At 36.9% G+C, this 240,842-nt stretch overlaps 17 protein-coding genes, 7 non-coding genes and 3 pseudogenes across 27 annotated transcripts; 15 read left to right on the top strand and 12 right to left on the bottom strand.

Moving 5' to 3' along the window:
* Positions 1-6,491: 6,491 nt before the first annotated feature.
* On the bottom strand, positions 6,492-12,524 carry LOC137965035 (leucine-rich repeat receptor protein kinase HPCA1-like). Of its 2 annotated transcripts, none has more exons than XM_068811427.1 (19): positions 11,970-12,524; positions 11,347-11,470; positions 11,187-11,258; positions 10,572-10,646; positions 10,413-10,484; positions 10,167-10,316; positions 9,996-10,070; positions 9,840-9,911; positions 9,680-9,751; positions 9,500-9,568; positions 9,335-9,409; positions 9,167-9,238; positions 8,943-9,029; positions 8,385-8,854; positions 8,115-8,267; positions 7,861-8,000; positions 7,558-7,777; positions 7,233-7,468; positions 6,492-7,107 (listed from the first exon to the last, which is right to left on the bottom strand). In XM_068811427.1, the coding sequence occupies exons 1-19, from the start codon at positions 12,061-12,063 to the stop codon at positions 6,592-6,594; spliced, it is 2,844 nt and encodes a 947-aa protein (XP_068667528.1). In that variant the 5' UTR covers positions 12,064-12,524; the 3' UTR covers positions 6,492-6,591. The 2 variants fall into 2 exon arrangements, with proteins under 2 accessions (XP_068667528.1, XP_068667527.1); XM_068811426.1 differs by having other exon boundaries at positions 8,943-9,074.
* Positions 12,525-23,964: 11,440 nt separating this feature from the next.
* Positions 23,965-27,212, bottom strand: LOC137966336 (leucine-rich repeat receptor protein kinase HPCA1-like; annotated as a pseudogene).
* A 6,592-nt stretch (positions 27,213-33,804) lies between these two features.
* Positions 33,805-38,757, top strand: LOC137965857 (endoglucanase 9-like). The gene is made up of 6 exons (XM_068812225.1): positions 33,805-34,674; positions 35,922-36,229; positions 36,681-37,136; positions 37,358-37,493; positions 37,568-37,740; positions 38,052-38,757. The coding sequence occupies exons 1-6, from the start codon at positions 34,293-34,295 to the stop codon at positions 38,451-38,453; spliced, it is 1,857 nt and encodes a 618-aa protein (XP_068668326.1). The 5' UTR covers positions 33,805-34,292; the 3' UTR covers positions 38,454-38,757.
* Positions 38,758-40,617: 1,860 nt separating this feature from the next.
* Positions 40,618-47,575, bottom strand: LOC137966327 (ankyrin repeat domain-containing protein 2A-like). The gene is made up of 8 exons (XM_068812910.1): positions 47,420-47,575; positions 45,074-45,219; positions 44,002-44,205; positions 43,750-43,898; positions 43,493-43,667; positions 42,108-42,200; positions 41,331-41,470; positions 40,618-41,233 (listed from the first exon to the last, which is right to left on the bottom strand). Exons 1-8 carry the CDS (start codon positions 47,433-47,435, stop codon positions 41,134-41,136), a joined length of 1,023 nt encoding a protein of 340 aa, XP_068669011.1. The 5' UTR covers positions 47,436-47,575; the 3' UTR covers positions 40,618-41,133.
* Positions 47,576-56,564: 8,989 nt separating this feature from the next.
* Positions 56,565-58,497, bottom strand: LOC137965840 (3-ketoacyl-CoA synthase 4-like). The gene has a single exon (XM_068812204.1). It carries the CDS (start codon positions 58,328-58,330, stop codon positions 56,789-56,791), a length of 1,542 nt encoding a protein of 513 aa, XP_068668305.1. The 5' UTR covers positions 58,331-58,497; the 3' UTR covers positions 56,565-56,788.
* A 2,768-nt stretch (positions 58,498-61,265) lies between these two features.
* Positions 61,266-63,076, bottom strand: LOC137965488 (3-ketoacyl-CoA synthase 4-like). The gene has a single exon (XM_068811749.1). It carries the CDS (start codon positions 62,958-62,960, stop codon positions 61,419-61,421), a length of 1,542 nt encoding a protein of 513 aa, XP_068667850.1. The 5' UTR covers positions 62,961-63,076; the 3' UTR covers positions 61,266-61,418.
* A 4,530-nt stretch (positions 63,077-67,606) lies between these two features.
* Positions 67,607-78,088, bottom strand: LOC137965489 (methionine aminopeptidase 2B-like; annotated as a pseudogene).
* Positions 78,089-79,197: 1,109 nt separating this feature from the next.
* LOC137965675 (phosphoinositide phospholipase C 2-like) lies at positions 79,198-99,480 on the bottom strand. The gene is made up of 9 exons (XM_068811984.1): positions 99,113-99,480; positions 98,577-98,773; positions 88,723-88,858; positions 88,396-88,635; positions 87,992-88,227; positions 86,732-86,849; positions 80,811-80,963; positions 80,641-80,727; positions 79,198-79,651 (listed from the first exon to the last, which is right to left on the bottom strand). Exons 1-9 carry the CDS (start codon positions 99,422-99,424, stop codon positions 79,358-79,360), a joined length of 1,773 nt encoding a protein of 590 aa, XP_068668085.1. The 5' UTR covers positions 99,425-99,480; the 3' UTR covers positions 79,198-79,357.
* A 4,059-nt stretch (positions 99,481-103,539) lies between these two features.
* Positions 103,540-106,937, top strand: LOC137965993 (rRNA 2'-O-methyltransferase fibrillarin 1-like). Its single transcript, XM_068812422.1, has 6 exons — positions 103,540-103,654; positions 103,765-104,072; positions 104,326-104,421; positions 104,532-104,786; positions 106,466-106,534; positions 106,660-106,937. The coding sequence occupies exons 1-6, from the start codon at positions 103,639-103,641 to the stop codon at positions 106,834-106,836; spliced, it is 921 nt and encodes a 306-aa protein (XP_068668523.1). The 5' UTR covers positions 103,540-103,638; the 3' UTR covers positions 106,837-106,937.
* Positions 105,148-105,262, top strand: LOC137966766 (small nucleolar RNA snoR100). The gene has a single exon (XR_011116258.1). It is a non-coding gene; the product is annotated as a small nucleolar RNA snoR100 (small nucleolar RNA).
* LOC137966767 (small nucleolar RNA snoR100) lies at positions 105,398-105,512 on the top strand. The gene has a single exon (XR_011116259.1). It is a non-coding gene; the product is annotated as a small nucleolar RNA snoR100 (small nucleolar RNA).
* Positions 105,648-105,760, top strand: LOC137966768 (small nucleolar RNA snoR100). Its single transcript, XR_011116260.1, has one exon. It is a non-coding gene; the product is annotated as a small nucleolar RNA snoR100 (small nucleolar RNA).
* LOC137966762 (small nucleolar RNA snoR60) lies at positions 105,820-105,891 on the top strand. Its single transcript, XR_011116254.1, has one exon. It is a non-coding gene; the product is annotated as a small nucleolar RNA snoR60 (small nucleolar RNA).
* LOC137966763 (small nucleolar RNA snoR60) lies at positions 106,051-106,122 on the top strand. Its single transcript, XR_011116255.1, has one exon. It is a non-coding gene; the product is annotated as a small nucleolar RNA snoR60 (small nucleolar RNA).
* Positions 106,938-107,333: 396 nt separating the features above from the next.
* On the top strand, positions 107,334-112,212 carry LOC137965832 (pentatricopeptide repeat-containing protein At1g04840). 2 transcript variants are annotated; one of them, XM_068812194.1, is made up of 3 exons: positions 107,334-107,674; positions 108,732-110,249; positions 111,380-112,212. In XM_068812194.1, exons 2-3 carry the CDS (start codon positions 109,046-109,048, stop codon positions 112,210-112,212), a joined length of 2,037 nt encoding a protein of 678 aa, XP_068668295.1. In that variant the 5' UTR covers positions 107,334-107,674; positions 108,732-109,045. The 2 variants fall into 2 exon arrangements, with proteins under 2 accessions (XP_068668295.1, XP_068668296.1); XM_068812195.1 differs by having other exon boundaries at positions 107,334-107,658.
* Positions 112,213-115,766: 3,554 nt separating this feature from the next.
* LOC137965833 (peroxidase 21-like) lies at positions 115,767-117,545 on the top strand. The gene is made up of 3 exons (XM_068812196.1): positions 115,767-116,447; positions 116,538-116,726; positions 116,850-117,545. Exons 1-3 carry the CDS (start codon positions 116,439-116,441, stop codon positions 117,486-117,488), a joined length of 837 nt encoding a protein of 278 aa, XP_068668297.1. The 5' UTR covers positions 115,767-116,438; the 3' UTR covers positions 117,489-117,545.
* A 2,513-nt stretch (positions 117,546-120,058) lies between these two features.
* Positions 120,059-121,983, bottom strand: LOC137966337 (vicilin-like seed storage protein At2g28490). Its single transcript, XM_068812918.1, has 5 exons — positions 121,671-121,983; positions 121,322-121,503; positions 121,134-121,214; positions 120,653-121,054; positions 120,059-120,562 (listed from the first exon to the last, which is right to left on the bottom strand). The coding sequence occupies exons 1-5, from the start codon at positions 121,981-121,983 to the stop codon at positions 120,125-120,127; spliced, it is 1,416 nt and encodes a 471-aa protein (XP_068669019.1). The 3' UTR covers positions 120,059-120,124.
* A 2,002-nt stretch (positions 121,984-123,985) lies between these two features.
* On the bottom strand, positions 123,986-143,069 carry LOC137965921 (protein disulfide isomerase-like 5-1). The gene is made up of 4 exons (XM_068812315.1): positions 142,780-143,069; positions 141,994-142,052; positions 141,674-141,849; positions 123,986-124,212 (listed from the first exon to the last, which is right to left on the bottom strand). The coding sequence occupies exons 1-4, from the start codon at positions 142,888-142,890 to the stop codon at positions 124,118-124,120; spliced, it is 441 nt and encodes a 146-aa protein (XP_068668416.1). The 5' UTR covers positions 142,891-143,069; the 3' UTR covers positions 123,986-124,117.
* A 3,540-nt stretch (positions 143,070-146,609) lies between these two features.
* On the bottom strand, positions 146,610-149,113 carry LOC137966115 (beta-1,4-xylosyltransferase IRX9-like). The gene is made up of 3 exons (XM_068812610.1): positions 148,226-149,113; positions 147,894-148,107; positions 146,610-147,085 (listed from the first exon to the last, which is right to left on the bottom strand). Exons 1-3 carry the CDS (start codon positions 148,882-148,884, stop codon positions 146,933-146,935), a joined length of 1,026 nt encoding a protein of 341 aa, XP_068668711.1. The 5' UTR covers positions 148,885-149,113; the 3' UTR covers positions 146,610-146,932.
* A 2,897-nt stretch (positions 149,114-152,010) lies between these two features.
* On the top strand, positions 152,011-154,940 carry LOC137965538 (elongation factor 1-alpha). Its single transcript, XM_068811803.1, has 3 exons — positions 152,011-152,093; positions 152,219-152,711; positions 153,843-154,940. The coding sequence occupies exons 2-3, from the start codon at positions 152,250-152,252 to the stop codon at positions 154,722-154,724; spliced, it is 1,344 nt and encodes a 447-aa protein (XP_068667904.1). The 5' UTR covers positions 152,011-152,093; positions 152,219-152,249; the 3' UTR covers positions 154,725-154,940.
* LOC137966784 (small nucleolar RNA SNORD14) lies at positions 152,901-153,021 on the top strand. The gene has a single exon (XR_011116275.1). It is a non-coding gene; the product is annotated as a small nucleolar RNA SNORD14 (small nucleolar RNA).
* On the top strand, positions 153,317-153,437 carry LOC137966785 (small nucleolar RNA SNORD14). Its single transcript, XR_011116276.1, has one exon. It is a non-coding gene; the product is annotated as a small nucleolar RNA SNORD14 (small nucleolar RNA).
* Positions 154,941-155,458: 518 nt separating the features above from the next.
* Positions 155,459-155,812, top strand: LOC137966338 (uncharacterized). Its single transcript, XM_068812919.1, has one exon. The coding sequence runs from the start codon at positions 155,459-155,461 to the stop codon at positions 155,810-155,812; it is 354 nt and encodes a 117-aa protein (XP_068669020.1).
* Positions 155,813-156,217: 405 nt separating this feature from the next.
* LOC137965576 (elongation factor 1-alpha-like) lies at positions 156,218-159,621 on the bottom strand (annotated as a pseudogene).
* A 4,249-nt stretch (positions 159,622-163,870) lies between these two features.
* On the top strand, positions 163,871-199,816 carry LOC137965655 (tRNA ligase 1-like). Of its 2 annotated transcripts, none has more exons than XM_068811943.1 (27): positions 163,871-164,199; positions 165,070-165,513; positions 168,865-168,915; positions 169,107-169,189; positions 169,275-169,374; positions 170,693-170,771; positions 170,943-171,066; positions 171,964-172,070; positions 172,266-172,394; positions 173,719-173,783; positions 173,903-174,067; positions 178,858-179,018; positions 179,147-179,178; positions 182,482-182,666; positions 186,602-186,681; positions 187,791-187,856; positions 187,974-188,260; positions 190,777-190,884; positions 192,844-192,941; positions 193,055-193,115; positions 193,487-193,563; positions 193,676-193,747; positions 194,608-194,684; positions 198,097-198,177; positions 198,663-198,765; positions 198,859-199,020; positions 199,113-199,816. In XM_068811943.1, the coding sequence occupies exons 1-27, from the start codon at positions 163,996-163,998 to the stop codon at positions 199,503-199,505; spliced, it is 3,594 nt and encodes a 1,197-aa protein (XP_068668044.1). In that variant the 5' UTR covers positions 163,871-163,995; the 3' UTR covers positions 199,506-199,816. The 2 variants fall into 2 exon arrangements, with proteins under 2 accessions (XP_068668044.1, XP_068668045.1); XM_068811944.1 differs by having other exon boundaries at positions 164,046-164,073.
* Positions 199,817-204,087: 4,271 nt separating this feature from the next.
* Positions 204,088-210,120, top strand: LOC137965685 (WRKY transcription factor SUSIBA2-like). The gene is made up of 6 exons (XM_068811998.1): positions 204,088-204,456; positions 205,845-206,039; positions 206,638-207,172; positions 207,620-207,782; positions 208,113-208,271; positions 209,320-210,120. Exons 1-6 carry the CDS (start codon positions 204,121-204,123, stop codon positions 209,858-209,860), a joined length of 1,929 nt encoding a protein of 642 aa, XP_068668099.1. The 5' UTR covers positions 204,088-204,120; the 3' UTR covers positions 209,861-210,120.
* Positions 210,121-225,069: 14,949 nt separating this feature from the next.
* Positions 225,070-228,590, bottom strand: LOC137966744 (ras-related protein RABA5a-like). Its single transcript, XM_068813447.1, has 3 exons — positions 228,347-228,590; positions 226,058-226,582; positions 225,070-225,487 (listed from the first exon to the last, which is right to left on the bottom strand). The coding sequence occupies exons 2-3, from the start codon at positions 226,392-226,394 to the stop codon at positions 225,168-225,170; spliced, it is 657 nt and encodes a 218-aa protein (XP_068669548.1). The 5' UTR covers positions 226,395-226,582; positions 228,347-228,590; the 3' UTR covers positions 225,070-225,167.
* Between the last annotated feature and the right edge of the window lie 12,252 nt (positions 228,591-240,842).

Consider the following 240,842-nt stretch of genomic DNA (forward strand, 5'->3'; position numbering starts at 1 on the left):
ACTTCGAAACCACCTGAATTTATAGTCCTCAAAGGGATATTACCATTTCTTCATAGATTTACCTTTTCTTTAAAAAAATTCTTGAGTTACAAATAAGACGGTAATTCATTGTTTGCAAGCATTACTAAGTGCCACTTATGGCTTGTTTACACCTAATTATGATTAAATTACACTCGAATACTCAACGATTATAATAAATCGTTGTTTGGATACATTTTATCTTAGTTGCAGTTTTGTTGCACTAAATTGTTGTTCGGGTTTATGTCTAATTGATATCTAACTACACCTAAACACGACAATTGATCGGTTATTTTAGGGTTAAGTATTATTTCAATAAGGACTTCAAAGTGGTATCAACATCAGGACAAATTTTGAATACTAGATATGACCCAAAGGGTTGATTAGTATAATAATGGGATAAATTTCAACCCCAGTTAAGTAGGGGTGCAAAAATAGCTAGGAGGTTACCATAAGAGGAATCACGATCGGAAGTGTGTAATAGCTAATTTTATAGTGCTTTTGCTCCAAAAATAAATAGTGTCAAATTATTTGATAAAACTATAGAATATAACTGGATCAAAAAATGTTTTGATAACACCAAATGTAACAAAATTAATACTTGTTGTTTTTTCCTCCTCTTCTTTTGCCTTCTTCCTTGTTTCCATATATATTGAGAATTGGGTGGGTTTTCCTCCTTTTTTCTTGGAGGCAAAGCTATTCATGGTGGTTTATGTTAAGGAATAGGGCCACATAGATTAGTAAATACAAAGATTTTGAGTTTATTAGTTAATAAATAGGCTTCTTAAAATGGTTAATCATTGTGGGATGAGCATTGGACCCAACTAAAAAAGATCGAATCTCTCCTTCCTTGTTGAAGATTTAGAGGCCGTGGGTGCCCTACTAGTTATGCAAGGGAAATTTTCCCCTCTCAAACTATAATAAATCTAACTCGTTTTGCCTCCTTTGCTTTCAACTCAGTTCCGAGTCCAGAAAATTCCAATTCCAGAGTCCGTGTCAACACTTGACCATGATACCTACCTTAGTTGTTGGAACAGACGCACCAACCCTAAGTTGGCTGAAGACATTTAAGGAGAAAGTTGGTGGAAATTATTTTTTATTCCAGGTGAGAAAATAGCAACTAGCTTTCACCCTCCGTTGAATCATTACTATTGGAAACCTAAAATATCCGATTCAATACATCGATAGTTTGAAGGGTAGAATCCAACCATTAACTCGACCCGGTGTTAAGGGTGAGTCAAGGTCAAGTCTGATCACTTAACCAGGCTCGCCTTCGGGTCGGAGTTAAACCCGAGGGATATGCGAGTTAACTCAATGAATCGGAAAACCATGCCCATTTAATTACTCTCCAAATCCCAGGAATCAACTACTCTTTGCTGTCCGGAAGTAGGTGGCTTCCGAAAGCCTGACGTGGGCAGAGCAGGAAAACAGAATGCTCCCGCGGCCTACCAAATGCCTGTTTCTTTTTCTTTACTTTTTTCTATTAGAAAACCAATAATGCCCAGAATCAACAAAACTGGTGGGCATTTAGGTCGCATTTGTCAGGAAAAACATTTCCAAGTAGAAATATATTTTCTGGATTCATTAGTGCCCTATTTTTTTTTCCAAGAAATAGATATCTACCTAGAAATCTTTACTTGGAAAATTGGATTTGCCAAAAAAAATATATATATCTACTTGGAAATCTTTACTTAGAAATCTTATGGGTAGTCTCTTCTCCCGACCAATTGCTTGACCTTCCTGAAACAACAATGGTGTCTTCATCTCAAAGCTCTCTTCGCATCCTCGATCTGTAGGTAATATTCTCCCTTCCCTTCCTCTCCTTCGTCTCCTTTCTACCTGTTTCCCCCCTCTTGTGTGATCTTCTCTCTCTCCTCCGTCTCTATCTCCACCAGTTTAGTTGTGATGATATAACTAATTCTAATATTTTTATTTACGATGATATAGTTATTTTGTATTATGTTCTGTTACCCTAATTTCTTTTCCAATATCACCATTTGAAATAAAAAAGTAATATAAAGTTTCTGTAGTAATTTTGCCAGAAAACTTCAAAGAAGTAAGATACAACTCTTAAGATATTTATTTTCAAGAAATTCAAGTTCATAAAACATAAAATTATAAATATATCTTTCTAAGAATTTACATAAAACCCAACTTCACCAGGACCATATCTGTAATCTTGTACAACTCTAGTTTAATCCAAGATGTATCCATAAGATGGTTTTTGTAATCATCTAGTAAGACATTATTGGATTAGTTTTTAAATATTAAATATAAAATTATCAAATAGTTATCAAATAGTTATTCCAATGTGATTAGTTTATGTTACAATTAATATTAATATTTTGGTCAACATTACCCTTATTGTACAATTAACATTATTATTTTGGTCAACATTAACTATTTCTTTCTTAAGGTTTTGTGGAGTTTTAGACAAAAAAAAAAAAAAAATGGCCACAAAAGAGTCACACCTTGTTAGGGAAACCAAAATAAAATAATACAAAAAATTAGAGTAAAATAAAAATATTGGACATAAAAAATAAGAAAAGTTAAACATAAAATATATTAAACAAAATATACAATAAAACATAAATTAAATATTAAAATAAATAGAGTAAAAAATAACAATAACAAACACCATATAACTTATATCTATAAAAATTAAAAATATATTAAACAAGAAATTATCAAATAGAAATTAAAATTAAACATGAAATAGATCATATGGATAAAAAGGGAAATATAATAAATAGAAATTTATTTAATTAAAATATATGATAGAATAAAAATGAATAAAAAAATTTATTTTATTATATGTTTAAATTTATATGTATATGTGCACATATAAAGTATTTAATTTATTATGACAACTGGTGGATCAAATTTGGAAATCTGGCATGGGCTAATTCCACCACTCATGATAGTGGAAGTGAGAGTTTAGACTCCTCTACCTCTGTTACATCAAGAGCTCTAGATGAGATGCGATAGTTGATAAGGCAATAGTAGCAGCAAATTACACAACGAATGACTCAGATTTCTATTACCTCATCCTTTACATCTGTAGCTCATGCTTTCATCCCAGTTCCTAGGTCTACCAGTGTTGATTCAAGTATGCACGTTTATTATGTTGACTCAGGGGCCTTCAGGCATATGTTAGGTATGTTGTCACTGTTTTCTGATTTGAAAGAGTTTTAGTATATAAAACAAGTCAATCTAGTTGATAGTTCTACCTCTCTTGTTCAAGGAGTATGCAATGTTACTCCAGCCTCTTTTTTGTCTCCTCAATCAGCGCTCTTTGTCCCCAAGTTTCTTTTAAATTTTGTGTATGTTAGTCAATTAGCCAAGCCTATGAATTGCTCTCTCATGTTTTACCCTACTCATTGCATTTTTCAAGATCTTGGGACAAGGAAAACGATTGCTTTCGCTCGTGAGAGAGATGGACAATATTATTTGGAGAGCCACTGACCAGATAATATTCAGGCATTACACTCTACAGATTCTCCTCTACAGTGGCACATGTGGCTAAGTCATCCGTCTGTAGCGAAACTGATTCGAGTCTTCCCAAAAGTTCTTTTCCAGTTTCAACTCACAAATCCAGACATCTATTTGAGAATGTACACTCCAACATCTGAGGTCCTTGTCTTGTGACTAGTCAGTTTGGTCATAGGTACTTTATTTATTTTATTGATGATTTTAGTAGGTGCACTTGGATTTACCTTCTTAAGGAAAAATCTGAGGCATTTGATATATTCAAACCTTTCGTCAATGAAATACAGAATTAGTTTGTTGCCACACTCCATATTTTATGTATTGACAATGACCTCGAATTCATGAATCACAAATTTCAATTTTTTTGTCAAAGTCATGGAATTAATCATCAAACGTTATGAGTCTTCACTCTTTAATATAATAGAGTGGTTGAACATAAGAATCATCATTTACTGGAGGTTGCTAGGAAAAATAATGATACATATGAATATACCCAAGTCCTACTGGGGTGGTATTGTACTCATTGCTTATTTTTTTATCAATAGAATGCATTACTCTGTTTTAGAAGGAAAAAATTCCTATGTAGGTCCTCTTACCGCCAATTTCATTATTTCCCATCTCTCCTCAAGTGATTGGTTGTGCCTATTTTTCACATGTGTTGGGACCTTCTAGGGATAGTTGTCACCTACAACAGTTAAATATATATTTCTGAAGTATTTTCGTATACAGAAGGGGTACAAATGTTTTTGCGCATCCACTAGAAAAACATTTGTGTCTGCAGATGTTACATTCTTCGAACATGTGTCATTTTTTTCCACTACATCGTTACCCTTAGATCCTAGCATATCACCTGGTCCTACACCTATTATCCCTACACCAGTTGATGAACCTATTGGACCTTCACAAGTTGTCACTGTTCCGAAACCTTTGCAGGTATATAAGCATAGGAAAGAAGTTTTGTTTCAACTCTAGATTCATATCTCACACAGGACCATGACTCTAAATCATCTAAGGATCCTTAAGATAGTGGTTTACACCTTCCTATTGCATTCTGGAAGGTACGTGATATCCTTTGTCTCACTTTGTATCATTTAATTCATTATCTAACACCTATAAAAGTTTGATTTGTCCATCTCTACCCGCACTATTCCTTCTTCAATGCAGGACTCTCTTTTATCCCCTTATTGGAAGCAAGCTATGGATGTTGAAATGGAGGTATTAATAGATCAGGGCACTCAGAAACTGTGTGATTTATCGACAAGAGCAAAAGTTGTTGACTGCGTATGGGTTTATACCATTAAATATAATGCAAAAAGTTCTATTGAGCGGTATAAAGCTAGGTTGTTACCGAAGGGTATACTCAAACATTTGGCATTGATGTGTTTGAAATTTTTTTACTTGTCGCTTGGTTATCGTATGTTCGTATTTTGAACTCAGTTGTAGTGAATCAAGTATAGCCCCTCTATTAGTTGGACATAAAAATTTGCCTTATTGTATGGCGATGTAGAAGAAAAGGTGTATATGCAGAACCTTTGGAGTATGTTGTTCAAGGAGAGACATAAAGTTTGTAAACTCAAGTAGGTGATTTATGGGCTAAAACAGATTTTACGTGTTTGGTTTGAAAAATTCAGCCAAGTTGTATATCTATGGGATTCTCAATGAGTCATTGTGATCACTCCTTATTTGTAATGAGGAGGTCCATTTGGAATTGTGGTGCTACTAGTTTACGTAGATGGCACTATCTTATCTAGGAGCGATATTTTTGGTATAGAGGATACTAACTCTCATTTGTCTACACATTTTCAAACCAAGGAATTGGGGTTCGTTGAAATACTTTCTGGGCATTGAAGTAGCGAAAAGCAAAGGAGTTGTGATGACACAACGCAAATATATAACTTATATGTTCCATAAGTATGGTCGATTGGGAGCAAAACCAATTGAAACTCAAATGGAAGTGGGACATGATCTCCACAATGATCAGAGTGTCGAATTGAATGACATAACACATTAACGGAGGTTAGTGGGCAAATAACTTTATGCAACAATTACTATATTTGACATCTCTTTTTTTGTAAGTGTAGTGAGCCAATTTATGGAATATCCTCAAAAAATACACCCTGCAACTGCACAAAGAATTTTGAGGTATCTGAAATGAGCACTAGGACAATGTCTTTTCTCTAGGCCCAATAGCTATATGATATGAAGATAAAAGCTTTATCTCACGCAGATTTTGATGGGTCCAAACTGGATAGGAAGTCGATCTCTGGGTATTGTATCTTCTTAGGAGGCAACTTGGTCAGATGGAAAAGTAAAAAACAAAATATTTTAGCCCAATCCAATGCATAAGCTGAATACATGGCAATGACTCATACAATGAGTGAGTTAATGTGGGTCAGATCAGTCTCATAGGAATTGGGTTTCAACCAGAGTGAACCGATAAGAATGTTTTATGATAATCATGTTATTATCTTCATTGTAAGCAATCCAGTTTTTCATGAGATGACTAAACACATAGAAGTGAACTGCCACTTTATTTGAGATACTATGATGTAGGAAGTGGTTACTTTATTTGTCCGATCTGGAGATCAGTTGGGAGATGTTTTCACCCAGTCATTAGCAAGCAAGAATGTTTATCCTTTTGTGAGAAGTTGGGACTTTTGGATATATACACTCTAACTTGAAGGAGAATATTAGGAAGTATATCCAAGGGTATTTTGGTTATTTTACCATTTCCGTAGTTTTATTTCTACGTATAATCTTGTTCTATGTGTTGAATTATATTGGTGGTTAAATTTTCATCTGAGTAGATATATAATTAGGAAGATATACGGAAAATAAACATTATTGAGTGTATAGGGGTAATTTTATAATTTTGTCCTCAAGCTATTATTAAATAGACTTGGTGTCGTGCGAGTCTCTTTTGGCTATTCTGCCATTCTCTCCTTTCTTTTTCTCTTTCTCTCAATTTTCTCTTCATCCTGCACAGAAACGTTACTTTTTCTCAATTACATTGGAAGAAATATGGTGTATAGTAATTGAATTCATTTAGAAGAAGAGAATAATAACAAATAAATAAAAAAGATGCTACTTGGGTTCGACTTTGGCTGATAAAGTGTATCCACCACTGTAATCAAAGGCATTATTACCGTTACTGTCCTCCTTCTTCGACAGAGGCTCGTGGTAAGGATGCCGAGGACCTCCAGGCCCCTTTGAGTTTACAAAATCTGTTGCAGATGAAGATGCAGAGCTTGAGTTAGTGTTCACCCCATCATTCTGCAGTATGGTTTCGATTTCCTTCACTACATCATTCATGGAGGGACGATCTGCCGCTGACTCTTCCACACATTGCATGGCCAACTTCACAAATCTGTCGAAGCCAATGAGGTTGGTTGCGTTTCGGATTGTTGGGTCCATGAGCTCTTTCAAGCCATAGTTTTCTTCGCTATTATTCATGGCCATTCGAACTTCCCGGACGATGTATTTTCCCTTCTCTATAGGCTGCTTGGCGGTTATCAGCTCCAGCATAACCACACCAAAGCTGTAGACATCACTCTTCTCAGTCAGTTGCTGGGTCATGTAGTATTCGGGGTCCAGGTAACCCTGCAAGAAGAATGAACCGTAATTTCATGTCATCGTGATGGATTCTTTTTTTCTTTTCTTTTTTAAGAGAAACGATTAAAGTTAGTGCAGATTGGGTCACATTTTGCAGTTTGAAAAATACTTACCAGAGTGCCTTTAACTTGAGTAGAGACATGACCCTTTGCACTGTCTGATAGAAGCTTTGAGAGTCCAAAATCTGCAACCTTTGCCATTAAGTTTTCATCCAAAAGAATGTTTGAGGACTTGACATCTCTGTGAATTATGGGAGGGTTTGCAAGCTCATGAAGATAAGAGAGTCCTCTTGCTGAGCCTAAGGTAATTCGGAGTCTTCTCTTCCAGTCAAGGTAAATCCCACTTTTACCTACAAGTGATTCATTTTGAAGGAAATTTTCATAAACAGTTCGAAATACTAGAATAAAAGGGATGTTTGTTTGGGGAAGGAGGACTAACCAGTTAAGCTCTCTCTTAATGTTCCATTTGGGACATGCTCATAGACCAACATTTGCTCTCCTTGTTCAAAACAAAAACCCACGAGGCCAACAAGATTCTTGTGATGTACCCTGGAGAGCAGCTCGATCTCTGTTTTAAATTCGGTCCCTCCTTGCATGGATCCTTGTTGGGCTCTTTTTATTGCTACCATTTGTGGCCCTGGCAGCATTCCTCTGTAGACCTGATGAAGCAAGGAATAAACATCTTAAGTGCATAAAATCTACTGAATATTTTCTGAAGGATTTTTATGGAAAAAAGAGTCACCTTCCCGTAGCCTCCTGAACCGATCTCATTGTTTTCTGAGAAATTGCTGGTGGCTTTCTTGAGTTCATCGTAGGAAAACCATCTAGCTCCTTTTAGTTGTGGTGTTCCACCACTATCTTTTCCTGCTGGTGCCCATGATGCTGGAAAGATGGATAGACCATTAGCAGCATGACCTATATAAATTGATTGAAGCTGAAGAAGTGTTTTATGTTTCTGGTCATATAATAGCCTCAGAAAACACTGATTGGACTTACCAAAAGGTTTGCTTAATTCAATTGCTCTTTCTGCCCATTTCTTCTGACGATAAGCATAGATTGCCACTCCCACAAGCACAACGATTAGAAAAGCACACCCAACTGCTATTGCAATTATCACACCTATACTTATTGACTTTCCTCCATTTCCAGCTAAAATATGTCAAATTTACATTCACATCAGAAAGTGAAATAAATAGAATTGTCAACAGAAAACAAAAGAAGAGAAGAAAAAAAAGAAGGAAAAAGAAAGTTGCAGTGGGTGGGTACCTTCAAAAGTATATGCTGATGCAATGAAATAGTAAGGACCAAACTCAGATGGGGGTTTAAACGTCTGATTGCTCAGATCAAATCCAATCCTTTGGACCTCTGACCGATTAAAATATTTTGCGTTGGAGGGAAAGAGTTCCAATTGGACCTGAAGATAATCATCCGTGTTGAAAAATGGGTTCTGAAGAGAGACTGAGCCTGGGTTGAGGTCAAGTTTTGTCCACAGGCGCATTTCTAGTGCATGGAATAATGTACTGTTTGATAAGTCACTGAAGAATGGTGCTCTGAAATACAAAGTTCCTTCATATGGATAGGCACAGTTGCAGCTCTGTGGGCTGAGCTTCTGATCTGCAGGACATGATTTGCTTCCACAACTAGCCAGACTGGTGGAGTAAGGTTTGTCTGATTGCTGCTGGAGTTGACAGTAATTGAGGCTTGGAGTCTGACTGCAGACTGGATTGCCATAAAGTCTGATGTAATGAAATTAGCACATCAGTGGAGATTCAGCAGAAACAACATAATGCTGGGAAATAGGTTATAAGTTGGTCACTTTCTTACTCTAGGTTGTCTGTGTATCCAGAACCAAGTGTTAAGGAAGAAATTTTGTTGAACTCTAAATCAACAAGGCTCAGCTCTGAACTGTCACTGCGCAAGTCGAGGGTCCCATTGAATTCATTGTTTCTTAGTTTCCTGTTTTCAACATCGATTTAATCTGAATGAACTCAATTAGATTAGAGCTACCACATGGCATTGTTAATAACTGATGCAGTGCTTGTACTTACACTTGTTGTAATTGTGGAAAACTAAAGAGGGTCTGTGGAATTTCACCCTTGAGACTTGCACCTTCCATGATTCTAGTCATCAAAAAGAAGTAAAAGAGCCTTGTGTTAGTAAATTAGTAGGATGAGATGCTCATTTTTTAAGTTCGAACAGGTCCAATGTAAACTCACAGACTGGTGAGAGTTTGTAAAGTTGAGAACCATTTGGGAGCTTCTGATGGATCAAATGTGTTGTTACTCATGTCCCTGGAGACAGAAGCATAGCATCTGTAGTCATTCTCAGAAAATATGTGGAAAACTTACACAATTTTTTTGGGTTCATGAGCTGAATATTACACGTAATTGAGAGCCTCCATCCCAGATAGGTCAGGTATTGGTCCAGTCAACTGATTGTTTGCCAAATGCCTGAAAATTTTGCAATAATGATTTAGAGTTCATGCATTTAAAGAAAAAAAAGATTTGGATCTCATTTCTGAGGCAACAGGATGCTAAAGTGCTAATGTTTAAAGAACTCACAGCTCATTAATCCTTGTAAAGTTGCCGAAGATTGGAGGGACGGGACCATTGAAGGAGTTCCTATCAAGTCGTCTGATGTGGACAAGAGAATGGACTTATAAAACTGCCACAATCAAGAAAGAAGCAACAGAAGCAAAGTTCTCTTATGAATGGTACTTACAGAACCTCAAGAGTTCTCACTAGCCCCAGTGTGTCAGGAATCCTCCCAGTGAATTGATTTCCATCAAATAATCTAGCAGAGCATGATAGCAGAAGAAATGGTGATTAAAAGGTCAATGCAAGGCATACAGCACATGAAGTGGTGGATAGCACTTACATGTGTATCAGAACCATCCTGGAGCTGAAGAGCTCAGGAGGAATGGTACCTGATAGTTTATTCTTGTTGAGATGGCTGCCAAATCCAAATGCTTGTTAGACAGCTCGTATTAATGTCACTGATGTATTAATTAAGAATTAGAAGGCCAAAATTAGAGCTATATACACTCACAAGTGCTTTGCACTGAGAAGTTGATCTAAGCCAGGAGAAATAGGGAGCCTGCCAGTGAGCTGATTGTTTCCCAGGTCTAGCCAGTATAGCTTTGACAGCTTTCCCAATTCTGGAGGTATTTCTCCTCTGAAGTTATTTGAGTTCAGCGCCCTATAAAAGGATAATTAAAAATGGGTTCATCATTCTCTGTTACTTGATTTAAATCGGGTCTAGCTTAGTGAGCATTGCCTGAGATGAACAACATACAAGAAAGACAGTTGTGACAGATTGCCTATTTCTGCTGGGATTCTGCCAGTGAAGCTGCAACCAGCCAGGATCCTGAGACAAAATGAGAAGCAACTCAGTTTTCCTCCCACAGAAGTAGACAGGCTCCATGCAGAATTAATTTACATTGAAAGAACTTACAAGATGGTAAGGTTTTGGAGATTCCCTATCGTGGGGGTGAGGGAACCCGTGAGGCCAGGATTGAAGGACAAGACCCTGCCATTTGAACCAAACTGGTACATGAGGCAATCAATCGTGAAATTGTTTACTCTTCTCATTGTTATGAAGAAAATTACACAGACTGAGGCATTCTCGAGTGATGAATTGGCATTATCATTTCCACCTATATTTATACGCGCCATGACTTTTGTCTAGCTTTTCAACTGTCTACATGCCCAAATCCAGTTAAATTTATGGGATCATCCTATTTGTAGTAAACTACTTGCATGGAAAATTTGCTGGAAGCTGAATAAGGCAGGATTCATAATGGAACTATAATAAATATCTCAAGTCAAACCTTATTCCTGTTTATGGATACTGATCCAAGACTGTTATGAATAAAGATTTGATACCATCCTCTTATATGAAGAGATGCAGAATTATAAGCGTAGGAACTGAAATTTCTAGCCAGTTTATTGAAATGAATTTTCTTGCTATTGAGCAAAATTCTGTTGCCGGTGTCTTGCTACTACATTCAAATATACGGTCTGCATAATAGTGGCAAATGGAGTGCAAATCCAGATAGAAACAACTCACAAGGATCTCAGCATAGGCAGTTCCCCTATGTCCCCACTCAATGTTCCTTTCAAGCCCATGGATGGGAGTCTCCTGCAAACGGAAGAAAATTTTATTTACCGACTCTTCTCTTGATGCAGAGGAGGAAAGAAACCCAGAAGAATAACACCAAGGGGAATACAATGAAATGATTCTGTAATGATCGCAGCCGACTCCCTCCCACTGGTCTCCACATGGATCATCTGAATTCAACCAACTTGGCGGTACATTCTGCCATGTATCCTTCAGAGAACGGATTGCAGCATCTGTAAAACCGTCACCATTTTCTAAGAATAGTTTTCTAACAGATCAATCATCTGGAAACCTTAATAATAGCATCCCAAGGCCTTGTAAGAGGAAAAAACACAAAGCATAAATCTGACTATGAGACCAGTAATAACAGTTCTTTGTTTCTGAAAGAACTTGGCAATAACAAAGTTAAGGCTCCTTTCAAACTCAGCTAAAGGAAATAATATTATCCATGTCGATCAAACTTTAATGGTTTGGTCATGCTCTGGATCAAAACTTTGATTGTTAATAACATGCGACCTTATTTCATGCTATACCCAGCTTTCAAGATACTGAGTACTTTGTCCACTCTTTTGAAAATGATTTTTTTGGAGTTTCTTCACAGCTAAAGGAAGAAGACAACTGAGTGGAGCTTCAGAGAATGAACATATCTTTCATCCAAACCCAGAAAGAAAGGAAAAAAAGCAGAATCAGAATTTCAAAAGAAAAAGGAAACACAGAGAGCACAAGCATTACCATCTTGGTTGTCTGTAAGACCTGAGACTGCATGGAGACTCAGAGCAAACAGCAGCAGCAGCCAAGTCTCCATGGCTGCAGAGAAGGGTCTCATGGGAATGAACAGCAGCAGCAGCAGCAACTCCTCAATTCGTGCTCCAATTAATTACTCGGCCCTGAAATAATAACTTATGTTTGTTAGTTATCTCTCTGCAAAGCAACCTCCTTTTTCACCTCCATATGATGAGGATCGCATCCACCACCCCCTCCTCTGCTTACTACTACAAAAAGAGCAGCTGCCATTGCCCAGATCTGAGCAATTAATTATGACAGATGGAAATGAAAAGAAAAGGGTTCCCTCCATCCCTTTCTCTTCTACTTTCCCAGTGTGTGCCGTGTCTTAGAAGAGAATCAAACTATTCATCATTCTCGTCAACATCCTCCTCCTCCTTCCCCCCACTCTGTATTCCTTTCCCTGTTTCTTTCTTCTATCAATGTGAATAGGATTGAACTGAGCAGGACATTCTACCATTACCTCCGTTCATCGATGGTCTGGCCACCCACGTTACCACTTTGAAGGGTCAAACGAAAAAAAAATATCTTCATGTTGGTACTCACATTTGCAGGGTTCGAGTGGAGAATTAAACTATCTGCTACTTCAATTTGAAAATGAAAGGGAAGGGGTGGCAGAGTTGCAGAGAAGGCCCACCCTTCACCAGTCTTTCTTCCTCTTCCATTTTTATTCACTCAACGACCTTACCTAAATTATACGTATGAACACAATTGCATGGACTAAACTTCATTAGAGATGGTGCTTTTTTTCTGAAACTCGAGAAAGTATGGAAAGAGTACTGCCAAAATTATTAAACTGGATACAATTATTATATTAAACACTTTGATTATAATTAACATTTATCTGAAAATAACGTATCTGAACACGGCAAAGGTCGTGTGTCTGTTATGTTTATCACATTAACAATACGATTTAGGATTTTTTATTCAATATGGTAGAGATACATGAAAGAGACAGAAGTTAGAATCGGGTTTGACTCGTCTTGCTATGATTCCTGGTACCAATAAGAGGACCCATGAGAACCAGCCAAGTTGCAGTAGTTGTCCTTGGATTAATGGAGATGACAATGGAGCCTCTTCTTTCACTATCTTTTTTGTTTTTCTAAATAAAACAAAACCGTGTAGTCTGTTCCATCCCAGGTTTTCTTTAAACCTCGATCCTCCTCATTTTTCAATTCCTGCAAACAAACTAACTAAAAACATTCCAGAAAGTCCAAATACAAAAATCACACCTGATCACAGCGAATACCGATCTGCAGATGAGACTTTGTCAGTTACTAATGTCCGTTTCTTTTTTAATCCAGAAAACAAAATTTTCCCACTTTGTTTATGATTACGAGCGGCTATTTACAAGGAAACAATAAGGAGGAGGAGGGGCATTCTCCATTAGAGATAGAAACAGGAGCTTTAAAATGAAACGAAAATGCCGGCTATGGCTAATGGACCATCTAAAGAAAGTTGTCTCCTTGTCGTCAGATAGATCCGCTTGGGCCACCTGCCACTTAGAAATGGAAAACCCCCTTTTCTCTCTCTTTCCACTGCAATGGGTTTTTGTTTGTTTTTTGTTTACGGCCATTGAAACGGAATTGTTGATCTGCTATAGCTGGAACCAGTTCGAAGCTTTTTCGGCTGTTTTTTTCTGCAATTGCTGGGATGCCTAGAACATTAAAGAGGAAGCTATAATTGGTTATGATCGTTAATGCAAATCAAACTCTGACTGGCTGATGCTGGATATTATTTAATGCAGGGATGAGGGTCGGTCTTATCAATCGCTGTGTAAGTGGTTTTCACTGGTCCTTGTTTTGGGGAGGAAGAGAAAGCCATTGTCTTTTTTTCCAAGCTTTTGGTTAAATGGGTGGGCGTCTGGTCACTATCCTGTATATGAGAGAGAGAAAATAACTATTTACTTATGTTTAAATGTTATTTATATTTTATAATAATTATATTTAAAATTAATCACATGAATTGATAATTAATAGAAATTTGGATTTAGTATAGACATTGATTAAGTGATAAATATAAATAATACCCTTTAAAAGATTACCTCTAAAATATTTTTTTAAATCTAAAAAACATTAAAAATAAGTAAATTCAATAATATAAACAAAAATCTTAAACTCATTATCCCAATTATCAAATTAGATAATTATAAAAAATAATATTATTGTAGAAATTCAGCCTCTCCAAATTTATACACTTAATCCATTTGTATAATCTCATTTGAATTAATATTTATTCTTGATTTTTCATAAGAATATTAAGTGTAGACCCATGAAATGATACATACATATAATATAAAGCGATCGTATATATAAAGCATACACCGATGAAATGACACATACCGTATTTATAAAGCTAAATATGGTCTCTGACATGTACACATCTCATCTACACAATAAATCTTTGCAGTTTCAAGTACAAGTAAATTTACAAGTGGCTCATGTGACAACAAAGGTTGGGACCCTCCCTTACCTACATATTTATGAAATGTACACATCAAGAAATAAAAGGGATAGAAACCCATTTCACAAGTCATGACAATTCCTTGGCATGATAATGAAGAGAAAAGTTTAAATTTAAAAGCTAGAATTGCATAGTGCCAAGTGGGATATATTTTTGATTGGGACTTTGCACTTATCCTCTTCAAGACTAGTTGGCTAGAAAATATTTAAAATAAAAATTATGATTATTATTATTATTATTATTAAAAAATAAGTATGAACATAAGTTTATATAAACTCAAATGCATTCAATTTTTATGTTTAAATAACTTTAAATGGTATTTTAATAAATAGAGTAACTGTTCTAAGAAAGAAAAAGTTGGGTGCCAACAACTTTGGCTCGACTTGAGTCCAATCTCCTCTTTCTCTTTTTAAAGGAAATTATTATTAATAATCTATCTTACGTAACTAGATTAGGATTCGGCGTAGCCAAATAAATATCCATATAGATAGTTTTTTTCCTTTTTTGCATATATGGGATAAAATATTTCATTACCTAATACGGTTTTTTATTTATGTTATTTTATTTTGTAGAGAGATGGGTCTTGGCACAAACTCGGTATTTGACAAAGAAAACAAAAATTGCTTCTATGTAATAAGCATATCGGATCTTGTATTAGCAATCGTAGCCAGCACATAGCTTCAAATTTTTCACTCAATGTTTTTAACAACAAATCATGCATATAAAATTATTTTATTTTTAGGCATATAAAACAACAATTAACTATATGTTAATTGTTCAAAAAACATAATTTTATTTTAAATTTCAAAGGACATTTTTTATTATTTAAATAAACCTCAAATAGTAAGCAAATGGGAAAGAAAAAAAGAGGTTGTGAGGAATGATGATGGACAATGAAACCATGATGTGGTCCAAATTTATCAAGTGGGAATATCACTCAAGTGCTATATATGACTTTGATGGTCCATGTTGTTATTTGACTCAAGTAATTGACTCGAAGTCATCGTAGAAAGGGAACCAAAAATGTATGTTGATGACATTGGTAGATTCATTGATGGGTCCATGTTGTTATTTGACTCAAGTAATTGACTTGAAGTTGTCGTAGAAAGATAACCGAAATATCCGTAGATGACACTGGTAGATTCGTTGATGCAATGAAAGAAATCATTCAGGCATTGAAGGATGTCATCAAGCCTAAAGAGGACAATGTTGAAAGTGATTAGATCAAATGCCCTCATGGAAATCCCAGACCTGCCGATAGACTTGAAGTTTCGCGCTCTTGTGTGGTTGGATACGCCAAGTAAGAAGTCCATGTTTACGACGTGACAATGGAAGAGCAGCTCTAGTGGCTTAAATTTTGTACAACAAAATGTAGTAATGAGTTTTAAGTACACTATCTTCTTTGGGATGATTATTATGTACCTTAATGGTGATTTTTGAATTATGACATTGCAAGACTTATCATTATGGTTAAATTTTTTTATTTTATATGATTGTTGTGTTATTATTGTAAGGATGAATATGGTGGACGAGTATGGACGTGGACAATTAAATGGATCTGGCTGTGTAGGGTTGTGATTGAAGGTAGGATGTGTGAGTGAAGGTAGGAATGAGGGAATGTGGATGAATGTGGTTGTGTAGAGGTGTGATTGAAAATAGGTTATGTTGAATAATCAATATTGGGTTATTAATAAAATAGTATATTTATTTACTTATTATATTCATTAATTTTTATTACTATATTAATTAGATATTTATGTCTGGTAATTTAAATATAGTTAAAGTATGCATTTGATCAATTAATTTTTAATAATTATCTCATTTTTATAAATAATTAAACTAATCATTTTTAATTTTAAGGAAATATATTATTAATTAATACTACGTAAAAAATCCATCTTGTGTTACTAATAAAATAATATTTTTATTTATTTATTATATTTATTTTTTAATTACTATATTATATTAGTGATTTAATAGTGGTAATTAAAATATTTTTAAATCAAACATTTGATCAATTATTTTGGTTTAATTAATTCATTTTTATAATTAATAAAACTAATGGTTTTAAATTTAACAAAAAAATATTATTAATTAATAATACGTAAAAATATGTAGTGTGTTAAAGTAAGCATTTGATCAATTCTTTTTGTTTAATCGTTCCTTTTTATGTTAAAGTGTATCTTATGTTATTAATAAATTAATAATTTAATTTATTATATTCGTTTATGTTATTTTTAACTTTATTTATTTTTTATAATTAATCATGTGCACAGTTACTTGGTTCACGTAATTACTTTATTAATGTACAATAAACTATAATTATTAAATAATATAACATCTAATTTAATTAATTAGTATATTAATAATTTTAATTATACATTAAACTACTTATTTTTGTAGTATTCATATTTGTTTTACCTAATTTGGTGTTTAAGTATTATGTTTTATTTAAGTATATTATTACAAGTTACTCATTTTCTTGTTTTTTTCATATTTCTCATTTTGGGGCACTAACACTGAAAAATTTCCAGAGCACATGAACTTGTCCACACTAACAACATACCTAACCCCCCAAAGTAGCAAAATGTCTTGGCTTCATTAGCTTGACCCAAATTTAGGATCATCAAAGTGGGAACATCTAATCAAATTGCTTGGGGGGGGAGTATTGAAAACAAGAGAATGAGTAACTTGTAATAATTAAAACATTATACCTAAACCTCAAATTAGGTAAAACGAACATGATTACTATACGAATAAGTAATTTAATGTATAATTAAAATATATTAATATACTAATTAATTAAATTAGATATTATATTATTTAATGATTGCAGTTTATTGTATAGTAATTATGTGAGCCAAAAGAATTGTGCACATGATTAATTATAAAAAAATAAAGTTAAAAATAACATAAAAGAATATAATAAATTAAGTTATTAATATATTAGTAACATAAGATATACTTTAACATAAAAAGGAATGATCAAACCAAAAGAATTGATCAAATGCTAATATTTTTATGTATTATTAATTAATAATAATTTTCTATTAAATTTAAAATAATTGGTTTTATTAATTATAAAAATAGGTTAATTAAACCAAAATAATTGATAAAATGCTTGATTAAACAATATTTTAATTACCACTATTAAATCACCAATATAATCCAGTAATTAAAATAAATAAATATAATGAATAAATAATGTTGGTTTAATTTTTCCGAAATTAAGAAAAAATAAATCAACAGCGTTGTCTTCCTCACGGTGTCGATTAGTGCAGGGAGACAACGGTGACAGAGGCGACACTCCGATAGTACACCGGAGGCGATGGTAAGTCGGAGGCAACAACAACGGTACGCCGGAGGCCCCACAATAGAGACGCTCCAACTAGATGCTCTGAGACACTTCTCTCATCGTCGACCTCTATCTTGCATCGCTCATCGTCGGCCTTCGTCTCTCGTCACTCATCATCACTCGTCACTGGCCGCTGTCTATCATCGCTCATTGCCGGCCTCCATCGCTCATTCCTCGTCCCTCGTCGCTCGTCGCTCGACGGATGAAGGGATGGAGTTGCTAGTCGTAGGCCGAGAGGGAGAAGAGGGGGAGGTCGAGATGGAGAAGAATGCGGGATTGACAGAAAAAAAAAATTCAATGCATCCCACTCGATTTATCTGGTTGATTCGTAATATACTACGGAACCTGAAATCCCAAAATTAAATTGTGGGTGTTATCTTTGGATTCATCTAATTCATTAACATGAATCGGGCGTTGGTGCTCCTCTAATGACACCAGGAGATGAATTGAGTAATGCGGCTGAAGTTCATCTCCTGCATCAAGTTGACTAACCCCCCTATAATCATGACTCCTGGTTTAGATGTTCATCGAAATTCTAAAATGACATTTTCGGTGGCAAGGTTAAGTGGTTTAATTAAGTAAACAAAAGGTTAGGGGGTTCTAAATCCGAATCATTAGAGAAATAGTACTAAAGCAGCTTGATTTATTAACCTTTTGTTAATGACTTGCTTAGGTTTTAATCATTGCTTAGTGCTAGATATTCCACTTGACCTTTTAGCTATAGCACTCTTTATGTAAATATTGCTTTGGTGATATTATTCAATTGCTGCAATAAAAATTAAAATAGAAAGCATCACATATAAACATAGGAAATGAATGAGGTTACCAAATATTCATACTTTTACAAACAACTTTAAGAAATAATATTCAATATTTAAAAATGGTTGGAGTAAAATAATAATAAAATTATCTTACGACAAATCTTAGGATTTAATTTGCTTTAAAACTATGACTAGGGTAGCAAAAAGGCTAGCTGAGGTATTTGAAATGAATACTCTTTGGAGCTCTAACCCACATAGTTTGTATTTAGGGATGGAACTAGGTCAGGTTCAAGATGGGTTTCTCCAAACTTGACCGAATTATGCCATTTCAATCTTAAATAATCTCGTAAAAATCCATGAAGAGTTGGATTTTCAACCTTATTGTGGCATTGTCCCTACTTTCCATCCCATATAAGATCCAATTTCCTTCACTTACATAGATTTTTACTTTTTTAAGTCATTTTGATAAAAATATGGTCTATAAATTTATTTTATCAAAAGAGGTTTTTGTATATTATTTTCTTATTTTAGAAATTATAGTATTTTAGACTTATGTTATTATGTAAAAAGTGAGTAAAGCAATCATATTGTTACACCTTGTTGGTTGGAGTGAAGGACACTCTCCTCCATGGCGAGTTCTTCTCGTAAAACCTATACCAGTCATGTAGGTCAAGTTGATATCGATCCATGATTCTAGGGTTTAGGGTTTGGGGCAAAGCAATCATATCGTTACACCTTGTTGGTTGGAGTGAAAGAAACTCTCTCCTCCATGGCGAGTTTTTCTCGTAAAACCTATACCAATCATGCAGGTCAAGTTTAAATCGATTCTAGGGTTTATGGCCTAAAACCTTAAATCCTAAAAATTAATTTCATTAATTTGCTCAACTGGATCAATAAATTAACAAAAGAAATAAGATAATTATACTAAAAATAAGATCAATAAAATTACAAAAATTAATTCAATCAACAAAAAGGACTCAAAAGTTTGGGCTCATTTGAATGGTTGCCTCTTTTGAAAACACTCCCATGGGTGAGTCTAAGTATGATTAATATGTATTGTGTGTTGATGCTAGTGTAAAAATAAGTTAAGAGTTGAAGCAAATAAACAAACAAACAAAAACGAAATAGCCACATTTATTCAATTCCATGAAATACATTTCATTGATTGTGATAGTATCGAGTGGAGTGGAGTTTGCTTGTGACATTGTGTTCTAAGGCACTTGAGCTCCAAATTTTATTTGAGTAAATAATAATATAATTTGGGCTAACTCATTTTGACCTTTATACGTTAAATGACTATATATATAGTGCTAGGTATTAGACCACGTACTAACGAGATTTTTAAACACTTTGGCCCTATTAGTGCCCTTTCCAGGAAAAGCAAGAAAAATCTTTCCAAGTAGAAATGTGCTTCCTGAATTCATTAGTGCCCCACTTTTCCAGGAAATACATATCTATATAGAAAACCTTCTCCTACCTAGAAGGGCTCCAATATGTTCGACACCTTGACCTAATTCGTTTCTGCAAAGTCGCTTCCTTTCCAGATTTCTCCCTATCACTCTCCTGCTCCTAGCACTCTCTTCAGTCCTCAATCAGTTAATACTCTTTCCCTCTCCTTCGTTTCCTCTACCTTCCCTCCCTCAACCTCTCCTCTCCACCGGTTTCCCCCTCTTCTATGATCTTCATCAACCCCTTTCATTTCGTTCCTTCCCTTGTTCTTCCTCTCCTCTCCTCCAATTTCCTCTCTCCCTCTCTCCCTCTCTCCCTTCTGCTTAGTTAGCAAGGTTTTGTTTTTCTATTTCATGGGTTTTTAGTTGGATTTACCAACAAGCTTACACACTTGTAAACACAATTGTAGGATCAAGATCGGGCAATGTGAGTTTGCCATTTTTCTTTTTCTTTTTTTTTAATGATCCTGATGCGTAGGTAAACACTTTTTTAGTTTAGTACCCATTCAAAATTGGCGTATTGTGTGCTCTCTGAAAATGAAACATACTGGAAAGAATATGGAATTAACTGCAAAAAATGTTGCACTACTACATTGATCTTTCCATTGAATGGAACATTAAACTTAATATTGCAAATCTAATAATTTCATTTTGTCTTGAAGAATATTTCTATAAATTTATTGTTTTTAGATGAGCAAATCGTTGACTCTATGTGAATGCTTTCAATAAGCTCTTTTCAATCTAAAACTCCTCCCTAAGTTCGTTTATATCAGGTGTTTTCTCGTAGGGACATGGTTCTCATGTTTTCAAGCATATAGTGATAATCAATCTTTTTTTAATGAGTGATATTTCTTAAACTCATGATCCACATATGTTGGCTCACATGCATTGCCTTTCTCTTGCCTTTGCTAACTTGTATGGTTTACAAATTGACACCCTCGCAATGGAATTGAATGTTTATATTGTATTTTGGCTTCCAATACTTAACCTATTAGTTAGTTTAATAGAATTATGTTGTTGTCTTCTTAGGTGGTTGCAAACTGTATATTTGTATTGCAAGAGATTCAGAACGTAGAGGTAGCTTCTTCCGAGGAAGAGAGAAAGAGAGAGAGGCTTTGCTTAGCAAGCCAACAATATACTATCTTCTAAACCGGTACGATGTGATCAACCTTTTCATTCTACCATAGGTCCATGATCTGGTATGAGATGCAAGGCATCTCATCCTAAGTGATGTGAACCCATGTGTGTATCCAAGATATTTTTCCTTAGATGCTAGATATATCGATAGGACTCGTGCATTCTATGGTGATTTATTGACTAGAACTAACTTTGTTATTTTCTTGAACTTCTTCAGTAGAATTTTTTATGTATGTATATATAGGGTTATCTTGATTTAAACTTTGAAAGAGGATTTGAAACTCTTTTTATATAACGACTCTAGAGGATTAGTGGCTCTCTTAAGCCAAACATCTTGATGCTTCAAAACCGATGCAATTCCTTATATATTGATGGGTTTGTAAACTTGGTAATTGAGAAAAATGAGCTAGAAGAGTTTAAAAGAACTCAACTTGATTTACTTTCACTAATTTTATTACTGAAATGTGATCCTCTTTGGAATGTCAATCCTTTTGCTCATAACTTTTATAGCAAATTTAAATTAAAGGACATTCAACATCCACCTTGATGACACTGCATGTATGTGTGGTATTTGTGCTTATTTTATATCCCTTTCACAGTATAAAGGAATTACAATACTAAAAGAAATAGCCAATAGAGGACATAATATCCTACAAGGAATTACATTACTACAAGAAATGGCCAATGGAGGGTATTCTGTAATTTATATCGCATGTATGTAATAATATAGCAGCTCAAATGTGGGACAATTATGTAGAGTACAATAATTAGATAAAAAATTGTATTTGATATTTTATTTTACTAAAAATTGATCGAATAAGTATAATAATATGTGAGATTGATTATTAACTTTTATTTATTTTCCTAGAAAATGCACTAACATGTCTATTTAATTTTCCTTGGAAAAAATTAAAATTTTCCATGTAATTTCCTAGTAAGGCACTAATAGGTTTTTATTTGAAAGTTTCATGGAAATGTGTATCCTAGGAAAAACATTTCTAGTTTTTCATGGGATATAAATTTCCAACTATAGGCAATAACAAGACCTTTATAACATTTAAATTTGTAACACATGTTATCTACTTGATTGGCTAATTGTGCTTTCAATTTATGAACTTAGTCACCTTTTTATTCACTTTCCCTGTTCTTTGGAATTGACTTGTATACATTGTTTTAAAAGGGCATAATCGCAAAAAATAGCTATTTGATGCATCTGACCACTTTAAAGAATTTGTATTTTTTATGAAGTTGAAATATTGATCAGATGCCATAGCTTTTACCAAATGGAACAAATTCATACTATTATAAAAAATATAAAAAGTCCCTCTAAAAAGTTTTTTTATTTCTAAAAAGCCTACCGACATATGTTTATTTCTATAAAACCTAATAAATAAAAAATTATTTTTACCCTCTTTTCAATGAAATTCTTTAAATAAGGTTTAATAAAATACTTTATTGACCTCATTAAATATAAAAAAAATCACTCAATGTTTGGAGACCTTCAATCTCAATATCCTCATATAAACTCAATTTTAATGATAACAAACACTTGGTGGTTAATCATCTGAGTTGAGAAAGTATGTGCAACATTTAAAGTCCAATTCAAGAAATGATAACACAAACTATTCGAACGGCCAAACAGTGTCGAAACTGTTCTTGGAAGTAATCTTTTAGGTAGGGATCTAAACATCCTAAACATTAAATTTGACCCCTATGGTAAATTTTATTGTCGATGTCATTTGGCCACTGAACATAGTGAATTAAATCCAATTTGAAAACATGCTTGGAAAAAGGTTTCGCAATCCAAGATAAGAGTATGGACTACTATAAAAATGTAAATGTTCTTTGTGTGAGGTGTAAGTGTTTCTTGTACATTTTTGCCTTAAACTTTGAATTTACATACATTTATAAACATAATAGCTCATAAGAGTCAAATTAAACAAGGTTTGATAATGGTGAATTTACATATAAATTAAGTGATAATAAATAATGGTGAATAGAATATTAAATATTTATTAAAAATAAAAATAAATCAAATAAAATTAGTTAATGACATTTTTATATAAATATTTTATAATTAAATTTTAGATGTTTTAATAAGGTTGTTTAGCCATTTGATTATTATGAAAATATTATCAGTGGATTTCATTCAAGAAAGAGGTAAAAGAAATAATTTCATGATGCATGTAGTGGGTTAAACCAAGCCTTGGCCTCAAATAAGGGCTTATCCAGGTAGAACCATCAAATCAAGCTGCTTTCCAAAAATCATCTCCTTAATGAAGGTTCAAGTTTAGGAAACCATCCATCTTAACCAAACAAGGCCATTTATGACATGATAAACTTCATAAAAATTGGCAATTGGTCTTAATCATATGTAAGGTTAAACTTTCAGAATTGTAAGACCTAATTGAAGCAGTTTGTCTAACCAATACCAGGAAGAGATTCCAATTTGAATCATTATTTAACTGTTTAATTGGTTTACTCATGGATTTTTATTACAATACTGATATTTAAGGATTCTTCTGAATTTTATTGCTTTTCCTTATGATGTTTTTTCATACATCAAGTTGAGAATTCACTTGGAATGAATAAAAACAGTAAAGAACCTCAACTGCTGCTAATCACAAATCACTACTGACCAGAAAAAATAATGAGGCCGTAAACCCATAAAATAGCTAATGAGTAGTTGGTCCATGGTGAGGGAAACAGAACAGTCTTAAGGCCCTGAGAGCATTAAGCTTCATTCATACTTCTTCCAGCAAAAACCTCCAGAATCATTACTAAAAAGTTTGTAGTAGTTTAACAGAATCAGGATCAGTAACCGATTCCAGTTCGATCAGCACCCTGTCTTGTTCTTCTGTCTGATCATTCATGGAAGTTTCTGATAAGCTACAAGAAGCTTTTACAAGTTAGAAGAGCAGACTGAAAATGCAGTAAGCAATCCAAAAATGCAGCAGAAGAAGAGGAGCTGAATCTATACCTGAGAAGTTGTAAAGAGATGAGATGAAATAGTAAGGTCCAAATTCAGTGGGAGGCTTAAATATCTGACTTGCGAGGCTAAACCCGATTCTCTTAACCTCTGACTGATTGAAATACATTCCTTGAGATGGGAAGAGACCAGTTTCAACCTGAAGATAGCCATCCTTGTTGAAGAAAGGATTCTGACAAGAGACTGACCCTGCAGTTAAGTTCAGTTCTGTCCAGAGACTCTTTTCGAAAGACTGGAAGGTGCTACTATTTGACAAGTCCCGGAAGGCAGGTGCCCTGAAATAGAAGTCTCCTTCGTATGGGTAGGCACAGGTGCAGCTCTGAGGGCTGAGTTTCTGATCTGAAGGGCATGTTTTATTCACACATTGTACCAGACTGGTGGAGTAAGGTTTCTTTGGTTGCTGCTGGCAGAACTGAAGATTTGGGAGATGAGAGCAGATTGGGTTCCCATAAAGACTGATTGGGAGAAAAAAGTATAAGATATGGATAATGTCTCAATACATTAAGTGCTTAAAGGAAATGGTTTCAAGTAAAACATACATTAGAGTGTTGTTGTATCCTGAATTTAGATTAGCAGAGGAGATGTTGTTGAATTGCAAGTCAACAAGCATGAGATTGCTACTGATGTTGTTTCCCATGTCAAGCGTCCCGTTGAAAGAATTGTTTCGCAGTTTCCTGTTATAGACCACACATAGATGCAATTTGATTAGTGAAACCATCTACTTGATGTGGTGTTTTGATTAACACTTGAGGGTTATTGAAATTACACTTGTTGTAGTAGTGGAGCACTGAAAAGTGCTTGTGGAATGGGTCCAGTAAAACTTCCACCTTCTATGACACTGTACCAATCAACAGTTTTAGAATCTTGGATAAGACCCATTAAGGATTGGTTCAACTTTTAAGTCCAAAACACTTCCTAGGAAACTTACAGAGTAGTGAGAGATTGAAGAGTTGAGAACCAGACAGGAGCCTCTGATGGGTAAAAGGAGTTGTTGCTCAAGTCCCTGGAAGGCAGTCGATGACATGATGAGTTAATTAGAGAAGCAAGAAAGTCTAAGACTTTGTTTAAATAGCTGATTTCAACATCTTATGGTTCTTCGTACTCTATACACAGTTTTTTGTTGCTCGAAGTTTCAATAAAATTCCCATTTGTGGGGCAGTAAAGTGTGTACTTCTGGAAATAACTGTATACACATTTGAGTTGAGCCCCAAACTCCAAACTTACACATAATTTAGAAAATTCATCCCAGTGAAGTCAGGTACTGATCCTGCAAGGTTGTTGTTTGCTAAATTCCTGAAAGACATTATAGCGATTGTCAGCAAACTTTCTTCAGGAACCACAATATTCGAGCTACCAACAAGCACTTACAATTCAATCATCTGGGTAAGATTGTTGAGGCTGGGAGAGGGTCCAGTTAAGAAATTGTTGTTGAGCCGACTGTTGCATGAAGAAATGAATCTTAGACTAAGCTGCCCAGCACAGTAAAGAAAGATAAGAAGAGAGAAAAGAAAAAAAAAGTCTTGAGGATAATGCTACTCACAGATTTTCAAGAGTTCGAACCAGTCCAAGTGTGGATGGAATTGTTCCAGTGAGTTGATTTTCATCTAATAATCTGGCAGAAGTGGGAATGAGAAAAGCAATTATGACTCATAGATAAATAAAACAGAATGAAATCAGAATGTTAATTGGTTGTTGGCAGCTTACAGATGCAGCAGGACCATATCAGAGCTGAAGAGTTTAGAAGGAATGCTACCAGATAACTTATTCTTGTTCAAACGGCTGCAAAAAAAAAAAATTATGGTAACTCAACACTAAAATATTTTTAAAATCATATACAATTAAAGGAAAAAATTGAATACAGATATAACTTACAAGTGCTTTGCATTGAGAAGCTGGTCTAGGCCTGGTGAGACTGGGAGGGACCCTGACAGATTGTTGTCAGCCAAGTCAAGCCGGTACAGTTTTGAGAGTTTCCCAAGTGATGAAGGTATTTCACCACTGAAGTAGTTTGAATTCAGATTACTGCATTGGAGAATTCAATTAAGTTTCCTCTCATGTATGTTCATTGAACCTACTGCAGAATTTAACCAGAGCCATATTGAAGAACTTACAGGAAGATCAGCTCTGAGAGGCTCCCCAGTTCCTCTGGGATGCTACCAATGAAGCTACAACCAGCCAAGATCCTGGAAAGGAGGGGAGAGAAAAAGAAGAAGCTATCAAAATAAAAGGGATGGTAGAAACTGATAAAAATTTTGAAGTCAACATGAACTTACAAAAAGGTAAGATTCTTGAGGTTCCCTATTGATGGAGGCAGAGTACCTGTGAGGTTTGGGTTGAAAGACAGATCTCTGCATGCCAAACCATGAATTGTTTACGTCAAGAGAGGATTATTTGGGATGGATTAAGACTGTGATATACTGAAACATCCTCCAGTACTTATAAATGAAATGTTATGCTCAGTGGATATTGTTCTAATATCGATTTGTTCAACTTCAGTTAGAAACTCACAGTGATTGCAACTCGGTAAGTCCTCCAATGTCTGGAGAGATAGTGCCTGAGAGGCGCATTGTTGATAGCCACCTGAAAACACCCAATACAAATGATTGTCACCCTTTTTCTCCTCAAAAGACAAGAAAACAATGAGGGAAGATCATAACGAAAAGAGTAAGAGAGATACAGAGAAGTCACTCTTGTCCTAGTGCAGGTGATTCCTTCCCACTCTTCCCCACAAGGATCACTAGAATTTCCCCAATTCGGTGGGGTATTCTGCCATGACGTCTTGACAGACAGAATTGCAGCAGCTGCATAATAGTAACAAGAATTGTGTAGCCAGTACCAAAGAAACAAAATTTTCGTATAGAACAAGAAAAAGAAAAGGAAAAAGGGTATTGAATTTTGAAAAATAAGTTGCTTTCGCCAAGGGAAAAAAGCAAGAACTAAAAGAAGAACATCTTTACCATCTTGGGGATCTGTATCTCCATTGGCGTCATTAAAACTGAGTGCGAAAAGAACCAAGAACAGAACCAGACATCTCTTCATGGTTGTAAGAGTAAGAGGTTTTTGTTGGGGTGTTCCTGCACCAATCAATCTCCTTGTTCGTACCCGCAAGTACAACCTCTAGAGAAGGTGCAGGACATTGCGGCAAACAGGAGCAGAGCTTTAAATTCATAGAAATGCCGGCCATGGGGATAGGATAGGCGGAAAATCTGATGCAGGCGGTCTTTAATTCCTCGTACAAACATCGAAATTATTAACGTTATTTGATGAACGAAGCAAGGCAGAATCGAGAGGAAGCTCCAAACTCGAGAAGGCTGGCATAGATATCGCCGGCAAGTGGCGAGCTTTTTCCAGGATTTGACAACGAGAACGTCCCAAAGGCTTTAATTTATTAAAAGAAAATATGAAATTTAAATATTAACTTCAATCGGCTATTTACATACGTTTTCGTACAGGCAAAAGGTTGGAGACGAGATTAAGTCGTCTTAGCCGACTGAAAAATTGCTGCCATGATTAGACAATTCCATTGAAACAGAAGAAGTCATAGAAGGAGTTGTTTAAAAACACGCAGTCGCCTTGGCGTCATTGAGCCCTCCGTGACTGGTATAAATTCGATCAAGATGGGTTTTGTTGCCGCCATTGAGAGAACTCAAACGGCTGAGGCGAGAACGGCAAGAACCGGGGGAAGACAAAGGCCTCAAATATACCGTACACATCATCTTTCGAAGGCATGCAATCTTTCTGTAGCCTCTTGTCTGTGAGATTATACTTCAAAATCTCCACCCCTTCCTCCTCCACTCAGTCCCTCTCAGGTATCCTAGCAAAGAAAATTGCCTCTGAATCGGGACGATGAGCCGTCGCATAGTAGAGCCAACGGAAGTCACTGCGGCAAGGAAGTTTCCCTGTAGTGGCATCTGTGGCAACTTCGAGCTTCAGATCCCATTTTCCACTTGCATTGTCCTCCAGCTTCCAAACTTCTAGCATCTGGGTTCGTTCACCGGATTCATGGGCTCTGATGAAATAGAGGAAGCCGTCGATTACCATCAAGTACAGTTTCATTCTTTGTCATCTCCGGCAGCTTGATGGGAACGAATCTCTTTTCGTCAATCTCCAAACACAACAGATTCTCTGCATCACATATTCTCTACAAAAGTCCATTCAAATAAATGGGCAATGGTACAATGATTGCATGTGTTTGGTACTTTTTCATGTACTGTTGTGTACACAATCCACTTTCCAGTTTCAAAGAAAACTTCAATCTCTTGTCTCATGGAGGGATCAAAAACTAAAGCTGTGGGGAGCGGACGGAACAGCCACAGATCTCGTCTCTCTGGAATCTCAATCTATTGCTTCGTAAGAGGGTTACACAGATAGTAATTCATGATTCTGAAATCGCAATAATCAAATAACTTTGAGCAGAGAACTAGCCCATTGCAAGCACTTTCAACAGTAAATTGTTTTTCTTTATAGCAGGGTAAAAACTCGAGACTCAGACCTCCAGATTGGCTTGCGTCTTCTGATAGAGATGCATACTTCCACTGAAAGTTCCTGTGATCACGGAAGAACAAGCCCAGCCTCGTTAACGGTTGCCGTCAACCACTTGCATTCGATATAATACTCATCCAGGTTTTGGACACGCACTTGGCTTTGTAAAGTAACTTGTATGGCAACTGAAGAGGATATCCTCCCACAAATCATTGCATAGAACATCCTCACCAAAGTCTTCCCCCATCGTCTTCGTCGTGTCCTCCGAACAAGGAGTCTCGTTAATGTCTTCGCTGAGAGGTACTGTGATTTCGATTTCGCAAGGGAAGCTTTCCTCCATGGCAACTGCAAGAGATTGAAAAGAAGGAAGACTCAAGCACTCTCGACTTTTTCCCTCAAATTTCAAAGACTGATCAAGGTCCCGTCTCTACTGGGTTAAAATCACCAAACTAACACCTTCTCTTTCCTTCGTAACACGGGGAGCCGCAGAGATACGGAAGGAGAGTGTCCCAAAATTCTCGCACAATTTTCTGGAAAGAAAAGTGAAACCTGGATGATTTTCTGTAGCAGATAATCAATTTGAAAGATCGCAGACGATATATAGTATTACTGGAATTCTTGTTTCATTCCAATTTCCCCACGGTTGCTCCCGTAACGTTGAAGAATTTCTTTTTTGAACCTGCATTCAGGCTGAATTAGTGTTTCAGTTAAACTAAGACTCTTGATGAGTTGTTCTATTCTTATGATTCCTATTTTTACTTGCCTGTTATATCTGGTTTCCTTCCTGCGTTCCTTTCTTTACTTCCCCGTGATTTGTAGGGATTAGTTCTTGCTCCTACGTGACCAACTAGACACATCAGCATTGACTAATCGCCTATATGACACCACGTCACCATCCGCCATCGGATGGAAACATGTACCATGTCATCTGATACTTCATCAATTCCCACGTCAACAGCCACGTCAATCTACATGCATCAGTAATGTCTTAAAAAATTATATTTTTATAAAATTGGGTATTAAAAAAGGGACTTTTAGGACATCACTAACTTGTTAACTTATTTAAATAGGTAAGAGTAATATGTTTAATTAATTAATATACTTATTTTATATTTTATTATTGTAAAAAAATATAATAAAGAGTATACTGATAAATTTAATTTTTAAACTCTAAAATAATTTTTTAAATTATTTTTAATTAATAAAATGCTTTAAATCGATAATAATAGGTGAAGATAATGTGGTTTGCCACTTAATATTTTAAACTGACCTTTGAGGATTTTTATGTCATCTATGATGATGTGACATCTTACATGGGTGATGATGTATTCATTAGTTGCTGATGTGTGTTGATGACTTGGCATCACGTGATGGGTCAAAAGCTGATGTGCCAATTTTGAGAGTATACATGTGTAGTTGACCAGTCAAAGTTGGGTCTTTTTATAATTAAGTTAAAAAATTTTGGTTTTTTATATAATTTTGTTTAAAAATTTAGATAATATCCTTAAAGTCCCTTTATATATAGTTGACCTTTGGGTTTAATTAAGCAAATAATAATACTATTTATTTTATTTTGTTATTTTAATTTCATTAAATAATGAAACAAAAAATAAAATTTATTTTTTAATAATATTTTAGTTATTAACTAAAATATTTTTACTGAATTTCTAATAAATATCTAAAAAATCCAAATTAAAATTTAAAATTGATAACATTAAACAAATTAGTTTTAAAATTATAAATTATCAAATAAAAATAGAAATAAAATTTACCAAGGGATTATAAATTAAAAAACAAAGCATTAACTAATTTAAGCATTAAAACAAAAAAACACTTTAAATTAAATAAGTATAAAATTTTAAAAATAGCTTATTATAAAACATTAAAACATTAATTTTAATCATTAAAATAACCAATTAAATAGTAGTATAAATATTAAACTGTGAAATAAATCTCACTTATGTAAATATTAATACGTTTATATAATATATTTATTAAAATTTCTAACTTTCTAGTTCTCTCGCTGCAGAGAAGAGTTGAGGCAGAGGAAAGAGGCCCTATTTCCGGAATCAGTCGTGGGTGTAAATTGCAGCATATCAAGATCAGAAAATGGGTTTGCCTCTAAATATCATGTTCTAGTGGATCACTCTCGCATCCTTTCTGAAGAGCAGAAATATCGAGAAGGAAAACATGAAACGCAAAACAGGAAAAAACGTTTGTTGGAGATTAAGAAGAAGCACAAAAAGACATGAACAGAACATAAACAAAAGTAGAGAAAGAACTAGGTGAGAAGAGAGAAGTTCGAGCAGTTCTGGGTGTTTGTTAACTATTGAAACCATTTGCTCTAAAAGATTGACCTATTAGAGAAGGCGCAACGTGAATATTAAAGATATCGCACGTGCGACCCGCACAACATGGGGCAACCCCCACAAATTGGGGGACCAAATTCGTCAACACAGATATTGGGGGCAACGGGATTTGAACACACGACCAACCCACTCTAATAACATGTTGAAACCAGTGCTCTGAAAAGTTCGAACCTTGTAGGAAAGCAACCGCACTGATCTTATACAAGGATTGCCCATACAAATAAATATTTCAATATTCCCCACATGGGGAAAAACCCGTGGACGAACTCACCGAAAAAACTCGGGATAAATTCGGTGGGAGCGGGACTCGAACATGGGACCTAGCTACTTTAATACCATATTGAAACCATTTGCTCTAAAAGATCGACCTGTTAGAGAAATCGCAACGTAAATATTAAAGACAGGCAACCAATTCTAACAATAATAGGTGATAAGAGATCAGATTCATGAGGAACCCTTGTCTGCCTGTTTGTTTTGCATAGGCTCCTATTTCCGTTAAAACTCTCAACCAAACGCCCTCTCTCACTCTTGCTCTAGTAGTTCTACCCTCTCATTGTTGTATTTGAATATTACAAAAGTTAGCATATGTTTAAGTATTTTATTTTTATACATTTAATTAAATAAATAAAAGTTAATTTAATTTTTATATATTTATTAATTTAAACAAGTTAAAATCTATCTTAGTTTATTAATAAAAAATAAGTAAAAAAATTAAATTTAATTAAATTTAAAAATAATTTTCTTACGTGCTTTATCCAACGGCTCACTCACAGACACACGAGACAGGCAGACACCAACGGCATCCATTATTACCCGTCCACCTCGGACGTCCGTCGCCGTCGGCGTCCCGATCTGGGCCCGCTGCCGCAGAAACAGACGCTCGGAAAGTCTTTGGAAATTACGGCTCCAGTCCACCGACAGGTTGGTATTTACAGAAAAGTATAATTTTAAATCGATATTTGGTGGACCTCGAATATTCCCTGATTATTTTAATTCGAGCGCGTTGAAGGCTGTTTTTTTACTTTCCAAATTTACCCTTTCCTTAGCCAAAAATGTCGCTCCCGTGTCCCGCCAAGTGCCCCCAGATGGCATCCGGCACCAACTGCAGAGTAACTCGAGAGAAAATCTAAGGGCGTGTACGGGCCGTTCGTGTGGAAAGTCTTACCGTGAGAAGCAACCCTCGTCTCGTCTCTTTCATTAGGGGCGTCAATTTTTATCCGTTTATCTAATTATTATTATTTAATTTAATTAAATAAAAAATCGTATTTTTATTATTTATTAAAAGAGGCAAAATTGAGTAAGAATTATTCCTTATCCATATATATACAATTTGGTAATTTTATATTTTAATTAATATATATTTGAGATAAAACATGAAAAACCAAACTCCTACCCGATCATATCCCCCACAACTCCATCCCTATAAACCCGATTCATCCCTACCCCATTCCATTCCTAACCCATATGGTGAAACCCCAAAACTGAACTTAGGGTTTCGAATCGATTTAGGTTAGGTTCCTATAAAAGCCAACGCGATGCTCACTCCTACTTCTAGGTGAAATCTATGTCAAAGTCATTTTTTTTTAAGTTGTAGGACTTGAAAAAGAAATAGAAAGAGAAAGTTCAACACTATCTTGACCCAACAAATTGTAAAGTTGTATTAAAGATTGATTTTTTTGATAAAAATATTAAAAAAAATACTAACCAACCCTAGAAAATCAAAACCTAAAAAACCTTAACCCCAACCTGATCACATCCCCGCAACTCCATCCGTGTAAACCCGACCTATCCTTACCTTGTTCCAATTCCAATCCCAATCTGAAACCCAATGGTTTTTTTTTCCATCCTCTACCCATAGGTGAAACCCAAAACCTAAACCTAGGGTTTTCAGATTAGTTTAGGTCAGGTTCCCTGTGAAAGCCAAACAAATGCTCTATCTTGACCTAACAATTGTAGAGTTGTATTAAAGATTGATAAAAATATTAAAAACTTTCATGACTTGGACATAGAAGAGTAATAATATGAGTCTAATAATGATAAAAAAAGTAGAATTTAATAACTACTTAGTTTAATAAATGATACTTATACCCTTGAAAGGTTTATTATTTGGGTTGCCATTAAATCTTTAATTTAACACACCCTTGACTAGTGAAAGTACAAATAAGATTCAATTTTACCCAAAAAAGCATTATTATTTGGTCAGACACATTAAACTTGAAGACAAGTATTTATTGTTATTTTTTATTATATTTTACGAGAATTTTTATTTTTGAATTATGTAAATATTTTTTAAAAAAAACTCTTTCTTTAAAAAAATATATTGTGACTAGGATTATCACAGGAAAAGGGGTTACCTATTAACCTACATGCTTTATTTATAATTAATTTTAAAATTTAAATCATATTTTTAATTTTTTATTCTCAATAAAATGATAGAAAATAATTTAATATTATTTAATTAATTTCTCGTGATACTTAATTATAAGTATTGTATTTTTATATATTTTTCCGTAATTTATTAATATATTATTTTTATGTGACAATTGCCAATTTGCTTTTTAGAGTAATGCCCTTATGCCATTTCAACTGATCAGAACTGCATCAATTAATCCAAATACAACTTCAACGGTCCAGATCAAGGAGGATCATCACCAACCATATCATACAAAAAGCCTCTCAGCAGCTTCTCACAGTAAAATGTAGAGATGTCTTGAAGTGGAATCCATAGGAAAATTTATTGGTTGGGTAGACCTCAAGAGTAAGACTGCGTGGAGACGGAAGCCAAGTGGCCAGTGTCGGGCAGCAGCTGTGAAAAAGAGAGCTGCACTTCGCCACCCACTCGCTTTCTCGACGAAACGGAGTAAAGCGAGCTCAGAAAAATCCAGCAGAGAACGCGGAAGAAGGCGATAGATAAAGCAACAGGAGAGATCCTTTTCTTCACCTTCTTCTCCTTTTCCTTCTCCGTGAGAGAGAGAAGGAGCTGGTATAGTTTCTGCTTTTCTGCATTTTTGTGTGGCACCGGAAATATCCAAGCTAGCAGAGATAAGAAGACGAAGAACTGGTTCGTTTTGTGCATTTATCTCTGGCATCGAAAGATCCCGTAGGAGGTAAGAAGAAAAAGGAGGAAGAGCTAGAAGGCAAGAGAACAGGTCCTTTGCTCCACCTTCTCTTTCTGAGAGAGAGAGAATTGCTGGTTCATTTTGTGCATTTTGTTTTGCTCCAGTATCGGAATCCAGATCTTCGGTGTTGTTAGTGAGGGGAAGGCAAGATGAGTATGTACGGGAGGGATCCGTGGGGTGGACCGCTGGAAATACACACCACGGACTCGGCGACGGACGATGACAGGAGCAGGAACCTCCAGGATTTGGATCGGGCGGCGTTGTCGTCGCGACCGCTGGACGAGACGCAGCAGAGTTGGCTGCTGGGGCCGGGAGAGCAGAAGAAGAAGAAGTACGTTGATCTTGGATGTATCATCGTCAGCCGCAAGGTGTTCGTGTGGACTGTCGGTACTATTCTCGTCTGCGGCTTTCTTGCCGGGCTGATTACGCTTATTGTGAAGACCGTGCCGAGGCATCACCATGCGCGGCCGCCGCCGGATAATTACACGCAGGCGCTTCACAAGGCGCTAATGTTCTTCAACGCGCAGAGATGTGAGTCGTTGCTGTTTGCTGCTTTTGCGTCTTTATTGAAGTCTTTTCTGTCTTTAATGTGCTAAGAGGATTTAGAATGCGGAGAAAGATCGATTCTTTGCATTTCTGTCATTCTCTGTGGTGTTTATACCGTAATTGTCCTTTTTTTTCTTTTTCTTTTTTTTAAAATTGGCCATGGATTTCAGTTTTTGCATGCATCTCCGTCTTGCATTTTAGTTCTGTTTAGAAGTCAATCCTCTTTCAGTTGGTGCAAATTCTGCGAGATCCAGGATTTGGGATTCTGGGACATGGTTTTACTTTAACTGCATGATTTTAACATCACTTGGTGACTCAGACCTGTCAGTTGAAGCGTTTGGGTTCTGTTTTCGCTCCCCTTTAATTATTTAGGATAATGTGACCACTGACCGTTATTACTAACAGTGCTTAAAATATGTATATCCAAAACTAGGGATAAGTGATGATTCTGGAAAGAGGTACCGTTTATGAGTACGTTAGTCCATGTTTTTTCAACGAAATGCAGATCGACAGTGCTTCTTTTTTTTCTTTTTTCTGTTTCCCCTTCAAATTGTCAATCAAAGAATCTTTTGTTCTTTGTCTAACTCTCTGTTGATATCTAGTGCCTTCTCATTTGTCTTTTCTCATTGTTCATTTGTGCGTTGGTTCAAGTTTGATTAATTCTAGAAAGCGGTTTGGTTTTGCTCTGTATATTGTATCTCCCTCAACTTGGCCAAAGATTATTCTCCTTGAATCCATGTAATTCTTCGAGATCCTTGAGGTAGGGAGAGGGTGGTGTGGAGTTGTTTTTACTACAAGGGCAGTTAATGTTACAGGACCCTTTTAGATGTTATTCTTTTTCTAGTCTCGGCATTTATTTTCTTTGATTATGATATAACTATTGTTAGTGATGATCGTTAGTATAGGAATATCAGAAACTAGGGCTATGATAATTCTGCCAAGAGCTACTTTTGAATCTCTGTAAATTCTTTTTTTCCTATGAGATGTCATCCTTTGCATTGAGATCACAGAGAATAATCATCTAATGCCTTCTGCTTTGCTTTTCCTGCTTTTTCATTTGATATAATTTTCACATAATTCTATTCTAAAGAAAGTTGTGGATTGCTTTTTGTCAGCCTTGTTTTTTGAAGATTTATGTGTCTTAAGAATTGCCCACTCGGCTTTGGTTAATATGCTGCTCCTGTCAAAGTCTGATCGTGTTCTCTTATTTTCTGTTAATGTTTTATCTGCAGCTGGGCCACTACCAAAGCACAACAATGTTTCATGGAGGGGAAATTCATGCATGAAAGATGGTCTTTCTGATCCTGCTGTACATAGAAATCTTGTTGGGGGTTATTATGATGCTGGTGATGCAATCAAATTCAACTTCCCTGCTTCTTTTGCTATGACTATGCTTAGTTGGAGCGTGATTGAGTACAGTCATAAATATGAAGCTGCTGGGGAGCTCAACCACATCAAGGAGATCATCAAATGGGGAACTGATTACTTTCTCAAAACTTTCAATTCTTCTGCTGACACCATTGATAAGCTGGTTGCACAGGTAAATGTCTTAACTCTGCAGCAGTCACTTTATTTATTCGATCTTTAGTTAGAATCACACTCTTTAAGGGAACCTCCATCCTGATGATAGAGATTTTAGGTGATAAAGTCTACAAGCAAAGCACGTAATCTGCTAATTGAATGTGGATGGATATTCAATGGGAATATGCCGCTTGGACAGGCTAGTAACTCATTGTGGTTGAAAAGCTTTAGGGAATCTGTGTGCCAATGCCTTAAAGTATTGTCCTATGTTTTCATAATCTAATCAGTTATTTTCAGAGAAAATTTTGGCTTCAGGACATATCAACAATATTGGTAAATATTAAATGCCAATCTAGGTGTTTGTAATTAGAGGGTAGTATCCTAGCAGAATTTGATAGTTTGTAAATGTGCTTATCCTACACTTGTTTCTTGTGCTTATCGTTTTTTTTTTTTTTTTTACAATGTGGCAGGTAGGTGTGGGTGACACAACAAAAGGGCCCACCCCAAATGACCACTATTGTTGGCAAAGGCCGGAGGATATTCAATTCGTGCGCCCTGTATATGAATGTCATTCCTGCTCGGATCTTGCCGCTGAGATGGCTGCAGCTTTAGCTTCTGCTTCCATTGTTTTCAAGGATAGCAAAACATACTCTCAGAAACTGGTTCATGGTGCTACTACACTATGGAAGTTTGCAAGGGACCAACGAGGGAGATATAGTCAGGGAAATGAAGCTGAAATTTTCTATAATTCTACTAGTTATTGGGATGAGTTTGTTTGGGGTGCTGCGTGGATGTACTATGCCACTGGAAATTCATCATACCTGCAGTTAGCAACTCACCCCAAGATGGCTAAGCATGCAGGTGCCTTCTGGGGTGGCCCAGACTACGGTGTGCTCAGCTGGGATAACAAGCTTGCTGGTGTGCAAGTAAGTTTGATGGATGCATTGTTCTCTTTTTTAAAATTATTTCAAGTACTACTAAGTCTATGTACTGTTGCATTGCCTGTCCTTTTCGTATATAACTTATGACTTGTGGAGATAGATGTAATCACATGTAGCTCAAAAGCACAAAAAACAGCGAAATTTTTCCATGTGAACTTTGACAATTTTTTCAATGAGCTAACTTGCTAATTTTAACTTATTTTCAGGTTCTTTTAAGTAGGCTGAGGCTGTATTTGAGTCCTGGATATCCTTACGAAGAAATTTTGAGAACTTTTCACAACCAGACCAACATTGTCATGTGTTCCTTCTTGTCAGATTTTAGAAGCTTCAACCGTACAAGAGGTTTGCTAGGCTTCACTTCTGAGTCTTGCATCCCTCTTAATTTACATAGGATGCTGACTATATTCGTTCTGCAGGAGGTTTGATACAGTTGAATCATGGACGGCCTCAGCCACTGCAGTATGTAGTAAATGCAGCATTCCTTGCTTCAGTTTATGCAGATTATCTTGATGCTGCTGATACACCAGGATGGTATTGTGGACCAAATTTCTTCTCCACTGATTATTTGCGGTCGTTCGCCAAGACCCAGGTACACTTTCATTTCAGTACCTGATACATGCTAAAAGTATTAGTTCTTATTATTGTGCAGAATACAAAACTTCTCTCTGAAAGGTGACTCTGCTATTTATGCTTAAACTTGAGCGGTGATATTGGAAAGAGCAGAATATGAACTACTCGGAAATTGGTGATATGACAAATTGGTTCATAAGGCTATTATCCCACATTTATCTGATTATGAATTTATAGAATGCACTTATTTTCAAGATATCTGTATCTGAATTTTGTTCCCTGAGATGTGTGATCAACATTGATTGAAAATTTTTTGCTGCTTTTTATCAGCTGGATTACATTCTGGGTAAAAATCCTCGCCACATGAGCTATGTCGTTGGCTTCGGTCACAAATTTCCAAAGCAAGTTCATCATCGAGGTGCATCAATTCCCAACAAGAAAGGGGTTCACTTGAACTGCAAGGGAGGATGGAAGTGGAGAGACATAAAAAAAGACAATCCCCACGTCATCGTTGGAGCAATGGTGGCAGGCCCCGACCGACACGACGGCTTCCGTGACATTCGCACTAACTACAACTACACAGAACCCACCCTCGCTGGTAACGCAGGGTTAGTAGCTGCCCTCGTGTCCTTGTCAGGTGAGAAGCCGGGAATAGACAAGAACACCATCTTCTCTGCAATTCCTCCCATGTTCCCAACGCCTCCCCCACCGCCTGCCCCATGGAAACCTTGAGTATCTGCTGCTGAACCAGTTTACAGATGATTCGTTTTATTTACTCGGGCGCAAACGATATTCTTGTGAGGTTGCTCTCTTTGTGGCAAGAATGCACAATCGCAGTGGCCGCGTAACAATGTGAAGGCCCAAATGAGGTAACTGAGAATGAAATGTGGTACATAGTTGTTTCACTTTGCCATTTGGTTTTTTTTTTTTTTTTCTCTATTGGAGGTATTTATATACATAGATGAATGAACAACTACACAGAGCGGCTATTCTTTTGAAATAATTGAGAGCTTCATCATCTTCCCAGCTTACTGGAAGAATTTTTTCACTGTATAAAATCATAGGTTTAACAAGAGAGCTTCCGAATTTAATTATCTTTGCAAGTCAATTTGGATTGACTGAAATCATGTCAACTGTGAGAACAAGATTTTCTGAACAAAAATATTTCTACTTATTTATATACCAACTTGTAGAATTATAATCAAATATATCCTAGACAAATTTTACTACAAGTTCATAAAAGTGATATAGATAAGTATTATTCCCCTCGTCACTGTCGACCCCTCCCGCTGTTGTCCCCCCCCCCCCTGCAAGATGATTTCGCACGTGTGAGACTATAATTTGAAAAAAAAAAAATTTCCTTAAACTCTCCTTCTTCATTGCTCTTGAAGAAATTAAAAATACATTTTAGTAGAAATAAGTTTCTAGGGACTATTAGGGTCTCATTTTTTTATAAACATTTTTCTAATTGAAAATTCTTATTAAAAAAATCATATAATTTTCTAAGTAAGATTTTCCTGCCAAGATGGGTTAGAAAACCGTATAGAAAATTTTTTAATAAGTATTTGACAATTGATGCTGTAATACTTTTAGCATAAGGTAATTTTCATTGCAATTTTGTGTTTGACATTTTATTTGATTAAAAATTTATGAAAAAATATAGTAATATATTAGATTGATTATTAATTTTTATTTATTTCCCTAGAAGAGGCAATAAAAGATCTATTTAACTTCTATTTAACTTTCCTAAGAAAAATTTAAAATATTTTTTGTAATTTTCTAATAAGTCACTAATAGTAATAAGATTTTATTTTAAGTTTTTTTGAAAATATGTATCATAGGAAAAACATTTCTAGTTTTTTTTAGAATATAAATTTTCAACTAGGGGCACTAAGGAGGTCATAGTAAATTTAGGGCCAAATTCAAAAATTACAAAACAAGCTAGACAACATTTGGAGTAAAAAAGATTAATATTGGTGCATTTTAATCTATTATTGAAATTCAATCCTGAATATTAAATCAAGCTCAACTTAAACAAGGTTCGGACTCAGTTGGATTCGATGCCACCCTTATGCCCAATTTTAAGTAGAGATTATTCCTAATTTTATGTAAAATATATACATAATTTTATACAAAATTTATTTGACATTTATTATTTGAAAAGTTTTAAATATATGTTGGACCACGAACTTGAGACATGTATTTTTTAAAAAGTTCTAAATGAATGTTGAAGCTCGAACTCGGCTTGAATCAATAATAATTTTAGGCTCGAACTCGAACTCGAAATATTTAAATCAAGGTCTGCTCGAACATAAACAGGTTCAGGTTTGGGCTCAACTCGGTTAAATGCCCCCCCTAGTTGGCTTTACCCAAATCTAAAATCCAATCCAATTCAATAAAAGAACATTTGGTATAGAGAGCTTATTGGGATTATTAGGTTCAACGGAAATTGTCAATAACCCCCTTAACAAAGATAAATTCAATTGTAATTATATCATATACTAAATAATGAAAACACCCTTGCATCCTTTTCAAATGTGTATACATGCAAAAACTACCATGATTGAAAGAAAAACATTGGACCATTATTCAAGATAAATTGGATTACATCATAATTTCGATCCTGATCAATGGCTCAAATTGTATTACTTTTTTAAAAGAAGTGATACAAGAATGGCACATGGAATAGCACATGGAAGCATATCAATCACAAAATTTTAGTCAGTCAATGACATGAAACTTGATATAATCCCATGGAGTTATTAGAATAAGTAAAAAAAATGGAAAAAATCAAAACAATAACCTATAAATAAAGGCCAATTCTCTAATTTTAAAAAAGGTAAAAACTCAAAATAAACTGCTAAACTAGAGATTTGGAAGAGGAGAAACACTCTCATTGATCAGTCGATCCAGACACTCCATTGAAGTCTTTATAGAGCTTAAAACCAGCAAGAAAATTTGCCAACTACAAATACAATACAGAGCTTATAACAAATAGAACTCTGCCATACCTCTTGGGACCATAAAATACATAATGAACTAGTTCAAAACTACTTCCAGGAGACTTCTAAATTAACAATAGAACTATCAACAATTGTTTGTGGAGGTTCAAATTAGAGGACAAATATAATACTTTCTTTCTATTTATTATTATGCTCTGCCTCTATCATTATAGATGGAGAGAGCTCATGCTTCAGTCATCTCTAAAGAGAACCAGTCAACCTATCGTCTCCTCAAATTTTCTGACATAAACAACATGAAGAGTCAAATAGTATGGCACGCCTTAAATTCATTCCATAATTGATTAATGGTGCTGTCTAAAACCTCAAATAGCAACAAGGACAGCACTAAAGCGGCTGGGGCCAGATATGCGTTTTAAGAGTGCACCCATCAGGAGAGGGTAACCTTCTAATCATAGGAATGCGTCCTTCTCTAGTAATTTCAATACCTCATGCTGGTTGTTCAACTTGGCCACATCTATGGGGGTTTTGCCATCCAGGTTCTGTAAAGTACTGCACGAGGAAAAACAGAGGAAGTGAGACATTAGCAAGGAATTGATTTCCTTTTGACAAAAGAGAACAGTTTTTGAGTCGAAGGTCAGCAACTAACACAGCAGCGCCGTTCTCCAGTAGAAGTGCAACACATTCCTTCCTGCCGTAGCCTGCAGCATAATGAAGAGCAGTATTCTTGTTCTTGTCTAAGGCGTCCACGGCGGCTCCTGCTTCCAATAGGATTTGAGCACATTTCACCTATGTAATACCAACACAAACAACCAAGTTAACACCTGATTAAGTTCTGCTTGAAGCACTTCCTGAACTTAAAAACCCAATGACCACGAATCAACCACATCAATAGAAACTCTTTTCTACTTTTTTTTCCTTGTATTCTGGTATAAGCAGAAGAAAAAGCTCTTCTTTTCCATTCAAAACAAATTGAAATCCACACAATTCCATGCAAGCACATGCCATCGACAATGGACCAGCATTGGATCAATAGATGGGAAAAAATAGATGTTCATTGATGAAATGACGAACAACTCAAGGACTGGACATGTGTATACAGAAAAAATGAAAAACAATAACCACCTAATGATTTAAAGTGCTGCATTCAAACACATCTGGTTAGCAGAAACAACCAAAACCATTTAGGGTACACAGGGCTCAAATACATGCTACAAGCCATATAACCAAAATATCGACCTACTGTTAGTTGGTCAGCTCAAGGAAACACCGATTTCTAAATTGTATGACTGTATTATCTGAAGCATGATTTCTATGCCTATAACAGCCTGAGGGAAATGAACCCGTTTTGTGTATAAAAAATATATAACATTATATGCAAAATTACCCGTCAAAGAGGGATAAAATTCGAAGAGACACATCATACCTCACCATATCCGCAAGCAAAATGCAATGCTGTCCGGCCTTCAGAATCTTCTTCATCTTTGTCTGCTCCAGCAGCCAATGCATTCTTCAAACCCTGATTATACAGATATAACAAGAAATATCAGATGACTACATACATATAAAGATAGAATCAGGCGAGTACATGCAAGAGCAAGAACTAAATTCTCATCAGCTGATCATCCTCTTTTTTCCAAAGTCACCGTTCAAGTGCCTGCTCCTAACTTAAACTTGGGACAATATAGAAAACAAACAATAACAACAATGACTGGTACATGGACCAACTAATTTGGAGTTATTTTCTTAATTCCTACAAAATATCCTGTTTTAACCAAAATCACCTACTGTGGTTAAATGAGATGTCTATTGGCGGAACAAATTCTAAGAAAGCCACAAACAAGCTCAAAAATTATTTTTTAGAGCAATTTCTATAATGTCCTTGTACCTATATATTCATTCTCCAATAAAACCAAAAAGTGTTTGAGTTTTTTAAATAAATATGACAAAACCAACAATATTCTTCCAACATTCATCTTTTGATAGCTAAGGATTATCTAAGAGAATATCATTTCATGTATCTCAATCTGACATCCATACAATGCATATCTCAATCATTTCATCTACTAGCAACAGGCTGGTCCCTCCAATCACATGGGGAGGATTGATGGGACCCATTCTTGTATACAAATGGGCATCATTCACCCTTTCCATCTTACTGCAAGGGACTAGCCCCGCTGTTAGTATACGCACTAGCAAATCTGAAATCCATTAAGACATCCTGGCTCCTACCCTTACCCCTACATCCAGCACAATGTGTAGGATGCAGGAGGCCTAAATCCTTGTCTACTGAGTGGAGGGAAGGAGGCAGGTGTCCACCACATAGGCTCCTCTGTAAAAACATTTATAGAAAACAAAATTTAATCGGGATACTCTTTGACTTTTTAAACAGAATATGGGAGTTTTTAAAACATACAAACATGCAGGATAGAGCATACAACATGGGCACTATGCCACATCAGCAAGAAAGACAAGTTTTTTTGTTTTCTAATCAGAGAAAAGCTAGTCAAATAGAGTTGTGGTCTCAATTGGTATATTTTTCTTTAGAATTGGTATTGATCATAATTTTAAACAAATAGGTGCTGCTTATGCATGTTTTCTAAAGCAATGGTTATGACCATGCAGATCTTTAATCGTAATAACCACAAAGAGTAAGGATCATGACAAGCCTCTGGAATAGTAAATTCTTTTTTAGATAAATATAGGCAACATAATGGAAACATAAGATGGCCACCGGGTCATCTGATCGTCTAAAATATTTTCTAGTGCAAGGAGTAGCTACCAAAAATTATTCAAAAGCCCTGGCAATACCTCTATATTACCAACACTGGCCGTATGATGAACAGTAGATTCATCATCATATCCACCCTCCTCTTCTGCTTCATCTGGCCCAGAAAGTTCTGCTGAGGTGGCTGCCTCTCCTCCTGAAGATCCAAGGCCCATGGCTTGACCAAGCTTCTGAAGAACCTCCGGATCATTCCAATACCTATGGGAACAGGAGCAAGGACACATATCAGGACCTAGCAGCCGACAATCAATACAACAGTCATTGACCACACATCTCAAACCTCATCATGGCAGCTGGGCCTCCCTGCTCAATCTCATCCAAAATTGGCTTTAGAGATGGATCCTCCTTAACTTTTGTCATTCTTTCTTCCATTTGTTCTCTTTGTAATGGATTAGAAAAACTCTCCAGAATGCCAGACATAGCAGGATCCTGACCAATAGTAAATAACAATTCTCTTTAAGATTCAACTATCATTCTATTTCGAATTATGACACCCAATCTATGGAGACAAAAAACACAAAAATGATTTTACCTGTATAAGGGCATTACCAAGGCGCTCGGCCATGGTCATGAACTGAGGGTTTTGCATGACCTGTTGCATGGTGCTGAAATATTGTTGTGAATCCATCGAAGGGACCCCCCCATCATCTTGCACAGTCTTTTGCAGCTGCTCAGCCATCTGGTTAAATGCGGGATCTTTCGCAATCTGTTCAGCTAATTCCTTAATGCTCGGATCCTACATCAACAAGAGATACAAATTCACGACTGCAATCTACAAACACTAATGAATTGGTTACATCCTGGTTTCAAAATTCTGGTTTAGTGCTCCATCCATGTTGACATTTGGAAGATGCACAACCAAGATTTCCATTTGTTAATTCTTTCAGAATGTTTGTGATACAGACCTTTTTTTTTTTTTGAAAATGGAGGAAACTAATTAAAGAGAAAAAAGAAAAGGAATACAACAGCTTTCTGGTGGGGGGAGGAGAACCTAGTTATTGCTAGAAATGGCCATGCTCATGACCTAGTTATCCTTACCCCTACTCTCCCTATGGGCACAGGTTATTATGCTTGTATCATAGTTTCTCTGTGATATGAACCTTTTTCTGTGGTGATAAAATCTTTTTTTTTTTTCATAGCATATATTGTTGATGAACTCTTCACCACTATTTTATTTGAAAGAGATGATAAAAAAGACCGTAAGTACCCATTTAGCCCATTCTACAGTTTTTAGTTGCATTTCTCATAATAACTTTTCAGATAAATAAACTGTCAGTCAAGCACTACAGTGGGTCCAGAACACAACTTCAGTGGACAACCCCAATAAAACATTGAAATTTAGTTAGCATGGGACATTTCTGAAATTTCAGTAATAATTATTAACTCCAACCACCAATTTACCATTTACAATATAAGCACCACATTGCTTCATATGTTATTATTATAATAAAAATACTACTGTTATATTGCTCAGTCATTAATATATAACCTTCATTTTTTTGGAGCCTTAAAATGCATTAGAACCAATAGATTGAAAAGACAAAAAAAGAAAAAAAAAGAAGATAACAATTCATTTAAAAGAGATCAAAGGCAAGAGGAAATACATTTAGCAGCCCAGACATGGCAGAGAAATCGAAAGGGTTAGGAATCCCAGCTCCTTGATCCACAACAGATCCCTCCTCTCTTGCTTGTTGCTCAGCAGAAGAAGCCTCGGTTATAGAATTTTTGTTCTCTGATGTTAGCTTATCATCTGCAATAAGTGTTAAAGTAATTGTCAGAGCATAGCATGCAATATCTGATTCTAAAACAAAAACTGCACAGATTGGTGATTATTTTAGACAGCACATACTTTTTGAGGGTTTGTATGCATTATAACCTGAGACAAACACTAAATTACAAAATAAAGTTTATTTGATAGTACATCTATTTACTTGAGAAAGAAAAAACTTTTTTTTTAAAAACATATAATGATAGTTAAAAATTTTAAGCAAAAAAAATATTTACTTATACGTTCTAGAAATTCTTAAAGTAAAGATAAAACTACAACCTCTCCAATGTCATTTGTCTCCCACCATTAGAAGAATTAAGACATTTTGATGTGTTTCAGTATATACAAACTTCCAGTATTTATTATATCCTGGCACACTTGAAAGCCCAATCAAGCATCTGACCATAAAATTATGTCTAGGACTCTGATCTGAAAATCGCTTCAAATCTAAATCTAATTAGAATGTAGACAATAAACTATCAGAACATAAGGTATACTTAAAACTGGTGTTCCCATAGGGGTCTTCAGCAGCAAGGAAAACCTAATTGAAACGCTAACACAAAATAATTGTGAAAAGGTTCAAAAGCAAGCTAGATTCCACTTGACTACAATAAAAGCCCAAGATCTGAATGGTCTGTAGATATCTTTTTTTAAAAATTTGAGTAGAATGCACATTAAAGTAACCAAAACCAATGTTGTAAAAACTGACCCGGTCACTGACCAGTGATGTGATCGGGTCCAGTTGGACCAGGATCAACTGGATATAATAGCTGGTTGACCGGCTGATGTCATCAATAATTTCAATTTATTTTTAATTATTTTTTGTCAAAAATACAGAGTGGGGTGCACTCCTCTCTCCCCATGCCATGTCAAACCTCTCCTCTCCGCCAAGTGGAAGTTCCACGTGATGGAGAGGAGGTCAGGGGCCCTTCCCCCATCGGCAGAAGAATTAGGCTCTATCCCTCATCCCCTGTTGCATGTTCTAGGACAAGAAGAATGACAGCAGGGAAGGGGAGGTGCTGTGAACAGGGGGAGGAGCCGTCCTCTGTCAGTCGGTACAAATAGTGGAAAGGGGAAGGGGAGGGAGACGCTGCACCTCTTATCCCGCTTCTTTCTGCCGGCAAGAGAGCAGTCTCTGCCCTCCCCACCAGCATGCAGAAACTCCGCATACTGGCGGGGATGGCTGGGGACCTCCTCCGCCCACTCCCCCAGGCTGCACACATATGGGATTCCTGTCAGCACAGTTCAAGAAGGGGACAGAAAAGTCGGACCCAGACAAATTTTTTTGTGGTTCCCCTTTAAATAGATTTTAGTCATGTGCTTTTTTTCTCCTCCCCCTGACAATGCATCCACTTTGGTTTTCCTTTCATCAGCTCTCCACAAAGATAAGAAAAGCTTCCGACCTACAACATTTTTTATTTTTATTTTGCATGCACACACCACCCTTAACCCTAGTAATACAGGAACCCAAGACCTCACACTAAAAACACCCCCATGTGACCATTGAGCCAAACACCCAAGTCGCAAATATGAGTCCAAGACCTCTAGCATTTTGAATATGTATCCTGGAAAACCTTGTAAGTTCTCACACAAACACTTGTAGTCTTCCACAGTTAGTTTTAGTCTAGATAATCATTTACTAGACATTCACAACAAGATTTTACAGCTCATTCATGACCATTTGTACCGTAATACAGTTTCGGTACAATTAGATTCTGAAGCAAGCAAATTGCCGTACTCTTCATGAATGCAACAAATACTTCAGACCACGGTATAAACGAAACTTGCATAACTTGTAGACATTCAGGCATGCCCGACTCCTAAATTAGCCCATTCCCAATCGGTAAAGTATTAGAACGACGCCATACTTCCTCATCACTCGATTGAACTCCACAATAAGTTTTTTTCAATAAGTAAAAATTAACAGGGCCCCAGAGCCCTTTAGCAAAAAACTAATCAAATTAACAAGAAAAAAAAAAAAAAAACTCCATCATGGAGTCAACAACAACAGAATACACCATCGGGCATCCGCAATAGACATCCTGAATCCCAAAGTGAACTTAACAGCAATAGGAACTTCAAATTTGTGGCAGAAGAGTCTCAATTGTGAATCAGAAAATAAAAATAAAAGCAGAAACTACACAGCACAAACACGAGTAAACAAATAAAAATCAAAACCAACCTTTATTTCCCGACATGATTGCTTGAAACCCACGTCGCCGAGGGCAAGGATTCGGGCGAAATGGATACCGGAGGAAAACCCCAGATCTAACAAGCAAGAAACCCTAGCGCGACCACGGTCTGTCACTTGTCGACGCGCAAGAAAACAGACTATTTAGAAGATGGGTCGATGTGGGCTTGCTTGCTTCAAGAGATAAGATAAGACCGGCCCCATTCACACAGTTTTTTTTTTTTTGGAGGTCAGCGATTACCCTACCACGAGTTCGTTCCTGTGACCCAACCCGGTTTTTCTTTTTGTGGTACGCTTCTTGGAGTCTTTACCTACAATGACTAAATAATATACATGGCATGGGTGGGGTAACCCCAAACACGTAACACCTATACTATATCATGGTTTTTTACTCAAATTGGGAACCGGCTCGACGTTTATCAACATATAAAAGCATTAGATTTGAGAAACCGACATGACCTTAAATACAATAACTTAAAGTTACAAAATTTCAAGTGTGTTAGGTCCTATTTGTACGAAGTTATTCATCTGATTCGATCTCTACGTGATAGAAAAAATAAAACCTTTCTTGATTGATTAGCTTTCATTTTATAACTAGTGTCTACCTCTCTTTGACAAAGGGATTTGACCTTGAATTATGTCAAATAGGTCTTAATAATTTTTTTCTTCTCCATTTGATCTTCTCTATCTTTGACCAAATGTGGGTGACTATGTTACGAATCCACTTGTATCTAAGGACTCGAGAGAGCTTATGCCACTTTCAAGAAACCAAATATAGAACTTATTGCTTCTTCCATATCTTTTGGACTTGGGAATCAAGACCGACTCAAGATCGACTCAAGAACGTGGGGAAACTAATTAGAAAACCAAGAGAAAAGGCTGAAATAAGAGATACAATAAAAAAAAAGTTACCAAGCTTTCTTGTAGAAACTTTCTTATTTCAATTCCAACTCATAGACTAGGAAACAAGGACTTGTTAAATTAAGAATAGAAGAATTCTTTTGTAGATTTTTGACTCTACAAATAAATTCAATACAATTGTACTCTGAATTGTGCAAGAGACTTACCTAGAGACCTAGAGATAAACACTCCTTAATAGCTACTCTTGTATAAGCTTTCCTTAAGTCTTTATATAATGTATTTAACTAGGACTACTTGGTAAATTAGTATAATCTCTTGCGAAACTCACATCAGCGAATACTCCTTAACATGTACACACTTAGACAGGCATCATTCACTTAAGAATAAACTAAGTACTTTTATCAAGGACTCTAGAAACAAAACCTTAACACTTGGATAGATAGCTAAATTAACCTCAAGAGGCTTGGATAAACTAGATTGATAGTTTTTGCTTAGATATAGGGGTCACTCCATCAACATAGCCTCTTCTTGAGTTATGTCGAATTATAATATGATCTTAAGACACTCAGGAAAACTAAAGCAAAATAAGGATGAAGAGATGGAAGACCAAGTTGGCTTAATTTTACCTAAGGGTAGAACTACTTGAAGAAGATAGAAACCCTTTGATTAGGGTGAGCCACTAGAAAGACCTATAAGTCATCAGTCTAGATTCTTCGGGTTTTGGGTTAAGTCATTGAGATTTTTCTTTTTACAATCATTAATGCTCAAAGAGCTACATATTTATAGTGCTCGAGGAGCAAGCACCTTACATCAACTAGTTATGTGGAACTAAGTGATAGCTTATGATTTCTTGGCTTTTACATTAGGTTTTCTATCTCCTAGCTTCTCCTAATGATTATAAAACTCATACTCAAATAAAAAATACAAACTAAATTTTATCGTACTACTCTTTGTCTTGGGTCCATCTGAAGTAAGAACATGTGCCCACTTTTCTAGCCATCCTCCATAAAAAGGCCAAGCTTGGTTAGCTAAGTTGATGACCAAGTTGAGGGTTGAGTCTAAGGCTGAGTTATCAACCACCTTTTTCTCCTCCACTTGATATTCTCCATCTTTAACTATTTCATGTCCATGAAGAATGTTTATGAGCCACTAATTGGCTAACATTTTGGGGTTTTCGAGCTTCCACATGTGACCTTATTTGTCATTTTCTTAAAGGTGTTATTTGTTAACTATGTGTCATTTCTCTTACTTAGGTAGCAATCTCCTGCAATAATATAGTCGGTGATTTGTCACCTCCTTTATCTAATTTGATTTTGACGATGGCCTTACATGGTAGGCCTAAGTTTTGATTTCATCCAAACTTTGACTCCAATTTTGACTTGTGGTCAGATATTTTCAATCTTAATAATTGATCAATGCATATGATTTGTACCATTGATTGAGGTTCTGATTTTAATAATCAAATTTTTATATCTACATTGTTCCAAATTTTACTAAGCTTAATAGTTGGACTTGCCCCAAGTTGAGTCAGAGGGGCCTTGCCCATTATAGCATAGTTGAGTCTGACCTCCTACCTATTCTCAATCTTAGTCAACCCGTTGAGTAAAAAAACCATGTATTATATATGTTCTATAACTTTTTGTCTCATTGTGGAATTGATATGTCTCGAATTCTTTTAGTTGCATTACATTATACCACTATTACATTAATCCCAATGAAAGAAGTACTTAAGGGATGGGGTGATGAGGGCAATACACAACTATTACTTTTGTGTTTTGCCTTTGTGATAATAATAAGCAAGAAAACCATCAATTCAACAAGGGGTACCGTTGTTGACATCAAGTATTGTATTGCACCCTTAAAAATCTTAGAGGATAGCTTGATAGGTTTCACCCATTAATCTTTTTAATGGGTTTTTGTTGGATAAAAATAGAGAATAAACAACATTGAAATTCAAGACACAATGGGTATTGATATCATGTCATCTACCACAAAATTTGAGACATGACACTGATGCACAACATATATTGATGGTATTTTTTAAGGTAAATTATTTAAATTATAATATTTCTAAAAGAATTATAGGTCATTAATTAGATGTATTAACTTATTAAGAGACATAGATTAGTATATTTATATAACATTTGTTGCTTACTGTTAAGACAGATTGTAAAGATTTCATCAATACCCAAAAAATAATTTTTTATAGATTATATCTCCTACATATAAATCTCAAAGTATGTGTTTACTCAATCCTAAAACATGTATTACTTTTACTGTTCACATTGTGAATTTTTAGGATATTTAGATGAATGAAGAGTTCACTGGAGATTATGATTCTGAATGTTATTCACAATGAGTCTTGTTTGTACCTTGGTCCTCAATTTTTATTGAGAATAAAAGTCTTTGTTGCTTTAAGAATTGGGCAAAAGAATAAATATCATTTTTCCTAGTTCATTTTGATGTTTGACCATTAACGTAGGGTTTGTAACTGTATTGTCAATTTTACTCAGTTGTGTCAAAAAAATGATAACGATATTAGTATCTTTAATTCAGATAAGCAAAAATATATATTTTATTTTCCTTGCATTATTTTTTTTGTAAATGAAGAAATTTCATGATAAACTTCTTAACTATACACAACAAAATAAAATAGAATGATTTCACATGTTGACAAGCATTTGATAGGAATTGCACAATTACTATTAACAACCATGAATGTTCCTCAATCATGTCGGTTATACACTACATTAACCATGTGTTATCTCTTCAAAGATGTGTTATCTAGGACTCGCAATTCTACCCATTATATGTTTACTCAATCATTCTAGTTTATGTCTACTTATAGATAGTTATAAAACAAATATTTGTTCACATCAGGATTTACAAGTTTATCTGTATAGTATTGTTTACGATACACAAATAGATATGCAGGTAAACATAAAAAAATTTAACAAAAAATATAATGAAGCAAAAATATAGTAACAAATATGGGCTACATTTTTTAAAAAAAAAATAATCAAAATAGAAAAATAAATAAACATAAAAAAATTTTTAAAAAAATTGATGAGTGGTAAGGACAGTAAAGGACAAGTATTTAAGAATGATTTAAACAAGTAAACAAAAGAAAGTCATCTAATACAAGTACATCTCCCATAGTTCATTAAATCACATTTTAATGAACTAATTGGTCCAATTGTTCAACCATAATTGTATGTTGAAAATCCTCTATCATTAACACTATAAGTGGGCAAAAGCTAAGCAGAAGTACCATTTAATTCTTTCCTTCCAAACAAAATTAATTACAAAGATTAAATCTTACTCAAATTTAATATTAACACCAATCAATAAAAATATCAAAGCAACTTAGTTTCAATTAAGAATATTGTAACATCACATGTGAATAGAACTCACACAATGAACCTTACCTAGGAACAAACAATTAACACATCCACATCCATTTATGACAATGACCTTTTATAGAAGCTTCATTTATCAATTCTCATCTCCCCACATAAGGAGTAGACATCAAATGTGATGGCAAAGGAAGTGGGTTGGTAAGAGAGTTGGAGTCAGATTCTTTCCCATTTACCATCTTGTGCTTATCCTCCCTTTGCTTTAATGTGAAGCCTTTTACACATTAATTGATATGAAAAGATATGAAAGGTGACAACAAATCTTCAACAAAAGGACAAGTAGGTCTCATATTGCCTTTAAATATAATTGGATATGAGAGTTGAAACATTAGTGAGTTGGAAGATAAACATGTGAGGTTCTAGCTACATCTATTTAATTCTTTGCCCACTTTTCTCTTTCTTAACTCATTATAATTGTTCCATGTGATAATTTTTTTTTTTTTTTGGGTTTTTCTCATAGGTTATTTTATTGGGTTTTCTTTTTTACCCATTGCTATGGTATTTATTTGGTATGATAATTTTATTTTTAATTGATTAATAGGCTTTATATATTTCCAAATTTTATGTACTTCAATTTTAATACATGTAAAAAACATTGGACATTGTCATTTTTTTTCTTTCGAATATGATTTTTCTTTTTATAACTACATATTATTAATAATTGGATGTGTAATAACTGGATAAAGACCGTTCTAATTATATTTACTTACCTGACTACCCATTAAGACTATATTGATTTTTTAAAAAAAATAAATACAATAGAAGAATAAAAAATCAGGTAAAGTTACCACCCCTTTAATAAATGAATAAAAATGGGAGAAAACTTTAAAAGCCAATAGTAAAAATCAAATTTTATTAATATAAGGACAAAAATATTTTAGGACTTTGAACTTTACAACATCCCTCCTCACATTCACATTTTTCCAGAGAAAGAATAATTTATCTAATAAAAAAAGAAAAATTACCTTCAACCCAAATAGTAAAACTCAAATATTACTAAAATATTACTCAAAAAAAATAATAAACTTTTGACTTCACACCATCCCTTGCATTTACATTTTTCAAAAGAAAGAGTAATTTTCTACTCAAGAAACTTCAGCCTGGTTAGCCTTCCAAGATGCTTCTTCTTCTTCAACTTGTGAACAAAAATCTCTTGAAGTGGAAGGCAATTCCATATCCCAATTGATTGTGTTCCCTTTTGTTTTCTATCAAAATCGAAGCAATGAAGCTTCTTATGCATCAAAACAAACTCCAAAACCTTCTTCATTTGTCTTTTTAAGAGGAAAAGCTACTTTAGGTTGCTTCTTGGAAGGTGACTTTCACTCAATCATTGATTATCTTATTTTTTATGTTAAATTAGTAACTATTAAAGACTCTTTGATACTTTTATATTAAACATGGTGGTAATTCTTAATGAAAGGTATATTCTCACAAAATTTCCTTTTTCTTTTATCATTTTCAATACCCAATTAATTGGAAAGATTAATTTAATGTAGAATATTTTTCTATTCTCTTGATAATATTACCCTAATTCCATGGGAGCAATTAAATCTTATTGGAGATCTACTAATTTTAAAAACATGCCAATAAGCAATTGGATAATTTTATGTTGGCAAAGGTCAATCTGAAAGTTCTGAACATGTTCAAGTGGGTGTCAAGATGGAAATCTGATATGCAAAAAAAGTTTTATATGAAAGCTTCTAAGCACAAGTAGAGCTTTTTCAGGAGACTTGATCTGCAGCTCAAAGGTCTCATTTGGGGTCTTCTAATTGGAGATCTTGTTTTTGAATCTTTTGGGAGTTTTAAGCATAAAACCAGTTTCTTGTAATGGAGTCAAAGCATTCATAGGTCCCATATAAATGAATGATCTGAATTCTGTCCGAGTCTTCAAATTTTGAGTGTACACACTTGGCAGGCAGTATTCATTTGAGTAAAATTGAATACTTCTAGGACACAACTGGTGTTGGTTTTATTTAAGACATGCCAGCCTGAGACCCAATTATACAGCACAGAGAAGTCACACAGACACTTGAATGATTCCCTAAAGGCCTAAACACAGCCACTGGAAATCACCTTTAGCACATGATATTTTTTCCCCTGCACAGTTTAACAATTCACTGAAGAAGGAAAGTAAAAGACAAAAACTATGGGAACTCCAATTCCATTAACAAAATGAGCCTGCATGCTACACCATGGCACCATACTGTAATGAACATCCTGCAGGCTCAGTTGTTCTACCAAGCAGAGTGATGTGCAGGTCAGAAGAAAAAACCAAGCAAAATTTTAAATCTTCTTGAATTTTTCTCTTTCAACTGAGGTTATTTGTGAGTGTCCATTGATGGAAATCAAGGATCCTTTTCGTTCATAGTCCACAGATTTGACAATTCAAAGTGAAACTCAAACATCGGTTTTTATGAAAATTGCAATTTCCAAGAGAGGCATCACTAATTACCTCAGAACAGGAGGGTAGTAGAAAACCATCCATTTCAAACTTATATTTAACTTAATAGTATATTTGGTGGAGAAAACAATGAAAACAAAGATCAGGAAGAACAATAAAGAACTGAATCATGTCTTACACTCTTCCACTTCCAGAAGCAGAGAACCTCAAGCACCCAATGACAAAAGAAAAATGGCAGGAAGGCTTCTCCGAGTAATTTTCGAAAGCAAGATATCACTGATTAGAAAATACAGAAAGAACTGAAAAGGAAAGAAGAACACAAAAGCAATAAACAGACCTACCATGTGTAAGTAAAATTAGATGCCAATCAAAAGACACATCTTTGATTTCAACCTTTCATTTTTACCATTTCCAAACTGGTATGGGTGTAAATAAAATTATTTGGGTGCATTTGTGATTCTTTTATGTGAAACATCACTAGATGAGGACAAATAGGTAAGATAGAGATGAGATCCATAGGTGATACTTCTCTAAGGGAAATCCTGGAATGAGGACAAATGGGTTGTTACATTATCGTGCAACTCTGGAAAATTAATAAAACAATGCAACCAAGACAGCAGAAGGCTATGACTTCAAACATGAAAAATTATAAATGAAAATGAACCTTTTTTCTCACCATTCAGGTCCTTTTCCTTATGTTAAAAAATTCAAACCAAATAGCAATACAACTAGGAAGAGTTTCTTGAATGCACAGAGACAAAAGGCAAAAAGACGTAAATCCAAAAACTTTAAAAATAAAGATTTTTATACCCTCTTTCGATTTACATCAAGCCTTACCAAATGGAGGTTTCCACGAACTTACCTCTCTCCATACACATGGCGTGCTTGAAATTCATCAGAAGGTCCCTGTTGATGATATTAGTGTTTCCACAGACAGATTACAAGCACTTGCAGCCCCTTATAACATATGTAGACAAAGCAATGGCACTTTTATTTTCTAAAAGAGAAGATACTGCATGCAGATATAACTTTATAAACATGAAGTAACAGAGCATTGCTCGCTCATGCACATAAATTGCCAGAATAATTTATGCAAAAAAAACTAGATTGGTGCTAATTACAGAGAAACAAGGTTCTCATAGGCCTAAAAGAGTCAGCAGCCCAGTTGACATTGCTACTAGAGTAAATTATTTTTTGAATCTCAGATTTTTTTCTTCTTGATGACAAATATAAGAAAAAAAAAATTAAAGAATTTGTGTTTGACAAAATCCAGTTGTAACTTCCATCCAGCTTCATGGAAATGAAACTATTTCACACAACCATAATGGAGCACAGATTGAAACAGGTGAGCTCCATCTGGGCTCAGCATTTGCCGCAGAAGCTGCCATGTTACTTGTGTTGAGAAGGATTTAATTTTTTTTATAAAGGTGTTACTTGTAGACCTTGTAGGGTAAGATGCAACTCTTTCATTCTTCTGGGAGCAAATACTTGCCAGATTGAAAAAACATGCATAGGTGATAGAATTCTAGATATGCAAGAATGGAGTGCTTCCCAAGATTGGTTTTAGATTCCTCACCCTAAAAATTTGCAGAGCATCAAGATGCATTGGCAGCTGCAACAAGCTGACCAAATTCCAGTGCGGTTATTCTGAACTCTCTTTGCCACCAATCTCATTACTTTCATTCATTTGAAAAGCTACATCTTCTGACCAACACCAAAGAGCATTAATTGTGGGAAAAAACACCAATGAGCAAGGATTATGGAAACACAAATTTAAAGACTTGCTCAGGTATGACATAAGACTAACAGTGATTTTGACTTTTGATAGAGCCTTTCAAACTGAACTTACAATCAAAAAGCACCATGAATGTTGTTTCGCTTTTTTCTATTTCAAAAGAATTCAAGGCCCCATGTCACAGGATTTTTTTATTTTTTTTGGTTGAATATGACAGGCAAAGGTGGTATGTAAAATTCTGCTAAAAACCTTATTATAAGACAAAAAATTTACTCTATTTTATTGGAGGGAGTACGTGCTCGTTTTTCAGTGAACATGGCAAGTACAAATTGCTTTAAGAATTACCAGGCAAGCAGACAGAATAGAAAAAACTGACATAAATGCAAGAGAAGAAAGGGAGTTCTATATTTAATGGGATTCAATAATGTCAGACGCTACAAGCTGCTCTCACCAAGTCTTAAATGGGAAACAATTATGAAGAGTGCCCAGAAAAAAATACTGTTCATTGAAAATGCTTCCTAGTGGAGTTTATTGATGGGATCTGATAATCCTTGATTTCAATGGCCACATGCACCAATAGTGAAACTATACAGGAAACTAGTGTCCTTAGTTTTGGTTGATTTAAGCTACTGAAAAAGGGTAAAAGCAATGGACACCATCACCACCACCACGTATCCGTTTTTCAACACAGAAAATAAACAATTGAATGAAAACAGAGAAAAGTGACTTTCAAAGAAAAAGAAGAACAAGATAAAATTTTCTTTCGACACCACAAGGGTAGAGTACAATGCCAATCTTAATCGAGAAAAAAGAAAAACTGTAAAAGAAAATAAAACGAAAGACATGAACGTAACAGAGAAACAGAATATCTGTCACTGATCAGTAACCAATGACCACCACAGGAATTCTCTTGGTTCCTGGTTCCATGTCACAGAAAAGAAGAATTATCAATCACATATCGGCAATTGCACGGGGTACCTATGGATACAGGCTTCCCATGGGCTTCTGTGCGAAGGCTTGACATTACGGATGGCCTGCCAGACGGCACTGTTGCACTTGAATCCACTCCCGAAAGCAATCTGCCACACTCGGTGACCCTTCCTCATTCTCCCTTTGGCCTCAATGTAGGCCAGTTCGTACCAAATGGAGCTCGAGGAAGTGTTTCCAAACCGGTGAAGCGTCATTCGAGAGGGCTCCACATGGAGGGGAAGAAGCTGGAGGTTCTTCTCAAGCTCATCAATCACAGCTCTTCCACCTGCGTGGATGCAGAAGTGCTCGAATGCCAGTTTGAAATCAGGAATATAGGGCTTGATTTTCGAGTTGCTGAAGACCTTTTTGGCAACGAGGGTGGCGAAGAAGAGAAGCTGCTCGCTGATGGGTAGCACAAGCGGACCCAAGGTGGTGATATTGGTCTTCAGGGTCCCGCCTGCAATGGCCATAAGATCCTTGGACAGCGAGACACCTACCATTCCATTGACATCCTGCTCCTGGTATACGCACCGGAAGGCCTTATCATCGGCCCCGCGATGGGTCCTCACGACATGGACAAGCTTATACTTGGAACGAGACCGGTCAGAAGATTTGTTTGAGAGAAGCACCGCGGCGCCGCCAACACGGAAGATGCAATTGGGAATCAGCATCGACTTGTTGTTCCCAAAATACCAGTTCTGGGTAATGTTCTCCGTGCTGACAACCACAGCGTAAGTCCCTCTGTGCACCTGCAACAAGTCCCGGGCGAGATCGATAGAGATAACCCCGGCGGAGCACCCCATTCCTCCCAAATTGTAAGACAGAATGTTCCCTCGAAGCTTGTACTTGTTCACAATCATTGCAGACAGCGACGGCGTTGGGTTGAAAAGACTGCAATTCACAACGAGGATCCCAATGTCCTTGGGCTTCACGGAGGTGTTCTGGAACAGAGCGTCAAGGGCGCCGAACATGACCTGCTCGGCCTCCTCCCTCGCGGCCGACATGGACGGACGCGCCGGGATCAAATGCATGGCTGCCGGAGCGTAAGTCTCCTCCCCGAGGCCGGACCGTTCGAGGATCTTTCTCTGGAACTCAAGCGCCGCCTCATCAAACTTCCCGGACAACCTCGAGTGCTTCATGAACTTCCAGTACGGAGCGGCCAGCTCGTCAGGAGCGCGGTAACACGAGTAGTCAACCAAGTAGACTGGCCGCGGCCGGGTCATGAAGTAGACGGTGGAGCCGAAGACAAGCACTACCGAGCAGACCAGCACGATCACCAAGTTATACTGGAGGTGAATCCAAAGCTGCCGCACATCCTCCGGGTTCGTCCGGCTCGCCTCCACAAGAATCATCGCCATTACCGGAATCAACAGCAGAGTCAGCAAATGGGTAATCAAGTAATGATATCCCAGTTTCACATATTTGAGATTCACGCTCTGCAAGAAGTCTGGCAGTCGCCGACTATGCGACGGCTGCGAGATCTGCTGCTGCTCCATGTTCCCACCGTCTCGGCCGTCCATTCTGAAATCCTTCACTTCCGCTATAACCGCTCAACCGACCCCCAAAGAGCCCTAAAAATCTCTCCACCCAGAGAGTCCAAGAAACAGAAAAACGAGACTAAACAGGAAATAGAGAAGAAGGAAAGAGGAGATCTTCGGGGCCGTTACTCGCTGTCTCCCTGCGGAGAACTCGCCAATGGAAGGAGAGTGACCGTCTCGTAGCTGCGAGGCCCTTTTTCTAGTCAACCGAGCGCGAGCCATGCGTGCATGAGGCTTCCGCGAAGCTGCCTCGCACGCATATATATCTCTTTTCTTGTTTCCTCCGATTTGTTCTAGATATGCAGCGGACATGCCCACAAATCCACGTGGCAGCTCCCGGCCGTTCCGTACTCACCAAAGCCATACAACTTTAGGCTTTGGCCTATTAATATTTAATCCTCTTTGTAACCAAACTTTGGGAAATTTGTGGGTATAAATACAATAGAAAGTCAAAATACTCTTTAATTTAAATTTAAATTATTTAAATTAATTTTAATAAAAAATTATTGGTATCATGTATTATATAGGGTCCGATCGAGTTAATTAACGTGCAAACGATAAAAATAAAAATAAATATTATTTGTTAGAGTAATTTTTAAATATTTTAAGCACAAAATTTTGAATCGAAGGGTAAACATTTTAATTAGATTTTTTTTCAAATAGTCATAATTCTATAAAGTCGGTGATAGTAGAGGTAGCAACTGGTAAAATTTCAACCATTTAAATTATTCATTTGGGTCCATTTAAATGTTTTTTATTATTATTTTGGAATTGAGTTTTATTTTCATGGATTTTCTATCATTTTACACTAAAATACTATTTCTTCATATTTTTATATTAAAATAAAAATAATTTCCCTAAATAAAATGTAAGATTTTTAATTTAAAACTTTATTATTATTATTATTATTATTATTATTATTATTATTTATTTAATATTATTATTATTATTATTTTATTATTATTATAAGACCCTTATGGATCACCTCCAATGTAATCAAAGAAGATACTTCCAACAAAAGTGGAGACTACAAAGTCTCAAAGGCAATAAAAATGTAACCTAACAATCAAGCAAGAGCATAAACAAAATAATCCAAAACCCTCAATTTTAAATGATACTCTTATGATATCAACAAAATGTAGTAGTTAACAACAATCATACAATGATCAGATATAAAGTTCAATAGTGTACCATACCGTAACGATGCAATTGCAACTGGACACCTCTCTTACTGGTGTATTGCCCTATAATTGATCCAAGAAATAGGATACCCCAAAATTTATAAAATTCCCATTAATTTCAATTTCTCAAACACTTTTGTCATGTTCATAGAATATTCTCAAATTTATCTCCTCATTCCCTGGGTGAGTCACCAATCTTAGGCCACAGAACCTTGTGACATGTGTGCCATAGTGGGCACGCACACTTGTGGTAGTAGATAACCCCACCCATCTCCCTCACCAAATGTGACAAATGGGGTTATAATCTTTCAAGTGGTTATGATCAAAGGAGAGAATTTAGGCCATACAATCAAGTGTCATTGAGAATTTCTAAGTGTGACACATTTTTTACCTAATAGTTATCCATTGTGAGAAATAGCTATTAACATTACAAAATCTTTTAAAATGGAAAAAAAATAATTGGTATAGGTCAATTTCATCACATTTAAATGTGGAATTAAGGGGGAAGATTTCAAATTTCAAGAGTCTTCTTCATTACTAATCGGAAAAAAAATTTAATCATAAAAAGTGATATTTACTTGTGGTTTCTCATCCTTCGATTGACAGCTTAGCAGAGTAACACCTTCGGTGATTACGAAGAGAGGATTTAGATACTCTGGAGCAGACTATATATCTACATAAGAGAGAAAGAGAATACAAACTCCGTCCTTTCTTCTTAGAATCTTATTAATATAACTCTTACATGATGTTTCCTACAAATGATTCCTACCATTATTAAAAAAAAAGAGATAGAGAGTTATAGACCATGCAAAGAATTAAAGAATGCAAATATTAGCTTTCATATTGGTTGTGGTTTTGAATTCTTTATCCCCTTATTGACTAATGAATTTTTTTTAGTAAGATAGATTCCTAAATGGATTTTGTCGACAAACGAGTCACACCGTTACCTTAGTTTACCCTAGTCAAATGAATTGAGAAACTTAAGAGTTTACTATGATTCGGAGGGTGGCTTCTTCGTACTTTTTATCAACGAATTATAGGCTACAAACAATGAAAGAATATTAGATTACTAATTGTTCCTTAAGCCATCAGATAAACTCACTTGATCTCAACAAGCTTCCTATTAGTAAAGCAAACCGACTTCGATTCTTGAATAATACGCCTGAAATAATCGCAAAATTAACAAGCCTGTGATGGAGTTTTCTACCTAATGGAGTTTTCTACCTAAGTAGCTAGAGTTTAAGCATGAAGTGTCTCATTAAAAAAAGTTTAAAAGGGCATACAAAGTGGCTTGCTAATTGAGATTTAGAACTGGTTGTAAAAGGTTAATATCAACTAACATGCTTATACTTGGAAGGTAGCTAAATCAAGAACAACCCCTAGTGCTTATGTGGCATTTGATGATGTGGCATCCTACATGGAGAATGATGTAACTTTCCGATGTTTAGATGTTGATGTGGTGTGATGACATAGCACTTACCTGTCACCTTTTACTATGAATATGTGTTAGTTGAAAATTAAAAAAAATGTTATTTTTATTATTATTTTAAAAAAATGGATAGTAAAGAAAAAATATCTTTCTTACCACTAGTCAGCTTTTAATTTTTTAGGAACAAATGCACGACGTGTCAACAGTTAAGAATTTGATTCCCCACTAACCCCTCAATGGAGGGGCGTCAGCCTGGCCATGTGAAGGGAAGGGCGTCAAGACGAAACCAGCAGTATGAACATAACTCTTTTAACCACGCTGAATAATTTTATATAGATGACATGACTTTCATCATCCAATTCATCGTTCACAACAATAACATAACTCTGATCTGATCACTGATCTCTGATGCCCGTTGTTTGATCCAGGAAATTTCTTGGTTGCGGCCAAGAAAGAGGTTTCAGTCGTAGAGGGGCAATTGGACGGGGTAGCGGTGGATACAGTCTTCCCAGGCGCTTCTCGGCGAAGGCTTGACATCCCGGAGAGCCTGCCAGACGGCACTGTTACACTTGAATCCACTCCCGAAAGCAATCTGCCACACACGATCTCCCTTCATCATCCTCCCTTTCGCTTCGATGTAGGCCAGTTCGTACCAGATGGAGCTCGCGGAAGTGTTACCAAAGCGGTGGAGCGTCATTCGAGAGGGTTCTACATGGATGGGCAGTAGCTGGAGGTTCTTCTCCAGCGCGTCGATCACTGCTCTTCCCCCGGCGTGGATGCAGAAGTGCTCGAAGGCTAGCTTGAAATCAGGGATGTAGGGCTTGATTTTCGTGTAGTTGAAGAGCCTTTTGGCAATGAGTGTGGCGAAGAAGAGAAGCTGCTCGCTGATGGGTAGCACTACCGGACCCAGGGTGGTGATGTTGGTCTTGAGGGCCTCGCCTGCGATGGCCATGAGATCCTTGGGGAGCGATATGCCCACCATCCCTGTCTCATCCTGCTCCTGGTAAATGCATCGGAAAGCCCTGTCGCCGGCCCCGCGATGGGTCCTCACGATATGGACAAGCTTATACTTGGACCGACCACGGTCGGAGGATTTGTTGGAGAGAAGCACGGCAGCGCCGCCGACACGGAAGAGGCAGTTGGTTATCAGCATCGACTTCTTGTTCCCAAAATACCAGTTCTGGGTAATGTTTTCTGTGCTGACAACAACCGCGTAACTCCCTCCGTGCACCTGCAACATGTCCCGGGCGAGATCGATAGCGATGACGCCGGCGGAGCACCCCATTCCCCCCAAGTTGTAAGTCCGAATGTTCCCCCGAAGCTTGTACTTGTTTACGATAATTGCGGACAGAGAGGGCGTAGGGTTGAAAGTGCTGCAATTCACGACGAGGATCCCAATCTCCTTGGGCTTCACGGAGGTGTTCTTGAATAGAGTATCGAGGGCACCGAACATGACCAGCTCGGTCTCCTCCCTTGCGCCCGCCATGGACGGCTGCGGCGGGTGGCAGTGCATGGCTTCCGGAGCACAAGTCTCGTCCCCGATGCCGGACCGGCTGAGGATCTTCCTCTGGAACTCAAGTGCCGATTCGTCGAATTTCCCCGCCTGCGTGGAGTACTCCATGAAGGTGGAGAACGGAACGCGCAGCGCATCGGGAGCCCGGTAGCATGCGTAGTCCACCAAGTAGACCGGCCGTGGCCGGGAAATGATGTAGACGGTGGAAGCAAAGACGAGCACCACCGAGCAGACCAGCACACTTACCAAGTTATACTGGAGATGGATCCAAATCTGCCGCACATCCTCCCAGCTCGTCCGGCTCGCCTCCACGACAATCATCGCCATCAACGGAATAGACAGCAGAGTCAGTAAATGGGTAATCAAGTAATGATACCCCAGTTTCACATACTTGAGATTCACGCTCTGCAAGAAGTCTGGCAGCCGCCGCCTATACGCAGGCGTCGATGCCTGCCGCTGCCCGATTTTCACGCCGTCACCGACGTCCATTCTTCTCTCCTCGCCCTCTTCTACCTCTGAATCAACCCTTAAAATCTCTCCACTCAGAGATACTAACAAGCATAAAAACGAGCCTAAACAAGAATCACAGAAGGCAGAGAAGAAAGAAGAAGAAAGCAGAGTAGGCGAGCCGTCTCTCTCAGCGACGCCCTTTTCTAGTCAACGGTGGCGCGAGGCATGCGAGTCAGAAGCATCCGCGAAGCTCCCTGGCACGCAAACTATCTCTTTTTATTCTTGTTTCCTCCGACGTCGATCCAAATGCCACGTGGCAGCTCCTAGCTGTTCCGTACATGTTAATGCGATACTAAACTAGGGTTTCGGAGCTGCTGAATGTGAGTAAACCTCGACGAATATGACGTGTCAACAAAAGATCAATTTAGTTCATTTTTAAATGGGAAAATTAATTTTAAATGATACCCAACATTGTAGCCCTCAATGGAAGGAAGAAAACATAAAGAAGAGGACAAGCCTAACCTAAATGATATGGATGAAGCTTAGTGAACAACAATGGTGCACCATGCCCTATCCATGGAACTAATGGGACACCTCTCTCATTGGTGCATTACCCTACAACAAGTCAAAGAACTTGAATCGACTCGATTAAATTTTACAAAAATCTTTTCGATTTCATTTTCTCAAACATCTTTGTGATGATAAAGAAATTAATTGAATGTTCCCCATTTTGTAGTCTCATTATTCCCATGGTGTGTCACTATCCCTAGTGACACTTGTTCTAAGTTAAACATGACCAACAATCTTTATCACTAATTTTGGCAAATGAGGGTTCTTAATTTGGTCCAATCTTTTGGTGGCAGCTCCGACGTCGATCCAAATGCCACGTGGCAGCTCCTAGCTGTTCCGTACATGTTAATGCGATACTAAACTAGGGTTTCGGAGCTGCTGAATGTGAGTAAACCTCGACGAATATGACGTGTCAACAAAAGATCAATTTAGTTCATTTTTAAATGGGAAAATTAATTTTAAATGATACCCAACATTGTAGCCCTCAATGGAAGGAAGAAAACATAAAGAAGAGGACAAGCCTAACCTAAATGATATGGATGAAGCTTAGTGAACAACAATGGTGCACCATGCCCTATCCATGGAACTAATGGGACACCTCTCTCATTGGTGCATTACCCTACAACAAGTCAAAGAACTTGAATCGACTCGATTAAATTTTACAAAAATCTTTTCGATTTCATTTTCTCAAACATCTTTGTGATGATAAAGAAATTAATTGAATGTTCCCCATTTTGTAGTCTCATTATTCCCATGGTGTGTCACTATCCCTAGTGACACTTGTTCTAAGTTAAACATGACCAACAATCTTTATCACTAATTTTGGCAAATGAGGGTTCTTAATTTGGTCCAATCTTTTGGTGTTTGACAAAGGAGAACATTTGAAATAATAATAAAAAAATGTCATACTTGTGCCAATGTTTGGGAACATTCAAGTGTGGTACATTCTTTTGACAAAATAGATATCAAATATTGTGTGAAGTAGGAATCAGCCTTACAAGTCACATTAAAATAATAGAAAACAATTATTAATGTCGGTTTTGTTTGAATTGAATGTGGAGTCAAGGGGGAAGATTTTAAATTTCAAGAAGGTTGTCATGATGTAAGGCTGATTTTTCGATATTGATTATTGTATTGGATAGCATTATATGCTTTGGAAAATAATAGAAAATTTATTTATAACATTTATATTATTTTTTATAAATAAAAAAGATTAAAATAAGGGGTAAAATGATTAATAACCACTTTAGTGCTTCTTAGTTTATTTTTCTTATAGTTTTCTTTTTGGACCCATTTTCGTATCCTTTTAACATTTCTTTAAGATAAGAAGAATCAAGAATAATCAAAAAAGAAATCAAGTGGTTGTGGTTTGAGTTCATACAGATTAACAGGGCCCTTTCTTACCAAACTTATTCAGATCTACTAGTCCAAAAAAACACAAAAGGCAACCATGGTCAGTGAACCAACTATTTTGGATAGTAATGTAGAATTATGTCAAATAAAGTTAGATTGATTTCATGTAGAGTGTCCAATTGAAAAAGAAACCACATATGCAATATGACTTTATTGCTCAATTTATTAAGTAGTACTCTATGCTTAATTTTCTAGTAAGGTCTCACACTAAATATATTAGCCTATATGTCTACCATTTATATATGGCACATGATATGAAATTGTGAAAAACCAATATCGATATGTTTATCTAATAAATATTTGTCCTCTCTTATTTATAGAAGAAAAAACCTTTTATTTCAATGAGGATAGATTTTATCCAAAATTTATGATATTGGCTTATTCATAAGGGTGGGTGGTGTAGCAACCATATGTTTCACTTATCATCTTCTACAAAGAGACCTAAGTCCTTTGTAAGTTTAGGTGCACCTAATTTTCTATTTAACCATTAAATTTGAACTAAATAACTTAAGATTTTTTTTATTTTTATTCTATAATTTTTTACTATATCATATGTTCATCATATATTTGAAATGTTTTTCTTCTATTTTTTTATTAATTTTTAACGATAAAATGGAAACAATGTCATTTTTATAAATTGGCTTTTTCTAAAAAAAAAAAGAGAAAGATAGGTGCAATCAAAGTTGGCTCGACTTGAATCTAGCCTCCTTTTTTCTCGTATAATATATGCTACATAATATTTCATATTTTACTTAGTAATTTTTTAGTTCAATATAGGACATTAATATTCGATTAAAAATATTTTATTTCTATTTTTTCGTTGTTTTTTATGGACTCAAACACACCTTAAAGAAAGCTAAAGAATATATTGATATATAATTAGTGGTGTTTTATTATGGTCCTAGGGTTAAGTACATATGCCTTCTGCTCCTAACAGGCCGATTTTTTGGGTAGTATTGGCTAGATGTTTAACATTTGGTATCAGAGCGGGCTCCCACGTCGTGAGTTCGAATCCCTGAGGGGAGTTCCCCGTCGCGGGTGTCGCGAGCCCCGGACGTGGTGGGTGTAAGGGATTATGGGATCTTGACTTGTCCCCCGTCGTTAAGTGTTAAGCCGCCGTGGACGTCAGCTCGCAAAGTGGAGTGTGATATTATGATCCTGAAGTTAAGTACTTATATCTTCCGCTCCTAACAGGCCGGTCTTTTGAATAGTATTGGCCAAGTGTTTAACATGTTTCATTGGGTAAAAGTATACCCTCTTGGAAAAACAATCTTAGACTTATATATAAATTTTGGATATACCTCAAACCAATCTCCCATACCTCTTGATGCAATTTATCTACTTCCCAAACTATCCTCTTGGTGAAGAATTTCCTTATTTGGAATTCTTAATGTTTTTGTCTTAAGAAATATCAAAGAGAATAAGTGATTGATGGATCAAGAGGATCACCTAATTTGCAAAAAAAATCTCCATATTAACTTGTGAACTCAAGTGGAGGGATGGTGCTCTTCTCCACACAATTACAAAAAAAAAAATCATTACTATTTGATGTCTTCTTCAAATTGACTTCAATTCTCGAAGCCACTCGAGATGATCACAAAATTTGCAAATTATTCTCTGATAGAGTTTCCTACATTACTAGACTTTAAACATGAAGTTTCCAATTAAGAGAAGTTTAAAAGGACATACTAATTTGCTCTAGCTAGGGAGGTTAATATCTAATAACATTCTTATACTTGGAAGCAAGCTAAAACAAGAATAACCCCTTAGGCTTCTATGTGGTGTTTCTCACTTAAAACAAGTTGGTTCATATGTCTATGAACCTTAAATAAAAATAGAAAAAAGTTTTATGGAACCTACCTTTTTTTTCCTAACTGGTATATTCAATTTCATTACAACCAAAGCACAAAGTTTATACAATATTTATAGGCCATAGATAGAGGACAATTAGAATTACAGTAAAATTCAGCTACCCATTTCCCAACTAACCCAAAGTAGAACTCTTAAAACAAACAAGCTAACTACTACATGAATAGAGAACTAATAGAACAAAAGGGACTTATTGTATAAGACTTTTTTACCATGAGAGACATGATTCTTTCGTGTTTGTTTCATCAACCCTCTCCCCTCAAGATGGGAGTTGTTAACTTTAGCTTGAAAAGAAAACTTTTCTTGGTTCTGTGTCTCGGAAACGTCGTCTCATCAAAGAATCCCATTTTAGTGATGACTCTAGCAGATGCAGCTCCAACTCCTTGCACATTGTGCCACCAATGCTCTCCACCCAATCACTCCTTCAAAGATCTCTTAAGCTAACTCAATCCCTCTCCACAATACTTCTTTGTGCTTTTAAGAGTTATACATAGGGTGTAATTGAAAAATTAGTAATTTATGTCTGGGCTTTGATGCACTTATTGTAAAGAAATAATAGAACTAAAAGACAACTTGTAGGGGACTTTTTGCCATGAGATTCATTTAATAGTCTATCATATTAATCTTGAGTGTGAGAATCCTTTACCATGAGAGTCACATAAGATCAGATAAATCAAATCAGATCGAACTTTTGCTGTATCAACTTAATAAGAATGTGCCTTGCAGTAAATGAAGGATTCATTTGATGCTTTCACCTGTACAGAGATATCATAAGAAACAGCTTGGTGTATTTGAGAACTAGCTAGATATCCTCCAAATGCAACAGTTTCACTCCTGAATGCAAGAAGCATCAATTGAAATCACATGTTCTACACGTTTATGGCAGCACATATTGCAGAGAACATACTACTATGTACTCCGTCGGTGCCATTGGATTCGACAAGACTACTACAATACAAATACAAAAACAATACATTTTAGTACCATGAAGCTTTGCAGTGATGAAACTCGTTTGTGCATAATTACTGTCAAATGTTTTTAGCTCACCTCAAGAAACATTCTAACAGCTCTATAATGCATCTAACTGATTGAGAATTAATAATCATCACCTCTTGATATCACCTCTTTACAAGTCGTCCGGAGTAAGATGGTGTGCTCAAACTGAGATACATAGCTGCCCTTTGTATCACATAAAGGTGGGTATGGCTGCAAAAGCAATTAATCATCTAGTTAGTCACAAACATGGACTTGTATTCATATATCTTTGTGATGAATGAAATTCATAACTAGCAAAATATGCTAAAGTATGATAATGGGCTTTGCGAAACAGCCATGCTGAGTTGAATTAGACAGCTAATGTACAGAGTGCTGAAGATGGGGGGGGGGGGGGGGGAGTTGCTGGATCAACCTGCATGGGGGAGTTGCTGGATCAACCTGCATCCAACCAATCGACAGATCAAATGAACTAAAGAGAACTTCTATAAAGCATGCTGCAGTGACGGCACACGCAGAAGCAGCCAGACACAACCAAACAGAAACAAGACAAAGCCCTCGACGAGACCAGCCATTGCTCATAACATATTCTGCAAATCGTTCATATTATGAGCACCATCATCATCACCAACACTGATAAGAAATGCACTAGTTACAAAAATAAGATTTTACCCGAACAATACCAGCATCACATAAGTTCCTCAGGGCCATCAGGTATTTTGTGTCGCCAAGGCGGTCTAAGTACCGCCTGCAAAATGCCAAAGTCGAGAAATGCTTATTGATAGTAGCAAGCAGCTGTTTGACTCTAGGCAATCTCAGTGGTATATGTCCAACTTCAAAATATTTCATGTAGTGACTGCACTCCAAATCTTCTCTTACATATCCTTTGCCTAAATAATATTAGACATAAGCCAGACTGATTTAAGTCAGGTCAGATCATCTCCTCAGTTTATAGATATCATTATGAGATCAAATTGGAAATAGGCCTTCAAACGTTGTCTTCTGCTATTTTGCTGCTACTACATCATTATAACTGTTATTTGGAAACCACTGTTTCAAAGAGTGTAACTAGACATAAAAGAAAAAGGTTTAGATTTGGATAAAAAGGCAATTTCAAATTAAACTTCTGATTTGAAAAAGAGAGAAATGGACCTGGTCACACAACCAGACTCCGGTCTCCCCTATTTCAAGTAATTTGCTTTTGCTTATATTTACAAGATTGCAATTTTTACAGTCATATCCTCTACAACGATTGGGACCAGACCTACTCTTCTGTTCCAAATATGGCACCCTCAAAAGCTGATTTGGAAAGGAGAGCCATTTCCAGGAAATAGTAGTTATGGACCCTCCATAAATCTTCTTACCTGTTGATCCGAACGTCTCAATTGCATAAAATTCACCCTCTTCCATCTTTGCCTGATCTCCAACTTTAACAATTGGGACAGATTTTCCAGCATGAATTTGGTAGCGACCTATGCTATGCCCATACAAATTTCTCACACTTTTAACTGTCAAGAATAAACAGTGAACTTAGGTGACCCGAAACAAACCAGATCAGATGCAAGACACATGGCATACATTCTTCCTAAAAATTAATTCAGTTATTGCATGTAATTTAGAAGACAGACATACTCAAAACAATATGAGAGCAAAGTCAAAATTCAATTAATGATACAGCTAAAGAGTATGTCATCTGCTAAAATTTTGGTCCCAACAACGTCCTAGATTGGAATTCTTTGTTATTGGAGGGGAGAAAGTAAGACCACAAACATACCCTGGAAAACCTTTCCATTAATCTCAACCTCATACGATTCCATGACCTCTTGAATTGCGGCACCAACATCACAAAGGCGTACATCAATTCCAGCTTCCTGAGGATAGTGAACTAATTAGTAAAAATTGCATAATCTGATTGCAGCAGAAATCTGAATGTTTCCAGAACCAAATATCAGTCCAGTGAATAACTTTATTTCAGTTCAAGTTATCTCCAGGTCCATCCTAAAATGACTTGCTGAAGCCAAGAGGCCTTTTTTTCCAAAGTAATGAGTCATGATCTACTAATCCAGGATCTATGTGGTACAATTCTAACAATTTCCATCGTTTTCAAAAAACATACCTAACAATTTCCATCCTTTACAAAAAACATACCTAACAATTTCAACACACTTCAGATTGTAGTTCTTAAACTTGTCAGAACACGTATGAAACTAAAATACTTTTAGATAAAAAAGTTATCATAATTGCATGAAGCTCTGACAGTCAACCATGCGTAATGCCAAGGATAAGACCTTTTCAGTATTCTCGTAATTATGTACAGTAGCAGACTGGCATAAAAAATTTGTTTCATGAAATAGTACAATTTTTTGTGGGAAGAAGTTCTTTATCACTTCCTTAGCAAATGTGATAAAGGCAAAACACATATTACAACAGTTTCCTTATAAAAACAACACTTTTTTAAACTTATCAACCTCGATAGAATATACCTCGAAAAAATTCACCTTACCCAAATTACCTTAATTCCGGTGTTTGTAGCTTCTCGTGAAGCTTCAAGCAAGGGATCAAACATGGGATTGAATGCTACTGTAAATGCACAATCAACTATAAACCCTGCAATAAGAACAGATGGGTGTTAAAGCAAGGATACATTAGTAAAATCACAAAACAGAGCCATGCGAAACTAAAATCACATATAAATTGAACATTTTTTGTTGGATTGTTGTCCTTTGCATGGTAAAAGGGAGAGCATGGTCAAGAAAAATACCGTCTACTTGTGTTCCAAAATCCAATTTCATGACATCATCATATTGTAACAGTCTTGTCACCTGAATTTGGAGTCCAGTGTGCTGCAACCCTATCAAGAAAAAGCTTTCCAAATAAACATAAATATAAGAATAATGTGTGATCAAATGTGTCCCAGTAAGATAGGGATAGAACATGCATTTTCGTATAAGATAAACCTCACCAGTTTAAGGAGCATCCTGTTGGGAAGGTGATGCTGCTTGAAGTCCATCCTCTGAAATTAATTTCCGAACTGTATTTTCCAGTGTCTCACACAGATCAGTCATCAACATTCCAGGCTTAATAATACTCCTCATGTACTTTCGAACCTGTAATTTAGACCCTAAAAAATAACACATAAAAATTATGCCATAATCTGAGATCCCTTAAAAACTTTAACATCAACTTTCCAGATCAAGATGCTAACATCTCAGCCCCAGGCATGTATAAAATATTAAATTAAGTTGTGGATTCGGCCTTTGGCACATTGGCGGCATGGGAGGGTTTCTAGTTGGATGTCTTGGGTAGTTTAGTGGGTTTGGGGTTAGGGTGTAGTGTGCATGTGTAGTCAACATTTCAAATAAAATGTTAAATCAAATTAAAACCTGTTGGTGAACTTCAGCTGCTCTGCGAACCGAGTTGTAGGTAGGCTTTTCCAGGCGTTCCAATTCCCTCTTTTCTTCTGAAGTTGTTCTCCAAAGATTACTGGAAAAGGAGAAATGGAACCACATTTATAAAATAAAACTAGAAGAAAGAAACCTAGGAAAGAGTAAACAGTAATTGCAACCAACACTACATAGATAACAGTAAAATTGTATCTGAACATGCCATTCAAGTAACTCAGTCATAATCAACATATCAGCCGATAAAAGCCATTGAATATTTACATGCAATTATTCAAATTCAATGAATGATAGCAACTAGAGTTTTGGCTGTTGCTGACAGATGTCTACATGGCCATATTGAGTAATTCATAAAGTTCTTTCAAGATAGATATTTAAGAGAATCTTTTTTTTTTTTTTTTGAGAAAGTGATGATTTCTTTAAAACAGAAACAAAACAAGATTAGGCAGGCCTCGTCCCTACAAGAGGAGCATGGAGGGAGGCCCTTGCTTAGCACAACCGTCTGCAACAGAATTCGCAGAACGGGGAACATGGGACCAAATACAAGTAATAAAGGGGAGAATGTCCAAAATGGAATGGTAAACATCCCAATGACGCCATGGTGGGGTAGAGCGAGAAGAGAACCATCCGATGATCACCGCAGAGTCTTCCCAAATGTCGAGCTGCCTAGAAAAATGCTCACGAAAGATGATGAGGCCTCTACGGAGGGCTTGAAGCTCAGCAGCAGTGGAGTCTGCTATGCCCATAGGACCTGAATAGGACAAAAGCTGGGTACCAACCAAGTCATGGAAGGCCCCACCATAGCCAGCCAAACTAGGGTTGCCGAGGGAGCTGCCATCGAAATTCATCTTGATGTATCCTGGATCAGGAGATTGCCATTCCTGCATTTTTGGAGGCTTCGACGGAACTCCCAACTAAGCAATGGTGCTCCAATTTTCCCTAAGCGACAGCCCAGAGAATGTAGAGAACTCCTTCCTAGATTGGAGCCAAGATAGATACTTAAGAGAATCTAGGACAAGCAAAACCCCTACAAAGCACAAACCAAACTTTATGGTGAACCCATGATATCAAAAAGACGTGCAATAGTTCCTTTTCTTTTCTTTTTTTAACTTAAAGTTGATTAAAGACACACCCACGCACATGTATGACCCTAAAACCTGGTGAGACAGAATCCCAAGACCTCACACTAGATAGCCAGCTAGGTGGTCATTGAGCCAAACACTTTCATTTTAACTTCTTTTTTCTTTTTTTTTTTGGAGGGAAGTGTGTGAAATTTTCTTCAAAAAGAAGAAAGATACAACCTAGCATGATGGGCCATCCTCCACAACAAGGTATTGGAGGGAAGAGCTCCTTTTAGTATGATAGGAACATTACATTAACATGCCAATTGCCATTTATTAGCTACAACTTTTCTTTCAAAATTAAAAAAAGAAAATAAAAAAGAAAAGCTTCATTAGCCATGTTAGCTGTGATAAATGAGACACCATACAAACATGTGTGCTGTCTATACTTGATTTAAAGATGATCGCTCTTACTCATCTTTGTACTGTTGAATTTCACCCTCTGGAAACTCCCCAAAAGGAAACAATTCAGTGACAGGAATAGTCGGCGAATCTGTCTGCTGAATTGGCTCTTTCTTCTTCCTATACAAGATGAACAGAAATCATTAGTCTATAAAGGAAACAACAGTAATATAAATTCTAATGCATTGAAAATTCTCAAAGGGTAGGCACTCACTTGCTTTTGTTTTTTCTTTTCTTCTTTTTTGTTGGTTCTGGCATAAGAATAGGGCAAAACAGCAGGATATCAGTTTTTCACTTTTTAATAATGACTTAAAAATAAGCAATTATACTCTAACAAACTGTCTTGACTCATCTGATTAAGAATGACTATAAAACTTCATCAATGTCTCACAACTTTGAGCTCTTATAAAATGTAAAGTGGGGTCAAAAGCCATCCAAAATGACTAGCCTAGTAAGGAAGCCTCTTTCCCAACTAATAAATCTAAGAACTTTGTACTCACTAATCCATGTGAAACTATTCTTTAACACTGCCCTCACATGTAGGTCCTCTTTTGTGGTTCCTATACATGGACAGTTTTGGGTAGAGGCCCATGTATGAGCACTTGCTCTAATAGTATGTGAAATTTCATGAATTTTCAAGAAAAGAAAAAGGCAACATGGGAGAAGAGAGGGCTGGAAAAGAATTGATTCGTGTTAAATTTTGGAAGAGGATAATTAGGGTTCCCACTTCTCTACTATTTACAACATAAAACAATGATAAAGACACTAATACCCCTGCTTCCCTTACACCCCTAGAAATAAGATCCTATGAGAAAATACTTTCCTAAAAACCTAAGTTAATAGAATTTACATCTTCTAACACTCCCCCTCAACCAGGAGGAGTTTCTGACTTCAGCTTGTTACATAGTATAACAAAGCAAAAAATCATAAAATGTTTTATACTTAAGTCTTCAATGTCTTCAAAAAGTAATGGGCTCTCAGATTTTCAAGTTCAACTTGATCTTCGACTTCAGCTTGGATTTTGCCACTTTGCAAAATCTGCATCTTCTATTCTCCCCCTTACTTGGATGTCTTGAAAAAACTTTGACTCTAGTCACCAACTTTGACCAAAACTTCACCACCTCTTGAAACACTTCCTTGTAAGCTCTTCCAAATACCTTCTTTCTTTGTACTTCTCATTCTACTTCTCTCCCTCAAGCTAGGATTCCATGACACCAAGAGACCCAGCTTGCCAATAACATATATGAGAGAAAAAACATTACTCCTAGACACTCAAGAAAGACTCCAAACACCAGTAACCTTAGGTCAAAAAAAAGTTAAGAGACACCAGCCTACCCACTTTTAAAGCAGTTATATATTCACCCACTTTTAGAGTAGCAAAATATTCACCCACTTTTAAGGATGCATAACAACCTAACTCAATTCAACTCAAACTGGATTTGGGCACACTCCTGCTCCGCCAGGTAGAGGGTCTACAGCATTACTCCAAAGTGATAAAAAAATAACCAACTGAAGTAGTACTAGAGGTTTCACAACCTACCCTTGAACATAACTCGGATGTTGCCTTTTCCATGAGACATACTTAAACCTTTCGACCTATGGGCAAGGAGTGAACAAAAGTGAACAATTTTTTACATCAACAAGGGCTACAGACTCAACATAACATGAGTTGAAAGGTCGAATACTGAAATATAAAAAGTTTCCATAAGCTGAATTCTAAATTCCATGCACCATAGGCAATACTCTTTCCAAAAGAAGAGTTCTAAAAGGAGAAAAACTCTAATTTGTTACCCATCTCAAAGCACACATCTAAGAAGAAACCCAAGATTAGGATTCTTTCACTAAAGTTTAAAAGCAAATGGGATACTTGGATAAAGCAAGAATAAAATAAAAAAGAGAAGGAAAATATCGGCTTAAAATTCAGATTTCTACATACAACAGGATGCCAGAATGACCTTTAACTCTTCCAATGTTGATATCTCTCACTAAAAACATCAAATTGAAAAACGGTTTGTTGGTAAGAAAATAGACTCGCATAGGTTTCTTTTGAGATATAATTCTCTATATAAATTCTCGTTATTGATGACACAAAACATCTAAAAAATGAAGTTTTTTGCTGCCGCTCAAATCTTTCTTGTTGTCTGACCTTTTCTGCTTCATCTGTTGATTTATCTTAGCAGAAAAATCTAATTACCAAAATTCTTTTGTGACGGAAACTAGACTCAAAGACCTTTCATACAGAAGGTCTATTATGATGGTGCAAACTCCAAGAAAAATGGGTGATAGGACAAGAAAACATCAATGAGAAAGAAAACTAATCTTTTTTTTTTCTTCTTCTTCTCCTTCTTCTCCATCATCTTCTCCTTCTCCATCTCAGGACTATTGCTCTGATACCATGTGTAGTTGGATCCAAATCCCATCCCAAAATGACTAGTCAAGTTAGGAAGCCGCATTCCTAACTAATAATTCAAGATCTTTGTTAAGGAATAGTCCCACATAGATTAGTCAGTACAAAGATCTTGAGTTTATTAGTTGGTAAAGAGGTTTCCTAAGTTGGCTAGTCATTTTGGGATAGGCCTTGGACCCAACTTTAACATGGTATCAGAGCAGGTACTCATATGTGGGTCTATACCTAAAAACTATCTACTTGTAGAGCCACAAAAGAGGGCCTACACCTAAAAACTATACACTTGTAGAGCCACAAAAAAGGGCCTACACCTAAAAACTATCAACTTGTAGAGCCACAAAAGAGGGCCTACACCTAAACTGCCTACTCCTAAATTATCCACTCGTAGAGCAACAAAAGATGGTCTACACGTGAGGGGGAGTGTTAAGGAATAGTCCCACATAGATTAGTGAGTACAAAGATCTTGAGTTTATTGGTAAAGAGGTTTCCTAAGTTGGCTAGTCATTTTGGGATAGGACTTGGACCCAACTTAACAATCTTTATATTCATTAATCCATGTGAAACTATTCCTTAATAATAAAAAAAATCTTAAAATTTGAACTACTCACATAGTGCCATAGAAAACTAACCAAACCATAAGAAACATCAATATATTTCTCTCTTTTTCCCTTCATGAGTTGGAAATACGAAAGCATAATTCTGTATTCACTCAATGTTTAGGTATTCACTAGGACTGTACACAAGAAGGGAAAAAAATACAGATCCTTTCATGTATGTCCAATAAGTCAAAGCATGTAAATGAGACTATTGGGATCAGGTCACTCACAACAACCTCAACCCTTCATCCAAATGATGTCGAATAGTATTTTGAGAATATTCTACTTCTACCCCCAACCACCAGGTGGAAATGATGTTTATAATTAACCATGAGAGCCTTATTGATTGAATACACTGAATATGTGATTAATAAACAGTTCTAGAAAACAAGAATTGTTTTCTGAAAAAAGAAAAAAAAAAGAACAAAGATAACTAGCAAAACCTATTGACCCATCCATGGCATCCCCTTGTCCATCTTCGTCATCATTCTGTAAGGAAAAATCACCCTTTAAATTTTGGCCTTTATCAGCAGACTCCTGCATATATGATGTACACCTTGACTATTAGCACATAAAACTGAAAATTGATCAGGGAACACATGCAGACATGAAGAAAGACAAACCACATGACAAACTTTTCAAAACAAAACACAAAAAGAAAAGGAAGAAAAGCATCACAATTGTTTTCTTGATTAAGAACGGTACACTATTTATTGAAGTGTGGAAAAATAATGATAGAAAATATGAGAAAATTTCCCCCTAAATTCCAACACTGCAAAAACTAAATGAGAGGGTTTTAGATGGTAAACCAGTAAGAGGAGGGATGGCACTGAATGAACTATGATAGAAGTATCGAGCAACAGTAATTCACAATGAAGAGTGGAAGATTATCATCTTATTTTTGGGTGAGTTTGGCATCACAGACACTAAAGACTCAGATCTTTCCGGGATTAAGACCCTTCAAGAGCACCATATTCTGGCTTTTAGTCCTTAAAGAGGCTCTTGTTCTTAGATTGGAAAACACACAGATCCACCATTGAGACTAGGTAAGTAGTTTGAAGAGATCAGGATAGTACCAACTTGCTCTCTATTAGTGTATCAGCAACTCACCCTTTACCATTTCAAGTAGAAACCAAGATCTACAAATTGCTAAACGGATGCACAGATGGAGTGTGGAATAACCTGACCACATTCTAAAGGTGATCAGATAGCACTGCAACCTTACCTAGTATTATTGTGAGTTTTCTTTGTCTGAACACTTTTAGAAATCTTTTTTTCTAATAAACTTTTAGAAGTCTTTAAAAGATGCCTCCAATTTTTCTTTTGAAATGTCAGCCACCAAATATATGTAGAGATACACATTTCTCAAGACCCTCTGCAGTAAACAGTGATATAAAATATCCAGCATTACATTATAATAATTTTAAGTGGATGAAAGATCTGTTTTCAAAAATCACAAAACATTAAATTGCACCAGAATCAAAGTTTCAGTCCATGACCAAGATGATGATAAAACAAAGTCATAAGCATCAAAATAATTGAGAATGGAGCTCCATGACCAACTCATAGAAGTATCCGAAGAAAGAAATACATACAGAACCATTATTCAAGACAACTTGATGTTGATCAAATTGTAAATGCTTTAATTCCTGACACGCCTCCTCGATTACATTGTTATCAGAGCCCTCCATTTTTTTTTTTTTCAGCCTCTGGAATACAATGTGACTATAGTTAAGCTTGGTACAAGATCGCACTATAATCAAAACCAAAAAAACTACACACCAATGGTTAAGCAGTTGTGCAATAAGCAGTTTATGTTATTTGAAATCTCTGTTGTTAAGAATAGCTACACATGGATCCAACATAAGAAAGATTTTGTGCTTATTAATTGGAGAGAAGCCTCTTACATTGGCAAGTCATTTGGGATAGACCTCGGCCCACATTTAACATGATATCAGAACAGATGAACTTCCACCCATATTGTCCACGTGTAGAACTCATAGAAAAGGCTTAGCAGTGAAATGGAGTGTCAAGAATGGTCCTACAGAGATCCAAGATAAGAAGATTGTGTGCCTGTCACTTGGGAAGAGACCTTCTAACTTATGTTAGTCATTTAAATATGACACTGGACCCAACTTTAACAAATATGATTAAAAAATTTACCATTCTCACTGAGATTTTAGAGTTCCGTTTTAGTTTCAGGAACTTAATACTTATTTAAAGCACATACGAGCAAGTTTGCTATTTTACAACTAAAACCATTGTAAAATCAGGGAGCCAAACAGAAATTACATTGATGTAATCTACGTTATACAGTTTCCTTCTTTTTTTACATTTTTCTATTATACCATCTTACAACACTCAAAAAGGTTTCAGCGACTTCCAACTCACATTCTTTGCTCACGTAAATGACCTACTACTAATGACCAGCTTGACATGATCCCTTCCCTTTGATAATACCATTGAAAACACTGATGATTATGAAGGAAATTTGAGGCTTTTTCTTCTCCCATGGCAAAAAAAATAGGACACAAATACAAATGGAAACTGACCCAAAGAAAATTAAAAAGAAGACGAAGAAAGGAAAGATGTTCAGCAAGAAAAGAGACAAACACCTTCGAAACAGCTCTATGGGTTCAACCGAGTATCCGTCGAGTTCTCAACAAAAACCATAACCCATCATTCCGAGGGACGTTTCTCGAAATGGGTGTGATTAAAATAGCTTGAGAATCAAAAACAGTAACAGCATCCATAATACATAGATGAATAATAAAAAATTTCATGATACTCAACCACCTGACGAATTCTGCTTCTTCCTCTGATGGTGGATGGAAGAGATGATAAGTACTTGTCTGCTGTCTACTGAAGATGATCAGAGAAGCGAAGAGTAGGTCAGTCGCTCTCGGTCGCTTACCAGATTCTTAAAGCTCATCGCTGGTTATTTTACTCTTCAAGGAAACAGTGTCATCAGTCAAATCAAAGATGTCAATGGGTTTGGCGGTCCCGATCGGCTCAGACTGAGAACCGGTTTGGCAAATAAACCGCGTTTGATCTAAACTCATTAGAGCTCTGCAATTCTATCTCTCATTATATTCCCATTTTATTCAACTCATTAGAGACATCAAGGCAATGGATGGAGCTTTCCCCGACATATTAAGGTATTGGGTGTTGAATTGACAAAGTCATGATTGTAAGGATTCCTTTTGCCTTCAAATCTGCTCTTCCAGTTCCTTCTCCGAAACAAGTGTGACAGCTAAGGCTGAAGGATCCTCTCATCTGTCCAACATATTTTATGAATGCAAGCAGACTTTGCAACATTAGTGTTTAAGAAAATGTAAAATTTACTGTGCTTACTGGCACTATCAAGGAGGACACAGTATCTGCAAAACAGAGATTAAAATATGATCCACAAGTCACTAAGCTCACAGTCATCTTCTCTCAAAAGAAGAATTCCCAATCATCAACATGCTAATGAGAACTATTATTTCCTTTACAAGGCTATACATGAATAAAAGTATGATATATAAAACGCAAATTCAAAGTGAAATTTGTGGAAGAGTCTCATGCTTATCACTGTAAATAGCAATATTTAAACAGTATAAAGAACTTTCATTACAACACAATTAAGCACCCAACAAGGACAACAGGACTAGGTAAAGCTATCTCAGACAAAGCTGAACTTCATCAATAACTTTACTGACTTAAGCTTCACTCCTTTTTTGTCAAAAAGTGGGACAGCTCGGATCCCTGATCTCAACTCAGAAACAGGCAAACATGTCTGACCACCAAAGTCATCCTTCTCAGACATGTCATACTCATGCACTTCAATTCGAAGCAATGCCAATTCTGGAACAGTCAGAGGGAATGTAAATTCTTCGTTCCAAACAGGAGCCCAGTCATCCTCAACTGTCTTTGTCTTTCTCATTACGGTATCATCTGGCACTCCTGCTATGCCTACCTGTAGACAGATTTAACAAATAACTCCACTCACTTTCTTCACTGTTATATTTCCACAATCGTACAGAGGAGAAAACAATTTAAATCATATTGTGGTGGAACCAATATATCATCTAAGCTATTGCTTTCAGTAACAGGTCATCCAACAAAACATTTACGCCTTTACTTCTGTGATGATAACAAATGAAGTGGTTAATAGTCCCAGTACCTGTTTGCTGCTAATCATGAGCTAATTCTTAATGAAAAAGGTGCATTACAAGTTTTGAAATAAAAGTTTGTAGAAAATCGGTTTTATAACTTATAAACACAGAAAACCACTTCATGGTCATCGTTGTTGAAGACTACAACAGGAAAGAGGAACCACAAGGACCATGGAAAGTAAATAAATCCATCCATTGTAGCACAAGAAGATGGATAACAAGGCCTCTCAATTAAATTTCGTGAGTACTCAGTGAATTTAGTTTAATAAGAGATGGGAGAAGCATGTGTTTGTCTAATCAGGTAACAAGAACCCATGACTGGTACAAGTTCATTCCCTACCCAATTGCTGCCAACAAGGTATCAGGGAGGAGCAGATAATCATGTAAAATTGCCAGATACATGCAATCATTTACATTGGTCCCAGAAAGAGAAGAGTGCCCATTTAGTGATCTGCTTGTCGGTTTACATTCTTGTGTTATTACCAATGATAAAAAATAAAAAAAAGGAGTTGTTTGTCTTCCATATAATACACTCCAAAACTTGACCCTATACAAGCATTCTAATCCCATGCAAGCAAAACATAATAAGATCAAACTACGCCCAACAGATCCTCACCTTTTAGATTTTATTTTTATTTTTTTGGTTTCATTTATTCATTGAAATGATACTGTCAACTGTAGTTTGTAATCAAGGTTCACTTGGTGAGAAACAAATAGCTTATACTGGTAAACTAATCATATACAGAAGCCAACACACCCTAACAGCTGAGGGACCTCAACTGGTTATTACCCGTGTGTAGAAGTCTGGAGGAGAATATAGATCAAAGTGAGTGTGATGGAAATCCAAGTACCATCCATCTCCCAAATATACTTTCACCTGTTCAGATTCCAATGATTGTAAGACAGTGTAATTCGTAAAAGAAATGCAACATGTATGATGTTGTTCTGGAAACTATTTACCATCAAGGTTTTCTTCACTGGTAAAACTTTTGTTGGATAAAAAATCTCATCATGTGGACCACTCTTCAAAAGAAAATCAGGTTTCTTCACATAGCCACATCCTCCATTCGCTCTGAACATTCCGTGCATCAACCAGAGCGATCGGCCATACCCCTAAAGCAGCAAAATACACAAAAAATTTAAAACATTCTCTTTAGAACATTGTGATCTTAGCTTGGTCCAGAAAATAAGTGGTGCCTCATCGTTAAAACCTTTAGCTAGAAAGATAATGAATATCACTGGAAGCAGTTTTTTCACATTACCTTCTAGTGAGAAAAATAAATAAATAAATAATCCTGCTCCATACTGCCAGTCAAGGACATAATCTACTTTTTAGTATCCCAATTAAATGCTACTACAGAAAATTGTACTTTTTGTTTTTCTCAATTAAAACAAAGTTGTGGGCTTTGTTGGGGATAAAAATTGGGTCATCTTATGTTACAGTTTCCATTGAAGTAGCCTCTTTTGAAAAATACTTGCTTTTTCAGTCTAAATATATATACGAGGCCATTCCCTCTCCTTCAAGTTCAAAAGAATCCCCAACTAAATACAAGGTATAGAAACATGCTTACAAGTTTTCAATCAATTTTCTAGCTATGATAAGGAACACAAACTGATCTGCCATATCCATACTCTTCAACATGTGAAAGATACAATTTCTCATCTTAGGCTCATTAAGTGACATCCTTCTTGTTTACTCTGCTGAGGGCTCTATGATTTGATGGTGGCAAAGTTACCCCGGCTGTTTGTTTGCAGATTCACTTCTCCCCTATTCTTTGAGAGAATATTTTTGTTTTCATCAATTGGGTTATAGGGAAGAATCTCCGTCATCCCTTCTTGACGTGTTTCAATGAAGCAGAGGACATCTTTAAATTTTTAACCAATGTCTGAAGCATAGCAAAAAAAAATTGAAGAACATCACCGAACCCTTTGGCTAGGGAAGGTGTTTCTTAACAACACCTTAGCATTTGCACCTCCCTCTAAGTGGCCTTTACTATTGAGAAAAGTGAATATTGAAGAGAGAAAAGAAAGAAATTGAGAAGAGAAGGAAATAGGGAGAAAAGAGATCTCAAATTTGAGTCTCGTTGACAGTCGAGCTCGACCCCTTTCTATTGAATAAGTGGGATTAGGTAATTTACAAAAATGCACGTTACATACTTATCACTTAGACCTTATATCTCCCACTCTACATAACCAACTTACATGAAATTAAGTCTAGAAACATAATAAAACATGTAGAATAAGTTGTCATAGAAATCTGTAACATCTGCTGATGTAAAATGACCAAAATACCCCCCAATAGCTTTTCTAATACTCCCCATCAAGTTGGAGCATATCTATCTATAAGGCCCAGCTTCTTGTAGAATGTCACAAACTCACATTTTCCCAAAGCCTTAATGAATACATCTCCAAGTTGATCTCCAGAACGAACGTCAGGAGTGACTACTTCCTTCTTCATTACAACTTCCCGAATAAAATGGCAATCCACTTCAATATGTTTCGTCCTCTCATAAAACATTGGATTTCCGACAATAAATATTGCTGCTTGATTGTCACAATTCATAATCATTAATTCATCTAAATGAAACCCCAACTCTTGTGTCATGTACCTTACCCACATCAATTCACTGATAGTGTGTGCTATTGCAACTTATCCTGTTTGTGTCATATACCCTGCTTCAACACTGGATCGAGCTACAACATTCTGTTTTTTACTTTTCCAACTTATCAAGTTTCCACCTAGAAATACACAGTATCTAGTAGTAGATTTCCTGTCCAGTTTACAACCAGTATAGTCAGCATCAGAAAAGGCTTCAATTTTAGGTGGTTACGAGGCTTAAAGAAGAGACTTTTTCAAGGTGACCCTATCAAATACCTCATGATTTTTGTGTAGCTACCAAATGGATTTTTCTTGGGCATTCCATTAACTGACTAACCAGACTAATAGCAAAAGAAATATTTGGGTGAGTAACAATAGCATATATAAATTCGTCAACCAACCTTTAACACACTATCTTATCATTGAGTTTAGCACTCGAATCATCATGAAGATCATGTCCAACTTTTATTGGAGTCTCAATCGATTTGGCTCCCAACAACTCACACTCTTGTAACATATCTGTTACATACTTCCTCTGTGTCAGTAGAAGACCTTCCTTATTTATTTTTCCATATAAATTTCCAAAAAAATATTTTAGCAAACCAAAGTCCTTAGTTTGAAAATATTTTACCAGATGTGTTTTGACCTCTTCAATACCAACCACATCGCTGCCAAACAATATAATATCATCCACATGTACTAACAACACCACGATACCGAATGACCACTTCAGGACAAAGAAGTGAATGGTCACATTGACTTCTAGAGAAACCCATGGACACTTGGCTAAATTTTTCAAACCATGCCCGTGGACTTTATTTTAAACCATATATGGCTTTCTTGAGTGTGAAAACTTTATCCATCTCCCCTTTAGCAACATACCAAGAAGGTTGCTCCATATAGACTTATTCATCCAGATCACCATACAAGAAAGCATTTTTTATGTCAAGTTAGCATAATGACCACCCCTGATCCACAACAATAGAAACTAAAATCCGACAGAGGATAATCTGGCAACAGGAGAGAATATCTCAAACACATCAATGTCATAAGTCTATTTGTAGCCATTGGCTACCAAGCTTGCCATGAACCTCTCAATAGAATCATTGGCTTTATCTTTCAGTGTACACCCATTTACATCCAACAATAGTAGCACCAGGGGGAAGATCACACAATTGTTAGGTCCTCCTATCTAATAATGCCTCCATTTCAACTTCCATGGCCTACTTCCACTGTGGAAAAGAATGAGCAGCCTGCACTGAAGGAGGAAACTTTTTATATTGGTTAGATAACAAACCAAAAGAAACAAAGTTAGACAATGAATAACGAGTACCTTTCCTAACACCTTCCCCAAGAGCAATGATATATCTGCAATGTTTTCTCAACAGTAATACTCAGTGAAGGTACATGACTATCCTCGTTAAGTAACTCACTCCACATTTAGGGCGAGTTAACCTCTAATAGATCAGCGATTACTAATGAAATCTTAAGATTCGATGAGAGTCTCTTCACAAAATAAAATCTTCCATTCTTCACTCAACTTCCATCAAAGAGACTCGCGGACAACCAAAGGGACAAGTTCGAGAGACCTTTCACAAGCAAGGAAATTGAAGATGCAACCCTTCAAATGCCACTTGATAAGGCCCCCAGACCGAATGGGTTCAATGGGAGTTCTATTGGTAGGATTGGTGCTTCCTAGGTAATAACATTCGGACTACAATGGATGATTTCTTCAGCAATGGCATCACCTATCACTGCATTGGTGCATCCCTCATATCCTTAATTCCTAAAAAAGACGATGTTGAATCAATTGCTAACTTCATACCCATCAGCCTTGTCTCCACCTCCTACAAGTTGATCTCCCGCATCCTTACCAGTTGTCTATGATCTATCATAGACAATTTCAAGAAAGGGAACCAATCAAGGATAGTACTAAACAAGACTTCAAGAAAGCAATTCACCAAGTATGCAAGAAGTTCTTGGACTCTATCTTGGATGGTATGGGATCCGAGAACAAATGGCATAATTGGATCTCCAGTTGCATTTCCTCGATGCCTATTATTCTATCCTCATAAATGGTAGTGCATGTGGGCATTTACGGAGCTCTAGGGGCTATCGACAAGGGGACCCCATATCCCCTTTTCTCTTTAACATAGTGGTTGAGGGTCTCACCAACCTCTTCAAACAGGCTTACGACCTTGACTAGCTCAAACCTCTCTCACCGGATGACCGCCTTAAAAACCCAATCATCTAGTATGCGAATGACACTATTATATTTTGAGAAGGCTCAACTAAACAAATCATTCGTATCAAGGCACTCCTACACATATTTGAGATCATGCCAAGTCAAAAAAAATTTAAAAAAAACTGGCAAAATGGGTTCACTCTGGATGAAAGCACTCTAAATGCTTTGGCTGCTTAGCTAGGCATCTCTCTCAGAGGCCTATTCCCCCCCCCTTGTGGAACCTAGTAATTGAAAAACTTTACTTAGCCGCCTATCTCATATCTGTAAGTACATATACAAAAAATTCACACAGTTCACCTTGCATTCATTTTTGGATGGACACATGGTCTCATAACACCCCGCTCAAAGATCAATTTCCACTCCTTTTCAACCTCATTAGACATCTGAATCCTCTCCTCTCTAGCATCCTTATTAATGGTGCCTTCCACGATGCAGATTAGAGCTAGCACTTCCAATGAGACCTTAACGATCTAGAGGTTGTTGAAATTAGCAACTTATGGGACAACTAAGCCAAGAATTCGTCAGGCATAACCATCCTGACAAGCTCATCTGGCACCTTGTGGTCAATGGTTCCTTCATTGTTGCTTCCAAATCACATTAACCACTAGGAACACTTCCCTTACTTCAGTGCCATCTACTTGGGTTCTCGTAGGTCTGCCCAAGGCAAAGTTCTTCCTATGGAGAGCTCATCACATGAAATTTCTAACCAGAGACAATCTTATTCATCATGGTCCTTATGGATCTCATGCTCCAAGCAATGTTTGCCCTCTTTGCCAGCTTGTTGATGAACCAATTGACCACCTTCTTCTTCAATGCCAGTTCTCTTGGCGCATTTGCTGTTTTTTCTTCAACAAGTTTGAAATCCCAATTTGTTTGCCTGATACTCTTTCAGGAGTTATCCAGCTCAATGCAGGCCTCAAGCTTCCCAATCTTGACTAAATCATGTCTCAAGCTTGTTTCACCATTGTCCCTTGGAATATATGGAACAAGCAGAATCGAAAGGTCTTTCAGCTGGCTTCTTCTCCTTGGCTGAGTGTTGCTAAGAAAGCCAGTCGTAGGTGGTTGTTTGGCTCGGTTCTCTTTCCATCTTCAAAGAAGGGCAGACCTCGTCAAGAGCAGCTGGTATCAAGTATCATGCCTCTCCCACTTCAGTCCCTCCCTGTTGAAACTTGGAAGCCTCCGAAGCCTAGCATTATAAAACTCAACTTCGACGGACTCATCCCCTGGCAAACTTAGGCCTTCAGTGCTTTCATAAACTCCTCAGGCATCATCACGGCTACCTTTGTGGGGCCCCTTGATCTTGTTGATTCCACAACTGCAGAACTTCAAGCCTTATGGTATGGGCTTATGGTGTTCATAGACAAATTCCAAGGCCCTCTCCATGTTGAGGGTGATTTCAAATGCATGGTCAATTGGTGCTCCGGGAAGAAAAAGCCTCCCTGGCATCATTGGTCTTGGTATTTTGAAACTTTGGTGCTTGCAAATTGTATTGTTTTTACTTGAAGCTATGTTCCTAGAGTAGCCAATAGTTTTGGCTGACTCTCTTGCTAAAGAAGGGGTTTCCCTCCAATCTCTCAATGTTAGGACCCCCCTCCCTGTAGATTTTGCCTTTGGGCATAATGAAACCACACTTTTCTCAAAAAAAAAAAAAAAAAACATAGATAGACTGTTAGGCTTCTTTTATTTACCAATTTTAAATGGTAGAGATTGTACTAGTTTACTTTTATGGTAATTTTCTTTTCTTTTTTTCTTCTTTCTTTTTGGCATATAGCGTACTGTTTTTTTTAAATTTTTTTTTTTTTTTTTTTTTTTTTTGAAATGGCATATAGCGTACTTGACTAGCTAATATGTTCTTGCTCAAATTTGACGTTTTCTTTCAGGTTTCTTTAATATTTCCACATATTAGAGTTAAAAATGCAAATGCACCCACTCCTAAGAGGAGATAAGTTTTTTGGCATCCAGTCATGAATCTAGCAATCATGGCAATAGCATTTATAAGAAAAGAAGTTCTTCATCTACCAAAATACAGAATGTAACCTGCATGTTAAAGGCAACCATCTGGGCTCCATGCATCCATCCAAGCATCGGATTGTAGTTTGAAGAGTCAATGCGCGTGCCCTTGGGATATATTCTTAGCAAGTTCCTCTGGGTGAACCTAGAAAAGACAAATGTCATTACTAAAAAACAGAAAGTTTGTTTACAGGAATGAACTTTCACATATAAATTTAAATATAAAAAAGATTCTTTGTAAATTTATTGATGCTGTCCTTTCCACATCAAATATTAATGGCACAGAGGAACTATCCTAAGGAAAAAGTTCACATTAAATAGGCAGTGTGAATAAGGTGTATAAGAAGCATGAAAAACTGCACGCGTCTACGAAATCAGCCAACACATATAATCAGTGTCACTGAAAAATGAACACAGGCTGTCTAATTTTAGACTAAGATCATGCTTGGTGCTACATGTATTGTGTCTAGGGGTATTTTGGGTTGAACCTATAAACTGTTTTCTACTTGTTATTAACCCAAGGGGCATTTATGTAATTTTGGTAAATTACTCGTATAATATGAGAGGGGTGTCAAACAGCAGAAATTCAACTTCCTAATTCTCTTTCTCTGACAAATTTGCTGTTTCTCTCATCCATCTTCCTCTTTTTGTGAAAAAAATTTATTGATGATTTTTCAAGAATGACAAAACTTTTTTGACGGTTGAAAGATAAATCTGAATTATATTCCATGCTTCTGAATATTTTCAATGGCAATGGTGAATAAGATCATACACATATTAAAAATTATGGTCTTGTAATGCTGAAGGGTATGTATCTTCTTACTTTTATTTGTTACTAGAGCATTTTTTGCAAACATTTGTGCTTATAGCCCTCAGGATAATAAATCTTGCTCAAAAAACGAATAGAAATGCACTATCTCAAAAAAAAAAAAAAAAAAAAACTAGTTGATCTTCTCACTAAAGCACCAGTGCAAGTGTTATTGACTCATATTTCTTCTTTCCTTCTTTATTTTCTGGTTGTCCCATCGATTTGTTTTCCTCTCTATTCTATTTCTAAATTTATTCAGAGTTGGTTAAACTAAAAAGCAAAAGTTTATAAGACCATCTGAAGCTAAACCAATAGTATAAAGCTGCACTAGCTTAGTACCCCCCATGTACCTAGAAGCTGGAGTTTCATCTGCAACATGACTAGATAAATAATTTCATAATCTTACCAAATAAAGCACTCACATGTATGTTGTTCAAATCTTATAATAAATTTACCTGTCAGCCAAATGCATTCAGTACCTGACAAGTTCAATACCATGAGTTTCTGCAGCATTTTCTAGCTCTAGCTCACTCATGCTTAAACGTCTGACTTTATTTGGATCCACCTGTAGTATCTCTGTTAACGTACCCTTTCCATGCCCAGCATGAATTGCAATTAGATGTTTGTATTCTGGAGCTTCATTCTCTTGTTTATGGTCACCATCATCTGGATCTCCTTCCTCCTGATGAAGGTCCTCATTATCGTGCTCTTTATGCTAACAATAGTTTATGAATCCAATCAGATAATAGGCATATATCAGTATTTTTATGCATGTGCATGTGTCTTGGTGTCTAGGTGTGTATGTCTATTGAGACATAGAAAGGGGGAGAGAGAGAGAGAGAGAGAGGAAAACTAATGCAAAAGGCGTTACTTCTCAAATTACCTTATCAACTGCTTCAAGTTTCGTTTTAAGGTCCGGGACTTCTTTTCCCCATGTTTCTTCATCCTCTGAGCTCTTTTTCTTTCCAGATTCATTCTCCTTTTGACTTTTGCTCTCCATGTATTCTTTTGGGGGTTTGGTTGAAATGATGAACCGTTTCTTTAATTCTTCAGGTGAAGGAAATTCTTTCAAAGGGTCTGAATCGGGGTAAAACAGCATATCTCCGAATGTTTTATTGATCATCTTCAAAAGATAAGTCTTTCAAGTCAAAGAAAGAGCATATCTGAAATAAAGAAAAGAAAAGGCTCCAAGATAAAATTAAATGCTTACCTGAGCCACTTTAGCCTGAAGATCCGGAGTGAGATGATCCTCAAGAGTTATCACAACAGGATATGGAGATGCAACAAAAGCATATTCTTTTATTGTTCTCAAGCACTTAATGAGCTCCACCGGTGTAGTTAGTGTCCTATAGTGTTAGCAGAAATAATAATGTCACAAGACAAAATATTTTTTATTTGAACATTATTATGAGATATAAAAGAATGCTCACAGACAGCCTAAATAAAAAAAATAAAATTAGGTTATTGAACAAGGTAATGCTTGCACAAACATGAAATAACTAATAGATTAAGAAAGATTCAAAAAAGAACATGAAACAAAAAGTGTAAGATTGCAAATATGCTACTAAGAGAGAGAACTAGAAGCTTGAGAGATAAAAAGTGATGCCTCTCACTGCACATATTTCTGTTGGCCCATTAGAATCAGACCCATAATATGCAACATTTACTGGGAGGGTCAAGCAATGAGTCCATAACATGTATTTGCTTTTCTTCTTTCATTAGACCTCCCAGTAAACCTGCTTTGTTAGAAGTCAGGGGTAATTTTAGTCATTATACATGTGGGTAGTCTAAATATAGAGAAGTAGAAGTTGTCTAGAAATTAATATGTGTTTAGAAGGGGCAAAGTTACAATTTTTATTTTATTTTATGCTCTCTTATATGCTGCTGACTGAGTTCACTTATGAGGGGTATTTTGGTCATTTTTTAAACCCACTTAAGTGAGATTAATAAAAAAGTTAAAATGAAGTCTCAATTTTCACTTTACTTCTAATCTTGTGGTTCGAAAACTAGATTGATTGTCATGCCTCTAGAGCAATATGAACATCCTCATTGTTGAGTGGGAAAAAGTCCTACATTATGAGGTTAAGCAATAGGCCTCTTAAGTGGCTCGTCATTCTGGGATGGAACTAGGCTCAACCTAATAGTGGTATCAAAGTAGGTTAAGTGCATGGGCCAAGGCCCAGTTTGTGAGCTCTTATTTGTACATTGTGAGCTCTTGTTATGGTCTTGCAGGACCATAAGAGTACACCTTGCCCTCCCGAGCCGATGACCACAGCAACGGGGACCAGGTCAGGAGCCCATACTCCCTTACGGCGCCCCGCCAGGGGCGTGCGGTCCACCTGCACACCTGGGACTCGAAGTCTGGACGTAGCGCCTGCACCTAGCCAATACTACCCAAAAGACCGGCCTGTTAGGAGCGGAAGACATAGGTACTTAACCCAGGACCATAAAATGTTAAGCACCTAGCCAATACTACCCAAAAGACCGGCTTGTTAGGAGCGGAAGGCATAGGTACTTAACCCAGGACCGTAACCCCACCTTCGCTAGCCGACGACCACGGTGGTGCAACGACACTGGCCCAACCGATAATACCTAGACGCGACCTACCAGTAATTTTAATCCAGCCTCTGCGACCTACCAGTAATTTTAATCCAGCCTTTGCGCTCCCTGGGACTCGAACTCGCGACATGGGAACCCGCTCTGATACCAAATGTTAAGCACCTAGCCAATACTACCCAAAAGACCGGCCTGTTAAGAGCGAAAGGCATAGGTACTTAACCCAGGACAATAACAGCTCCATGAGTTGAGGGTCAGGTGATTCGTATGTTCTAGACACGTTGCAGACCCGTTATGTGCAAACTTGGACAAGAGGAGTGTTGAGTGGGAAAAAATCCCAAATTGATAAATGTTAAGAAAAATAACTAAGTTATCAGGTTGAGCAATAAGCCTCTAAGTGACTAGTCATTTTGGGATGGAACCGGGCTCAATCCAACAGTGGTATTAGAGTGTGAATGATATTGCATCGACCACATGTAACCTGACATGGCTAATCCTTGTAAGATCTTCCAAATACTTGTTCACCTCATAGTTGGCTAAACTCTCATCATACGCCTTCAAATCAAATATGGAGGATGAGCGACATGCTGGCCTCTTAAATCTTGATAGCATGCTCTTGCTTCATCAATATTTAAAGTCGCCGCGGATCCACAAAGATGATTCACAATCTTCCTGGATTCTAATTTCGTTTTCTCCCTTCCCTCACAATAGAGGGAACTGACACCATCAATTTCAAGTAGAACTTTCAAAAAAACTTTATTCCTCAACACAATGGATGAAGCTTGGTTTCGGAGCGCAACAAGCCAGTAGAAAGCAAGGTGAGGCTGCTCCTCATTTAACCTCAAAAATCTGGTCACTTAGAGAGAAGAATCACTTGCTTGTCGAAGTTCAACGCTCCTATTCAACTATCCCGCACTTTTGTTGGATTGAGCACAGTTTCATCCCAAAATGACTAGGCAATTAATAAGCCTATTGTTCAACCTTATAACTTGATCATTCTTCTTAACACTTCTCAAAGTGGGACTTTTTCCTACTCAACACTCATGATGACCAACATGACAGATGCATCATTGATGTTGATAATGGTCTTACAAGCGATCCTTCAACTAGGGTTGTGCAAATGACTGAACATTCTAAAGTGGATATAGGGACTGGATATTGGAAGGTATGAATATCAATATTCAAAAATATAATGTAAGAAATAAAAATAAACAAACTTATCTCAATCAATACAGCTAAGAAACTTGTTGAAGATTGTAATCCCGGGGTATAACTGTAGTTTTACTTATGGGTAGCTTAGTCTTTACCCCTCTCTCTCCAATAGGTTTAGTACTCGCACGATAATGTAATTATTTTTCAGTTTTATTTCTTTAGAACAGTGATATACTAGTGTAATAGGGAGACAATGGCATTTCAGTCTTTTTACTATTCTTTACTTACGTTAATACATAAAGGAGTTAGTGGGTCGACCTGACCCCTAGTTTGCTGCTCTCTTTCCCGCAGCAAACCCTATTCTCTCAATTCTCACACTTCCTTTGATTGTTGAATTTTTTGTGTTATTAATAGTTTTTAGGGATTCTTGTTGAACACTTACCTCAAGTGATTCAACTGAACAACCATAGAAAGTCTCTTTGGCTATGAATTGCTCACTTCGAGTATTTGTCCAAGATCTCAAACCCCTAACACCCATGGGAATAATGACTATTGAATAATCTGTAGAGGTTGAGGAACATGATAAGTTCTCAAATTTTCAGCCTTCAAATTGAGAGACTTTACTGATACAGGAATGCATCTCCCTTGAGGTTCTCAATTCCATAAAAAACATTTAATGATATAAGCCTGATATGAGTTGCTTTTCAATTCCATAAAAAAAATTTAATGATATAAGCCCGATATGAGTTGCTTTTCAAATCCGGTTTAACATTTATAGTTACACTTTCATGTCGCCAACAGTATTTATTTTGAATCCCAAGAATTAGAACATAAAACTCAAAATAAAGATTCCATGATTAAAAGATTACCAGAATCATATATTCGGTGCCTCAGCACTGGTACATTCAAACTAACTATAATAAAGAATAAATTCTTCAACTTGAACCTGAGAACAGGTTTTCCTCATAACCATAACAGTTTTCTACATTTTTTTTATAAAGATGTATTTATATTAACAAGAGAAATTACAAAAGAGGAGGGACTAGATCCCTGACAACAAGCGATTGGGATAGCTCCGTGCTCGACAAGCACATCTGCTGCCAAATTTGTCGATCTCGGAATGTGAGACCAAATACAAGATAAAATTGAGGTAATTTCTAGAATCTCCCGAAAGATGTCCCAATGATGCCATGAGGGAGAGGATGCACACTCACACCATCCAATGACCACCTTCGTGTCAAAATGGTTCGTCCACTCTTGTAGGCGGTAGCTTTCCGCACCTAACAGATCGGTCTTTTGGGTGTATTGGCTAGCCGTTGACATGGTATCAGAGTTGGGCACGCCACGTCCCGCGTTCGAATCCCGTGAGAGGCGGTCAAGAATGGGCAGGGTGGGTGTCAAAGTAGTTCCGTCCACTCTTGTAGGTGGTAGCTTTCCGCACTTAACAGATCGGTCTTTTGGGTGTATTGGCTAGCCGCTGACACTTCGAGTCCCCTTCAATATGAAGGGGACCACTGCACTTGTCTCTGAAAACACGGAGCCCGTTGAGGAGGCCATAAAGCTCAACGGATGTAGAATCGGATATGCCTAAAGGACCAGCGTAAGAAAAAAATTGATTACCAGATGGATCCAAAATAACCCCTTCAAAGCCAGAAAACCCGGGATTACCAAGAGAAGTGTCATCAAAGTTCAACTTAAGGTAATCAGGATCAGGAAGGGCCCATTCCTACATTACTTGGACCTTTGTCCCAGAGTGCATCATATCCAAATTTCTCCAGTTTTTACGGAGAGGGGTACCCACTAAGGAGGAAAAAGACTTCATTGTCAGAAGCCAAGAAGAGATATGTCACACCACTTGGTCTACGACACAGTCCATTGATTCACTTTTTGTATCAAATCGCCTTCAATTGCGTTCATTCCAAAGCCCCCATGAAATGAAACTAGCACAAGCGGAGAGCATCACTTTACCGAGACCCAAAAGGGGAGTACCAATGAGCAACTTGCTGAAAGAGATCAGATCAGCCGCCATGCAGAATTGTAACCCCATCATACTGAGAATGGAAGTTCACACCTTCCATGAGAAGGTGCATCGTAGCAGAATGTGGCTTGTGGTTTCAGCTTCAATGTTGCAAAAGAGCACAGGGGGTCAATTGAGGGGTGACCTCTTCTTCTAAGCACGTCTGCCGAGAGAATCTTGCTTTGACAGGCACTCCACATGAAGAATTTTATCTTAGGAGGTGCACAGAGATGCCATACGAAATAGACCTCATGCTCCTTTTGAGACGGATTCCAACCATTAATGTATCCGAAAGCAGATGATACCTCTTTTGTCCGGCCACCAAATGAGCTTGTCAACCTCTGAAGGTCGAATTTTTACCGAGCTTACAGAATCCATCAAACGACTGGCTTTCGAAGCCCCTGTATCAGATAGACCCCTTCTGGAATGAAGGCTCAGACTGCCCCTCTCAAAAGCATCAACTACTGATATGTCTCTACATGCAGAGAGGAGAAAAAGACTTTTGAAAGCAATCTGTAGCGGCTCCTGCCCCATCCACAAATCATCCCAAAAATTGAGGGATCTACCGTTTCCAACAAAGAATCTACTAGCAGAGAAATTTTTTTGGAAGAATTAGGTATAATGCTCTCCAAATTTAAGTTAGACCTCTTCGATTCCCTCCTGAAAACAACCAATGAGCGACACCATCGAGTTTGACAAGAACCATTTCCTTCCAAAGATTTGAAGAAGGTGTATTGAACTTCCATAACCATTTTAGGAGCAACGCTTGGTTCATTTCCTTTGATTTCCGAATCCCCAGGCCACCCATATTTTTTGGCAAACAGACATCATCCCATTTGACCATATGATATTTAAAGGCATCACTCGATCCCTTCCATAGAAATCTTCGTTTGAGCTTATCCATAGTCTTACATATGGATGTAGGACAGGGCATAAATGATAATGCATAATTCGGGATGCCAACAATGCAAGACTTGAGGAGGATGAGCCTCCCAGCCTTACTGAGTAGACACCCCTTCCAAGTTGCTAGCCGGGATTCAATTTTCTCAAACACCGGATTCCAAAAACTTTTGCATATGCGGCCATTGAATAATGGCAAGCCGAGATAGGTAGCTGGTAGGTGGCTTGTTATGCAGCCAAATAAACTCGCCATCTCTACAAGGAGCTCAAGGTTGACAATGAAACCCATGAGAGAAGTTTTTCCCCAATTGACTTTCTATCCAGAAGCTAATTCGAATAGATCTAGTACTGCTTTAATCTTTCTAGCTCCATCAATGTTATCGATTCCAAATATGATGGTATCATCTGCATACTGGAGGATGGGAACATTAAAGGCCTGTTGGTAGGAGGAAGCCACCCAAGATTGACCGCCGAGTAAAGCACTGCAAAGGGGAATTCAGCAACCATGTTAAATAGAAGTGGGGAAAGCAGATCACCCTGTCTGATCCCTCCGGTCCCTTTGAAATACTCACAAATTGAGCCATTGAGGATGAGAGAATAAGAGGCCGAGCCCACACAATTTCTGATCCAAAATCTCCAATTTTCACCAAAATCCATTTTTTCCATAATCTCATCGAGCAAGATCCAGTTGACTCTGTCGAAAGCCCTTTCGAGATCGAGTTTCAAGGCAATTCTTGGATCCTTGTTATGATGGAAATGATCAATAAGCACATGAGTTGCCATAGCAGAATCCAAAATTTCTCTTCCTTTAAGGAAATCGTCTTGCCCTCTGTGAATGACAGTTGGGAGAAGAACCTTTAAACGGTGAGCCAAAATTCTACTTATGATTTTGTAAGCACTTGTGACAAGACTGATCGGCCGGAAGTCCTCTGACTTCTCAACACTAGCTTTCTTCGGACCAAGGCAATAAAAGATGCGCCAATACTGCGAAAGGTGATACCATTTCTGAAGAAGTCGTGGATCATTGCTATGATATCCTCCTTTGAGCTGAGGCCAAAATATTTTTAAAAAATCCCCATTGAAACCATCAAGACCCGGCACCCTATCACTTTCCATGCCAAGAACGGCATGCTCAATTTTTCCGACAAAGAAAGGAAGTTCTAATAAAGAGGCAACTACTAGAGAGAGATGAGAGAAACTGATGTGTTGAAGCCTTGGCCTGTTAGGGCATTCCTTCGAATATAAATCTGTAAAAAACTTCAGCAACACATTGGTAATTGAGGTCCCGACACAACATTACTTCATTATTGATACATAATGAGGTAATTCGGTTGGACCTCCATTTTGCCGAAGCCACGGCATGGAAAAATTTTGTATTTGCATCTCCCTCCTTCAGCCATTTAAATTTGGCTCTTTGCTTCCAACGAATTTTCTCTTGATCAGAATGGTATTGAGTTTAGAGTTAAGAGAAACTCGGGAAGAAAACTCCACCGGAGTTAAATACCTTTGTTCTTCTACCAAATCCAGGTACGCAATCTGAGAAATGAGAGAAGCCTTCTTGGCTGCCAAAGAGGAACGACGGTTTGTGGCCCATTCTTGATTTTTCCTTTTAAGAATCGCAACTTCAAAGGGAAGGCCTACTCCCGTCTACCCAGGCTTGGACCATCAGTTTTTTGCATTTTAACATGCATATTTTGAAACTTTGAGAGGTTTGACAAACCCGGTGTGTTTCTAAAAAGTAAAAATGGACAAACACCCTTCTTAACTTAAGTCAATCATTACCACTTACATTTAACAATTAATGACTTTTTACCATCAAGTGACTTAACAACAACGTTAATTAAACTTGTGCACTGCAACAAATACCCCTGGTGAGACTTGAACTCAATATCTCAAACTAGAAACCACCCCCCACCCCCTCCCCGTGGCGATAGTCAAAAGGCCCAACAAACACAACTTAACACCACTATATTTAACAATTAACATATTGAAATTAGTAACACCAACTATTCTATTTCTCACTTTAACCAAAACAAAGAAGAAAAAAAAAATTATAGTAGGGGTGGGGGGAAAGGGGAAAGGGAGAATGTTCATCATTCTCAAAAAAAAGATAAATAAATAATAATGAAACTATTTGTTGAGGAACGAATTTTTAATAACATAACTCATCCTGATTGTTGAACAGCAACACAGTAGATTGATCGGATGATTTGGCTTCCTGATGACAGCAGATGATCTGGTTTCCTGATGACAACGGTCGTTTCTCGGTATCTTCGGCTTGTCAACATCTTATGGGTTGGACCCGGTCTCCCCCTCCTCACTCGACTGCCATCGCTTGACTTCTCTTGGCTCCTCCCAAAGTGAAATTTTTTCTCTGGAGCGCCTACCGCAATAGAATCCTCACTGTCGACAATCTCATACGGCATGGCAATACTACTCCTATTCCCCTCTGCCCCTTCTGTGGGCTGAAGATTGAGACTATTAGTCACCTCCTTCTTCACTATGCTTTCGCCTAACAAGTTTGGACCTCTCTGATCGACAACATGGGCCTCCATTTTTGCATCCCTCATGACTTGAGCACCATGTGCCGCTACCCCTCCGGGGTCTGCCTTCCCAGTCTTGGCAAGCTCCTTTTATCGGCATGTATTGTTTATATTCCCTAGTGCCTCTGGAAGGAAAGGAACTCCTGGTGTTTTGATTGTGCTTTCCGCTTAGCTGCTGAGGTGGTTTGTACTGTAACCACTTGGATCCGCGCTTGGAAAGAATTTACGTGCCTCTCATGCGCTCCTCTCTGCACCAACTGGAAGGTTATTGCTCACTTCCGGTCCCCCCCCCCCCCCCCTGCTGGTCACTTTAATGGCAGTGCTCTTGAATCCAGGATTGGCTGGCTTTGGTGGGGTGATCTTTGATCCAAGAGGCACAACTATTATCTCATATTCTGACCCACTCAGCATTGCAAACTCAACTACGACTGAGTTCTCGGGTCTTCTTCATAGCCTCTGCATATTTTAGAATCACTTCCGCTTTTTGTGGAAGGAGACTCAAAAGTTGTCATCGGATGGTACTCCACCGCCTCCTTCCCTCTTTGGCGTCATTGGCATCATTTTCTCGATATCATAGATATTGTCTCCTCTATTTCATGTACTTGGTCCCAAGTACTTAGATCAGCCAATATAGCAGTAGACTCTCGTGCTAAATTGGGTCCCTCCCTTCGATCTCTTGTTGTTAGGGGAGGCCTCCCTTGATGTATTTTCTTGCTTTCCTTGAAATAAAATCATCACAGTTTTAAAAAAATGAAATACAGTAGATTGATAATGCTCTTTGTATATAATATATATATATATACATATATATAGGAAAGCACTTCCACAAATGGATTTTAAAAGACCATCTTTAGTAAGGTTCTTGATGTATGTAATCTGCATTAGGGACATATTTGTAATTTATCATTTTTGCTATTTGCTGTTGCCAAATGAGCATATATTTAACTTTTCTTTTCAAAAAGATCAAAAACAGAGATGTCAATCTCTGATTAAGCTTGACTGTTCTCCCTCACTTTTCCATGTCAAATACTTTAGTCTCCCATTCTCTCCTCTCTTCTGTCTTCCTCTTCTCCTTTTGTCTTCTCTTTTTGCTGGATCTGCTTCTTCATAGTTGCTTAGTTTGTTGCAGTCATGTAAATGTGCATTCCTCATCAAGGCAAGACCCAACAGTTTTCCTTATGGAGATTATTCATTATACAGAACTGAAATGAGATTCTTTGTTTAATTTATTCTTCTAATAGTTAGTAAATAATCGTCACAGTTCTCATAAAACTGTAAAGTACACATGAAACTAAACATTACTGATTAAAAATTACAATCCAGTCAATCTTTTTCAGCTATTTTGTACTTTGAATATATTATATATCATATATGGCAATAGTGGGATCAAACTAAGGCAGAAGTAACCAGATTGAATTAATAAATCCCCATATTCCATTTTGTCATACACTTCATTTTAAGAAAAAGTCTTTCAAGGAATTCATCTTATGCTGCATGAACTGGTCATATTTTTTTTACCAAATCAATAACAAACCTCACAGAAAGTACTTGGACAAATCACAGAATAGATACCAACTATAGGATATCAAGATTGGATCTACAAATAGCTAACTTTTCTTTTAAGACTCTTGTTGAGGGACTTCTTCATGGAACCTTACAAGATTGACATTTTTACTAGAAGATGATAAATCAATATTTAAATTTAGAAATGTAAAACTATTAAGATCACCAGTTAGATCAAACTTAGAGCTAAAAATAGATATTTGCAGCAAAATCAATAATTAATATTATTCTTACTCTTCTTTACTTAGCTCTAAGACAACCACAACCTAGTGTACACTGAACTTTGAACTAAGGGCATTTGAACATAGATCTCTGTGAAAATCAAATCCATACCTTCCATGGTAAATAGCCACATTATCCCTCATCGAATTTGGCCACATATCTAGTTCAATAACTCTAACACCTCTCTCAAGTGCTGTCCTTATCGGGACATCACTGGCATCACTGCTGAGTTGGTTCCCCGTTAAATAGGAATTATGGCCTGTATATATAAAATAATGTGATAACGGGGCAGTCATATCATGGTGAACCTGAAAGGAGACACATAAATACCATCATATACCAAACATGTATCTTCACTTCCTACTCATAAGAAAAGAAAAAACTTTTCTGGGGCAATGTAAAAAGCTTGTAGCATCTCTAAGTTCTTTACAAAATGGAGAAAGATTAGTTTCATCGCCCATTTATGTTTTCTGCTTCAAGTCCACCAATGCAACCGGAGTGTCACCATGAATGGTACTAAACTGAAGTTTTTATGCTGAGTGGAAATTCAAATTAATAGACAACTCTCTTCTTTACTGGACAGACCGGACCCTCGAGCGATGAAGGCAATACTAGACAAATTCTCACCGAAAAAGAAAACATCCTACCCCTCGAGAAGACGGAAGAGGCGGATTACTGTCTCCGGTGAGATATCGAATGAAAGCTTCGAGGTTAAGCCCCCTGGTCAGAAAAGTGCGTAAATGCTTAAGTTCCCGGAGGCTGTGAAGGATTGCCTTTGCGTCCTCCTTTGTAGCCGACTCCTCCCCTTGGAATTCGACCAAGAATCGGTGCAACTGATCCACACCCATAATGCCATTCTCCGAGAACTGCTCGAACACCAACTTGACTTCCGCCGGCGCGTCCGCAGAACCCAGTTTGAATTTCCGCCGGAAGCAAAAGCACACTCTGTAAGTCGCCATTGAATCGCAGAGAAAGCAACGGCCAACACTATTTTTCCAATGAGTAAAATACGAAGTTCAACATTCTTCCCCGCGACCCACGTCAACAGTGCCATAAAGGAATCGAATCCCATTCGTTTCTCTCCGAAGTAAAAGCAATCTTCAACGGGCATTTGGGTCCCAGTTGGGTTCTCTATCACGTCGTCCTCACGACTCGCTCTGCTGGCTTCCAGTCGTGCAGTTGGTTGGTATTTTTTTAATCTGATCTTCGATTGGAATCCACGAGCATAAAATAGAAATTCACGACAGGTTTTCAGTTTTTACACCTGTAAAGTGATTTTATATGAACAATCCAGTGTGGCCTTATGCTTCAACATCATCGTATTCCTCCAAAGTTTAAAATGGATTAGAATAACGGAGAAGAGAGGTTTGGTAGCACCTGCTTTTCTTCGCTCTCGGGCAGATGCCCGATTCCTCTACATGGACGTAAACTCCTATATGATTCGTTATATCAAGCATATATTGGGTAGTGATGGGCATCTCGAATTTCCTACATATCTCAGTTCATATCTGTTGAATTGTGGAGATAAATGGGTTAATTTCTTCATAAAACTAGCTTTTATTCACTTTATTCATTCATGTGATTTTAATGGAATAATTAATATCAATAATATGTATTAACATATCTAATCCTTTTTGTGTATTAGTTTAGATATATTTGACATGTCACCTACAAGAATGTTATTATCCATACATATATATAAATCTAAAAAATGAGATATATAATTTCAAGTCGATGTGTATACAAATTTTCAAAAACTCGTATACGCATTAACGAATATTTAAAATACTTGTGTATCTTGTTTTAGATAATGTAGCTCTACATTAACTATATGGATTAGACGAAATCGAAGATTTAATTTATTTTTAAGCGTAATAAGGAAACTCAAAAATGGGGATTTGAATAAACTAGAAACTGTAACTCAAATGACACGAATCTACAACTTAAACGAGTTTGACGTGGTAGTATAATTAATATATGATTAGTATATGTAAAAATGTAAAATTATATGACTGGGTATTTATCAACAAATAAAAATATACATATTTACATTTTGGAATAAATATTGAACAAATGAAGGGAGAAATACACCTCTATTTGGAATTAATGTAGCTCTACTCCTTTTAACTAGTTTGGTCTAATTAAAGATTTCACAAATTATGCTAAATATGACTAACTAAACCATCCATTTAATTCAAACACACCTTCAAACCTAGTAATAACATTTCAAATCACCTCAATAAAATGTGAAATCAAATGACTAATTTGTTGTTAATTGTAGTGATTTTGCTATAGTCCATAGAAAAGATATTCGAGCACGACCCGTCATCCAAAACGAGACAAATATAATATAGTTACCCTTAAACTATGGCTCTCACAAAAATAAGTCTGATTTACAAAATATTTTAATAGAGTTCCCTTTTATCATGTCGTTTTCTAAAATATTTCATCAATTTACACAACCTTTTTCTAAAATGTTTAATAATATTTTTTTATTTTTTTTAACTTTGTTAAACATTTTAAATAATATTTGTCAATGTTAATTATCAATTAGCAATGTTATTCAAATAATCAAATATTAATTACTATTTTTTCATAACTTGGTTTTTTATAATTGGAGTAGGTAATATATTATTTCATAATTAATATCTAACCTCATTGCAAATTGTGATGTAATTTTTCTATTATTTGAGTTTCCACTATTGTGTGATGCAACTTCAAAGTTCATGCTCAATGTCTCATCTCTATATGTTCACTTGTATTTTGTTATAATTACTACCATGTTGTTAATTAATATTATTATATAATTAATGTTACAGAATTGCAAATTTAATTCAGTTTATTGTTAATGATTTCAACTTCGTAGACATTATCTAACACTTAATACAAGTAATAGAAGTAGTAACCAAATGTAATAAACACATTTTAAAAAATGTTTAGTGTAACAATTAACAGGTAACACAAAAAAATAAACAAAGTAAACTTCAAACAATGTCTTATATTGAAGCATATTATGTAGATTTAAGTGAGTGTAACAAATAAAATATCACAAATAATCAGTTGTGACACATGGTAACATGGCTAGGGGGGGGTTAGTCAACATGACTAAGGACATGATCTTCATGTGTATTACTCAGTTCATGTCTTGATGTAAACGTTATGTACATGATCATCCATGAATCAGGAGTTCATGTCCCAAGAGTAAACGGCGGGAAGTGTTTTTTGCCCGATTTTGAGAATCATGTACATGATTCACACACGGGGCTCTCTCTGGCGCACCCTCTCTCGTTCCCGCAGCTCTGTCGTCTCCCTAAACCCTGAGCTCTCTGCTCCCTCTCTCGTCTCCACCGTCCTTCACCGGTCTCCCTCTTTACAACCTCTCCCTCTCGACCTCTGTTGTAGAGTACGGGAAACCGAGAGGCTCTACGATGGAGGTCAAACATCTGTTGCAGAGCTTCTCGTCCTCCCTATCTTCTCCCTCTCGGCGTTCCGTTGGAGCGCCGCCTCTATCGGCGTTGCCCACTAGCTTGTCGCCGTCACCGTCACCGTTGCCCGCTGGCTCGCCGCTAAGGAAGACGACGATGGTTTAATTTTTCCTAAGTTAGGAAAAATTAAACTATCGTCATAAAAATCATTAATTTATAAATTTTATTTAAAAAAATAATTATTTATATATTTTTAATATATTTATTTTATAATTACTATATTAAAATAGTGATTTAATAGTCATAATTAAAATAATGTTAAAATAAATATTTGATAAATTATTTTGGCATAATTATCCGATTGCTATAGTTAATTAAACCAATAGTTTTAAATTTTGTAATAATATATTATTAATTAATAATACATAAAATATATTATGTACAAATATATAGTGTGTTAAAGTTATGATTAGATCAATTTTTTCTCTTAAATTATTTATTTATAGGTTAAAGTATATCATATGTTATTAATAAATTAATAACTCAACGTAATACTTTCGTTTTTGTTATTTATAATGTTATTTATTTATTATTTGTAATTAATCATGTGCATTTTTCATTGGCTCATGTAATTACCATATTAATGCACAATAAAATATCTAATTCAATTAATACATACATTAATATATTTAATTATACATTAAATAACTTATTCGTATAGTAATAATGGTTGTCTTACCTAATTTGGGGTTTAAGGATTATGTTGTGATTAAGTGTATTGTAAGGGTTTAGGGATTCTCTTGTTTTTTATGTTTTTCTCATGTTGGGACACTAACATTGAAAATTGTATTCTAGTGCACATGAAATCGTCAATAGTAACACCAAGTGCGAAGATGATCTTCATGTACATGATTGACTTGATCTTCATGTTGGACATGAACTTGATCTTAAAAAATCCATTTGGGGCACTAACCCCCCCTAATTAGCTATGAAATATCAAACATTAAAGAACCATCACAAATAATTACAAAAAAATTACAACATCGTAAAAAATGTCATACTTGATTGATGGAGTCGAGTCTCATATTTATACGCAAATGATAGGTGATTATACAAAAAAATTACAACATCGTAAAAAATGTCAAACTTGATTGATGGAGTCGAGTCTCATATTTATACGCAAATGATAGGTGATTAAGGTAAAACCTGTTAGTGGAACTAGAATTAATATGTTTCATTTTTCTCCTTCGATTTTCCTTCTCCAGACAAATATTGTTGAAAACCCGCATAATAAGCAACATGATAAGTTAGGCCAGGTTTCCATTATTTCCCTTGAATTCCACATGTGAGATCCACTTAAATTATGTATTTTTTAAAATATATTTTAAAGTAATAATAAAATTTATTTTTATAATAATTATAGGTTAATTTAAATGATATAAATTAAAATAATAAATATATAAAAAATCAGTAATTAATTAAAATTTTTTAAAGAACTTGATTGAGTGCAATATGGCCCCCAATCTCTCTAGTTTTACTCTCTAACCAATAAAGGGACCTTTTAGTCATTTTGGTTCATAGAAAGGCAAACACCTAGAAGTTAAAACCCTAATTCCGGGGCTTTATAAGCTCTCCTTCCGTCTTCTTAAACCCTAAACCCGCCCTCGAACCTATAAAGCCCTCTCTTCAACAGCTGCTTTCTCCTTCAAAACCCTACACTCTCTTATCTACGAGAATCGTTTGCAGAGATGAGGCCTCCTCGAGGTGATGTATTTGTCTACGGTTATTAGGATGAAAAGCGATTCATTGTTGTTTATTATTTATACTAGTTCCTATGCTTCTATTTGATTGTTGTTTCTGCTGATGGATCTTAGGTCGCGGTGGAGGGGGGTTTCGAGGGAGGAGTGATGGAGGTGGTGGGAGAGGCCGAGGAAGAGGGGGTGGAAGAGATGGTGGTGGGAGAGGACGAGGAAGAGGGGGTGGAAGAGACGGTGGTGGTCGAGGCGGCGGCAGGGGCCGGGGTGGAGGCCGCGGTGGTGGAATGAGAGGGGGGAGCAAGGTTGTGGTGGAGCCCCATCGCCATGAGGGTGTCTTCGTTGCCAAGGGCAAGGAAGATGCATTGGTCACGAAGAATCTGGCTACGGGAGAGTCCGTTTATGGCGAGAAGAGGATTGCTGTTCAGGTGGGTTAAATATGTTGTTATTTTTTTTGTTATGTGATGTGTTTATGTTTTCTGCTGGAGGAAGAAGTGTTTTCGGAACTGCTGCTTGTTGTCCGAGTGAAAATTATTTTTCTTTGTTTTAACGGAAGACTTATTATGTGATCTTGAAAAGTCTAAAATGTGGGATTCTCATCACGTTTAACTTGAGAAAAGAGATGCTTTTTTAGAATTTGTCCTTTGACACTAACTGTCTTTGCTTGTAATTGAGCTGTAGAACGAGGATGGTACCAAGGTGGAGTACAGAGTCTGGAATCCCTTCCGCTCAAAGTTGGCTGCAGCAATTCTTGGTGGTGTTGACAATATATGGATTGTGAGCATTTCCGCCCTCTCAATAGAACAATAATTATAAGAGTTCTGTTCTGTTATTCATTTTGTATCAGAAGCTTGTTTTTTTAATTCGTACTATGTGATTTACTGCAGGCTCCAGGATCCAAGGTTCTTTACCTTGGAGCTGCTTCTGGTACAACCGTTTCACATGTATCTGATCTTGTAGGACCCACTGGGATGGTCTATGCGGTTGAGTTCTCCCATAGGAGTGGTAGGGACTTGGTTAACATGGCTAAGAAAAGAACAAATGTGATTCCCATCATAGAGGATGCTAGACATCCTGCCAAGTATAGAATGCTTGTGGGCATGGTTGATGTCATCTTTTCCGATGTAGCGCAGCCTGATCAGGTATGTGGGGCATATTTGTGGCTTGTTCAAGTTTTCAGCATCCTGTCTATGGAGGATAGTGGACATGGTCCTCCATATGTGAGCTTTGGATAATGTTGGAGATATTAACCAGTTTAACTATTCTTTTTTTAGCAATAAAATTAGTAGTATTGATCTATGAATCTGCAGTTCGCATTTTAGCTCTTTTAAAACTGTTTTTTCACTGCTTGTCTGATTCATGGATGTTAATGTGAATGTTATTCAATAAATGTTTTTTTTTAATTTTCATTTATTGTACTACTTTCTTCTTGCATTTTTAGCTGTTTTTACATATATGCTTATCAATTCTGTGCACAATAAGCCGATGCTCTGGATGTAAATCCTATGAAGGAAGCATGGTAGTGTGCACATAGATCAATGGCTAATGGGGTCTAGATGTCTGCTCTCCTTGACTCCTTTGGGACTTGATATGGTGGGCCTGGATCTGACCCACATCTTTTATCTGTCTACTAGAATTATCTGCTTGTCTTACATTGTGGCTTCTTTATCAAAACAAGCTTATAAAGAGTTTACTTGGATTCCTCTTCAAGATTTCTTTTGTGCACAATAAGCCGATGCTCTGGATGTAAATCCTATGAAGGAAGCATGGTAGTGTGCACATAGATCAATGGCTAATGGGGTCTAGATGTCTGCTCTCCTTGACTCCTTTGGGACTTGATAAGGTGGGCCTGGATCTGACCCACATCTTTTGTCTGTCTACTAGAATTATCTGCTTGTCTTACATTTTGTCTTCTTTACCAAAACAAGCTTTTGAGGGGTTTACTTGGATTCCTCTTCAAGACTTCATTCGTGCACAATAAGCCGATGCCCTGGATGTTAATTGTATGAAGGAAGCATGGTAGTGTGCACATAGATCAATGGCTAATGGGGTCTATGTCTGCTTGCTTTGACTCCTTCTGGACTTGATATGGTTGGCCTGGTTTTGACCCACATCTTTTGTTTGTCTATTAGAATTATTTTTAGTCTTACTTTTTGTTTTTTTTTTAATCAAAGCAAGCATATGAAGAATTTACTCGGATTCCCCTTCAGGACTTCTTGGATGATGCAACTCTGAGTTTCTGATGCAAGCAAGATTTGCTTTCGCTATTTTACCCTTTCATCTATTTTTGTAGTGAAATTAGAAATCTTTTTTGTTTGTGAGTAGTTGTAACTTGAGAATGTTTCAAATCTAAATCTACATAATAAATGTGGAGGTCAAGTTGGAATTTTTATTTAATCTAACATTAAGCGTGTGATGAGATCTACTCGGATTCCCCTTCAGGACTATCTGGATGATGTAGGTCGAGTTTCTGATGCTAATATCTATTCTTCCTTTATTTTTCCCTTTTTTTTTTGTCTTCAAATATTTGTGCATAAAATTACTTTGTTTCCACTGTGTCTGGACTTTGTTTATACCCAGTTTGGTTAGCTCTGTTACCATCTTTTTTAAAAAAAAATTGTTAGCTTTTTTTCTCATATTTCTTTTGATCTGTTTACTTTTGTCTAAATGGTTGGTTTTTACTTTTACTTTTTGTTTTGTTTTCATGATAATTTTTTACATTTCCAGTTTCTGTTGGATTACCTATCTGAAGTCATGCCTCTTTTATATTTATGTCTCTGTTATTCTAAATCACGATCCTCTGATGCTGTGACATTTCCAGGCAAGAATCTTAGCTCTGAATGCCTCGTATTTCTTGAAAAATGGAGGCCATTTTGTGATATCTATCAAGGTAAAATTTTTTATTTTGCTCTGCCACTCTTAATCCTATGTTAATTATATTTATATTCATGTATGTTTTGCCCTAGATTCTCTGCAATCCCTTAACTAGTAATAATACATTTTCTGCTTCTTTAGGCAAACTGCATAGATTCAACTGTTCCCTCTGAGGCTGTTTTTGCGCAAGAAGTGAAGAAGCTACAAGCAGACCAATTCAAGCCTCAAGAACAGGTGACACTCGAGCCTTTCGAGAGGGATCATGCTTGTGTTGTTGGTGCCTACAGGGTTCCCAAGAAGAACAAACTTGCAAGCTAAACTAGTTGTTGATGCCTGACTTAAAGTAGTTAAATTCATGTCCCGGATACTATTATGCCAGAGTAAAGTTTTGGCCCTTTACTGCTACTTGGGCTTCTCTTGCTTCTTCTCCTCTGAGCAGAAATTGTTGGATTTTTATGATATGAACGAATTTTTATCACTTTTAGGATGGTAACTACATAAAAAATTCACAATTTTCGTCGATTTGTACGAGAGATTAGATTAATTATATGATTAAAGCATTCCAAATGAATATTGTTCGTAACATATTCTAAGCCGCCGCCGCCGCCGCCGCCGCCGCCACCACCGCCTCCGAGATCCGACGAAAAAAGTCCGTCTCGAGAAAACACGCGGACATGCTAAGGTTATTGCTAGGACATTAGCTTCCTTCTACGATAAAAAGAAACTTAAAGAAGAGATTACTCTCGGGAACCCACAAAGAAGAGACTAATCTGGCTATGGAGCTGCAGATGTTGCAATTGCAAACGTAACTCATCGTTAAGAAATTTCCTGTTGTTGTCCGTCAAGAAACTTTTATGAAATGAAGATCTGCGCGGGAGAAGAAGAGAGGAAAAACCGAATCTTTCCCTCACGCTGCTCTTGCCGGTTGGAAAAATCTATCTGTCTGAAGCTTTCGCTCTTTACTCTCTCCGTTACACCTGTCTGTGCCTAAACCCTACTTGCTCGAAGAAGAATCCTGATTTCTCTGCTGTTATTTGTGCCACTCCCACCTCTCACCTGCTCTTCGTCTTGCCGTAGTGCCTCATTCCGTCATTCTTCTCTGGTCTCATTGATCGCCTCCTCTGTTAGATTATCACTGTGGTCAGTAACGATCCAGGTTGCATTCTATATTCCCTCATCGCCGGCTGTTCCTTTTCATCCTCTTTTCTTTATTATTATTATTTTTTTTTACGAAACATACGTCTTTGATAATAGAGAAATTTGATGTTAAAATATTAAGAAGTGCAATTACCTGGAAGTTTACTTTCGTTGCACTGTACACTAGATCTTTAAGATCGATAATAATTAATTTATTCTCTTTTTTTTTGAGAGAAATGATAATAGCTCTTCTCTGAATTTATGCAAAATGTATCGACTGTATCTTAGCAACTTTCTGATTCTTTCTCGATCAATTGGTTGGGCAGTTCTCCTATTTTTCTGAATCTGCTTTAACTTGTGAGTAATGAAAAACAAATAAAACTATCCAACTTGTTTGACTGTGTCATGCTGGGGTTTTGAGAAACTGAGTCTTATTCTTGGGGTTCTCTGCTGAATTGGTCACTGTATTTTTTAGTGTTGCTTTCTCTGGGACAACAGAAAGAGGTCCTATGATAACAATGTAATTGCATGACATTATAACTTGATTGACAGTGAGATACTCGGGTTTTCAGGTTTTGATGTGTTGTCTTTATCTAGGTTTGCCAATTTTATTATGTTTTCACAGTAGTGTGTTTAATGCCACTGTTAAATTGATTTCATAGATAATACAAGGACGAGAAACAGAAATTATGTTAATCTCTGATTTATTTGAAGCCTTACTAGTTATATGACTACTGTTGAGGCCTTAGTTCTTCTGTTTCTTTGTGTTTTGACACTTGTTTGCTTTGTTAATAACTTGGTGTCCGCATAGCCAATGTTGAACCTATTGGGTCTGAGGCTGGGCAGTTTATACACTATATACTGCCATTACATTCTATAAGAAATCTGCTCTTCTCCAGCGTCACCTATCTTAACAATATGAAGTTTAGTCTGTGTCCTGTCATTAGCTTCAATATGGTTATGCAGTGTACGTATTTCATATTCAGTCAAGAATTCCTTCTATTTCTTTGTGAAGTAAGAATGTATTGATTCTTTGAAATATGGATAGTACTTAATGTTGCTTAGTATTTTTTCAGGAACAGTTTTCGTTAATGTTCTATACAATCTTTTTTTGGAGGCGATGTCTTTGAGAGGAGAGAAGACTTCTTCAAGTGTTGCAGAAATGAAGTCTTCGTGTTGTGCATGGTGTCTCTTTTTCTTCCAAAGCCGATTCTCCTCAGTTGGGCTCATAGTTTCCAGTGGCTTCTTACTCTTAGTCAAATGATATCAAAGCCAACAACAATTTATTCACTGTTCAATATGGTGCCTATATGTTTCATGAGATACAGTCTCTTTCAGTACCAAATGGTCAATGCTTTAAGCTGTTTTTTAGCTATGAATCTGTAACAACATGAGAAGAACCATTTTCTTCTTCTCCCAAGCAAATAAAATGATCACTTTCCCTCTAAGTAGTGCTTTTTCTGCTCATACATCTCTAGGATACCTTGCTAGTGATTGTTCTTCATCAATGGTAAACAGATATATCTTGCTCATCCATGGTGCAAAGACCACTCTCAGTTTAAAAGAAATCCACACTCAACTTTTTCGGTTCAACTTTGCACAGAACAGCCATGTCATTACTCAGCTTATCTCTGCTTGTTCCCCTTTTAAAGCCATTGATTATGCCATCATGATCTTCCGGAATTTTTGTAATCCAAATCCATTTCTTTTCAATGCATTGATTCGGGCACTATCTGATAACTGCTGCTTTGGTACTGCAATTTCTCATTTTACATTCATGATGCAATTAAATGTTCGCCCTGACCATCTTACCTTCCCCTTTGTATTGAAGTCAGCTACATCTTTGAAGGATGTGAGGCTTGGCAGGGCCCTACATAGTGATGCTATCAAAATGTGCTTTGAGCTTGATTCTTTTGTTCGGATTTCCTTGCTTGATATGTATGTGAAACTCAATCACTTAGATCATGCCCTTCAGTTTTTTTATGAAACACCCGAAAGAAACAAAATTCAAAGCATATTACTGTGGAATGTCATGATCAATGGTTGTTGTAGGGCCAGTGATTTAAAAGCCGCTGTGGAGCTGTTTGAGAGAATGCCGGCAAGGAATATTGCCTCTTGGAATAGTTTGATTAATGGTTATGTGAAAATAGGAGATATGAAAGGTGCAAGGGGTTTCTTTGATCAAATGCCAGAGAAGAATGTTGTGTCTTGGACCACAATGGTTGCTGGATATTCACAGAATGGTGATTATAGATGGGCCTTGGCTACTTTCAATCATATGTTGGAAGAAGGTGTCAAACCTAATGATTACACTATCGTCTCTGTGTTGTCAGCTTGTGCAAGAATTGGAGCTTTAGATGCAGGCACTCGGGCTCATGATTATATTCTACAAAATGGTTTTAAGATCAATAGACCAATTGGAACAGCTCTGATTGATATGTATGCAAAATGTGGTAAAATTATTTTTGCTAAACAGGTTTTTGATTCGATGAAAGAGAAGGACATCCTTACTTGGAGTGTCATGATATTGGGTTGGGCAGTTCACGGTTATTGTGATGAAGCTTTCAGATGCTTTGAAGGGATGAACTGTGCAGGTATGCATGTTATTGAAATTAATTTCCAGTTTATTAAGACTCAAGTTGCACTTTTGCAATTGAAGGTTCATGTGCATTTGATATAAAGGATCAGATCTTACTCTGAGCAATTTTTGAGCCAAGATTTCTGTTGATTAATGGTTGTCATGTGCATACTGATATAATTTGAACTGAGGCGACTAATGTTCATTGTTGCAGATGAACGACCATGGACAGGCTATTTATGAAAAAAGGGTTAATTACACTTACCCGTGACAATGACAGCTTTCTAGTCAGTCTATAAGCAAAATATTGCGCTCACCCCTGTAAAACTTATGATATTATATAGCCCTGGAAATATTAATAATCCCCTTTGTCTCTTCAATTTTTGAAATTTCATCACATACCCCATTGCCTGCTTTTTATGTTGAAAAAATATATAAATACCTTTTAATTGAAAGGTCACTATATCTTTTGTTGGGCTCCTGGATCAACTAGTTTAATGTGAGATTACATTGAGTGTATTGAAATAACCAAATTGTCCAATATAAAACAGTGGTGCCCATTTTTACTTTCGGGCGTGCACATTGATGTGGGACATAGCTAATAAGCTCCAAATTTTAGAACGCAATCCTATGGGACCACAATCTTTAGGTTGGTCCCACATAACAAGTGTTCCTTCCCACATTGAAAGGGGACCATAGGTCCTTATGATGTAAACGACAAATTGTCTTTATGATCTAAAAGTCAAACTAACATTCTAGTCAGCATATTTTTGTCTTTTCCTAATAGAAGAGGAGGATAAATGGAGTGAATGTAATGGAATTTCAAAAACTAAGAGGTGGAGCATAATTTCACAATTTTCTAGGGGGGTTGAAAATGATTGACCTTTAAAAATTTTGCTGCTATAAAACCTGTTGCCTTTTCCATTTAAAAAGAAAAGAAAACCATGTCTCACATGGTTAGAATTCACTAGTGAACAAAATTTATGTGTCCTACTTTATGCTTAATCAGATCTTCATTGCCATTTTTATTTTTTTGAGAAAGGATCTCGATTATCATGGTGTGATCAATGCTAACCTGTACTCCAGATTTTCTGTGTTAGTCTAGACTTTTATGCAGGCCGTAATCAGTTAATTTTATATATGCAGGTGTTACTCCTGATGGTGTTGTTTTCCTGGGCATCCTAACTGCATGTGCACACTCAGGATTGGTGGATAGAGGACTCTGGTTCTTCAGTAGTATGAGGCAAGACTACTTGATTGAGCCAAGTGTAAAACATTATGCGTGTATTGTTGATTTGTTTGGTCGAGCAGGTAGGCTTGAAGAAGCACTTAAATTCATTGGGAACATGCCAATTGAACCTGATTATGTGGTGTGGGGTGCATTGTTTTGTGCTTGTAGTGCCCATAAAAACATTCAAATGGCTGAATTGGCTTCTCAACAGCTATTGAGACTTGAACCTAACCATCCTGGGAGCTACATTTTCTTGTCAAACATTTATGCCCAGACTGGTAGATGGAAAGATGTAGAGAAGGTGAGGGTTACAATGAGAGACAAGCAAATAGAGAAATCCCCAGGATGGAGTTTTATTGAGGTTGGGTCCCATGTTCATCAGTTTGTTGCAGGTGACACTTCTCACCCATGTACAGAAGCAGTGCACAACAAGTTAGAGGAACTAACAATAAATGCAAGAGCTCAAGGGTATATGCCTGATACAGGGTGGGTCCTACATAATATTGAGGAGGAGGACAAGGGGGATGCAATAGGGAGTCACAGTGAGAAGTTAGCACTTGCTTTTGGGCTGATAACCATTCCAAGTGGAGAGGACATTAGGATTGTGAAGAACCTTAGAGTTTGTGGGGATTGTCATTCTTTGATGAAATATGCAAGCAAGTTGAGTCAAAGAGAGATCATTCTCAGAGATATTAAGCGTTTTCATCATTTCAAGAATGGTGTTTGCTCATGCAAGGATTATTGGTGATTCTATTTGGTTGTTTGTACTATATTTATTTATCTTGTTCTCATAATTGTCAGCCAATAATATCCCCCTTGGTGCCATTGGCAATTTTTCCATGAAATTGGATATTCTGATTCCCTTGTAATTGGATATATGTTTTGAGATCAGCCAATTTTTTTGCTGGTTCTTTTACTAAGCAAAGGGTGACCCTCCAATCTCCCAGTGCAAGGTGTTCCCCTACCTAAGATATGTTTCTTTTGCCCTTGGGGCTTTCAAATAAAATTTCACTTTCTCAAAAAAGAAAATACAAGTCAAAGTATTGTTTGCCTAAAAGTAAAGTTTTTGTTTTTACATGTGCTACGGAGGATTTCTCAGGTCAAGTATCTCAAATGTTGCACAAATGCATTGGACTGACATATACATAGTCTATACATGTCGGAATATTATAGAATTTCTAAATTAAATTGCAACTATTAAATTGTTTAAATTGCAAATATTGAGTTGTTTTGGACCACCATACTCATTAATGCAGGGTTTCCTTGAAAGCCAAGACAGAGAACTCCTTCAAATAGTTGTCATAAAAAAATAATCCAAATCTTTTTAACATGGACATCTCTTTCTCTTTCCTAAACATGCCACTTGGACACGTCTATTCATAAACTGCTTCACATCAGTCTAAAATCTTTTAAATTCTGGTGTTATGTAAGAGATATCTAATTGATGTTGAGCCTTCAGTTATGGTACCTCAAGCTAGCATAGGGGAAAGGCCATATCTTGCGTTCCCATTTCTTTGTTATTTTTGTATACCTTTCAGCTAGGAGTGGGGGAATAAATCTTCCTTACTTGTCACAACTGTTTTTCCATTTTGAGGATGTTGTAGGTTCTCATGTTACTTCTTGATTGTTCAACTCTTATCCTGATGGTCTGTGGCATTTAGAAAATGGGGAGGTAGATGTTCTGGAAGAACATATCTGCATTAGGTTGGAGTTTATTTACACTTGAGGTTTCTGTAGACAGAGATGGGATAGGCTTTGAACAACTGGGAAGGAAATCTCTGGGCCCTACTCATTTCATTTACTATCTATGATGTTAGTTTAGTTTTTGTCATGCAAATTTTTGTTCTCTTCGTAGCTACCATTTGGTTATGTGCGTTGCTTGTGAGAATCTATCTCGATGCATTAATACTTATATATTTTTTTCCTTTTTTTATTGCATGACTTTTATTGGTTATTCAATGCCAAATTCCATTTCTTATTAATTCTTCTTGTTGCTTATAATCATCTTATAGGGAGGCATTGGAGTATGGCAAGAATGGTCTTCGGCGTGGAGGGCCAGATGGATGTGGAGAAGCCAAAAATCATAAATGGAGGTGCTGAAAATGAAAAATGAAGGTTGACATTTGTTGTTTTGATGGATTTTGATGTGATGCGTCCTGTTAATAGCTTTTCTGTTTAGTGACCTTCTCAGTGAGAAGATGATAGCTGTTGATTGTTTGAGGAATTGATTGGTGCTTAAAAGAACAGCATCCAAGTCTGCGGAAGAAAATGCAGAAGCCATGGAAGAAAAGGTGACTTTTGCTTGAACAGTGCTGGGTTCTGGCCTCCAATTTGCTTCTTTTTCTTTTCTTCTACTTGTTTATACCTATTTGCCTTTCAGAAGCCTAGCTCCAGAGAAAGACATCCACAATGGCTTCTTTCTCTGTTTCCAATTTGATGTTAAATTACAATGAAAAATTATAGATTGAGAAGGAAGCAGGATAATCTGTTAGCAAGGAAAAAGTGATTTCATGTGGGTGGAACGATAGTAGTTGGTGGAGAGTACTATCGTTAACTCTTCCCCAGAAGTACTTAGAAAACTTGAAACAAGAGAAGAGAATTTGAAGTCAAAGCAATTGAGATGAGCTGTGAGTTTTTATTAAGATAGAACCTCCATTAAATCATAGACGAGTCAAGATGCACTTGGTGAGGGATGAGAGTGTGTAATCAACATAGGAAAAAAAAAGTCAAGTTTCTAAAACATTTTACTTCTGAAATATTAACTTCTATTTTTTAGTAATAAAATATTTTTCGATGCATCTTCAATTTGTTCTAATTCTACTATTTAAAAAAAAAAGTTGTTCTAATTCTATTTTAAGAATTTTAGTTTAGTTTTGTTTTGTTATTTGTTTCAGGATAATGTTACTGAAGGCTATCCTCCACCAACATATCAACTTATTTTCTTGATATTTTTGGCCTGAGTTTTTGTTACGCAGCTTGTAACACATGATTAAGTTTGAGTATGTGACATTACCTTATCCCCCAATCTGGATCTATCAGATATTACCCTTTATGTAATGGCCAACACATCTACAACTGATACGAGTATCAACTTCCGAAAGGGAGAAAACAATTCAGTGCTGCATGCTTGCTCATGTTATACAGTGTTGAAGTGCAGCCATTGTATTTCTTTTCTTCACTTTTATTCACTCTTTTTTGCTTTTGTTTTTACCAAGCTTAACCTTAATTCTTTTCTCTAAAAACTGTTGCATGTTGGGTTTGTAAAATATTTGATAGATTTTATGGTGATGATTCTTCTGAAGCTGCATTAACGTTGTTGATTGATCAATAAACTGCTCTTACCATATTCTTGATTTAATTGCTAAATTATCATTGCAAGAGCATATTTTCCCTGCATTTCCTTGTGAAAGGTGATTCTAATGTCTGTACCAGGGCAGTGAAATTAGAAGTTAAGGCTCTGTGACGAGACTGCTTCTTTGTTATTCTTTACTCACCTCGTATCAGTTGGATGACACCCTGCAATCTGCTAATTATTTAGCTGACACTATTGTTCGGAAGGATGTGGTAAGGAATGAGCTTTTTATATTTTATTTGAGTTTGGATTTACTATCTCCTTCATCATTTGTGATAGCTGAATGAGATCTATTCACATTGCAAATTCTAATTTTTTTAATTTATCTTCACCTTACCTTAGAGTTGGTTTTTTTGCTTCCTTTTAATAAAATCATTCATCATTGAAAAAAAATGGTTAGCTATTCAAACGAAAAAACAAGTGAGCTTCTAGCATTGTAGTTAGAGAAAACCTGGTTCTCAGCATCCGGCATTGATTCTTTGTGGTGGAAATAACACAAAGGTAATATTTGGGTAACGATTCATCATTTGAAACATAAATTAGTTGTTTGAAGTATTTAAAGGTGAGTACCAAACGTTTCCTCAAGCAAAGTAGGTGGCTCTACTTGTGGTTGTAGATGATTTTGAAGGATGTTGGATTGTATAGAACTCATTGTAATTTCAGTCGTTGCATATAAATCTAATGGTTAAATTTAGAACATGGGTGTAACTAGTTCAATGTTATGAATGTTAACAATATTTCAGTTTATAAATTTCCATTAGGGTTATTACTTATTTGCCTCTAAATTGTAAAGTATTGGAACTATTGATGAGACATGGAGTAAAATGCTTTTGGAAGAAAAAAACATTCATTTCATACAATACAATGACTGCTGAGGAAATGTACCTTCAGAGGTTTATAAGCATTCGTGTCATATTCCAGGCCTTCTCCATGGTCACATAAATAAGAAATAGTGAGTGGGGATGATATGCATTTTCAGTCAAGAGGCATTAGCTTTGTCATTCGCTCCCTTCAATTCTCTCTCTGTCTGGGCCGTTTATTTTACTCAGAGAATGCACAAACAGCTTTTAGTTTTTTGTTTCTGGATTGTGGGTGCAGGCAGGCGTGCATCCATGGGAAGAACCTTCGTGGTGGAGATTGCCCAGAAGTCAAATAAGCGTGGCTTAGTGGTCCTACCTCTTTCATCTTCCACTCGTCTTCCACTCAAAAACTCTCTTAAATAGAGATGAAGACCAGTCACCTCTAAACACTAATCCCACAAACAGCAATGGCTCTCAAGCAGAGATCTACATTTGCTGGGTTGACTCCTGCCCTCTTCTTATTTCTCTTTTTTCTCCCTGGTAACTGATGCCCTCTCTTTTTTGTAGTGACTTTCTCTCTGACCAATTGTTAAGGAACCATTTTACTGACCCACCTGAGATTTTCTCAAGTTGGTGAAGTCTTTTCAGTGTTTCTGATTAACTCGGTTGATGTTTTTTTAAGGTGAGGGACAGCTGCAGCTTAATTTCTACTCAGAGAGCTGCCCCAGAGCTGAGGAGATTATCAAGGAAGAGGTTGGGAAGCTCTATGAGAAGCACGGCAACACTGCAGTTTCCTGGGTCCGGAACCTCTTCCATGATTGCATGGTTCAGGTCCTCTCTCTCTCTCTCTCTCTCTCTCTCTCTCTCTGCGTGTCTTTCGCCTTCTTTCTACAGTGACAAAGCTGGAAGCTGTGGCTGCAGTCATGCGATGCTTCGATCCTGCTGGAGGATAAAGCCAACATTGTGAGCGAAAGGAGATCAGAACGCAACTTTGGGATGAGAAATTTCAGGTACATCAACACCATTAAGAATGCTCTGGAGAGTGAGTGCCCCATGACAGTTTCTTGTGCTGATATAGTCGCTCTTTCCTCAAGAGATGGCGTCGTCCTGGTAAGCTTGAGTTGATTCCTCCGTAAGCCTTAGCAGAACCCTGTCACAACCATACGAATCTTCCCCCATTTTGCTCTATCATTTGCTGGTTCTGTTACTAAATGCCTTTTTTTCCTTTTCCAGCTCGGAGGACCTAATGTTAGCATGAAAACGGGGAGAAGAGATGGTAGGGAAAGCTACGCTACACATGTGGCCGACTTCCTTCCCCGGCATAATGATTCCATCTCTCTGGTGCTTTCCCGGTTCCAATCGATCGGTATCGACGCCGAAGGAACTGTAGCTTTGCTTGGTACACTTTCTCTCTCCGCTTCCATCATGTCTATAACCGGAGTTAATGAGCTCCTTATGCTTGCAGGCGCTCACTCCGTAGGGAGAGTTCACTGCGTCAACCTTGTTGATAGACTCTATCCAACAGTTGATCCCACCTTGGACCCTGACTACGCCGAGTACCTCAAACGTCGGTGTCCCTCCCCGGAGCCGGACCCGAAGGCAGTACAGTATGCACGTAACGACGGTGACACCCCCATGGTACTCGACAATATGTACTACAAGCACCTCCTCAGCCACAAGGGCCTCTTGTTGGTGGACCAGCAGTTGACCTCAGACGCCACCACCACTCCGTTCGTCGAAAAGATGGCCGACGATAACGGCTACTTCCATGACCGGTTTGCTACTGCCCTGCTCACGTTATCAGAAAATAATCCACTCACCGGCGACCAGGGCGACATAAGAAAGGATTGCCGGTTTGTCAATGTAAATTAGGATAATCATTAATGGGTTGCTTGTATCATCTGTTGTAGAACATAAAATGTTGAGAAATAAGGCTTTTTTCTGTTATGTACCAAAGTGCAACTTCCTTAATAAAATAAGAAGACAAAGAGTAAGGATATGGTAGTTCAGTTTTAATGGTGGACTGCACATTCTGTGGCTGAATTAATCTGGCCGGTAAATTTATATTTTGAAATGGTTTCATTTTAAAAAGGCTGCCAAGCTTTTAGCTTATAGATTGCTTCAAACATGTAGATAATGTTAACAAAGAGATTCGTAGAGAAGATCATCCAGCCTTCTACAAACCATTCCAAGCATATACAAGAGTTCTTATGGGCACTATCTAAAAGTTCACCTTTCTCCCCAAACATTTTTTATGCATTAACTAGGTTAACGGGGTGGCAACGAGCTGAGCCAAGCTCGAACTTGTATATGTTTGCGCTTGGTTTGGTTACTCAAACACAACCTGAAGCCTAAAATTGGAGTCCAGCTTGTGCCCAAAATTTTTAGCCGAGTATAAGCTCTAGCTTGAGTTGGGTATAAGCTCCAACCGATACTTAAAACTAAAATAATAATAAAATAAATAAAATAAATAAAGAGAATATTGTGATGAACTTAGTACCATTGATTTGCAAGTTATCATAGAAGAGTCTAAGATTTTGCAATGGAGCATACTAATATAAAATATTCAGTAAAAGAAACACCTAAAAGAAATACCTCTATCAATAATGTTAATTTTATTGGCAAATAACAAAATTAAATGTTGAGGGGCCCAAAAGGGTTTAAACGATAGATTATCTTTGAGGTTCGAAGTAAATAAGAGCAACTATCAACCAACTAAAAAGGGAATTGACAAGAGTAGTTAGAGTAAGGGTATTTTTGTAAAAATCTATGCTAACGAGCCGGGAAATACCAATGAAATTGAAACTGAAATAACAAGGTAAAAGTCTAGAAGCTAAAATAAGTTTTCTTGAAAAGGATGAAACATAAAAAAAACTTTCAAGGTCTAAAACAAAACCAGAATTAAGGACAAGTCTATATGGGCTAACTGATGCTAACAACCTCCACATGTGAACCCATCCACTTTTTGTTGATTTTTTTTGGTTTAAGAAGCCCTGTAAAGCCTCCACATGTGAACCCATCCACTTTTCGTTGATTTTTTTTGGTTTAAGAAGCATTGCAAAGTGTTGGCAAATTGGATTATAGTTCCATAATCAATCCACCAAGTATTATAAGAAATATCAACCATATCAGATTTAAAACACACTAAAGAGATGAAATTACCTTTCCTTTCAAGCCAATGTTTGAATTTGGGACAAGTTTTCTTTATATGTTTATTATTCTTACAAAAAAAGTATTTGACGTCGCCCTTATTAACTTGTTTTACCCTTTATCTTAAATTGTTTATGGCCATGAATTGTCAAATGTACACTTTCAATCCTCTCTTGATCAACTTCCCTTTATCTTGTACACACATAGTCAAAAATTAATTAATCGACCATTTTTCCTATGTATGTTATAAGAGATCTTGAACGGTCCGTATTCAGACTAGAGCAAATAAAGGATGAAATGAACCAAAGATAACCTGGACATCTCAATCTCCAACGATTTTAGTCTAATGGCGCTGTCCCACATCTACATGATGTTCACGCACACCTTTGGTGTCATTAAATTATATGGAACATATTTTTATCATCTTTATCATCAGGGTGCTCGCTAATGCATTATGAGAAGTATCAAACTGATCCAGAATAGTTTTAAGATATTTTTTTTGCTTTAACACAATCAGGGATGGATCCACATATATTCTTCCCAATGTGAAACTTGATAAACATCAATTAAATTATATGGAACATATTTTTATCATTAGGGTGCTCGCTAATGCATTATGAGAAGTATCAAACTGATCCAGAATAGTTTTAAGATATTTTTTTTGCTTTAACACAATCAAGGATGGATCCACATATATTCTTCCCAATGTGAAACTTGATACATCAAACTCAAAATGTGAGACTTGATAAACATCAAACTTCTTTCTCAATGCGGGCCGGCCTTGGAAGTACATCCCATGGAAGTGTAAAATCAAGGTCAATGAGGATTTTTTTCTTCCAATCAACATAATTATAATAGTATCCATGTGGATGGGATAAAAATTTATCTCTAAGCCTCACCCCTTTCAGATTTTTTTTTCTTCATTAAAATTATTTTAATTTAATCAAAATTAACCCAATTTAATTAAATTACATGTACCATTCTGTCATTCGCTCACCCTTTATTATTTCTTCTTAGAAAATATTAATTTTCTTTTTCTTTTTAGAAAATACAAAGAATAAAAAAATAATAAAATTTTGCATGTTTCACACGGTTAATATATAATAAGTTTAACCGGATAATCATCTCAAAATATTCAAATGTACAGTTCTTGCTTTTCAGAACCCCAGGAGCAGCAGAAATAGAACGATGGTCTTCTGTCCATCATGGATGAGAAGCCAATAATTTTCACTTCTATTTTTCGAGAATTACAAGGAGAGAAATAGACGGGGTTCGAAATGTTCCGTTTTTAATTTCACATCTTTTAACCAAAGATTTCGACAAAAAACCGTATAAAAGAACACACATTATCTCTAATCCTACTCCCGTCGGATCTCTCCCCACTTCCTGATAATCTCAGGCTCCGTCGTCGTCTCGGGCCGCGTCAGCAGCTCCGGCAGGATGATCTCTTCTTTCTGCGATCCCCTAAATCTATTATACCTCTTCAAGCTGATATCCAGCGCCATCGCCATCTCCTCCCCAGCCATCGTCTGCAGGATGGAGCTCCGTCCCGCCAGGAACTGCGGCCGGTTGCGCCGCGAGGAGGTGGTGTATCCGAAGAACTCCATGGGTCCGCTCCGGGAGGCGATTTGGCAGAAGGGGTAGTACCTGGGGATCCAGAACACGTCCCCTTCCTGCACCTTGGCGTTCATGGCCGACGTCCCGTTGGGGAAGACGACCTGAATCGAACCGGAACCTCTCAGCACCACGCCGTACTCCGTCGCCGTTGGGTTCAAATGCGGTGCCATCATCGACCCCTGGACGATTCGATTCTATTCTTTTAAAAACGAATTCATAAGCTAGCTCAGATTGGGCAAAGGAAGAAGACGAGGAGAATTTGTTAATACCGCAGTGAGATTGACGAGGTAGACGCCGATACCGGAGCTCCGGAGAGGGGAGTAGTCGTGCTCGGAGACGGCCACGCTCCATCCGTAGTTGTTTCTGAAATCGGGACCTCTTTCGTAGAGATTGTAGGAGTCGGGTGCCTTGACGGCGGAAATCCTCTTCTTCTTGTTCTCTATTCCTATGAAGGCGTTCAGCAGCTTCCTCCATGACCACATGGTGGTCTGCTCCTCGTCTCTCACCGAGTCTTCGTCATCGTTCTCGTCCCTAGCTATTTCAGCTCGCATTTCCTCGTGGTTCAGCTTCATCAGATCCGCCCATCTACGAGCCTGGTCTGGGTTCCTCATGTAGATGAAGGGCCCGCCCTTGGGTCTCTCCAAAATGGCGGTCAGCTCCTCCTCGGAGACCTGAAACAGTACAGTCCAATTTGTTTGTATCTTGTACGCAGCGAAAGAAAAAAATTTCCAGGAATTTAATGGTGCTTACATTGAATGCAGTCGCTAGGTTTCTGATATCGAATCCAGCAAGAACTGAGTGTAGATTGGTCCCTCCTCCGATAAAAAATGACTGTAATTCACGTTAAATAGCAGAAACTAAGAATTCAACCATTACTGGAAATAACGAATTAGATATCTTCAGATATATGGGAGAAAATGGGGTAAAAATTAACTTACCTGAAAAATACCACCTCCTAAGCTCTCAGTTCTGTCGATACTGCAAATTATCTGAAGCCTCTGTCCGCGACCCGTATTCACGATGTAGAAAGCAGAGCCCGGCGGAATCCGGTACACATCTCCGATCTTCAGCTGCTTCTCCACCAAGTCGTCTTTGTAAATCCACCCAATCCTCATCTCCCCTGCAAATTAACCACCAGCAGCACCATCGTCAAAAGCCACATATTTAACAATCAGAACACTATACCACCAGTTCCATGGATGAACTGCAACTCTGCTGCTGATATTCCTATTCCAGAGAGGCAAAAGAGAAAAAAAAAAAAAAAGGAGCCAATCAACTAATAAGTACCTCTGCGAACGAACAAGATCAAACTGGAATCAATGTACTGGGGGATGAAAAGAGTACTGGGTTCCATGTTAATGAAGCCAATATGCATGGGAGTGGCAGTCCGTCCCCTTCTGAATCCCCTGAAAACCTTAAATTCCCCTCCTTCACTCTTCAACACCTGCTTCGGCTTCTCCAGCATGAACAGCCCTCCTTTCCCACCTTGGTGCTCCTCCTCTACCTCCTCCTCCTCCCCTCGCCCTCTTACCGCCAAACATACAGAGATGCAGCAGACGAGTAGTAGAAGGAGCAGCGCATTGCGTCCCAGGATCGCCATTATCGTTCTCGGTTACTCGCCGGCGTGAGTGAGGGGAGGGTGGTGGGTGGAGGGGTTATGTAGAGGGGAAGCGGCAGCAGAGCGGTGACACGTGTGATGCATGCGGATGGTCCGGGGTGAGTATGGGTTGAAGAGGTGGCCAACGTTCGGGACTTCAAATCCAGGGCCTTAAGCACACGTGTGGCCGGAGTGTTCCGAGGTCCGTTTAAGATCCGCTAAGACTGTTTGTGAGTTATATGGCCGCTTAACCGAATAGTGAAACCGATATAGAAAGTATAATTCCCTTGTACACATCCAAATAGAGGTAGAGGTGAATGGTATGAAACAAGTTCAAATTTGTTAATATATATTTAATAGTTTTTTATTAATTACAAAAAATCCACTTATACGAATAAATCGGTCTTATTCACTCTCTCTATTTTTGTCTGGTTTTCTCAAATTTTTAACCCGAATCGGTCCAATTTTTTGTTCAAACAAAACACTCTCATATTTTCCTCATTTTTCTTTCATTTTTTATGAAAAATTTACCTTTATTTTTCTCCTCTATTATTATTTTTAAAAACGGAGAATAATTGAGAAAGGATTTATTTATTGAATCAATAGAGAGATTTTGTTGTGGTACCATGAACAAGGGTCGTGTGACAGATACAATCCTATATCCTAAACCATTTTTAAATATCATATTAATATATTTTTCATACACGATCTACCACTATTTTATATCATTTTTATCACATTATTTACTTTAATAATTTTGTTTTTTACGTATGGATATAGGACGTGCTAGTTGGATGCCCCATAGCAATTACTATCTCATAAAGATTTTCCTCATCCCTTATGACACTTAATCGTACCATCAACGACGCCAAGCACAAAGAAAATTCTTCACGAGATGAAGATTTTATCTTAGAAGATAGCAAGTTGTATTTCCTCTTACCCCCAATACAACTTGAGAGGGAATCTTAAGAGAGAAATTTAATTAACTTCAAATTAAAAAAATCTAAATTAAATTATATAATAATTTAGGAAAATAATGACAAATCAATCAAGATGATATCCTAAAATCAAGAGAAAATATTCATTTATTTTTTATTTTTAAATTAAAAAAATTTGAATCCTTAATTATGGAATTAAATTATAGGTTTGTATTAATTATAAAAATTTAGTCCAATTAAATAAATTTTCTCGCTCTCTCTCTTTCTATCCATGGATTAGGTTCCTAGGGCTGAACCACGTAAAATTGGTTTGCGATTTTTGTTCCTTTCATCTTTAATTTCAATTTCGCATAGAAATTTCTCAATAACTATTTCTTTACAAGCTTGGAAATTGTTTATCCTAAAACTTTAGGAATTCTTATTTATGTTCTTAAATATTATAAAAAATGGTGTTAGTATAATTAAATTTATCCATAAATAATGAAAATAAATAATAAGTTTTGTATTTCTTATATTGATAAAATCTTTTATAGTCACAAAGAAGTTACTATTATATGAATAATCAAAAAATATTATCGTTTTATTTAAATATATAAGTGTGTTAACTTATATAAAGTGAGAGATATTTAAAACTACTATATTTTTATTTAAATAAAAATACATTTTATTATTAAAATTAATCATTATGGTTGTTATCTTATTATTTATCATATTAATTCATCTTTAAAAATAAATAAAACACTATTAATGAAACTACTTTAAAATTATTACTATGAAAATAATTTAAAATTCTCATTATGTAATATTTTAATAATTTAAATGAGTGTTTTTATTTAAATATATCTTAATATATTTTAAAACTAATTGTATATTAATATAATAAAAAGATTTATCTTAATTATTGAAATAAATAGAATATATTTAAATTATTTTATATTTTTATATTTATTCTTAAATAATAATATTTTTTAAAATTTAAATTATTATCGGTATTCTTAAATTAATAATGAACTTGTATATTTTAACATAAAAGATTGATCAAACTATTGACAAAAACAAAAAAAAAATGATAGATAGGTGAATCAATTTCCCATCAAAATGTATAAATAGAGAAGCCCTGGCTGACTACATTGGTATCTTTCCCTTAAGGCAAAATAGATAGATTGGGAAGTTCAAGATTTAAAGTACCAGTGGTGACACTACAAGGAACCTTTCTCACCATCCAGCTCACTTCTTGCAGCTTTCTCAGCTTCTTCTAAGACAAAGGCTTTAAGTGATTCAACATCTCTTTTACCTGAAATCATATCAGGCACCAAGTCAGATCCAACAAGAACTAAGTCATTGTAACAAGATCCAAAGAGTCATCCAACTTTGACAGCAAAGAGATCTTGAAATCTTACCCTCATAAAAAATTCACACTAGCAATATGAATAGATTGAATAGTGCATTTGAGAAAATACTAAAGAAAACTTCATAAACAAGTATTATTTTCCAGAAAATATCACAGACCTTCCTCAAAGAAAACAGAGGGAAAATGAAATGGTAACAACCTGTTTTCAAGTTCAAGATAAGAAACAAATTCTCATTAAAGTTCAGTCACATATGACATTCACAACGTAAGAAATTTGATTTCCTTGGCAACAATTACAGTAAACGGTGTTTTCGTTTCTTCGATTTTGAAGATAATGAAAAAAGATCATCAAGGAGGCAACACATAAATAAAGAGGATGCAAAGAGAGAAAACACACAAATAAAAAGGTAGAACAAAAATTTATTACAAAAAGGTTAGACCATTCAATGCATTGTTATAAAAACTAGGCCAGGCAGACCAATTTGGGAAAAACATACATAAGACCAAAACAGAATCAAAACCAAGCTAACCCAACCACGCAGCTGGGTCACTGAGTTGTGAAGGGGAACTACCCCTGACGAACAGAAAGAGGAGACCCAAATTTGGCCATCACCTGCTAGCACCAGAAAATGAGGAGTGGAGGGGCAGCAGCCCACCTCTGATCTTCCTGTTGATCAGGGAAGAAAACTCCTCAGATTTTAGGATTTCTGTAAGTATTTTAAAAATAACATCATATTGAGGTCACCCCAGGTCAACCAGTGGTCAAATACAGTTGACCTGGGTTCAACCAGACCTGGTCACCTCTCAACCTTCAACATTTTCACTGACTATCTTTTTGTATGGATAATGACAAGTTAGTAGAATTAGTACACAATGAAAAAAATACCAGTTAATCATTCTGACTGTTATCCATTCAAACAATCTGCTCAAGGTTCACAAAAGAGGTAATAAACTAAAGTTTTCATGTCCTACACAAAAAGAGACATGCCAGCAATATTTTCTGTAGGAAAAACAAATCTACATATATCATGTGGTGGTGGATAAGAAGGTCCCCCAGTCTGCTTACAGATCTACAAAGTTATGTGGATCAAGAAATAAATCCTTCTAGGATCTTAGAACCTATCCGAGAAGCAAAAATAAAAATGGTTAACAACAAACCATGTAAAAAAGAGTTACAAGAAGTAATTTGCAAAATATCTTCTGTAAAAACTCATCAAGGAACAGATAGAGATCGTCTTATATGAGACATCTGCACCTTAACTCAAAATGAGGAATTGAGAGAACTAGTTATACAACACATCTCTCCTTTCATCACCTTGTATTAATTGGAACGATTGATCGAAATCCTGTTCCAAAAATTAGCAGAGACCTCAACTCATCTAAAATTCTTAAATGTCTGAACAAATAGGAATAGAATGTACTTCTCTCCAAAACAGTGTTCATATACATCATGAAACACATGAGAATACGATGAACATCCTAATCTAATGCAGGATGGACAAAAGTGGACAATAAGTATCCCTCGGATAACTGAAGTCTACAACAAATATTGGATTGAATTCCAAAAGAAATCCTTCGTCTTTCAGAAGGAACTATCTGTAGAAAATACAGGATACCGACTCAGGTGCTTTCTGCTATAGATTATTAAGTGAATCTGACTTAGCTAAGCTAAAAAGATTCAAATATGTCCATTATGGACTAGTTCGTATAGGATTAGACCCCTTAATACGAATCAATCAGAATTTACCCTTCATAGCAGCTATAGTAGATAACTCTGTGAAGAATAATTTTGAAAAAGCCCTACTCGGAGGAGTTAGAGCAAACTTAGGGTTAGGCCCAGTATCCTTTACAACATGGCCCAATCTACAAATAGATTTAGAAGACAAGCACATCCAAGATACCTTGTCCCTAAAAATCTATACGGACAACTATTCGAAAAATGGAATTCAACCAGGAAGAAGAATTATGCGCATACTTGTATGCATAGTAGCCCGAGGAATCAACACTGGAAAGGTTCCAGTTAAAGATTCAAAGAAACTCATAGAATTAGCCAAAAACATTGGTTATTCTGAAAACTTGACCATAGAAGAACTCGACCCTAGAGAGTTAACATGGCCAACAGAATGGGTAGTCCAACCTTTGGCACCCAGACACCTTCCCCTCTCTCGACAAACCATAAAGGAGATAGAAGAAAAACTAGTGATCACAAACACTAGATCCAGCTTTTCCATCGAACAGGACAGACCCTCTACCTCAACAAGTAGAACCTCAAACAGTTCCCGTTTCGAAGGAATAAAAAATCCAAGGCCCAATGCTTATGTTCCTCTTCACATAGATGATGGCACATAACCCATACAAAGCCTTAGGTCCACCTATAGGAAATAGTGACATCGTCATTAATTCTAATCAAACCTTAAGAGTCTTTTGGTAAGACCCTTAATAGGTTAGAACAAACTATTGAAAACCTCCAACAGAAAATAGATTCCCTCTATAATGAACATAAACATAGAGAAATAATAAAGTGTCAAAACATCCTAGAAAATATTCTAGAAAAGATTGACCATGGAAATAGTCCTGTTTTCTTCAAAGAATTAACAGAACTAAAACAAAGTTTAGATAATCTAAACAAAGATAAAATACAAGAACTTTTAACAAAAGTCTTAGCATTAAAAGAACATCTAGGTTCAAAAGAACGTCTAGGTTCTCCAGGTCCATCAAGGTATAAAACACCTTTTACACCTTGGACACCAAAAATGATCTATAAAAAGAAACTTTTAGATCGTTTAAAATTAAAAAGGGAAAGCCTTGACCTCACTTTACTCCAAAGAAATACTCTTCAGCCAGAAGATAATACAATCCCAGCAATGGTATGGTATTACTATTTTTGGGAAAAATATTCTGATCGCATCTACAACCTTAGATGCAAAATCAAGAAAATTAAAAGAAAGCTAAACCTTTTAGCTTTGTAAAATGATCTGTAGAGCAAGACTACTAGATCAACTTCGTCTGGTACGGTCAATGCAAGCCCAAAATTGGCAAGCCAGAGAAACTCTCACACCAGTAAATGAAACCGATATAGCTTATCAAACATATCTGAATGAATGGTGGAGATTAACCCATAGAGAAATTCTACTACGGTATCTGATCAAAAAGGTTCAACGGAAGCTTCAAGAATTAGCTCAATGACAAAGTTTTTCTATTTAATGGATATGGAAACCCCATTACCATTAGGCCTTCCTGACATCACCGGATGGCTTAAAAACCTAGTGTACCTTGCAATACCTTGCATAGCGCCTAGAAGAAAAAAGGATCCAGCACCACCTGCTTTTAGGATCGCTTCAAAAGCATCATCCTCCACCGATGATGAAGTTTACGTAGAATATAATACCTTCAGTCGCCAACCGATTTATTATGTTCAAGAGGAAAAACCTTCCTCTAGTAAACAACAAGAAGAGCAACACGACAGTGAACCAGAAGCCTGGGAATCTGATGAAGTTGCAGAAGAAAATACCAAGAAAACAGACTACTCTGCTAAAGACAAAAAGGCAGATGATCTTGGTAAAAGATTTCGAATGCTTCGTGGTAGCGACCATTTTGAAGCAGAAACTTCAAAGGTACGAGACACCCACATGGAAGATAGCTTTCAAGATAACTTCCGAAACCGAACTGCGGTTCACCCGCAAGAACGAGAGAGTTTCTCCCACTCAAAAATATCCCTGGGAGCACAAAGGTATGCGACAAAATACACAAATGTTGATCCTTCAAATGCTACTAAGGGACACCAAACCATAGATAGCATAAACCCTTTTGGATTTTACCTCAACTTGGATTGCCCCAAGGATGGAGAAAAGGTCCTTAATGATTGGGAAAGATGCATGAGCAATGCTGCAAATATGCATGAATCATGGAACCAAGAATCAACATTTAATTTCTTTACACATGCTTTACAGGGTAATGTAGCTCATTGGTGGGACAACCTTCCCGAAGACCAAAAACGAGCTAATACCTCAATATCGATAGCCAATATCTTAAAAGGATTAGTGGCTAAGATATCAAAGGAATTTCTAGGAATACATCCAACCCTAGAAGCCTACAATGAGAGTACTAAACAAAGAAAACGTTTAGAAACTCTTCAGAAATTAAACAAGTTACAAATCTATAATATTTGTTTTTATGAGAAGTATTACTGCGAGTTTGCAAGTTACTTCTATAAACTGCAAAAAGAAAACCAGAAACCTTATCTGTCTATCTTTTATGCAAAATTGCCAGAACCATTTGCACATGTAGCTGAAAAAGACTACATTACAAAATATTGGCAAAACAATCCCGAACATGGGACTTTAACAATGGAGAATTTTCTAAACATTGATACTTTAACCACGGAGAATTTCCTAACCAACGATTTGTACAAGACATGTTAGCAAATCTTTGTGAAACCCAAAAACTACAAAAGAAAAGTAGTAAGGCAAATAAACAAACATTATGTTGTTCAAACCAGAACAAAAATGTAGGAGCTTATGGTTGTAAAACCACCTCCCATAAGCAACGAAAATATCCTAAGAAATTTCAACAACAAAAATTTAGGATACAAAAAAGTTCTACAACCAGGTATACTCCTAAAAAGAGATACTTGAAGAAAAGAACAAATTCTGGCCCTACCACATCCGGTAAAGGGTCAAATGCATACTGCCCAAATGGGAAAACCCCAAGCAAATGCAAATGCTGGATATGCCTAAAAGAAGGACATTTTGCAAAAGATTGTCCAAATGATAAACAACAACGGCGGTACAGTACTTACATGTTACTAGCCGAAGAAAATGGATTGGAAATCATTCATTACAATGACATCCAGTCAGAAGATGAAGTATATGAACTTCATCTCGAAACTGAGTCCTCCTCCTCGGAAAACTCAGAGAACATGTCGGACTCTTCAGGCACAATCTTTGCCTTATAGATTTCTTATATTCGATTATGCTTTTGCTTACCCGAAATACACATGGCAGCCAGCGTGGTGATTTATGTCCCACTATTGTCATAAAACACTTTCTCTGCTACTGCATCATGCATTTATAGAGAACTTTATAATTAACCTGATACTCTTACCACTCCAAGATTTCTTGTGTTACAGACAGGTAAAATGGATCCCCTCAGCAACAACCTAACGGACCTAGCAACAATAATTGCCACACTCACGGTATTGCTCACAACCCTACAAGCACTATTCAATAGTCTTTTAGTTCTCTCAAAACGAGGAGACATACATGAGAATTGTGCCCGTTACGGGTTAAGTGGAGAAGTCTTACAACTCAAGATTAAAGAATTAACCGAAGAGTTAAAAGAACTCACTCAACGGCATAAAATGCCAAGCTCCTCCGGGACTTCTACCGGATCTCCATCGCGAGAAAAGGAAGCCACAACGTCAGCTAATCAGCAGACGGATGACTTTAGTGTTTTGATCAATACAGGTCGACCCGGGATTTCTACCGGTCATGCCAGGCATGAGAAGGAAATCACAACCCAATCTTCTCTGAAGATAGGGGAATCAGGGATTTCTACCTGCCAGTCTAGAGCTGGAAAGGAAACCTTAACGATTTTGTTGAAATCGGAATCAGGGACTTCTACCTGTCAGTCTCGAGCTGAAAAGGAAGTCTTAACGGATCCATCCCTGATGGAAACGGACTTGTCTAGTAATGAGAAATCATTCAAGACAAAATTGGTTACCCCGTCTGAGTTTACAAGGTTGAAAAGCATAAATAAACCAGATAAAACTAGTTTTAATGAGTTTGAATTTTTAAAGAAATTTAAACCTTTAAAACTTTCGAACATTATGTCTGAGGAACCCTCGCTACGCCCTCAAAAGGTGGACATCGTTCGTTCAAATATCGAATCCGATCATACTGTCCAATTCCAGAGATGGAATGAACAAATTGGACAAGGGATAAACACTCCCATCTTCACCACTGAGCCCAGCAAAAGTTGGAATCAAGTGAAGCTGAGTCATGAAATAGACTCAAAATATGCATCCATGCTTTATGCATATGGATTCATAAAACAAATGGTACTTCACTCCATCGACGTATTAGTGTTGGAGAGAATGCCAAAGGAAATTATGGAGGCTTGCAAAAGTTTCATCTTCATAACAAAGAGTAAAGGAATTCGACTTCATTTCGTTTCCTGTATTGCTGAAATTGTTACTGACACAAAGATGTTTCCGAGCATTTCTGTCGTGACACTTGAAGGAATCAAAGAAGGTGACACAAATCTGGAATATGATCCCAGACATGTTCCAAAAGCCAAGCCTTGCCCAGAAGCAGTCTGGCCAACCAGGCGTATCCGCGGGCTCAAGAACCTGATACAACTCATACAACAGCTGATACAGAAAAAGAAAAGCTTTGTCTACAAGACCTCCATCCCACTGACGATCGTCTCGAAAAGCTATAAAGAGACTCCGGCATCCGTCCAAACCAGTCTCAAAGCTACGCTGAATAAACTCCTCGAAGGAAATATCCCCTTCAGCAAAACAACAAAGGAAAGCTTCTGCCAGATGGCCTAGAAGACTTTTCCGAAGGAGCACACCTGTAGGTCGTGCACAGAAAGGCAGCTGTCCGAATGAGAAGTCAGCAGCCACGTCAGCAGTCGTAAAGACCCACGACGAAATCAAAGTCAGCAAAGGCGACTAAAAAGTCCGCAAAGGCGGCTACAAATGTCATCAATGATGGCTACACCAAGTCAACAATGATGGCTAAAAAGGATTCATGCACGTCATCATCATGATGTCACAAACAGAAAAGACATTTCTACCCCTGCTTTCGGTGCCGAAAGGTAATAATGCAAGGGCAAAAATGACAAAAGTTACCCTTTATCTTTAAACACACACCTTTCAACCAAGGGTAAAAGCGGAAGACATGAAAGATCTTCAGCTATAAATTCGACGCTCCTCCAGAGGTTGAGACATTCGAAATTGGAGAGATTCGAAATTTGACGAAGCATTAGCATTCGAAGAAGAAGGCGATTTCCGGCGATCTTTCTCCGGCAAGTTCCTCAGGCACGGTATGTGCTTAACAACCGTAATGGCTGAGTAGAAAAGAGGGAACGGACCGGTGCCACGGTCGGTAACTTGGGGAGTTATGTAGCTAAGTAGTTTTTTCTTTTCCCTTTTTAAGGGTGTGTATTTAGTTATGTTTTTATATATTTTGGACCATGTTTTTATATTTTCCGCATGTTTGTAATATTGTGATTCGTACAGTATTTGTTATTACTGTTCATGTTCCGCATATATAAATATGATCTCCACAGTTCTTGTTATTACTGTTCATATTCCACATCTATATATATGATCTCTAAAGTGTTTGTTTTTACTGTTCAAAAGCACTGTTCATTTTTACTATTCATGGTTACTGTTCACTCGTCAAAAAGAAATAGTATCGAAATAGTGCCAAATAGGACAGAAGCTAGAGACTTGGAATTATTCGGCTACGCTCCGAGGTAGAAAACGAAACGGAGCTATGCTCTACCCTGCTGAAGCAGCCATGGAGCCGCAACGGTTAATAGGAACGGCTTGGGGCCCTCTGGAGACCGTGAGGACCGCATTGACGGAATTGCCCACGTGGTGGTAAGCCGGCAGAAATAGGGTCAAACCCCGAAGAAATTCTAAGTAGCAGCAGAAGTCATGTTGGGCCTACTAGATAGCTATGAAATAGACACAAACGAGTATGTAGCAGTGACATGTGGTAGGAAGCAGGAGAGTGATGTGATGGTAAAATGATAGGACTAACGAAGTGTGACTGTAGGAATAGTATTGTGTGAGTCATCGTTGTTTTCCGCTGCTTGTAGCCAGTGTGTAAGTAGAAATCCCTAGGATTCTAGTTCCGCTGCCCTCATCCTTAGGTTCTCTTCCACTGTGTGTGCAAGTCTATTAGAGACTTTGTGTTGTTGATATCATAGCAATAATGTTTTTTGACGAGTGAACAGTAAACATGAATAGTAAAAATGAACAGTAACTTTGGAACAGTAAAAACAAACACTGTGGAGATCATATATATAGATGTGGAATATGAACTGTAATAACAACAACTGTGGAGATCATATTTATATATGCGGAACATGAATAGTAATAACAAATACTGTACGAATCACAATATTACAAACATGCGGAAAATATAAAAACATGGTCCAAAATATATAAAAACATAACTAAATACACACCCTTAAAAAGGGAAAAGAAAAAACTACTTAGCTACATAACTCCCCAAGTTACCGACCGTGGCACCGGTCCGTTCCCTCTTTTCTACTCAGCCATTACGGCTGTTAAGCACATACCGTGCCTGAGGAACTTGCCGAAGAAAGATCGCCGGAAATCGCCTTCTTCTTCGAATGCTAATGCTTCGTCAAATTTCGAATCTCTCCAATTTCGAATGTCTCAACCTCTGGAGGAGCATCGAATTTATAGCTGAAGATCTTTCATGTCTTCCGCTTTTACCCTTGGTTGAAAGGTGTGTGTTTAAAGATAAAGGGTAACTTTTGTCATTTTCGCCCTTGCATTATTACCTTTCGGCTCCGAAAGCAAGGGTAGAAAAGTCTTTTCTGCTTGTGACATCATGATGATGACATGCAGGAATCCTTTTTAGCCATCATTGTTGACTTGGTGTAGCCGTCATTGATGACATTTGTAGCCGCCTTTGCTGACTTTGATTTCGTCGTGGGCCTTTATGGCTGCTGACTAGTCTGCTGACGTGGCTGCTGACTGCTCATTCGGACAGCTGCCTTTTTGTGCACGACCTACAGGTGTGCTCCTTCGGAAAAGTCTTCTGGGCCATCTGGCAGAAGCTTTCCTTTGTTGTTTTGCTGAAGGGGATATTTCCTCTGAGGAGTTTTTTCAGCGTAGCTTCGAGACTGGTCTGGACGGATGCCGGAGTCTCTTTATAGCTTTTCGAGACGATCGTCAGTGGGATGGAGGTCTTGTAGACAAAGCTTTTCTTTTTCTGAATCAGTTGTTGTATGAGCTGTATCAGGTTCTTGAGCCCGTGGATACGCCTGGTTGGCCAGACTGCTTCTGGGCAAGGCTTAGCTTTTGGAACATGTGTGGGATCATATTCCAGATTTGCGTCACCTTCTTTGATGCCTTCAAGTGTCACGACAGAAATGCTCGGAAACATCTTTGTGTCAGTAACAATTTCAGCAATACAGGAAACGAAATGAAGTCGAATTCCTTTACTCTTTGTTATGGAGATGAAACTTTTGCAAGCCTCCATAATTTCCTTTGGCATTTTCTCCAACACTGATACGTCGGTGGAGTGAAGTACCATTTGTTTCATGAATTCATATGCATAAAGCATGGATGCATATTTTGAGTCTATTTCATGACTCAACTTCACTTGATTCCAACTGTTGATGGGCTCAGTGGTGAAGAAGGGAGTGTTCATCCCTTGTCCAATTTGTTCATTCCATCTCTGGAATTGGACAGTATGATCGGATTCGATCTTTGAACGAACGATGTCCACCTTTTGAGGGCATAGCGAGGGTTCCTCAGACATAATGTCCGAAAGTTTTAAAAGTTTAAATTTCTTTAAAAACTCAAACTCATTAAAACTAGTTTTATCTGGTTTATTTAGGCTTTTCAACCTTGTAAACTCAGACGGGTAACCAATTTTGTCTTGAATGATTTCTCATTACTAGACAAGTCCGTTTCCATCAGGGATGGATCCGTTAAGACTTCCTTTTCAGCTCGAGACTGACAGGTAGAAGTCCCTGATTCCGATTTCAACGAAATCGTTAAGGTTTCCTTTCCAGCTCTAGACTGGCAGGTAGAAATCCCTGATTCCCCTATCTTCAGAGAAGATTGGGTTGTGATTTCCTTCTCATGCCTGGCATGACCGGTAGAAATCCCGGGTTGACCTGTGTTGATCAAAACACTAAAGTCATCCGTCTGCTGATTTGCTGACATTGTGGCTTCCTTTTCTCGCGATGGAGATCCGGTAGAAGTCCCGGAGGAGCTTGGCATTTTATGCCGTTGAGTGAGTTCTTTTAACTCTTCGGTTAATTCTTTAACCTTGAGTTGTAAGACTTCTCCACTTAACCCGTAATGGGCACAATTCTCATGTATGTCTCCTCGTTCTGAGAGAACTAAAAGACTATTGAATAGTGCTTGTAGGGTTGAGAGCAATACCGTGAGTGTGGCAATTGCTGCTGCTAGGTCCGTCAGGGTGCTGCTAAGAGGATCCATTTTACCTGTCTATAACACAAGAAAATTCTCAAGTAAGAGTATCAGGTAAATAGTTTTTATCTCCTTTAATGTGTTCAACAGTAAAAGAGAATTAAAATAACCATTGCTGCCAACGGAGTAATCTACCGCGACAAAGTGAATCTTCTAAATTTCTTGTCATAAAACCGACAAAATTTTTACAGTCAGTTCTTACCAGAAATTCTTTGGGAGCCAGATAAATATAAAACTTTTTTATCCCATTCTTTACTACTAAAATTTCTTTTTCATAAGAATGATAGTTTGTTTCAGCAGATGAAAATGTTCCTGATGTATATTTGCATATTATTTCAGAATCATTGATTTTGCATTTTAGGACTACTGCCCAAGTGTGATCAGAGGCGTCAGTTTCTAAAATCAGTTTTGCATCTAGATCGGGTAGAGTTAACACCGGGAGGTGTTTCATCATTTGTTTGATCCAGATTACTTCTAGACTATCAGTGGGTATCCATTTCCATTTGACGTCTTTCTTTAGTTTCTTTTGAAAGGGTTTCCTAATTTCTGCTAAATTCTTTATGAATTGTTCAACATATGTTAGGCATCCTAAGCAACGTTGAAGTTGTTTTATATCTTCAATTTCATTCGGAAAAACAGCTAGTTTTTCCAAAATATGATTTTGAAGAATGATTTCTCCTTTTGAGATGTTTAAACCTAAGAAATCTATCTTGGTTTTAAACAACTCTGATTTCTTTTTGCTGAGTGCTATCCCAGCAGTTTTTAAGGCATTTAAGACCTTAAGTAAAGTCTCTTTATGTTGATCCTTGGTTTCTGAAAAGACTAGGATGTCATCAACATAAACGAAGCAAAATTTAAAGAATGGTTTGAGGATATCATCCATTCTTCTTTGAAATATGTTGGGTGTTTTTTTTAACCCAAAGGGCATTACAAGCCACTCATAATGTCCTGAAGGACAACTGAATGCAGTAAGGGGAATAGCTCTTTCGGTTAGACGAATTTGCCAAAACCCGGATTTGCAATCAAATTTAGAAAACCATTGTTTTCCTCTTATGGCAGCTATTAATCTTTCTTTGTTAGGAAGATAGTAGCCATCCATTTTTGTGGCTTCATTAACCTTTTTATAGTTAATGACCATTCTAGCTTTTCCTCGTTTTATCTCTGCATGATTTCGTACCAGGAAAGCAGGAGATGTATGTGGGGAATAACTTGCATGGATTAAACCTTGAGCTAGCAAGTCATTTATCTGTGTTGAGAATTCTTCAACATCAGAAGGAGTGTAAACCATAGGTTTTTCTCGGATTTCTTTTTCAGGATCAAGAAGTTCGAGGTCGGCATATGGTTTTTGTTTATGCCACCATTCTAAGGGTTTCTCAGAGCAAGTGAATTCTAGAAGTTGTTGAACTTCAGATTCACAGGACTCAGCAAGGAGCAAAGTTTCTAAGGGAGGAATCTCATCACCACGCTTGCTGCGTTTTTTGAAGACCTGATGGAGGACAGCTCCATTGCCAGAAATGGCATAGGCTTCAGTGGGTTTTACTGCATAGACAAATACAGCAGTATTATCGATTTCACGTCGAGTGCGACATCGAAGTTTATAGTAGGCTGGTGTTTGCTCTACAGGGGCATGAAACATGAGCCATTCATTTCCTAGGACTAAATTTGGTCCTGAGTTTATGTTTGATCCTAAACTAATGAGTTTTGGAATCATAAACTTTTCACCTCCAATGTCGAGATGAATGTTTCGGGCCTCGGCAGGAAGAGAGATATTTTCTCCGGAGCCAACGGTTACTTGAAGAGGTACATCAAGTGTTTTCCATAGATCCGTGGGAAGTAGATTTTGTCTGGCTAGGCAATATGAACTTCCTGTGTCTACGAGAGCGTGTATATGGAATTTGATATATCCGGGTAGTTTAAGCATGACCGTGATATAAGAATTTCCAGATGCGACATGCTCTGCGTTTATGCGGATACTCATTCAGAGAAGGTGCCTGAAGAGTCCGACATGTTTTCTGAGTTTTCTGAGGAGGACTCAGTTTCGAGATGAAGTTCATATACTTCATCTTTTGACTGGATGTCATCGTAATGAATGATTTCCAATCCATTTTCTTCGGCTAGTAACATGTAAGTACTGTACCGCCGTTGTTGTTTTTCATTGGGACAATCTTTTGCAAAATGTCCTTCTTTCTGGCATATCCAGCATTTGCATTTGCTTGGGGTTTTCCCCTTTGGGCAGTATGCATTTGACCCTTTACTGGATGTGGTAGGGCCAGAATTTGTTCTTTTCTTAAAGAATCTCTTTTTAGGAGTATACCTGGTTGTAGAACTTTTTTGTATCCTAAATTTTTTCTGTAGAAATTTCTTAGGATATTTTCGTTGCTTATGGGAGGTGGTTTTACAACCATAAGCTCCTACATTTTTGTTTTGGTTTGAACAACATAATGTTTGTTTATTTGCCTTACTACTTTTCTTTTGTAGTTTTTGGGCTTCACAAAGATTTGCCAACATGTCTTGTACAAATCGATGTCTTCTTCCTAAAGTATCAATGTTTAGGAAATTATCCATGGTTAAAGTACCATGTTCTAGATTGTTTTGCCAATATTTGTTAATGTAGTCTTTTTCAGCTACATGTGCAAATGGTTCTGGTAATTTTGCATAAAAGATAGATAAGGTTTTTGGTCTTCTTTTTGCAGTTTATAGAAGTAACTTGCAAACTCGCAGTAATACTTCTCATAAAAACAAATGTTACAGATTTGTAACTTGTTTAATTTCTGAAGAGTTTCTAAACGTTTTCTTTGTTTAGTACTCTCATTGTAGGCTTCTAGGGTTGGATGTATTCCTATAAATTCCTTTGATATCTTAGCCACAAATCCTTTCAAGATATTGGCTATCGATATTGAGGTATTAGCTCGTTTTTGGTCTTCGGGAAGGTTGTCCCACCACTGAGCTACATTACCCTGTAAAGCATGGGTAAAGAAATTAAATGTTGATTCTTGGTTCCAAGATTCATGCATATTTGCAGCACTACTCATGCTTCTTTCCCAATCTTTAAGGACCTTTTCTTCATCCTTGGGGCAATCCAAGTTGAGGTAAAATCCAAAAGGGTTTATGCTATCTATGGTTTGGTGTCCTTTAGTAGCATTTGAAGGATCGACATTTGTGTATTTTGTCGCATACCTTTGTCCTCCCAGGGATATTTTTGAGTGGGAGAAACTTTCTCGTTCTTGCGGGTGAACCGCAGTACAGTTTCGGAAGTTATCTTGAAACTTCATCAGATTCCCAGGCTTCTAGTTCACTGTCATGTTGCTCTTCTTGTTGTTTACTAGAGGAAGGTTTTTCCTCTTGAACATAATAAATCGGTTGGCGACCGAAGGTATTATATTCTGCGTAAACTTCATCATCGGTGGAGGATGATGCTTTTGAAGCGATCCTAAAAGCAGGTGGTGCTGGATCCTTTTTTCTTCTAGGCGCTATGCAAGGTGTTGCAAGGTACACTAGGTTTTTAAGCCATCCGGTGATGTCAAGAAGGCCTAATGGTAATGGAGTTTCCATATCTATTAAATAGAAAAACTCATTCATTTTTATAAAGCTAAGAGGTTTAGCTTTTGTTTAATTTTTTCGATCTTGCATCGTAGTTTATGGATGCGATTCGTGTATTTTTCCCAATGGAAATAGTACATTTCCATGGAGTAGATAGTATCATCTTCAGGTTGAAGCATGTTTCTTAATAAGAGAGTGAAGGTAAGGCCATCTCCCTTTCTTTGTAAACTATCTAAAAGTTTTTGTCTATAGATCATCTATTTCGGGATGCTGTCCAAGCTTGTTCAGCATCTTCCTTGGTCCGGAATTTTTTGTGAGAATTTTCGGGAAATCCTATGACTTGAGCTTGGGCTTCTTTCCAGCTGTCATATATTTCTGTTTCTCTTCCTATGAAGACAACATACCAGTATTTTGTTTTTTTTAGTTTTTCGTATGTACTTGTAGAGGCTTCTCCTGTTGACGTGGTGTCTACAGGTTGGGATACGGTTTCATCTTGGGTCATTCTATAGATTTCTCTTTGCAGAATGATTACCAAATCTTCTAAGAATTGCTTAGATAGCATATTCTTGAAGTTCAAGTTGTTCAATCCTGAGTTGGTGTTTCAGGTCTTTGATAACTTGTTTTAATCCTACTGGACCGAGTCCTAAGAATCGTCCATCTTGGATTATCCTTCTTCCTTCGTTGTTATATTCTACAACTAAAGGATTTTCTTTTAACTCTTTGAGTTTGGCTTGAACTCTTAAGAGTCGATCTTTTAATTGTCGAATCCAGACCTTCTGGAATTCAATTTGATTATCATACCTTCTGGGCATAATTTGTTCTCGCAATCGCAAATAGTTTATAAGTCTTATCTCTGGATTAGACCTATTGTGTTTCATATAGGAAGTTTTAAGTTTTTGTACATTTGTTCCTTGCAAATGTTACATGGGATGTAACCGGTATGGGTCATAACTGTTTGGGAGTATGTATACCTAAACAGAAAGAATCAAAGTTAAGCTTTGACTTCTTTGACATATTTTAAACCAAGTCTACTACTCGGCTATGATACCATTTTTGGGACGACGAGTCTCTAACAGACTCTGACAGCGGAATACTGATACCAAAAGCATTATTGCTATGATATCAACAACACAAAGTCTCTAATAGACTTACACACACAGTGGAAGAGAACCTAGGGATGAGGGCAGCGGAACTAGAATCCTAGGGATTTCTACTTACACATTGGCTACAGGCAGCGGAAAACAACGATGACTCACACAATACTATTCCTACAGTCACACTTCGTCAGTCCTATCATTTTACCATCACATCACTCTCCTGCTTCCTACCACATGTCACTGCTATATACTCGTTTGTGTCTATTTCATAGCTATCTAGTAGGCCCAACATGACTTCTGTAGTTACTTAGAATTTCTTCGGGGTTTGACCCTATTCCTGCCGGCTTACCACCACGTGGGCAATTCCGTCAATGCGGTCCTCACAGTCTCCAGAGGGCCCCAAGTCGTTCCTATTAACCGTTGCGGCTCCATGGCTGCTTCAGCAGGGTAGAGCACAGCTCCGTTTCGTTTTCTACCTCGGAGCGTAGCCGAATAATTCCAAGTCTCTAGCTTCTGTCCTATTTGGCACTATTTCTTTTTGACGAGTGAACAGTAAACATGAATAGTAACCATGAATAGTAAAAATGAACAGTACTTTTGAATAGTAACTTTGGAACAGTAAAAACAAACACTATGGAGATCATATATATAGATGTGGAATATGAACAATAATAACAACAATTGTGAAGATCATATTTATATATGCGGAACATGAACAGTAATAACAAATACTGTACGAATCACAATATTACATGTTCCAAGTCTGAAACTACTTTTCTAAAATGAAAGTTTTTGCGTTAGGGATGATAGGCCCACATTGGTATAGGATTGAAGAGATCCAATGTCTTAACTTCAGTTAGTCATTTTAGTAATCACAACTTAAACCTGGGGTCAAAGCCAACCCAAGCCCGTGTCTGTTTTCTACATGGCCTCTGTATGTGTTTTATGGGCTGGGTGTGTATATCCTCTATGTCACGAGCCAGGTTGTATATGTAGGCCTCGATATGAGGAAGGGTACTGGGTTAAGAAGTCCCCCAATCTGTAGTTGTACAAGCTCCACATCTTAGACTAGTTGTCTGAAGTAAGAGTAGTTGTGTGAAGGAGAATAGTCCCACGTTGGTTTAGGCATGCAAAGATTTTGTGCTTAATAGTTGGGAAAAAGCCTCCCTTGACTAGTTATTTTGCGATGAAACTGGACCAAAATTCAACATCTTCTTAATCCACCAAGCTTGCAATGAACAGATTACACAGAAAAAAAAGTTTCTTAAAAAAAAAAAAAAAATAGGAAATTTCAGAACAAAATGAAGGAGTAATTGAGTAGACAGCCTGGTTTTACTCAGCCAAGCCTTGAGAACATCAGGAAATACGGTTTAGTAATTACTTTTGTTACACTCTTATCTGTAATTCAAACTTCAACTTTCAGCATCCAACAAAAGTATGAATATTTCTATTTCCATAAACTCAAGGATGCAGCATAACCTCCTGCCATTGCTTTCAGTAAAAAGGTGGACAGTAAAGAAATGGTGGGTATCGAGATAAGTACAGTGTTTCTGGATCAACATTTTAAGGTTTCTACTTTTAGTATTTCAGGTGACTCAATGATAAAGTGAGGGCATGTGGATCATTGTTTGGCATCAACACTACAGGCTATTCATTTATATTTCTTCCCACTATATTCAGATCCAACCTAGGGCACTCCGTCTCTATGCAAATAGAACAATTATCTTGTGACTAACTTTCAGTAAAGATAGATGCTGGTAATCACTTCTGCATACAAAGACCAAGCTGTTCTCAAATGAATTACAAGAAACAACAAGAAGCAAATGAGATAAGAGTGTGACCTCATTTGCCTGATCTTATGTTACTTCAGGAATCAGTAACTTATATACCAATAGATGACTGATAGAGGCACTCCTTTTTTTAAACCTAATAACATCCAGCATTTCTTCTTGGTCATACTAATTGCGCACATAGACTAAAAAAAGAGAACACTGATAACTAGATACTAAGCTGTTGCTTTTGTTTTCTATATAAAGCCAGTCTAGAGCTAATCAGAACGTTCAAGCAAGGCCCGTTACTAGAGTGATTTATTACAGAGGAAACTGAATGTTCACACTCATGTTCAGTACATGAATTTTCACACACGTGTTCACCACTACTTTAGCCACCCCAGGACCTTACAGTTCAGACTGTTATTCAGATAGCACAAATAACACCTGACAACTAAATAAAGAGCCTAAGGTTTTAACAACATAAGCAGCCAACAGATGACGCCTTTCCAGCCGTCAGATTTGTCAAATACTGTATGCCATACCAAAAGAACGCTGAAAAGTAATGAAAAGCAATTTTAACAAACTAAAAACAACAACAGTTACTACGATCCACACACAGGAATCTATAAAAATCATTGTCATTTCTTTCATATTTAGAACAAGGGAAAAACCAAAGTGCCTCGTTAGTCCAAGAGCTTGTGGAGGTATGACTTTGGTAGCAGAAACAAATAAAAATATCTATGGATTAACTTCCACTTCCTACAGATGAGACTCAACATTACCTTTAAACTTCGCAACTTCTTCCCCATCATAAAAGACCTTAAATGTAGGGTAAGAATGAATATCAACTTTAGAGCACACCAGCTTGTTTGTGCTGCAATCAACTTGTCCTATTTCAATTTCATCTTCCCCTTCAACAGCCCTCGCCAAGTCTTCCCACAACGTGCCTAAATTTTTGCTGTAAAGGAAGGTAATTAACTGTCAATAAATCATGAAGAAGGTATCACAATAATGTGAGCGAATAAAAGACTAAAAGAAATTTTCAGCTCTAAGAAACTCTCAAACACCCAACAAGTATGATCAATAGCCATAAAATATTTACCAGTACTTACACCAGGGGACACAAAATTGCACAAACCACACAGTATCTTTCTCTTTCACCTGGAGAGACCAAACAAGAAAGTAGAGCATAAGAAATTGACGATCATTAATATCCATAAAATTGCTTCGTGATGCAGAGATGGAACAGCTTAAGATAACTTTTCAAATTGGAGCCAAATGTTAACAACTTCTTAACAGCCCTATGCTCAACAATGCAGCAGAGGAGCGAACCACAGGGAGGGCCCCCAACCAGATGATCTTATGAGACGTATTTAACCAATGAGATTTGATGTTTTCATCTGTCACTCTCTCGCACTTACTAACGACAGGACAATTAAACTAAGAGGCATTTGGGACCTTGTAGACATGTCTCATAGATTGTCAATCCCAGGTCCTACACCACTGATGCATGGGAAATAGCGGGTGTGCGAAAAATGGAAGTTCATGGCCTCTTCTTTGAAGATCTGGAAATACCAACATGCTCCAGTAAAACTTATTTGATACAAATTTCATGGTTTGTTTTTATTCCGCAGATAACTAGTTAAACTTGAATAGAAAACAGCGATCAGCGAATAAAACGACCTCTTCGAAGTATTAGAAAAAAACAAAACCACCCATCAAACTGTATCGTCCTGTGCCTAGCAACCAGAACGAGAACCATACCTTTCAATCCAACCAAGAAGGCGGCAACCGCGTAAAAAAATAAACCCGATTTCGACAAATAGGAAATCATACAATTATATAAGATTTTTCCATAAACATAATAAAATCGAAGCGCAGAGATTACCTTGTCAGAGAAAGTGTTCTCAGTGAGAGTTATAACCTCCGAAGTAGACGGCAAAACGCAGAAAAACAAAAGGAAAACAGGGAGGAAAACAAAACCATCTCGGACCTTCATCCTTCCGTACAGGCTATAGATCAGTTTATTTCCACCCAAATTGATTTTGCCCCTCTATTTGAATTGAGCCGCTTTACAGGCCTGCTCACCCCTCTTTCCCCAAAAGGTCGCCGGCGTCTCTGCTATGGCTTAGCGCCTTCGAGTCTTCAGAGATCGCAATTCTGCAAACTGTTAAAAGTCTACAAAGCTGACAAAATGTTTGCAGATAGGCAAATATTAAAAAAATAGATATTTTTAACAGCTAAGATTAACCAAGGAGGGTTCATTTGATCGAACGGCAATGATCTCATGCGGGTCGTAGATGAACTTGGGTTGGATTTGATTTTTTGAATTACTTTTTACGAAAAAGTATAAAGAAGGAGAGAGAGTAATCTGATAGGGTGCATTATCATAGGGTAGGGGAAGGATTTCACTTTCACTTTCAAAGTGCACTAATAAGCCCATTTATAAAAAAAAAATCTTTCATTCTCCTTTTTCTTCTAAGGGTGGAGGTGCTTTCACAAATGGAAGTGACTTAAAACTCGTTAGTATGCAGGGAAAGTTGAGGGTAAAAATGAATTACCTAGTGAATTCATTTTTACTCGTTCTTATGAAAATGAGTGAAAGTATATTCACTCCCATCGATAACTGACTAGCCTACTTTTTATCCTAAGTAAACTAGGCTACATGTTGAGGTTCTAGGAGTGATTGTTCACTTAATCTAACATCGTGACAATTGTTATCAGAGCTAAGGTCCAATTTAGAAGAATTGGATCACTTCAGATTTTGTTAAAGGTGTACTTGGTACTACTTCATTGATTACAACAACTACATTGTCATCGGTATGAGCATATTGTCGAGAAAGAATTATGGTTTGAATCCTGTGAAATTCTCTTTTATTGTTCTCTCCACCAAGTATTTTCCTAGTTTGTTTTTATTTTCCATATCCATTTCTTTCTTAGCCCTCACCCTATGGCCATCATTACAACCTGATTAAAAACCTTTTGATATCTGTTTTTGTTGTTTGACTACACTAGTGGAGGGGGTTTCTAAAAATTGGACTTATGGGGTTATGTTTTGAGAGAATTCCTTTGGTTTCAGTTGATCTACTTTTATCTGAATTTGCAGGTGGTTTGGAGCTAAATTGACTATATTAGACACACACACTCAAGGTCTTAGCTTTAGGTTGAAGTAAACACTTAGCTCTTGCTTGACAAATTGCTAATTTTTTTTTCCTGTTGTCTTTGATGTTAAAAGAGTAATATAATAGTGATGAAATCTAAATTCAGATCATGGCTTGGCAAGTGATGATACGTCTCTATGGGTTCTAGGTTATATTGTCTATAGTGGTATTTTATTTTCTTTTTGTTTGAGGACAAACCAAGTTTTAAGTTTGGGGGTGTTTGATGACTTACATAATTTAGTATATTTTATCACTTCTTAACTTTGAACTTTAGTCTAATTTTATTTATTTTTATCGGTTTTAGGCTTCACTACTGTCATTTAATTTTATTTCAGATTTGAAGAAAAGAAATATCCAAATTTCACCAGTGCTATTTAAGAGATAAAGATCAAGTTGAATGTTTGAAAAGTAGAATTCGGCATTTTGAAATATAAAAACTAAAGAGGGAGTTCACGCATGAAGCATTCTCATGGTTTTTATAATTTGGACGCAACATGATACCACATGCGGGGGGAGAGATAGTTTGGATTTATGAGAGTTTCACGCTGTGTAGACTTTTCTTTTTTACATGGATTTGGCAAGCACGTGGAAAAAAAGGAGAAAAGATTATTTTGGCCAGTTTTAAAAAGGTGTTGCGCTGCGACAGAGAGGGTGGAAAGAACGACAAGATTAATTTCAATATTCTTTTTCTTCTATTCCTCTGAGAAAAAAAGAATATGGTGAATTCGTTTATGTTGAATTTACTTTTTAGCACGAACTAATTTTTTTTTATTCTAGGAAAATGATGTAATTTAGTTTCGAATTATGCTTGCTTTTCTATGCTAATTTGAAGTAATTCTCTTCTATGTTTGTCTGATTTATTTTGGGCTTATTGTTTCTAATTGGCTGACCATTAATTAGATGATTCTGATCTTGTGATTTGCTACCTAAAGAGGGAATTATAGGATAGATCTTGGATATTTCGGCATAGGTAATATAGAGATGTAGTATTAAAATCGTTGATCTTAATGTTTTCTGGTTTTATTAATTTGCATACTCTTGTGTAAAATGAAGAACAAGAATATTTCCAATTGACTATCGCAAGAGGTTTTTGGATGAGTTGGAGATTAGCTAACAAATAGAGAGAATTAAATTCAATTAGTTAGATGAGTAAAGCATAGTGAGAGATTATGTGAAATCGATTTCCTAAACGTTTTCTTTCTCATTAATTTGATCATCAAACAACAACTTTATTTTCCTTTGAGTATTTTCTTTGAATTGATTTTATTTTAAATTACAATTACAAAGATCTTAGTGACTTCTCTAAATAAAATCGAGATTAATATAATATCAATATTTGTCAAAAGTAAGTTACCAATCTTTGTGGACGATATTTTTCTCATCACTTTACTATAAAACTACGATATTGTACACTTGTAGTTTTGCACCGATCAGCTAAGATCCAGTTAAAAGGAATTGGTATCGGAGCAAGTACAGTTCAAAGGAATTGGTATCCGAGTGATGGTTTGAGTTCAAAAGAATTGATATAAAATTGAAAACTATTTAGTCGTGGCCATCCCCCTTCGTCCATAGATAGCGGGTAAACTCCCTAATCTTGAGGTAGGGGAGGTTCTCAGCACTTCCTGTCTGCAAGTCCTCTACATGTAGGTTGTAGGTCCCATGATTGGGACCCTCTTTTTTTAATTATTTAAATCAAACATGAATTAGTTAAGGGCATGTTAGTGCATTGTGTAAGAGAAAGTGAATTCACTTTCACTAGAGAAAATGGTTCCACAAGCATTAGTGCACTATGTAAGTGGAGAGTGAAAGTGAATTACACTTGTTTAAGTGAAAAAACGTGCGAAAGTGAATTCACTCCATGAGACTAGTGAATTCACTTTCACTCGTCATTTTTCTCGACGCTGAGACTAAATTACTTTAAGTTGGATTTTAAGGGAAATACTTATATTATTTTATTATTAAAACATCTTATTTATTTATTTATTATATAAATAACTTCTAATCTTATATTAAATTACTAATTAAGAGTGATAATTAAGATCGTAAAAGTAAAAATTTGATCAAGTAACTAAAGTAATTTTTGTAAGTATTCTATTTTTTTATAATTAATTAAATTAATATTTTTATTTTACTTTGTAATACTGTATTAATTTAGACCAAACAAAAATCTATCTTATTTATTAATAAAATACCCTATTTATTTGTTTGTTATAGCCATGACTTTTAATAGCACATTAAATTACTAATTTAAGAGTGTTAATTTAGATATTATAAAGTAAGAATTTGATTAAGTATCTTGACATTATAAAAGTAACCATGTTTCTTTAGCTATATTTTTTTTATAATTAATTAATTTAATATTTTTGTACAAAAATTAAAAAAATTACTTTTTTTAATTAAAAAGTAGGCAGTTTTGTCATTGGATATTAATTAATGAGCTCGAGCCTACCCCAATTTTCACCAATTCCTAACTGATGTTATACTTTTTATTAATGTTGGACTGTTTAGATTTCAGTTTCTCGTTCCAGTATCTTCTTTGCCTTCATCTCTTCTCTCATTCGATGTCAAATGGCAATTTTATAAAAATAACAAAAAAATGGTGCGGCCACCCACGCTGGGCAGACTCGCAAATCAGAACCCTGAAGCACTATTCTTCACACAAGCGCAGTTGGATATCAATCTGCCCAGAAATGACTATAAATATACAAAAACCAAGCGACAGTTTCAATGCAGAAGACATTTGCTTGCAATAATATTAGCCCACTGAGAAGACCCCTTTCACCTTCCCTTTTACAGATCGAAGGAAGCACACAAACGGCCAAAAGTTGAATTGATCACCCTTATCCTCTTCTTCTTCCTCTTCCTCTTCTGCAGCAGTGGCTACCTACGAGTCTGATTTAATGGGAGAGAGAAGAAGTGGGAAAGATTTTGTGTGTTGAGATACCACAACAGGATCTTGGAGCACTCTCGTGGCATCCCCCTGAGCTTCCCCTCATCTTCCATAACTACTTGCTGGATGAATTTCAGTGAATCCTGAATCATGAACAGGGAAAAGCAAGAAATGTAAGGCAGGAGCGACTTGGGTTTTCTCCAATCTAACAATTAAAAGCTGCAATCGCTTTCTCTTAATCAGCAATGGAGTTAGGAGCAATGATGAAGGTTGAGAAAAGAGAATTCTTGGGCAAGGTTAGTTAATACGTAACACAGGGTTTCTCGTTTGTATATGCTTTATATTTTGTGGTTGTGAGATTCTTCTCAGAGTATTGCTGAGGGTAGGTGAAGGAGACTGGAAAGCTCTTTTGCTTTAAATAGTCTGACTGCTAAAATACAACAAAAGGGAACAGGGGTTTCTGTCAGGAAATTTCACAAGCAATGATGGATGACCAAGGGCTGTCTTCATCTTGTGGGAACTATGGCTTGAGGGAAAGCTAAGTTAGGTGGCTAACCCTAATATTTTTCATGCAAGTGATGTACTGTCTCATCTCCTATGAATATGGCTTAGGAATGAACCAAATTATTTCGAGATCTTCTGAGCCTCATCTCAGCACCAGAAGGAACTAGGGTCATTCATTCATGCTGAGACCCAGCTCATGAGAGGCTCAGAGTCAAACCAAATGCACCCAACTTATAAAGGAAAAAAAAGAAGCAAACAACTAGCGTCCAAGTATTCTGGGTCTCGTCCAAGTGTTGGTGTTTATTTGTTTTTTCATCAAGCTGACATTGGACGCTGTGATTGGTTTTCATGTCGAAAAACTTGGTATAAGAAAAAGGAGCTATTGGTTGTTTTGATCATTTCATGTGGATATGAGAGGATCATGTTGATCTGAGTTTTGAAGGAAACCTGTGAGGAGTCTTGTGTGGAAGTTGTGCGGCCCCATCTTTCAGGGTCCCAGAGTACTGAACTGTTGAATGCAAAGCTGGAATCATGGGCTGCATGATGGGAGGGGTTCTGAAAATGCCACCCTTGAACTTGTGAGGAAGAGCAACTTGGCCCCTCCATTACCACCCTTTGCCTGTTTGCCGATAGCAATGCTATAGGCCATTTTCCAAACACCCTGCCAATAAAGGAAGCAAATCATTCAACGCAGTTGAGGTTAGTACCAACTGCCCAAGACAGCAAGAGTGTATTGTAATTTAATAGAACTGCAAAGATGGTGGAAGAGAGAATCATACTCGACTTCTCTGATGTACTCAAAGAACTGAAGATCGTAGTAGTTGGAGATGGAAGCAAAATGAACAATCCCATCAAGCCGATGGTGTTCAATGTGATTCAGCGCTACATTCCTTTGATGATCAACCTCTGCTTCTAGTTCAGTAAAATTCTCCTTAGACACCAAATGCCGGTACATGATTCCTGTTTTTCGCAGCATTTGTGAATTTTCAGATGTCTCTGACTGGGGTTCTACCACAATCCATAGAAGAGGTGGAGGTACCAACTTCAGGGTGTGCCCTAGTCTCATGAGGAGAGCTCCCTGCAATGGGCTGCTCAATGTTGTTGTTGTTATGATGATCAAAAGCTTTTTTGGAGTCAAATTGAGTGCTTCTTCTTCAACTGGTACCAGTTCTGAGTCGTTGACACTAACCGGATTCTCACCCATCAGACTCCTACTTGAGTTCCCTGCTGAGCCCAGTTCCTCGACTCCTTGCAGTGGAGGTGGGGAAAATTCTCTGATGTCAATAGAGCTGTTGGCTACCACTTGACTGCTAAAAATATTTGTAGTCTTTGAGGGGGCAAATCCAGTGAAGAGACCCATAACAAAGCAGAGGGAGAAATGGAAGGCAGCCTTCTTCCATACCTGAATTCTCTTCTTTGATCTATCAAAAGAACCCATTACTCCAATCCCCCCCAAATGAATGAAAACACAAGAAACATATGCAGGAAAAACCCTGAAACAACACTGGTGTGTCGTGCTTCCAGGCGATTTCTCTGCAGTCTCTATAGCATTTCTGGAAGAGCAATGTCGCCTCTGAATCTATATTTCAAAAGAAGTCTTCACATGGTGTGTGGGAGGGTGAGGCAAATGATTTAAAAATGCAGGGATCCAACAGATATCCCATTCATGTGGGAGACTCCCTGGATGAGCTATTTTAAGTTAAAAAGAGAAGGATTAACTCAGTTGTGGTTGGCTTCATCACTTAGTCTTCTCTTGAAGCTAAAGAAAAACAGCCCGACCGATTGTCTTCACCAAATTGTGGTTGAGATGGACGCTGAGCACCTAAAATGTGCATGTGAAGAGCACTAGTTACACCCATCACCTTCAGCCTCCATTGTCAATTAGGAAAACGGTATACATCTCAATGGCCATTAAGATATGTTTAACTGGATGGGAATCTTGTTTCAAACTTGTACTAGAACCTTTCTTAGTTGTTGACCAGGGGACACAATTAAAATTAATGCTTAGGTAGGAAGTAGAGATGCTTCCACCCTTATTAATTGGCTTTCTTGTTTGCTTCAAAAAGGGATTGAATGTGAGTGTTAATCATGGTAATAGTGAGTATATGATGAGCTTCTTATTTGTACTAGGATCTCTCCTTGAAAAAGAAAATGGGTCTTTGTGATAAACTGAAAAAAAGGGTTGAGGGTAGGGGACTCTAGTTACTATCTAGTTGCCCTAGGAGATATGTGAGTACCCGTTCTACCGATTTATCCTGTTCTCTGTGATATGATATGGTTCGAAACAAATCTTAATATGTCGGTGATTTTACTTGATTAGTGGAGAATTAGTTATGAGGATGAGAATAATATACTTATATATAGTTTATATTATAATCAACAGATAATTTTAATTATATGGTAAAAGACAAAAAATGTTTCTTTATGAGGGATATTATGATCCAGTCTTAGTGTAAAACTATGAATTATTCAATTGTGGGTCAAGTCAAAGTGTTTTGGAACCACATTTATGGAAGTATTTTTTTTATTATTCGCGATAATTGTAGATAGTGATATTGTTGTAAATATTACAAAGTAAAATGGTTAGTTTATAAATAATGTGACTTTTATAACTAATAAAAAGTCGGGTGCAATTAAGGTTAGTATTATAGTATTTCTTCATGAAAAGGAAATAGGGCTTTGTAATTGAAAAAAAAAAGTTGAAGAGGAAGACTGGGAGCTACAATTTTTCTCAATTACCCAGTTAATTATCTTGCCCTATTATTTGAAATAGGATATAAAGAGAAAAATGTTATCTATATAAATTTGTGTACAAATATTTGTAGAGCTTGAAGGTTTAGCCTAAGTATTTGTTCATATGTTTTCTACATCTATTTTAAAGACAGAGAATAAAAATCTTTAATCATGTATGATTTGGAAAGATTACTTCTTTACTTGTATAGTCCTTATTACATTAAACATGTAAAGATCATCATTTAAACCAAATCATTTGATCAGTGAGTGTAGTGGTATAGGAGGGTAGCTCTAAGGGTCTGTATGGAACCCCATGGAAAAGAAAAGAAATGAAATGAAAAGAAAATTTTGATCATTATTATTCCCAAAAATAGTTAATGAAAAGGGAAATTTGATCATCTTCAGGGCCAGCAAAAATATCAGACTTGTGATTAATCAAAATAAGTAAACTATGTTAGGTTTGTTGGTTTAACAATGAATCGACTGGGTCAACTGGTTCATAATCATAAATGCCTTTTTTTTATTGGGTTCGATCAAGGTTGAGGTAAGAAGGTCTAGAATTGGTTTAATTTTATTAATTAGGATGCAGGTCTGGTTTGGGGTAGGTTAATTTTTCCCAAATTTTAATAAACAAAAGTTAATTTTTTTAGCTCTATACCAAGAGGTAGCTATTGAAAAGACATGAAACTCCTTGATAGAGTTACCTTATAACAATATAAATTCATGAAAAAACTAATTCTTATTAAATGTTAATATGGGGGGGTTAGTGCACTTTGTAAGTGTTGGGGGAAAGTCAAGTAATGAAGTGTTTTCCCTAGTGAAAGTCAGAGGGAAAGTGAAATACTTGTTGTGTTAGTGTGCATAATGGAAAGTGTAGTGTAAAGTATTTGTTTGTGTTAATGTGCACAATGTAAAGTGCAGTATAAAGTATTTGTTTGTATTAGTGTGCGCAATGTAAAATATAGTGTATAGTATTTGTTTGTGTTAGTGTGCACATTGGAAAGTGCGATATAAAGTACATATAGATTATTTATTAAATATAATATTTTGATATATCTGACTTTTAGAAAATTAAATTAATATTAGTTAATAAATAAATTATATTAAATATAACAATTAAACAAATGCTTACTTTTATATTATTAAAACTGTAATCAAATTGTAATTTTTTTATATTTAAATTTGAAATAATTATATAAAAAAGGATATTATAAAATAGTCATTAACTTAATATATATTAGTAATATTAAAATAATATTAATTTATTAACATAATTTATAAAAAGTAAATACTTACTTTTATAATATCCAAAACCTTAATGTAATTATTATATTAAAAGTGTTTAAATTCTCACTATTAAACTAACGTATATACGTAGTTATATTTGTTTAAATTCATTATCCAACGTATTAAACAAACATCGTAATAATAAAAATAAAAATAATACAAATATAACTCAATCATGCTTAATTTGTCATTAATTCCACACTCTGACTCTTTTGCAAAATTTGCACCCTTGACTGGAAATGTTTCCGTATGAATTTAAACTCGCCCAAGTTTAAATCTGGGTCAACTCGCCCAAATTCACAAACTCATCCCTTACACACCGTGTAACTGTCATTTTCCTAATAAAAAACTAATTAAGAAAGCACAGCCGTCAGATCAGAATCTTGCGGGCATTTTTTTAACTGTTTAAAACCCTAACTCTTCGCTTTAGGACCTCCTCTCTCTTACCCTCTGTTCTTGCGGACACGCGCCAGATCTTTCTATTTCCACTGTCCGATCGAAAAGAAATCAACGGTTGATAATGAAACCCTAATAGAGTCTGAACCCTACTTAAACAACTTCGCCTCCATTTTCTCGCCTCTGTCTTTCTCTGCTCCGCTATCTCTCAGACGTCGCGAGGTTCTCAAGGTTAGATCTCTTTTTTCTTTGTTTAGGTGATTTCTTTGATATTAGAGTTTGATTTCTCTCATTTGTTGATCTAATTTTGATTTGGATGAGGAGGTCTGATCGAATTGTGGGAATTTAATTTGCAGTTTCGTTCTTTTTTTATTTCGATTCGTCGTAATGGGTAAGGAGAAGGTTCACATCAACATCGTGGTCATCGGACATGTCGACTCCGGGAAGTCCACGACCACCGGACACTTGATCTACAAGCTTGGAGGAATTGACAAGCGTGTGATCGAGAGGTTCGAGAAGGAGGCTGCTGAGATGAACAAGAGGTCGTTTAAGTACGCCTGGGTGCTTGACAAGCTCAAGGCCGAGCGCGAACGTGGTATCACCATTGATATCGCTCTGTGGAAGTTCGAGACCACTAAGTATTACTGCACTGTCATCGACGCCCCCGGACATCGTGACTTCATTAAGAACATGATTACAGGAACTTCTCAGGCTGATTGTGCCGTGCTTATCATCGATTCCACTACTGGTGGTTTCGAAGCCGGTATTTCCAAGGACGGTCAGACCCGCGAGCACGCTTTGCTTGCGTTTACCCTCGGTGTCAAGCAAATGATCTGTTGCTGCAACAAGGTAAGGATTCGCATTTATTGTTTGTTATTGGTTTTCTCTCTTATAATGGTTTTTTCATATCTATTTAAATTAATTTTACCTCAGAGAGTTGGTTGCTGCGGATCTATACACAATATTTTACACGTTTCTGAATTGTTAGTTTTTCTTTCCTCTCTTTGCATCTATACTTCAGTATGCTATAATTCTTTGGACCTATGATGATAAATCCATAGGCTTGTTTCTCAAACATTCGCAGTGGCCGCCTGAGAGCTTTCGCCCCGCCAGGCTTGAGAGCTTATGCTGCTAATTCCTTCCTTGGATGTCTGAGGTTCTTTCGTCATTGTTATGGCTAAAGCCTGTTATGCATTTTTTTTTCTTATCAATGCTAGTTTTAGTGCTTGTTAGAGCTACCATTTATGTTGGGATTTCTCTCTTATTGGTGCTTGTTAGAGTTACCATTGTTGTTTGGGTTATTGCGTTTATGTTATCCCTTTGTCATTGTCTTCTCTTTGTTGAGGCATATTTACTGTCATCGAGAGTGATTCTTCTCTGTATCTCTTTCTCTTGAAATATTCTTACATGTGAAGCCTGTTTGCATCTATACTTCAGTTTGCTATAATTCTTTGGACCTATGATGATAAATCCATAGGCTTGTTTCTCAAACATTCGCAGTGGCCGCCTGAGAGCTTTCGCCCCGCCAGGCTTGAGAGCTTGTGCTGCTAATTCCTTCCTTGGATGTCTGAGGTTCTTTCGTCATTGTTATGGCTAAAGCCTGTTATATATTTTTTTCTCTTATTGGTGCTAGTTTCAGTGCTAGTTAGAGTTACCGTTGTTGTTTGGATTATTGCGATTATGTGATTCCTTTGTCATTGTCTTCTTTTTGTTGAGGCATATTTACTTTGTCATTGATAGTGATTCTTCTCTGTATTTTTCTCTTTTGAAAAATTCTTAGATGTGAAGTTGAAAGCTGACAACCGATGCTTTTTAAAGTTGTATGCCTTTTTATGATTGGAATTCTTTTTTGTGTCATGGTACTAATTTACTTAATTCTGAGGGACGGAAAAGCCAATTGAGTTTGTACTTTTAATGTATTCTTGCTCATTGATTTCAAGGACTGTGTAACGTGCGTTTTTTTTTTTTTTTCTGTCACAGATGGATGCCACCACCCCCAAGTACTCAAAGGCAAGGTACGATGAAATTGTGAAGGAAGTGTCTTCCTACTTGAAGAAGGTCGGATACAACCCTGACAAGATCCCCTTCGTTCCCATCTCCGGGTTCGAGGGTGACAATATGATTGAGAGGTCAAACAACCTTGACTGGTACAAGGGTCCTACTCTCCTTGATGCTCTCGACCAGATCCAGGAGCCGAAGAGACCGACAGACAAGCCTCTACGACTCCCACTTCAGGATGTCTACAAGATTGGTGGTATTGGTACCGTCCCAGTGGGTCGTGTGGAGACGGGTGTCCTCAAGCCTGGTATGGTTGTGACTTTTGGTCCAACTGGGCTCACCACCGAAGTTAAGTCTGTTGAGATGCACCACGAGGCTCTCCAGGAGGCTTTACCCGGTGACAATGTGGGCTTCAACGTGAAGAACGTTGCAGTCAAGGATCTCAAGCGTGGGTTTGTTGCCTCCAATTCCAAGGATGACCCCGCCAAGGAGGCTGCCAACTTCACATCTCAGGTGATCATCATGAACCACCCAGGCCAGATCGGTAATGGATATGCCCCCGTCCTCGACTGCCACACATCTCACATTGCTGTAAAGTTCGCGGAGCTCTTGACCAAGATCGACAGGCGATCTGGTAAGGAGATTGAGAAGGAGCCCAAGTTCCTGAAGAACGGAGACGCAGGGTATGTGAAGATGATTCCCACGAAGCCCATGGTGGTGGAGACCTTCTCTGAGTACCCTCCACTAGGTCGTTTTGCCGTCAGGGACATGCGCCAAACAGTTGCGGTCGGAGTCATCAAGAGCGTCGAGAAGAAGGATCCTTCCGGTGCCAAGGTCACCAAGTCTGCTGTCAAGAAGAAATGATGTTTGCGGTGCCCGAGGAAGATGGTAGCAGCTGCAAAGGTGTCGGCTACTAGTTACAGTGGTATTTATGTCCGTTTTGCGTACGTGAGACTGATTTTATGTATGACGAGTTGTCGGATGCAGACATGGGTACTGGACAGGCGGTGGCGGTCCCGTAGTGTAGCTCCTGAAGCCTGAACCCTTAAAAATATTTTGAGTCGAAACTTTTATTCTTAATTATTCGTCGTTGTGAAATCTTGTTGTAATTATATGTATTTATATTTTTTAAAAAAATAGAAATTAATTATAATTAAAATCTTTGAAAATATAATTTATTATAGTTATATGTGATTTATATTTTTTATAATTATATATTATTTAATATTTAAATGGGTTCAAATGGCTTTTTACTCTCCATAGGTTCTGTATAATTAATAAAAAACTAATTAATTAAATTTATTTTCTATTTAAAAAGCTAAATATTTGAATCTTCTTGAGGGTATTATCTAATATTAGTTAATACTAAATTATATGGGGTTGAAAATCCATGTACTAGTCTGATATATTAAATCGGATTTTACGGATATGGTTGGGTTAGGCTTACAGCAGTCCATGAATAGGATATACATGCTAAAATTAATTTCTGAGGGTTCTTTTTATAAATAATTATTTTCTCATGGTCTTGTAACCTAACTGAAAAACCCTAATCCTTCCTCTTTCCGCATTCGCGCGCTCCTCTCTCTCTCTCTGGAGGCATGGTGTGCACCATAGATTGTCGCCGCCTCGTTGACGGTTTCGGGGCGCCTAGAAATAAGAGGAAACGCTCTGTCTCCGACGAAGATGTCGCATCATCTGCTATGGAACTCGACGGCGGCGACGCCCCTCCCTCGTCCAAGCGTCCCGCGCTCCCCTCCGCCGACGATCCATCAAAGCCCGCCTTCGGAGAACCCACTTACGACGGCGTCATCGCGGGTAGAGTCTCCTGCCGCCAATGGAAGCAGCCCCGCGAGCAGCGGTATTCCGCCATCCGGTTCTCCCACAAGGAGGAGATAAAAAAAGCGTACACGGAACGGATGCAGGAGCTGAAGGATGAGATTCGTAATAATTAGATCGAGAAAAGGAAGAGGAGGGAAGAAAAGGAGAAGAAGAAGCAGGAAAACATACTGAGGACGGGAACCAAGCTTCAGGAGATTACGAATCCCAAGACGCTGAATAAGACCGCTAAGTCGAAGCAGAAGAAGCTTCTCAAGGTCGTGCCTGACGAGGTAATCGATAAGAACAAGAAGGTCAAGAAAATTGAATTACCTTAATTTTGTACTTCCTAGTTTTTGCTATGATATATACAAAATTGAACCTGGTGACCTGATCCTTACAGAGAGCGAGCAGAGAGAAACTTGTAGCTTTGGTGGATGCTTCTTTCTTTAATTTATTAACTGTTGTGCAGTGATCGTTTAGAGTATTCTGTAATTTGCAATTTTGAAATGGTGGAATACACAGCACTTGAAACATCTGTATATAGCTAATTTTCTTTCTAAAACTCTGTTGCCATGTGTTTTAGCAGAGAGGATGATACACTACCTAAAATTGCTCAGTTTTGAAGAAATTCCAATTTTGTAAATGAAGCCATAATATACCCAAACTTACCTTTACATTTAGCTATAGAAGAGGAAAATGGTAAAAATGATTTTCGGTTGAGGGTCTGTTGTTGGATGGCAAACTGCATTGTATTTTCAGAACTGATTCTGGAGGCGTGACTGTCCGGGTAGCCCTTGGCAGTGGTGGCCATGTATACTTCCTCCGCACAAAGCTAACTTCGCAAATCGAGGTCAGAAAACTGGAATAAAGCGATTGGAAAACTACCCACTTACAAGGACTATATAGGCAACATCACGTCTCACTTCTTCTTGACAGCAGATTTGGTGACCTTGGCACCGAAAGGATCCTTCTTCTCGACGCTCTTGATGACTCCGACTGCAACTGTTTGGCGCATGTCCCTGACGGCAAACCGACCTAGGGGAGGGTACTCAGAGAAGGTCTCCACCACCATGGGCTTCGTGGGAATCATCTTCACATACCCTGCGTCTCCGTTCTTCAGGAACTTGGGCTCCTTCTCAATCTCCTTACCAGATCGCCTGTCGATCTTGGTCAAGAGCTCCACGAACTTCACAGCGACGTGAGATGTGTGGCAGTCGAGGACGGGGGGCATATCCATTACCGATCTGGCCTGGGTGGTTCATGATGATCACCTGGGATGTGAAGTTGGCAGCCTCCTTGGCGGGGTCATCCTTGGAGTTGGAGGCAACAAACCCACGCTTGAGATCCTTAACTGCAACGTTCTTCACGTTGAAGCCCACATTGTCACCGGGTAAAGCCTCCTGGAGAGCCTCGTGGTGCATCTCAACAGACTAAACTTCGGTGGTGAGCCCAGTTGGACCAAAAGTGACAACCATACCAGGCTTGAGCACACCCGTCTCAACACGACCCACTGGGACGGTACCAATACCGCCAATCTTGTAGACATCCTGAAGTGGGAGTCGGAGAGGCTTGTCTGTCGGTCTCTTCGGCTCCTGGATCTGGTCAAGAGCATCAAGGAGAGTAGGGCCCTTGTACCAGTCATGGTTGTTTGACCTCTCAATCATATTGTCACCCTCGAACCCGGAGATGGGAACGAAGGGGATCTTGTCAGGGTTGTATCCGACCTTCTTTAAGTAGGAAGACACTTCCTTCACAATTTCATCGTACCTTGCCTTTGAGTACTTGGGGGTGGTGGCATCCATCTGTAGCAGGATTGTGACCAATATGCAATTAGAAACACTGGGATCAAAACATTATTTGAGCATATCTAGTATGAATACACACCAAAACATGATAAGAAATGTGCATATCTTTCAGAAAAAACAACAAGATAATGTGTTTGATTTCTTAATTTATACAGCATAAACAGATTAAATACAGATACCAATATGACATTATCTAACTTCATGATGAATTCATGGCTAGTACAAAATCTCTATATTTCAGAAAGACAACAAGATAATGTGGATGATTTCTCAATCTATACGGCATAAACAGGTTAAATACAGATACCAATATGACATTATCCAACTTCTTGATGAATTCATGGCAAGTACAAAATCTCTATAACCAGCTACATAACCCATATGTGAAGCTTCATTTTTATGCATTTTTTTGTCCATAAAGGGATTGCTAGAAGGAGGGATTGAACCCCCGGCCTTGCAGCTAAATGCTGCACGCTCAAGCCAACTGAGCTATTCCAGCACAAGACAGCAAAATCTGATGGGATCAGACGCCCACAGGTGTAGTTGACTGGGAAACAACGTAGTTTGTGGGAGTTCCGCACATCACTTAACGAGGTCCCATATCACTTGTACCTCTGAAAAGGGGTCTCTTAGCATCCCAAAAGAAGGCAGTAGATCACGAAATTGATAAGAGCTGTGTCATTTCAAACATTAATTTCGATAAACTATAACAAACTAATTAGCAGTACACCAAACACACCACGCAGTATTTAACAAACATAATGGCTTCACAAATTTAAAACAAGTAAAAAAAAGAAAAAAAATCGATAAGGGAAATCGAGAAACGGACGTGAAGATAAATAATCATCATGAACTTTGCATAAACCAGACTAAATATGCTGTATGAAAACTCATTAAAGGTCAACTAAGCTACAATGAAACAAGAATAATACAATTATAAAACAAGACTGCTGCAAAAAAAAAAAACGAGGAACAGTCTTAGAAAAAGTGTCCGGATTGGCTGGAATAAAATCACAAAGAACTGAATTAAGTCAAAGCAAGACCACCAAACAAATAACCTACCCAGCATGGATAAACGAACGAATCAAGTCAAGATCAAGACTCTAGAACAACAAATCAAGCTATAAGTAAAACCACAAATAGAGAGATAATGAAAAATAAATATTGCCAAAAAAGGTAAAGAGAAAAAAATACTAAACCTTGTTGCAGCAACAGATCATCTGCTTGACTCCGAGGGTGAAGGCAAGTAAAGCGTGCTCACGGGTCTGACCATCCTTGGAAATACCGGCTTCGAAACCACCGGTGGTCGAATCGATAATGAGAACGGCGCAATCGGCCTGAGATGTACCAGTAATCATGTTCTTGATAAAGTCACGATGCCCGGGGGCGTCGATGACAGTGCAGTAGTACTTGGTGGTCTCGAACTTCCAGAGAGCGATATCTATGGTAATACCACGCTCACGCTCGGCCTTGAGCTTGTCGAGCACCCAGGCATACTTGAACGACCTCTTGTTCATCTCAGCAGCCTCCTTCTCGAAACGCTCGATCACACGCTTGTCGATTCCTCCAAGCTTGTAGATCAAGTGACCGGTGGTCGTCGACTTCCCGGAGTCGACGTGTCCAATGACAACGATGTTGATGTGAACCTTCTCCTTACCCATAGCGACGGCTAATCAAAATCCTTACAGAAATACTGCAAAACGAAACACAAAAATGATCAGAAATTGGGAAATTTTGGAAGCAAAATGGAATCAGAAAAAGGAAAAAAGAACGAGAACAGATCTGAACCTCTGAGATCGCTTGGGAAGCGAGAGAGATAGGGAGGCAAAGAGCGACTATAAAGGCTAGTACTAGGGTTTCTCCATCTGGCGTTGGATACATGCTGATCGAACGGTCTACGGCGGAGAACTAGATCTGACCTTTGTAGGTGCCGAGAACGGGTCGCATCGACGGTCAAAATTCATGGAAAAGCCAAAGCTCAGAGTTCGAAGCTCAAACTCTGCCTTACTAGTTTGTTATTTTCAGTAGAAATTTCGAATGCCTGAGGAATTTTAGGGTTGGTTTCGTTGATGGTCGACCCTCATAGTCGGTACAGTACGGCCACGCTCTTCTTTCCGGCGGAGTACGGCCCAAACAGCGAACTCGTTTACAGTAACCCATAAGGATGAATTACAGTTAAATCAATTCATTTAAGCGAGGGTTACTGCCCAATCTAAGTGCGGGCGGAGGGACAGTGGATTACAATGTAAAGTAATTTCACGGTGAAAGTGAGACGGAATGTAAATTATTTGTTTATGTTAGTGTGGGTGATGGAAAGTGTCAGTATAAAATATTTATTTGTGTTAGTGTGCGAAGTGGAAAGTATAATGTAAAGTATTTATTTGTGTTAGTATATACAATAGAAAGTGTGGTATAAAGTATATATAAATTATTTATTAAATAAAATATTTTGATATATCTGACTATTAGAAAATTAAATTAATATTAGTTAATAAATAAAATATATTAAATATAATAATTAAACAAATACTAACTTTTATATTATTAAATTTGTAATCAAATTTTAATTTTGTAATATCTAAATATAAAATAATTATACAAATATCGTACTATACAGCGTACTACACAAATATAGTAATAATAAAAATAAAAATAATACAAATATATCTCAATCACCTTTTTAATATAAAAAATTATATTTGTTCATACAAAAGTGCAACAAAAAAATATTTAGTGTTATTAAAACAAAATAGTCAATAATTTTGCCACATTTGAATCGCTAAAACATCTCGATAATATGATGCTCTTGCATATTGTACTACAGACTTCCCTTTAGTACTTATTTGGACGTCCACATCATCCTCGACATCATCACTACTATCACTGTCTACATTTTCACTTTCATTGTTATCTTCACAATGTTCTCCACCAAAATCATCACTTAATTATCTTCTTCATCTTCAAATAAATCCATGTAATCTTCCATGTGTATATAATTATGCAATACACAACAATCCATTACAATTTTTACCTGGACATCAAAATCAGAAGGAGTAACATTTTTTAATATCTTGAAACGAGCTTTTAAAGCCCAAATGTACCCTCAATAGTGTTCTGTAAAGATGAGTGTCTTCGGTTAAATAATTATCTTTCATCCATAGGAGTATTATTTCCAAATTATTGTAAGTGATAATGAGTACCTCGATAGGGAGCCAAAAACCCAGGAAGATTTGCATATCCAGTATTTACCAAATAATATTTGTCTACAATAAAGAATATATATATATATATATATATTATAATATAATAAAAAATTATAAATTTAAATAGACTATGTAGAAAGAAACGATATTTACCTTCAGGAACATAAAGTTTATATCGTTTGGTTAATGCTGACTTCAATACACGTGAATCGGCTGCTAATCCCTCTCATCCAGCAAAAATATATGTGAATGGCATGTCAAATATACATGCTGCCATTACGTTTTGTGAGAAAAAACCCTTCCTGTTCCAGAATCTTGTTTGTTGATCAAATGGGATATATGCTTTAATATGAGTACCATCGATGACACCAATACAATCCTAATAAAAAAACAATTAATACAAATATATATTTTTATAGTAACTGAAAATTATTCATCAAATGACTTTATATTTACCTTAAAATATGGATAATAGATATCACTGTTCAAAATATTTGAATGAGTACGTCTTGAAGGTCACTTGATGTAATCAAATTGTAGTTTAATAATAACATTTAACACCTTGTTAAAATACTTACTAATTGTCCAATTTGATATTTCAAATATCTATGAGGTGACACTGTAAGATTGTTGTTGACCAACAATGATACAAAAATATGCAAGCTGTTATTCCACATATATTGTCCTTGTATCAAATAAAAGTCTTCTACTTTTCAAGATTCCAACCAACTTGAGAAAAATAGTTTGATTCATCTTATACACTTTTCAAAATTTAATAGGCAATCTTTCTAATGCTTTCTTTAAATATCGTGGACCACCCATATGATAAGAACGTTGTACTTGTCTATTACAATCATTTAAGTATGAATTGACAAGGATAAGTACAACTGTGTCAGTTGTAATACAAATACATATTTTCTCCCTATCTGGTAGATTATCCTGGGTACCTGTAATACTAGACATTCAGTAATGAAATTATGGTTCAAACACATTCAATAATACATATTCACTATTGACCATAAATACTCAAAATCAAATGTGTCTCGTAAATATAGGTTAAAACTGTCAACATCTGTATAAGTCTATTACATTGCATTGAATTTAGCCATCAACTAGTTATACTGATCTTCCTGTTTCATCTTCATAAACATATCCTTCTTAGCTTTGGTGTCGAGCAACTCTATGGCAAAAATTGACTTATTTGGGCAAGTTAGGTAATACCTCGATAGCTTCGAACCATTGATGTTCTACGACACTAAATATTTGCATAAGGGTTGATGACATATTATTAATAGCCTCAACGATCCTGTTAGTATTTTCAACTAATGGTTCAGATCTCTTCCTACGTAGAGTATAAGAAGTTATATCCCCATCATTGCTTGGCTCTTTGCTTTTCGGAGGAGCATCACTTGGAGACTCTATATTGTTGGGTGTTGGGATCTCCTTGATTGCATCATTTTCATCAATGTCCTCAATCATTGTCCCTTCTACAGGATTCGAAAGCTTATCATTTGACTTCATGGTTGTGTTACTCGTTTTCCCCGTGGCAATAGTGTTTCCAACCACAATAGCCAATTTTCATAGAGCGGACAACCTTCCCGCCTATACTTATCGGCTTCTCTATGCGCCTACATGAAAAATTATCATTTAAAATACTAAAAAACATGATTAATAAAGCAAGAAACATAATATTTTATGTTTTATTTACAAACATTTATGTAGTTTTGCCACACTGTCTTACTAACAGTGACTTTCTGGGTTGTTGGATATCACCCAAAGCCGCTAGTGTTTAGGCATGTACTCACAACCATATACATTTTTTTCCAAGTCCTCACACGATTTTTCAACTATTCTACTGTCTTTTGGTTCGTTGTGTCCAAATTGCATGTACTGATACAATAGTTGAAAACTTTGTGTTTCCAAACTCCATTGGGTAATTTGTTATCCAAATTGACTCGCTCAATGAGGAAATCAAACTTTTTACTGTCTTCGTCACACGTCCATGTGTCGTATGACCTATTTGTAGTGTTATCCATACTGTCTTTATCTTTCCTCCTTCCAACCATCTAAAACTCATAATAAGTAGACAATGAATAAAAAATAAGTTGTTCTTAAAAAAAAATGAGAGGGGGAGAAGAAAAAAAGGAAGGGGGAATCCACCCCCCCTCCTTACCTTACCAGATACACAATTTCATCAGTAAAGTTAGAAATGTTTTGGAAGTCTTGTGAGATAGACATCAATATATCTTCAAAGAGAAAATGAAGGAGGAGATACCAAAAAAAAAAAAAAAAAACAGGTCTGTGTTAAAACCCTAAAACAAACCCCTACTTCAGCAACCATAAAAAACACACTCATTCCCATTTCGTGGCTAAAATGATAGTTAAGTCGGCAACGATCGTCGGGTTGGGGACGACGAGAGGAAGAGAATCAAGCGTCGGGGAGAGGTTGTAGAGGGGGTGATTGAAATCGATGATGATCACGAACGAGGGAGGAGTCGGAGAGGTTACAGAGAGGGGAGAGATGTCGCCGAAGGTAGTCGGTGCTAGGGACGACGAAAGGAAGGGAGTCAAGCGCCGAAGACAAGGTCGCAGGGTGATTGAAATCGCAGAAAGTCGTGAGCGAGCGAGAGAGAAGATGATTTTTCTCCAAAACCCTCGTTTGTTAGAGGTTCCTTCCTGATAGCCCGAGCCCGAGATGTAATTGAGCGATGGTAAGTGAATTCAGAGCTTGACCCCTTTGAATTCACTTACCATTGTTTTATGCCTGAAACGGGAGGAAGTGAAATGCATTTGTATTTCACTTTTCCCCGTCACTTACGGTGCACACTAACACATTTTGACCCCATTTACCCAGCGTCTTACACTGCGCACTAGGGCCTAAGTTCAATTAAAGTTTATTGTGGATTAACCCCATAAGTCTTTCACTTTTCCCCACTGCCTTAGATTCTCACTTATTTAGATGGATTAATTAAATAAAAAAATATTTTTAATTTATTTAATTCAAATCTTATGATAAAAACGAGAATTTGGGTGACCTAAATTTAAATTAGGTTTATATTTATTTAAAAATATTATTTTAAAATTATTATTGAGTTAAAGGGGTTCGGGCAATCTAATAAATTCAAACGACCGGACCTGGCATGACATGTTTCATTCCCTACTGGCTCGCCTCATCTCCCGCCTCCTGAAACGTCGAGAAAGGACGCAGAGAGAGCACAGGCAAGCGTGGAACTGCAGAGAGACTGTTAGAACTTTGACGCTGTCGTCGTGGCGCCCAGAAAGTGGACCTGATCATCCACCTACGACGCGATGTCCTCTCTCACCTTCTTCTCTCTAGCTACAAACTATAAAGGGGTGTGTTTCGATATGCATCGGATGTCTGCCACGGTGAGGTTCCTCTGCGCCGTCTCTCCGGGTCTTTCTCCGTCTTCCTCCAACCTTGGGTTCTACCGTCGATATACTTCATTCTCTGCTGCTGGATTCGGCTATTCCGTCGGCATGCCTAATCACCGCGTAATACATTTACGGTCCCTCATCTATTTTTGCTTTTTCTTCTTGTTCGTTTCCGTGTTTATATTATCTTCGAAGTTTGCGATTTGTTTTTTATTCCCCCCCTCCCCAAGACAAGCTGGTTGTGGCTGATTCTACTATCGGAATCTGGTCTCGCGTATTTTTTTTGTTATTTGTGTATGCTCTTTTGTGTGAGCGTGATATCCATGACAACATATTACTGTTGATGTTTTTCAGCTCCTACTGCAATTCTCTTCACGGGGTACTGTCTCTCACCGTAAATGCTATTTGTATTGGGTTTTGTAATTTATTTGCACTTAATTTCATAATGTTAGATAATTTGGTGATGATATAAACACCGTAAAGTATAAACATAACACATTCGATTATCTATCTTCGTGGACTCTTCTGTGTGTGTTGTATGTATCTATCTAGTTAGTCGATCACTTTTGAGGGCTCAAACTGTAATGCCGCTCCTTATTTTGTGTTATAGCTTTTACTTTCATGATGCATTTTCGAAACAATTATCAGTTAGAGGCCATGGCTATGGTAGTACCCAAGAGACATACTCAATGCTTTTCATTTACCAAAAAATGGTGGAGTTGAGATGTTCACTTGTCTGACATATAGAAATGTCTCAAGCAGGTAAATTCTTCTGGTTTCCTGATTCACGGACGTACCTAATTTTGTGTTTGTTTTTTTTACTTTTCAAGCGTAGTTCTGATTCATGTAGATTTTAGTTGCTTCCCTTTGGCTTTTATGAGTAATACCCTATTAGTAACAATTGGTTTGACTGAGATTTCTCTTTCTCCCTCTGATCCCACATTTAATGTATTTAATGTATTTAAACTTCTGTGTGAAATCTACGTGCAGGGCAAGCCAAGAACAAATCATCAAGGATGGAAGGACAAGCACGAAATGGAGACACCTGCACCACACACTGAGGTTGAAGCCATCAGTAGCAGGCTTAGTGGATTATCTATTACAGATAGAAGGGATCAATCAAACAATACAGTTCCACACCATATTTGTAACATCTCTATCACAAATCAAACTCTCTCCGCAAAAACTACAAAAGATGCTTGGAAGCCTAAAACATATTCCACAACCACAAGCAAAGCTGACGCTCTAAACAGAAGTTGCGTCAAGGGGAGTGAGCCTAAGGATAGTTCACCTGCTGAGAAAACTGTAGGTTTGACTCAACTGTTCAAAGGACCGTTAGGTGCTGATTTTAATGTGGACAACCTCACATTTTCTCAAGCCCAAATAAGAGCTACTTTTTATCCCAAATTTGAGAATGAGAAGAGTGACCATGAGGTATGACTCTATTTAATTAATTATTTATTTAGTTAGAAGTTTTTTTTCTTTTTCATTTTTGCTTACGTATAGCAAACAGCTCTTATGCTGTAATGGAACTGTTACTAGGGTTGAGCACAGGTCAGGTCGGGGTCAGGTTTCCCAAAACCCGAACCCGAACCCAAAAAAACCCGAACGGGGGTGGGAAACTAACCCCATCCTCAGCTCGTCTCCCTATTCTTCAACCCCGTCCCCGCCCTCCGTCCCTGACATTAGTTTAATTTTGACTTTTGAGGCTAGCTTAAGATCAAAAGCTTCATGTCATAAAATCCGAACCAAAAGGAAAAAACATTACAAAAAAATACATAAAAAATAGAATTACAGAAACACAAAAGGCATTCATTAGCTTACAAAAGCTTAATGTCATAAAAAAAACAAAAAAAAAAAACATAAAAACACATAAAAAATTAAATGGATACCTTGATAGGCGGATTGAAATGGACAAATACAAAAAAATAGTGCATAGAAACAATTAAAACAAACAGAAACATGAGTAATAACAAAAAGATCGAACATTTACAAGTAAATATAAAAAAAAAAAATCAAATGGATACCTCTCTATAGGTGGATTCATCGGTGAAGACAAATAGATGAGGTGGTTACTGTGGTTTATCTTTGAATCCAAAATGGTGGCAGCAGCATAAGGAATGAATGAGAGAAAAAAAAAATTCGGTTGGGGTTCTTAAAAAATAGAATGGAGGTTAGAATCAGTGATAAAAATGGGGATTTGGATGGAAAATCAAGAATGCTTACCATTTTTTGGGCAACCGGGGGCCTGGCGGTGGTGGTGGTGGCGATTTGGCAAGTTGACAAGTCTCCAATCGGCAATCGGCAGTCAGGGCACTTGACATGGGAAAGCTGACAAAAGCAGAAAGGAAATAGAAAAAAGTCCGATTTTGCTTCCATAAATGCCCTAACTTGAAACTTTAATTCAATTGTAGGAAGAAACAAGCTTAAGTATTCATTTTTAAAGAACAAGGTATTACAATCCAAGAAAAAATTATCTAAGATAAATTATGTTACTTTATTAATAACCTATATGTCATTTAAATTTTTCATAGGGATGTTATAGGTAAATCCCCGTGGGTCGGGTTTGGAAAAACCCGAACTCGGAGCAAAAACCTGGCAGAGTTTTTCTTCAAACCCCATCCCCAGGTGGATATTAAAACCCATCCTTGGATTTTTAGGGTCGGGTCGGGTTGGGTCGGATTCCCGCGACACAAGACCCGATGCCTACCCTTAGCGGTTATACATTAATATGGTATTAAAATGCAGAGTTAAATTCAGTTTGATAAAAATATGTTACTTGTGGAAAATTAGGAAAAAAAAAAAAACAGGCTACGCAGTTGGAAGGCATTATGAGAAGGGATGACAATAGTTATACTCAGATGTTTCACTTGCTCACTGATGAGAATATTTTACGTGTAGAACACATGCAACACGGTTCTTTTTGTGGATGATTCTCTTCGTTTGCATGTTAATCCTAAATCTATCCCATAAAGGTCTCTGTGAGACATTGCTACTCTCTTGATTGGTATGAGGCTCTTTGTTTGCTGGGGGAAAAAAAGATACTTCACTTAGATTGAAGATTCTGGGTGGTGAGCTATTGGGTGACCTTCGGTTGATTGAGGGAAAACTAACTTCAATCATATAATCACAAAATAAGTTACCTATCCAAGTGAAATGGGGGTGGCTCTAGGGTAGGGCCAGCCTGAAAATGCACCTACCTCGCCCTGCTGTCCTTGTTGTATTCAGATTTTATTTTCACTTGTATGCTGTGATAGGTCTGGGAAAAACCCATGTGAGGTGAGAAGGGATGAGACGAGCTGCATACCTCATCTTCAAAAGATTCTGTCTCACATAAAATATGTATATCCATGAATATATGTTATTTAAAATTTATTTATTTTCAAATTAATATGAGTGTTGTATATTATTTATTTATTTGGAAAAGGTGAAATTTCATTGATATAAGCAAAATACAACCAAAAGGTTCAAGGCCTGAGAGGAATAGAGTCCCCAACTGCAATACAAGACTCTGGTACACCAGATTTTGCTAAACTATCAGCTAGATTTTTAGCAGCTCTTAAAATATGATTCCAACTGACTTCAAAACCTTGCTCTCTCAAAAAACAAAAAAGTGACTTCAAACCTTGCAATAGAGGAGTAATTTCATCATAATAATGTCTTAAATGTGTAATTTCATTGTAACAATGCCTATGATGAAGCAGGGACGTCCTAAAAGCATGGATATAATGGTAGAAGGGTCTTCCTCAATTAGTATCACTGTAAACACTGAACATGGAACCTGACACCTGGTAAAGGAGCAATGACCTTAGCTGTAATTGTACCACTGTCTTTCATAGAGGACCTGAAAAAACAATTCAACTACACCATTATGATTCTTAATGATCCTGGAATTTCTGTTGGTTAGGATAATCAATCCATTAAAATTTAATTTATAGTATCCCATTGGAGGGGACATCCATGGAACCGATGTGGTTAGACAATAACTAAGTATAGAAATAGGGTCACTAGAGCAATATTAAGTATAGAAAACATAAGTATACGGAAGATGGGGAAGAATCCTCAATAAAAGGTGTGACAAAATTAAGAGAAGAAAGGTTAATCAAGAAGAAGCATTAAGAAAGAAAAAGGATTAAGATGATAAGAAAGACGAAAGATAAGTAAGAACACAGAAGAGGAAGGCTTAACACATTGTTTTTTTATATCACTGCCAATAAGCTTTCACACCTAATGCTAAAACAACTTGCTGTAAATCATATTTCTAATTTGCGTAGAAGAAACTGATGGTTTTAAATAGCCACTAATTCTTACATTTAATGGCCCAAATAAAAACATTATAATTAAAAGCAGGTTAAGTGCTGAGATTAAAGAATAATTAAAAACTTTAACACTAATAGTCAATGGTTTAAATTAAGACATCATAAGAAGTAAAAAATAAGGGCCGACTTCAAATAGTAATAAGAAAGCCTGATGGACCCTGAAGCTAACTCAATAAAAGGATAATTAGACAAAACACAAATAGAAACAACTCGGACTTAATAAAAGCGAAAATTTACATCTTCAACCCAAATAAGTATGCTGCAGCTGCTAAATATATTAGACAACTCAAGCTTTGGCTCTTCATTGACCCAAGTAGCCAGATTTCTTTTTTATTCCTCAAGTGATCATGTTACTCTTGATTCCATCAGCAAATGTTGGAAATTGAATTGGATAAAGCCCCGACATCTTTCTTTGTTAAGTTAAAAAGATAAACAATTTTTTGGTTACTGAAGATGATATTTGCAGGTTAGAATGAGGATGATTGAGATGGTTTCCAATGGGCAGGCAACAATGGAGGTATGACTTTGTTTTCCATGTTTTTTTTTTTTACTGAGTACAGTAAAACTTACTGTTTATAGGTACTATTTGTTTGGGGTTTCATATACATATTTGTTTTATAGGGGTTTCATATACATGACCAGTTTCTGTTTAGGAGTATTATTTTTTATATATTTGCATTTTTATTTACAAAAGTATTTTGGTTGCAGGTCTCCCTTAAGCACTCAGGTTCTCTTTTCATGTATGCGGGGCATGAAGGGGGAGCCTATGCCAAGAACAGCTTTGGAAATATGTATGTTTGTTATTGAAATTTATGTTTGTTATTTGGACTTTTTGACAACATATTTTTATTTATGTAAATCTCCTTTCTAGTGCAGTTATACTGCTGTTGGTGTTTTTGTTCTTGGACGGATGTTCCATGAGGCATGGGGTACCGAAGCAAGAAAAAAACAAAAGGAGTTCAATGACTTCCTTGAGGTAATTTCTACATCATGAAAGGCATTGGGCATATCTGCTGACTCCATTTTTTGGCTGTTCTAAACAGTTTGGCAGCGGGATTGGATTAGTATTTTGCAGTAATATACCTCATGATTAGTGTTTGGTGGTGAAGTTCAGGAGAATATGTATTGAAAGACAGCCTCTATGGGGTTCAGGACATAAAATTTCCTAATGCTTTTTTTTTTTTTTAACGTTTAGCCCTACTTCCTGTTTAGAATTTAACCTTAGACCTTACACTTGAAACCCCCATGTGGCCATTGTGCCAAAGCCTCTAGCTACTTTTAACACTTAAAATGTCCATGGCCTTTTTGTTAGTGTTGATTTCCCTCCCTCCAGTTTTAAGACCAAATGAAGGAAAGACATAAAAAAGTCAAAAGTCTAAACCCTAATACACCTAAAGAGAGGTTTCCAGTCGTTCTAGATCCTTCTGCTCACTTTCTAAATGTTTTATTTTATTTTCTTACCAAATTTATTACGAGCATTGATAAATTTATTAATTTTAGTCTATGGACCATAGAAATTTTATTTTAATTGTCATTAAACATTATTAGTAATCTCACAATATCATACGGCACATTGTTTTTTTTTAATGTTTGTTTCTTCCTGTCATTCAAATTCTGGTTTATCTGTGAATAGATTTAAATAAAGGTAATGTGTTTATTGCAACTTTGTTCGTTTTACTGAGATGTATTTATGCTCTTCTAAGAAGGTATGTATATGTGATTCACATTGATTGTTACTTGGGGCTTTTTTTTTTTTTTTTTTTTGAGAATTGTGAGAATTCATCCAGAGAGAGAAAGGTGAATACAAAAAATACAGCAGAAAACCCATCTTTTGGGCCTTTAAACAGCAATGAAAGAATCTAAGCTTCAAACCTTCAGATAAGAAAAAAAAAAAGAAAAGGAAAGAAAAAAGACAGAAAAATTAAAGTCTAAACTGCCTGTTAATGGATTAAATGAAGATTATGTTTTTATTTTTTATTTTAAGAAAGAAGGTTATGTTTTTATTGAAACTCAAGGGATTATACTTAGTCTTCTATATGCTGTTCCAAGAATTTTTGCACATAACTATGCCAGAAACTTTCTTTTGTCAATTCAGTTGGCCATTTGTACTGTGCTCAGTTTGTCATCTTGTCGTATTTATTAAAAAAAAAAAATGCATGTAAAACGTTAGTTATTAAAAAAAAAATATTTAAGCATATTATAATGCTAATATTACTTTTGAGTTTTAGCTGTTGTTTATCTTTATGTGTAAGATTAGAGGGTACTTATCAATAACATTTGTCTATGTATTTCAGAAAAATCGTATGTGCATATCAATGGAATTGGTCACTGCAGTTTTGGGAGACCATGGTCAGCGACCTTTGGAAGACTACGGTATCCCTCCTTTATACTTCTATTCTTTTAATTAGCTATAAACTATATCAGTAAGACATTTAGTTTCTGTTTTTCTTAGTTTTGAAACATTGAAACATTGAAAGTACAGAGGACTATTCTTTTTTTATCAGTTAGCTTTTTGGTTGATGGACTTTCTATTGTTGTGAACAGCTGTTGTGACTGCTGTGACTGAATTGGGCAACAGGAAGCCAAAGTTTTACTCTACGCCTGATTTAATAGCCTTCTGTAGGAAGTGGCGCTTACCAACAAATCATGTATGGCTATTCTCGACAAGGTGAAACATCTACCTCAGTTAGTAGAGTCAGAACTGTATGATAATTGTAGCGAGATTGGGTCCTACGTTTTCAGGCAAAATGATTTGGTGAAGAAAATGCTAACATCTGCTGTTGTATCTGATGCACACGTGAAGGCAATTAGGTCAGTGTACTAGTGAGGATCCCTCACTCACCCCTCTGTCATGTGACAGTGGGGGGAGGGCAGGGCAGGGCAGCCCTTCCCCGTCTTAGAACCATAATGGGACAGGGGGTGGAGCCCTGCCCTGTTCCCCTTCCTTCATGGTGGGGGAAGGGCCACTGCTGGTGGAAGGAAGGCCTGTTCCCCTCCTTCCTCTCCTCCATCTTCTTTAGATTGAGGAAGGCTTCTCCCTTGTTCTATGTTTTTATTTTTTATTTTTTAAATAATTCATTTGGGTTTGGTAAATTTGGGTGTAAAACAGACATGATAATGGGTTACCTGGTGGTCAAACCCCGTTGGCCTGGGTTAACTGGACGTGGTCACCCCCTACCAAATGAAAGGATTATTGGCATTACCTTGTTCGTTTGTTCCTTTTCCCCCCTCTAATATTGGGGCAGCCTGAGGCTGAAATTTTGAGCCAGTATCCTTGTACATTGGGAATGAAATGCAGCTTAACTTGATTTAGCTAGAATTATTTAAGTAAAAACCTTTGAAATTTTTCATATCGATATGCTTTTAATAGTTTCATCTAGTTTGTACTTCTAAAAGTTATGTTAGTTTGAATCAGCCAAAGTATTCTTTTATTTTCTTGTAAGGACTTATAATATGGTTGAGTGTGTGTTCAGTTTGATTAATGGAAAGCATGAACAACTAGAGGTTTATTTTTTAATACTATATAGAAAATTCTTTTATCTTATATATCTCTATACCATTGAAGGAAATCTGTGACATCATTTTTTGCTGCGTATGATGCACTATGTGAAGAGGGAACGGCAACACCTGTCTGTAGGGCTCTTGATGAAGTTGCTGACATATCTGTCCCAGGTTGTTTCTCAAATTTAATATCAAGTAATTGGTTTGTTCTATTTGTTATCCATCTTGAAGTTGTACCTTTGGTGAGTTTCTTTTCTTGAACAAGTTAAATATGTCTCTCTCGGTGTTAAATGCTTTCATGGTATTATCTGTTTATGGTTGTTCTAAGTCATGGATTAATTTGGTTTTGTGGATATCAATTGACAGGATCCAAGGATCATGTTAAGGTACAAGGTGAAATCTTGGAAGGTCTTGTTACTCGTATTGTAAGTCATGAGAGTGTGAAACATATGCAAGAGGTTCTGAAAGAGATTTCTCCCCCTTCACTAGATGGAGGTATGAATCATTTCTTTTATCCTTCTACTTCTTTCATGACCCTGGGTATTATGACAACTGAGCATTGATGTTCTTGGGGGGCTTCAACTATGTCTGCTCTGTTGCATGTATTGGAGTAGTGATTATTTGGTTGCACTCATGCCTGATGTTCTGGGTAAATGAGTACCCAATGCACTATTTGGCCACTATGGTGAAGTAAGATGTGCTACAGCAGGACAACAGTTTTTTTTCTTTCGATTGTAATTATTTATTTATTTTATTATGGTAGCACCTAAATTATGGTTATAGTTGTTATACTTGACTGTTTTATTCGGGAAGAAGTCTATAAAACAAAAGTGAAGAAAGAAAAATAAACTAATAAAAACAAAAACCAAAAAAGCAACCAAGCACTACATCCTGAATTAAAAAAGAAGTCAATGAGAGGTATATAGCCTCCAACAACAAGGCAGTGATCATGGTCCCCTTCCCTTGCAAGAGAGCTTCTTTATAACTGTTGAATTTTGGCACAATGAGAAGGAAATTTCTTAACATTACGGGCAAATAAGAATAGCAACCTGGGCCCGTGAATTATGCCCCTGAACTCACCAATTTCTCACTTGAGTTTAGCAGTAGCTTTTTTGAGGTCGGAAACAGGCAAGTAAGTCTCTGAGTGTAAGAGATTCAATGGAGAGTTGGGACTTCCAGGATGCTCTGTGAACTAGCTCGGGCCAACCGGGAAGTGTGGTTTTTCAACTACTCAGTGCAACCTGGGCTGAAGGGGAGTTGTTGTTTTACGCCAAAAGGGGAGGTCCAGATTCTTTCTAAAGAGTAATTTTCAGTGCAGTCTACTTCTCGAATTTTTTTAAGATATGGTGATTATATATTAGCTGGTAACTCCCTTAGGTAAGCCATGACTTCTAATTCTTTTCTCGGGTCTTCAAGTCAGTCTAATAAGTTCAACATTCATCATAGTTCTAATTTACATTAGGAATTCTTTTACATCTCTTGGTAGAGATGCATTTCGATGTATTAAAAGGTTTGATGGTATGTGGAAGTGCTTATGGAAGCTTTTTTTCTGAATATAAAGCATTGTATGTAATAGTTCTGGTAATTAATGATTTTGTTCCTCTTTATTATTATTATTATTATTATTATTATTATTGTTATTGTTTGAAGATGGATGGTTGGATGTGCCCATGGTTGTAATGCTTCATGGCATAATTTATGTTTGTTATATTTGGTTTGTTATGGTTGGATGCGACTATGGTTGTAATGCTCTCGTTTTTGGGGCTCTATGTTGAGTACTCTTGTGTAAATTTAACTGATTATGCCGTTTATAATTCAGCTGGCCAAGATCTTGCACCAAGCTTGCGAGAAATTTGTGCTGCCAACAGGTCAGAAGAAAAACAGGTAAATGAGGTTCTTCTATTCTTAAATATATCTTGTTATTAATTTCTTTTTATCAGTCTCATGTCAATGCTTGGTTTTGTCATCCAATTTTGATATTTTGTAAAATGTTCTTCTTATAGCAAATAGAAGCTCTTCTTCAAAGTGTTGGAACTTCCATGTGCCCAAATTATTCGGATTGGTTTGGAAGCGGAAGTAGTGATGCCCAGTCTAGAAATGCTGATCGTTCAGTTCTTTCGAAGTTTTTACAAGCACATCCTGCTGATCTTGCCACCATCAAATTGCAGGTCTGGAAATGTAACTATGCATTCTTATTCATAAATTACAAATTTGCTCCATTTTGCATTGTGTGTTGCCAATGAGGGATTATCATATTTTGAATGAATTAGGTTTCGAGTTACTGAAGATCTTTCTCAGATTAATTTGATGGCTGTTAGAATACTCGTATAGGTTTGGTTATTTTAGTCTCATATGGATCTCATTAAGTTATAGCAAGCTAGACTTCATGTCATGACTTTATATTTCAATTTTCATTGAATTCTGACTTGTATTTATGGAGTTATAAGCATCTTTTTAATGAAGGGCAGAATGGTCCTTTCATGTATTTTTTTTTCACTTAAGTGAATGGGACAAAGGAGAGGGCTTGAGTTCTGAGCCCTCATTCAACGCAGTCTCCAATGCTACTTTTCCCTCTTCTTTGTCTTTTTATTTTCCACTATTCATCCTTAATCCTCTCCATGTTGCAATTTCACATGGTATTAGAGCAACAAAAGATAATCTTGGGTAGTTCCTCTACAGTTTCTCGAGTTCTCTTCACAATTTTGTCATCCTTATAGAAGGTTCTTCAAACCATTTTTGTACTGGTAGGGTAAAAATTACATTTTCCCTCTTTTTTAATTCTGTCATAACTATTTGGTTGATGGCCTCTTTTGCTAATTGAGCAGTTATTATGTCTTACTGCCCTTAGAGAGTTCTTAATTGAATTTTATGCTGCATCCATACTTGCGCCAACTTGTGCCTACGTTGTCTCCTTCATGCCTGTGTCAGCCTAGTTGTTGTGGTTTGGACTGAAAGTGGTGGTGATTAATATCTAAATTTTGGGAATGTGCGTGTTATTGCTTATTGTGATTGTGTGATTTGTCTTAATTTGAAGTGTGGGGTTTACTTGGCTTGCGTTGGTTGGAGTTTGTGTTAACGATTCTTGGATTAAGTGTGAAAAAATCAAAGATTGAGAAGGTGAAGAGAGAATGAGAGAGAGAGAAGAGATAATTGAGAGAGACTCAAAATTGAGCTGTGTTGGGGGTTGTGCACGTTAAGTGATTCTGATCAATTACAAAAATAGCCTTCACTTACACTAAATGCCTTATCTCCTTATATATCCTATGTACATGAAACTTGAACCATAGACATAATTAAACGTAAGGACCAAAATAACATAGAGATATAAATCTACTGATGAGATGAAATGACTAAAATACCCCTAGATTGAATTTCCTATAAAGTGTATCATCTTTGATGCATATGTGGTGTATTTTGAAGTCGCTAAATGGCAGGATCAAGCAAACATATTGGTGTAATTAAGCCTTCTGAGAGTTCAAACAGTAAAGACTCTCATTCCTTTCAGATTACTTCAGTGAAGTTGAATGGGTCCAATTACGTGAATTGGTCCATGCTTGTTCTCATGTTTTTAAAGGCAAAAAGGAAGACTAAATATATAAGTGATGATCCCTTTAATCCCATAATTGAAGATTGGGAGGTCGAAGATAATCAAGTGATAACTTGGTTGGTCAATAGCATGGAGTCATGATTTAGTGATAAAATCTTGAGTTGTGGGACTTCAAAGGAAATATGGATTACACTAGCTTCAATTTTGTCTCAAGAGAGTAATTTGTCTCGAATATATGAGTTGTATGTCTGATATTTTAATATGCAGAGGAGTGACATATCAATCACTGATTATTTTACAGAGATGAGAGGTGTTTTGCAGGAAATCAACACTTTCCATCCTTTTACTAAGAATGTAGATGATGCTAGTATGTAGAAAAATCAAATTCTGGGGGTAAGGTTTCTAATGGTCTTGGATCTGAATATGATGCCATTCGGGCACAATTGTTAGCTAATGATGATGTGATTACACTGAAACCAGTATTTAATTGTGTCAATCAGGCAGGAGTAGTGGTAGGTAAAAATGAGAAGGATACAAGACTCTTTGATGCAACTGCTCTCAACCTCCACTCACCACCACTCACCATTTAGTATGTTTGAGATTTGAGGCCGGAGGAGCAGTAGTAGAGGTTGTGGTAGGGACTACACTACTCGAGGTTGGACTTTGTGATAGAGGGGATAGAAAGTGTGTTCACTATGTTTGAATAAACCACTTTTTTGATAAAAATGGGAAAAAATTGGTCAATCAGCATGGACAAACTCCATTATGTCAGATAGAGAAAATATTTTTTATTTTGGTACACAAAAGGAAATTCAATAATTACCCCAGAGACTTGGTCAATTGACCTCCACACCTACTACTACTACCATTGAGTCAGATTCCTCTTCCTCAACAAGTGCCACAGTGATGAGCACAAGTATACCAATGTGTGTCATTCTCCCTCCTAGATCATCAATTCAAGAGCATCCACCCTTATGTCAGGTATGACTTCATTGTTTCAATCTATCAATTTTTCCTAGTCTATCATCATGTTACTTTAGCCAATGAGTCTACTTCCCCGATTCAGGGGGAGGGTACTGTACGCACCACACCTCTGATATCTTTGAGTTTTGTTCAATTTATTCCAAACTTTATTCCTCGATTCTGGTACGACTTCTTTTAATCATCTTCTTCTTCATTGTCCTTATGCGTGTTAGGTTTGGACAAATTTCCTCGACAAGATAAGGCTTCATATATGTATCTCGAGCAGCCTAGATGCAATCAGACAAATGGATGAAGGAACACGGATGCCTGGTATAGGTAAAACCCTTCTCTCCACCTGTTTAGTTCACATTCCTTGGAGGGAAAGGAACAACGGAAGATTTTCAAGCAAATTTTCCATGGGACAGGCGATTACTATGTGCATTTCTAGGATGATTTCTGCCTAGGTTCACCAGAAAAGAGTCTGTGAACTTAAGAGGCATTTTGATCCGAGAAAATTGGCATGTTAATGCTCAGATTTCTACCCCTTATAAGCTGCCTACCATTGAGGAATGGGTTCTGCCTACCATTTGAGAAATGGGTTCCACCTACCAGTGAAGATGGCTTCTAGGCTGGCTTAGACTTTACACGATTGCTTCTTTCACAGTCCCAAATTTTCACGCCTGTTCCTTAGTTCTTTTCTTGGGACTTGACCCTAGTAAAAGCCTTCTCTACTTACTTTGGGCAACCCACAACCTTCTACTATAGTCTAGGTTTCACATCCATTTGTAGATGCCTTGGCTGCTGCAGATTGTACTCTAGTAGTGCTCCTAGGAAAGAGAGCAATGGAGGGTAGTAACCTTCTGTAGATGTTGGAAATTCACTATCTTAAGGTAATGGGAGGATTTTCTCATCTCTCATATGATTGCTAATGAGATATCTGTTTCTAGCAAAATATTATTTAATATTGGCAGCTAAATTCTGAATCTTAGAAGGGGCCTGCCCTTTTTTTTGAAACGGTGATGATTTTATTACGAAGCATAGCAAGAGAATACATCAAGGGAGGCCTCCCCTTACAACAAGAGATTGCAGGGAGGGACCCAATTTAGCACACAAAGCAGCAGCCGAATTGGTTGATCTAAGAACATGAGAACCGATGACGACTTTGGAGTCACTCTCCACAATAAGTGGACCTCTGAAGCGATCTTGGAAAATTTGAAGCCCTTGCCAGCTGACCCATGGTTAAAATTTTACCTTTTCTTACATGCCATACACAAGTGTGTACCATTAGATGAGTGTGAATATTCAAGGAGATTGCCATTGCATTCTGTCTCATGGATGCACTACTAAGCAGAAAGGCATTTTAAGAGGCTGTGCAGATCAGTTGATCATCTCCTAGCTGATAATATAAAGATTGCCTGGGGTGGAGAAAACATGACTGGTCTAAATGGCATCCTCCTCAAACAAAGGCTCTTCTCAAGTTAAGGTCCCAATACCTTTTTTCCAAAAGAAGAAAGAAAAGCTGGACTGAGATTGTAGTGGTGAAAGCACTGCTAAAGTATTCTCACAGTTCAGTTGTCTAGCCTAAAGTTAGTCCTCTTGGTGCTTCTGACTTGAATTTTTTGCCCCCCTTAGGGAAATCAATTTGAGTTTGCAAAAGCTTTCCATGGGCAAGATGTACAGGAAGGGATGATATCAAACAGAGCCAAAGAAAAATCTGATATCAATGCTGAACTACAATTGGACAGCTTCTTGGTGGCAAAACTTTTAATTACTTCACAAGGGGGACTGGTTGATTGCTTCACACAGAATCTTTATTTTTTTTTTAAAATATTGTATTAAGCTTTATTGGAACAAATGAAAGATTACAGTGAGAAAATAAGCCACAGAGGGAGAAAGCTCCCAATGACATTGAGAAAATAAGCTGGAAAGTCAATGTCTTAGGTCATTTGATTGAAAAGCAGAGTACTTTTCCAAGTACGTCAAATTCTGTTTTCTGTTTCAGTTTTATTAGAATTCTTTTAGAGTCAATGTTTTAGGTGTCTTATAAGTTCAATATATACTTAGGGAAAATTGTTTGCACCTCTAATTTGTCTTATTCACTCCTGTCTGAAGTTGGGATGTACATGTGATAGAGGCAGACTTTTGAGTTCAGGAATAGAGTTTGTTCATTTATTTCAAATTGAAGTTTGTTCTAGTTCTAAAAATGCGTTATTACACTTTTCTTTTTTTTTTTAAATTTTGTTTTAGTGCGAGTGTTATGACACCTTTCTGAAGTTGGAATTTTATATAATTTGCTTGTGCTCTTGCTTCCGTACGAATCATCTGTATACCTTCTTTATCTTCTCATGAGTTTCCACAGTTTTTACTTGATTTTTAAGTTGTTTCTGAACAGAATATTGGAATATTATGTTAGGTTTCTCTAAGTAACTGTATTTCCTGTTTTACCAGGATATGATTCGGTTGATGAGACTAAAACATTTCCCAGCAGCTTTTAAGTGCTACTACAACTTTCACAAAATTGACTCGTTGTCAAAGGATAACCTTTATTTTAAAATGGTTATCCATGTCCATAGCGATTCTGGTTTTAGACGATATCAAAAGGAAATGAGGTCTGCTAATTGATGGATTCTTGAACTTTTAGAACCTTTGACCTTACTTTTGTCCTTTTGAATTGTATATGTGGATTAATTTTGTAGCGTTCAAGCTTCTCACGAGAAAATATTGGTGTTCTCTGCAGGCAAAATCCAGGTCTGTGGCCACTGTATCGGGGTATGATATACTGTTTTTATTTGCTTTAGTTTAACTTTTTTCTTATGCATTTCAGAATCTGAATCCACCTGGAGCATTTCTATTATGTATATGACATGTGGAACAATTTTCCATTCAATTTTTATATATTTATTTATTTTGTACAACGGGATTTTTATTAACAATAAATATAAAGATTACATCACAACAAAAAGAAAATTACAATATCCGGATGTAATGACAACTAGTTGTTGACGTGTTCTCCCTTCTTTTGCTAAAGTATCAGATAATGCATTCCCTGATAGTAGTACATGTATGAAACTAATTTGCTAGCTTGAATTAATTCTGTATGAAGCTAATTTGCTAGCTTGAATTAATTCTGCTATTTGAAGAAGTTATTGGTCAAAATGCCATGGTGGATTAGTTTCCCCTTTCACCCACTTTATAACAATCTTGGAGTCACCTTCTACAATTGGTGGCATTGTGAAATTCTCACAATATGAGATGTTTCCTTGTAAGAGAGTCCTCACTTCTGTTTCCATTGGGTCAACTTCACCAAGTGGACCAAAATATGAGAATAACTTATTTTGTCATGATTACAAAAAACTCCTATTCCTTTTGGTCCCCTGGTTTCCCTGTAAACTTCCTTTAAAATTGAGCTTAAGGGTGCTTGCGGGAGGGGGTGTTCATGCAACAATCTGATTTAGTCTGTGTAGTAAGACCAACAATTGTTTTCCAATTCTGATAGCAGCATCATACTCACTGAATTTTCTTGTAAGTTGAGTCCAGGAGAGTACCATATGGACAGATTTCTCAACAATTGTTCAATAGTAGCGGCCTTTGAGGCAAACTCACTTTCATTTCTTTCTAGCCACAAACACCATGGAACTGCTAGAGCTACCAACTTCTAAGTAAAGCACCCAAATTCGTTGTGGGAAACTCAGAGATTTCTGCTATCCAATCATCAAATGTGGCTGGATAACAAATTGATATGCCAAGTGACAATCATAAGATTGCCAAATTTCCTTTGCAAAAGGACAGCACAACTAACAGTGATCAATACATTCAGGCATTCTATTGCAAAGTTTACATGGTGTACTTTGAAGTATATATTCATGCCTCTCTTATCGATCAGAAGTTCCATTCTGACCTTTGACTGCACACCACATGAAATCTTCAAGTCTTTGGGGGTCCAATTAACTGCCAAGCTTTAGTGGAAATGTATGCAACTGTCATGGTTCTGTCATCAGTGTCTGATATGTTGATGCCACTGAGAACTTTCTTGAGGTTTCTAGGTTCCAAATCATCTTATCATCCCCCTGACTACTGAAGTAAAAATTGTCAAGCCTTTCTTGTAATTTCTGCAATTCAGATTTTTGTATGACAGATAACTACCCATGAAAATGTATATTCCACTCAGATTGCACTCTAGCACCTCCAACTGAAATGCTTGGGTTAGCAGCCATACAATATAATGAATCGAAGTCCTGTTTCCATCTGAATCAATTCCCCAAAACTAACCGGACAATCAGATCTTATTGAAGACTGAATTTGTCTTTTAAACAGATTTACTTCTCCACATATTACCTTCCAAATAAATGAACTATGGCTTGAGACTGTTTGCGAAGGAAGCCATCTATCTGTAGGAATGTCATATTTGGTGCATACAATTTGTCTCCATGGGGATGCTTTGTTAGTTCCAAATTTCTATAAGCACTTCATTAAGAAAGCATGATCGAGGTCCTTAATCTGTCAAATTCCAAGACCACGATATTTTTTTGGCAGGCAAACCTCATCATAGTTTATTAGATGTTATCTTTTTTTTTTTTTTTTTTTTTTTTTTTTTTTTTTTGTAGAATGGTGTGAGTATTATTAAAAACAACAAGGAGATACAAGTATCTTAGGGGAGCTCTCCCCATACAACAAGGGATTGGAGGGAGGCTCCCTATTTAGCAAGGTTGTTAGCAAAAGAGTTTGTCGACCGAGGGACATGGCCTCGAGTACAAGTGAGGGTAGAAGTGATGTCAGAAATTTCTTGGAATACCGTCCAGTGGCGCTAGGGTGAGTCCTTGGGAGTGGTGCACCAACCAATCACTATCAAAGAGTCTCCTTCAATAAGAAGGGGGCCAGAGATTTGATCACGAAAGATAATGAGGCCCTGGAGGAGTGCAAGTAACTCAACAAAAGTGGAGTCAGAGAATCCTATAGGCCTAGCATAGGAGTAGAGAGGGACACATTCGAATTTCTGATAGCATTGCCAAAACCAGCAAGCAGAACCATCCATTGAACTATTCCAAAGAAATCTCTTCCATTTGCAATATTTTAGATACTCATTGGGATATTGGTGAGCATTCATAATCTCTTGCTTCTATTGTTGAGCACTTAATTTAATACGGTACACAAAATGCAAATACAAAAGGGGTGCATACTTGTTCTTTTGTGTGAGACGTTCACTAAATTGATTTTCAAGATCACGATGTTGCAATAGCATAATTGACTTGAACTCTCTGCAAACAGTAAAACTGATTAATATGATCATTCTTGAATATTCTTCCAGGACCGCATGGTTAACTTTAGCACAATCTCAGTCTTTTGGTGTTCCTTTCTTTTAATTTCTTGTATCGTGGGATAGTTTGACTAAAAGAAAAAGAAATAGAGTGAAACAAAATTTGGTTAGAAGAGAGAAAAATGAACTCTTTGCCTTACAGTTGGAGAAAGAGCTAAGCGGCCAAAGGATTGGAGTTGCTTCCCCAAATTATTTAAAAGAAAAAAGTTGTTTCAATAAAATTGTTGGAAGGAGAAATCTGATCTTTTGCATGATCTGACGGAGTTTGCAGATTTCGTTCTTTCCATTTTTGGTCAAAAGGTTATAAATATATATCTCCTTTTTGAAAAGTTTGATTTCATATGGTCAGGAGAGAAAATAAGAGGCTGAAATGAGAAGGGCTAATTCTGTTATTGTACTCATTGTTTCACTAAAGTCATATTCAAGTAGGGTGGAGGTTGATTTCTGGCACCCCCCTCACCAAAAAGAAAGAAAAAAATAGTGCCACACATTGCAGCATTTCAGATTTCATACTCGTGCCTTTTTTCCTCTCTTCTCTCTGTGCTCATTTCTTCTCTTACCTCCCTCCCCCTCACCCAAAAAAGAAAAAAAACTAGTGCCACACATTGCAGCACTTCGGATTTCATACTTGTGCCCTTTTCTCTTCTCTCTCTCCCTCTCTTAATCTGTAACTTCTACAAATTTAAAATGAAATCCATTTTAATTGTGCTGTCTAATACATTTTGGATACATTTTGCTAATATGGTTGTTCATTGTAGGTTTTTTTGTTGATGTAAACTTATTCAAAGTGAACAAGGACAAAGCTGCCGAAATTTCAAGGGAGAGTAACTCTCTGCTGTTGAAAAGTGCCACCAGCAACCAAGACACAAGTACTTTGGGAAAAGATGGTTTAGCTGATGAAGATGCAAATCTGATGATCAAGTTGAAATTTTTGACATATAAGGTAATGATGTGTGATAGCCTATAGACTAGGTTGCTGTACATGTGTGTATTTTAGAATTTTTTTCTTTTTAACAAATTTATTTTAGATTCTGTTAATGGATTAGATGTCAATCAGGTTTGAAATGGAATAGGGAAAGCGAAAGGAAAAGTAGGAATAAAGGAGAAAAGTAAGGACAAAGAAAATCAAGAAGAAAGAGTGAAGTTGGAAAAGGTGAAAGAAGGAATGGGAGGAAGTAGTTACTGACAGATTATCTTCTCTTGATCCTGACCTCTCTTACTAATAATGTATTGATTGTATAATTTCAAAATTGTAAAATTGTCTTGTAATTTTCAATTGACCTTCAAGAATTTGAAAACAAATTAACATCCTCATGTTGGAGCATAGATATCCTACCAAGTGTAGCTTGGAACACGTAAAAGTGATGGGTCTGCTTGGGCTTAAATGAAGGTAAACCACTACCTGGTTTGGTTAAAAGAAGTGCATATTGACTTATGACTTCCAGAACATGACCTTCTATCAATGGATTGATAATCTACCTCAGTATGTTTTGTCTGCTCATGGAAGAGTGAATTTCAAGTATAAGGGTGGTTATCAAAATAAAAGGAGGCCACCGCCAAGTACTTGGAGCTCTTTAACTGGATCTATATGGAACCAATGCTTGCCAAGATAGGACAAGGAACTTGAAATGAGGATCAATTGGAAAGATGTCAGTGCTCTATGTCAAACAATAGACTAGTATGTTTTTAGTCGTTCCTTCAAGGTTGCAAGGTTCTATTTTGGTTCATGAGAATGAAAAAATAAAACGATTAGATGTTTACTTCAATAATATTGTAAAAAGAGAAGAGAGAAAGTGATCAAAGAGGAAGAGAGAAGTACAAGTAGAAGATGAGAAGAAGAGTGAAGAGAGAGAACACTCGGAGGAGGCTGGAATTAGATCTCTCCCTTTCTTATAAACTCACTTGAGGGAAAATAAGTTCAATTTACCCCTCTTTACAAAAATATTTATATCTTCCTAAATACAGCTCATACTAAACTGAAAATTGAAACATAGAACTCTAAGTTGAAGATAAACTTCCTACCATCTTAAAGAGACCATACAATCATATAAAATTACCAAAATAACCCTATATATATTTTAACACTCCCTCGAGCAGGAGCATACATATTGAATAGTCCTAGCTTATTGCAAAACACCAATTGCTTATGTCTTCCAAGGGGTTTAGTTAATACATCACCATGTTATTTAGATGACTTCATATAAGGTGTAACAACCTTCCCTTGCATTACAACATTTCTAATAAAATGGTAGTCTACTTATATGTGTTTGGTCCTCTCATGGAACACTCGATTACTCGCCATAAAAATTGCTGTGTGATTGTCACACTTCATAACCATAGGCTTTGCAATATGAAATTCTTACTCAATGAGGACTGATTTCACCCACATGAGCTCACTCACTATATGAGCCATCGCTCTATACTCTGCTTCGACACTGGATCTTACTACTGCACTTTATTTCTTACTTTTCCAATCAACCAAGTTACCTCTAACAAAGCAATAGTATCCAATCGTGGACCTCCTATCTATATTGGATCCTACATAATATGCATCAAAGTGTCCTAACACATTAATTCTTCACGAGTAGTGTATAATAGGCCCTTTCCAGGAGCATCTTTCAAATATTTCAAGATCCTACGAGCAGCTTCTAAGTGAATTTTGTGTCGATTATCCATGAATTGGCTAACAACTCCCACTACAAATGAAATGTCTGGCTTAGTACCAGTGGCATAAATTAGCTTACCTATTGGGTGCCTATATTTTGTCTATTCTTAAGCTAAGGACTCTGATCATCATGAAGACGTCGGAACCGCCCAGATCCAACCAGCACAGCATTGCAGCAGCATTAGCACAGTCCTCTAGAAGATGAATCCAGGTCGGTACAGGCAACAAATGACCCAGGATGGCAAACCGTCGTCAGTTGCACCTCGAGGAGGAGGATTAGGGTTGAGGATCCCGTTGCCCTCGACTTCCAGAATGAAACGCCTCCGTCTCCTTTTGAAAAGCGAGAGAGAGAAATGGGGAAGCAATCCACGTCTTCTCCTGGTTTGGAACGAAGAAGTCCTCCATCTCCATTCCAATCAGAGCTGCAAAGGCCTTCATCGCCGTCCTGGACAAGGTCCTGGTTGGCAGGACGGGTAGAAGCTCCGAAAGATATCTTCTCATAGGAGATATGGAGTTCCAAATCTGCACACAGTACCATGAAGGAAAACTTGAGTGCTCCATCATGCAGCGACGGGGTCCCAAAAATTATGGGTATGTTATTTTTTCTCCAAAGCCCCTCCTCCGGCATCGGCTAGAAAAAAATTATGGGTATGACCTTGATTCTTCCAATCTAATAGATTTTGGTCTTTGTAATCTGGCCGAACGAAGTATTTTTTCTCCTTTTGCCAGCATAACCATTGACTCTTCCAAGATCAATATCTCCATATAAAAAAGTCAGATCGAGAATTGGTTGAATAAGTAAAAACATAGACTTACAGATCTTTCTTTTGGTATATAATTCTCCATATAAAGTCTCGTTCTTGATAGCATAAAATCGCTCGGAAGTTGAAACTTTCCGCTGCTGTTCGAACCTCTCTTGCAGTTTGACCTCTGTTGCTTAAAATATCAATTTCTTTTTGTGGAAAACTCCAATTGCCAAAATTCGTTTTGAATTGGAAAGTAGACTCAAATATCTCTCCGTTAATATATAATATGCAATATAAAAAGCTCAATATAGAGGTAAAAACGCAAATCAAACAACGGGTATAGGGACTGAAAAGATAGAAAAAAGATAAATATGAACCTAAACTGCTAGAGATAATAGATCAAAAAAAGATCTTGTTCTCTCTATGGGTTGATCGAGTCAACTCACAAAACCTGACTCTGATACCATGTTGAATTTATGAAAAAGAGAAAACCTTCTTGACTTAGTGTAATTAGAGTACATGAACCCCTATTTATAATAAAAGAAAGTAGTAGTGTCCAATTACAATTAAACTACCCTTGTCCCAATTACACCCAAATTCTAACACTTAAAGATAGTCCTAGCATAATTAAATAACTCAACATAACTAGAAGACTAACATAACTAAAACACCTTTAAACTGAAACTCTTCTGTGAGACCTACTTCTATAATAATTTTGGCTATGTAAGACTTCTTATTGTGTAAGACTTATCAAGCCACCTCACGTGATCATGGTGGGTCCCACCAGCACGTGTGATCATGGTGGGTCCATATCTTATGTGCTTGGGTCCATCTTCCAACACACTTGGATATGTGGGTCTTCCTTGGTCGTGTGGGTTTGAGCCCATCTTCCAACATATACCATGATAAAAAAGGAGTAAAATTAAGAATTTTGGAGAGAGAATGAGGGAGAGAGGAAAGAGAGAAGAGAGCTTGAGAGAAACTGCTGTAGATGGGGGGGTCAAGCACGACCCCCACTTCTTCTTAATTCACTTAAGTGTTAGATAGTTACACAAATACCCCTATTTAGTTACATTTCACATCAACCCTTATATCTCCCAATAGAATTACCCAAATTACATGAAATTTGTACTACAAATAAGTTTAAACATGCTCAACAATATAATATCATCTCCAGAAATTACAGTTAAGGTAAAATGGCCAAAATGCCCTTCTAATTACCCATATTACATGAAATTTGTACTACAAATAAGTTTAAACATGCTCAACAATATAATATCATCTTCAGAAATTAAAGTTAAGGTAAAATGGCCAAAATGCCCTTCTACTGATTTTCTTATATATATGTTATGGTTGGTGTCTTCCAAATTTTTTGGTTGGCAATCGTCTCTATTTCTGAATTCAGACTAGATAATAAGTTGAGTTGTCTTGACTTTACGGTGCCTAATTCATTCTCAAATTGGACAGTTAAGGACCTTCTTGATACGTAATGGTTTGTCTACACTTTTCAAGGAAGGCCCAGTAGCTTATAAGAGTTACTACCTGAGGTAAGCCAATAGAATTCTGCCTGGATGGAGCTTATGGGGGTTTTTGTCTTCTATTTTTATGTGCTCTCTCTCTCTCTCTCTCTCTCTCTCCTCATTTGCTTTCTCTCACTTGGTAATATTTACTTTGTTTATATGCCAAAAATGAAATAAGAAAACCATCTTATTCAAATACAACTGAAGTTAAAAAACCTCTGAAAGGGAAAACAAGAAGACAATTATAGGAGAGCAGAAAAAGAATATGTAATCGGCATTATTCAGTTTTATTTGCTTTTGACTAATAGCAATATGTGGCATTGGAAGAGGTTGTTTGGAGAGTTGCAGGAAGTCATAACTTGAGATGGAACTTCCTAGTGACAGCATTTATGTAACAACATTATCAGGGTGTTAGTGTTGTGTGGTTCACCAATTCATACTTGGAAAAGTAGTAAACAGGAAGTCCCTTCTCCTTCCATTCAGAAAAAGAAAACTCCCTCCTTGCTGATAAAAAATGTGAATCTTCCCCCCAAGGTCTACCAAGCAGTCTGAAGTAGTTCTAATACGTCCAAAAGTTTTAGTTACCCAGAAAAGGGAAGGGAAGGCATTTTTAGTGGATAGCTTCAAATCCAAGTGCTGACCAAAATTTGGAGGCAGGTGCTGACTTCATTTTTATCCTTATAATCATGGTAAATGCTAGTATTGTACACTAATTTTATGCATTAATTGTTTGGGACGGCCCCCCCTCCTTGTAATTTTGCTCGTTTGAGCTTTTAATATAACTCAGCACTATTTCAAAAAAAAATAAAAAATTTATGCATTAATTGACATGTGATGATTGCTAGAATTGTGTACTAATTGCATGAATCAGTTAACATGTGGTGATTGCTAGTGTCGTGTATGAAATACATGTAAGTTATTGCATTGAAGTAACTAGTTTTTGTGACATGAATTTTGTGGTAAGTGAATGCCTGGGGTGGACATTTGTCTGCAAAAACAAAAAATTATTGTGGTGATGGATTTTGTAAAAAAATAAAACAGCAAGAGATGCTACCTCTTGTGTGTGTAGGGGTGTATATGTGTGTTCCCTTTGATGGTCGGGGTCTCAAAACAGACGTTTGTTGTTGTGATGATAGGCAGATGAAAAATTGGGGCATATCTACCAAAAAGCAAAGGGAACTCAGCAAAATGCTTGATGAGTGGTAAGTTTTGTTTCTGCTCTTTCTTGTTTGTGGAAGAGAAATCATTCCTAAATCATTTGAATGCTATTGTTCTGATGTTGGTACTCCTTTTGAATTATGTTCATCTATATTTATTAGGGCTGTCTATATCCGGAGAAAGTGTGGGAACAAACCATTGGCACAATCCACTTACCTCACAGAAGCTGAGCCCTTCCTTGAACAATATGCTAAGCGGTCTCATGAAAATCAAGTTTTGGTGGGGTCTGCTGGTAGCCTGGTCAGGACCGAAGATTTCATGGCTATTGTTGAAGGGAGAGATGAGGAGGGTGATCTTGATCCGGAAGGGGCTGAATCACCATCAAGCCGTATCCCTGTTGTTAAGGATACAGTCCCAAAAGATGAAGGTCTTATTGTATTCTTTCCAGGTATGATATTCTCAAAAAGTACTCAAAAATATGCTGTCAAGATCACAAATAACTTCATCCTTAAGTGAAATTTCAAGCTTTATATACAACATGTGAATTTTACTGTGGCTTTAAACTTAACATTTTTGAGCTGCTTAAATTTTTGTACTCTCCTTTTCGAGTATTATGTAACATCATTCTGAGGGAAGTTGGCAGTAGATGCCGATTTTAGTTGTTAACAGAATGTTCAACAGCTGCTCAGGGAATCAGACCTGAAAGAATAATAGCTTCTATTACTAATTGATCATGGTGGATATGTTTGGTTATGTTGTTTGGGCTAACACTTTAAATCATCTTCCATTATCAAGAAGAAGTGCTGGGTTATCTACTTTGATGGAGCCTTTGCTGCCAAGGATCTAGACAATGTTAGGAATTAGATACCCTAATTCCAAACTAACGAGAGAAATAATAATAAACGCAGAAGAAGGAAAAGCAAGCACGAAAAACAACAAGATTTATACAGGTTCGCCTCAAAGTGAGACTACGTCCTGTCTTTTGCCGCTACAGTAATCCACTATGAAGATGAAATAGTTAACAAGAGAAATCGCACACACTTACAAGTGTTTTTCTTTAATCTCTCTCTCGGGCCGTAACTCAAGATGCTCCTCGGATGAATAATTAAACCTGCGTACCAACTCAGCGTAGGGCGTTGAGTAGGCTCCACAACTTAACAGACAAAACACTTGGATTAATGGAGATGTTGTTCCAAGTTTCAGACACTTGATGTCCCCAGTAACACCCATCTCCTTTTAACCTATCTTTGTCATCTCCGGCATTTGCAACTAATTGGTTGGCTAGGGCAGTATTGTTTGCTGGTCAATTCTTGATAAATAAGAAAAGCTGGCTTTCTCGAGCTTGACAACAATGAAGTAGGAAGGGTTCTTGCTAGTTGTCATCTGCAGTGGACGCAGCAAACTCTACAACGAAGCTTTAGGAAATATTTGTTCCTTTGTAGGTTGCTGTATTCAGCAGGTTATGTGATACTTGGAGTCCATCGTGGCTCTGATATATTCTTTTGGCTCTTCCATAGAATTTCCATGAGAAGGAGAAGATCATGAGGAGGAAGAACGCTGCTACGAAGATGTCCTTTTACTTTCTGAAGGGAGGAATGGTGCTAATGTATTCAGCAGGTTATGTGATACTTGGAGTCCATCGTGGCTCTGTTATGTTCTTTTGGTTCTTCCATAGAATTCCCATGAGAAGAAGAAAATTACGAGGAAGAACGCTGCCTCAAAGATGACCTTTGACTTTCTGAAGGGAGAGATGGTTCTTGGCTTTTTGTCTCACCAAAGAAGGGAGGTCTCCGCTCCTTTCCACACTTTTCTCTCTGTGCAACTAAAACTCTCTGACACACAGAAAGGAAAGAGGGGATGGGCGACAGTCCAGAGTAGAGTATGGGGAACATGTTCTCTTCCATAGCAGGGAAGGGCCCCAGTGTGAGCCCCATTTTTTTTTATTCGATAATTTTTCAGAATTTATAATTACTAATTTGTCCTCAAAGTTAGTGGATTTTGTTAGCCATTTTCCGAATGAAGCCATATTGAGTAATACAAAATCTAAGTGACTGTATTTGGAAGTACATCTAATGTGGCCATATCTGGAAATTACCAGTATTATTATATTTTTTTTTTGTTAAGAAAGATACTAAAATATAAAATTCAGTTTGATCATAACAATGGTTGAGGATTAAAGAGGGAGAAAAACATTGAGCTGGTAGGAGCACATTCTTTACTAATTTTACCTTGTGCTTTTAGGTAACTGTGGGCAGGTAGATGGCTAAGTACATGTCTCTGTGTTTGTCGTACTGACTAATGGGTTAGTGTTGCATGGTCTTCTCATAAACTTTTGTCATTCAACTTACCATCATGACAGTTCTCTTTCTTATTAAATTATTTAATTTTTATTAGAAGATATCTTATGTTTCATGATCAATGTTATGTTCCTCAATAATGTTTTTTATTTTTTAGATTGCAACGAAGAGATAGTTTGTTTTTTGTATATAGTTTTTGCGTAGCTTATTTTTCTTAGTTGCTTCAGTGATGTTCTCAGTAGTGATTTTTGTAATTAAGAGAATGGAAGGATTGAAAAGCAAGGAAGTGGTGGAGAAGGAGAAGAGTATGAGAGGAAGAGATTGCATTGAGAGATCTGCTTCGTCAGGGAGTTTGGTCAACGCCTAATCTCTTTATTAAACAACTTTAGTGATTTACAAGGAAAATGTCCATATTACCCCTATTACTCTTATATCACTTACAGCCATAAAAAAATAACAAAAAAGGGTAAAAATTACGTCATGGACATGTCTAATGACATCTTTCTGAAATTTAACAGTTTTCTTCCTACTACTATGGTTTTATTTTTCTTGGTCAAGAAGTGAAGTTGTCTTGATGTTTTTGGTATTGATTTGTTTAATGATTTGTTCTTCGTTTTTCTTCTTGAACTTCACATTATGACAGTATGCCTTGCCATCCCTTTTACAGGTATACCAGGTTGTGCTAAATCTGCACTCTGTAAAGAAATATTAAGTTCACCAGAAGGTCTTGGAGATCAACGTCCTATGCATAGTCTGATGGGTGATCTTATCAAAGGTGTGTAATATCTCAATTGTCAATTGACCACTACTTTTGTTGATTCATTATGTTTTGTGCTATTCTTTTTTGAAAAGTGAGTTTTATCATTATGTAAACCTATGTGAAATAGCTATTTAAAAAAAAAAGTGAGTTTGTCATTATACAAATATATATCAAATGAAACATGAGTCATCATCTAACTGGAACTTGGTACATATTTTTTTCTTCTTACTGCCCCTGAGCCATGGTCGCTATTTTATTTATCTATTTAGTATCTTTGAGAAGTCTATATCAATTTCAAACCTTACATCTTGCACTGTTTTCACTATTGTTGGTTGGTAGCATACTTTACTCGGTGATCACCGTTAATTGAATAAAAAAGAAATAAAATTGAAGAGCGGAGATGAAAATGTAGCTAACACATAAATAAGAGGAACACAAAAAAAAAAGAAATTCTTACAGAAGGTCAATGCTTCTTATGTTGCATTGAGGACTTGTATATAAAGTTATCTAATCTTTGCATTGAGGACTTTAGTTTCTACTGCTTATTGAGCAGTCCTTATGATCTACTGCCTTTAAAGGGTCCCTAACTGAAACCCTAGCCTCAACTTACCTGGACACTCCTCCCAAGACCATGTTCACCTCTCGCGTGCGTCATCATACCAGGTGTCCTCTAAACTGGTTTTACTCAAGTTTAATTGCTGATTTGGAGAGTGCATGTGCCATTGCCCATCAAATTGTGAGTCTGCTGATTGTGCCCTAATTTTGACCTGTGGGGCCCACTTAAATCTGCCCAGGGTTCTTTTGCTGTGGTGGTTAACTTTTTGGAGTACAGGGGCTTGATTTGGATAGAATTGGGGTGTTGTTGATAGGATAAATGGCAGAATCAGCCAAGCAGGCTTTTGAGAGCTCAGACAACAAATGCTTTCAATCAATCCAGATTACTCCAGTCAGATTGAATGGATCCAGTCAGCAGCAAGTAGGTTGCTGCACTTAAACCTATTGAGAGTTCAGACAACAAATACTCTCTATCTATCTGGATTACTTCAGTCAAATTGAATGGATCCAATTCTGTAAATTGGTCCAGGTCGGTACTTATGTTCCTGAAGGCCAAAAGAATAGCCAAGTATATCAAAGATGATCCCCTTATCCCTATGAATGAAGACTGGAAAGCTGAAGACAACTAGGTGATGACATGGTTGGTGAATAGTATAGAGTCACAATGACCCTGGTAGGAGGGGGAGATCATTCAAATAAATTTTGTATGTCTGGATGCAGACATCAGAGCAAGAAGGTGCCAATTGTCCCAAAGAGAGAAGGCTCGGAGACTTTCGAACTCTTTACGGGTGTCCAAACATGCTACATCTAGATATCATTCATGTGCATTAATTTGATTCCATGCCATCAGCTGGTGCATTGGGAACAGGGACTTCTATGGCATCATTGGCAGCAATTTTTTGAAATTCAGGATTTATTTGGGAATGTTGACCGTGATCTCATGTTCATAGGTCAACAAATAGTGTTGTTCACTCTTTAGCCAAAGAGGGGGTTACCTTCCAATCCCTGATTGTAATAGGTCCCCCTTTGTGATGATCTTGTTTGCCTTCGGGCTTTAATGAAAAACACATTTCCTCAAAAAAAAAAAAAAAAAAAAAAAAACTAACTGGAGTAAATATGGGAGAAGAGGAAATGTTTTAGAGGACCATTGTCTGCATTATATGATACCTTATGTTATCTTATCCTAATGTTTCTTTTATTAATTGGCTTGGACAACCTGAATACTCAAGAGTATCAAAAGACTGGAAATTCCTCCTCTGTCACTATCAGTTATTTTATGTTGATTCATTCACAATCTTTGAGTGGGTTGGCCCTTTAGGGTCAATGGTGACACTGGGTTTGGTGTTCAACATAAAAAAAGAAGAAGATCTTTTGAATGACTTTCTTTTTTATTCTATTGATTATTTGTGATGATTGCAGGAAGATACTGGCAAAAGGTAGCTGATGAGCAAAGGAAGAAGCCATATAGCATTACATTTGCTGACAAGAATGCACCAAATGAAGAAGTGTGGAGGCAGGTTATGTCATACTCATCTCCTTGTTTGTCTGCTTGTTAATGTCTTGAGAAAACAAAATAAGGCTATTCGCTGTTCCTAGTAGCTTCTGATTGGACATCTCTCTAAAAATGCAGATCGAGGACATGTGTCGAAGTACAAGGGCCTCAGCTGTTCCAGTTGTATCTGATTCTGAAGGTTATCATCGTCCGCTCTTCAAACATTCCCTTGTCTTTTTTTTTTTTTTTAAGTAATTTGATTTGCCCTTTTCTTGGTTCAAAGGGTGGACCATAACTTCTATGCAGCATTAGTATGTGCTGCTCCAAATTTTAATTCTAACGAGATCTATATAAAAGCTTCTGAAGCCCAAAATCATCGCCACTGTGGTAATTGAAAGTTCAAAAGCATTTGCATCTTCATAAGTATTGTCTTATGTGATAAAAAATATTAAGCTAAAATATTAATTTTAAAGTAAATTTAATAGGTTTGGGTTTTTTTAGATGTTCACTACGTTCAAGGATGAAATATGTTGCTAACCTACCATTGTTGTAAATGTTTGTATCTTTCAGGGACTGACTCAAATCCTTTCTCTCATGATGCTCTTGCTGTTTTTATTTTCAGAGTCCTTCAACGAGTGAATCATCCGGTATATTTGCATTTCTTACTCTATTGTCTTTAGCTCACTGTTTTTTTTCTCCATTTTTTTTTCTTGGATTTTCTTATCTTTCCTTTATTTTTTTTTATTTTTTTTGCTGAAGGGTAATCTTGACAAGGCATCTCCAAATGCTGGCTATGTTCTTTTAATGTTTTATCACCTTTATGAGGGCAAGGTAAGATTGTTGTCTGTGTTTATGTCTGCTTTTTTTCCCTTCATTTCTTTTTCAGAACACCTTGTCAATTTGGTTGTAATTAAGGTGGTAGTGTGTAGATGGAGATGTATACCATCACCCATCCTGGAGATATGACCAGAAAACGATGAGTTGTGGTCTGTGTGGGTGGGAGGGCGGGTGGCTGTGGGTAGACATATATGCCTTTCATTTTGTTGCATCTGAGGGATGGGTGATATTAAGGGGGCAGTTTTGTATATAGTGAAACAGTATGCTTGTGATTCAAATATTATAGTATGAATTCAACACTTGGTATAAAGACAATATATCTACTTGATAGGTAGAAATGAAACAAGTGGGTCATCAGTGATGTTAGTCATTATCCATGTGAGATGAAAATTTGAACTGTCAGTATAAGGAAGAGTAATATGCTTATATGTTGTGGTGATGTGAATGAATGATATCGCTCATACATGCATCATACATGTGTCTTACATGCGTCCTGTGCATCCAACAAGAAATAGAATTATGAGGTGGAATTACTTATTGATGTGGTCATGGTCACTAACTTGGTGTAGTTATTGCTTGAATAATCCTAATCTTTCCACCCTGATACATGTTATTGCATCTTAGTTCTTGTTGTTGGTGTTTGATGCATTCTCTTATAAAAGATCAGATATGCACGTTACTTGTTATATAATGTGTAATGTAGCTACACCATTTTAGTGTGACAGGATCAGCTGAAATTAGTTTTGCTTGGTCCAATTTCTGTGCAAATGAGATATGTATTTATATGTTTATGTGTGAATTTATGAAAGCACCAGTCCAGTTTTTTTGTTAATCTGCTATTCCACATATTCCAGAGTCGCAGAGAATTTGAGAGTGAATTGATAGAACGCTTCGGATCACTTGTTAAAATGCCACTTCTCAAGGCTGACAGGTCAGTGCAACTGGAACACATTCTTTTTTGCATTTGTTCAGTGATGAATCATATCCATCATATGTTATACCAACAAAATAATGGAGTCCAGTAGTTTGGTTAATCTGCCTTAGATGTATTTTGCTGATTGCTGTTTATTCCTTTCATCACTGTGACAAATCTTTGATTTTTTTTCATGTTAATGTTGGCCCTGGTTCAATCCCAAAATGACTAATCAATTAGAAGGCTATTGCCCAACCTTGTAAGCCAACAAAATCTCGAAGTCATTTAGATGTGAGACTTCTTACCTGCAGTATCTTCCCCTCTCAAGTCTAGGTCATGAGAATGGACAAGTAGATGGCCTTACCATGAACTGTACAAATGGGCAACAAAATAGACAGGCTGGGGTCCAAACCTAGCATGTACCTTGTTAAGATGAGCCCAGTTCCATCCCAGATGACTAGTCATTTAAAATGCTGATTGGCATTGCTTCTAAACCAACAGAATGTCGAGCTATTTTCAGATGTGAAACTTTACTGACACTAACAATTCATATTGTGGAAACCAATTCCCTAATAGGTGAGTTAATTTCTTTGGAACTTCTTTGGCTTCATTTCTTACTCAGTGATGGTGGTCCCATTTGAACTGCTCAGGTAGGGAAACTGTAATTTCAGTTACATTTTCTCTTGTTGTCTTGTAGTTTGTTGGTCTTTAGGAGATGATCTGTATTTAAATTTAGGATATTTGTGGACTAAGAGATCTATTCAAAGGTGGTTGCATGTTGCCAGGGTTTTGTGACTCACTGAGTCGATTCATGACTTGGGCAATTCGGATCAGATTTTAGTCTGGGCAAGCCGAGTTGAAAGGAGGGACTTTACCCTGATGTTCTGTTAAGGAATAGTCCCACATGGATTAGTGAGTACACAGATCTTGAGTTTATTATTTGGGAAAGAGGCTTTCTAAGTTGGTTATTCATTTTGGGATGGGCCTTGTACCCAACTTCACATGGTATCAGAGCAGGTACTCATATATGGGCCTCCACCCAAATTATCCACATGTAGAGCCACAAAAGAGGGCCTACACATGAGGGGGAGTGTTGAGGAATAGTCCCACACGGATAAGTGAGTATAAATATCTTGAGTTTATTATATGTGAAAAAGGCTTCCTAAGTTGGCTAGTTATTTTGGGATGGGCCTTGGACCCAATTTCACATGTTCCAATTGAATACTTTCCGACTTGCCTTGAGTCTGGCCATCGGATTGGTGATTCCCGATCCGACTTGGCTGATCTTACTCAGTTTTTTTGTGTCCATGTCTGGTCCTGAGTCCGAGTTGGAAAACCCTGCTTGTAACCAGGAACCTCTTTTACTTGTTGATTTATCTTTCTTCTCTGTTTTTGGTTTTCATCCTCTCTCTCTCTCTCTCTCTCTCTGATGTCTTTTCCTATTTCATCTTCAGTTACATGGTTTTGTGTTCTTAACCTGCATGGTATCAGTGATTCATATTGATTAAGTTACCTAATAGCTTGCTTCCACTCTTGTTTTTGTTTAACTTTTTTTTTTATCTGGTTGAAAGCGTGAGATTCGATGGAACTGACTCTTTAGATTGAACAATTACTTTCTCCCATAAAGTGTTGAGCAGGAATAATCTCACATTGGTTAAACTAGAGAAAATTCTGTGGTTATTACTTGCGAAAAAAATTTCTTAACTGTATTTTTGTTAGGCTTCTTTTATGTTCCGTTCAAGTATGTGCTCCCCTTCACACCTAATTTAAAAAAAAAAAAAAAAAAGAATGTGCCCCCCCCTTTTATGTTGTCCATGTTTGGGGCCATCATTTGGCAGGTCATTTAAGATGGACTTGGGGACCCAACTTTAACAAGTGGAGTGTCTACTTTATTTGTCTAAACTTCATTTCTTATCTTTCTATCCCTTGTCAATTACTGTTCAGGCAGCTGAAAACTTGTAACTGTTCATTAATTAACTTTCTTTTTTTCTTTTTATTGCTTCCTCTTGTTTTTGTGGCTGCTGCCTAAGCAAGACCTGTGTGATCACTGTTCTTCTATTTAGATGTGATAACTCAAAGCATAGTGATGAAAGACTGCTCCTTTGGAATGATTTAAATAATACTATCACTGCTTCTAAATTAAATTTTATCGATATTTGATGAAGAAGGTTAAAGATGATGTCTCACAAGAAGTTTGTGGAGTTTGACCTATTTATTTAAAGACGCATTAGTGGCAAAACTTGTAATTAAGTAGTGGCACAACTTGTAATTTTGAAGTATTTTAAGTTCTTTTTTCCTTGTGTAATAGGGTTTCTAACCCTCAACTATAAATAAGAAGTAAAGGGGAGGATATGCTCATACATGAGCTCCCCATCAAGCATTCTTACTTTTCCTCTCAAACTTGTGCACTCCATACTCTTCTCCTTCTCTTTTGCTTCTCTTTTCATTTTCTCTTCTCCTTCTCTCCTACTCTAAACCTTTTAAAAGCATGAAAACCTAAAATCTAATTGAAAAATAAAGAGATTTGAGAGAGAAAGAAGAGTGAAAAAGGAGATGAGAGAGAGCAGCCTTGGCTGCATCGAAGTTCGTACCTGAAAGGCACGGGATTCTTTTATTTCAGGGTTTAAGTTATAATTACATAAATGATGGAAATATCCTAAAATACATCTCTGTTTTGAATGAGACTTGAACCATTGGAATATAAAAACATTATTAATTAACAGACATAAGCCAGGATAAAAATGATATGAGAAATTACCAAAATACCCCTAAACTGGTATTTTAGCACTAACAATTGCCAAGTCAAGTAATAAACACACTAATTTGGCTTAGGATGGTTCCCAGTGTTGCCTTTTTGTCGGTATATTGCTTTGATGAATAGTAATTAGAATGTTGAGTTGGAGAGCATGATTTGCATCCTTGGTGGTGGCTGATTTTACACTATTTATGTGGACCCCTTGGTAATATACAGGCAACTTTCCTGTATGATATGTGATAAGTTTATGCCCAACTCCATTATGGAATGATTAGCCACTTACAAGGCCTATTGTTCAAGCTTGTAAACCAACAGATTCCTAAGCTATTTTCAGGTGTGAGACTAATACACACGCTAACACCTCTTCTCTCATCCAGGTCCATAGGACAGACAGATGGGCCTATCATGTGGATTGATACAAATGGGGAATAAACAGATAGGCTATAGGCTGGAACCTAGTTCCAATACCATGATAAGTTTGAGCCTGCTTGCATCCTGAAATGACTAGCAACTTAGGTGGCCTATTTGCTGAAGATTATAAACCATCTGAATCCCAAGCAATTTTCAGATGCGGGAATTATACCCATACTAGCAATATGATTAATTTAGATATATAATCAATGACTTCCCCAATTTTTGTTCTATCATTGATGATTTTTTCTACTGTGCTTGCAGGAGCCCTTTGCCTGGTCCAGTAAAGGGTGTAATTGAAGAAGGCATTAGTCTCTACAAGCTTCATACAAATAGACATGGAAGGTACGCTAAAAATGTTAAAAGTTGCTTTTGTTTTTAATGAGTAAAATATGAGCTTAATGTGTCATCTCTATCTTGAAAATGGAAGACAGGGGGAGTGGGAAGCCGGGTATGATTCACCGTTTTTACACCTATATTATCTTTTTTTTAATTGATGGGTTGTCGCTCTCAGATAAATGCCAAAGACGGAGAACAAGGGACCTTGTACTTTCTGGCTTGGGGAATAGTTAATAATAAACCATAATATGATTCACTATTACATTATATTATCTTTTTCTAAAAGATGTGCTGTTGCACTCAGATAAAATGGACAAGACAAAGCGAGGAGTTTGTACTTTCTGGCTTGGGAATAGTTAATTACAAACCACGTATTATGTGTTAATACGAGAGCAAGATTTGGAAAACATATTATTGTGCCTGATTAGTAGCCTACTGTTGCATTTAGAGCTGCTTATGGTGCTGACTTGTGACATATCTTTTATAAAAAGGACTGAGCCAAACAAAGGGTCTTATGCGAAGGAGTGGGTGCTTTGGGAGAAGCGGTTGAAGGTGGTTTTATTTGAAAATTCAGAATATCTTAACTCTATACAGGTATTCTCTTCAAACTCTTTACCAAACTTTATGAGTTGGTTTTCTCTACTCTCTCTCTCACTCTGTCTAACTAAATCTATAAATTGTTGGCAGGTTCCATTTGATTTTGCTGTTGAAAAGGTTTTGGAGCAACTAAGAGCAGTTGCTAAAGGAGAGTACAAAGCACCTGCTAACACTGAGAAGAGGAAATTTGGTAACATTGTCTTCTGTGCTGTTACTTTACCCGTTGTGGAGATTAAAGGCCTCTTGAATAAGGTAATAGTTCTCCTTAGAATTATTTTCCGCAGATAGATACAGTTACAAATAGATCAGTTGGCTAATACCACCTGCTTCTTCTGTCTGAACAGTTGGCACAAAATAATAAAAAGGCTGGTGAGTTTTTAAAGTGCAAGGACTTTGAGAACAGTCTGAAGACAGCTCATGTAACTTTAGCTCACAAGAAAAGTCACGGCGTTGCCGCTGTTGCCAATTATGGTGTTTATCTCAACCAAAATGTTCCAGTCTATCTAACAGCACTGCTGTTCTCTGATAAAATGGCTGCATTTGAAGTTCGACTAGGATCAGTTGATGGTGAAAAGATTAATTCAAAGAATGAGTGGCCTCATGTAACTATATGGACAGGTGAAGGAGTTCCACCAAAGGAGGCCAATAAGCTCCCTGAGTTGCAGTCAGAGGGTAAGGCGATTCTCGTTGAAATTGAGCCTCCCTCCACCATAACTGGAGTGTTGGAATTTTACTGAGGTGGAGAGCTCAGGGCTGCCATTTTGGGTTGGCCCCCAAAATTTTGTAGAGTTAATAGATTTGATAAAAGTTACATCTTGAGAAGCCGGACTACCCTGGAGGGCTATAAAGAAAGCCAGTAGGGCTGTAATCTGTATTTTGAGCTTGTCAGATTAATCTGCGTCTGGAGAGGAGGTTTATTCCTGGCATCCGTGTATAGATGAGGATTGTCTTTGTTTTTCATATTTGTATGGGAGAATTATCTTCTTTACAGTGTACATCATCGACATGCAAATGGGTACATCAGTGGAGAAGCATCTTTAATAGTTCATGCCTCTGGTTCCATTTGAGCTTTTTACATTTCACATCTTTCATGGTCTGTTGTTCTCTTCTTGCATTGCCTAGTGTAGACAAAGATGGCAAATTTGCCCGCAGATGAATGCGTAAAACATGGTCTACAGGGGTCAAGTTGAGACATTGATCAAGACTTGGCATAAACTGCAAGAAACCTAATTAATTTGCTTCTTCTGATAACTTTTTTCCTTACGCTTTCCTTTAGTTTCTCTCGATTTGCTCGTCCCTCATGTATCTTTAAGTGCAGACACTGTGCTTTAAGCTACAGTATAGTTTTTGTGTGGCAATGGCTGGCTGCAATAAAAGATATTGACTAACAAAGAAAAAGGACTGCAAAGAGCCTGCATCATCTCAATCACCCTCCCATGATTAGGGGTTATTTATTTCTTATCATAGCATCCATTGTTTGATGTTATTTTGAAAAAAAAAAATTCTATTGATTTTAATAATAAAAATAAGATAATGGGATAACTTATAAATACAACAAAGTAAATGGCATTCTTGTAAATAAATTAATTCTTTTAAAGAAGAAAAAAATGACATAACCCTAGTTAGACTGAAGTCTAGCATTTCTCTTTTTTTTAGTAACAACGTTTTTTAAGTATTGTATATCAAGTTTGTTAAACCCCTGAGTGAATGTCTATTAGGGTTTAGAGATAGAAGGGAGAAGAGAAAAAAGAGGGCTTTGGAAAAAGTTTTTCTTTTACACTTTAATTATTGTAGTAATTGTCTACTAAGAGATTTTTGTGCTATTATTGTAAAGCAAAAATTCCTTGCAATGTATAAATGATCAATAAGGTTAGATAAGTTGGTTGGTAGCTGAAAATCTCGGTGCCGTTCTAGGTGTATGTACCTAGGTTTTGCTTACCACAAGTCCCTATATGGGTAAGTGTTGTAATTTAGAATTTTGTGGTCTACTGCTATAGATGTCGTTTGACTACTAAACATAGTTAATTAACTTTGAACATTTCAAAATGGTATATGACCTAGGTCAAAATTTATCTTAAGTATAAAAGGGGCATTTTTTGTTACTCTTTTACTCAAAAGGCATAGGTAATACAATTTTGTTACATGAAAGTGGTTCATCATTCATGATGTCTCCTTTTTGGAGCAATGTTTCTATTTTAAGTCATTGAGACCTAATATAGGTAATTGGTCAAGTATTTGTCTTATCTATAGAAATTAAAAATAGATCCAAGCATTCATTTCTTTCAAGTCTAATTTCCTCAACATTTGATCAATTTTTGTCTCATCCTTAGTACATCACCTCCTACAATGTTTCTCTTCTAGTAACGTTAACATTGATTCAAGTAATATTCAATAAACATATGTTTTCAAAGTTGTAGAAGAGTACCTCAAACATTAGGTAATGTACAACATATGAGATGTATCAAGTTTTTTACAACCCTATAAATTTTGATAAACCAAAACACCCACTTTTAACCTTCACTCGCCCATTGCTATTCAAAATGGAGTTTGTAAGTGCTCTCAATCCACTTGCCGATGTATTACTAAGCATATTTCCTTTACTTAAAAGTATCTAATTCTTCTTTATCAATTCTTTTATTGATTTGTCTCTAGGTTTTAAATGGAGAGTGTTGTCAAGTAGGTTTTAAAAGTATCTAGTTATGCTCGTGGGAAAGAGAGCGTTGTCGACTAGGTCAAACAAATGGAAACATACGATGTACCTCCTCCCCATTGTGCCTCTATTTTATTTTTTTGCGTTAACTTTTCTTGTTTCTTTCTATCTATCTGTCTATCTATCTATCTACTAGTTTTTAAATTAAACTATTGCTCATCTTCTTTGCACTATTTTATTCTAACAATATGAATAAACAAAAATATCTGACTTGTATCCACTTCATGTAGTTTTTGTCTTTAAAATCCCTAATTTTCTAATTGAAGGCTTCATGGCATGATTCAAAATCTTTCTTTTCTTTAATTCATAATATGAATAACACTAACTTCATTGTGTTGATATTTGGCTCACAAGTGGTTTGTACTTGGTTTTTTATGCCAACCCTTGTCTCTTTCTCTTTCTCTTAAATCTCAAGGCTCTACATGCTAAATATTATAAGAATTTCCAGTTTAAGAAATGATATTCTTGCATGAATGCAACTTTGGGCTGTACTCAAGATAAGGGTGGATTGTGGGACTGTACCTTAAAGGTGTAGATTCTCAGCCTTTTCCTAAAATAATGCTTGCTGGTCTGTTTTTGATCTTGAGGCATACCCATGAAGCAATAAGTGAAATCTGATTAGGTTGAGGGATACCCATGTTGGTCTTTTAATTGCAACTTGCCTTTGTCTGCCTTTTTGCCCCTACCCCATTTCATATACTTGTCAGTTAATGCAAGCTGACATTCTCTATGACAGTAGAGAATAAATGGTACATGGATAGAGGCTATCATTAGATCTCATTTATTTTCTTTTCATTTGGTGTGGAAAATGGTTTCAATTTGGGCTCTCATTTTCTTCACATTTTATTTCATTTTTAAAAGCATGCACTTCTAAAGGATTTTAAGCTAAAAAAGGGAAGAGTTTCTTTAAAAAAAAAAATTGAGAGAGCAAATTGGATTGAGTCTCCAAGACCTTTCTTCAACTATGATACCAATATCTTCATCAGTTTGAACACATGCAAGAAGCTATTATCTGTCTTTTAAACAAATTTAAACTTTGGTTTTCTCTTTTTTCTCTAAAATCCAACATTGGAGGCCCTCTAACTTGATGCACTATGTACAACCTAGGACAACCTTCCCCCTCCTTAATGCTACATCAAGTCCTATTGTACAGAGAAATTAGTTATCTTTTAAACTTGAATGATATCATGAGATCTTGAGGCCATAATGAACCACACTGGTTTTCACTCCCAAATTTTTTTATTGTACTCTTCATTATATTTACAATAATGCCATTATTCTTACAGGGGTAAGAGTAAAAAAAAGTTTTAAAAATAATAAAATGGAATTTAAGCCATTTTAAAATTAGAAATTAGTGTGTCCTTTTTTTGCTGAATCCTCTATTACAAGATAATTTTTTTTCTTTCTTTCTTACTGAATCCTGAAAGGAAAATATAGATGACCTTCCTACGTTTCACAAAGGCGTTTAAAACTTTAAAATTTTATTATTCAAATAATAAATAAGCTTATTGTAGAAGAAGGGAATTTATAGTGTTTTATTAAAAAAAAAACTGAAAATTTCCCATCCAATATTAGTACTAGTTTGAAGACATATCACATGATAAAATGTACTTCTCTTGGGTAGACTTGACTCAATATCCCTTTCTTTTGCTTGCAATTATCTCTAAAATTATTATAAAAAACAACTTTCATGACCTTTCATTTCTCCTTTTCCATAAAGTATTCTTTTAATTGCTTTTTGTTTAAAATGGGTCCAAGGTTCCTTCTCAAAGTGGTATTAAGACTCAAGAGTGACCTTTAATTAGTAGGAGGCTACTTAGTTTAATTGAGATAAGATGAGATTAAGGTTTAATTAAGAAGATTTATACCCAAGAAAATATTAGTTAATTATTTGGATAGAAGCACAAATCTGTTTTTTTTTTTTAATAATGCTGCCAAATATCCCTTTGTTTATCTTCTGATGTGGTGCTTATGTGGCGGAGATGATTCTCTGGTGTGCCCACTTGGCAAAGATCATGTTATGTAGAGATAAAAGGGATTCCTCCGCGAAAAAGAAAGAGGGAAAAAAACGGAAAGAGAGAGAGAGAGAGAGAGCTTCCATGTATTATCTTTTATGTTTTTTCGCTCTAGAAAACAAAGGGTAGAGGAGGCCCCAAGGGAGGGGGGATCCTCATCTCAAGTATAAAAAAATATTTTAAAGTGACGTGGTATTCCACGTCATGTATATATTTACATCATTTAACCATATTTTTTTATTTGAGGCAATATTTTTGTCAAGGCTAAGCTCAAGCTTGTGAACATATGCTTGAGCCAAGCAGGCACCCGAGCCACGAGCTACCGGACTAAGGATTGTCATTAGGAAAAAAGTAGGGTCTAATTCCGTCAATTCGTACTAAGAGGGATATTTTTATAAATATGAGACATGAGGGGGTTATTTATGTCATTTTGTGCTGAAAATAAAATGAACGTGTGATCAAGTCAGCTGCGTCCGGTACCGAGTCTCTGACAAGAAACAAAAACACACAATCGGAGGCTGATGTACCGAATATACCCCTTCATAACCTCAGAAAACTGAGAGATTCTTCCCCTCTACCCACGCCGAGCTTTCCCTCTACTTCTCCTCCACGCTCTCAGATCGACAAATGGAAGAGAATGGGAGATCCGAGTCCCTAGATCCCCGTAACGGAGCTTTGGAGCTGAATCCCTCGCCTTCCGAGCTGCGATTCGATGGTTTCCCCGCTGAAAACGGTGAGATATCAGTTCACGACGGAGCTTCTGCTGATGATGAGGGAAAAAGGGACCAATCTTGCGGGAAGCCGGATTTTAGAGCTTTTCCGGGAGTTGGATCGAACGCTGCGAGGTATAAAACCATGTCACCCGCCCGGCTCCCGATAACGAGATCGCCCTGCTTGACGATTCCCCCCGGTTTGAGCCCCACCACGCTGCTCGATTCGCCTGTGCTTCTTTCGAACATGAAGGTTTGAGTTTCCGTGTAATTTTGGCCTTTGGGTGAATTTGGTTTGATTTTACTGGAGTTTGTATTCGAGTTTTATGGGTTAGTTAGATTACCTTTTCTCTCCCCAGTTGAATTTGGAAGTGTAATCTGTTTGTTTTTGTGCTTACTTCTTTCCCGAATTTAACCTTTCTGAAAGTGAGGATTTTTTTTTTTTTTTTACTTCATATCTTTTTCATTTCCTCCCTTTAAAGTTGAATCAGTTGAGTCGCTGATAGCTGCTTTAACTTTCGTAATCTTAAGCTCCTAGAGATATGCTTTTGCCTTGACTTTCTATTTTACTGTGGCTTCAGCCTAAAACTTGGATATGTGCATTTGCCAGTTTTATGCATTTCGAGTTGGGCATGGTTGCCTCTTTCTCTACCTTATATTACTTGAACTTCGCATTGAAGATTTCGCTCTGTTGGCAATCTCTTGTTAATTTTTGAAATTTTGTTCTTATGGTTTGCCTATTTTTGCTGACTCGTAGCTTTGGGAGGGTAAGGAATACAAATTTGTATAGTATATTTCCATTGCTTTAATGTGGACTACGATTGAAAAGACGGAAGATTTCTACTGAGGACGTGTAATAGATTCTGATGCTCACTTTACGCTATTCTGTTTTGGCTCCTTTTTTCGTTCTTTTCTGCTGCTTATTTTTTTAAAATGTCTTCCTTTGGCATTGACTTGTTTTGAGAATATTGTCTTCTGTTATCCCTCTTCCTACTTTGCTATCAGGTGAAAGTCATGTTCTTTTGTTTTTCTTTTCTCCTCTTCTCCTAATTTCCCCATTTCTGCTGCTTGGATTTCTTATAGAAAACTTGACATTAAGGTGCAGAGAGTTCATTTTTGTGGAAGCTTTAGCAAATCACTCTTAACACTAATAGCATCATTTAGAAAGTGGCTACGAAGAAATAGAGAATTATATGCCGATTGTAGTATTTATTTTGATAGCTAAATACTTATTATCATGGAATTGCTTATAGATTTTTTTTGTCTCTGTAGGAGTCTTGCATGCTTCTATTTTGGTGTCTTGTCCATGGTTAGGCCATCTCTGTGCCAACTTTGATTGTTTATATTGATTTTTAGTTCCTCCACAGGTGCTAGACTGGATAACTTGAACATTTTTTATCAGTTATTTTGGGCCAATTGATTGGGTCTGTAATTTTCTGTTTTGCTTATATGAAGTTTGTTGTGTGTGAATCCTGATTCTGTGGCCCAGTTGCATTTTCAGTGTTTTTTTCTGTATGCCATATGCTTTTCAATAAAAAATTACAAGAAAAATTATCTTGCAAAAGCATCAGGATTTTGACATGGTTTTCAAAAGAAAAAAAATTAGTTTTTAATGTAATTCTATTCACTTTTGTTCTGCAGGCAGAGCTCTCCCCAACTACTGGTAACTTTTCTATGCCTCAGCTCAGGCATGATGCACGAGGTTCGGAGTCATTCTCGTCTCCAAGAGACAATTCAAATAGTAGTTCCTTTGATGAGGGAAGTGCTGGAGACTTTGAATTTAAACCACACGTTGTGCCTCTATCAAATTCGGTTCTGTCCTCTTTGGGACCTCGGGTAATTCCTGTATTGATTCATTGCTTGAGATCGTGATGAAAAACAGAAACAATAACGTTTGGAACTTTTGGTTCTCTTTCATTTCTGTTGCTCTAGTTCCTTCTCGTGAGATAATTACACAAATGGCAGTATATGAGTTGGGTAAACTGTTGATTGATTCTTACCATTTGAGGAATAGAACGAGAGCAATGGTGGTGTATAATGCCATGAACCTTTTACATACTAGTTGACATGGTAGATTGGCGACCTCTTTATTTTGCATTTCATGAATCATCCATAATAATTCAAGCCTTCTAACTGTGGAAGTGGAAAACAAGACAGGGTAGGTAAGGCTGACATGCATGGAAAACTTCATAAACATCACCTGGGGTCCTATATTATCCATTGTCCTTGTACTCTCCAACTTATGCTAAACTCTGCGCGAATAATTCATCTCTCAAAATGTTCAAACTGATGAGACCTGAGTTAACGGGACAAGCATTTACTTCTTTGTTGAGCTTAAGCACTTCAAAGAATATGGAATTCATTACCTGGTTCTGTCTAATTTTCTGTGAACTTTTTTTGAAGGAGCTAATGACCCTTTTTCATGTTTATGAAGGTTTCTGTTGGCTCTAATTTTCAGCAAGGCAAACCGTTTTCATCCACACCTTCTGTTACTACTGAGAATGTTAATGTTTCGTCACATGACTTAACCTTATCTGTGACACCTTCAAATCCTGCTGGTCATGTGGCTGCTTCAAGGGCTGGTGCAACTACAGAAATTGCTGCTGACGGACAACGACAAAACCAGAATTCGGACAATGGGAACCATGTCTCACAGTCTGATCACAGATTACACAACCCTTTGGTTGTTGTTGACAGGTCGTCAGAAGATGGGTATAACTGGAGGAAATATGGGCAGAAGCATGTTAAAGGGAGTGAGTTTCCACGTAGCTATTACAAATGCACACATCCAAACTGCCAGGTAAAGAAGCAGTTGGAGCGCTCACATGATGGGCATATTACTGATCTCATCTATAAGGGTAAACATGACCACCCCAAACCTCAGCCTAGTCGTCGATTGGCAGTTGGGACTATCCTTTCAAGTCAAGGAGAAGAAAGATCTGATGTGTTTTCTTCTTTGATCACTGATGGTAAAGACAGTTGACTATTCTATGTTGTATTTTTCTAGGAGATAGGGTGGTGTAAACACTATCATGTGAGTTTAGAAATTGCTGTTGGAGATGCCTATATAACCTCAGGCACTCTTTTTAGATGTCTCAGCATGGGCTAGCCTATGTCCAAGCACTCTCCAATTTTGCAACCTAGGAATTCAATCATATGTCTGAAACTCTTTCCAGCCATCTCTTGTAAGCAATCTAGGATTATCTGGTAGAGAAGAAAATTTCTTTAAAAAAAAAGCTATTAGGGAAGAATTTTGCAATTTAGCTTTTCCATAGTGAGGTGGTTTTTTGTGTCTTCTGGTGGCAATATACTGTTAAAAGTAATGGTGGTATAAACACCATCTATCTGAATGTTATATATAAGTCAAGGTTTGACTTTGGTTGGACTTATTTTACCTGATAACTTGCCATTTACAGAAAAACCTTCAAGTCTACAAGGTAATATGTCTAATCATGTTGAAACAAGTGGAACACCTGAGCGCTTTCCCGTCTCAGTAAGTGACGATGACATGGAAGGAGCAAGGCCAAGTAAGGCTGGCAATGATATTGATGATGAAGATGATCCAGAGGCAAAACGCAGGTGCCTCTTAGTTCTTTTTCCACTCCCCCCCCCCCCCCCCCCCCCCCCCCCCCCTTTTGTATTTCAGTATAAGAATCTGTTTTCTGATAACACATTCTCACAAACAACTTTAGTGCCCGGATGAAACTGAAGGTTACACTTTTACTTATTACAGTTGAAAAGGCTTGATAGATAAAAGAAACAAAAGGTTCCTTTGCTCTTTCATGATGGCTTTAATATTGTGATGGGTATACTGGTGTTTGTTTGGATTTTTTATAGATGTTGTTGTCACATGAGGAAGTGTATCCTATTCTGTAAGGTGCAGTTAACTCCATAGCATTTTGCGTGCAGGAAGACAGATCTTGGAAGTATAGATGTTTCTCCACTGGGTAAAGTGACCCGCGAGCCACGGGTAGTTGTACAAACTCTCAGTGAAGTCGACATCCTAGATGATGGATATCGATGGCGTAAATACGGGCAGAAAGTTGTAAAAGGAAATCCAAATCCAAGGTATACATAATCTGTTTGACAAGTAGATATACCGTTGGAAAGTTTATTTATTTGTCCTCTAGACATGTAGATTACAACTAATCGATGGTTAGTGGATTCAGTCAAGTTACCATTTATAACATAGTCACCATGAGCACTTCCTCATCACCCATGTCCCATTTTATGAGAATTAGAAGGTAGACATTCCAGAGGTTGAACTTTTATACCACTGCTTCATTTGATCTTCTTTTTTATTTTTATTACTAGTATTTGTTGATCCTATCATTTTGTAGAGCTTGTAGTTTATTATCCTCAACGCAATAGTGCTAACTTTGCAATTAGAATTTTTGAGAACAAGCTATAAATCTGTATCCATTGGGCTTACAACTAGATCTTAAATAAGTTTTGCAAAATCATATACAAGATAACTTGCAATGAGAGAAAAAAAAACACTCAAGAGAACATTATTAGCTGTAAACCAAAATAAAGTTTATTGCGCAAGGCCTGGAGAGTGTTTCCAGTAGCCTCATCCTATAGAATTTCTTCTTAACTTACTAAGCTGGACTTTGACTTGCCTAAGAACTCAACTTAACACCTCCCCCTCCCCGCCTCTAGTCCATCCTTTGGACTCGAGCCTATCCAACTAGGAATTTCTTGGGACAAGAGTCCGAGTTAGGGAACCATGCTCTTGTCATAGAAGAACATTCCTCTAGGAGAGATTTTTTAAAGTAGAAAAAATTGAATCTATGAGCTTCTTCAATTAGAAAAACTAAATCATGAAACCATGCCAAGTATGGTTGCATCACTTTTGATTGTTGAATAAAATTGATTTGGAGATCTCGCAATGGTTTGCTCATATCTTTGGTTTGATGCGAGTAGAGTGATTTGATAGGACCAAATTTTTGAAGGACCGTTCCTGATAAGAGAGTCTCTTTTGGTTTTTTCATTATAACTTTGTTTGTCTGCATGCGAACATGATTAAACTTACATTTTAGCTTTGAAATTATGGAGGTATGTTTAGCCTTTCTGGCCTGAAAAATCTTATTCTTGCTCTACTTGCCTCATACAGGAGTTACTACAAATGTACAAACGCTGGATGCCCTGTTAGAAAACATGTTGAGAGGGCATCTCATGACCCCAAGGCAGTCATAACCACTTACGAGGGAAAGCATAACCATGATGTACCTTCTGCAAGAAGCAATAGCCATGATGCTGCAGGACCTGTGACACTAAACGATGCTGGTGTCCACAATACCCACTTGTCAACAGTTTTTGATGGCATGTTAAGAACTGATCAATCGGGAAATGATGATGTAATTAGCCTTGACCTTGGTGTTGGAATCAGTTCAAATCTGGAAAATAGATCTACTGAGAAACTAACACAGGACATTGCACAAATCCAGTGCCAAAACCCAATTGGTGGGATGGCTTATAACGAGGTAACTCATGCTACTCCAGTTTCATCTTATTATGGTGGCCGACCAGATGTTTCTGATCGCATTAGACCCCTGGAAGACCAGGGAGAAAGCTTTACCTTCAACACCCCACCTATGAGCCATTCCTCCAACCTGTATCCACAGAACATTGGGAGATTGGTAATGGGTCCCTGATGCTGTTCTTTCCTACTCTTGCAAACAGCTGGAACTTATGATCTCAAACGATAAACCTAAAAGTTGCCATAGAGGTTCTCTCAAGGAGGCAAGTATATGATATTGTAACATACCTCATGGAAAGATGCTGTAGCTCTTTTCTACCTCAGTCCAAAAGCGGTTTTTTGTGATGCCCCTATTTATTTAATAATCTTGTAAGCTAATGAACGTGTACAAATATTTTACAGCAGATGAATGTAGGTAATATTGTTTCACTGCTACATGTGAGAAGTTTGAGAATCAAGGAATTACTGGGTATATCGCATTGTGAGCCAAGGAATTAATGTAGTTAATATTATTTCAATTTCCAACTCATGCAGTTTGAAAATGCTCTGTGAAACAGATCGAGTGTTGCAGGTTCTAAGAAAACGAACTAGACTGATTCAACTCGTCTATTCAAGTGGAGCTACAGGTTTTTCACATGCGCCTGTACGCCCCTTGTGTTGCGCCTTGGTTGTTTTGTTTTTCTGAGCCGTTTGAAGCTGAATGCTACCCCTAAAGTGGCATATGATGACTTGGGGCTGCCATACCTTTCTGAAAACACATTTTGGCGTTGTTGTTAGTGCTCTCCATTTTGGTCGTGCAACATATGAATTTGCCAATGTCGGCTTTGTTGTTTGTGTTGTGTCATCTATGGTTGTGCCACCCATGCCACGGTCACCCGTAACAATTGTCATATTACCCTTCTTATAGGCCGAAAAAAAAAACATTTACCAAATCAATACACTCCAATCTTTTGCAAGTCAATTGGGTTTCTCCCAAATTTGTTCCAAAATGTGTCATGAGGCATAAGAAGTTGTCCCATTGTAAATGCCTCCTCTACTACATACTCGTTCAACATGAACACGAACATGCCAAAGTTAGAAAGTCAGGACGTTGACTCTCCCTTAGGTTACTTCAAATTCTCCTTTGGATTGAAGCGGACTTGTGCCAAGGTTGGAATTTTGGCATTTGGATCACCCTCGATCAGGTTTTCAGCCTCCTCCCGTAGAGGCAAATTCTTTGGGAAATCTTCCAACATGATATCCAATTCTTTTAGGATTTCCTTTTCTTTAACCGGCGTAGATCTACCTTCAAAGAAATAAGAAACTTTGACTTTCCACACTGAAGACCCTTCTTGAGTTAGAGGGGTGAAAGCATAATAGTTTTCCCATATATAAAATTCCCTTTATCGAAAATTATACAAGGTATTTCATTTGTAATTCCTACCATTCTCATATAGGATATTTACAAAGGTCTCGTTTTTACAAAAGAAATTCACCCCAAAGATTACATTAAAATCTCCATGAGCTACGACAAAAGTAAGAAGGCCTACCCACTTTCCAACAACGATTGGAATACGCTTGGCCACCCCAAGCACGACTTTGGCTTCAGAATTGATAGCCTTCATTCCACCATCGTCCCCTTCCCGCCTTAAGCACAATTGTCTCGCTTCCTTTTTCGAGATGAAGTCGACTCCTGTGTCAACTAGAGTCATCACTTTGCCATCATTTAGAAATACATCAAGATAAACCAGTTTAGGTCTTACCAACTTCTCTACTTATGCTTGGATTGAAATGAACAACATCAATGAACCAACTTGAAATCCGTCAATTTGATGTTCATCACTCAACTGGCTGATCTCCTCCTCCCCTTTGATAGAATTTAGTAATTTTCTTTCTTAGGACAATCTTTTTCCAAGTGATATCCCTCACAAAGAAAACAAGTAATCTTTCAGTTATTAGAACTACTTCTTTTCGAGTAGTTTTTATTCTTTTCTCTTTTTGTATGGTTCCATTAGTCTTTCTAAGAATTCTATCTCCAAGAAGACTTCTTATTATGGTTCTCTTTATTCCTATTTCAATCAATGGTCATGGTGGCACTTTAGTCAGATTTTCTCTCAAAATTCGCCAACTCCTCTGCTATGGCTATGGCGGTTACAAGTGTCTTCACTTCGCGACACCTCAACTCTTGCTAAATCTAAGGACTTTTATCTTGTAAGAAAAGAGAATAACCGATCCTCATCTGTCATGTTAGAAATGTTTAATATTAAAGAGGTAAATGATTGAATGAAGTCACAAATTGTCCCTTTCACCTCAATGCATGCAACTCCTTTCAAGCTGGGTAATCGACATATTTGGGAAACAAATTGTGCTTTAATTCCATGCTTGAAATGTTCTCAAGTGTCAACTAAGTCTTCTATGTTCTCGTCATCACCAATTTTCCTTATCCACTACAAGATATCATCATCAATGAGAAACATGGATATAGTACTAACTTTTACTTCCTCATTTGTGAGATTTCAAACTTTGAAGTGCTACTCCACTTGTCATAAGTTCTCGATCACTTTCGGATCTCGTACGCCTCCATACAATTTAGGTTATGGAACTTTGATATTCATTTGCAAAGAAAAATTTTCCCCACTTAGAATGATTTATTCAAGAATCGTGTTTGCAATTCTTCCAATTCTGCCTACATATTTTTTATGTTGTGGTAAGTGTACGCTTTTAGCATTGTAACAACGACATGCATAGAGTCCCCTTGAACCACTTCAAGGCTATGTTCTCTGACGTCTACCACTTCTTGAATTTTTACCTACCAACTCAAGCATTGGAACTCCACCTTCTTGAATCTCGATTTAAAAGTTGTTAAACAAGATTTAGTTTTGAAAATTTCTTCTTACTTTTGTTTGGTTGAACTTCCAAAGTTGCTTCTAAGGTTGCCATGGTTGAATTGCTTTCAGTTTTGATGTTAGTTCCCCAAACTAGAATTGTAGCTCTGGTAGCAATTCATCTAAACTGGTCCTTAGCTCCGATACCAATTGTCACGTCGATAAATTGAGTGAGCAATCACTCCTAGTCCTCATTGTGCATTGTAGTGCTCCAAATGAAAATAGGCTCATCAGCCTCCCTTTTACGAAGTAATAAAGTCAAAAGGAGGAGAAACACCGCTCTAAGTATAATGTGGTATCCTGTGCACGAAAATAAGATATTTATAATTGATTTACAAAGCCTATTTGTAGGAAAAATTGATATAAGATCATCTTATCCTTTATTTAAACCCTAGTCTATGAGAATTTTCCACCTAAATAAGACAAATCTTTAAATTATTTAAATTCAAAAATGGCATTATCACACATGCCTAAAAGCTCTGAAAAGTCTTATCAATATCCATTTGGATATGCCCCAAACTCAAATTTCAAATTTTAAATCGAATAGCCAACCAGTTGTCAGTTGTTGGGCTGTCACCTGCCCGCGTGCCTCGTGCATGTATGGCCTCCTTCCGCACATGCGTGCCCATGCAAGCTGGCCACATGTGCTTGCGCATGCGCTCCCCTATTGCTGTTATGCCTTGGTTGTTTCATGATTCTGAATTGTTTAAAGTTGTTGCTGCCCCTAAGTGGGCATTTTAATGACTAGGCATTGCGATACCTTTTTGAAATACCATTTTGGCATCGTAACCGATACTCTCCATTTTGGACGTGTAACATACAAATTCACCAATGTCGATTGTATCAATTGTGCCACATCCATCTACGACTGTGTCTTCGATGCCACATCCGCCCACGTATAGTTATAGTGTATAGTTATAGTTAGTCAAACCCTAACTAAACCTGGGTCTATCTAATTTCTAAATTTGATTAAAGGGGAAGAGCCCAATACAAGAAATAGAAATATGACTTAACGGGTTCAATATTTTCTTTTCATTTTTTCTCTTTTACTGGAGTTTAAACCTCCAAATTGGAATTGTTTCAACTAAGTTTAATTGATCTCCCAAGGAAAAGTTGGAATTTAATTTGTACCTCATGGCTAATCATACTGCCTGTTGTTTTTTGACGTGATGATCGGTCCAGATTTCAAGGAGTCTCATTGTGTGCTAATTGTACATTGGTTCATACAGGGATTATAGGGTTTCTACTATCAGCTTTCTTCTTCTTTAGTTTCTTTAGTTTATATTGGAGTATATGGACTCAAGTACAATTTAATAGGTAGTCACACTTTGTCTATATACTAAGTTGTGGTATAAGCATACAAAACATGAATAAACCATTATATATTCATCAACATAAAGAATTATATGAACATATTTGTTCAAATTTGCATAACCTAAATTGGAAAATGATGTCACTATTAGGTTTTTATGGCTATAATCAATAATAAGATTTAGGGTTTATAACAATATAAGCCTCAAATTTTGATTGTAAAAAGTTACACGTAAATTAAAATTAAGGTACACAATATTATTCTTTTACGATAATCTATCTATTAAGAAAATATTTTTAGTTGGTAAAAAACAAACAATATGAATATTTTTGTCTTCTATGCAAGCCTAAGATGAGGTGCTTGGACTAATTCCTAATCAAACAACAAATTGGTGGCCCACCCAAACAAAAGAGGGCGCATGCGAATGTGCAACTGAACAGACCATATCTTCTACGTGAACGAGTCAATTTATTACCAAGATATAATTTGTTTCTCTCCCAAGTCTTGTTGTTTTCTCTATGGGTATTTCACATCTAGCTAAAAGTACCACTAGCTTTCAGTGCTTGTAGTGAAAAAAAGGTAGCTCTTAGTTTTGCTCGACTCAATTGACTTCTTGTCACATTGGTTGGAAAATGTTGCTACTACTAACAAAGAATTATATCAATCACGAAATGATATGTGCCTCTATGGAGATACATCACCTCATGGCTAGTGCAATATATTGTGATCAATGCAGCACATTTGGCCTTTTGTATACTTAGCTATAAAAAGTTACTGGGATTTTCTCAAACACCCATCATAAGAAATTATTGCTTCTTACTCCACCACACAAAAAATATTTTATTAAAATATACATAATTAAAAAATCATCTTTAGAAAAATATTTTACTAAGCTCTAGAAATTTTTTTTACAAAAATTCCTCTTAAGATACATCACTCGGTGATTGGCATAACATGTTGTGACCAATGCAACAAATTTGACCGTGTCATAAGAAATTATTGCAATGTGTTTGAGAAGTGGACACATACTCGTTTCCAAATAAATAAATTTATATATTATCAACTAATATCATTAAAAAGTACTTTCTAAATTCTAGAAAAAATATTTCAAAAGAAGACGAACGTTTGTGATTTTTATTGTAACATGCCTCAGATGGCGGGGCATCTTGAGCAACACCGACGTCTAGACTTCCCCCATCACCCACTTCCTGCTTCTTGTGTATCTCTTTATCAACAATTTCAATGGCAGTTGTTACATTGGATAAATCAAGTGTTGATGTTTCCATAAAGATTAAGTCATGTGCATGTTCATATCATAGAGAGTTGCTCAAAAGATACCTAGACGTCTAAATAATCAAACCATTTTGGAAATTTTGTCAAAGGAAAATTAATTTTTTTGTTATTTTACTTTCCTAAAATGACACTAATGGTCCCTATGAGTGGTATTGTAATATAAACATATCACTAGATACAAAATAATACCAGATATTTTAGAAATAAAAAATTTATTTCTTTCTTTTTTTCTCTTGTGGATTTATTTCTATAAGTACAAGGAAAATGGAGTTTGCATTGAAAGAGTATATGTACATACTTTTTTCAAATTTGCATAACATAAATTAGAAGATGATGTCACTATTAGTTTTTGATGGCTATAATCAATAATAAGGTTTAGGGTTTATAACAATATGAACCTCGAATTTTGATTGTAAAAAGTTACCGGTAAATTAAAATTATGGTACAAAAAATATTATTCTTTTATGATAATGTACCTATTAGGAAAATATTTTTAGTTGGTAAATAGCAAACAATAGGAAATTTTTTTGTCTTCTATGCAAGCCTAAGATGAGGTGTTTGGAATAATTCCATATCAAGCAACAAATTCGTGGTCCACCCACACAAAAGAGGGGAGAACATGCAAGTGAATAGACTGCATCTTCCAAGTGAATGAGTCAATTTATTACCAATATATAATTTGTTTTTCTCCCAAGTCTTGTCATTTTCTCTTTGGATATTTCACATTTAGCTAAAAGTACCGGTAGCTTTGATTGATTGTAGTGAAAAGTTGGTAGCTCTTGGCTTACTCGACTCATTTGACTTTTTGTCACATTGGTTGGAAAATGTTGCTTGATTGTAGTGAAAAGTTGGTAGCTCTTGGCTTACTCGACTCATTTGACTTTTTGTCACATTGGTTGGAAAATGTTGCTACTACTAGCAAAAAATTATACCAATCATGAGATGATATGTGCCTCTATGGAGATACATCACCTCGTGGTTGGTGTAACATGTTGTGACCAATGTTGCACATTTGGCCTCTTGAATACTTAGCTATAAAAAGTTACTGGGATTTTCTTAAACACCCACCATAAAAACTTATTGCTTCTTACTCCACCACACAAAAAATATTTATTAAAATATACATAATTAAAAAATCATCTTTAGAAAAATAATCTACTATGCTTTAGAAAATTTTGTTACTAAATTTCATTTGACGATACATCACGCAGTGATTGGCGTAACATGTTGTGACCAATGCAACAATTTGACCATATCATAAGAAATTATTGCAATGTGTATGAGAAGTGGTCACATACTCGTTTCCAAATAAATAAATTTATATATTATCTACAAATATCATTAAAAATTACTTTCTAAGCTCCAAAAAAAATGTGTTAATAAAAAAAAATCAAAAGAGGACAAACTTTATTTTTATTTTTATTGTAACATGTGTTGAAGAAAACCAGGCTACAAGAAAGCAATTTAAGCTATTGTTGGAGGTCACGTGAAACTAGATTTTATATGAGAAAAAATCCAAAAACTTTGGTATGCTACTTAATTATATGGTAATATTTGCTTCTCTAGTTTTTTATTTTCTAATATTTATTCATTTACCGATTTTGTCCTTGTTACGTGACATCATGAGACCTAAAACCTGGTTGGTGTAGTATTATTTGTCACCTGATTGATAGCTTCTCTCGGGGGACCCCGAGAAATAAAAAGAGAAAGTGAAAGTGAATTCCAGGTTGATCTACTTTCCCTAGAGAATGTATTTTTTTATGAGAGTATAGCTTATAAAAAGTACAATAAAATATAATTTTTTGTGTTAGTATAACATTATGACAAGTGCAGATAGAATTCAAAAATAAAGTAGATTTATGATCAAATAATTAACAAAAGAGGGCATTCATGCTATTATAAGTTAATATAAATTAAAAATATTTCTAATTAATTGACATAAATCTAGTATGGAATATTCTGGTAATAAAATAATTTTTAATTTCATAACAAGAATTTGAATCTTAAAGATAATTTAAAATTCAATTCACATATATGTTATATAATTAAAGTAATTAATTAATCAAAATAAATTAAATAAAATTTTATTTAAAGTGATTGTATGATTTTTAACTGAATAAAAAGATTTATTATGAATTAAATTCATATTTACTTTATTAAAAATTATAGAATAATAAAATTTTGTTTTATCAAATAAGTATAACTGAAAATATAGATATATAATAATTTTTTAAAATATTTAAATTAATTTTATTTGGATCAAATAAATATTGAATTACATAGCATGAATTTGAATTTGCATACAATTAATTAAATTCATAATAAATTAGTATGATTAAATAATAAAAATAATCATAAATTATTAATCAATCTAATTACAAATTATGAAATAATAAAAATAAAAATAAAAGAAGAAGGAATAAGGAAGAATGGAGGATGAAGAAGCATTGTGAAAACATATGAAGGCAACCAATGATGGAAAATATGTTTTCAACTTGAGAGGTGGAATTTCACATTCCATCATTTTGTTTGAGAAACGAGGTGATTCTCTTTCTCTGGTGAGTGAATTCTACCCCAACTTTTTCCTCTCACTTTCCTTGCACAGTAACAAGCCCTCAATATACAAAAACTTGATGTTTCTTAATCATCCAATATACGTACCGGTAGGATACAATATGATCACTACTAGTTTGTAAAGAAGAATTAGAAATAAGTGACACCTAATAGTTTATAATAAAGGAAAATTATAGTCACAGGAGGATAACAATTTATTTTTAGTAGAATTTTGTTCTATGCAATATCATTGTTAGTTTTAGTAACAATTTAAATTAATTATAATTTATTGCTATAATTAATAAAAAAATCAAATTAATTATAATTGATTTATTTTTATTATAATTGATTATGTTTATTTTAAATTATTAGTATTATATGGCAGATACGACTAACGGACTTGAATTTGATTTTAGATCTTCTTACTTGTAGTTTGGCGGCATCTTCTTCTAAAGCTTAGATCTAGAGTTGTTCGAAGAATCGAACTTCCCAGGGACTCGAATTACTCAAAAGATCATACCACATTTGCTAAGATTGTTTCACTTGGTTGCAACATTTTAAATGAACAAACTTTCGTCATAACTCAAGAACAATTGTTCCAATCAAACAACAAATACTAATATAAATTTTGTTTCATTATGTAGAACCCAACATATTTTTATTCTTGATAATATCTTGGATAACCATAAGCATCTTCTAAACTAGTTTGTTTAATATATGATGATCTTATTTAGAATTTATCAGTTCCCGTACTGTACAACATCCATTTTACCAACTTATTTAGTATGACAACGAGTTAAATTCTTCACCTCACCAAACAGGTGAGGGTATGACAACGAGATAACAAGTTCAATATTTTTTTTTTCTTTCTCGAGTTTAAACCTCCAAATTGGAATTATTTCTATTAAGTTTACTTGATCCCTCAAGCCAAAGTTGAAATTTAATTTGTACCTCATGACTAATCATACTGCCTGTTGTTTTGACATGATGATCGGTCTAGATTTCAAGGAGTTAAGTTGTGTGCTAATTGTACATTGGTTCATACAGGGATTATATGGTTTCTACTATCAACTTTCTCCATTAGTTTCTTCAGTTTATATTGGAGTACATAATACATTAAATATGGACTTCAGTACAGTTTAATAGGTAGTTGCACTTTGTCTATACATTGAGTTGTGGTATAAGCATATAAAACATGAATAAATCATTAAATATTCATCAATATAAAGAATTATATCAAAACTTGAGAACAAAATATATTTTCAATTATTAGAAAATCTACGGGGTGCCAATTTTATCTATTTATCTGATTTTTAGTTTATTATTTATTGCATCAAATGGATACGGAACAAAACCAGAGTATCCATGTATTATCTATTAAATAAAAAAATAAGGGTTAATTTGGAATTTCATTAACCGATTACTCAATTATGTATAAGAGTAATTTAGTATTTTTTTTGTTCGAGTTAATGCATGTTTGAGATAAAACATCATTCAAGTACTTTTTTAAAGATTTCTATTATTCTTTTAAATATTCCACTATTCATTAAAATAACATCATTTTTAGGCTCTTGTGTATATGATAATATATTTTTTTATAATTTCATAAAATTTTCATTAATTTTTATTACTATTCCATTTATACCCCTTCTACTGTTCAATAAAAGGTAAATAAAAGATATATATATATATATGTAAAACAGAGTAAGCTCAGCCCAGGAACATCTAAACAGCAATCAAGAAGAAAGCCAACACTGATCTATTACAAATACGATAAGAAACTTCGTCCCACCACACGCTTTAGAAGAGTTTCAATGGTTTCTGGACTGAACAAAAATTACAAGAAGAAACTAAACAATAAAACAGAGTAATGAAGAAGGAATAGCTCTCATTTTCTGGATTCCAATGCTGCTGAAGAACACCTCTATTTATAAGTGTTTTTCATGTAGGAAGCTTGTAGAGCAAGCCATCTAGCTGTCCTCCACATTGGCACTTGGTGATGCAATCGTGACACGTGCATACCGTGGGGTCAGCCCCCTTAGACCCCCGTTGGGGCTGACGCCCCGAACCAGGCTATCCGTTTTACAGTTTCTTCACAAGTAACCATTGCGGTCACAATTTGACCTCATCAACATCTAAGCTGGAACCGTTAACTAATTACTCACTATCGACATTGGCGCTCCTCATACTTGGGGGCCAGTGAATACATTACATTAACGGTAACTTGAGAGAGGTGGGCATTGATACACTAACACCCCCCCTCAATGTTCACCTCTGTTGGACTATGTTCTTGGGCCAACGCCCAAGCCACGAAGATGCTTGTTCATCTGAGCACTCCCTAGTGCTTTGGTAAAAATGTCTGCATGGTTGTCTTCTGTAGGGCAGTACTCCATGTATATGGTCTCCTCTTCAATCAGTTCTCTTACATAGTGATACTGAATCTCTATTTGTTTAGTTCTAGCATGGAACACTGGGTTCTTTGCCATAACTATGCAACTTTGACTGTCACAATTTAAGGTAGTTGACTCAGTCAAAGGAATACCTATATCAGTCAAGATGCGTCGTAGCCACACAGCTTCACAGGCTGCTACACAAGCAGCTTTATACTCTGCATCGGTTGATGACAGTGCAACTGTTTGTTGCTTCTTACTAACCCATGAGATGATACCACTTCCAAACAAGAATCCGTAGCCAGTAACGGATTTCCTCGTGTCAATATCTCCAGCCCAATCTGAGTCACAATACCTAGATAAAATATCTCCTCTTGTGTACGATACTCCAAAAGTTAAAGTACCTTTGAGATATTTGAGGATTCGCATTCCGGCTTGCCAGTGCGTTTTTCTTGGATTTTTAGAAAAACGACTGAGCACTCCCACACCATAGCTAATGTCAGGTCTTGTGTTACAAAGGAAGATTAAACTTCCAACTAATTTTCTATAGAGCTTGTTGTCAACCTTTTCAGAGGAGTCATTGATTGACAACTTGGTATTCATTTCCATTGGGGTGACTACTGGATTACTTTCGGTCATGCCAAAAGTAGATAACAGTTCTCGAGCATAACGTTCCTGAGAAATAAAGATATGATAAGATTTTTGCCATACCTCAATTCCCAAGCAGTAATGAAGAAGCCCAAGTCTGTCATGTCGAACTCTTGGCTCAACCATTCCCGAGTCTTCACAATGTTGTCTTCATGGTCACCAGTGATTACCAGGTCATCTACATAGAGTACTACAATGACTCTTTTCTCATGTTCACAAAGAACATATAAGTTTGCTTCAGATTTGCTTCTACAGAACCCGCGCTCCAAAAAGAAAGAGTCGATACGTTTGTACCAGGCTCGTGGTGCCTGCTTTAGACCATACAAGGCCTTTTTTAATTTACATACCTTCTTCTCTGCATTTGGTAGTTCAAAGCCTTGTGGTTGTGCCACGTAGACTTCTTCCTCAAGTTTCCCATTTAGAAAGGCAGATTTTACATCCATTTGATGCACCGTCCACCCGTAATGAGCAGAAGCTACAAGAACTACCCGAATTGTTGTCATCTTTGCTGTTGGAGCGAAGATCTCATCAACATCAAAACCTTCAATTTGTGAGAACCCTTGAGCAACAAGGCGTGCTTTATATTTTTCAAGAGTACCGTCAGCCTTGTACTTTGTTTTTCAAATCCATTTGCTGCCAATGATCTTTCGGTTAGGAGGTTTGTCAACAATCTCCCAAGTATCATTCTTTATGATACTATAATACTCTGTTTGCATTGCAGCTCTCCATTTTGGATCTGACATGGCTTCCTCCACACTTACTGGTTCTTTTACCGTCTCGATGATTTGAGTCATCAAAGCCATGTTCAAAAGTTGTTGTCCTACTTTGTTCTCCTCCTCTATTCTCTTTGATCGTCTAAGCCCATCAGGACAAGGGCTTTTATCTTCAACTTCTGGAGTTTTGTCATCAAAGAGCTGGTGCACCCACTTTGGTTGTGGCTTCCGTGGGGGTGCACTAGGTTGGCTTGTTGTTTCTTTTTTAACAGAAACATCTTCTACATCACTTACTAGCTGTTCAGTAGGCACTTGGTGAGTTACTTCATCGGTTGGTGACAAAATGGCAGGATCATTATCCTCCATTGAGAGTGGTCGCTCATTAAACACCACGTCTCGGCTTATGACTAACTTCTTGGCCTCTACATCATAGAGTCTATATGCTTTAGACTCTTCACTATAACCCAAGAAGATACATTTCTTGCTCTTGTCATCTAATTTCTTTCTTTTTTCTTTGGGAATATGTACAAAACACTCACACCCAAATTTTCTTAAATGAGACACAGAAGGTTTCATACCTGAGTAAGCCTCATTTGGAGTCTTTTCATTCAATGCTTTTGTGGAGCATCGATTTAGGACATATACTGCTGTATTTACTGCTTCTCCCCAGAACATATCTGGTAGCCCAACACCTTTTATCATGCACCGAGCTATTTCCACCACCGTTCAATTTCGACGTTCAACTACACCATTTTGTTCTGGTGTATGTGGAGTAGTACGTTGGTGTTTGATGCCAACTGAATTACAGTAGCTAGAGAATTCAGCAGAACAGAATTCCCCCCCACGATCTGTATGAAACTTCTTCACAGTTGCTGCGTTCTCATTTGTCACTTGCTTATGCCACACCTTGAATTTTGCAAGAGCATCAGCTTTGTCCCGAAGGAAGTACACCCACATCTTTCTACTGTAATCGTCGACTAATAGCATAAAGTAGAAAGATCCTCCTAACGCCATCGTAGTCATTTTCCCACAGAGATCAGCATGTACCAACTCTAGAGGAGCCTTTGATTTGTTTTGACTCTCTTTGGGAAATGACTTTCTTTGTTGCTTGCCCAACATACAAGCTTCACAAGGTTCTTCAATTACATCAATTGAAGGCAAATCTGTCACCGTATTTTTCTTCTACAATTCCTTCAACATATGAAAGGAAATGTGTCCGAATCTTTCATGCCAAAGTTGACTATTTTTGGCATCAACAATAGCAGAAAGTGAGTTGATTTCATAAAGGTTATCCCTGCGGATACCTCTTGCAACTATGTTCTCATTTTTATCAAGAATAAGAGATTCATTTTTCTTGAACCATACCTCCAAATCTTTGTCTGTAATTGCAGCTACGGACAACAGGTTTCTTGAGATTTGGGGAACAAGTAGAACATCCGCTATCTTCTTACTTTCTCCATCATTAGACTTAATGGATATGGTGCCTATCCCTTCAATGGGACATCTCACATTATTCCCGACCACCACGTTCATTGGTTGTTGTAGAGGATTTAAAGAATCGTATAATTCTTTCTTGCTGGTCATGTGTCGGGAAGCTCCAGAATCTAACACCCATGTACTCTTTTGTTGTACATGAGCACTAGAGCATGATTCCTCTGTGACAGTGAACAGAGGAAGCTCAATTTCTGCAGAATTTGCAGATTCTCTATTCTTCCAGTTTTGTTTCATCGTGCCGTTCTTCTCATCGTGGATTCATGTTCTACAATCTTTGACAGCATGACCCTTCTTATTACAGTAATAACACGATCCAAAGGACTTCTTACTCTTTGGTTTCTTCTTTGTTTCATTGCTAACCTTTGCTTTTGCTGTGAAGGCAGAGTCAGACTGATTGTCTCTACCTTTTACCCTCATCTCCTCCTCCATCAATAAGGCAGAGAAATCTTCAAAGGTCAACGGAGGATCACGAACTTGTGTATTGAGTGCTGTCACGAGGCCGTCAAATTTTTGCGGCAGTACTCGAATACATCTTCGAGCAAGTTCCTTTGTTGACTTGGCTATACCAACAGAAGCCATTTTATCACGTAGGTTTTTCATCCTAGTAATAAAAGACTCTGCTGCCTCATCTTCACTTAATCTTTCAGCAGCAAGTTGATTTTCCAGATTTTGGATATGAGTCTGGTTCCTCGTTTCATACTAATTTTTCAGTATGTTCCATGCTTCATTCGCCTTCGAAGTATGTTGAATCAGGGTGAGGACAAAATCTTGAATACTTGTGACAATTGCACAAAGTGCATCAGCATTCTTCCTTCTCCAATCTTTGACGAGCTGAGGATTAGGAGGAGTGATCTTTTCACCATTGGTTACAGCAACAGGTTCAACATCAACTCCTAGAACTATATCAAGAAGTTCATAGGAGTCCAGAATCGTAGTGATTTTGAACTTCCACAGGAGATAGTTCGTGCCATCAAGTTTGCCTTCTGTGAAAGCTAGGGGACGAATACGTATTGCTGGTACAGAACCAGAACTAGCAGTAGAGCTACTAGGCTTAAGATCAGTCATGATGTTGTGCTTTACGACAGATAATTGTTGTTAAGAGTCCCCTAGAGCTCTGATACCATGTAAAATAGAGTAAGCTCAGCCCAGGAACATCTAAACAACAATAAAAAAGAAAGCCAACACTGATCTATTACAAATACGATAAGAAACTTTGTCCCACCACATGCTCTAGAAGAGTTTCAATGGTTTCTGGACTGAACTAAAATTACAAGAAGAAACTAAACAATAAAACAGAGTAATGAAGAAGGAATAACTCTCATTTTCTGGATTCCAATGCTACTGAAGAATACCTCTATTTATAAGTGTTTTTCATGTAGGAAGCTTGTAGAGCAAGCCATCTAGCTGTCCTCCACGTTGGCACTTGGTGATGCAATCGTGACACGTGCATACCGTGGGGTCAGCCTCCTTAGACCCCCGTCAGGGCTGACGCCCCGAACCCTACTATCTGTTTTACAGTTTCTTCACAAGTAGCCATTGCGGTCACAATTTGACCTTATCAGCATCTAAACTAGAACCGTTAACTAATTACTCACTATCGACATTGGCGCTCCTCATACTTGGGGGCCAGTGAATACATTACATTAACGGTAACTTGAGAGAGGAGGGCATTGATACACTAACAATATATATAAGCAATATATTATAGTTAAATAGATTTGCCTTGTGAAATACACAAACACATTAAGTGTATATAATCAATATTGATCAATTAAATACTTTTTATGACAAAAATGTTTTACTAATATGGTATTATTAATCTACTATAATATAACGTAGTATTTACAATAACATGATGCTAGTCATCATAGGAAAACAAATTTGCGAAATAATTAATTTTTCTTGACTAATTTTCTCTTTTGGTAAAACAAATATTTTTGACTAGTTTTCTTACGTTAGTAGAGTAATAAAAAAAACTTGGGTTCAATCTGGGGTTGAGGGATGAAGGAAGAAAAGCCTGCCCAAATGCCCCTAAAAATACAATGTATTCAACCTCGAGGATTTGGTGTGAAATTTTTTTTGTCTTCTACAATTAGTATAGGCCTATACAGAGCAAATGCAGAGGAAAGGAAAAAAGAACTTGAATGACAAATTTGGGGTTCCCAGGCCAAACAGGAAGAAGAAGAAAAAGTGAGAACACAGAGATGGCGACGCATCATGAGCAACACCGACGTCTAGACTTCTCATCCTGTTCAATCGTGTCTGTCTGTAGCACGACTGTTCTCCCATCACCCACTTCCTGCTTCTTGTGCTCTCGGGATTGAAACACTTTCCTGCTCAATATGCTGTATATCTCTTTAACAACAGTTTCAAAGGCAGTTGTTACATTGGATGAATCAAGAGCTGATGTTTCCATAAAGAATAAGCCTTGTGCTTCCGCTAGGGTTTTGCCTTCCTCAGTGGTAACCTCCCTTGCATCTTTGAGATCAGTCTTGTTACCAATGAGTATGGTAACCACGTTCATATCAGAGTGAGCTGCTCAAAAAGATACCCAGACATCTAAATAATCAGAACATTTCAGAATTGAAGTCCAATAACATAATTTAACATCATAATATATAAGCCAGCAAAATCCCTATTCTAATCATAAAACTTTTGATGGCATGTAACCCTACCTAAACATTCTCCAGTCATATGAATTTTTGATATAACATAAAAAGAACATGGACTGGACACAAATAAGTAGAACTTCATTTTTTCTAATGAAAAACTTGTGATGTACACATGGAAACAGATATAACATGTACAATTTACTAATGTCTGTTCGCAACCACATTCAATGGACAAACAGTACAGACTACTAAAACTTCATTCAGCCATTCACTTCAAACTTCCAGGTGCATGAAATATCAATTTCACAGTGCAAGTTGACATGCAAATAGATATTTCATTGAAGGGAACTAATTGTCTGTAGTAAAAACCATTAGTGTCGTTCAATTGCATAAAAAGAAGCTGCAATTTAAAGATAGTCTAAATCACAAGACTGAAAAAACAAAATTCAAAACACTCAACTATTATAAAATGGGTCATGAGCGTTTGTCTTACTGTGCAATTCATTAAGCCATCGTCCGATACTCTCAAATGTCTGACGCCTACTGATGTCATACACCAGAAGAGCCCCCACCGCACCTCTATAATATGCAGATGTCACAGCCCTAAAGCGTTCTTGGCCTGCCGTGTCCCAGATTTGGGCTTTGATTTCCTTGCCGTCAAAGTCCATCTTTTGGGTCTGAAATTCCACTCCAATAGTTGATTTAGAGTTAGGGTAGAATTCATCTCTGGCAAACCTTGCAAGCAAGTTTGACTTTCCAACAGCAGAATCACCAATCAGAACAATCTTAAAAAGGTAATCTTCAGTTTGTTCCTCTGAACAAAAAGCCATCTTTTAGACAACCCTCAGTTTGAAGGCTTGCTAGAGTAGCATAGTTAGCAAGGCCTCTGGCCTGGGACCTTCTGAAGGATGGGATGGATTTTTTTTATACTTTTAATCTTTGAAGAGCCGAGATCTTGATCTTCCTCTGAATTGGAGATAGATGATTGTGATTGGAGTAAAAAAATAACCTATATGACCTGATGAAAATGAGAGGGTAGCAGGTCAAAAAACATGTAGAAGAAATGTGATATAAGACACATCCAACACCAGGAAAAATAAAAAAAAACTAAATAAATTGTTGGATCTTTTACACAAGGAAAAAGATAAAGAGAAAAAAAACCACAGATATGAGAATACAATGTTTGAATTAACTACATTGAAATGGCTAAAAAACATGGAACAAACAAATATCTGAGAATGAAAGAAGAAAATTCTGAACTAAGCCTCGAAAGTCCAATATCCTACATTTGTCCTATGTAAACAATTTAAACAGCTAGCTTTCTTATGATAGTAGAAGCAAAAATGAAACCATCAGATTCAAGATTCAATGCTGTCTCAAAAGGTAGAGAGTGGCTGAAAAACCTAAATACAAGTGTCACAAACATTAAAAGAGAGAGACAGAGAGAGAGAGAGAGAGAAAGAAACTCTCAAGCAATTATAAAAACATATACTGCTTTTAAGAAGGAACATCTTTACTGCTCTTATTCTTCAAAATTTCAGGTATGTTATCACCAAGTGGTGTATAAGTTTTATTAAGGCATTTCTGTTCTCTTTATGTGTTTCTATCCAAAGCCAAAGCTTCTCTCATTATTGAGCTGCTTCATTTCATGTGAGTCATTTGCATACCGTGTAACTGGTTCATTGTCTATTGATAATTTCAGAAGCAGAGCAGGACCAAAGATAGTTTGATTCAGAGATTAAACTAACATAATAATAGCATTTTTATTTATGTCTAAGTAGTATAGAATGTAAGATGCTGCCTCTAGCAATCTGAAAGAAGCAAATTTGGAACTCCACTACATGAGAAAATAAGAAACATTAGTTTGAGATGGTTTGGCATCTTTCATGAGACCCAAAAATTCCCTGGTAAAAGCAGTTCTGTCAAATTTATGATTGCTGAGTGAGAAATTGAGGAAGGGTGGTGAAAGCACATTTATAGTAAAAGTGGTCAGGAATGGACAAAGGAAATGAAAAAACAGAATGAAGGATACATACACCCATTCTCAACATGGTTGGATAAGACTATCATGATAATACATTATATACAGGTTACTAACAATCTACAGTGTAATCCTACTCCACTTAGGACAAACAATCAATTCTCCATTTCATCTAAATTCCATATTTAGTAAGTATATGCAAAGCAGTGATTACAAATTTACCACACAAAAATTGTAATGTTGCAGCAAACAACTCAGTGAGCATCGTTTTATATTATATCATGTCTTTACATAATACTTTATAGATAAGATACAAGGCAATTGCAGTGGCTCTGTTTTAGACTGAAATTAGCGGGCAGATGATGACATTCAAGAAAATGCAGAACACGGTCAGAAGTTTCTGTTGAATGCCTTCAGATAAATTCCATGTTTATTACCATCTAGGGTGCAAGAAATAATTGCAGGCGTCAGAATCCAATTAAATTTTCTCTGGATGCCGGGTCTGGTCCTACATGGCCCAAGAACAAGAGAGAAGAAGTAAGAAAACAAAAGAAAGGAGCCTACGAATTGGGGTTGTTTTATGCAGTTGACAATCCAAGAAATCCCATATCAATTTCCCAAGGGCTTCTTTTACATTTTGCTGGATTACAGAAACAGCAAAATGTAGCAATACCAAATCAAACAAAACCGCCAATTACAAGACAATGCAGATCAAATAACGAGTAAGTCCATCAAGAGATAACCCTAAAATCAAACCGAAAACCCCCCAATCTACGTAGATATAAGACGCAAATAACTCACCATAAACAAGGTCGTGAGTAGCCGGCCAGCCCTTGAACTTGAAGCACAGAAAATACAACGGAATAACAGGCTAGAGTGGTCGGAGTGGAGGCGCTGAAGGTATCCGGCGGGGAGCTCCTGGCCTCGGCGATGATACGAGGTCGGAGGGTGGGGGAGAAAACTGAAAAGCGAGATTTGGGATTTAGGGTTTTCTTTTTTGCTTTTTGGGAGATTTGGGGTTTTCTTCTTATTCTTGAATCTTGAATTCTTGATATCTACAGTCTTCAATTTTTTACCTCATTAACGCATTTGAGCTACTTCGTACCACGGAATTTATTATCTCAGACGACGTCAGCGATCAAAAGAAAAGCGTCAAAGGAGACTGGTTATGGAACCCATGGTTCCGGAACCAGACTTATAACCCTGAAAACATCATCCGGTTCGGGAAATCCGGGTTAGTTCGTCAAAAACCAAAAGCTGACCCAAGCCAAAACGAGTCAAAAAAGAAGCGAGTTAACATCGAGTTAGATTCATTCTTCACCCAGGCCGATTCACCTTCGACCCAAACAGCCTACTTAAAAAACAGACTTGAGTCACCTTAAAATGTACTTAGCTTTAAAACCAAACCATAGAACCCTATAACCATGAAGGAATTTGAACCCTCAAGGCCAAAACTTATCTTCACCCCAAAACCCAAAAATTGTTCAACCCAAACCCCGAAAACTATAGGGTAGATGCAAGAACCTATCGCTATATGAAGCATAATGGGTCGAGGTGGATTCCCCATTTAACACGGTTGAATTCTATCTCTATTATTCTTATAACCTTCTCTTTGGATTGTATGTGGGTGGTAAAGAGACCTTTTAACCTAGTTAGTACCACAAAACCTTTTAAAGTTGATGGAACACGAAAAACTATGTTAGGGTGGTGCAACACTTTGGCTTAGTAGCCACCCTAGGACCAGTTTTTTTTTTGGCATTTTGCTTTTGAGTCGAAAGCTAGGGTTTGTCTAGTGTTAGTAAACCAAAAGTTACTAGCTAATGGATTCTTGAACTGAACTGAAATCTTTGATGCCAATAATGCATTAGCTATCACCATATGTTTTTTTCTTTGTTAGTGTTGAATGCCTCAAAGAGGGGGTAGCCAGTGTTGGTGCCATGGACTACAACTATCTACATTAAATTGATTTTTAGCATAAGGATTCATGCACTTCAAATATGTCTTTTAATTACTCAAATCTTCTACATTTAATCTTCTTTTTTACCTAATGAAAAGCATAGATGAGTTCAATACTTTGGTTTGTTTTATTAATATGAATCTTTTTACTTGTAGGTTATCATGAAAGGCCCCCTTAGATTTTTTTAACCACATCTCAAAATGAGAAAAATCATAGATAATCATTTGTGCGGTTTTCTTCTTAGCCACGATTTAAGAAACCTGAATCTTTGATTCCACAAGGAAGGGAACTTTTGGAGGAACAACAAGCTTTTTCTCTATAAGAAGTTGAATATATTGTAGCATCACCTACTTATTTATACCATACAATTTTGTCGAAGAATTTGTCAAAAGAGTAATTAAATTTCCACAATTGGAGCTAGAAAGGCTTGCATTGATAAGATTATGTGACAACTCTTTGTAAGTTCTATTTGTTATCAAAGGAGCAAATACAAACAATTTGTCTTTGCAAAATGGCAAAGATCAAGTTATCGATAAATTCACTAAGCCCCTCAGTAAGATGGATTCAACTATCTTAACACTATATTACGAATAATTTATGTGGAAAAGATAAATTTAAGGGTGTGTTTGTATCTTTAGAAAATTATATGAAAAAAGTATAAATAAAAAGTTTTGTGTTTGAGCAATTTTTTTAGAATGAAAAAACTTTTACCTCAATTCCCTTAAACCGGTAAAGGGGATAAAAAAATAAGTTTTGTATTGGCTCAATAAGAAACAATAGAAAAACAAATTGAGAAGGCACAAAACAAAAAAAACTCATTGAAGAATTTATTTTTTATATAAAAAAACTATAATAGAAAATTTGTCAAAGGAAAATTGATTATTTTGTTATTTTATTTTCCCAATATGAGCCTTGAATTTTGATTGTAACAAATTACACATGAATTAAAATTAATGTACACAATTTTTTATTTTTTTTTACGATAATCTACCTATCAAGAAGATGTCTTTACTTGGTAAATAACAAACAATATGAATATTTTTGTCTTTTGTGCAAGCGTAAGATGAGGTGTTTGGACTAATTCCTTATCAAACAACAAATTGGTGGTCCACCCACACAAAAGAGGGCACATGCGAACGCGCGAGTGAACAAACCACATCCTCCGAGTGAATGAGTCAATATATTACCAAGATATAATGTGTTTCTCTCCTAAGTCTTGTCATTTTCTCTATGGGTATTTCACATTTAGCTAAAAGTACCACTTGCTTTGATTGATTGTAGTGAAAAGAAGGTAACTCTTGGTTTTGCTTGATTCATTTGACTTCTTCAGATTAGTTGAATTATACCAATCATTAGACAATATGTGCCTTTATGGAGATACATCACCTTGTGGTTGGTGTAATATGTTGTGACCAATGCAGCACATTTGGCCTTTTGTATACTTAGCTATAAAAAATTATTGGGATTTTCTCAAACATCTACCATAAGAAATTATTGCTTCTTATTCCAATTTTTTTATTAAAATATACAATTAAAAAATCATCTTTAGAAAAATATTCTATTAGGGTCTAGAAAAAATTGTTACTAAATTTCCTCTGAATATACATCACCCGATGATTGACATAACATGTTGTAACCAATGCAACAAATTTGACCATTCATAAGAAATTATTGTAATGTGTATGAGAAGTGGTCACATACTCCTTTTCAAATAAAATAAATTTATATATTATCTAAGAATATCATTAATAAGTATTTTCTAAGCTCCAGAAAAATGAGTTAATAAAAAAATATTTCAAAAGAGGACGATCGTTTGTAATTTTTATTGTAACATGCGTTGAAGAAAACCGGCCAAACAGGGCTACAAGAAAGCAATTTAAGCTATTGAAGGAGGCCACATGAAATTAAATTTGACATGAGAAAAAATTAAAAACTTTGGTATGCTACTTAATGATATGGTAATATTTGCTTCACTAGTTTTTTTTATTTTTCTATTCTTTTTTACCAATTTTGTTTTTATGACGTGACATCATGAGACCTGAAACCTCATTGGTGTAGTATTATTTGTCACCTGATTGATAGCTTCTCTCGAGGGGACCCAGAGAAAGTGAAAGTGAATTCCAAGTGGATCTACTTTCCATAAAGAATGTACTTTTTTTTTTATGTTAGTGTGGCCTATGAAAAATACAATAAAATGTAAATTTTTGTATAACATTATGACAAGTGCAGATGAAATTCATTAATAAAATTGATTTATGATAAAATAACTAAAAAAATAGGTCATTCAAGCTATTATAAATTATTATAAATTATTATAAATTAAAAATATTTTAAATTAGTTAACATAAATCATGTATTCATTATTCTGGTTATAAAATAATCATTAATTTGATAATAGAAATTTGAATCTTAAAGATAATTTAGTATTCAATTCACATTTATGTTATATAATTAAAGTAACAGAAATTTGAATCTTAAAGGTAATTAAGAATTCAATTCACGTTTATGTTGAATAATTAAATTAAATTAAGTAATCAAAACAAATTAAATAAGTAATTATTTAAGTTTATTTAAAGTGACTATATGATTTTAACTACATAACAAGATTTATTATGAATTAAATTCATAATTACTTTATTTACAAACTTTCAAATAGTTTATATACAAACTATTTTATCAAAGAAGCATAATTGAAAAATTAGATAATAATTTTTTTATAATATTTAAATTAATTTTAACTAAATAAAAATATTTATTATGAATTAAATTCATATTTAATTTATTTAAAAACTTTCAAATAGTTTATATACAAATTATTTTATCAAAGAAGCATAATTGAAAAATTAGATAATAATATTTTTTTATAATATTTAAAATAATTTTATTTTGATCAAATAAATTTTGAATTACATAGCATGAATTTGAATTTTCATACAACTAATTAAATTCATAATTACTTAGTGTGATTAAGTAATAATAATAACCATAATTTTTTAATCAATCTAATTACAAATTATGAAATAATAAAAATAAAAATAAAAGATGAAGACGGATGAAGAAGGAAGAAGGGAGAAGGGAGGATGAAAGAACATTGTGCAAACCCATGAAGGCAACCAATGATGGAGAGTAAAATTTCAGCCGAGGAGGTGGAATTTCACATTCCATTGTTTTGTTTGAGAAACGGAGTGATTCACTTTCTCTGGTGAAGTGAATTCTACCCCGACTTTCCTAGTTGACTAACATTTAAATCCACTTTCTCTAGATAAAGTGATTTTTCACCTCACTTTCCTTGCGCACTAACAATCCCCCAGTATAAAAAAAAGCTTGATGTTCCCTCAATCATCCAATAAATAGATGGGCATCTCGGTTGATATGGGTTTCTAGAAAATAAGAACATATTAAAGATACACTTGTTGTATAATGTTTGCGGCTTAAATATATTTTGATTAAGGGAAAACATAAACTTGGAGAATGAGTTGTTTGTAACATGGTTACCTATATCAGTCAATACATCTTGGATTTTAGAATATCGGATACACCTTGTATTAGTTGATACAGGCTGATATAGGGGGTGTATCGATCAATTTGTACTGGATTTTGGTGTACTAGATACGCACCGATAGGGTACGATGCGATCACTAATGGTTTGTAAAGAAGAATTAAAAATAAGCGACACCCAATAGTTTATCATAAAGGAGAACTAGAGTCATAGGAGGGTAACAATTTATTTTCAATAGTTATAGTTTTTGTTCTATGCATTATAATTTATAGTTTTAGTAAAAATTTAAATTAATTATAATATATTGCTATAAGTAATCGTTTTGTTCAAATTAAGTATAATTGATTTATTTTGTATTATAATTGATTATGTTTATTTTAAATTATTAGTCTTTTCTGGCAAATACGACTAACAGACCTGAATTTGATTTTGGATATTCTTACTTGCAATTTGGCGGCCTCTTCTTCCAAAGCTTAGATCTAGAGTTGTTTGAAGAATCGAACTTCGCAGGGACTCGAATTACTCAAAAGATCGGACCACATTTGCTAAGATTGTTTCACATGGTTGCAACATTCAAAATAAACACTGTCTAGGATTGTTAATCCACTCAAGGTGTTTGAGCGTTGGAGTTATTTCACTACGCTTGGGTTTTCTAATGGCATTTACAATAAATTGCTTCTAAGATCAATTACAATACTGTCCACATAGGAACTTATGCATCTCAATAACCAATTTATAACAATTGATCCTCACATAAGTATGCAATAGCAAACCATGTTATCCAACATAGACCCACAAATAGATTTGCAAGTAGCTTCCAAAGCAAACTTGCCTAGATCGACAAAGGCATTTTTGTAGTAGCAACTCTCTTGGCACATAAGGCTTGGATTGTCCAAAGGATTTGTAGCACGGCTTACCGTTACAAGGACTTATGGCTCACAACAATAGTAGCTAAGGCTTAGTAACCTTTTCTTATTTCGCTGCATAGGCCATTCTCAATGGCATTGAGGTGACCACAGTTTTGCCTAGCCAAAGCTTGACCCAATATTGCAAGGGTGACTTACAAAAAATACAATAATTTTTCAGTAGGGTGGATATTACAATATATGCTCAATATAAATAAATACACCGATCCTGAATACGTATTCAACAACCAACTCAATTAAGTCCTTAAATTATTAGATTTCAAATTTCAAAACCCAGAGTAAAGTCAAATTGGTGAGAGTACTTGGGAGAGGTCTTTTTTTAGAGTAGTTGGGAGAGGTCTCTTTTGCCTTAGGAATCGAGAGGTGGGCAAGTCTTGGGGTGAAATCAACTCAAATAGACGAGTTATCAATATTCAAAAATAGAGTCGTTGAGTTCATTATCCTTTTATAAATTTTAGTGAAATATCAGTTAAAACTATCGAGCAAATACTTAAAAAAATTGTGACGAGTTGAAAGACAATAAGGATTGGACCCAAACTAGTTCACACGTAGCATGAGCCAAGGCCTTGTATTCAGCCTCCGTGCTGGACCGAGCGATAGTAGCCTGTTTTTTTGAACTCCAGCAGATAAGATTGGAGCCATAAAATAAGCAGTACCCACTGGAAGATTTCCGGTCGTCGGGGCAACCTGCCCAGTCAACATCGGAGAAGGCAGCCAGAACAGGGGACAGTGAAGGAGAGAGAGTCAGACCATAATCCAGAGTCTGTTTCAAATACCGTAAGATCCGTTTCACGGATTGCCAATGAGAGAGACAAGGAGCATGCATAAATTGACAAACCCGATTGACAGAGAAGGCTAAATCAGGCCGAGTGAAGAGAAGATATTGGAGGTTTCCCACCACACTCCTGTACAAAGAAGGATCTTCCATAGAAGTAGAATCGAAAGCAGAAAGTTTAGTGGAGGGAGACATAGGAGTACCAACAGGTTTACAATTCGCCATATTGGTCTTGTGTAGTAAATCAAGGATATATTTTCGTTGGGACAGAAAAATCCAATCCGCAGTTCTATGACACTCAATCCCTAGGAAGTAATGAAGATTACCAAGATCTTTGACAGGAAAATCAGCACTGAGCAATTGAACAAGATGAGTAATGGCAGAGTTATCAGAACCAGTGAGGAGAATGTCATCAACATAGACTAAAAGATACAAGACAGTGGACTGATAGCGGTAGATAAATAAAGAAGTGTCAGATTTGGAGATGACAAAGCCAAATTCAAGGAGTTTGCTGCTCAGACGAGCATACCATGCACGGGGGGCTTGTTTAAGGCCGTAAAGAGCGCGATTAAGCTTGCAGACATAAGTGGGAAATTGAGGATGAACAAAGCCACTTGGTTGAGACATAAACACTGTTTCATCCAATGTGCCATGAAGAAAAGCATTTTGAATATCTAATTGATGAACCGACCAACTGTGAGAGAGGGCAATGGAAAGAACTAACCTGATGGTTGTGGGTTTGACAACTGGACTGAAAGTCTCGAAATAGTCCAAGCCCTTGAGCTGACTGTAGCCCTTGGCAACAAGTCGCGCTTTGCATCGCTCGACCGAGCCATTTGACAGGTATTTGGTTTTGAAGATCCAACGACAGCCCACAACATGCTGAGAGGGGGAGGGAGGAACTAGGGTCCAGGTATTGTTGGAGAGAAGGGCTTCAAATTCTAGTTGCATTGCGTGACGCCATTCCGGGTATTTTGAAGCTTCAGTGACAGATGAGGGTTCATCGAGAGGGACACGGGAGGTGAGGAGGGCGTGAGGAGGCGGCCAGGCAACGGTACCGTCGGTCCAGACTTTGGGAAAATGGAGGTGGGATTTGGATTGGGTGTGCATAGAGTGAGGGCGGGAAATAGGGGAAGAGGAGACGACGGAAGGTGCGGGAAGTATAGGCTCACGAGGGGGAGATGAGGGCAGTGGTAAGAGGGGAGAAGTGGGTCGAGCTGGTGAGGTATGAGGAGGAGAGGAAGGAGTGATAGGATTGGGACTGGCAGTGGGAGAGGGCAAAAGGACAGAAGAGGAGGGTAGAGGAGTAGGTGATGAAGGAGAGGGGAGGGATGGGAGGGATTGAAAGGGAAAAACAGTTTCATCAAATAAAACATCTCGGGAGACATACATACGAGAGGTAGGGAGATGATAGCATAAGTAGCCATGGTGATGAGGGCTGTAACCAAGAAAGACACAAGGAAGAGATTGATAGTCCATTTTGTGTCGATTATAGGGACGAAGATTAGGCCAACAGAGACAGCCAAAAGTTTTCAAGAATTTATAATTGGGCTAACGGTGCCACAATTTTTCAAAGGGCGATTTGTGATTTAACACCACGGTGGGTAAGCAGTTAATTAGGTAAACAGCAGTAATGAAGGCATCAAACCAATATTTCTGAGGAGCGAAGGAATGGGCAAGAAGGGCAAGACCTGTTTCGACAATGTGGCAATGTTTCCTCTCCACGGAACCATTTTGAGAGTGGGCATAAGGACAAGCCAAGCGATGTGAAATGCCAAGAGACTGTAAGAGAGTATGGAGGGAACGGAATTCACCACCCCAATCAGATTGTAGGGTACAAATTTTGGTATGAAGTAAATTTTCAACTTGAGACTTGAAGGATAAAAATATTTTGACAACATCGGATTTACACACGTAAACCGACTGAAATCATCAACAAAAGAGAGGTAGTAGCGAAAACCACCCCTAGACACAGTGGGGGCAGGACCCCATACATCAGCAAATAAAAGTTGGAGAGGAGCAGTCGTCCAAGACGGAGAGGATGAATATGGTAGTTGATGAAGTTTGGCCAGACAGCAGGAAGAGCATAACCCGGGTAGTGGAGAACGCGTGATTGGAAGTGAGAGCTTGGAGATGATGCGGTGGACTAGTTGCATGGAGGGATGACCCAAACGAGCGTGTCATTGAGAGGGAGAGACTCGGGACCTAGTGTGAGCTTGATAAGAAGTGGCGGGAGGGAAGACATACATGCCTTGACTAGTAGGTCCGCACAGAAGAATTTTCTGAGTACGACAGTCCTTCACAAAGAAACAAGAGGAATGAAATTCAAAAAATACAGAATTATCTTCACAAATTTTTTTAACAAAAATTAAATTCTTAGAAATAGACGGAACATGATAGAGTTGCGGGAGGAGAAGAGTGCCAGAATTGGATGGAAGAACAGAGCCGCCAACGTGATGAATGGGGAGAGATTTACCCTCACCAACGCGAACTTGATCATCGCCTTTATACTCCGTAAGATTGATGGATAAATTGGAAAAGTTGTGAGTAAAGTGATGAGTCGAGGCCGAGTCAGGATACCAATTGTGATCAACAGGAGGAGTAGAAGCATGGGAGGGAGCAGTGTGAGAAAAAGGGGCGGAAATAAGGTGGGCCGCTAAGGAAGGAGGTGGGGTCGCCTGATATGAATGATCAAAGCGGTGGTAGCAGTGTAGGGCCAGATGTCCTGGACGGTGACAGATTTGACACGGGGGACGATGGGGGGAAAAGTGGGAAGACGAGGCACAACCGCCAGAGCGACCATGCCCACGGGTGCGGGAGCCCCCTCGGCTGCGAGAGCCGTGTCGGTCGAAACCCCTGCCTCTGGCGCTGGGGTTCGACGGGAGAAACACAGCGGCGTTCGCTAAAAATTCAGGGGAGGCCGGGAGGAGAGTTTGGTGATGGAGGAGGCGGGATTCCTGGCTAAGGAGATGGCCGTAGACCTGGGAAGGCAAAATGGGATCCAAACAGGTCGTGAGGGAGGTCACAACGGAATCAAAATCGGTTCCGAGACCAGCCAGCAGGTAGGTGATGAAGTCCGAGGAGGAGAGAACCTTGCCGGCCGCCGCGAGCGTGTCTCGAAGGAGTTTTGCTTTCTGATAATATTCGGTGATGGAATCCGACCCTTTTTTCAGGGTCGTGAGTTGATATTGGAGGTGCATCACACGAGCCTGAGATTTGGAGGCGAAGAGATTTTCAAGGATTAGCCAGATGTATCGGGAAGTGGAGGCTTCGACGACATGGGCAATTAGGGGCTCGGAGAGGGAAGAAATGAGGATGGACATGAGGGCTTGATCGTGTTGTTTCCAAATGGAATAGGAGGAAGGGTGGTCGGCGGGAGAATCAGCGAGAGCTTTGGGGGCAACGACGGAACCATCAATGTAGCCGAAGGCGTTCTGACTGTGGAGGTAAGGCATGAGCTGAGCCTTCCACAGCAGGTAATTTTTGTGGTTGAGTTTGACAGTGAGGAAATGGGAGGGGGACGGGAGGGAGAATGTGGGGAGATTTGGGGATTCAGCCATGGGTGACGATGGACGTGAGTCCATATACGGCTCTGGATACCATGTTGAAAGAGATGAAAATACGATGAATCAATTGATGAAATTGTTTCCCTCACCTCAATCTGATTACAAGATGATGTATTTATACAATACAGAAAGTACTCTAGACTCTTCTGGAGTACATTACATATGATGCAGAAGTCTAGACTTTTCTGGAATTCATGGCTCGTTGACACCTTCGGGATTCTTCTGGAGGAGCTGCTGAGGTGGAGAGCTGAGAGTTGTTGCTGTTGCTGAGGTGGCTTGGTGCTGCTGAGGTGGAAGTCTTCAGATTGCTAATAAGGCATATCTTGCCTAGATTAAAACCTTCATTTTTTTTCCTCAACATTTTTTGGAATGAGGGTACACAGTGTTTGTGAAGATACGGTTGGCATACCTGGCTCGGCCTACTTTCCCTCTTCACCCACACCACTTGGTATATAACTGATGAATAGAAGAGGAACGACAAACTGAATAATTTTTTAAAATTTCCAGTTGCTTTCCCGATTGTACCAATCGATGTTCTTCAAACTGTTGGAATTTCCAACAATCTTGTAAGAAGACCAAAAATCCATGCTCAAACACACTTTCCAAAAGCTGATAAGAATCACCAGGTTTTACTTTTTTAAGTAGACTATCAGACACGATGAGCAACGCATTTGTTGACATTTGCCTATCTGCTACTTCCCAGAAGTAGCATTAATCTTCAGGGCACCCGCAAAAACAGGTCGTTACTGTTAAGATTTACTCAAAGATTTCTTCCCTTAAAGAGAAATCATGTAATATTCTATAAATCCGGTGATTGGGGTAATCCCGTTAATCACTCAAATTCTTCCATGTATATTTTGTAAAACAGCTATTTAAGCCGATGATGTGAATGAGAAATCAAGATTGAAAGTGAAGTATTATTTTCGAGTTGGTATCAGAGCGGGAGAATCATCTCCTTCTCCTTCTCATCGCCGAAGAGCAGAGCGAAAGCTCTGTTCCGTAATCTCAGTCGACGGACTCTGTTTTGCAGCGAAACAGAGCTTTACACCGACGACCGTAGCCGAGCCACTGCTCGGTCTTCCATCAGAGAACTTCTGACAGACGAATCGCTGCGAAAAAAAAAATGGAGCTGTTCGGAAGTTCCGCAGGCAGCCGACGATCGTAGCCGAGCCAGTGCTCGGCCTTTCCATTAGAAAGCTTCGCCGACCGACTAAGAAGAAAAAAAAAACAAGAAGGAGAAAAGCCTCACTGGTGCCAGTCCAGCGTGCATCTCGACGAAGCCTTCCCGAAAACCGTCAGCCCAATCGACGCTGGCGAAGGGGAAGAGACGCTCGACGAAGAAGAGGTACAGTAAAATTTTATTTACTGTTTTAAACTTAGGTCCAGGTTAGTTATTTGCCGAGCGACCCGGTCCGTCCGAGACCAAGATCAGCCCAGCGAAATAACGTGAACCGGACCAGACAAAATCGGACTGGACCAGACCGGACCAATTTTGTTTTTTTAGAAAGCAAACCGGACCAGACTGAATCAGTCTACGGATCATACCAATATTTTTTTGGTGTCCCCGCCGATCTTCTTTTCATCATGTCGAAGGAATCAACACCGATTATTCATGTGCAATTCGAAAACTCTGGTTTTACAACCAGCGTCACTCTTACCGAAGTCAACTATGATGTATGGTCCCAGATCATAGAGATGCAAATTGCAGGAAGAGAAAAACTCGAATATATTATGGGAAAAACACCATTCCCACAAGAAATAGATGCCTCTTATGCGAAATGGTATGCTGAAAATCAAAAAGTCAAGGAGTGGTTGTTAACCTCTATATCACCAGATATTATGAAGCGCTATATTCGGCTGCATACCGCACGCGAAATATGGAAGGCTCTGGAAAAAGCTTTCTATGATTGGTCAGATGAATCACAATTATTTTCATTGAATCAGAGAGCTTTCTCCACCAAACAGACTGGTCGCCCTTTATCAACGTATTATGGTGATCTTGTGGAAATTTTTCAAGAACTTGATCATGACAGAACTATAATGAAAGATCCTGATGATGTGATTGCTTATAGAAAATCCGTTGAAAGACTGCGTGTTCATATTTTCTTAAACAGATTGGATGCAGAATTCGAACAAGTCCGTGGCGAAATTCTCAGAAAATACCCGATATTGGATCTTGAAGAAGCCTATGCTTATGTACGTTGTGACTCTGTTCGTAGAACCACTTTAAATAGTGAAGTTGATCATGTTGAGACATCTGCAATGGTAGCACGTCGAGCTAACCCTAAAACAGCTCAACCAACTGGTCCTAACAGTGATCAAAATCGAACATCAGGATCTCAGAATCGTAGCTATGAGGTTGAAACAACCAAACCAGAGCGCATTTGTACTCATTGTGGTGAGACTGGGCATATAAAGTCCCGATGTTATGAACTTATCGGGTATCCAGAATGGTGGGATCCTACAAAAGCGCCTCGCAAACGAAACTCCAAATCAAATAATCATGCTTCCGTTGTAGTAGCAGAACCTTCCACCTCTCACACAACTGAGGATACATCAGTCTTAATCGCTACA

Source organism: Aristolochia californica, unplaced genomic scaffold (assembly GCF_029961685.1).
Source record: "Aristolochia californica isolate CCGP_79_NKW_82.1479 unplaced genomic scaffold, dmAriCali1.0.hap1 SCAF_5, whole genome shotgun sequence".
NCBI classification, from domain to species: domain Eukaryota; kingdom Viridiplantae; phylum Streptophyta; class Magnoliopsida; order Piperales; family Aristolochiaceae; genus Aristolochia; species Aristolochia californica.

Excerpts from the sequence above, each read along its gene's own strand:
- LOC137965035 (XM_068811426.1), bottom strand. The coding sequence starts at position 12,063 with ATGAGACCCTTCTCTGCAGCCATGGAGACTTGGCTGCTGCTGCTGTTT. Across the intron at positions 10,647-11,186 it reads CTGCCTATGCTGAGATCCTT|GGTCTTGTCCTTCAATCCTG; the intron begins GTGAGTTGTTTC and ends TTCAAATGGCAG. Across the intron at positions 7,778-7,860 it reads GTTCAGGAGGCTACGGGAAG|GTCTACAGAGGAATGCTGCC; the intron begins GTGACTCTTTTT and ends TTGCTTCATCAG.
- LOC137965857 (XM_068812225.1), top strand. The coding sequence starts at position 34,293 with ATGAGTATGTACGGGAGGGATCCGTGGGGTGGACCGCTGGAAATACAC. Across the intron at positions 36,230-36,680 it reads TTGATAAGCTGGTTGCACAG|GTAGGTGTGGGTGACACAAC; the intron begins GTAAATGTCTTA and ends ACAATGTGGCAG. Across the intron at positions 37,494-37,567 it reads AAGCTTCAACCGTACAAGAG|GAGGTTTGATACAGTTGAAT; the intron begins GTTTGCTAGGCT and ends TTCGTTCTGCAG.
- LOC137966327 (XM_068812910.1), bottom strand. Across the intron at positions 44,206-45,073 it reads CCATGTCTGGGCTGCTAAAT|GATCCGAGCATTAAGGAATT; the intron begins GTATTTCCTCTT and ends TTGTTGATGTAG. Across the intron at positions 42,201-43,492 it reads CCAGTGTTGGTAATATAGAG|GGTTTGAAGAATGCATTGGC; the intron begins GTATTGCCAGGG and ends CTGTATAATCAG.
- LOC137965840 (XM_068812204.1), bottom strand. The coding sequence starts at position 58,330 with ATGGACGGCCGAGACGGTGGGAACATGGAGCAGCAGCAGATCTCGCAG.
- LOC137965488 (XM_068811749.1), bottom strand. The coding sequence starts at position 62,960 with ATGGACGTCGGTGACGGCGTGAAAATCGGGCAGCGGCAGGCATCGACG.
- LOC137965675 (XM_068811984.1), bottom strand. The coding sequence starts at position 99,424 with ATGGCGACTTACAGAGTGTGCTTTTGCTTCCGGCGGAAATTCAAACTG. Across the intron at positions 98,774-99,112 it reads CTCTTCCGTCTTCTCGAGGG|GTTCACCATGATATGACTGC; the intron begins GTAGGATGTTTT and ends GTCTCCTTTCAG. Across the intron at positions 86,850-87,991 it reads CATGGTATTGAACTTGTCAG|GTTCACCCAGAGGAACTTGC; the intron begins GTACTGAATGCA and ends TGTCTTTTCTAG.
- LOC137965993 (XM_068812422.1), top strand. Across the intron at positions 104,073-104,325 it reads AGAAGAGGATTGCTGTTCAG|AACGAGGATGGTACCAAGGT; the intron begins GTGGGTTAAATA and ends ATTGAGCTGTAG. Across the intron at positions 106,535-106,659 it reads ATTTTGTGATATCTATCAAG|GCAAACTGCATAGATTCAAC; the intron begins GTAAAATTTTTT and ends CTGCTTCTTTAG.
- LOC137965832 (XM_068812194.1), top strand. The coding sequence starts at position 109,046 with ATGAGAAGAACCATTTTCTTCTTCTCCCAAGCAAATAAAATGATCACT. Across the intron at positions 110,250-111,379 it reads TGAAGGGATGAACTGTGCAG|GTGTTACTCCTGATGGTGTT; the intron begins GTATGCATGTTA and ends TTATATATGCAG.
- LOC137965833 (XM_068812196.1), top strand. Across the intron at positions 116,727-116,849 it reads CAAGAGATGGCGTCGTCCTG|CTCGGAGGACCTAATGTTAG; the intron begins GTAAGCTTGAGT and ends TTCCTTTTCCAG.
- LOC137966337 (XM_068812918.1), bottom strand. The coding sequence starts at position 121,983 with ATGGCGATCCTGGGACGCAATGCGCTGCTCCTTCTACTACTCGTCTGC. Across the intron at positions 121,504-121,670 it reads GATCTTGTTCGTTCGCAGAG|GGGAGATGAGGATTGGGTGG; the intron begins GTACTTATTAGT and ends GTTAATTTGCAG. Across the intron at positions 121,055-121,133 it reads ACCTAGCGACTGCATTCAAT|GTCTCCGAGGAGGAGCTGAC; the intron begins GTAAGCACCATT and ends GTACTGTTTCAG.
- LOC137965921 (XM_068812315.1), bottom strand. The coding sequence starts at position 142,890 with ATGAAGGTCCGAGATGGTTTTGTTTTCCTCCCTGTTTTCCTTTTGTTT. Across the intron at positions 141,850-141,993 it reads GTCCCCTGGTGTAAGTACTG|CAAAAATTTAGGCACGTTGT; the intron begins GTAAATATTTTA and ends CTTCCTTTACAG. Across the intron at positions 124,213-141,673 it reads AGAAGTTGCGAAGTTTAAAG|GTAAAAGAGATGTTGAATCA; the intron begins GTAATGTTGAGT and ends ATATGATTTCAG.
- LOC137966115 (XM_068812610.1), bottom strand. The coding sequence starts at position 148,884 with ATGGGTTCTTTTGATAGATCAAAGAAGAGAATTCAGGTATGGAAGAAG. Across the intron at positions 148,108-148,225 it reads GAGTACATCAGAGAAGTCGA|GGTGTTTGGAAAATGGCCTA; the intron begins GTATGATTCTCT and ends CTTTATTGGCAG. Across the intron at positions 147,086-147,893 it reads CCACACAAGACTCCTCACAG|GATTCACTGAAATTCATCCA; the intron begins GTTTCCTTCAAA and ends TTCATGATTCAG.
- LOC137965538 (XM_068811803.1), top strand. The coding sequence starts at position 152,250 with ATGGGTAAGGAGAAGGTTCACATCAACATCGTGGTCATCGGACATGTC. Across the intron at positions 152,712-153,842 it reads TGATCTGTTGCTGCAACAAG|ATGGATGCCACCACCCCCAA; the intron begins GTAAGGATTCGC and ends TTTCTGTCACAG.
- LOC137966338 (XM_068812919.1), top strand. The coding sequence starts at position 155,459 with ATGGTGTGCACCATAGATTGTCGCCGCCTCGTTGACGGTTTCGGGGCG.
- LOC137965655 (XM_068811943.1), top strand. The coding sequence starts at position 163,996 with ATGTCCTCTCTCACCTTCTTCTCTCTAGCTACAAACTATAAAGGGGTG. Across the intron at positions 170,772-170,942 it reads GCGACCTTTGGAAGACTACG|CTGTTGTGACTGCTGTGACT; the intron begins GTATCCCTCCTT and ends TGTTGTGAACAG. Across the intron at positions 173,784-173,902 it reads ACAGGTCAGAAGAAAAACAG|CAAATAGAAGCTCTTCTTCA; the intron begins GTAAATGAGGTT and ends TTCTTCTTATAG.
- LOC137965685 (XM_068811998.1), top strand. The coding sequence starts at position 204,121 with ATGGAAGAGAATGGGAGATCCGAGTCCCTAGATCCCCGTAACGGAGCT. Across the intron at positions 206,040-206,637 it reads TGTCCTCTTTGGGACCTCGG|GTTTCTGTTGGCTCTAATTT; the intron begins GTAATTCCTGTA and ends ATGTTTATGAAG. Across the intron at positions 207,783-208,112 it reads GATCCAGAGGCAAAACGCAG|GAAGACAGATCTTGGAAGTA; the intron begins GTGCCTCTTAGT and ends TTTTGCGTGCAG.
- LOC137966744 (XM_068813447.1), bottom strand. The coding sequence starts at position 226,394 with ATGGCTTTTTGTTCAGAGGAACAAACTGAAGATTACCTTTTTAAGATT. Across the intron at positions 225,488-226,057 it reads ATGGCTTAATGAATTGCACA|CTCACTCTGATATGAACGTG; the intron begins GTAAGACAAACG and ends CTTTTTGAGCAG.